Source organism: Mustela lutreola, chromosome 2 (assembly GCF_030435805.1).
Source record: "Mustela lutreola isolate mMusLut2 chromosome 2, mMusLut2.pri, whole genome shotgun sequence".
NCBI classification, from domain to species: domain Eukaryota; kingdom Metazoa; phylum Chordata; class Mammalia; order Carnivora; family Mustelidae; genus Mustela; species Mustela lutreola.
Genome location: NC_081291.1, coordinates 123,563,970 through 123,852,327, shown reverse-complemented (window position 1 = coordinate 123,852,327; position 288,358 = coordinate 123,563,970). Strand labels below are relative to the sequence as shown.

General features: G+C 40.4%; 1 long non-coding RNA gene across 2 annotated transcripts; it reads left to right on the top strand.

Moving 5' to 3' along the window:
• Positions 1-93,096: 93,096 nt before the first annotated feature.
• LOC131824852 (uncharacterized) lies at positions 93,097-243,169 on the top strand. Of its 2 annotated transcripts, XR_009351008.1 has the most exons (4): positions 93,105-93,197; positions 101,149-101,185; positions 108,701-108,782; positions 243,061-243,169. It is a non-coding gene; the product is annotated as an uncharacterized LOC131824852 (long non-coding RNA). The 2 variants fall into 2 exon arrangements; XR_009351007.1 differs by lacking the exon at positions 243,061-243,169 and having other exon boundaries at positions 93,097-93,197; positions 108,701-109,369.
• The last annotated feature ends 45,189 nt before the right edge of the window (positions 243,170-288,358 follow it).

Here is a 288,358-nt window from a genome sequence, read left to right as displayed (position 1 = left end):
GAAGGTGAGTTACATTTCTAACTCTTCAGGTGGCCGTGGCTGATAGGTGGGCATTGCCCCGAGGCCGCTAGAGGACTTCTGTTGGGGAGGAGGCAAGGCTATCAATTCCTCTGTTCCTGGCTCTTCTCTCACCAAAGAAGAGAAAGAAGTGGCCACAAAACAAAGCAGAGTTCATTTTCTTCCATGGGAACTGTGCAATAAATGGTTACATTTTATTGGGCAAATAAGGGCAAGTGGCCAGACGGTACATTGCCAGGTGCTGAACAGGTGTTTGACCTCCATTGTTCATGGCCTTCCAGGACTGCATTCTTTACTCTGATCAGGCTGGGACTGTGCCTCTGGGAGGGGAACCAGGTTCTGGGACCATGGGCTTTCTTAGCTGCATGAATTGGAAGCACCGGCTCCTCCTCTGGAATGTTTAGTAGTTGGGATGCAACGGCAAACTGACCTCACAGGACTTTGCCTCCATCCTTATCCTGGCAAGACAGTGGTTATGACTGGGGAAGCATCAGTTCTTCTTTTGGCAGAATTAAGGGCTGGGGTCCTAGGCGGGAGGCTGTGGTTGTGACATAGTGAGCTTAAGATGTCTTCATGGCTGGGAAAGCTTTTGCCCCTGCCTGGTGCAGTTGGTGAGGCTGGGGTCCAAGCCATGCAAACTGGAGTTCACTGCCTGAAGTGCTCAGCAGTGGCTGGTTTCCATAGCTACATGGGGGTGGCCATCCTCTTTCTGAGGGGTTAAATTGCAGGGAATGACCACATGCAAGGTAACCCTTACCACTCACATGGTACATAAAATGCTGACAGACTATTGGTGTTAGTTTTTTTTTTTTTTTTTTTTTTTTTTTTTTTTTTTAAGATTTATTTGAGAGAGAGTGAAAGAGAGAGAAATCATGACCTGAACTGAAATCATGATTTGGACACTTAATGGACAGAGCCACCCAGGTGCCCCTGACATTACAATTTTATATTAAAAGTGGAATTGTGGGGGCACCTGGGTGGCTTAGTCGGTTAAGGGTCTGCCTTTGGCTCGAGTCATGATCTCAGAGTTCTGGGATTGATCCCAGGTGTGGGGCTCTCTGCTCACCAGGGAGTCTGCTTCTCTCTCTCCCTCCAACCCTCTTGCTTACTTGCTCACTCACATGTGAGCACACACTCTCTCTCTCAAATGAATAAATAAAATCTAAAATCTAAAAAAACAAACAAAAAAACCCCACAAAAAACCCAGAACATCTTGGTTCCATTTTGTTAGCCATTAAGTATAATATTTATTTATTTATTTTGTCATTTTAAACATTGTATTGGGGACTATAGGAGTTTACTTGGCATCCTGATCTTATTCCTTAGGTTTGACCTTGGTAGCTATAATACTAATCCATCTGACACTAATTTATCTCCATCACAGGTGTTATGTAGAGGCAAGTCCTTGGGGACTTCAAGATAGTCACTCTTTTACTCTCTAATTCATAAAATCTACATTTACTCAAGATCTGATTACTTGGGGCAGATAATGGACAAACTCTAGTTGAAGAATTAATAGTTTGCTTAGAGAAAAAGGAAGGTGAGCTCACAACTGTAATCAGTGTAATAAATACTGAAACAGAAGCAATTGCAAAGTCTTTTTGAAGCATAGAGGTTAGAGTAATTGGCCCTGAATGATCGGGGAAGATTTCACTGTGGACATGCTATTCAGGTTAGGTCTTGAAATGTGAGTAACTTTTCTTGGTGGGGAGGAGGCAGAAGACCTTTCTGGGCAGGGGGTATATTTTGTGCAAAGACCTAGAGGTTGGCGAAGACTGGCTTGATTAGGGAATGGAAAAAGGTCATTGGAGCTGGAATCTAAGTTTGAGGCTCAGGGGAGATAATAAGAGCAAAGACAGTTTAATGACAGGGAGAGTGGATGTCTGGCTTTGGGAGGGAAGTCAGAAGACTGTTTTTCAAAGACAATTTCCCAAAGTATGCCCCATAATGCACTAGCTCTTGAAATTTGGAATAAGATTGGCAGATAACTGTAGAAATGCTGCAAAGCATTATAGTGTATGTATGTACAGTACTATAGCATTAAAGGAGCTTTGACAAGTTATAGGGTAGAAACTTATTCAACAAGTTAATTTTTTTTTACTTGGTCATGAAATTGTTTTGAGTTATTAATATCTTGAGTAATTAACATTCTATGTTGCACATTTGGGTAATGCTCTTCCAGGCCATGTAAACTCAAAGTAGGTATGGAAGGGGAGGAAGACTGGTCAGACCCATCTCTGTTAGGAAGTAGCCTTTTGGGTCCTTGGCTATGGAGCTTGGGGCTGGTGACTAATGAAGGTACTCAAGGCAGGTACTCAGGAGAAATAAGACATAAGTCTTTAGTAGCCAGAGGCAAGGTTGGGGACATCACCTAGGGAAGTGGGTTTGTCTCGTCATTGGAGCATAAGACAGAGATGTCAGACTTTGGGATATCAAAGTAAGAGTAACCTGCTAATAGAAGCTGAGTTGGGAACAATTTACATGAGTCTTCTCGTTTTCTCAGAAAGCATTAGAATCAGGCATGGATTCTGAAGTATGTCTGATCCTGTAGCGTAGGAGTAAGATGGGGGATTGATGGTCAAGAAGATTTGAACTCTAGAAGCCGATTAAGCACCATCTAGTCTCATTTTTCCTTCTTGATGGGTTCTTTGCCCATTGCCCTCAGCATGGATTCTTGTCTTTAACATGGCCTACAACTCCCTCTTGTTCTGTCCCCTGTCTTCTCCTTCAGTGACTTGTTCCAGATTCTCACTCACCCTGTGGTCCAAAACACCTTGCCATCTATCAGCATGTCCCACTCTACAGGGCTATTAAAAACGACCACTTACTGAATTCTTATGATGTATTGGGTCCTGTGCTAAACACTTGACATAAATGATTTATTTACAGTAATCAGTAAGATAGAGTCCCTTAGGAATGCATTTAGGGGTAAATAATAGAATACTCCACTAACCATGGCTTAAATAATTTGAAGAGTTTCTTCTACATAAAATCCAGAGGAAGGCAGTTTTGGAATTGGGTCTCCGTGATGCCCCTAAGACTCCAGACTCCGTGTAGCTTCTCACTCCATCTTCCTTAGTATTTGACAGTTGTCTTCATGTTTTGGCCTCATGGTTGCAACGTGGGTGCTGAACCTGTAGACACCATGTTGACATCTCCCTTTAGAGTGTGTGAACTGGCTTATTTAGAACATAGAGCTTGCCCAGAAATTTCTGGGCCATTTCTGTTTTTGTCTCTTTGATAAAAACGGTGGCCCATGACCTTTCCAGGGTGGGAAGCTGAGGATTTAACTTTCTAAACTTTATAGTTGAGGAAGGTAAGGATGAAATGGGTTGAAAATGGGTGATAGGCTAGCCAACCTGGAAGGCCTATCATGGTAGGCATTATTATTCCCGTGTTAGATGACAAAGCAGCTCAGGAGGCTAAGTTAACTTGCTTGGGGTCACATAAATGGTTAAGTGTTAGATGCAGGTTCCAAGCTGACTGAGTCTGACTCAAATGCCTACAGGAGTTCTCCTATCCCACATAGTCTCCTTCTCAAATTTTCAAAGTTTAGTTGAATTCAATCCATCTTTACTGAGTGGATATCTATACTGAAAGCACTATACTGGAATCACAAATGGATATACAATCAAAATTTTCCTGCCCTCTAGGATGGAGAGAGACATACACATGTCACCAATTCAGGGCGGGCTTCAGTGGCTAATGTCAGTGGGGCACACACAATAAATTGTGAGTGTACTAGGGAAGGAAAGTGGAATCCTGCCCAGGGCATTCCAAGGAGGCTTCCTGGAGGAGAGATCTGATCTGGACCATCTGTCTGTAGAGGTTTCTTTTATGAGCACTGTAATTATTGCCTTTATCTTCTGTAAAACTCAGTTAACTCTGACATAGTCTTAGTTCATCTCAGGTGTAGTTTGTCTGAAATTAGTGCAGAGACATAATGCCTGAAAGTAAATCAACTGACCATGTTGTCAGTTTTTATTTTAGTATTCCCCCAAATCCCAGAATCTTGGACTTTATTTTATTTATTTATTTATTTTTAAAGATCTTATTTATTTGACAGAGATCACAAGTAGGCAGAGAGTCAGGTAGAGAGAGAGAGAGGAAGGGAAGCAGGCTCCCCACTGAGCGGAGAGCCCAATGCAGGGCTCAATCCCAGGACCCTAAGATCATGACCTGAGCTGAAGGCAGAGGCTTCAATCCACTGAGCCACCCAGGCGCCCCAGAATCTTGGACTTTAAACCCAAATAGATCTAGTCTATCACATTAAAACTCCTGAAGTAAAACATTTCAAAACAGTGATAACCACAAAGCCATTTAAAATAAGCTTAACCCATTATACATTTTCCTAAACAACTTGAAGTGTCAGGTTGCATTCCATAAAGAAAAGTTTTTACATTCCAATTACACAAAAATAAAATGACAGATAAAGCATTTTTTACCCTGACATACACAAAGGTAATGTACTATTCTTTCAGTGTGGGCAGAAAAAGGTAGTTAGAATGAACCTGAATAGAAGTGAAGTGAGAATACTTTTAATTATAGATATTAGCATCCCCCACCCCCAAAAGAGGGCAAAACATGTGACGGGAGTGTTCACAAAAGAGGCAAAACAATGACTAAGGGCATGTAGAAAATTGAAAGCAACAGAGAAATGCAGAAGAAAATAAGAACCCATCATTTTCTTTTTGCCTGCTAAATTAGCAAAGAATTAGGATAAATCCACTGGCAAGAATTTGGTGGGATGGCAAGTTTCTATCCTGTTTCAGGACTGGAAGTGCTCTCCCTCCAGGAAGTAGTTGAACAGTATATATATCAAGAACCTCAAAACACGTAACACTGTTTAACCCCTTAATTCCACATCTGGAATCACATGCAAAGAAGTAATTTGAAATGTGGACAAAAATAGATGCAAAAATATATATGTTAGAGTTGTTATGAAAATGTAGGGGCGTCTGAGTGCTTCAATTCGGTAAGCGTCTGACTCTTGATTTCGGCTCAGTTCATGATCTCGGGGTCCTGGGATCAAGCCCCACATCAGGCTCTGTGCTCAGCGCAGAGTCTTCATGGGATTCCTGCTCCCTCTCCCTCAGCCCTTCCCCCTACTCACTTGCTCACACTCTCTCTCAAAATAAGTAAATCTAAAAAAAAAAAAAAAAAAAGGAAAATGGAAATACCCAATAATAGGGGAATGGTGAGGCACATGTATTTATATGATACAGTGATTTAGCCAATATGAAAAATATTTGAAAACCTAATGATTTAGGGAAATGTTAATAAGATGTTCCGAGTATAAATAGCACAATGACAACTATTAAAAAAACATGAAAGGAAACTTCAGAATGTTAACAGTTTTTATGTTGTGACATTTGGGAAACTTTTTAAGAAATATTTTCTGTGTCTTCTAAGTCTTCTCCACGGAGTCCATGTGATGTCTCCGATAAAAGAATGCTGATAAGCGCGGGCCCTGAGTCTGCTGGGCGAGAGCAGGTGTTCTTTTGTTTCATCTCTGAGATACGAGCTTTGCTGCTGAACCTCACAGGCAGGTGACGATCTGGGCTTGACGCTGCCTGTTCAGAACTTTCGCTGGGGGAGGCAGTGGCTGCTTCCATTCATCTTCACCATCTGCTAGCCTAGGGTTCTTAAAGAAATCCTCCCAGGATTGCAGGCGTGGATAGCCGAGGCAAGACAGCCCGAGGCAGCCATTCTCCAAACTTCTCGTGTTTCTCACTGCGGTCGAGATGTAGTCTGTCCCTACTCTGGCCTGTTGATGGAGCACAGCAGCGCGTTTGGAACACAAACACGTTGTGAGGCCTCCATGGGGTTCAGGAATACAACTCAGAGTGTCTGCACCCATACTCGGAGGGATTTGCACCTCCGTGGGATGGTTCTGCCCTCCAGAAGTTCTGCCTCCTGCCAGCTGTGAGCAGGTGGTCCTAAGCAGGGAAGTCATGATGGTCTTGGAGCAGCGACTGGAGAACAGGCCCAGTATAGGCATCATTGACCCCCGGGTCTAGAGTCTAATTGCAAAGCTTCTCTAAAGGTCACTGGGGAAGTTCGCTTGGTGGGACTGGTTTCATTCAATCTATTGAATCTATCCAGCAGTTACAATAATGATAGGGGCTCAGCAGGTGTTGAAATACTGTAAATGAAATTTTAATTGAATCTTTGCTACTAGCCTATGAGGTCAGTGTCATTATCCTCCTCTCCTGGATGGGGAAGCTGCCCAAAATCCCACCCCATTACAAGAGTGCAATCCAGGGTCAAGCTCAAGGTCTTGTAACTCCCAAGGTTCATCAGTCTCCTCACCAGCACACCCTCGTTTCCCAAACTTCAGTCATTTTTCTATTAGTGTCTCTTTTACCAAGGCCATGTCCCCTCCGTAACTTATTCAGTATTTGTCAACTTATTTTTTTCCAATTACGTAAACTTAGCCTCATCCTAAGCAGCCACGGGTATGGAAGTCATGGGTTTAAAGTGGTAGTTGCATTATTTTCAAATGGATGCATTTAAGAAAGTATATAGCTTTTTATTTATTTTTTTTTAAAGATTTTATTTATTTACTTGACAGAGATCACACGTAGGCAGAGAGGCAGGCAGAGAGAGAGAGGAGGAAGCAGGCTCCCTGCTGAGCAGAGAGCCTGATTGCGGGGCTCGATCCCGGACCCTGCGATCATGACCGGAGCTGAAGGCAGAGGTTTTAACCCACTGAGCCACCCAGGTGCCCCAGCATATAACTTTTTAAAAAGTTTGATTACTGTACCTTTAAAAATCTTTGGAACACCAGAGCACGTGTACCACATTTTGGTGAAACTACACTGAGCTGCTTTCTTTAGCTGGGACTAAAGTGCTGACAGATTACGGACCTGCAGGTCGCTCTTCTCTAGTGGTCTTCTCTTCCTGCCTTTCGTAGACTCTTGCTGGTCCCAACTGCTTCTTCTGAGGTACTTATCCCCAGGCAAACGGGTGATCAGAGGGAGGCCTCCTTCTCCTCTCATCTTCTACTCAGAGCTGGGAGGTCTGACCTGCTGGGCAAGGGGTGGCCCTGTCTCTGGATCAAGCACATCAGACTTTTAGAGATAAGAACCGTGGCTTTGGCTGTTTTGGGGGCAGCCCTCAGAATTCCATCATAATGGAACTGGTAGTGTTTGTGTCGAGGAGCTGGGGACCCTCCTAGGACCACTTTAGTTAGCTTTACGGTGTGGGGCCTGGCAAGGTTGCAGAATGCTGTCAGCCCTGCACTTCGCCATAAAACATTGATCTGCTAGGAAGTCTCTGAGGAAAAATTAATATCCCTTCACCTCTGTGCTGTAAATGGATGGCACTTTCACTACGGTGGTGCCGTATGCAGCCTAAGAAAAAACAGGAGGCAGAAAACTTGCCTCCTGAATAGAACACTGAGGTAGGAGTGAGAAGGACTTCATTCTCATCCCAGGTGTGCCTGCTCCGTGACCTCCGGGGAGTCCCATCTTTCCGGGGCCTCTTATTACTCATCTATAACAACACCTTCCTCCCAGGGCTACTGGGAAGTACCCTGATTTCAAAAACACACAGTCAATAAAAACCTTCACACCGCAGTAGTTACTCCGATACGTCTATGTATAAAAGAAGAGGGTCCAAGCAATGAACGGTGCAGTCTTTCCAACACTGTGATTCTGTCAAGGAGGAAGAGGGACAGAGGGTTCTGAGCGATCATCCGGGTTTCTTTGGTTAGCGGAGTCCATCAGATGGATGGCAGCAATGTTTGTTTCTACGAAGCTTCAGAAATTTGTCATGTTTGGCAGTTGTACTGAGGCAGAAATAAAAGGGAGGAATGAAGACACATTGAGAATACACCATTCTCCCCCCTGAGCAGAACTGAAGGAATCCAGTGTGGCCAGGAAGGGCAAGCGCACCAGGGATGACCCCAACCAAATATCTTGGTCATGAGACCCCATATCTCCAAAAGTGCTGGAAAATTAGGGTGGTCAGACCCCGTTGTTGAAAGATTCAGTGTTCTGATGAGTTGGAAATGAGGAGTCATTTGACTTTCATATTCCTTCCTCTTGTTGAGAGAGATTAAAATCTGGTGTCCTGTGAACGCTGAATAGCTCCCTAACTTCGGCAATGATGATTTAAATACTTGTTCTAGGACTTTACTAGTAACAACTATGTTTTGTGTGCAATGCATTTTAACAGAAATTCTCTCTAATGCTCACTAGAATGCCGTGGGGTGGACAGTCTCACTTTAGTTTTACTGATGGAAAGTCAAGGGTGTGAGAGAGGACCAGGGGGTGAAGGTTCAGTCATCTTCCCTAGGCCAGCTGCTTCATAAATGGCAGAGGAGGGGGGTTGAGTCTGTTTGACTCAAACTCAAGCTTGTTGTTGGATGTGAGTTTTGTCTTCACTCAGTAATTCTTGGAATGTTAAGGTTTAAACGTCTGGCATTTCCTTTCCCTTTTTTTTTTGTTTTTCCCCCTTAAGTAGGCCCCATGCCCAGTGTGAGGCTTGAACTCATGATCCTGAGATCAAGAGTCACATGCTCTACTCCCTGAGCCAGCCAGGCGCCCCTAAACCTGGCGTTACTTGACTAGAGTGCCAAACCTCAACAGACCATTATGAGAATGAAAAACTATGTCACTAAATAAGAAGTTTGAAGTTTATTACATTAGTTATCATCCAAATAGATTTTGGAAATCACTTATCTAATTAGCCATTATGATTTAGTCAGTTGTTTCTATGGAAACAACTCTATCTTATTACTCAAAATAGACACCCATTTATGTGCTTATTTCTGCATAATCCAGACATCAGCATCTGACAGTTCTGATAATAGAAGGAGGGATCCCTGTTTTTTTTTTTTTTTTTCTAGTGGGACATCTATTGGCTACAGAGTCCTATCTTGTTAATACTCCTAAGAGGCCTCCTCAGGCTCAGTCCTTACCAGTTTCCTATCTAGATGGAGAACAGTGGTCCTCCAATATGGCTATACATTGGGATCACCGAGCAGTGACCATCCACTCACAGACCATCAAAATCCATGGGAGTGAGACTCAGGTGTCAGCATTTAAAAATAAAAAATTCCCCTGGTGACTCCATGGACACGTAACTGGCTCTTAAGACATTGCAAATACTTCTAGGCAAGTACACATAGAATTCCCACTTCACAGGCATGCCAGAACTTGAAACAGTGATTCTCCAAGTGGATTGTACATTTAGAATCACCCAGGGTGGGGGAAGGGACTTCAAACCAGACTGATACCTGGGCCATCCTCACCAGATTTTTTATTAAATGGTCCCTGGAGGGGGTTGGTCAAACATTAGTATTTTTAAAAGCTTCCCCCATCTTACCCCAGGTCCTGCTGACATGCAACCAGGTTTTAAGCCACTGAGTCACACCTTCTAATCCTGGCAGGAGGCCCGAGACCCAAGTCCCAAGTTTATTACCTTTATGCTACATTAATTTCCAATAAGGCCTGATGTTTTTCACCAGAGATCTTCCTGGTTCTGACATTAAGAGGTGACTAGTGAAAAACTGAATTTGAATAAGATTTTCCAGGGGCACAGGGCTGAACATCTTGCCGGTTTGAGTAGCAATTACTGAAGAAATGATATCGGGATATCTGTGAGTGTGGGGAGATCTGGTTTAGTCGCTCTATCTGGCCTCGCTTCTGCAATCCATAGCCTTCTTTCCCTCATGCAAATGGTTTAAAACAACAGCAAACCAATGACCATATCCCATTAAACTGGAGCAGTGAAAATATTCAAGCTGCTTAATAAATTAAAACAACCATGCTTGTATTAACTAAATGGTAAGCAGCTATCTGTAATGTAAATTCTTACCCATTATTTTGACCCAGTGGTAATTCTGCATTTAGTGTGTGTGGCTTGCTTGTGGATTCCCTCTCCTTTCTCAGATTGTAATAGTGCTGAGTCCACATGGCCCCTTCATCGTAATGAAAAAAAAACTTTTCTAACGAATCAGAAATTCCTAAGTTAAACCTAAAATGTTGACTGCGAAGGTGCCAGGCCCACATTCTGTATCACTGTTACCCTACACTAATTTAATTCAGCTAGAAATTATCTTTGGAAATGGCAATCAATTTTTGCTACTCCTTTTTGCATTCTTTATGATCTGGTCAGTGGGCTGTGGAAAAGTGCTTTTTCTTGATTACTGACACTGTTGATAATCATTGTGGTTTTTGGCAAAGCTAAGGCATTATTTCACAGACCTGCATTGCAATGGGGAATGGGTGTAACTTGAAAATACTGCCAAAGTTCCTGCGGCTTTAGCCGCCACCAAGGAATGTCCAAACTCAAACACAAGTCTAGTGACACTTCATTCTTTTATGGTGGTTTGCCTTGGGCCAGTCCACACACTGGGACAAGAGAAATAAACATGGGTTGGTGGAGGTCCTGGGTTCCCCTGCTTCTTGAAGAGTCCCCTGCTGTAGAAGCCTTCAGGAATGACCTGTGCGTCCTACTTAATGACAGGGACAATCCTTCTCCCACTTTGAACTTTGGGTTTGAAAGGAAGAAACACATTTCTTAAAATGAAAAAAAACCTATGGTGCCACTCTGCTACCTTCCAAAAGGAAGGAGACCTGCTACTGCAGGACAAATGTTTTACTTGGAACCGAATATTGATAAAGAAAGGAAAAGAACAGAGACCTGTAATGTGGCAGTTAACTTTTTGGAAGGTGACCACAGAAAAAGGAGCAGGAGGGATAGAAGGAGAAAAAGCCATATAAATGACTGCTTAGCACTCCTTTTTTTCTGACTCTTATCCTTTATTTATTTAAAGATTTTGTTGATTTGCTTGAGAATGAGAGTGAAAGAAGCAGACTCACCACTGAGCAGGGAGCCTGATGTGGGGCTCAATCCCAGGACCCTGAGATCATGACCTGACTAAAGGCAGACACTTGACTGAGTCACACAGGCACCCCTTTACTTATTTATTTTTAAACATTTCAAACAAATCAGGTATGACACAGTTGAATGCTCTTGAGGAAAATAATGACTCTGATTAGCCTCAGAACATCTCTAGCAGGTAACCCAAGGACTAGAGTTGGTTTATTTAAAAAATTCTATTAACAAGGGTGTCAGTTATAAAGAAGAACCTAAACTAAGGCCTCTAATTCTTTTCACAGACATTGAACAGCTCAGATACGTGAACAAGGTTCAGACACTTGAGAATGGTGACTTTGAACCAGTGACCCAGAGGTCCTCTGTCCCTGTTACTCCCCTGAGCCACCGGCCAGAGCAGACCACACAGTCATTACAGAAAACCACATCACCCAGTTTTGATGCTCTTCTAGCATGTGTTCAGAATTACCACATTTTTTCTAGTTCAAGTATCACTGAACTCCTCATGGCTTTTGGTCTTGATTTTCCCAACCTACAGTGGTTCCACCATTCACCAAGTCACTGAAATCCAAAATTGTCATTGTAAGTACTAAGTCCAGCTGATCTATCTCTGCTGGGCCTCATGAGCCCTGTCCATTGCTCTCTTGTCCACTGCTCTCCTGACTTCAGGCTCTGATGATTACATCATCACTCAACCACTGAGGAGACTTTAAGTTCAGCCCCCACACATCCATTCTTTACTGACTTTGATCTTTTTTTTTAAATTTTATTTTTTATAAACATATAATGTATTTTCATCCCCAGGGGCACAGGTCTGTGAATCGCCAGTTTTATACACTTCACAGCACTCACCATAGCACATACCCTCCCCAGTGTCCATAACCCCACCCCCCTCTCTCAAACCCCCTCCCCTCAGCATCCCTGTTTGTTTTGTGAGATTAAGAGTCACTTATGGTTTGTCCCCCTCCCAATCCCATCTTGTTTCATTTATTCTTCTACCCCCTTAACCCCCCATGTTGCATCTCCACTTCCTCATATCAGGGAGATCATATGATAGTTGTCTTTCTCTGATTGACTTATTTCGCTAAGCATGATACCCTTTAGTTCCATCCACGTCATCGCAAATGGCAAGATTTCATTTCTTTTGATGGCTGCATAGTATTCCATTGTGTATATATATCACATGTTCTTTATCCATTCATCTGTTGATGGACATCTAGGTTCTTTCCATAGTTTGGCTATTGTAGACATTGCTGCTATAAACATTGGGGTGCACGTGCCCCTTCGGATCACTACATTTGTATCTTTAGGGTAAATACCCAGTAGTGCAATTGCTGGGTCATAGGGTAGTTCTATTTTCATCATTTTGAGGAACCTCCATGCTGTTTTCCAGAGTGGTTGCACCAGTTTGCATTCCCAGCAACAGTGTAGGAGGGTTCCCCTTTCTCCGCATCCTCGCCAGCATCTGTCATTTCCTGACTTGTTAATTTTAGCCATTCTGACTGGCGTGAGGTGATATCTCATTGTGGTTTTGATTTGTATTTCCCTGATGCCCAGTGATGTGGAGCACTTTTTCATGTGTCTGTTGGCCATCTGCAGACATCAAATAACCTCATTAGGAGATCCAAGCTCTTCTATGGCTCCTCAATTATGTTGAAATTCTTTATTTTATTTCCCATCTGGTGACCTCGTAACTGCTGCTGCTGACTCTGTCTCCTCAACTCCTGGACCTCGACTCCTCTCAGCTCAAGCTCTGTTCGGCTACTTTTTCTTCTAATAGCATATGAAGCATCCTTCTGTGTGTATAGGCAGTTGCTCCCACTGTTTCTTTTGTCCACAACTCCCTTCCTCTCTCTAGCTATTGTTGTTCACTCTTCTTACAGGACCCATAGCAAATGTTGCTGTTCAGTAGTCTTTTCTGCCTCGAAAGATGGAAAATTCCTTCCTATGTCCCTTTAACACTTACTATGTCTATTACCACTCTCTTTTCCAGGTCCCCACATTTCATAAGAAGTACATTCAGGTGGGTTTAACATGAACTCCCCGGTGACCAGACTGCCCCAATATTTAGTACCCCATCTGTTCCTGCTCAGTCAAGGTTATATTGAGAACTATGGAGCTCAGGTATTCATGGTGTTCTGCATGGTGTTCATGGGAGCATTGTAGACGGGGTAGGGCCCAAGTTCCCTATCAGCTCTGCCACTGGGATTTACATGGATCGATCTACATGTCCCTTGAGTTCCTTGAGAGCACGGAAATGAGAGTTGAATAAACTGTGAAGTGGACAACTATTTTCTTCCCGCACTGACCGTTCAGGATGGCTTCATCTGCTCACACACGTTATCGCCTCATCCTTCTGCTGGCCTCACATTTGCTCTTGCATCTGTACCAGTCCAGCTGCTCCAAAGGCCGGCTCGCTTTGCACCTTGTACAACAGGCTTCCCTGTGCCTTCCAATTTGGGTTTTCTTTGCTGTCTCTCAATAGGACTTTAGGGTCTCTTCACGAGTCAGCATTTTATTTTATATAGTATGTACTGTCTGCTGATTATTTGACTTGGTAATTTTTTTTCCTGCTCAATTCAACCAAGAACTGGTCATCTACTTCATTGTAGATGAGTTTTTTCAACAGAGGCATTCCCATGTCTCTTCTAAAGGCCCTTCCACCATACCAGATATATAGTACCTCTGAATAAGTGGTAAAAACTGCCCAGACCTCAGATATAAAGTGGGAGAAAATAATAGTGCCTACCATATAGAATGCAGAAGAAAATATACTTGAAATACTCTGTCCATCTATGATGGTTATTATTAAGAATAGTTTGAATCGAAGCCTGTTGAAATTGATTTATCTTCTACCCAAAGCTTATATAAGTAATGATGGATACTTTGAGGACTTTATCATCCTGCTGGATAATTGTGATAATGACTTTGGCAAAAAGTTTCATATTGCTAGATAACTGTGATGAATAGTTTGGCAAACAGGAATGTCCAGCAATGGTTCTTGGAAGCCTTCTCCACTGTGAGTGCAGAATGGAGGCCCTGGCGTCAAGGTCTGTTCAGGGATGTCTTATGGCCCAAATGAGCAAGAGCTTATGAATTGTCCCAAAGCACACGAATAAAATATGATTCATTAGATACTATCTAATAAAGTCAGTGTAGTTTTGGTGCCATCATACCCAGACTATAAGGTCATTGAAATAAATCTGAGGCATTTCTTCTGAAGGATGGCTGCTTATTCCAATGCCAGAAATAAAATAAAATAAAATAAAATAAAATAAATAAAAACCACAACTCTATCTCAGCACAATAATCTGGGAAATATTTGTTTTAAAACCATTCTGTTCTGCTTTCTTAATTTCCCTATCTCCTCCCAGAAAATCTGAATTAACATGGCAAAAATCCACTGCTGGCATTTAGGAAAAGCAGTGTAATTCTTCTATCTTTCACAGACTTTGCTCGTTGGGCCAGAAGCCCGACTCATTTGGACACAGCTGTACTCTGAACTTACGTCTCTAGTTAACATTTCCACTCCTAGGCATTCATTTGGTTTATTTATTCCAGAAAGCTTTCTGTTCCCTGATGAAACGTTTCACGGTGCTGTACCCACAGATCCATAACCAGTTCAGTGGCTGACTTTTCTAGTCTGTGACTTAAAGAGCCAGTGACTTATTAAAAGCTCCCCCCCCCATCACCATTAGCTATGAGGCTAGCCCTGTACACGATTTCTTTGTAGGTTAAGTTTTAGTCTTGAGCCCTCCATTTCCCCTTGCAGATGCATTTTCCACCCCCCAAAGGGCCAAAACTGTAGGGTTTATCTGGTATCCCATTCTTAACCTGGGTGGCTGTTCCCTAATCCTTATTAAGGCATTGATAGATCATTATGGGTTAGCTATTTACATCTGAAGCTTATGTGGCTGAAATTTGGCAATGTTTTAAGACCCTAAAGAATAAAGAATGGCAGGGACCTGGGTGAATCAGGTTTTATCATAGCAGCAATTTTTATCAGTTATAATATTTGGGGCAACAGGCTTTGAGCCTTTTCCCACCAAATTGCATTGGTCTCATAGGGATCTATACTTAATATAGGCTTCTGTTGGTATGCTTCCCATGAAGAATGACCAAGTGTCAGCTAGTTGTTTGTTGATTTTTGATTGTGCCCTTATTAAAACACAGGCAGCACACAAGGAATAGTAAACCTGCCCACAGGAAAATGGTTCAGTGTTGGTGCTCCTTACTGCAGGGTGGCACGGGACACTAGGAGCCTAAATCGGTGACTATTTTTTGTTGGTGAGATAATTGCCGTATCATCTTTGTGTGGAAATGAATATCTTTGTGTGTTTTTTTATTTTTTAAATATTTGTTTAAATTCAATTAGCCAATGGAAATGAATATTAACTCCATCTCATGGATGTCTGAACTGATGTTCTTTCTCAGGTGAACCTGGGTACCTCCCTTCCCTTCTGGGCCTCAGCTTTCCCTCTGAGATCCTGGGTATAGCACAGAGGACTTCCAAGTTTCCCTTGGCCTTTATGATCCTTACTGAATATCAGGACAACTTTTGTCCGGCTCAGCAGAGATGCTTCAGAGGCGAGGAGAAGCTTGCCTCTGATGGGCAACCAGGATGTGGCTGTGTGGGGTGGTAGAGTGGTGGGGAGCCGAGCTGGGTGGCTGGTTGCTCTGTCCACATCCTTCTGAGGCCACACAAAGCTGCTCGAGGCCAGGGCCTTGAATTAGGAAGGGTGGGTCCTGAGAGCTCATTGCTATAACACTCAGTTTTTCAGATCCCTGGTTCCTTAAGTCTTGTTTCCACTTGCTCCTCTGCCTCCTCTCGGGCACAGCCAGCCAATGACTGGGTCAGCAGTTGGGCTCTGCGAATCTGGCCAGCCTTCCGCAGGGATTAAAGGGCAGCTGGGTCTGTGGCTGCTGTGGTGACTGGTGCAGTCTCCAGGATGGCCGTGCACAGGATATACACCTCTACAGTACAGACTGTGCCAGTGTGACTGTTCCTATGGAATATTGGTAATGAAGAAAACGGAAGGCATGAATTTTAATATATATGTCCTAACCTCTTAAAGGGCTGAGAAAAACCTCTAATTAGCTCACATCTATTTGTTATGTATTACTAGTTATGTATTACTTTTCAGAAGGTGTTGTTAGGGAGCCCGGCCAGACTTCTCCTCTATTGTGAAGTAGAGTGTTTCGTCTCTGTGTATGTGAGCTCCTTGGGGAGGAACTTGGTTATTTCTTCCCAGGAGTCGAGTGGCATTGTTCAGAACTTTTGGTAATAATGGAAAGTTCCATGTCTAGTCACTAGCCTCATGTGCTTATTGAGTGCCTTAGAATAGGGCTAGTGTGACTGGGAATTGATTTTGAATGTATTTAATGTTATTACCTCTATGTGGCCATTGGCTCCCATATTAGTGCAGATCTGGATTCCTACTGCCTAGCTTAGTGGAGGTGGACTCAATTGCTGTCTGTTGACTTGAAGTTTACTATTCTTCAAGGCACTCGCCAAAGTGTACTTTTGCCATGTGTTTTTCAAACGTCTCACATAATTTATTTTCAGTAATCCAAGATTTTCTATTCCTGAGACCACTCAAACAAAAGCTTATTCTACACCTGGGCCTAAACAGCTGCTGTTACCAGAGCGGTGCCTTGGGGGTCTAGGACTGTAGGGACAATGGGGTGGAACTGATCTGCTGTTCTCATCAATATACTTTATAGATCCTCTCTGCTTCCATAGTGCCTTCTAGATCATTTCCCAGTCAAAGTAGGAAACTGGATATTTTATGAATATTTCCACTTTCCCTCTGCTGATGGGGGAGAGAGAGCCACACTTGCCAGTGGGAGATGTCTGGCATTGGATATTGGTCTCTGACTTTGGAAAAATCATTTAAGTCTTCAAGTTTTCTCATTTATTAAGTGAGCATAATAGTTCTTTTAGCCTTAAATGTCTTTCAGTTCAAGTATAAGAATCTCGGAATGAAAGTGTCTGCAAGTCTTCCCCAGATATAAAACACTGTCCAAATATTTATGGCTATTGTTATTTTTATCTCATTAAAGATTAGAGCATTTTGTTAGCTTGTGGCCTATTTTCCCATGCCTGAAATCAATCCTTCATCCACTGCCTATGATATATGGGGACCTATCACTGAAAGTATGTAGGATCTTTATATATTATTTTGTAGGTCTCATAAGCATAAACTAGCATTTAAGTGCCAATCTGCATGGTGTGGAGCTTATCTCTGCATAGTAGATTGGCCACATGAAGCCACCTTTCCTGTGACAACAAATAATTTTAGGAGTTCTTACTCCAACTATGTTGGCCTGATGATTTATATGTTTCCTGAGATAGGGAGAAATCCTGGTTCTGTTTCTACCTATTGGACAGATTCATTGCATGACTTGGAAAATTCATTTAGTTTCTGTATATAGATTCCCCAGAAGGGTTATTAAGATTGTGATAGCAATTTTGGATCTCTGTCAGGTGATTATGTCTGGATTTCTTGATAGGCTTTTAAACTTCTTGAAGATAGGGGTACACCTCATTCTTCATTCTTTCTGAAACGGCTCTCGAGTCAATTGTTCACAAGTGTAGTACACTGAGAGAGAGATCGCTAACTCCCTGCACACTACATGCTGATGCATAAAGAAAATGTACTACTTTTATTCTTCTATAACCGACCTGCTCTTTCACTTGAACTTATAATATTTGGGTAATGGGGAGTGTATTAGTTTATCAGTTGCTGCATAACAAATTACCTTAAAGTTAGCAGCTTTAAACAACTGACACTTAAGGGTACAGGTAGCTGGGTGGCTCAGTCTGTTAAATGTCTGCCTTCTGCTCAGGTGATGATCTTGGCGTCCTGGGATTGAGCCTTGTCGCAGGCTTCGTGCTCAGCAAGAGGTGTGCTTCTCCCTCTCCCTCTGCTCCTCCCCTTGCTCATGCATGTGCATTTTCTCTAAAAAAAAAAAAAAATCATAAAACAAAACTAACATGTAAAAGCTTATTGAGTTCTAGGTCAGGGATCTGGATGAGGCTGTGCTTGGCCCTCTGACTAGGGGTCCCTTAGAAGGCTGCCTTCAAGATGCCATCTAGGGCTTTGTCTAGGGCAACCAGTTGTTTAGGATTGTTCAGGATGGAGTGGTTTCCTGGGATATGGGGTTTTCAGTACTAACACTGGGAAAGTCCTGCGGAAACTGGGATGAGTTGGTTACTTGAGCTGGATTTCAGCAGAAGTCTATCTAGAATGAGGGGCCATGTTTCAAACTCATCTCTATCATGTGGTAGGACCTACTCCTTTTGAATTATTGGGCATAGGGCCTCAATTCTTCTCCGGCTCTTGGCCAGAGCCTTCTTTAGTTCCTTTCCACCTGGACCTCTCCACTTGTCAGCTGACAATATTGTAGCTCATTTCATCAGAGCAAGCAGAGGCGAGAGGAAGAGGTGAGCAAACTGAGAACCAGAATCTCTTTCAAACCTCACATCTGAAGTCACATTCTAGCATTTTTGTTGTATTGTGTTTGTTAGGAGCAAGCCACTAGGTTTGAATCCTACTCAAGGGAAGTGGATTATACAAGGGCATGAACACTGGGAGGCAGGGACCATTGGCAGCCATCTTCGAAACTGTCTACCACAAGGAGAGAAGAAACCCCAAATTTAGCCAAACTTGGCAAATTTGGGTAATAGTCAGTCAGAATTTCAGGTTTCCTTCTCTTCCTTTTATGAGGTAGTTTTTCAATATGCCATAAGAGGAAGGCCTACTGACTCATGGTGGTGGAAGAGGCACATCAGATCCACATCTGTACTGCTCTGGTCCTTCTGTTCTCTGCAGAGGTGTCCCTTCTCTGCCTGGTTTCTCAGCAACTGAAGCAGGGTGCTGCTGAACTTGTGTTCCGTAGTCTCTTGGTTCAGCTGGGCTTGGCTGTCCTCTCTGTTGATTTGGTGTCCCCTTCATTCTTGGGGAATGTTCATTCCACCTGACGCTCTAGCCCAACAGCCTTTCCTGTGATGCCCCACAGTACCCTTTGGTAGGATCTCTATGAGGGACCATCAGATATAGCCTGCCTTCTTTCTTAGATTGTGTGGAAATTTATACATACTTTTGACCTTTGATGATGGCTGAGGGAGCCTCTGGGGGCTCAGTCAGGTCTCCTCTGCCCCCTACCACACTGTATGACCAGTGTCCCTCTGAGGCAGCTCTTCCATGGTAGCTTGATCTGAGTACCAATTGGGAAGAGAGGCAAAGCACCTCTCCATTTGGCTTTTCGCTCATCTGATGTCAGCCTTCTTCAAGGTTTTCATGGGTTGGGGGTGGGGGCAGGCCCTGGCACGGAGAGAAGGCTATGATGCTCATTCACATGTATGGCCTCCTCTGGGTGTTCTGTCCTGAGTTCTCCCCATCTCAGGCACATGGTGAGTCTCCCTGGTCAGCCAGAACTGGTTCTTAACTGTGTTAAATGAGGCTAAGACCCTTTGGAGTGTCCTTTTTCTCTCTACCCAGAGCTTGGCTTTCATGACTGTTATCTTGATGCAGATTTGTAAAAGTCATATTTATGACTCCAACATGATCTATGGCCTCTTATTCGTTGCAGCGGTATGCCTTTTGGCCAAGCTGGGAGCCTGAGGCTGTGAAGGAGCATACTTTCAGGGGAAAATGAAAATATATCTATTAACAATGTCAAAAATACCTTCCTCATTACATGCATTGGTTTTCATAGCTGCAGATGACTTCCTGTGGTGACCAATGGCCCAGGCTTGGGGGTTTAAAGAACTACTCACTCTAGTGGGACTGAGACAGTCCAACAAGAAATGGAAGAATTATTGAAAAGATGCTTTTCTGGTGGCACTATGAATCCAGTATTTTCCTGCCAAAAACCCATGATTTTCCAGGGCTTGGCATTGAGTAACCCCACACACTGAGAACTGGAAAAATGTTGTGTGGCCATGATGGGGGAGGTGGGGAGGCACTTCCCAAGGGCACAAGGAGAGAAAGTGAAATGTGGAGTGCAGGGGGAAAAAAGTACAAAATGTGCATCATGGGAACAAAACGGTTAAATAGTTCTCTTCTCCCCAGCCCTCCAAGCAGCTGCATCCAGGAGGGAAGTTTGCCATGGAAACACAGGAAGTATCAGATCTGGGCAACAAGGGAAGCTTTTCTTGTAGGATCCAAACTGGAAGTAGCTCTCTTCTCACCAAAAGCCTGGGGCTATACAATGTGTCTCATCTCTTCATGGTGGCACAGGGTGTGGACGGAGGTGCTATTTAGGGTCATGTGCAGGCAGAGATAGGAGGTAGCAGAACATATTTGGAGAAAGCAAGCTCTGACAAATGGAACTGATGAGGAATTTGACTTAAAAGTGAGCTCTGAGTAATTACATGTGTATAGAGAGATGGCGTTACATAACTGGCCTGAAGTCTTGACACCGGAGGGTGGCTGCTTCAGCTCAGACAGTGAGTGACTGGGACAGAAGGACTGAGCTCTGGGCAAGAAAAGACCCACATCTGGAAGACAGGGAAGGGACGTGGCAATAGGACCACGGCAGAGATTCTCCCCTGGGCCACATCTGGATAATGGCTTTTTAAAAATAATTTCTTAGTGATTGGAGTTGTTAATTGTCATTTGCCCTGGGCTAGATGTTATTTGCAGTTTAGTATATCTTTAAGTTAGTTCAAGTTTTTGGCATGTAAATCATACATCGTTTCTCTGTCCACACGGAATTTGAGTCCTTGAGGGCTTTTTTTTCCTTATGAAATGTGCAAAGATCCGCCCCCCCATTATATTACATACATTTGCTCTCTTTGAGTGAAGAATTTGGGTGCCCAGAGTGGTCAAAGCAAAACGGCTGCCTTTAGAGAAAGTCACTAACTGCAGCTGGTTTCCACCCAGAGATGTACCATGACTTCTAGAAGCAAAGGATAAGGGGAAAGGCAAGAGATGAGAAAGGCTGCATGGGACATAAAATCCCAGATGGGAGGAACCACAGAAGACTGTGAGCCCATAAAGGGTAGTGTGACTGTTAGGTTAGGAGAATCTGTAAAACTGTGGACAGATCTGAGAAGAAGAGGCTTGTGTAAGTTGCATGTGTTCTTGCTTTTGGCTGAAGAAAGAAGGCAAGATTGAGTGATTAAGAGAGGACGAATTTAGGTAGAGGCAGAAGGATATCTGTTCTGTACTGGCCCCGAAGACTCACGTGCAAGCCCTCTGAAGAGGGAAGTTGCTAGCAAAAACAAAAAAAAATTGTTTTTATGTGACCCAAGTGGGATGATGGAGGAGCATCTTCCCCAGTAATAGACTGAATATTGCACTTCTCAGGCATTCTGCGAAATTGCTGTTAGAGGCTCATTAGGAGACCACCTTTTCCTGGGGGAGCTCCTATAACTGGAGTAATGATAAGGTGCCGATGAGTCCACAGTGGTGATGACTTCCTGGGGCTGTCCTCCAAGGAGGGGTCTGGATTAGAAGAGACGAAGCCTAAATTGGGCATCGTGTGGTGAAGAATTTGTAAGCATTCATGAGCCACCACCACCTGGGAACTTCTATTTACAGTGAACTGAAAGTTCCCGTGGAGCAGCGTAAGAATGTGAGGGCAGGGGCCAGAGGTGTTTTTGCTTATATTTATTAATATGTTCCTTCTGTACCAGGTTCTAGAAGTATATTATTGTTCCCTTTTCAGTAGTTAAGAAACTGAGACATAGGAACCCTAAGTAACTTGTGTACTGCATCAAAAAAAGAAGGGTTAGGGGCGCCTGGGTGGCTCAGTGGGTTAAGCCTCTGCCTTCGGCTCAGGTCATGATCCTGGGGTCCTGGGATCGAGCCCCACATCAGGCTCTCTGCTCAGCAGGGAGCCTGCTTCCCTTCCTCTCTCTCTGCCTGCCTCTCTGCCTACTTGTGATCTCTCTCTGTCAAATAAATAAATAAAAATCTTTATTAAAAAAAAAAAAAAGAAGGGTTAAAGCCAAGATTTCAAGCCACGTGGCTCTGCCTTCAAAGGTTAGTCATGTTATCACTGTACTACGTTCCACTATGCTCCTACTGCCAATGCTACCCCAGGAGCAGTTGAAATACAATGAAACATAGGGGGGAGTCCTGTGCGAAGCTAGGCAGTGATACTTTGGAGATGACGACCAGATCAACTAGACAGGTAACAGAGTCCTGAAAAGTGGTTCCCAGGTAGAAACTGAAGTGATCTCTGGTTATGAGAAGAAAAACTCTTGGTCTAAACAAAGCTCCACTATGGGTAAGCTTCCTGATGGTGGTTCTTATAATGGAGTGGTTAGGCATTACATGTGTTAAGGGTGGGTACTGGGTCACCAATGGTTGTGTTATTTTGGCTAAGTTGCTTAACTTGCCTAAATTCCATTTTCCATCTCCAAGATGAAGAATATGAAAACATCTGTTTTGTAGGATTATTGTGAGAATTTACCACAAATACATACTGTGGCAGATTGTATTTCCAAAGATGGTCACACCAATATACATATCCCAATCCCACATGCATTTCTTAAATTGCGACTGGCATCCTCCCACCAAGAGCTGAGGTCTATCTTCTCGCTGTCTGAACATGGACAGACTTGACTTCTCCGATCAACAATAGATGTGGTGGAAGTGGGAAAGGGGACTTCCAAGGCTAGGTTGTAAAAAGGATACAGGTTCCATCTGTTTCCTCTTTCAGGACACTTGCCCTTCAATCTAGGCTACCCTGCAGTGGGGGAGCACAAACTCCCTCCACGTGGAGTGGTCAAGGTGGAGAGCCATCAAAGCCCTCCACTGACAGCCACCACCAGACACCAGACCTGAGTGAGGAAGCTTTCAGATATTTCCACCTCCTGCCTTTGAGGCTTCCGTCTGAGGCTTCAGACCTCATAGAGCTGAGACCAGCTGTCCCCACAGTGCCTCATCCAAATTTCTGACCCATCGTATTAGTGAGCATGATTCATTGCTGTTTACACCACTGAATTTGGGGGTAAATTGTTAGGCATCCATAGCAACTGGAACAGATTTTGGTACCACGTAAATAATACAAAAGAAAAATAAGATGGCCAGGAAACTTACATAACACATTTCATTTATTTAATATGCATTGCTAGACTAAGCAGACTCCATCAAGAGTCAGTCCTAGAATTTAACAACCTAGTAAGCAGACTGTCAGTGAAACACAACCAAAATGTAGAGACACAGTGATACTTGATATTGACGGACCAAGCCTAATCCCTGGTCCCTTTCAGCCTTTGACACAGGAAGCAAATTTTATTTAGTGGCCTCTAAAAAATATTTTAACAGAGTGCTCCCTGAGTCACTTTGAATAGAAGTTCTCCTGTTCAGAAATGAGGAAATTTTAATAGGTAGCTCAGGGGTAGTCAACCTTAGCTCTTGTGGTAGAGGAATTCAAAATAAGACTTTATAGACAGACTTAACGTGGGCTTTGCTAATGCACTTGTACAGGCTTTGCATAGAGGTATATGGTGGCCATAGAGTACACTGATCTGATGTATTTGCTGCTGCTTGGATCTATTGAGATACAGTAGAATGTGTGCACACCAGAGAAATGTGTGTAACTGTGAGGATGAAACAAACCAGCACCAATTCTGGCATCCATGTGAATGCACTAAGAAACATAGTTCAGGGACAGAACCCTGAGAGGGCCCGGTTTGCCCATGCTCAGGTGCTGTGCAAACAAGTGGTAGCTCTGCCACCCTCGCAGGAGAAATAAGTACTAGGAGAAGCCTGGGGAGACCCAGAGAGGCATTGTATAACTGCTTAGAACTCTGAAGGTCTAGGATTTTTACCCTGCCTGCAAGCTGAGCCTGCCACAGTTTCGTGGGGACTATAGACGGGCAGACTCCTGAACCAGAGGCATACGACTGTATGTTACTCAAAGGAACAGTATTAGCCAGAGAATTGGCATATTTCACACCAGTCCCCAACCCCCAATTCTCACGGGGCATCGCGAAGAGGACAGAAGATACCTGCAAACACAGTGAGTTTGCTACAGAAGAACCCTGAACTTAAGGCACCTGAACTTTATGTACGTGCAAGCCAGCACACTTGATCTTTGCCCTGGAGAGACCCTTTCATCATTATACTGGACAGTAGGCATGTCTGCCCTTTGCTTCACAGGGAAACACTACCTCTATCTTCTGAGACTGTAAGCAAATCTGCTCTTTGCTCAAGAGGGAGATAGAGTATCTGTATTTCAAGGCTGTTTGCTATATGAATATCCTTGAAAAGACAGTTCAGAACAAAGGGCAGTCAGTATCTCTGCTTACAGAATGTGCAGAAATAGTGAGAGATCCATGGAAACCATTTACCCCCAACAGTAAACCCCAAACTTCAGAGGGTCTGAAGAAATTATGAAACAACTCTTATGGTCTGACCAGTGATTGAAGGTCAGTAACCTCTGTATGCATTTGGGAAATTAGAAAAAAAATGTGCACTATAACTTGGATTTACATATGTTTTCCTCCAGACTATAAGTTGGAATGGTCCTCATTGCTGGGGTAGCAAAGACCACTTAAAACAACTTCCCTTCAGTTCATGTCTGTCTGTCTTTTCCATATCACTTTGGGGACTTAATGCCTATTGAGACTCTGAGCAGCATAATTCAGCATAATGACCCTGAAGTAATGGGTATTTATTCTTCGGTATTTATTTAAGCAAGAAGAAATTAAGCCTTGGCTGGTATGAGGGGAAAGCACTCCAAGGGATAGGATGGTAGTGGCAAATGCAGAAATATAGTAAGAAAAGCCGCATTCCTGAGATCTGCTTACAAGAATATCGGGGCTTCCTTGTGCCTCAGCTTCTTTGGTCAGAGAAGGTATTGCTCACTCACTGCATTCAGATCCATTCTCTACTTGTTTACTGCTCTGCTCTGATAGTTGGCGTACCCCTTGTGAAAAAGAAACTAGACAAACTGCTTACTGGCCTGGGGAGATGGTGAGAAAAATGGTCTTTTCCCTCAGCTCTTGCTGGGAAAATGAACAAAAACAATAAACAAAACAAAAAACCTTTTTGACAAATTAATATCCGACTATAATACCCACAGGTGTTGAGTCCAACTTATGCCATCTGTCTAGTCTAGAAATCATGATACTGAGAAATTTCATTTAACTGATCTCTGGTTAGTGAGTTATCAGGGACTTCTGGAAAAGCAAAGACAAAGCCTCCTTGAAGGACTGCATTCCCTGCCGGGTTGCCAAGGATTCTCAAAGATTCTGATGAAGATGAGCTCATGCTATAAAATCCCAAAATGGACAAGGTAAGAGTTCAACTTAATAAACTATAACTTGATTATAGAACATTGTGATAGGCAACAAAATAATTTTGCTTCAAATAATTAGATTAAAAAAAAAAAAGGAAGAAGAACCTAGAAGGAAAGAATAAGACAACATGAAAAATGTATGGGAAGACTTGAAAAACAACCAAGAAGTTGAAATCTGCTATCGGCCAAGATAGCGTAGCCTCTTTCTCTTAATGATTACAACTAATACTCTTGAACAAAACACAAAAGGTATTTCCTTGAGAACCCTGAAAATTTATTAAGAACAGGCAGATGAGAAAAGGGAGTCAAAATTTGAAGTGATCCCAACAGAAGTAAATTGCCAATTATTTCTCCTTTGAAAATATTCTATCTTGTGTTAAGATTGGGTCCTGGTTCCAGATTTGTGGCTGCAGCTTAAACTCAATGATCAACCACATTTTTCTGGCCAGTAGGTTAGAAAAAAGGGGCTCTAGAGAGTGTGTAGGGGAATATCAGAGGAAAAACTGAAGAAAGAGGCTCCTACTTAGTGGTTGAACCAGAGTAAGGTCCAGCCTCATGCTGGACCTATGCAGGTATGGGATGCTCCTAAAGCAGTATGGCAAAATCTCTGAAAACCAAACTCTTAGTGGAGCCATTGTCCCAGGCAGGGGAGATAGACTGCATTCTAGGCCTAACTAGGTTGGTTGCCTGCTAAAACAAAAAATAAAAATTCTCCAGAAACCTTTAGCAGGGCCTAAAATCTTACAGTACTCCAAACATCTATACAATTCAAAGTTATACAACATACCCCAAACAGAAGCCATCGGGAAAAGGCAGCCAATTCTCAAGGAGAAAAGAACCATAACAATCCCCAAATGAGCCAGAGTTCGGACATCAAAGACTTCAGTTTGCTATTACTGTGTTCATATCAAGGCAAAAACACTTAATGGAAAGATGGAATTTCTACATGGAGAAATAGGAAAACATAGCAGAGAACCAAGTAGAGATTTCAGGACTGAAAAATGAATGATCTTTAAAAAAAATTCTCTGGGTCGTTCAGGACAGAATGCAGATGACCAAAGGTTAGTGAACTTAAAGACAGATCAGTAATAAGTAGTCAATCTGAACAACAGAGCAAAAATAAATAAATAAATGGAGTGAAGCCTTAGGGACATTGGAGATAATAGCTAAATGTCTAACATTTTTGTGATTTGAGTTCCAGAAGGAAAGAAAGAAAAAAAAAATGGTATCGGAAAAGAAAACGAAGCAAAACTTGGGAAACAACGACTGAAAACGTCCTAAATTTGGTGAGAGACACGACTTTACAGATTTAAGAAGCTCAACAAAACCCAAACAAGATAAACTCAAAGAAAACTTAATCTAGACATATCATAATTAAATTGCTAAAAACCAAAAATAAGGAGGAAAAAAATCTTGAAATAACACATCACATATGGGGGAACAAGAATGCGAATTACTGCAGATTTCTGGCATTGTCGAGGTCAGAAGACAGTGGGACTATGTATAAAGTGCTGGGGGAAAACTGTAAACCGAGAATTTTATATTCCATAAAAATAGATCTGGAAGGAAGGCAAAACTAAGCAATTGTTACCAGCAGACCTGCTCCAAAATAAATACTAACAGTTAATTAGGCTAAAAAGAAATCATACTAAAGGGAAATTTGAAACTTTAGAAATTAAAGAATAATAAAATAGATAAATATCAAAGACTATATTTTCCCTTTTAAGTTCTTTAAATTGTGACAGTTAAGAGCAAAATTTATAACTTTGGTGGGGTGTCAGTACATACAGATGTAATACATTATGATAGCTACAAGGTAAAAGGGAGAAGGCAAGGGAACCTATATGGTTTAAGGTTTCTTTTTACTGGTGGTGATAAAATGCTAAATCGAATTAGATTGTAAAAATTAGAAGTGCATTTTCTTATCCCCAGGGCCACCATGAGAACAAATTATGCAAGGGATATAGCTAAAACACTAACACAAGTTTAAATGGAATATTATAAAACATTAAAAGACAAAACCCAAATCTTCTAGAACTACAAAATAGTAAGAGAAACTGAAATCCAGTGTGTGATTTAATGAGCTGACTAAAGTCCATTAAAGAAAAAAATAATAAATTGAAAGCCAAAGATAGGAAAATTTTCCCATAGCAACTTACTAGAAGAAGTCCCCTGAGGCAAGGGAAACAAAAGCAAAAATGAACTATTGGGACTGCATCAAAATAAAAAGCTTCTGCACAACAAAGAAAACAAATCAACCAAACTAAAGGCAACCTATGGAATGGGAGAAGATCTTTTCAAGTGATATGTTTGATAAAGGATTAGTACCCTAAATATATAAAGAATTTATAAAACTCACCACTCAAAGCCCACATAATCCAATTAAAAAATGGGCAGAAGACCTCAATAGGTATTTTTCCAAAGAAGACAGATGACTAACAGACACACGAAAAAATGCTCCACATCATTCTCACGGAAATACAACTCAAAACTAAAATGAGCTATCACCTCACACCTGTGAGAAAGGCTAACCTAAAAAACACAAGAAACAACAGGTGTTTGAAAGGATGAAGAGAAAGGGGAAGTCTCTTACACTTTTGGTGGGAATGTAAACTGGAGCAGGCGGTGTGGAAAACAGTATGAAGATTCCTCAGAATGTTAAAAATAGAGCTGCCCTATGGACCCAGAAGTTGCACTACTAGGTATATACTCAAAGAATATAAAAATAGTAACTCAAAGGGGTATATGCACCCCTATGTTTATAACAGCATTATCTACAATAACCAAATTGTGGAAACAATGTGAGTGTCCATTGATGAATAAAGAAACTGCACACACACACACACACACACACACATAATGAAATGCTCAGCCATAAAAAAGAATGAAATCTTGCCATTTGCAATGATGGACACAACACGGATGGAGCTAGAGAGTATTATGCTAAGCAAAGTAAGTCAGAGAAAGACAAATACCATAGGATTTCATTCACGTGGAACTTAAGAAACAAACTAATGAACATAGGGGAAGAAAAAAAGGGAAAACCAAGAATTAGACTCCAATGTTAGAGAATGAACTGATAGTTACCAGAGGGGAGATGGGTGGGGGAGGGGCGAAATAGATGATGGGGATGAAGGAACATACTCGTGATGAGTGCCGGATGCTGTATGGAAATGGTAAATCACTGTGCTGTATGCCTGAAACTACTATTACACTGTATGTTAACTAACTGGAATGAAAATAAAAACTTAAAAAAAGAAAATTTCCCCATACGTACTAGAGAGACTAAAAAAATTCAGTTGTATTGATGAGAGGAAAAAATGTCTCTTGAAAGATTTTAAATCCTATCTAAAGTGAATTTATCGAATAACCTAATCATTCATCAGTCTACTCAGTTTTATACATATCAATTCACTGTTCACATTTAAAAAGATGTAAACTATTTGCTGGTAAATTTGGACCCTTGTGATAAGATTTCTCATGCATGTGTGCATTCCTACGCACTAGAAGGTGATAAAGTGACATTGGTGTTTTGCGATCTATTCTGACATATGAAGAAAATTCTGCTACAGTGCTTTCCAAGGTGACTTATTCTTGTGGGTACAAATACACATTGTCACTAATTTGAAGAAAATGCTTCTGTAATCTCTGCATCTACCTGCTGTGAATTGTGAAATTCCTTGTTAACACCTGGAGTTCATTCAGCAACTCAAAGGATATGAATCACTGGGCTGAATGTGGAATCCAGCCAGATTTGGGTGGGCTCCCAGAAGCCTGCTTCCCTCTTGCTTTCTGCCTGCGATAAAGCAGTAGAGAAACCCGTGGGCAGGACAGTTTCCTGGGATCTAGGGAGGCAGGCTGTGCTGAAAATGCCACCAAGAGAATTGGGCAGTGATGGGGCCTGGGTGACTTCCAAGCGTAAGGATCAGGGGAGCTTCATGGTAGCAGGTTAGCTGGGAGTCCAATACGATGGGCTTTAGAAGAAATAGAGCAACTTTTTCATTTATCTAGCCAAGCCCTGATCAGCTCTTTAATTCTCTGAACAATTCCCAGTGATAGGCAATGTTCACATTTTTATTGAAGAGGAGACTGAGGTTCAGGTAGAGATGAAGTCAAGATGCTGACAGACCTGTCCAGCTCTAAGCCTTTCCATTCCCACTGTACTGTTGCCTAAGCAATACTTAACATTCCTGATGACAGTGGACATCTGAAGAGACAGAGTTATCTGTTCAATGTGTCAATAACACACGCATTACTCACACCTATAGGTGTCTTCAAGTTCTATCTATAACACAACCTGGAGGCCCACCATGCTCTGGGTCATCAATTCACTTTGACAGAGGCTCTTCTTGAGACCCTTTTATCCAGTAGAAGGAAGCTCTGGCTGACTTTAAGGAGTAAATTAGATTATATTCTTTATTACCCTTTCTGGTGGTTGTAGATTTTTGTCAGACTTTGTGTGTAGGCCCATTCTTGGCCTATTTATCCGGGTTCATTTTTTTGTGTGTGTGTGTACATACATATTTGCTATCTGATTTTTATGTGGTTGTATGAATCACTAGGTTAACTCTTCACCCTAGAAACCTAGCAAGAGCATGCCAGTAGATGATCATAAATCCACCAGCCTCCAGAGAATACCAGGCCTTGCTAGGGTTCAGCCACTAGTGGACCAAGTTCTGGGAAGGCCTTAAGTATAAATATAGAACGGGAGATTAGGAAAGGCCATTTTTCCAATACAACACACTCTATTGAACAGATGCGTATCTAATGGGCCCTACGTGTCAGGTAATGGCTAGGCTCTCAGTGTACACAGATGAAAAAGTCTATGTCTATGACTTCTCAGCTTTCTGTATCCAGGCAGAAATAAGGACCAGAAACAAAACAGTGGCACTGTGGCAGTCAGGGTTGTCATCTGGAAAACTCCGGGAGCACGTGGATCAGCATGTCATTAGTGCTGTGGGTGGGCAGTGGGGAGGAGAAAGCCGGGGAAAGCTGGAAGAAGATCCTCGACTTGGATTTAGGGTGGAGTGGGAATTCACCAGGGTTATGAAAGCACATGGCGTTGCAGGTGTGGGCGCAGAGCAGCATGGGTGACCTCTGCCCCCAGCCATGTGAGCAGCGGTGTGTGGCATGAGCGTGGGAGGCTTTGGAGAGGGCTGAGGAGGAAATGTGGAGAGGAGGCAGGAAGGATTCAGAGAGCCATGTCACAAGGAATGTGGTTTTATTCTGTTGGCTGTCGCTAAGGTGACCATAAAACTTACTGTCCAAACTGGGACACTTCTGAGAGTAAAAGAAGATGCTAAAAGTTGCTAGAAGTTAGTTTTTTAGATGCTTGTTGACCATCCTATTGATTCCATTAAACTTTTTGAAGAGAAAATGCTTATTAAAAACATAAAAATATTTTGTACAGCAAAGCAAAATTAAAAGCTATGTGAATGATAAAAATATGAGCAAAACAATTATTCTTGATATAGTCATATTTTAATCTGCTTTTTACTTATAATGATCTCTAACAACAGGCGATGAGTGTTTTTCTGAATATATTTTTCAATGTGATTTTATTTTGAATGTTTTAGTAAAACAGTAATGTTTAAAGCTCTATTTTATGGTACCTAGATTAGAATGTTTGATAACTCCAGTGAACTTTTTTTTTTTTTTTTGAGAAAATAGTCTCCCTAAAGGCACTGAGGAATGTTCAAAACAAATTATGCTAAATGGAAGATGTTCTTAATTCAGTTTTTTTTCCTATTGAAATGTGTAAACATCTTAGGCTATTTTCCCCTCGATTCAGTGTATTTTCAACAAATATCTGTTTAACAAAAATCATCAAATAAGTTCTCTGTTTATGATGTCGAATTTTTGCCAAATATAAATGTTACAAAATTACAGGCACTCTCAATTTTATACCCCTCCAGAAGAGAATGAAAACTTACCCAATTAAAAATAACTCTATCAAATGATTCTCCCTACAAGTAATCTATTCTGGGGGACAATTACAGAATTTCAAAACTGCAATTTACATACCCTCTAAACTCTTGTCATCTTTTTTTGTTTTTAGTTCAATTTTTCTGTTGCTTTTAGAGGGATGAGTTTCAATGGCTTCCTTGTTTTAAGCGTTGTTTTTAGTAATCAAAATTCACTAAAAGCTTTAAATAATTGTAACTATATAAGTATATGTATATATAACATTTGAGATCTACAATTCTCAAATACTATTGTGTTTTTTCCCCCCAATACTATTGTGTTTTGAATAGTAGAATACCATGGATTGTTCTGACAAACTTATGAGTTACATGGGTACCACAACCAATTCTAACTAGAGTTTGCATCCTTCCTGTCTTTTAAAAAGATTCCTTGAGATCTTTTGTTTTACCAGAGTGCCAGGCTCCATCAAAATTTCTAATGGTTTACTACCACCACAGCTACTTGCAATAAGGAAAATTTTAACTGAATGTACAACATCATTTGTAAAAATGTCAGAGGTTTCAATTCTGCCTAATGAACGGTTTTGTTTCATAAGTCAAAGGCACTTGAACCCCTTTTGAATGAACTGACTTTCTATTTGAAGCTAGAAAGTCTGATGTGAAACTTGTACATAAGTTATTGAAGTTTTTTCTTCTGCTAGGGGAGATAGCAGCACACAGGAAACTATCACTTTATTTTCATACTTGCACAAGAAAGCTTGGAATAAAAAGGGAGCCATGTTAACTTAGAAAAGCCATTTGTTGGAAATGAAAAGTCATGCTTTACGGTGGGATATGGAAACTCGCCTTCTCTGGTTGCACATACTGAATTACCATGTTTGGGCAAAACCTCTTAACTTTTGGAGGAGTTGCTGGTGTTTCTTCAGAAGGTCTGGGTCATTGGGTTTTCAGGGGGCTGGTAATACCAGTAGCACACACAGTGGATGGTGATTCTTGGCAAATTCTTGGCATGAGTTACTTAATGGCATGAGTCACCCATTTTCTTGAAAAATGGAAATTCAGTCTTAATTTTTCATTCAGTTTGATTTTTTTTTTTTTACTTCCTTGGCACTGGAAAGGTTTAGACAAAATGAAATACATTAATAATAAAATATAAAGCTCTACACTATACAACAAATGATCAACCTTTGTAGTAAGAACATTCTAACTATTCACTGTGTCCCCTTGAGCAGGGTTTCTCAGTCTCTATTTTCTGCACATGATAATTTTCATGTTTCCACCTGACTAGCCAACTGTCTGCCTGGTAACTTCCTCTACTTTGAAGGCAGTGACATTGGACTAGGAGTTAACGGACTCTACCCCAAATGTATCAAAATGCAGTTCAATTTATGAATGAATTATAAAGAATGAATTATGAATGATATATGCTGTCCTTGGGAGACGTAACTTAGGTTGGATCTTGAAGGGACTGGGAAGAGAGAGTTGGATTATTACTGGTTATCCTTCTGATTTAATCAAAGTCTAAGAAATCTATTCATTGCACATGCTTCTCGCATAGTGCTAGAAGAGACTATGGCAGATGCTGGAAGTCCAAAGCAGAGGTCCAGTAAGCACATCATGGCTAATTTTTGTACAAGTATTAATATTTGTAAGGATAACTTAATATTCCTTTGGTAAAAAAGTAAAAATCCAGAACAAGTGCTACACTTGATGGGATACTAAGGATAAGAGGCAGAACCCAGGAATGTCTTGGACAAATGGGAACCTGTGATCCCCTTAGCCAGAGGGTACTGCTAGAAGTTTTAATCAAGGAATTTATGTAATTAGTTTAATGCTTTGCAAGGGTAAATGTGACTTTTGGCAGTGAATGGTACAGACGGGGTAGGAAGAAGTTGTAAAAGAGCTCTGCTGTTGGAAATGTTGGCAATAGTAAACTGTTATCTGCTTTTAAATGTTCTCTCATAGTTAGTTTATTGTGTGATCCATGTCCTCTAAAAACTAGACATAGAGGTCAAAAGCAATGTAACCTAGAGAGGAAAGGTTTAACAAGGGTTCAAAGTCAGGTGGCCCTCAAACATGGAGCATTCTTACAGAGGTCAGAGAAAAGGTCACAGACTGCTGGTGATGGCCTATAACCACCATCTCCTTCCTTCTTGTGATCGGATGTCTGGTTTTCAATGGGTCACGTGTTTTCTCAACCCCTCTCGCAGCTAGGCACATCCATGCGTCTGAACTCTGGCAGGTAGGTACCACCTGGAGTGTCCTGTGCAACTCCTGAAAGTACCCTTATAGGGCGGCAAATGCCCCCTCTTCCTCTTGCCATCTGAAATGCAGAGACGGTGGTAACCACCTGGGTTGTAACTAGGCAGTCAGGTGCTAAGAATGGTGGAACATTAAGAGGAAAATCATCAAAAGAGAAAGAGTTTGGTCCCTTACGCCAACCCCAGAAAGCTTCCCTCCATGCTTCTTGTGAGAAAGAAATGAAGTTCTTATTTGTGTCGTAGGGCTGAAGTCATTGTGATTTTAGGTTGTCTGTGTCATCAGCTGAATTTAATTCTCACTGGTGGAAGGAGCTTACATAGTATCATGTTCACATATTTTAAAAAGTCCTAGAAGTCTTATTTGATCTTTACAAAGGCAAACCAAGCAGGTGCAAAACCCCTTTACCAAAGAAGAAATTTGAGTTCATATGTGATAAATAAACTTTACACGGCTAGATAGGGATAGGTCAATATGTAATTTGAGGCCACCTCACTCCAAATTCAGTTCTCTGGTTAAATGTGGAATTGGGACAGTACTGATAAGAGAGGGGACTTGTTAGGTGAAGGGAGGGGGCTTGAAAGATTAATTTTACCCAGGACTAGCATAAAAGAGGGATGACATATCAGATATAGAAAAGTTCAAGTGTTAGCCTCAAAGTGATCAGTTTAATGTCCTATCTGCTTAACCTACTACTGAATTAAGAGGTCTTTGTTGATGTTGTCATAGCTTATTTCGATATTTTGAGATCTTAAAGCAGACCATCAAGTCAGTGTAGGTGAATGAGTATCTTATCATTTAAAATTTGAGGGTAACAAATTTTATCATGGAGATTTTTGTTTATTTTTAAAGTGATCATTTATTAATACATATCTGTTAGAGTAGCAGTCTCATTAATTTTTTACCTTGCAAGATTAAGAGTGGGTGAGCAGATATGAATTATCTATCTGTACCAGGATCAAACGCCAGCTATGCTAATGCATGTTAATCTAATAGTGGGCTGCGGGATCTAAAAATCCAATGCGTTATTGTCTGGAGGAAATTTTAACTACCTCTTTTACAAGCTCCAGCAAACTGAGTATATGCACTGGTTTGTATTTGTCTATTATTATGTTTTGTAAAATACAAGTTGGATTGAATTATGAAGGCAATTATTTTTATTATCAGTAAAATCTATTGTGGAGACTTTGTAACTCCAAACTGAGGGGTTTGTTTGGAAGCAGAATTCTCGTGAACTCTAAGATAATTACGTATTTTTAATTTTCTGGAAGCCAAAAGGTGAGAAGGGAAAAGAAGAGATCCAATGTTAAAGTCTTCTCAGTATTTTGTGGAACATTATGGGTTTCTTTAAGGTCCCCTCAATACACAGTTCCAAAAGATGGTAACTGTGTCAATTCAGTCAGTAGTACAGAAAATACTCATTTGATGTGACTAATCAATTCGCTGACTCTTAGGATGTCAGGTCACAAATAGACGGGATTCTGTCAGCGCTTGACCACGTCAGCATATCATGCAAATCCAGATAGTTAGAGGAGAGAGAGAAGTAAAATAAATAAATAAATAAATTTTCTAATCTCGCAAAACATGTTAATAGGTATTAGGATAAAATTTACAACACGTTGAAAAGAATATTAAACTGGGCTAGCCTATTTTTTTTTTTTTTTGAAATGTCATGCTATATATGTCCCTTGTGCTCTACAAAACCATCAGAGATCCATCTGTAAGGTAGTTTTGAAAGAGTTAAAAGGTTCTCTAGAGAAGTCCAGAGGCTCTATATAGTTAATTATTAGCAAGCTCTCTCTTTTTTTTTTAAGGTTAAGCAAAATCACTCCTTATACTTTCCTGTGATCAAAGGCATGAAAGTTTGTCGCCTCCAAATGCTGATGGTGGCCTGTGGGAAATCGGGCGCCGGGACTACCCATTTTATCATGTATTTTTTATGTGTACTCAAAGGTTACATTGTGAGCTTCAGCGTCTGTCAGTATTTGGAACACAGGGGACTGCTAAATCATCAGCATTACCTAATTCTAAGTTCTCTTCCTGTTATAAACAACTCTGAGAACATAATGTTTCACTGCAAGAGAAGCTGGGGAGGTTACTTCTAGCCCTTTGCTGACATTTTCCAGCGATGGCAATGAATGACAATAATCGGAAATAGGTTATTTTTAAATTTTAGAGCAAAAACGTTAAAGGATCCTAAGAGACTAGAACTTGTATATCAAGTGGTTTGAGGAAGCCAATTCCCGGAGGAGAAAAGCCCTAGCCTTAAAATAGCAGTGGGAGGAATTGGTCATTGGCGAACTAAAGCAGGAGGAGCCAATCCGTAGCTTCAGTGGAAATGTCACAGAGACATCCAGGCTTGTTTATATTCTGGGGAGATCTTCAAGTTCTTGAGCGTCTACTGGGCATCTGCTTTTTAGACTAGAGGACGTGTAGGCACAGGGCTCTGGTGGTATTCTTGTCCTTGCATGCTTGATGAGGACTGGCGGGGTTGTACCTAGTTACTTTCACCAAGCTAAAAACGTGGCTGATGTGCCTTGACCCTTAACCCTGCGGAAAAGCTATGGAAACTCTAGGGGCGTAGTCAGGGATCGTCTCCATGCTCATTCTAAAACCACATGGTGGCACCTGGAAACAGCTGGAGGGAAGGTGGTGCTTCGAAAGAGTGCTGGCTTAGGAGGAAAGGAAGTCCCGGTATGAGTCTGTTTCTTTTTATGATGTTAGGGGGAAGCTGCTTTTGTCAGTTCTCTGCTTTATCTTCTCATGTGACCCGATGCACAGGTGTTTATTAAAATAGTTACAAAATGAACAAAGTGTCCTAATAAAGGCACTTTTTTTTTTTTTTTTTGGCCTATCTCCTTCACCACCTTCCCCCACAAGAAGAAAAGCTATTTCTAGGCTGTTGGCAGATTCAAGATGATTTTACAGTAGCCTCCTGTGGTCCCAACAAGGCCAAGGGGAAGGGGGCAGGGAACTGGGTGCTTCCTGAACTGCTTTGAGACCTTCTCCAAAGAGACATGAAGAGATGGAATTACTTGGGAGGCTGATCATCCCTCTTCTGCCTTGGGAATTGGACTTGGGGCTTCTGACCATTCTTTCAGTTACTCTCAGGGCTGAGCTTTGCCACCTGGGAGTCTGATGCGAGGAAAATCTCTAGTTGCCACAAAAAGCCATATTTTTCTCCTTTAGTTTCATAAAGGGGTTGTCTTTAATATGCTGATAGGAACACGTCAGAAAGTCCTGAAGTCAGGGGGTGTGCTTTTGGGTGAGTGCTCTTGTGTGGCTAACTCTGTGAATGCCTGCTTACCAGACCCCTCTCTTCAGCTCTTCCTTCGGAGTTCTATATGCCCTCCTTTGTGCTCCTCATGTACTCGCCCCATCAAACAGGAGCTCTGTTGGTTGGTTTTCTCTCTCTCCTATTGGATTGTGAGCTGCTTGAGATCAGAGATTTCTGTTTCATCTTTGTATAAATTATAAGTATATGGGAGTCCCTAGCAGGGCTTAATACATACACATAGTTATTATAAATAAGTGACTAGGTCATAGTATTGTTTCAGGGTAACTTTTTGATATAGTTTATAACATTATTTACAAAGCAACAGACTTACCAAAGAACTTTTGGAGTATATCGATGAAAAGAATAAAATATAATCACTTGCTATCGTACTACTTAGGGTGACCAGAGCAAACATTTTTTATTTGCTGACAAGCTTTGTGACTATAAATTTCCAGGTTTGTAACTGTAAGTTAAAAAAATAAAAGGCATTATAACACACACTCTTATAAGCTGCTTAAAATGCCATTATATTGTGAATGTGATTCATGCGAATGTGATTTTTTATGTCATATATTCTACTGCAGTACTTTCAATGATTAGAGTCCCTTTGTATGAAGGTACCATGAGTTACATGACCATTTTTCTATTTTTGGATATTTACGTGGTTTCCAATATTTTCCATCGATAAAAACTGTCATAGTGAGCACATGTGTATCTCTGATGACTTGCTTAGGATGTGTTTCTGGTAATAGAACTGTAGACAAAAATACCCAAATTGCAGATAAATACCCAAAGATAAAATTGTTGGATCATACAGTAATTCTATTTTTAATTTTTTGAGGATCTTCCGTAATGTTTTCCACACTAGTGGCACCAATTTTCATTCCTAGCTACTGTGCAAAGGGGTTCCTTTTCTCAACATCCTTGCCAACACATTCCTTTTTTGAAAATAGCCATTCTGACAGCTGTGTGGTGATACGTCATTGTGGTTTTGATTTCCATTTTCCTGATGATTAATGACATTAATGATTCATGTACCTGTTGGCCAAGACACTGTAGGTCTTCTTTTAAAAAAAGGTTTTTCAGGGTTTTTTTTTTTTTTTGCCCATTTTTAATTGGATTGCTTATTTTTTGGTATTAAGCTATAGGAGTTATTTATATTTTGGATATTAGCTCCCTCATCAGATGTACGATTTGCAGATATCTTCTCTTATTTGGTAGGTTGCCTTTTCATTTTATTGGTGTTTTTTGCCGTGCAGAAGCTTTTTAGCATGAAGTAGTCACATTTACTTATATTTGCTTTTGTTTTTGCTTTTGGTGTCAGATTAAAAAATTTTTTCACCAAGACATGTATTAACATAGGCAGTTGTCTTCTAGGAGTTTTATAATTTTGGGTCTTACATTAAAATCTTTAGTCCATTTTGAATCTTTGTGTATGCGGTAAGATAGTGTTCAAGTTTCATTATTTTGCATGTGACTGTCCAGTTTCCCAGCACCTTTTATTTAAGAGACTATTCTTTTGGCATCATATATTCCTGGCTCCTTTGTCAGATTAATTGACCGTGGGTTCATTTTTTTTTTTTTTTAACAGATTTATTTCTTTCAGAGAGAGAGAGAGAGAGACAGAGACAGTGCATGTGAGTGAGTGGGGGGAGGGGCAAAGGGATAGAGAGAGAATCCTGAAGCAGACTCCCTACTGAGCATGGAGCTTGACTCGATAGGTTCAGTCCCAGGACCCTGAGATTATGACCTGAGCTGAAATCAAGAGTTGGCCACTTAACCTACTGAGCCACCCAGAAGCCCCATGCATGGGTTCATTTTTGAACTCTCTTTGTTCCATGATCTAAGTGTCTGTTTTTATGCCTATATCATGCTGTTTTAATTGCTACAGCTTTGTAATATAGTTTGAAATTAGGGAGTATGATGCCTCCGGCTTGGTTCTTGTTTTCAAGATTCCTTTGGCTATTTAATTTGGCTAATTACTTTTGTTTCTTTGAAAAACATTATTTGATAGGTATTTAATTGGATCTGTATATTGTTTTGGGAATTATGGATATTTTAACAATATTGATTCCTCCATCTGTCAGCATGGATTATCTTTATTTTGCCTTTAATTTCTTTCATTAATATCTTGTAGTTTCCAGTATACATGTCTTTTACCTTCTTGGCTTAATTTATTCCTAAGTATTTTATTTTTGATGCAATTATAAATGGGATTGTTTTCTTTCATTTTTTTGTCATTTTTTGGTCATTACTCTATAGAAACACAATAGATTTTTGTGTTGATTTTGTATCCTTCAACTTTACTGAATTCACTTTTTAGTTGTAACAATTTTTTGATGGAGTCTTTAGGTTTTCTAGGTGTAATATGCCATCTACAAAAAGTGACCATTTTACTTAAAAAAAAAAATGTGGGTACATTTTATTTTTCTTGCCTAATTTCTCTGGAGAGGATTTCTGGTACTGTGGGGAGCACATATCTTTATCTTGTTCCTGATCTTAGAGGAAAGGCTTTCAGCTTTTCACCATTAAGTTCATGTTAGCTGTGGGTTTGTCAGACATGGCCTTTATTATGTTGAGGTATGTTCCCTTTATACACACTGTGTTGGGAATTTTTATCATAAATGGGTTTGAGTTTTGTCACATGCTTTTTCTGCATTTACTTAGATGATCACGTGATTTTTATCCTTCATTTTGTGCATCACATTGACTCATTTGCAGATGTTGAACCATCCTTATATTTCTGGAATGAATCTCCCTTCATCAGGGTATATGATCCTTTTAATGTATTGCTGAATTTGCTTTACTTTTATTTTGTTGAAGGTTTTCACATCTGTGTTCATCAGGGATATTGGCCTTTAATTTTCTTGTGGCATCTTTGTCTGGTTTTGGTATGAGAGTAATGCTGAGGGTACATGCATTTTTTTTTAATTTTTTTTTATAAACATATATTTTTATCCCCAGGGGTACAGATCTGTGAATCGCCAGGTTTACACACTTCACAGCACTCACCAAAGCACATACCCTCCCCAATGTCCATAACCCCACCCCGCTTCTCCCAACACCCCTCCCCCCAGCAACCCTCAGTTTGTTTTGTGAGATTAAGAGTCACTTATGGTTTGTCTCCCTCCCAATGAGGGTACATGCATTTTTAAGGTATTGGGTTACATTACAAAGTCGTAACAATTTATAATCTCACCAGTAGCATATGATAATTTCCATTTCTTTGTATGCTTGCTATCAGCAGGCGTAGTTATCTACATGTTTAAAAAACAAAAAAACCTGTCAATTTAAAAGCCTAAAAACCATGAAAAAATAAAGATGATAAAATGCTGTATCACTGAAATCACCCATAATGGCCTACCTCTGATGGAGCCTGTGTGTGTCTGGGACGGAAAGAAATACACTTAAAATCTGCTGATAGTGTAGGTCCTGACAACAAGGAAGAAGGATATCCCAGCCAAAGGCTGATTCCGCTGGGATGTTTAAATAGGGAAGAAGACAGAAGACACGGAAAATTTGGAACCTGAATGGGCCAGGCAGTAGCATGGAGGTGTCCATCTTAGAACCCAAGGAACAGATGCCGAGTTATTCTGGAGAGTGATCTGAGAGAGGTCTGAGGAACCAAAGAGAAGACACGTCATGTTAAATATTGAGAAGTCAGGAGTAGGCCTACGAGTGTGTGGGAGAGAAAGTGAGTCCGGGAGAGAAGGTTTTGGAAGCCCACACTTATGCTGAAAGTAAAAGTCGGATCAAGGTTGACGAGCAGGTGGAATGTTGCTATTGTTCTGGAGATCAAGAAAGGAGAGATGACCTTTCCATCAAAATCAGTCAGGGCTGGCTTAGAGTTTTGGCTTTGCCACCCACTGTGTAACCTTGAGCATGGCACGGAGGCTGTGGTATCTCAAGTTCCTCCTCTATTTTAAAAAAGGAGGACTTAACAGTTGGGTTCAAATTATCTCCAAGATTCCTTCCAGCCCAGAAATTCTCTGCTTCTATCTCAAATGAAAACATTGGCGGGGGTGGGGGTCCGTTGTGCAACCATGGATTTAGCTCACGTTTAGATTTATGCTTTGGGGTTATTACTTCCGGCAACAGATCGTCACCCAGAAGTCCACTAATACGTTGAAATAACTACTCCGCGTTTTGAAATTCTAAGCTGTGATGCCGCTTCAGTTTGCTTGAATGAACAGTGGTGATATAATCTGCTGCAAATATTCCTTTTCTACCCAAGACATCTGTCATGTTCGACTCCTAACGGCAATCCATAAATGTGAAAGGCTGTGCCGTCAAGCATTTTCATTTCTCTGTAGGCCTTGTCACTAATGAGAACTTTGGTTGAGTTGAAAGGGATTGGAAATCCTAGGAAAGTGTGGGACCAAAACCCCAATAAATGTAAAGCGATAGCTACTTAATTTGAAGTGACACTTTTCTCGTGTTTGGCTTTTCTTGCACTGCAAGTTGGGATGTTTGCCACTGGAAAGTCAAAATGCCTGTGAAAACAAATGCCCAGTGTTCAAATATCTGGTCTGTATCATTTATTTTTAATACTAAATGTGACATAGTGTAATGTTCTATCGATTAAATTAAACTGCACGGGTGAGGGAGATAGAATTTCAATCGAATTCTTAGATGAAAAATGAGCTGCTTGTCAGAGTTTTCCTGGCAATTGTCTAACATCCTGATGGATATTGGCTGACTCCACTTAAACAGCTGGAACCTTACAGCCATCAAGCTGTGTCTACACAAGGGACGCCCTCCACTCAAGAGAAAAAAGTCTTGGGCCATTAATGAAGAGGGAAAGGATTTCTTGGCTAGTTGGGAGCTTTAATTATTGTTTCTTTTTTTCATGTGACTGACATCTTCTTGGAGATTTTGCATGCTTTTTTTGTGAAGTCATTATGATATGCTGCACAGCTGCAAAGTATGATTTTAGAAGAGGCTCTTTGCATTCCATTCTTCTACTGCCCTTCCCAACTGCCTATGGAGCAGGAAAGCCAATGTGTCTTGCTATCTGCCATTTAAATAATGTTAATGTGTTTGGAGCTGGTGGAATCCAAATATGATGCTATAGGAAGGTGTTAACAAAATCCAAGATCCTAAGGAGACTTTTCTGGAGGGATATTTTCAAAGAGGAGCTGTTCAAAGAGGAGCTCTATTTTCTGCGTTAGCATAATTTTGTTCTTTGGCCCCATAAGGCTGGGCAAGAGTAATGTTTTTACAACAGACCTTTATTTCAAGGAAGGGTGGGGGTAAGGTGAAAATCTCCTTAATGATTCTTAACTCAGAAATTCTTCTGGGAAACTTGGGATAAAGTGAATTTCCTCTGGAATATGAGGATACCTGGGCAGCAGAGACTTTGAGAGAAATATGATAGGATAAGGCCAGTCTGGACCCAGCAGATGTGTCATTTGAACTAGAATGTTAGAGATGGGAAGGTCACGGACCTTGTAGCTATGTAGTCAGGGTGTGATTCCCCAGAGAGTGCCCAAGGCCTGAAATCTATCCTTCAGGGACTAAGTAAAAATGCAGCCTAGAGAACATAAACCATGGGAAGGGAGCATGGTCAGCAAAGCCAAGTAGATAGACCATGTCTCTGGAAACCACCCAGCACAGGGAGATGCAGAGCATGAAACACAGAAGACTTTTAGAGGAGGCATGACAACAAGGAGGGCCGTCTCCACCATGCACAGCATTGTATGCAGGGCAAAGGCAAAGAGACAAAGATAGCTTCAATATACAGTAGTACAGCCAGTCATACCAGTAACAATAGTCGTGGGGGCAGCAATGGGAGAAATCAGCTCCACGCACTGGAAACTGAGCTTAAATACATTCAGAAAGAATTATTGTAACCTTGGACTCCAAAGGAAAGATGATGCAAAGAAGAGAACCACAGAATAGCTGATGATGTGGCTGGGTCACAGAATACTGGGACGCTGTTTAGAAGAATGTGGAGATCTATTTGTTTTTATATTGAAGTCCAAAGATCTCTCTAGTGAAAATATGTTGCAGACAGTAGACCATGGTCAGTTTGTGAAAATGAGATGTATACACGTATGGGTGTGTGTATATGTGTGAGTGTAGGAATATGTGTATGTTTGTATTCATGTGTGTGTATGGGTTTTCAGTGCATATACCCTTGTACAGGATGTGTGCAATATTTTGAGGTGTTTTTTTGCAGACCTAATAGGGATCTTCTCTGGGAAATAGGTCAGGCAGGGTCAAGCTGGGGCTGGGGAAAGGGTCAGAAAGAATATGAAAATGTTACTTTATTTCCTTATATACCGTTTGCATTTTTATTTTCCTCACAAGCGTGGATTACTTTAGTAATGGTAATAATTATGATGATGAGCAAGGCAACATTAAATTAGAAAGAGAGAGAACTGGCCCTTAAGTTGAAACTTCATTTCTAGTCCAGTCAAGGAATTTTGAAGAATTTATTTATTTATTTATCTATGTATTTTTTAAATTTGAGAGAGAGAGAGGGAGCATATAAAGGTAGAGTGAGAGGGAGAAGCAGACTCCCCACTGAGCAGAGAGCCCAATGTGAGACTCAATCCCAGGACCCAGGGATCATGACCTGAGCTTAAGGCAGATGCTTAAATGACTGAGCTGCCCAGGCACCAGGGAAGCTAGAAGAATTTAACCATACTTAGCGATAAGCCCATTCACCTGGCTGGGTGTTCAAATTTGTTGAAATCTGCCGGACAGGGGACTAAATTAAGTTTTGAGAATACTTGAGTATGATGTTCAATATTCCTATCTCTCAGTAGATCCTTTTATTTCCGAAGTCCTGAGTGGACCCCCCACTCCCCACCCCCCACCCTGATACCATCATCAGAAATACTCTGGCTGAGTTGACCCTGGCCAGCACTGGCACTGTAATGCAGGTGTCCAGACAAGGCCCCATTGATTCTGGCTGGGCTGTTTCTAGTCACAGAGATTCCAACCACACAGCTGGTGTTTGAACAGGGTCTGTCTCTGGTCTGGCTCTTCCCTTCAGTAAGCCTTATATGGGGAGGGGATGCTGCTAGCTCAGCAGATCACGGTAATGGGAAGTGAATATAACGGAACATTTTGGCTGGCCTGTTATCCTCTGATATAGGAACATCTCACTCCATACATCAATGGACTTGAGTCTCCTCTTCAAGTGTGGGAGAACCTGAACTACTTAGATATCTTCTTAGGAAGGAGGGAGGCACTTCTTAAAAGCTATTCCTGAATGTCTTCCTCTTGTGATTATAAGGGAGGAGGCTGGCTGGGGATGGGGGCGGATAACATTCTTCAGCTTCTGGCTGGGTTGCTAGCTCAAAAATCTCCCCCCCACCCCACACCATATGGATACAGGAAAACTATAAAGGATGTGTTCCCTGCCCTTGAGGAATTTATAATCTGGTTGGGGGGCAGCCCAGCCGCTTCTGGGTAGCCTCAGATCCTCTGCAACACTGGCTGGTGTGATGTAGCTTGTGCTGGTCCAGCAGGCCGCAGCTGTTTCCCCTTCTGGGGGCCCCAGCCTGAGCCGGTCCTGTGGCCATAGATCAGTGGGCTGTGGGGAGAGGCCCTATCTCATTTCTTTTGTTTTGTAGCATTAGTGTTTATAGGACTTTCTCAACCTAAAACCTTCTTGTGAATAGTCTCTGGTTCAAGTTAACAAGCCACATCATTAATAAATAATTGTAGAACACCTTTTCTCTTTCCAGAGAAAATAGAGTTATAAACATACAAATAGATACACATGCACATACACTATAAAATTGATCCTTTTGTGGTCATAGAATTGGGGGAAGCCCTGTCATTTTAACTTCAGAGTAGAGAAGCAAAGGCCTGTATTCCATTGACAATAGACATTTATTAAGTAGGCCATATTTTCTGATTCCTAAGCCAGTGTTCTTTCCTGTGGTAGAATTTGGGAAGGCCTGCTAATCTGGACTGAATTCATGTTATTTCAGTATATTTCCAATGAGAAGTGAAGAATTTCTAAGTGATATCTTTATTTTTGAGTTATTATGTGACTACTTAATGTCGAGATGAACAGTTGGAAAAAGAAAATTTAATTCATCTCATTGTTTCTGTCTCTGTCTGGTAGGAGAAAAAAGATGAACCAGAGATGGGGAAAGAAAAGGGCCTGAGGCTGAGGATGAGATGACCCCTATCAGAACAAGTTAGGGGCTGGGATGGGCTTGTAAGCAGGAGAGCAGCAGATAACACCAGTATCTGCCAGTATCTGCCAGTATCTGCCCTCTTGCACATTCAGGGAGGTGCAAGAGGGCAGATACTGGTGTCAGAGAGGTCTGGGGGAGCCAAGACCTGTCATGAAGGCGGCCAGCAAGACTCTTGTTCAAAAGCAACTGTGCCCAGGGTAAGGATTCAGCCACAGGGGAACAAAGCATGTTCCCAGAGACTGACATGGGCTGTTGACATTAGGGCTTAGTTCCAGGGGATAAGGGACCTAGAATCCTCCCCAGATCAACAGTAAGGCTGACTTTATATTGAGTATAGAATCTGTCAGCCCTGGGATTCTTTAATTTCTTCAAGACCATTAATAGATTTGGTGTAAGACTTAAGTCTGCAGGGATTCTGGGAGCCAGGCTGGTCATTGTAGGAGATACAGGTCACAATGGCCAGAGTTTGGAAATGGGTCGATTAAGACAAACTGAGGATTCAATACAGAGGGGCTTGGAGTTATGCAAAAGAGATTATGTCCAAGGTCAGGAGGACTGGAATTGCAACCTACATTAAAATTTCTAGAAGAAAGTTATTGATTAGACTGCTTGTTGACCAACGTATACAAAATAGAAAAGCAGAGTCTAGAGGAAAATGTTGTTAGTGTGCCTGTTGAAGCACCCTCCAGGGTAAAGGGAGCAAGGGTTATCTGCTAGACTTAGTTTGGGTCTCACCGCAGGGCTGGGACTTTGCTGGAGGTGAAGGCACACTTAGCAGGAAGCTATGATATTTGAATTGTAGGACTTCCTTTTTTTTTTTTTTTAAAGATTTTATTTATTTGTCAAAGAGAGCTAGCGAGAGTGAGCACAGGCAGACAGAGTGGAAGGCAGAGTCAGACGGAGAAGCAGGCTCCCTGCGGAGCAAGGAGCCCGATGTGGGACTTTATCCCAGGATGCTGGGATTATGACCTGAGCCGAAGGCAGCTGCTTAACCAACTGAGCCACCCAGGCGTCCCAGGACTTCCTTTTTTTGCCTGCATCTGGTCCCATGTTCTCCAGGCAACCTGAGAGAGTTTTGACTTCTGTAGGCAGGACAGCAATGGGCATCCTCTGGTACAAAAGGCAGTTATTTTTATTATAAATAAATTGACTTTCTGATTCATACACTGGTCTCTGTGAGCTCAGTTAATATGAGTTGTCATTAAAAAATGACTGTGTTCTTGATGTGTTGTCAAAATCTGCTTTCTGATTTTGTAAGCCTGAGAGCCAGACTCTTGGTCTGTATGAAACTCTGTCTTAAGGCTACCTTTAGAAGTAGATGATGACAATAGATTGTACTCCACCAGTGGCGAGTCGGAGTGCTTCGCTGGGTGGGGAGACTGACAAAGACATCTCAAAAAGGGGCACCTTCAATGTAGGGGCACACAGGATTTATTAGGAGTTGGGGAGACTTTTATAAGGAGAGGAGGAAAGGTGAGAATACAGTAATTCAATAAGAGGGTTGAGTGGGAAGTGTAAAGGTGAAGAGAGCCAGGATTAAAAAGTTCTTTCAAAAATTTGGCTCTGGAAAGAAAAAAAAAGTAGTTTGAGGGCACGTATCTTCCCTGAGGCTTTTGTCATAATGGGCACTCACATTGTTCGCCAAAGGATCCTGGTCCTGCTGGGTGGGCCCCTGGGTTTGTAATCCCTCCTTGAAAATGCAGTCTGGTGGTTTACCTGATGCTGGGGGAAAGGGCTATGTTTTCACGGCTATTTTCAAATTCCTGAAAACTCAGAAATTTGGCCTTTGCCTCCTTGTAACAATTATCTTCATCATTTAAGAATATATTAGCCCTTATTAGATCTGATAGGTGACAATCTGGTTGCTAATTGTGCAGAAAACATTTTTCCCTCCTTGAATCAGAAAAATACTCAGATGGGGCACCTGGGTGGCTCAGTCAGTTAAATATATGACTCTTGATTTCAGCTCAGGTCATGATCTCATGATTGTGAGATGGAGCCCTGTGTCCAGTTCCATGCTCAGCAGAGTCTCCTCCAGATTCTCTTTCTCCCTCTCCCTCAGCCCCTCTTGCCTCTGTAAAATAAGCAAATAAATAAATCTTAAAAAAAATAAGAAAAAGAAAGACCATCTGACAGAAACAAAGGATCTCAGAAGGATTTAAAAATAGATGTTTCTCTTTGCCAAGACTCTGTTAGCTGTGTGAGTGGATTGTTGTCAATACTGTGCTTTGCTTAAAGGGGTGGGTCTGTGAAGGAGCCATAGGTAAAGAAAATCAGGTTAGTGCCTAAGAGGAGATCAAGCAGCTCCTTATGCCTTCCTGGGAGGGTCCTGAAACTCTAGATCAGAACATGTAAATGTACTGGGCTAGACACACTTGGAGTTCTCGGCATTCCTATGCAGGTTGTATTACATGGTACAAGTGAGTGATAGTGAGAGACCGTTTTATTCTAGAAAATCACCTGAGGAAGATCACAGCAGGGGGTTTCCTTGTCTTGGAGCCGGGTGGTAATAAGCACTATGCCTTTGCTTCAGAACCACAGTGACAAATATCTTCTTGAGGAAATTAACATTCCAATCTCTACTGACTCATCTAATTGGAACAATTAGTTCACAAACCAATGTGTGGGCTGACCACATGGCCCATCTACCAAAACCGACAATATTTTTTTCCCTTCATATGCTAACAAGTGATGGGAAGAAGGAAGTCATTCTAACTCACCCTGTTTTCAGCATCAATTGCTCTACATTCATCTGGTGTTCTAGGAGTCATGAATGTGCCAAATACTGTAAAGGTAGCAAGGGAGAGAGTAGGGCTGGGAGTGTGGGGGTGGGGTTAGGAAGAGGAAAACAGGGGCAGACATTTCATCATTCAACATATTTTGCCCAAAGATCACAGAATCCATCAAGGCAGAACATTTTCTATCACAGAGGCAATTTTTGGACCTCATACATTCAATGAAAACTAGAAAAACAAAATTAAGATTTTTGAACCCATTTGAACAGGTATAAATATTGAAACAGTGGGTTATTCACCTCTATTATCCGTCCCTTTCCAAGGAGAGCATTTTGGAAATCATTAGAGATTATTTCTCTATATCATAGGCAATTCACGAGGCAGAGACCGTTAAGTACAGACCAACTTGTACGACGAGCTAGGAATGAAAATCATGTGTTTATACATGGGATTTAGTTTATGAAAATATAAATCATTTGCTTTACAGCTCTTATGAACTATTATCGTCGAACAAAACAAATCCATCAGTTGGTTTTAGCTGTAGGTGGCTTGTTTGCCAACTGCCTCTCTCTTCGTCTCCTGACTTGAGAGACAGATGTAATTTAAAATGAGGATTAGAAATAACTGACCTGAAATCCATGTAATTTTGGTTTTGCTTCTGGTAAAGGTTATTGCATAATTAGCTGATTCATAACACACTGTAAGTATCATATCAGAAAATAGAACCCTTTGGAAACAAATGACAGATGATGTACAAATAGATAGCCTAGTAATGTAAACATTAGTAGGGGGAATTCATTAAGTGCCTGCTAAAAGCATTTGATTTAATTTTGCCTATCTTTTATCAGATTTTAAAATGTATAAACCAAAATGACAAATGATAATTATCTTGAAGGCATGTGGCATGATAAATCTGAAAATACATGCTTTTCTTTCTTTCTTTCTTTCTTTCTTTCTTTCTTTCTTTCTTTCTTTCTCTCTTTTTTTCTTTCTAATAGAATCTTAGACTTGTTTTTCTGGCTGCTTTGTTGTGTTAAAAAAAAAAAAAAAAGGAAAAACCAACTCATGGTTTTTCACCCATAGTTCATCTCCTGGGAAGTACCGTAATTAAGGTCTCAAGAATTAAATAGGCTGGCACAATCATCAGATGACAATGGGCCATCCATGGTGTTGGGACATGAACGCAGTAACATAAAAAGTATTGGTTTTGAAAAATCTTCCTCTGTTTCCATATAAGTGCCATTTCTACTTGCATAAAACTGAAGTTAATTTATGATAGGTTTGTTTCTAGCCAATCCTGTTAATGCTCCAGGACTTTTCATATTCTGTATCATTTGATATGTATTGTCATAAAGCTTTTATATTTTTCAAACACCTCAGCAGTTTTATGCATTGAGTTTATTATTAAATGTCATTGTGTCACTTTATGGGATCCTATTTAAAGAAAGTAGCTAGGGAAAGAGATGAGAAACATTTATAATTTGACCCCAACTAAATTCAAGGACAATATGGGACTCTGCAAAAGAGTTTATAAATTTCTCTGGTGCTCCTCATAAAAATAAAGCCCAACCAAACAAACAAACAAATGAAAACAAGCCAAAAAATTTACTTGGTAATCGCTTTGCAACCTGATAACGGATTTTGTGAATACGAAATTCTAGACCAGGGGTCATGTTCTGGAACAATCCTTCCTATATTTCAGTCATTTAAAGACTGGCTCAGATGTCCCCCTCTCTATCTCCCAGGCAGAATTAGGGACTCCCACACCAGTAATACCATGGCATATTCTCCAGACATATGTATTTTCTTACATTGTCATTTGGAGGGTGGTTTTTTTTTTTTTTTTTTAAGATTTTATTTATTTATTTGAAAGAGACAGCATGAGAAGGAACACAAGCAGGGCGGTGGGAGAAGGAGAAGCAGGCCTCCCGCCAAGCAGGGAGCCCGATGTGGGGCTCGATCCCAGGACTCTGGGATCACAAAGGCAGATGCTCAATGACTGAGCCACCCAGGTGCCCTTGGTTAATTTTTTATAGGGCTGATACCCACTCTGACTGGAATTCACATAGAACAAGGACTTTGCTTTATCCATTTTTTCTCCCAGTGTCTAAGGCTGGAAGGATGTCTAAGGATGGAAGGAACTCCATCATCATGTTTGAGACAGCAGTTTAACTTCAGGTCTTGTGTTACTAAGAATTGTGTTATCATTGTCTAAGAAGGGAAGCTCTGACTGGATCATTTCCTCTTGACAACTATCGAAATTTTTTTTTTTTTTTTAAAGATTTTGTTTATTTATTTGACAGACAGAGATCACAGGTAGGCAGAGAGGCAGGCAGAGAGAGAGAGAGGAGGAAGCAGGCCCCCTGCTGAGCAGAGAGCCAGATGTCGGCCTCAGTCCCAGGACCCTGGGATCATGACCTGAGCCGAAGACAGAGGTTTTAACCCATTGAGCCACCCAGGCACCCCTATCGAAATGGTTTTAATGGCAGGATGACAGAACAGAAATGGGGTAGGGATTGGTCATGATCTTAGTGTGTGATAAATAATGTAAATCAGGGAATTTACACAGTTCACCTATGGGAAGCCTTCTCCAGTTGAATCTTCCCAGGATCAAAGAGACTTGTGTAAAACGTATTTATTTACTTGTTTCCCTGATTGTTTTAGTTACTTTTTTTTTTTTTAAGTGGTTCTTCCCTGAGAAGAGGCAAGCTGAACCATCTTTCAGGCTGGGCTTTAAGACACACAGTACAGGCAGTCACTATTATGGTATACCATCTGAGAAATATCAAAATACTCTTTTCCAAAATATTTCTTGGAAGTCATCCCTTTTGAGTATAGAAGTGACAAGATTTTGGATATTTTACTGGTCTTTGGCTATGGTTCCCTCAGCGCTTGCTGGGGTGTTTTTCCTAGGCATGGCCCTTTCCAGCAGGCAAAACTGAATGTCTGTTGGGAAAGCATCTAACTAACCTTGGAACCTCCCTGTTAAGCTGATCCTAACTTTAAGCATCTAAGAAAGATGACAGGTCTTTCTTGGTAGGAAAATCAGATTTGACAGCACTGAACTCTTGTTGGCACTTGGCTGCAATCACCTGTCACCTTTCAATGGGAAGGCGCATTCTACACCCCCTCACCCCAGGTTCCATCTCTCCCTGTGCCTTACCCTCAATTTTCCTTGCTCTTTGTTACCTGCTGGGCCCCTACAGGCATTTGGGTTAGCACTGTGGGCATTAGCTCTCTGACCTATAAACCTGTCCTTTAGCTTGGTCCCATTTTCTGTATGATGGTGGCTGCCATTCATAAAATAATCCTTAGGCCCCAACCGGTCATACTGAAAGTGAGCTACTCAACTGTTGTGCTCGTTGTTGAGCTTAATGGGAGAGCATATTCTTTTATTGTTTTTCTTTTGTTTGAGGAGCTGTTACAAGAAAGATGAGGCTACAGTTGACAACTGCATGGGAAGATTAGGCAGTTTGCACACTGTTAGGTGAAGCCAAAACCGCAGATGGCAATCAGCACAACATGTTGTGAGAAGAGGGAGCTAACACAGGGGTTGGGGAGGGCGTCTAGGGAGCTCATGTCCACCTCAATTCTAAAAGATATGCTTTCTGTCTGTGTGACCTAGAAATCACTTTGATTTGTTTTAGAAATGGTCAATTATGAGAAGAGTATAGGTCAACATTCTACTTTTTATTGAAATTTTAATAATCACTCTTGGTACTTAGAACAGTTAGGGAAAACAGTTTTAAACGAGCTTGTGGGTTGAAAAGTTGTTTTGGTAGGGAAAATGGACAAAATGGTTTAACATCTGAAAAATGCATTCTGACCTCATTCTATTACATGCCATCAGTAAATTAAATTAAGATGCATTCCATTTGTGACAGATTTGCTTACAAAGGACACAAGACCTTGAAAGGGATTCTGTTTTTTGGTTTGTTTTCTTTGTAGTTGAACCAGAGGGGTGAGTACAGAGAGGAAAAAGACTCTTGTGGTGTGGTTGGGTCATGTCCTTCCCAGTGTCTGTTTCTTACATGTGGCATTCATAAGTTATGTGAGGAAGGTAATACTTTGATTGGTCATTGGAAGACAGACCAACATGTTTGGAAAATTTGCTTCTAAGTGACTTTGTAATGGCCAGAGAGAAGGATGCTGAACTTCAGGTATCTCTGTGATAAGGAAGTATCCTCTGTGGTTACCAGCATTGGCATGATTTTAATAGATGAGGGTGATGAATGTTGTCTAGTTTCCAGAAAGTCTGGACCAAAGAGCACAAATGTGTTGGGAGAAAAGAGAATGAAGATAGTCTTTCTGTGCTTCTGGTTATTACTGCTGAGGGAAATCGGGTATCTGTTGGGGGAACTCATGTGTCCTAATTATGGGCAGTGATTGTGGTGAAGACAAATGAGAGGCATCAGGAGTGGGGAGCTCTGGGCTGGGAAATTGTTCCACATAGTTCCAGCTGTGTCCCAGCCTTGTTTCTGGTAAACCATGGCATTGTCACAAAACTGTCATAAGAGCTTGAGTACTCAGCTATTGTCAATATAGTTTTTGTACCTATTATTACACTTTTTGAAAGTAAAAATTTGTTGCAAGAGCAATTTTTTGTTTGATTAAAAATGTGAAAGTATAGATAAAGAGAAAGAAGACTAAAAAATACTCCTAATCCCACTTATGAGAGTTGAGCCCTACTAACACTTTGAGGTAGAAGTATAGTTCCCTTCCCTAATTTTGCTCTGAAACATTCTTCTCTTAATAATACATAGTGGACATAGGTCCCATCAATCAGTGCTCATCTAAGTTAGACCTGGGTGCATTTCCAATGAGAAGCAGCTTTCATTCTCCAGAGCTGAAGGCTTGGGAGGAACTTACCTAGTCTCCCTCTTTACTCCATGGCAAAATGGGCTTACCAAAAGAGTGAGCCTGGGAAAAAGGAACTGGACACGTGTGGTCTGTATCTTCTGGGTTCTCTATTCTCTTCTTTAAGAAGAACAGGGAAGGAGACCAAACAATAGCTGTCATTTTGGCCCTCTCTAGCCCTGTTTCTCTGTCACCTTGCTAGTATTGGCTAATATTTCAAAATGAAGCATTTTTCAGAGATTCTTTCCTCATAATTTGAAATGGAATGCTAACAGCAGTGAAGACCTTCCCAACTGCAACTGTAGGGTGCAGGGCCAAGCTCTATAGTTCCCTGTTTTTTTCCTGCAAAATTCAGAAAATGGGACCATGACTTGGGCTTAGAAAAGCGTATGTAGATCCCTGGTCAGGGCAGAAAGTTGAAATAGGTGGTGCTTGACTGGCAAAGTGTTACTTTGGTGGTAATTTGAAGATGATCTTGGCTTTACCCAACACAAAAACCCTGAGGCAAAAACAACAAAAACACCTCAGTCCAAAATTGGGATATCTGGACTTTAACTGTTGCCCAACAGGTAGATATTTGGAATCTTCCAGGCTGATGTTTGGGAATATCCAGTGGTTGACCTTACAGACAAAATGTTAGGATGATTAATTAACTCTTTGTTTTTCATCTTCTGTTGAGGCACTATTTACACACAGCGCTATTTGCATCAGTGTAAGGGCTTTCTACTGCTCCAGATGAGGTAAGGAAGGAGGAGCTGTAGGGGAAGAGGAAGTTCTTCTGGGGTTAGCCCTTGGCCGTCCATTCCTCTTTTCTGTCTGAATGGCCACCACCTTCGTTCCTTCTTGCCCAGACTGTTGATCAACTTCCTATCTTCGAATTTTTCTATTAGCCAATCTATTCTTTGACTAACTTCCTTACAATTGTGAAGCTCAGATTGTGTATCTCTCAAAAGTTTTATGTTTTACATTGCTCCCAGAAGAATATCCAGTCTCTTACTGTGATATTCAAGGTCTTCCAATGCCTGTTCTCTGCTAGTAGTACCCAAATTCATTCATTCATTCTACATGTTCCTGGGCACCTATTAGAAGTACTAGAAACACAGTGGTGAGCATGACTTGGTTTGTTTCTTACTGTTTCTCCAAGGTCCTCATAGACTCACCCTCTCAGCTTCTGCTTTTCTGGGCCTTGGTGTCTACTGTTCCCTCTGGCTGGGATGCTTTCTCTTCAAACCTCTTGGTTAAAAATCTCCTAGAATTCAGTTAAATACCACCTCCTCCATGAAGCTGGCTGTGATCCCTCTAGTCAGAAACATTCTTTCCCTCTTCTGAGCTCCCTTAGATCCTCTCCAGGATGATGGGCTGCCCTTCACCTTGCACTATAGTTGGTCCGAAGGGTGTCATCTCCCCTATCAACCAGTAAGCGATTTGAGAGCAATAAATACCTCCTATTTCCCTTTCTTGTTTCAGTTCTTGGACAATCATAAAAGCACAATGTGAAGAATTTGGGCCTATACAGTCCGATAAATCTGGACCTATCAGCTGCCTGACCCACTATCAGCTGCAAGTTACTTCCCTCTCTGTTTTCTTATCTATAAAATGGGATATGAGTCCCATTGTTCAGAGATTTGGTTGTGAGAATTAAATAAGATAATGTATATTGGCTAACACAGTTCGTGGGCACAAAAATAAGTGCTTAGCAAAGTTTACACCAGTGGCTCTCAGTATGTATTTGCTAGATTACTGATTTAGGGATTGGTCTCTCAGGGAGTTCAGTCTTCAGTACCTGTTGATGCCGAAATGGATCATTCTGTATTCATCTCTGTAAAGTATTGTTTGGAAAGTTGAATTATCTGAAATCATCTTGTTTCTTCACTTCTACCTTCTTTAAATATACTGTCCAATTATATCCTTTCTCACATGTTCTCCTTGTGTTTGGATATTAATAGTAAAACCAATGCTACGTGGCAACTTTGAAATGAACAGAGTTTTTAAAAAAGATCATCCGATAGCAGTGCTTTTGCCTGCATTTCCCCTGGGAAGAAAATTCAGCGTCAGGAGGGGGCAAGGCACCTTTGAAACCCCAGAGAAGTAACAGCTCTGGCAGACATAGACGCAGGTCTCCTTATGTAACCTAGTCCTATGATGAAGCTGGGCGAAAAACACCTTCTTCCAATTTATTCTCTTTTGAAAAACAAGACAGCCTTATTAAAAATATTCAATAGTTATCACCAGTGGTGGGGGAAAAGATCTGGTTCTATGCCGTGTAAATACAGAAGTAGCATGTGGTGTTGAAAATGATGCCTGATGGGAAGCCTGGGTGGCTCAGTTGGTTAAGTGTCTGTCTTCGGCTCAGGTCATGACCCCAGGGTCCTCAGATGGAGTCCCGCATCAGGCTTCCTGCCCAGCGGGGAGCCTGCTTCTCCCACTTCTCCCTCTTCCTGTTCTGCATGCGCTCTCTGCTCTATCTCTGACAAATAAATAAATAAAATCTTAAAAAAAAAAAAAAAAAAAAAGAAAGAAGAAGAGAAAATATGACTGCAATGAGAGTTTCTGCCCTCGGGTTAGTAGACGCGGCAAGAGAGCCGGAACCTGAATGAGAGACTCAGCATCAGGGTGGGAACAGGTTGGGAGAGGATGCCATCCAATTCCTCAGGTTAAAATGAGGAGAGGTGAAGGGAGTGACATTGCACACTGCCTGAGAAAGGCAGTCAGGTACGATGGTGGAGGGCACGCGATTAGAAGCCAGGCAGCCAGAGCAGATGAGCTCTGCCACCTGTCAGCTGTGGGTACCTGGGTGCTTACTCACTTCTCTGTGTCTTAGTTTCCTCACATGTGAAAAAAAAAGGGGGGGGGAGGGATAATCGTACTTACTTCCCAGGGATGGAATGAGGCTGAAATCACTTAGTGTGTGTAAAGCACTTAGAAGTTGGGCAACCCCTGGTGAGTTTTTAGTAAATATTAGCTGTCACTAGTGGTGGAAGAAGAGGAAAGAACTGGACATTAGTCCTCTCTAAAGGGGGATGGGTGGTCAATGGCGCAAAGAGAATGACTAGGGAGGTGAGGCGCCAAGGTGGAGGGGGGGATGGGAACACAGAGGTGGGGCCCTAAACAGAGGAAGAGCTGGGCACACAGTGTGCTTGTGAAGACTGGGGGCGGGGTGGGGGGAGATGTCCTCCCATTAAAAACTTTCTGCTGTGACAGTCCCTGAATCCCACCTTTGAACAGTCTCTTCTTTGGGCCCATCTCCACAGTTGTCAGTGAAGATGAAGACATTTGGTAATGGGGTCTAGGATGAACTCAAGTTGCTAACAAAGGAACACAAAGCTTGCATTTATTTGTTTGAAGCTCTCAGAGGTTCCGACCTCTGAGCGAAGCCCTGGGTGCTGAAAGAATACAAAAAAGAAAAATGCCAAAGGCAGCTTCTACATCCAACCCAATTTTTTCTTACTGGACTTGCATAGCTGAGAAGAGTGTGGTTAGGGCATGACAGGCCTCCTGGGTCCTGGACTTGGCTTTTCTTAATGCTGAATGCTGACAGAGACTGCTTAGGGAGGCTCGCCCAACTCAAGCGTGGGTCACTACCATGCAACTGAGATCAGAATCGTGGCCCCGGAAGGCTAGATATTCTTGGAGGTAGAAGAAACCTAGTGGTTTGGGGGGAAGCACAATTCTACTTTGACGCCTCGCTTGTCACAGGCATGCTATCTATGAATAAAATCCTATAAGCTGCTTTAAGGTACCCAAGATGGTATTTTAGCCATCACAAAGGATTAGTAACAGAATATTTGTATTTATTCTTATAGTAAAATTTTAAACGCTAAGTCAATGCTTAGTCTAAATTGGGACTAGAAAGAAAAGGCTCTTTGGGTGAAATTCTGTATATCAGGCTTGATCAACAATTGGAATAGTATGGAGAGATTTAGAAACATCTGGTAATGTGTTATTAAAAAGCCAGCAGAAATGAATCAACAATTTCAACTGAGAAACATTAATTTGCATGAAATACTGAATAAGAAAAATGCACAATATACACTTTTCATCATATACAGTAATTGTGCATTCCAGACATTTTGAAACATACCAACCAGGAAATTTATACATTGTTGATGACTAGATTAAATTTATAAATGAAGAGAAAAACCCATTTTTTTAACATTGTTTATTATACCTTGCAAATTACAGTATTAACTGCGGTACACACAGAAGCAGATAAGAGAAATCAGTTCTAAGTCCTTTAGCAATGAAACAATGGTTCCTGTCCACTAACAAAAAGGAAATGAATGCACAGTTAATAAGTAGCTCAGACCCTAGTGAAACTTGGACTCTAAAACACAAGCAAAATAGTTTTATTTTTTAAAATTAGATGTTTTATTAGGAGAAGGCATGACTTTGCATTCTGAGTACTGCTGAGCCACAGGAATGGGGGCTGTGAAAACTCGGTGAAGGTCAGTGGTGTGGCCTGGGAAGGCACAGTTCCCTCCACAGCATTCCAGCAGCGTCCAGAGAGGCGTGGGGTGCTTCCATAGGCTCCTGAGAGCCAACTGTGCCCATCTCTTCCCAATTCTGCATTCAGTGGTGCCACGTGGGTAGCTTGGAACTAACTGGCCATGGCAGGGGGATTTACACCAAGGAAAATGGCACATGCTCCAAATTAGGACTTCTTGTCCAGGGGAGCTGGTTTGGAACTATTGAAAAATGAATTCTGTATGACCATGTGCACATTTTTATTTTGTTAAGACTCTTTGTTCCTTAGTTTCTTTATCCCTAAAATAGAGGAAAATATTTGAACCCCATATAACTGTGATGTGGTTTGAATGAAATAATTTATGTAATTTATGTAATTCCTAAAACAGCACGTAGTGCATAATTCTCAATAAATGTTAAATGTTGTTATATCTGGGGCTACCGATGCTTAATGCCTTCTAGTGGTGAAATCAAGCTGCCTTTTTGGGGGGGGAAATGAGGATGAATCATAACAGTTAAATATTTATTGAATATTTGCATGTGCTTGGCAGAGTTATAAACATATCCTATATATTTATGCCATTAAATCTGTACTCTGATACCATGAGAGAGAAATTCATTTTATCCACATCCAGCAAAGGTTGAAACAGGCTTGACAAGGACATCAATAGTAGTGAGTCTGGGATATGAACCCAGGTAATTTGCCTCTGTTAGGCCTATACTTCTGTGGTTCCAGTAAAGCTCATAAAACATTAGCAAAAGACGGGGGCTTAGATGAACCTGGTCCAGTACCTTGTTTTTCACAGATGATGGAAATGAGACTGAGAGAAGGAGAGAATGACTTGCCTAAGGTCACATACAGAGGTTTCCCTTTCCAGTTCAGCCCTCTTTTTGTTTAAAAAGGAAATAGCGGGGCACCTGGGTGGCTCAGTGGGTTAAAGCCTCTGCCTTCCGCCCAGGTCATGATCCCAGGGTCCTGGGATCGAGCCCCACATCAGGGTCTCTGCTCAGCGGGGAGCCTGCTTCCCTTCCTCTCTCTCTGCCTGCCTCTCTGCCTACTTGTGATCTCTGTCAAATAAATAAATAAAATCTTAAATTAAAAAAAAAAAAAAGAGATAGCAAGACAACACCTATCTTTTGAATAGAAATGGGGAAAAGATACACCCTGGAAGGAAATTTGAAAAACAAGTAAGGCACACCTGAAAAAGAAAATACTTGGTGTTTTTGTATCTGTCTCATGAGTTGGAGAGTTGGAGAGTTGATTTCCCTTCTCTGGACTAGATAGCGAATCTTTGGATAACAATGGGATGGAATTTTCATTGCAGGGAGAATCAGAACCTCACTGTCTTCCTACAAACCTTTAGTGCCCACTCAGTGCAATACTCAAACCTTACTTAGATAGGAAATGTGTTGCTTTTCAGCTCTTGAAAATTTCTAAGTGCCCAGGCCAGCGTGCCCTGCTGCCTTCAGCCCTCCCCAAGCTGGAGCTACTGTGTGTGTGTGTGTGTGTGTGTGTGTGTGTGTGTGCGCGCGCGCATATGCACATGCCTACAGGCTTGCATGTACACATACCATTAATCTCTGAAAGAAGTGTGTGGTCCCCATGTTTCACACCATTGGAAGGGTGCCCTGGTCTCAGAGCCAAGAAAGCAGAGTTTGCGACTTGAGGACAAAAGTTTGCTCACAGTCCAACCTGAAGATGAATGGTATTAATCTTCACTGGGCAATTGTCCTGGCTCAGGTAATCTTATCAGCTGTGGCACCAGAGGCAAGTCTGCTCTTCAATCCCAGGAGGCAATAGAGTGATACGGAGGCTTCCTAGACCTCCACCTGGGCTTTCTTCCTGGTGCACAAACCTGCAGCTACATTGGTAGAACACCGTCTAGTGGATTTTTGGTATAACTTGCTGAGGAACATGATGGTAAATTACGAACGTTTTCTATTTCTATAGGTAGGAAAAGCTTTATATAGAGATTGAAACATACCACATGATGCCTTTTATGGAAGTTTGGAATTGATCAGGCTGAGGAGTTTGTAGGCAGGAAGGAGATGGTGCAGGAGCTTGAATGAATTGAAGATTGTATTTGAGGAAGGAGATTTTAGATGCTGTGGATAGGACTGGGTGAGTTTTAGAGCTTTGGATCTGGAAGAGCAGCTAAGACCAGGGTCTTAGTTCCTAGGTGCAGAGCCCAAGTCCGGGATTCCCCTGAGGGTGATTTGTGGAGGAGGTGCCCTCAGGAGAAGGAGAGTGAGGAAAACAGAAAAAGGGTAAGAAATGGAAGAGGGGGAGTCTCAGCTGGAGCCTTGCTTCAGCTGAGACCTATCCCCGGCTGCACCCTGGAGATGGCTGCCCATTCAGGCAAGGGGTCGGCCCTCTGTGCCTGAGGTGGTAGATCACTGGCTACGGGCATAGCTTCCCAGATGAAGATGGTCACTTGGACTGGGGCCGGGAACGTCAATCTGGCAGAAGGAACATGGGCAAGTGGCAAGGATCTGCTACCCTCATCTAATAACCTGGGCATGTGGTATTGGGAATTTGTGTCCAGTCAGAATTATGTTGGGGAAAAGGTGTTTGCGGGCTCCACTGAAAATTCTAAGTAGACAGGTTTCAGAGCGGACTGTAACCGCTAGAATCAGCTAAGCCCTGATAAGATCTGAGTAACCTGGGTGTGGGCAGTGAGCGGCCTGAAATCCTTATAGGACACCAGATATGAGAGTTGTCCCTTCTCTCCTGGTCTCAAAGTGTTGGCTGCAAGATGCTCTTGGAATTTGCTCAGCTATTAAAGGGATCATTATTGTTTGTGGATTGGGAAATTCTCTAATGTTTGGGGAAGAGCAAATCAGGGATAGAATGGGAGACCCAGAGGTTGAGTTTTTCCACAGGGTTGTGACGGTGACCTCAGGTCTGGTGCTGGTGCTGTGAGGACAGAATGAAAGGGGGAGGAAAGAAGATGGCGTCCCACCTCGGGAGTTCAGGGCTTCCTTGTTGTCTTCTCAAACAGAGACCTCCGGGGTCCCTGCCACTGAGAAACTTCATGGTCTGGGGGCGAGATTCTTAACCTTTTGGTGCCTCTCTTTCTCCACCAATAAAATGAGGCTGATACTGTGAGGACTCTATGAGATAATATATTTAAAGTACTTTGCATGTAGTTAGTACCAGTAAATTATATTATTATGAGATATTATTGTGCGCTGTTAATGGATCTTATTACCAGTGAAAGATTGAATCTCTTACCTTCTTCCTTTCCTAGACTTTGAATGAATTCAGGTTGTAGTTGAATATCTAAACATAAGGGAAATTTTTAAGAGAAATTTGGAGTGTCACAAAACAGCAGACATTTAACATGTTCCTGCATATGTTATTACTGCTCAATGTGGTGATTTTCTTTTACTCTGTGTACTTACATTTGTGAAACTGATTTGGGGGTAGTTAGACCCCAGGAGATGAAACAAAGTGGAAGTAAAACTCCTTAGTTAAGCACGTAAGGGGCTGGCAGCATTTGACTTTGAATTAGCCAGGTTAAAGTAAGCTTGTATTTTAATACAATAACAATAAGACAGTCTAGGCAGCTGAGGAGTGGGAATTGTTTTGAATTACATACTATTTGGGGAAGAAAGAGCTGTGCTCCGAATAACAAGGTTTTACTGTACATTGCTTATTGTATGGATTCTGCTGTCTCTTAGAAATGGCTCTTTGTGTTTTGAGTTTTTTATGGCTGTCGTGCCATTCTGGGAGCTACTCAGATCTTTGTGTTATTCTATTGTCAGCCATAATGAAATAATTGGGATGACAATTATTTGCTTGTTTTGTTTCAAAAGTTTTCTGTGTTCAGTTCCTTCTATTGTCTCCCTCAGGGTACCATGGTGTGATATATCATGCCTGCCTAGATTCCAAGAACAAAAACCGAAAAAAAAAAGGGCATTATTATTATTATTATTTTTCCTGGAGAAGTGCCTCCCTAAACACCAAGTTGAATGGAGCTGTATTAAAAGCCCTATAGTGAGCCTTAAAAATAATTGCAGCCACCCCTCCCTCAAATAGTTGAGACATACCGAGCTGAGAGATGAGGTCAGTCTCCTGTGGAGCTTAGCAGTCTAATTTTCCATGTTCTAAATCAAAACAGACAGACAATGAAGCATAGCATTTGAGATCACACTCGGTGGAAAATTCTGGAAGTATGGCAGCTCAGGTTGTGCTGAGCCTAGGTTGGCGATCAGATGGCGTCGCCATGGTTGTGAAAACAGTAACTCTAGTTCCTGCTTCTAGGCTAACCCTGTCCAGAGATTTTCGGGAATTAACTAAGGTTCAGTAGTAAAGGTTTGGACCAGCACGGGGATGGCTGTTGCTGTCACTCCACTTTATAGTCTTGCCAGGAAGGGGCTTCGCCAGGACTCCCCTCAGGCCTGGAATGGCACGCTTTGAAAGTGCTCCAGTGGCATGTTGAGGACCAGGGCCGGATGCCACCCAGACCCAGACAGTGTGGCTGGCTGCATTGTGTGTTTTTTGAAGTGAGACTTGTCTTCAGTCGCAAACATTACCACTTACTGGAACTTAACTTCTGAGTCCTCTTAGTTGTTTAAAAGAAAAGAAAAAAAAAAAGAAAGGAGGTGTCCGGGACTATAGTTGTTCTTGCCTGATAGTGTTAGTGTGAGACTTAAGTGAGATCACACAAGAAAACATTAAGCCTAGAGCATAATACACGCTTCTCAAAGAGTGACCCAATAGTCACACGGTTGTGGGCTGGTTCTGGGCCCTCCCACAGTGCGCTGGGCGTGCCTCTGCTACCAGCTTTGGGGCGTGCCTAGGGTCAGAGCGCACAGCCCTGGGTTGCAGGCTGTGGCTGCGATGCAACGTCTCTGGGCCTCAGGGAGCCGATCGCCCAGTTTTTGCTTTCACCTGACTCTGAGGGTTAGTGGGGAACAGATGGAAAAGAGCCATGGGGTGGTTAGAAATATCCAGCCAGAGGCGAGAGAAGAGTATGACCTTGCATTCCGCATTTGAATCCGTTCTTTCAGTCTGTCATTGGAGATGCCTCTGCATATGTAAACACGTGCATACACCACGCACACCCACGTGTGACGCTCCAATATTGTCTAGAGGAGGACAAAATATCTTGATGAAAATGAATAATTCAGCTAATCACCCAGATGTTTTAGCTCTATGGTGCCACACAGCTGGGTGATCTAACTGTTTGGTGACTTGCAAATAAAGCATGTAGATAATAGAATCTCCTTTTTTTTTTCTCCTCCAGATTTTTGGCATCAGTTAGACATAATCTAAATGATATGGCAACATATGGTAAGATCTCTCACATTCAAAAGCATGCAAGCAGCTAGCTAACACTTTCTACTAAAAAAAATTGCTCATAGGTATTTTGATGAATCTAAAATTTTCACAAAGCACATCGCTTGAAAGAAATATGGCAGCAAAACAAACTGCTGCATTCAAAGCAGGGGGATTGGAAAGTGTCAGGCAAACATTTTTAACCTCATGTTTGTGTGCGGTCTGGTCAAAATAGATTTTCTTTTAAGGAAGTAGTTTTAAAAAGGGCTAAAAGACAAAGATTTAGTGTTTGCAGGAAGTCCTTCAGGTTTGTCTAAAGCTTCAAGAATTCTGTCTTTGGCGTCCAGCTATGACTCTCATTAAATAAGCATTTTTGCTTTCTGATGTGTGCAGTTTGAACGAACCAGTTTCATGTTATACCTTGAAATTAATTACTGTGGAAAGTCCATGTAATATGACTGTGAGACAGAAATTAAGTTGGACAGGAAGCCAAGTGGATGAGCATGAAGCTGAAATAAACACCAGGGCAACATGGGAGAGGCGGAAGGTTTAAAGAGTTTTTAGATCATCTGTACGTTCGTTTCAATTTTTTAGATCCAAATCTTTAAGTGTTTTTCTGTAATGAATGGGGTGATTGAAATTACAAAGTGGGAAGAGAATTTACTGCACTGAAATTTTCATTTCTACTTGCAGACCTCTCAAGAATATGGAGTCTGGGCCCTGAGCCGGCTGATAGGGAACAGCCCTCTGGTGTCTCACGTGTGAATTAATGGTTCAGTTTCCGGGCACGAGATTTACAGGAGTGAGGCAGAGCAAAGAGTCCAAGCATAGGTAGGGGCACATTTGAAGACTCCAGGCACCACTTGCGAAGGAGGAGTTTCCTGGCACATATAATCAGCTCCAGCCCTATTGCTGCCATGTAGGAAGTGGATCCCATGTGACCTCTTTTGGAAAATCCAGAAGTCTGGAATTCTAGGAAATGGTTTCCAAAATGTTTAAGTTTTGGCTTACTCAGTGATCAGCCTATGGATCTCCTGTTTGTACTTTTGCTGTCATCCAACCACACATGTTAAGGATGTGGAAACCAGGCCCAGAGAAGTTCAGTTCCATGTCGGGAGTCTTGCAGTGAAGGGGCGGCCCTGGGACTTGAACGCATATCACCCGTCTCTTCTCTTGCTTATGCTTCTGTGGAGAGCACAGGTTCTACTCTGTGGAGAGCACAGGTTCTACTCCTAGCAGGTTTCAACAAGAGCTGGTGAGATGAATTCCATGGATTCTTGAAAGTTTTAATAATTAAACTCTAGTACTCCCTAACAATTTCCCTAAGATAAATATTTACTCAACAAATATTTGTCATTGTTCTCTTTTTGAATGTCTACATTTTTCTTTGTTCTACTTCGTCTTCATTCAGCTCCAGTTACTTTTCTCCACTTATAGTCAATATTTCTTCCTTTCTCAAACAATGCTTCCACATTCTCTTCACATCATCTGTTTCTGTTTGACTTTTACTCCTTATAACTCAGTCTCCCAAGGTCTGAAAGTATCTTTAATTGATTATCCCACCACTACATAGTGCTAGTATTCATCAGAAGGAATAAAATATAAGTTTGTAAGTCTGAACATTGTACCATGGGGGCCACTACTTAATCCCCACAGGGTATGAAGAGAATGTCTACCTAGCTTTCAGCCTCAAGATCTTGAATTTAATGCCTGTAAGAGAAGAAGCACTTGTCTAAAGAATCGGGTGTGTACTCTGGGATTGCTTTCTGTGAATCCAAATAATGTTTGAAGAAATTAATTTCTGAAAGCATAAGGTGCAGGGAAAGGAAAAGTCCTCTTGTGAGGACACAGGGGTGAGACACAGGAAGGGGTTCAATCTCTACTGGGCTCCTAACTATACCCACCCTATGTAGCACCAGACTAGGGACTGTGCTACTCACACCTTTGTTTAGGGTTGATGGGAAACTGTGCTGTGATTCTGTTACTGACCATCTCCTATGTTTGGATGGCACTTCAGCTGGCCAAGAACTTCCACATGTCACTCTCCCCATTCAGCAGTAAGTGAAGCTCAGAGAGGGGAAGGGATTTTGCTTAGTCCTTCATATTCAGGTCAGAGAAGAGCTAGACAGAAGTTGGCCAACCCCAGCTCTCTTTCCTCTGAGCACCATCTTAGCTTTAGGGTCACTCCAGCTCACTCCCATGTTGCAATGATGGGCCTATTTGAATGGACAATCTGTGGGAATCATTTTGTACATTTTCCTACCCAAGGTAATTGCGGCTATGAAGACAATGGCTATGCCAGGAAGTAGTTACCAATACTAATAGAAGATCCCTACTTCCTAGACACTATTATTTGTGCACGAGGGCTGTTTGGGTAGAAAAGGAAGAAACCGTTTCCTGGCTGGGATTTTCAGACTAGTAAATTGGCTCTCCTGACTTAAATTCATATTGTAACCAATTGGTGGTAGCATTTGTGTTCTGGGCTGTGCATATGCTAAGCAATGATTTTCCCTACTTGCCTGATTATGGAATAGTGCACACGTTTTACCTTGTGGCAGAAAGAAACAGCTTGTGTTGCCTCAGGAGGAAATCTCTCATCTAATAATTATGCTTTGAGGTATTGGCATTGCTAAATGCTGACCCGTGGGCAGGCCATGGAAAGAATCGCGGAAAAAGCAGCTTTGTTCAGGGCCTTCTCCTCAACTAGATTTAAAAAACAAATGTCTTCAGAGTAAAGCACTGAAGGGTGAGAGGCAGCAAACAGCCATATTATTAAAGCATTCGTCATGAAGTTAGTTACAGGCGGGCCCAGGAAGGGTGCCAGTCCTGCTGGTGAGGCTGCCTTGCCAAAAATTTCTTGTAAATTATCAAGAGTTCCCAAAAGATCTTGAGGCATGAAAAAGGAAAGGGCAGAGTTACTCCCTTGCAATTCTAATTCAATCGCTTCTGAACTGTAGCTTCAGAGACCTGTCAAGGGAGACGGTCTGCTACAAGAGGAAGGCTGAATTTAGGGGAATGGAAGATGTGGTGCTTAGGATGACTGTGGTGATGTTCCCTGGAGGTGTATATTTGCAGACCTGTTTGTTTATGTGAACGAGAACACATTTATCTTGTCTGCTTTTTCTCATCTAGCAGAATGAATATTTTGAATATTGATAGATTCACCTTTGATGATCATTATAAACAGAATTGCAGAATAAGTTATTTCCAATTCAGTTCATAGAGGAATGCACTAAATTTTTGCTTTAACCTCAATACAGAATGTGGCCAAATTGCTTTTTTGGCTTTAGCTTTGACCTTGACCATGGCCTTTAAAGCTGAGTAATCAAACGTCCCACTTCAATATTATGAATGGCACCTCTGAACTTGGGATGCTCAATGATTACACGATTGTATTATCATGCATTATTAGCATGCTAAAACCAGTAGTAGAAACAAAACACATTTATCTGAATAATCACATAAAATATAGGTAAACATCCTATGTGTAATGTGCTTTATATTTCGAAATCTCTGTCCATTTAAAATACAAATGTATGTTTATTATTGCAGGAATAAAGTTTTAATTTTTGATAATGATGAAAGTCTAGTCTTAGAAGCAAAACAGTTTTAAATAGTTTAAAATCTTCAAATAAGTGGGGCTATAGATTGACAGTTAATTTTAATAGATAATGGATTAGGTACATAGCTTTAAGGATGAGTCTATCCTTTTGAACCAGTAAACATTTATAGACAAATAATACAAGAAAACTCCTGTAACAGTACAGATTGCATTACATCATAATTACTAGCTTTGTAGAACTGTTTGCACTAGAGAAATTAAAACTTAAAGAGTGGTATTTGATTTTCAGTTGTTTAATTCCATTTAAATATTTTTTTTTTTTTTAAGTTCTATTTAGGAAATTCTTCACAGAGATATCATTCCTGCTAAATTTAAAAAAATCTGACTAGTAACTTTTTTAAAAGTTAGGCTTATTGAGATATGATTATATACAGTAAAAGCTACCGTTTGTAGGTATACAATTTCATGAGTTTTGGAAAATATGAATAATCCTGTAATCACAATCATAATAAAAATAGAGGCTAGATCTAAATTAGTTTTCTAGGGCTACCTTTATAAAATGCTATAGACTAGGTGGCTTAACAGGAATTTTCTCTTGATTCTAGAGGCTGGAAGTCCAAGATCTAGGTGTTGGCAAGTGTGGTTTCTTCTGAGTCTTCTGCAGACGGTGCTTTTTTACTGTGTCCTCACATGCTTTCCTCTGTGGGTGAACCTCTGGTGTCACAGGGTTCCACTTCCTGTGAGAGCACCAGTCCTGTTGGTTGAGGGTACACCCTCCTGGCCTCATTTTAATTTCATCACAGCTTTAAAGACTCTATCTTCAAATTACAGTCATATTCTGAAGATTTGGGGGTGAGGGCTTCAACATATTTGCAGGGGACAGTTCAGCCCTTAACAGTCTCCATCACCCTGAACAGTTCCCTCTTGCCTCTTTGTGGTCAGTCCTCTCTTCCCTGACCCTAGTTTATGGCAATGTTGATATTTTTCATCCCTATCACTTTTATTTCCCCCCTGGAATGTCATATAAATAAAATTTACAGAGCTGTCCTGAGGGATGCCTGCTTGGAAGTGATGGGCTCATCATTCTCTGATACTGATCCAGGTAAGGAAGGCCCAATGGCTGATTCTTTTCAAAAGTGTGCACATTTCCAGTGCTCCAAGGCCTGGACAAATCTCCTTGGCTGCCCTTTTCTTAGATGTCAGGGCTTTTTTCTTAGAGGTTAGGACGCTATAGGTCTTTCTTCAGATTGTTTACAAGGCAACTGACAAACTTACACGTTTGATAGTGTTAATGGTCACAGTCATCTGCAGACCACTCATAATGTACCAGACATCAAGTTAAATGCTTGAGGTAAGTTCTCATGAATTCCCCCATGACAGCATAATGAATTCCCCTCCTCAGGTATGTGTGTTTCTCCAGTTTTAGAGATTCATACATACCAGTTTAAAGGGCTTAAGGGACTTGTCAAGTTCTTTCATCTTTTTCACGTTCAAACTTATTTTCCAAAAATGCAATAAGATGGGATCGGGAGGGAGACAAACCGTAAGAGACTCTTAATCTCACAAAACAAACTGAGGGTTGCTGGGGGGAGGGGCATAGGGAGAGGGTGGCGGGTTACAGACATTGGGGAGGGTGTGTGCTATGGTGAGTGCTGTGAAGTGTATAAACCTGGTGATTCACAGACCTGTACCCCTGGGGCTAATAATACATTATAGGTTTATAAAAAATTAAAAAAAAAAAAACACCCTTATTTTCTGATTCCAACAACTTATTGTGATTTCCCAGTGTCTTCACTGTTCATTTAATAGGGAAACAGGAAAATCCTCTTTATGGGGTTTCCTTCCATCCTCACCCCCGAACACAGGTTAAGCTGCCCTGGGCCTATGATGAGGAAGAGGATAGAGTAGGAAATGATACTGATGAGAAAACATAAGTCATTTCCTTGCCTTTTTCTAGAACACATTACAACAAAGGGAATTTTTAAAAAGCCGTGGTCTCATTCGGTCCCGTCAGCAGAGCTGTTTATCCTCTGTCCTTCCAAGGAAGCCCCCTCTGTGATGAGTTCATAGAACCTCAGTCCCAAAGAATTGGATAATGCCAAAGAAATTCTTTAAAGTCATAATATTTCAGAGAGAAATATCTTAGCCTAACGGCCATGAAATTAATGAAATTCTCTAGCTCTCTTTTTAAACAAATGAAAAAGCTGAGCCCAGGAAAATCGCAGTAACTCGATCCGCCTCACAGAAATGGATTCCCGGCGGCTCGATGCTCAGTGTACTGTTTGCGCTCTACCTGCACCTCACCTCAGAAGTAGAATCAGGTGAGATTCTCACCACCAGAGTTACATTCTCTTCCCCCTCTGGCCTAAGGCAGGATTGACATATGGGATTCGTTTTCTATTCCAGCTCTAATATACTTGAAGTGGATACTAAAAGCACCGTATTGAGCAGGGCTTTGAGTGTACATCTGGGCTTACTGGGAAGGAGGGTCATAACTGATTGCTGATGTCTGCCGTGGGTATGGGATGGGGACAGTAGCAGCACGCAGATCTGCCAACCCTGGGTGAAGGCGTTGCCACTCTGGGAGTCTTCTTTGAAAAAGAAACATCTTTGGGAAGAACACATCACCATTGGCAACTTGTGATAAATACATCTTAACGGCAGCTAGTGACTACTGGAGCGAGGCGAGATTTGCAGAGAAACAGAAGATAGGTGGGTCTAGCACTTGGGAAAGGACTCATAGAGGGCAGACTCAGAAAGGGAGCTGCAGAAGTGCTGGTGTGGGGTCTGGGCCAGCAAGAGCCGTCGGAAGCAGAATGAGCGCCTGGGGTGTCTGTTGGCTAGCAGAACTCTGGCTGACACCAGTAGGCAGAAATGATTTGGAAATTGGAAGTAGGAAGGCACTAGAATGACCAAATGTCCCAGTCTGTCTGGGATGCAGGACTTCCCAGTTTTAAAACAGAGGTAGTCCTAGGGGAACTAGGGGAATTGGTCACCCTAGAAGGCATGGTCACAAATTTTACATGCATCATACTATGGGTCAGGGTATTAATAAGTTATTGCTGCAATAGTGCTGTCAAACGAACGCCCTAAAAATCGCAATGGCTTATAGCCACCAATATTTTTCTTTTTCGGCTCTGTACATTTGCTGTGGTTTGACTGATTAAGGCTGGCCTCAAGTTTGAGAACCAAATACAAGTCTCTTTCATAAGCTTTCTCTATGAACCAGTGACTTCTAGAGCAATTTTTTCTTATAGAAATGGCAAGCACAAGAGGCCAAGGCAAGTGGTGCACATACAGTTAAAACCTTGTCTCACGAATGACATTCCATTGGCTTGAGTAAGTCATGTGACATCCAGCGTCGCTGGAGTAGATGAACGTGCTCCACTTTCTTGGATGCAAAAGTCCTGCTGGGGCATGTGGCAAAGTGTACAGAAGGCTTTTCCTTCTATAAGGTGCAAATGAAGAGTGGGAACAACACTCCATCTGTAAAGTCAGCGAGTAACTTGAGTGCAACATGCCAACAAAATATATCGCCATTGACTGGCGTGCTAGGTGCCCCCAAACTGCTTGAGAAATGAGTGAACACCTCTAAACGAGGATTGTCTCTAATAAAGTGGCACATGTTCCCACTAAAAAAGTCATTTGGCTCCTCTGTCATTCGATAGCAGGAGCTCCTTAGCACTGCTGAAGATCAGATGCTCCATTGACTGTTTAGGAATCTGTCCTTCCTTTGACCCCCTGCTACCCCTTGCCATCTGTAAGGATTTTTCTTTTTCCTACTTCCATGTCTCTCATCCTCCAGCTAGACAGTCAGCTCCTGTCGACCCAGAGAAGTGTGAGAGCTGTCCTTTGCCCTTCCCACTCTAGGAAGACCAGTGCCTTGAACGCTTCAGGGACGTGTTGTTTGCCCTTGCTCACTCTGGTCCCTCTCTAGCTCTCCCTTTGTACCTCACCCAGGGGTCGGCATATGGCTAGCTGGTGTTCCAAATGTGTTTGACTTGAAAACCCATGTGACTTTAAGATATTTTTTAGGTTTCAGAATTAAATGCAAACCTTATCACCACCTGCCCTTCCCCCACCTTGGTCTCCATGGTCACTGTGTGTGTGTGTACGTGTGTGTAGGAGATTTGCTGAAATCATTTTGAATGTTTTTTTATGATCCTAGCTTTACATTTCTAATTTTGGATTCTTCTCCTCCTCCTCCTCCTTCTTTTTTTTTTTTTTTTCTTTTACTAAGCAATGAAAAGTATGGCTAGATGGGGGAAACAGTAGGAAAAGTCAGCCAAATATTAGATGAGCTTGGATGGAAGTTGAACCTTCTCTGGCACATAAAGGAATTCAGAAGCCTCTATTTATCTTAGCAAGAACTCAGGTGTTCTTTAATTCTTAGGGTCCAAGGCATGCAGGAAAGAGTCAAGTCTCAGAGCTTGTCAGGTCAAGCTTGGCTTTCAGCTCTGAAGACTTCGAAAAAACAAAGTCTGAGCTTGATGCATAGCAGAAGCCACAGTTTCCTTTCAAGCTAAACAGTTGATTCAGAGGCTTAAAATAAAGCCACTAGACCAAACCAGTGGTCTCTCCGGACAGGCACAGTGCACCACCATATAGTCTGTTTCATACAAGGTGGAAGGAACACAACTAAACACAGGTGTCTCTCCCTACTGAAAAGAAATCTGTTCCTGAAAAGCTGACTGCATAATAAATCTCATTATATAGACTTGTACTCTCTCACTGACTCCAATAAAATAGTAGAAAATACTTGCCAATAAAAAAAAAAAAAATGGCCTCTAAATGCCATAATACCACATGACAGAATGAGAGGCTGAGAGGAAATAGATTTATGTCACTTAAAGAGGATTACAAATTACAAATGCTGTAACTGGATGCTGGTTGGTAAACATCCTTTTGTGACCTATTGCTCACAGATGAATGGGCAAGATATGAAAAACCTGAGAACGAAATGGGTGTGAGATCACTTGAGGGATTTGCTTTCCTTGTATGCAGGTTTTAGAATTGTGATTTCTCCCTTCCTGGACCTTCCTCCTCTCCCTCTTTAGTCCCTATTGTTATAGCTAGGTACACTGAAAGAAAATTTGAGTGCTTTTCAGCACTTCTAACCTTTTTCTGTCTTCAACCCTGAGGGATGTAATACAGTTCCATTATCAGTAACTCATTAGGACTGATTTTCACTGGGTGAATGTCTATGGGGGTGGGGAAGGGTTGTGTGTAGTTGGAAAGAAGTTAATTTTCCTTCCTCTGGCGCAGCTGATTAGTATTGGTGACATGCATTATGTCATTTCCTATTTTTCTACTGTCTGTGTTTTGATGAACGGGGTCCATTACTTTCTATGCCTCAATTTCCCCAAGTGTAAAGTGGATGTAAAGATACACGCCGTACTAGAAAGTCTCAAGGAGGGCACTTCTGTCTTCCATGCAGCAACTGGAAATGGGGTGGGGGGTATGTTATTTGGGTTGTTACAATGACTGTGTGGTGGGAGGGGCCAGGGCTGCTCAGTGTCTTGCAATGCACAGGATAGTCCCACATGATAATTTGTCCTGCCCCAAAGGAGAAACACTGCAAACATATATGAGTGTTCCGTGGAGTCTAAAGTGACAAACAGTGTAGGGAATCCATAGCTAATGTCATTGCCATTCTTTTTTTTTTTTTTAATTTCCTTTTTTTTTTTTTTTTTTTTTTTTACTTTTACCTTCTTACTTATTTTTTAAATTTAAATTCCATTAAGTAACATGTAGTGATTATTAGTTTCAGAGGTTAAGGTCAATTGATCATCAGTTGCATATAACACCCAGTGCTCCTTACATCACATGTCTTCCTTAATGTCCATCACTCAGTTAGCCCATCCCCTCATCCCTTTGCCTCCAGCAACTCTGTTTGTTTCCTATGATTAAGAGTCTTCATCTTGCTTTACTTTCCCCTCCCTTCCCTCTGTCTTGTTTCTCAAATTCCTCATATCATTGAGATCACATGATAATTGTCTTTCTCTGATTGACTTATTTCGCTTAGCATAATACCCTCTAGTTCATCCATGTCATTGTAAATGGTAAGATTTCTCTTTTTTTGATGGCTGAGTAATGTTCTATTATATATATATATTTATATACTACTTCCTCTTTATCCTTTCATCTGTTGATGGACATCTGGGTTCTTTCCATAGTTTGGCTATTATGGACATTGCTGCTATAAACGTTGGGGTGCAGGTGCCACTTCAGATCACTACATTTGTATCTTTGGGGTAAATACCCAGTAGTGCAATTGCTGGGTCATAGAGTAGCTCTATTTTTAACTTTTTGAGGAACTTCCATACTGTTTTCCAGAATGACTTTACCACCTTTCATTCTCATGAACAGTGTTAAGAGGGTTCCCCTTCCCCACGTCCTTGCCAACATCTGTCACTTCATAACTTGTTAATTTTAGCCATTCTGACCAGTGTCAGGTGACTTTGTTTTGAGCTTCCCTATTGCTGAGTGTCTTTGATCATCTGAATGTCTTCTTTGGAGAAATGTCTGTTCATGTCCATTTCTTGATTGGTTTATTTGTTCTTTCAGTATTAAGTTTGATATGTACTTTGTAGATTTTGGATATTAGCCCTTTATCTGATATGTCATTTGCAAATATCTTCTCTCATTCTGTCAGTTGTCTTTGGGTTTTCTTGACTGTTTCCTTTACTGTGCAAAAGCTTTTTATCTTGATGAAGTCCCAATAGTTTCTTTTGCTTTTGTTTCCTTTGCCTTTGGAGGTGTGTCTAGCAAGACGTTCCAGCCAAGTTCCCAGAGGTTGCTGCCTGTGTTCTCCTCTAGGATTTTGATGGATTCCTATCTCGCCTGTAGGTCTTTCCTCCCTTTTGAGTTTATCTTTGTGCATGCTATAAGAAAATGGTCCAGTTTCATTCTTCTGCATGTGGCTGTCTAATTTTCCCAGCACTGTTTGTTGAAGAGACTGTCTTTTTTCTTTCCTGCTTTGCTGAAGATTAGTTGACCATAGAGTTAAGGGTCCATTTCTGGACTCTCTATTCTGTTCCATTGATCTATGTGTCTGTTTTTGTGCCAGTACCATACTGTCTTGATGGTTACAGCTTTGTAATAGAATTTAAGTCAGGAGTTGTGATGCCACCAACTTTGGTTTTCTTTTTCAACATTCCTTTGGCTTACTTGTTTTTGTTTGTTTGTTTGTTTTCTGGTTCCATACAAATTTAGGATTATTTGTTCTAGCTCTGTGAAAAAAATTGTTGGTATTTTGATAGGGGTTGCTTTCAATGTGTAGATTGCTTTAGATAGCATAGACATTTTCACAATATTTGTTCTTCCAATCCATGAGCATGGAACATTTTTCCATTTCTTTGTGTCTTCCTCAATTTTTTTCATGAGTGTTCTATAGTTTTCTGAGTATAGATCCTTTGCTTCTTTCAATAGGATTATTCCTAGGTGTCTTATGGTTTGGGGTACAATTGTAAATGGGATCAACTCTCTAATTTCTCTTTCTTCTGTCTTGCTGTTGGTGTATAGAAATGCAGCTGATTTCCATATCTTGATTTTATATCCTGACACCTTACTGGATTCCTATATGAGTTCTAGCAGTTTTGGGGTGGAGTCTTTTGGGTTTTCGACATAGAGTATCACATCATCTGTGAAGAGTAAGAATTTGACTTCTTCTTTGTTGATTCAGATGCATTTTATTTCTTCTTATTGTCTGATTGCTATGGCTAGGACTTCCAGGACTATGTGGAATAGCAGTGGTGATAGCGGACAGGACAGCTCTGCCATATTCCTGACCTTAGGGGAAAAGCTTTCAGTTTTTCCCCACTGAGAATATTTGCTGTGGGCTTTTCATAGATGGCTTTGATGATATTGAGGTATGTTTCCTCTGTCACTACACTGTGAAGAGTTTCGATTAAGAATGGATGCTGGAATTTGTCAAATGCCTTTTCTGCATCTATTGTGAAGATCATATAGTTCTTGTCCTTTCTTTTACTAATGTGGCATATCACATTGATTTGTGGATGTTGAACCACCTTTGCAACACAGGAATAAATCCCACCTGGTTGTGGTGAATAATCCTTTTAATGTATTGTTGTATCCTATTAGCTAGTATCTTGGTGGAAGTTTTGCATCCATGTTCATCAGGGATATTGTTCTGTAATTCTCCTTCTGGGTGGGGGGCCCTTGTCCGGTTTTGGGCATCATTGCCTTAAGAGGGCTGTGCTGATTCTTTGAAGGATTGCTGCCTTGTGATATGACTTGGTTTGGCTATGTTTGTACCCATTTTCCAGAGGAGAGCTCTTACTCGCTCCTTGGTATAAGATAGGTGAGTTCATCATCTGTTCACCTAAGCCCATTTAAGAAAATAACACCACTAATCACCATGATAATATCTACCCTTAAACGAGCATTTATTATTCTATAGGTGCAAAACCAAGGATCTTTCATGCTTTATCCCACTTATTCTTCATGATGACCCTTGCAGCAGGTCCTGGGGCTATCCAGCCTAGAGACAGGGAAACTGGTTATCAGACCTTGCACACTTCATTTGGAATTAAGAACCAGAGCTTGAGAGTGGTGGTGAGGGCAGTGTGTTTCTTGGGTAACAAAGCTTCCTCTCTCCTGTCTTTGCTTCTTCCAGGTCTTCTTCCTCTACTCAATCTTAAACAAAGAAATAAGAAAATTGAAGTGTGAATTCTTTAACAAAGGCATTCAGGGTGAGCACTTGAGTTTCTATACACACAGCGTACTTCCCAGCCAGATGAGGCCCACGCTGTGATTGACGCCTACCAGCGCTGTGCAGGATGGCATGCTGGGGTGTCCTCAGTTCCTACCACTGTTGGAAGCTTACCCTCCTTTGAAGATTGCTTTTAGCTTGGCCCTGGTCTGGCAGAGAGGGTCAAAATGGCCCCTAGAATATCTTCCCTTGTGGATAAGATGCCTCTATATGCTATCTCTTCTTGAGTGTTTTTGCTCTGCCAATCTGTGAGAGATGCCTATAAGATGAGAGTTATTTAACATTATCAGTGTCTCTCTCTCTCTCTCTAAAAAGAGAAATCACTTTTATAAAGATCAACTTTAATTATAAGAATATATGATGTCATTGTCATATGGGTTTGTTGAAAGCCTAATAATTGGATTATCATGGCAGGCTGTCATCAAGGAGAACACCACTCTAGACTCCAGGAACAGCTTCCCTGGGGTCACAGAGCATTTTCTGGGTTTGCTTCCCCAGGGAGGCAGGCCACCCTCTTGTCTGAAGTAATTTTTTCCTCCTGGAGCTATACACAGGATGTGCCGTGTCTGCGTTTGCCATTTTTCTTCCAATGAATAAGAAAAGCTGCCTTTTAATCTCTTTAATTCGTTTTCACAGATCAGTGCATTTGCAAAAGTGGAGAGCAGAGACATGGGGTGAAGTGGGGAGTCCTGACAAACGCAATTGGCAAAGGCACAATTTACAACAAATGAGAATCTTGGAATTCTATTGCCAAATTATGCAAACCTTTCCAGAAAGAGCAAGTCACAGCAGATCAGATAACTGGCTCACAATTAACACTGACAAAGAACAGCATCACTCTCCCTCTTCCTCTTCTATTTGTTTCCCCCGTGGGTGTCCATGGTGGAGAAGCCTCGGGGACCATGTGATGAGGGGTGCGTGCAGCTGGAAAGGAGGGGATGGGAGGGGCCGGGTGCAAGGGAAGGAGGGCCCTGCCTTGTTCAGACCCTGGGAGGACTTCATTCCTGTTGTCTGCTTAAGCTCTGTGGGATGTTACCCAAGCCAGGAGGTGCTCCAGAAATACTTTCGCTGGACCCAAGTAAAGTGAAGTGAGCAGTTCATTCACTGCTAGGGCTTTAGGTGATGAACCAGCACCCACGGGCCAGCCCACACTAGCAAAGACCATTCCTTGGTCAAAGGAAGAACATCTCAGTAGTAAATCTTTGTCATTTTGCTGCTGCGGGTCCAACCAGCAATGAACCCATCGGATCCAGAGAGACTCAGAGATGTTCCCACAAGCACATGAATGTGTACTTTGGGGGGATGGGATATACCCAAGATGTGTAGGTTTATGGTCAGTCGGTGTTCCAGCTTGGGGGGGGGGTCTCCGCCTCTGTGTCCTATCGCGCTCCGCCTGGCTCCAGCCTTCCCCTTACATTTCTGGCACAACCCTGTGGTTTCCTCATCCAGAACTTGGTGTGGTCCTCACACAGCAGAATGCCAGATGGATAGGGAAGGAGGTAACACTGAGCCATTTCATTTGTCTTCATGACATCTATTTGAAGTAGAGAAGGACCACAAATAAAAATGACAGCATAGAGAGACACAGGGGAAAAATCAGGTGTCAAGGTCAGGATATGGTGGTGACTGGGGACAAAAACCTGAGGCTTCTAATAGCCCCTCTTAGACTCTTGGACTAGATGAAGCTGCTGGACTACAACAGGAAAGCAGAAAAACTGTTCATAGTTGTTTTTCTTTTGTTCCTCCCCCCCACTTTTTTTTTTTTTTTTTTTTGAATAATCAGTACTCTACATCCTAGCTAAAATTAAAAGGCAAATAGAACCCTTTTCTCTCTTTGTTGCATTTGTCAAGCCAGACTTTCTTTTTTATGTATCCTGTTTGGTCAAAAGCATCTGGAAAAGCAGCCAAGCCAGTTCCCACTGTTCCCCTTTGGTTCTGACAAAATAGAATTGCAAACTGAGATTGTGCATGCCGCCTCCCTAGAGTGTTGTGGCTCTGCCCCCCGGAGCTGCCTTGCAGCAAGAGCCAGCCCTGTCTCCTCAAAATCAGTGCTCATCTGGCACCAGGCTTTGCCAGGGAAGGGTCTCAATACAAAGATCAAGCAACTTGGCTCAGCAACCCAGGCTCCATCCTCAAGTGCTCAAGCCATGTGTTCTGTAAAGACTACTAGGGAGGGAGCATTTTCTTACAGAAATATTGCTGGCCAAAAAGAGCCAGTGCAAGGTTTTAGGAGCTGTCCATAGTTGTCTATTAAAATGCTCTTGGACCTTTGCCTGCCTATTGTTATTCATTGTCTCTCCCTAGAAGCCTCTTACATGGAACCTCTGGACGGTAGAAATCGCAGTGTAAAGCAGTCAATGCGGTGGGTGCTCAGAGACCAGGGTTCTTTCCAGTGGATCTAGTAACTTCTTTTCATTGATAGGCCATTTGCCCAGCAGTATGAGAGATGCCTCCTGATTTTGTTCTGGAAAATATCAGTCTTGATTAGAGACATTGGTTCTAGCTTCAAGGAATTTCCAATCTAATTTAAGGACAAAACATCTGCATCATTGTTCTTAAGTTACTTAAATGAGTATTTGCAAAATGATTCTTTTGGGTGGTCCGTGGAAGTATTGTTTTTTACCTACCAAGTTAGGCGATTTATTTTCTTTTTAAACCCTACTGAATCATCTTGTTTCTGTGGCGCAGCCATTGCTGATGGTAGGCTTTCTAACTCAGAAAGGTACTTGGAGTTCAGTTCTCTCTTCTTGTAGATAAGGACAATTGGATCCAGATATATCACTGCTTTTGCAGGCATAAAAGGCACATCCTCTCCCAGATTTATCAAACTCACCTGAATCTAATGAGTCATGGTAGCTCAGGGAATGGGAGATACCAAATTAGCTTTGTAGCAGTTGTGTCATCAAAACAGCAAATACATTATTTTATTCTTATGTATATAGTATAGTGTATTCCCAGTAGAAAATTAGAAATTGTGGATGTATGGTAATAATCTCACAAAAATAAATTTTGAAGAAATACCACTGTTGTGTTCACATATGCTGTATAACTTCTCCCTTTCAGTAAATATGGGATGGAAATACATAAAATGCCCCCCTCCCAAAATCCTTCAGCGAGATTACTCATCTTACACATGTATCAAGGACACCAGCAAATCTGTTTATTAACATTTTAAAATCTCACACGACCAAACCGTCCCTTGCAAACACTCCTAGCCCCTTCAGAAAGAGTCACTTGTAAACAATCTCCTGAAACCTATAAAGGGATTTCAAAGTGTTGCTCCTCCATCACCGAAGAAAGTCAGAAGAGAGGAGGAGGAACGGGAGGGGGATAGGAGTGTCAGAGATGAGAGCTGCCAGAATCCCACGCCCAGTGGCTAGTTAGTGACTCATGTGGAGGGCAGTTGAGAGCGAGGCTCAGCTGGTGCTTTAAAAAAAAAAAAAAGAAAAAGAAAAGAAAAAAAAAGTACAGATCTGCTCTCAGCAGTAACAGCCTCCATTATAACCTGGGCCAAATGGGTGGAATATCCCCTCCTCCCTAGTCCCCATAATCCTCCGGCTGCCCTTGACTTTCATTTTATTCTGATTTTATCAGTGCAAAACAAAGCTAGGGGGCTGGGAGGCACAGTGGGGACAGCTGTCAGGCCACACTCCAGGCTGGATCTGAATGGGAAGTATGCTATTAGTCTGTAAAATTGTGCTCTGGGTTTTTCTTGTCATGCAAAGTTTTTCTTTTTTTTCTTCTTCTTCTTTTTTTTGTACTTTTTGAAAAATAACTTGGTTTGGAATTGGCCAGCAGACCTGTCTGTTTGCTCAGCTTGATCTAAATTGGCTTGTGGTTCAAACTTCAGGTGGTGTTTCAGTTTGACTCTGTGCCTCACTCTCCAGGAAGACAAGTTAGCCCCTATTTAGCATTTTTTGCTGACAGTGAACCAGCAGGCTTGCTGTTTGAATCTATAGCTGAATATACTATTTGGCCAAAAAAAAAATTTCTTTTTTAGATCTGTTGAATTTGGTTGCTTTATTTTGGCCCAAATTCTCCTCTGTCATATTGTTTTACATTTGTCTGGAATTTACTCTTCTGTGGCTCTTTCAGCAAATTCTCTCTGCAGTTCCAGGTTTTATGAACAAATGGGAGACAGTTTGAGTTCTGGCTAGAGTGTTCCTCCATCAAAATACAGTGACAGGGAGCCCCGATAGAGTGTCCACAGACAAGACACTGCCTCCAGGGAAGATTACATTTTGCAAACAATGATCCCTTCATCTCTTAACTCAATCAAACCTCTGTGCTTAGTAGTGTGTCAGTGATGAACATATGGATGCTCCTATTAAAGCAGTAATTAATCATTACTGTGCAGGTGCAATAGTATATGTGAAGATTGGCAGTTTAGAACTATCCATGGACTATTAAGGATAAAAGCTAGTAGAGTGTTTTCCCCATAAGTCAATTTCAAGCAACTTTTGCTTCATACTTAATCTTGGAATTCTCTATTTGATTTAATATAGATTGACAAACTTGGGAGAACCGACAAGCTCCTAAAAACTTTCCTTTCCAGAATTGCGAGGGTTGTGGTGACGTACTGATCTAGCCTAGAAGTTGTGTTAAGACAAGGTGGCAGGAGTAGACGGACAAAGAGAGGCAGTAGAAGGGATTATAAAGGGAAGCCAGAGCTTGACAGTAAAATGGTCCAAACAAGTTTTGTTCAGAAACTATTGCAACAGGGGAAAAGAGACTTCCTTCTAGAGCTGGGTTCAATCCCAGATATAGCGTGGACAAGTGGAGATTTATTGCCAAGGAGCAGGGTGGTAGGGTCACTGGATGGAAAATTACTGAGAGAAGCCTGTTGGGGAGGGAGGCTGGGAGGGTTCTTGTGAAGGCAGGCCAGGACGATGAGACACCAGCTGGGGGCTGGTGGGGGCTGAGCCACGTGGTCCGACAGGGAGGGTGATCAGATATTGAGGGTGGGGGTTCGCTCTAAACGGACTTAGCGGTATTCTTGCTAAAACTGGGTGACACCGGCCCAGATGAGGATGGATGCCAAGGTTGAGCACTTAGAGGAGCCTGATTAAAGTCTAGTCAGTCATGGACTGAGTCTTTGTCACTCCAAAGATCTGTGATTTTTGCTTTAGTTGGACTAGGCTAAGTACATTTTGGTTAAAAACAATTTTTTTTTCTTTCTTTCTCACTGACCTTTGTAGGTGGTGGGAGAGATGAGAGTTTGTTAGACAGTCACTCCTGGAACCTGGCTACTATGGGCTTCAGCATCTACAGTTATACTTTCTGGAATAATCTGCCCCCTTTGGTTACCATGGCGGGGAGGAGACCAGAGAGCTGTACAGAGGGTTTTCATAGCCTCAGCCCAGCAGGGTACATGCCACTTCCTCTTACAGCCCCTGGGCCACAGGCGGAGGGGTGTGGTTGGAGAGTGTGTGTATAGGGGGTGCTGAGTGAGAATCCCTGTGTTCTCTACTTATATGTGTTTGCCTTCTGTTTCTTTTAGGAATAAGGGCAAGAGAAAAATGCAGACATAGTATGCAAACAGAAGGAAATTCTTAAATTGTCAAGGATGTTTCTTATAGTTAATAAAACCTATTTATGCTTTTGTGTATGTTTATAATTTAAAACCTATTTCAAGCCTCAAGCAAAAATAGTTACATGGAATTTCCTTACTGCAGGTGCAAAAATGTTGAAATAATGGATATTGAAATCTATTTCCAGGATTTTAGTGTCCTTTGGACTTCAGAAAACATTTTGGAAGGTGATGACCTCATAGAATTTTTTTGGAGTTATCTTCTCCTAAATTTGTTACCCTGTGGAAAATGAGTGAAGAAAACCCTTTGTGGGGCTCTTTTACTAACAGCCATTGGACATATATAAAAGGAACTGGTTGCCTTTTAGTAGTTTCTTAGCAAACAATAGGGAAATTTACTAGTTATTTCAGAGAAATTAGTGAATAAAGTGGCGTGCAGTGCGGACTAAGCTAACTCTGGCAATATTGGACATTTAAAAGGTCAAAAAAACCTCTATTATGGCAAAAGGAAAATTGCAATTATGTAAATAAGGGGTTTCACTATATTACTTGTGTTAATCTCTTATCCCCAAAGGAGTAAATGGTTTTAGTGTATGGTGTACAACACAGAGCCATTAAGTCCATAAAAGCAGTGTTTAGTGGAAGAAATAGAAAAGTCTAATTTAATTTAAAACTGATGCATCATGGGGAGCGTCTGACTTCCCAATATCGGTGCTCCAGGGCCATGACTGTGGAGCAGATAAGGGTCCCCTGCTGCAGACAGAAGCTAGGAGGCAAACCCAGGGTGAGCCCTGCCAGACCCCCAGGGCAGGGGTCCATATTATGGTGTGAATGAAGCCAAGCCGTTTTCTTTTGAACCCAAACACATGAGGATGAACAGAAACTTTGATACCCAAATGTCAAGTCGGTTAGAATTGACTAGTTTGTTGAACAGCTGAATCAAATTTTATAAACTCGGGCTCGTTTGGGGTCCTAGATTCCTTCTCTGCATGCTGATTTTCAAGCTGGTGCCCATTATGCTGCTCATATTAAAATGCTATGAAAGCAAAGCATTTTGTGTTGAGTAGTTGAGCAAACTCTATTATACAGTAATTATACTATCAGTATAGAATCTAATTTTATATGGAGGAGGGGGTTTTAACCAAATGAAAGAGGAAAACTCACGAACGGTGTTTTTTCATTATCACTATGGGATGGTAAAATTGCAGAACTATGCTAACTGGGGAGGCTACTTTTCAGCCTGTTTCTACTAAATAAAATTAACTCCTATTCTGCTGGATTTTAACAAACTGTAGCTGCTCAAACAATGGATGGAGATTCCAAGAGGTTGCCTCTCGTAGGTGCATATTGAGCATGCAAAAATGTCTCTGTCAATGACCAATCCTAGGCACGCTTGCTCCATTATCCATGCTATTTTAAGCATCATTAAGACACAAGGCCTCAGGGTTACAAATGAGTAGGGCCATCTTAGATCTAATTCTCGCTGACAGTGGGGATGCTGGAAGATGAGGGAGGGGGAGAGGAAGACCTAGTTAGCTGTGTAGCCGTGGTATCAACCGAGATAACTCAAGTTACTTATGAAGTAATAAGATTGGTTGTATCATTTATACAATTTAATTAAATACTTATTAAATGCCTACCATGTGTAGGGCATTCTGTTAAGGGACTGTGGATGAGCAAGCACAGGGTCTGTACTTGGGGAATAATATAATCTATCATTCACATTTGTTTATTGATTGCTATATACGTATGGAGAATTACATTAATCACAGAGACAGGAATTATCCAGTGTATGTGTTATCTGGGCTCTTTATTGTTCCTTTTCCTCTGACGACTTTACAGCTCACTTCCACCTCCTCAGGTAGAGAAATGGGAAAAAATAAACAGAATTTGCTAATTTGCTGCTTTGTTAGCAAACCTGGAACGCTGGATGCTTTGGAGCAAGAAAGTATGCCAGTTAGGAATTACAGACTAGCAGATTCTCGTTTGTCTGATGCTCTTGACGGATAAATAATATATGTATCCATTTGCTATATGCACAGTATATGTGCAAAGACATTCATATATACAAATATGTGAATATTACGAATATTTATGTAGTAGACATCCTGCACACACTTAGGAGTGTGTGTGCGCATAATGTCTGTGTTCTGTTACAGCCAACACAAGACCAGGAGCAAATCCGGTAATCAGATTTCAGTCTGCATTTCCATGCAAGAGGATGATTGCTTGTTTGAGGCTCTGCACTGGGATGCAGGGCCAGCCCCATGAATCTGTAATCCTTCCGTGAAACATGTGGCTTGTGTAATAAAACACACTAGGGGAAAGCAGATTTTCATTGTTTTAGTACGTATTAATACATTGATATATATATAGGAAACCTTAACAAAAAGAGAAAAAGCCCCTTGATAAGATAAAATCTGAAACTGGGTGAACTCATTGGCTACATTGCCCTTTTCTGGCAAGAAAGATGCCATTTTTACTGGGTGTTGTTTACTCTGGGTTCTGCCTTTCTTTTTCAAACTTGAGAAGGACAACTCCGCTTCCAGTGGGATTCTGACTTCCCAGTGGGCCAGAGTCTCAGGGCAGCAGGTGCCACCCCTAAAAGACAGACCAGGGAAAGAAGGCATGGCTACTCTCTGCTGCCTTTCACGCTGGATGACTACATCCCCTCTAGAGAAAGAGCTTCTTCCTTCTACCCAGGAAAATTATGGGGAAGATTCTCAATGATTTTGGATCAAATATCCATCTATTCCTCAAACGAACCTTAGGCCCAGCCCTCTGGGATAGGAATAGCCCCATGTAAACCACATAGAATGGATCCTGCACAGGAAAAAGTGGTTGTGTGGCCAGAATAAAGGAGACGGAACAGAAAAGCTTCTCACATTTACAAAAGTACTTTGAAAAATCACGTAATAATATATTAACGTTTGATATTTTGATATATGCATTGTTTTCTTTGTCTTCTATAGATTTGAAATATTGCTTAAAATGTGCAGCAACTCTGTTACTGTAACAATGTGTAAGCAGTGGGCACTACTTTACTAGTTTTCAATGCATACAGAGTCAGAGCTCTTACTTTTCCAATTAGTAGCTCAAATACCCATCTGCCTTTATGAACAGAGATTCCAAGCCCTCTCTCTTGGACTTCTTATTGGCCCTGATTTGTCCAGAATGTTCCAACATTAACTTTGACCAAAGAGAGTCCCTACCTGATGTCTATAGAGATTTTCTCTTGTCATTGCTTTCATTACCATATGGTGTCACTGGTGAAAGCTGTTCCTGCACTGTCCCAGTGATGTCTGTCCCTTCCCTGTGCTGGATCCGTCGTATGACCCTTGCCAAGCCTCCGTGGACGTGTCATGGGCTCCAGGGTTCCAGCTCACACTCACAGACACTCTTCACTAGCACGTGGCACAGGAGAGAATGATTTCCAACTTCAGTCTAACCCCGTGCAGAAGTTGGCCATTTTTAACAGGTCTGGGGGTTGGCAGGATGGATAGCAAGACCAGAAGATCCTGTTCCTGTGAGTTCTTTCCAGGAAGACTGGGAGTCTTGACTCTAGACTTGGCCATGGCGCCCATCCTTACCCAGTGCTGTCTGTACTCTTGAGTCTTAATTAGAACCTGAGTAATTTTCTCTCAGAACTTTTCAGGGTTCCTTAAGCGAATTGGTTTATTTTTTCATATATAAAGGGAGGGACTGCCTTTCCTTCCAAAGCTTTGGGAGGGGAAGTTTTTCCTCAAAGCAAGGGGGTACTTTTCAACTCTAAGTTTTACAAAACAGCCAGGCTACTCTTCCCAGAAAAACATCAACATCTTCCCCCAAGGAGACTTTCTCTTTCCAGATGGTAAAAGCCTGGTGTAATTATTTTAAAACTCTCCCTCCCTGGGCATCCTGTTAGCACAAATGTAAACCTGGATTTCTGCCTCAAGCTTGCCCCTCCCAATACGTTCCCATGTTTATGAATGAATGGCATCTCTTTTACTCAGATGACCAAAGCAGAAACCAGGGAGTCTGGTTTGGCTCCTTTTTACTTCCCTATTATTGCATTCAAGCAATTAGCAAGGCTTGTCCTTTCTATTCCCTAAATAACAATTCTGTCTCATTCCTTCCCTCCCCATTCCCACTACTTGAATTTATCCTCTGGATTTCTATGATGGGTCCTTCTGATGTAGTGTCCACACTGCAGCCTGGACGTGTACTGGAATTCAGATGTGACCCTGTGACTTCCCTATGTTTCACATATGGATGCTTCCTATTGTTAGGCAGAATTCCAGAAAGAGTTCAGCATCTTTCTCAGCCTTGTCTCTCAGTAGTTCTTTCTTTACAGTGTTTGTCCACCCATACCAGAGACCTCAGGCTTAACTGAGCTCTAGGCTCTGATTTTTGGACCCATCACATGGGTATTTTACTCTCTAGGAACTTGCCCTTTCTGTGTGCTGTGTGCGTCCACCTAAAAGTTCAGATTTGTGACATGGCCCAGCCTGGATTAGATGCACCTGCCATGGATCCTAAATGTTCTCCACCATGTCCCCACACACTGCCTGTCGCTCCCAGAGGTGCATGGTGGGCATGGAGTACGCATTTATTTAAATAGTAAATACTTTAATAGATATTTGAAGGCAGCATGGTCGGGGCGGGGGGTAGTTTTCAGCTGGAGTCAGGGGGTGTGAATTTTGCCACAAGTTCTCACTCCCTGGTTGGTTTTCATGTGAGATGCTACCCTATTTTTCTACCTGGATGAGATATCACAGCCTGCTGGGAGAGATTTGGGTCTTCCTCGGGGGGCTTCTAGCAGAGAGCTGGGCGGCTGGCGGGAGCACTCAGCAGCGCTTCTTGAGGAACTCTCCTATTTTCTACCCATGACACTGACTCCTGAAGGGAGGCATGTGTGCCACACAGGCACCCAGAATATGACCAAGTGCACTGAAAGCTCTGAGTGAGATGACTGTTGATGCCAACTCTGAATTTCCTGTACCCTGGAATTGAAATAATAGTCCCAGAGGTAAAATTCTACAACGGGAATAATGCTGCAAGCTGATAACGCCAACTTTCTGACCCAGGGACGGTCTCTTTTCCTTCTGAAAACCATATTTCTACCAATAACATTCAGAATGCTGCTTATCTGGGCTGGAGTTTGTGTGATTAGGTTAGACACGGGGTATGCTGGCGGTGGCTATTTGTACTGATTTTCTCCTCTTAAAAAATGCATTTAGAAAACTCTTTAGTTCCTGTAAAGCAAAATATACATCTATTTTTTTTACAGTGCATTTTTAAAATGGCAAATCATAAACTACTGACCTTAAGAGAAATTCAATAAATCATTAAAATGCTGCTGCTTGCAAGCCCAGGCCTGACTAATTCCTCACACTTGGCATTATCAGATACATTAAGACTTTAGTCACTCTTACCAACCACCTAAATATTGCACACTGTGGCAGCCTTCTGCTAAATGTAAGCCTCTGAATCAAGGCGATAGGATTTTCTTTTGGCACCAAATGTATTATTTATGTGTTTGTTTTCTGGGGTGGAGGGGGTGGAATCCAAATCACTGGTTTCTCAGCAACGTGTGCATTTGCAGAGAGGCCTCCCTGCGGCAGGCTGGCCGGATGGGGCCCCTCACACAGACGGGAAGTGACACCTGTTTGCTTCTGCCTTTCCCCCCCTCAACTTAATTATTCTTACCTGAGAAAATGATAGAAGTTTAACAGAGCCAACATGAGGTCTGGTCACCTCAGACTCCCGTATCATTTGGGATTGGGTATGAAGAGAACATATTTTACTTTTACAAATATTTTAGCTTGTTTTGTTGGTGGCAATTTTTAAACTTTGGTCTCTTGAATTAGCAAACGAATCACTTCTCCCTGGGACAATTCAAAAGATGCGGGTATATCTGAGGGAACAATGAAGTCTTCTCATGTTGCTTCTTCTGCCGCTCATATACCACCATGTATTTTCCCAAGTCTTTCTTTCCTTAAAGATTTTATTTATTTATTTGTCAGAGAGAGAGAAAGAGAGAGAGAGCACAAACACATAGAGAAGCAGGCAGAGGGAGAAGCAGGCTCCCTGTTGAGCAGGGAGTTGAAGTGGGGCTCAATCCCAGGACCCTGGGATCATGATCTGAGCTGAAGGCAGACGCTTACCCCACCGAGCCACCCAGACATCCCTATTTTCTTAATTCTCATTTTTTTGGTGATTACCTAAACATAGGCACATGTATAGATTTGCTTTTTCTATTTAAAAATGTATAGTGTACTAGACATACTGTACTAGACATAACTTGTTCTTGCTCATTTATTTATTTATTTATTTATTTTAACTCCACATGTCTTGTATTTTCTCCAGTGGTCCTTGACTCCTGCTCTGTTCTATGAATTCAGTACCCGTGGACCCTCGTATGTTTCTGGGTTTGCTACTCCCATTTCACGGACTCCTGTTTTCTCAGACTAGATTTGTAGACAAATGTGGCATCATCTTTCAGTGCTTAGTAACTGATAATTTAGAGTGTTGGTTTTTTTTTTTTTTTAAATTAACATATAATGTATTATTTGCTCCAGGGGTACAGATCTGTGAATCATCAGAGTTACACATTTCACAGCACTCACCATAGCACATTTATTTATTTATTTGACAGACAGAAATCACAAGTAGGCAGAGAGACAGAGGGAAGCAGGCTCTGCTGAGCAAAGAGCCTGACATGGGGCTCGATCCCAGAACTCTGGGAGTCATAACCTGAGCCGAAGGCAGTGGCTTTAACCTACTGAGCCACCCAGGTGCCCCTCTCCCAATCCCATCTTTAACGAACTCTGAGGGCTGCATCTCACTTGAATTTAAATAGACCCATAATTGTGGACACAAGCTTTGGAGACACGTGTTTTGTATTCTCTGGCTGCTAACCAGTTACCACACCTTATGTGCAAAGCTCAGTATCTGTGCAACCAAAGTGAAGCAGACCATTGTGCAATGACTCAGATCATTCAGGGAGAGAAGGGACTTCTGCCTAGGTGACTCAGGTGATCCTGGCTAGAGAAACCTTTTGAGGGACGGAGCCGTTCTTTCCTTATTAATGTTTCAGAGCCATGTGGGTGAACCCTTGTGGAGGTGGGATGGACTTTGTTGGTGGGCCAGAAAACTTTGTAGAAGCTTCTCAGGTGATTGCGAAAGTTACCTTCTCTCTTTAAAGATTGTGGGTACTGAAAGAGATGAGGTAACCAGGCACTGTGATGCAGGATGGGAAGGCACCGAGGAGTAAACATACCCAAGATCTCTGCCTCTTATGGCTTACAGTCTGTATTCATTTCCTAGAGTTGTTGCAACCAAGTGCTCCAAACCAGATGGCTCAAAACAGCAGAAATGTATTCCCTCACATTTCTGGAGGTTTTAAAGTCCGAAGTCAAGATGTCTTTAGGGGCCATGCTCTCTCCAACGCCTCTAGGGAAGACACTTCCTTGTCTTTCCCAGCATCTGGTCACTCCAGGTGTTCTTGGTTTGTGGTGGCAAAACTCCAGTCTGTCTCTGGCCATCTTCCCTCCATGTCTGTGTCTTCATAGGTGTCCTCCCTGTGTGTTAGGGGCTGTGAGGAAATTTGTTTCTTCTAATAAGGACAGTATAATTAAGGCCAACTCTAATGACCTCATCTTACCTCATGTAAGTCTACAAAGGCTCTAGTCCTAAATAGGGTCACATTCATAGGTACCAGGGGTTAGGACTTTACCGTATCTTCCTTGAGGGTACATAGAGCAACCCGTAACAGAGCCTAGGTTTTTACTCCAGTAGGTCAGAGTAATGTTTTGTCTAATCATCTGAGAAACAGATACAAGATCACAAGGGGAGAAAGGATACAGGGGAGAGACAGGGTGCTCCATCATCTCTCACATGGGATTAGACCTGGGTAGGATTCTGGCGGAAGTATGCTTCAGCTCAGCAAGTATCAAGTAGGTGCCCTGAGAGAAAGAAGGGTGCAAGTACCAGACTTGTGTGAAGGGAGAAAGGGGCTGTGGTGAGGATTGTGGGTGCTTAAGAGGTTAACCATGACCAGACTGGATGGCGCAAGGAGGCTCATCCTAGGAGAAGCAGGAAGCTGTCGAAGGGTTTAGACAGAGGGTGACCTCATCTGATGTGGATGGCACACCAACACTCCAGCCAAAGTGTTGCACAGTGAGGGGCAAGACAGACAGGATGAGGGTGCATCAGTCACATAGGAAGCTCTAGCAGATGAGAAGGGATATAACTTACACTGCAGAGGTTGAACTGGAGATCTACAGGAAGAGAAGATTTAAAAAAAAAATATTTAGAGAATAGAACAAAATAGAAATTGGGGCTTGATTAAGACATAGTAAGAACCTTACCAAGGACAGCGTGGACGTTCCTGGCCTGGGAAGGCTGGTGGGGACTCCAGAGAGAAGAGGCCGTGGGAGATGGTCTGTTTTAGGGGAGGGAAGATTGTGAGGACAGTTTCCTTTGAAGTGAAATGAAGACCTCCCAGTGGAGATGTCAAGCAGGCAGTTGGATATATGGAGCCCAGTTCAAGGCAGGTCACACTTTGTCCCATCACTGAAATCTCATGCAACCTGAACTGAGAAGTTGGGTAGGGGGCTCTGGTCTCCCCTTCTTATGCTCAGGGGAGGATTCTAGGGCCTGAAGGCTGCCCCAAGCCAGTTTTAAACTACATAGAGAATCCCTTCCTTTTAGCCATATGAACTGTAATTTCGGTAGTTATCACTGGACAGTGTTTGGGGGGACTGCAAATAAAGAAGAAAGCCCAGTGAGCGGAGTCTTTTAGACAGGTTAAGTGAGGGGACAAACATGGCACACAATTCAGCAAATTTTAATTTTTCCATGACATCATCACTAAAATAAGAGTGAGTAATTAGTTATCTGTAATCACTGTTTGGTTTTTGTCATCAGAGATCAAGATTAAAATAAATGCTCCTTAAAAAGGCGAGTGCAGTATCACTTCCTTTGACCTTAGAAATATCCTCTCAACCTGAAACAACTTTGTTTCCCTTTCTGTATTCTTGAAAACATCTATTTTCTCTCACCTGTAACACTTCTCAGCATTTTCCCTCAGCTTCCCTGGGAAGTACTTGTAATTGGGTATTAAAAATGTTGCCCTTTCTGTTGCTGCTTGAATTCATCCAGGCTCTGGGGCCCATGGCTTCCTTACTCAGCTGTTGTGCTCAGATCCCACTAATTAGCTAGCTCTCTCCTGGAAGAGAGCTCATTGCTTTTTCTTGGGGCTGATGTCACCCTGTTGTGGGAAGCTCTTCGCTGACTCTTACTCATAGAGCCTCTTTCTTGCACACCACCTTGCTCTGATCATTCAGACTTTTTCTAAGACCAGAAAGCTGATAATGTATCCCTTTCTCTAAACTCTGGCTCTAATCCTGAGGCAATTTCTTTCCAACCAGGAGAAAATTTACCTTAGCGACTAAGCAACTAATTAACTCAATTAACTTTTCCCCTCCTCCTTTATCAATATTCAATTAACATGAAATCACTTGTTTGTTATGCTCTGTAGTTTTATAACTTTCTGAGCAAATAGTTGAAATGGGTGAAGGGTTACAGAGGAGGTAGGTAAGGAATGTTTCAGGGCTGAAAATATGCCAGTGAAGACACAGAACAAGAAGACCCTTCCTTCATTCCCCTGCCTTCCGTTAGCATGTTTTAAGACCCCTAGGTGTACTTTAGATGCAACTGTTGGGAAGAGAGGGGACAGGGACAGAACTTTGAGGTGACTGGGATGAAGTTTCTAGCATTCAGCAGAATGAGGCTCAGAAACAGAAATACGTAGATGGAAGGAAAATAGTTACTTTTTTTTTGTTTTTGTTTTTGTTTTTTCAGTTTATGGACAGAGGTTCATATTATAGTTGTCAAAGATAATGGCAGATAGTGAAATGATACCTATCAAAATCGTATATTTTTTACTTTGAAGATCAAAAAGTAGAACGTGGTCTTTCCCTAAAAGAACTGGAGGAGAAGTGAGGTGGAAACCAGCCTTTACCCTCTCCCATTCCTGCAAGTCGGTTTGAAAATCCACATATTTTCCTCAGCTTCTCCAAATGTATAAACAAGTTGCTCCACAGGGAATTCTTGAGGCTACATCCAGGACTGTGTTTGCTTTTTTAAACCTCCTTATCACCTGCCCTAGACAATTTTTCTATCCTGCACGTGGTGTGTGTTTCTTATCTATGATCAGCCGTGGGGGTTAGACAAAATGAATTTGTTTTATTCTGTCAAATTAATCATTTAGGCAGAATGAGTGAATTAATATAAAAACCAAAATCATCTCAGTGACCCTTGTTGGGTACTTACTATCTGAGGTTCTCTGAGTATTTCGATAATCTTATTAGGAATGCCTTAGAAAGTAGGTGTTATCATCCCCATTTTACAAATGAGGGAATTGAGATTGTAAAATGTTGATATCTTGGTTAAGGGTCACACACATATCACCAAAGATGTGAGGTTTAGATCGAGATAGTTTAATTCCAAAGACATTTACTCAGTACTAACTAGGCTGTCTACCTGAGCAGGGAAGAGGAATGATTTTCCTACTTAAGCACATTCCTTCAATGCCATGTCCGGAAATGCTCTGACCTTGACCAGTTATCAAATAAAGCTGATGCTTCTAGAGGTGCCAGTCAAGTGTGTATATAAGGGGCTGATCTTACATAAAATCCCAAGTGGTAAGAGCTCTCTCTCTCTCTGTCTTTCTGTTTATTGTATAAAATAACTAGGTACACACTGTTTGTTTATAAGCAGCTAACCTTGGGACTCAGCTGCCAGGTTTAGCAAATACAACGATAAGGTGCCCAGTGAAATATAAATTTCAGATGCATGATGGAAAATGTTTGGAGTAAGTATGTTCTGTGCAGTATTTGGTACATATTTACAGTTAAAAAAAAGTATTTGAAATTCAAATTTTATTGGGTATCTTGCAATTTTATCTGGCAATGTGTAAAGACTGACATTTTCTCTCTCTCCTCTCTCTCTCTTTTACGTACACACACAGCTACCAGCTCACAGAGCAGTGTCCAGGAGAACATTCTTTGTGTGTGTGGTGGGGGAGGCTTGCCTTCAGCAGGTCATTCCTGGCAACCCTGCTTTCCCACTGGGAACTCTCTGGTTGAAAGCTGCCCCTGGTGAGCTGTGCTTAGTTCTCCTCCTTTCTCTCGGTCATATTTCCCTCCTTGACCCCAAACATGCCAACCCCTACCTTCACAGTCAGTACCTGGGCATGTTCCAGGCTCAGAATGTTGGAGCTGGAAGGACTCAAGGAAAAGACAGAGAACACTGAAGATCTCATGGCCAAAAGAATCACGTTCTCAAGGTGACACAGCTAGACTGGGGGCAGAGCTGGCACTGGAACGGACTTCTAGTCAGGATTTTTTCTACCCTGGTCGCTCTGCTTACTACACTGGGAGATCAAATTTCTGCCTCCTGCTTACTTCCACAGTATGTTAAGAAGGGGTGCTTTCCCCCTTCTCTGTTGGGGATGATGATGATGGTGGTGGTGATCATGGCAATATTTGATTTTTTTTTTCCAGTCCTAGGTACTTTACCACAGTATTTCATTGAGTCATTACATTAGCCAACAAGGTAGATCTATCTTACTCATTGTTGGTCCGCTAGCTTTTCCTGCTGCTAACTCTGTTTCACTCTCCCTAAAAATACCCCCAAACCAACAGGATTCATTTTAAAATAAGGTACAGTAATTTGCAAAGACAGAGTTGGGGAAGTACGAATCTGTGCTTCTTAAAGCCGACAACTCTTTCTTGGCTTCTTGTTTCCAAGGGGTGGGAAGATACTGCAATTGGGGAGGCAACCTATCTAATTCTGGTAGAGATCCAGTATACATAGCCCTCAGAGACTTCCTGAGTTTCCTCCTTCCTTTTCTATAAATCCCAGCATGTTTTGCAACCACATTTATTTTACTGCTTTGAGGAGGCGGGAATATCTGGGAGTGTTTCCTTTAAGGAAGGATGAAGTAAGAATATAATGCAAACACTCAGAGGAATTTCCTTTATTTTTACATTTGGAAATAGTTATATTTGATATGATTAATTTGGAAAGAGGTTGTAATTCATTGGCATAATCTAAGAATATAAAAATTACTACCATCTTTTGAGCACTAACTATGGGCTAGTCATGGTGTAAGATATGTTACCTTATCTATAGTTCTCTCCACAAACGTGGAGATAGGAGTTATTATTGGAATTTCTCAAAAGAAGAAACCTGAATTTTTGAGAGGTTAAGGAATTTCCCCAAGGTCACATAGGAAGTGCTAATGTTGCTTATAGGACTCAGGATAATCCAACTTGTAAATCCAGGTGCTTTCCCTATGTTACTGTTAAAAAATTTTTGTTTGGGAAATACTTTACATTATTTCCTCTTAGAGTTTCATATGACTACCAGCATATTAAAGACTCTAAATTCCTGTAACAAAGAAGTCTATTTGACTTTTTAACCCAGCGTTTGCATATAGAATGTACATCTGTTAATACCTTAAGAAGTCTCTTGTTTAGACTTACTTTATCCATCCCAATGGTACATTTAGGATTACAAAGGATTTGACACAATGCCACTTCAGGCGCAGTTAATGACCTTAAGAGGAGCTATTTACAAAGTGAAAGAGAAAACTAAAAGGCAGAAAAAAATACAGCATTTTGAAATATCTGAAATGCTGTCATGTGAAAGAGAGATTAGATTGTTTCATGGGTCCAAGGAATAAAACTAAAACCATTGCATAAAAGACACAGGAAAACAGATTTTGCTTCTCCTTAGGTTCTCACAGTCAGAACTGTCCCAGAATAGACAAGACCACCCATTATTGGAAGTGACAGGCCACAAGCTCCGTGGCTACCTGTGAAAATGGCATTCAAGCATCAACTGTGGGCTTGAATTAGTTGACCTTTAAGGGTTTTGACAATTAGGATTCTGTTTTTATTTAAAATGGTTAATTCTATCCCAAATGTATCAACTTAATGATGAGCAGTTGGTCCAACAATTTATATTTGTATAGAAAATAGCCGATTGCACAATAAACAACAAATTATATGCCTGATTTTTCAAAAACTCTGTAATTGTTTTTGGCAGCACAAACTGCAGGATATTGATGTGATGTCCACATTTTCTTCCAGAGATAGACATTCATCTTTGGTGTGTGTTTCTCTTCACAGGGGATTGGTCACTGACTTAATCAGGGCCCTGGGATTGGTTTCAGGACCAGTGCTGATGGTGCAGAATGGGAATGACTTTCCGTGGTGTTGCTGTGTCAAGGTTGGTGCTTTTCTTCTTAGTGATAAATGTGGGAGGATCGGTCTAGGTTAGCACATGAAGTTTTAAACCTCTTTGTTATATTACTTAAGGAAACCCACATGAAATTTATTTATAGTGTTTATAATTAAACATGCCAACCAAACTCTCAGAGAAGAAATTGTGAATGCATTAAAACTCTGTAGTCCCTAAGAATGTAAATGCCTACCATGACCTGAAATGGTACAGTGCCTTCCGGGTGCAGAATATTTGGGAGTTTTTAATGCAGTTTATGGAATATAATATTATGGTGATGAGCTCGATTCCATTAGACAAGCTACGAACAATTTCAAAGTCAGGAAAGATGACTATTTTATATGCCTGCATTATAAAATCATGATAATAACCCAAGCTACAAAACAAAGTATATTTTTTCTATTTATGTTGTGTTTGTTGCCTTTTGTGTTTTGATGTCTGCTGATCTGTGCACAATCAGTAGCAGGCACTAAAGTTAAAAAAAAATTATGAAAAAGCCTTATGTAATCTCAGTGCCAGGTTTTCAACACTGACTCCCCTTCTGAAGGAAATTTAATTCCTTATTGAATATCTGAGGGTCCCTGGAGAGTGCATTCTTGTCCTGATCATCCCTTGTCACGGTCTCCCTCTCCCTACCCTCCCCACGCCTGTGAACTGCTGTCCACACTCCATTCTAAAGGTTCTTCTTACTCACCCTGCGCCCTGCTCCCACCAGTAGGTGGACATTTTCCAGCCCCACCCCACCCCACCCTTCTGAATTAGAACCTGCATTTCAGTGAACCATCCAGGGATTTTCCCCCACATTAAAGTTCAGGAAGCTTTGCTCTAGGTCACCTCTTAACATCTCATAAAGATGTTCTTTCCTATCCTTCCTTGTCCCAAGTGTGGACCAAGGGCTTTCTTGCCCCTGTTGTATTTAATGTACTGAACTAAAGGTTTTCGGGGACCAAGGAGGATATACAGCACAGAAAAACCAAAAAGTAGATCTAAGACACCTCTGCTCCCCGAGCTCTTGTAGCATTTTATAGGCTCGTGTAGTGCCCATCTCCGTCGGTAAGCCTTAGGCTAACACTGTGTTCTTAGGGGTGCTTGGTAGCTCAGGCCAAAGTCACCTTCTTCATGTATTTTCCCCTTAAAACATCAGGACTCTAAATCAGAGTCAGCCCCCAATTAACATCATAACTATCTTTGTCTCCTGTTCTTTCTACTGGATTTAGCTCTCCTGGTTCAACTTCTGTTCCTGGGTCTCAGCTGTCTTCTCATAAGCATACCCAAAATTCTCATTAAGGTGTTTTCCTAAGAAAAATGGCAGACTTCCTCCAAGCATAAGGCATCTACCACCACTGGGAGATGGAGACAGGTGCAGGAAGACTTAAAATGAATATATACATGTACGTGTGTTTTACAACATTTTAAATTTTTAAAAAGCTGTTAAATAATTTTTTGACAAATTAAGAAAAGAATACTATTATTTGGATACCAAATTTTATGGGGGATTTTGTTTCAAAAACAAAACCATTGTATTCTTTTGATTGTGTTGCCTAGTTTCAGTCAAGTTTAGACCTACTAATTGATACTTCAGGTGATGGCATTAAATTATCTCAGAATTTCTTAGGAGATAGACATTTTGTTATAAAAGAGATTTGCAGGAAATGTTCAGCCTTTATCCCTATTGTCTTTTTGTGTCTTATGGTTTTTTCTTTCTTTTCTTTTCTTTAAAGATTTATTTTGAGAGAGAGAACATGAGCAGGGTTTGGGGGTAGGGAATTGAAGGAGAAGAAGAGAGAGAATCTCAAGCAGACTCCCAACTCCCTGCTGAGCATGAAGCTCAACACTGGGCTCAATTTTAGGACTCTGAGATCATGACCTGAGCTGAAACTAAGAGTTTGACACTCAACTGCACCACCCACGTGTCTCTCCTTTAGAGTTTTTTACTTTATTCAGTTTCTCTTTAACTAGACTATTCCCATACAAGAATGTTTCATATGAGATACTTGAGGCTGGGCACTGGCTTCATTCACTAAGTACTTTTTGGGATTTTTATATGTCTCTTATTATACATTTAATCATATCACATTTGTGATGTGGTATTTTATTTTATTTTATTTTATTTTATTTTATCTTATCTATCTGTCCATCTATCTATCTATCTCTAGATTTTATTTATCAGAGAGAGATGGAGCCAGAGCCAGGCAGGGGGAGCAGCAGGCAGAGGGAGAAACAGGCTCCCCGCTGAGCAGGGAGCCTGATGTGGGACTCCATCCCAGGACCCTGGGAACATGACCTGATCTGAAGGCAGACACTTAACTGACTGAGCCACCCAGGCATCCCTATTTTTTATTTATTCTTTAAAATTACTTCTATTTTAAAGTCAATCAGGCAACAGATAATAATTGAGCACTTACTGTATGCCAGTGAGTAACACAGAACCCAGCCCCGAAGGAGCTCGCAATTCAGTACATATCCAACTGCCTCATTTTGTGACAAAGATACTGAGGCTCCAAGAGTTTAAGTGTCTTGTCCACAGTCATCTGGCTAGAAAGGTCACAGCCAGAATTGAACCTGGTCTGACTCTGAGGATCATGCCCTCCTTATAACGCAGGACTGAACTATACAGCCTATAGCTTCTTAGCCAATGTTTGTGTAGTGAGTAATGAAGAATTTGTTTGGAAGAAATATGTTTATAAGCTGCTTGGGTTGGAAATGGAAGCCTTAGGGCCATGCTCAAAGAATAAGAGATTCTAACTGTTAGATTAGGGAAGGATCCTCCACCCCTTAGAAGGAAAAAAAAAAAAAAAGAGAGAGAAAGAGAGAGAAAGAGGTCATAAATCAATGATGGAAAGGAAGAGAAAGGGGAGCCAGCTAGGAGGCCTGGGGTAGACCCTAGGTCATGTCGGTAGTTTGTTTGGTTGTTTGTTTCCTTCTTTCTCTTTCTATCTTTGTTTCTTTCTTTTTCAAGATTTTATTTATTTATTTGAGATAGAGTGTGAGCACAGAGGGAGAGGGAGAAGCAGACTCCTCGCTGAGCAGAAAGCCTGACCTGGTACTCAATTCCAGGACCCTGAGATCATGACCTGAGCCAAAGGCAGATGCTTAACTGACTGAGCCCCCTGGACACCCCAAGTCAGTGATTTTTGCCTCCTGAAGCTACCAGCCTGTCTGCTAAAGAATCTAGGAGTGCTTGATATCATTGAAGCCAGATCCTCAGAGGCCTGAAGTGACATAGTTTGGAAAACCTTCTTTCTGGGAAAGGGAAGAAGAGCCCAGAGCAAACAGAGGCAGGCTCTTAGAAGGGACTCTGTGCAGCAGAGAGCCTCTGAAGTTGAAAGGGCCATCAGCTCTTCCGCCTTAAGGGAGATGCACCTCTGAGAGGACCTGGCATATTAAAGGGCATGTGTGGAGTAGTGAGGGGACTTCGTGCCACATAGTTGGAGTGGAGTAGAGACTGTGTGCTGCAACTGGACCTAGGAACCTGGGGTGGGGGTGGCATAAGAACACAAATTCTTGTGAATTGGCAGAAATTTGGAGAGTGCTTTGGACTGTCTTACAAAGTTGCCTGGGGTGGGGGTGGGGTATGTGTTCTGGGGTGGGGTCGGGTTAAGTCAGTCTTACTTATCTTCAGCTCTCAAGATACCCCTTGCTATCACCAGAGTTCCTTTCTAAAGTACATTAACAAATGAAATGCTATTTATTTTCATGCCCTCGGTACTTGAGTTAAATTGAAATACTCACTGTTTTAATAATGTGCGCTAATAGAGTTATACACCTGAACAATTCACAGCTGATAACAAGGTGCATTACAGGAAGGTCCCTGGTGGAGGTGAGAAAACTTTTAGGGAATTTAAACTTAGGGAATGGTGACTGACTCCCAAAGTGTAGACTAGCATAACAATCACTGTTAGACACTAAATTTATACAGAAAATCTTTTTAAGCCCTCAGCTCTGTTCTGGACACCAGCAATAAGATTATTAGTAAGACACGACTTCTTTCCTTGAAGACAACACAGACCAGTTCGTGGCTATCAATACTTTCGGGAGAGGCAACAGGATAGGATGGAAAAATCACCGTGGGAAGGAGATTTGAAATTCTTTTAGAAATCCTGCCATTAATTTAAAGCATGAGCTTGACTGGAGTCCCATTTGCATTGGCTTCGTTCACGCCGCCGTGACAGGGATGTGAGAAAGGGAGGGTGGAGCCTCCAAGACTGGGTGTGTCATGATCACTCCTGAAGGAATGCTAATACTGTGCTGAGGAGCTGGGAACTCAGAGAAAGATGAAAGCATAATGGGCTGTAATTATCATAGGAGCTATGGAAACTCATCATCTGGCATATTATGCATGGTACCAACAGGTTGAATAATGTTCTGGCAGAGGCCGTGTATACTTTGGATAATTGGGGCATGACTACTGAAATCCACTGGGCATTATAATGAAGATTAGCTGTTACCCAAGCCCGTTTCCTTTTCTTCCTGGTTACACAGTAAAACTAGGTTTCCCAGCCTCTCCTGCAGTTAGACGTGCTTAGATGAATGAATTCTGAATAATGAAGGATGGTTAGAAGTTATGTATACCCAGCAGGACTTGCTCACAGGAACCTCCCTCATGCTGTCCTCCGTATTCTTTCTGCTCTGATGGTGATCTTGGAAGATTGGTGAGGAAAATGAAGGAGGTATGAGATACAAGGTAGCGAAGTCCCTGAATCATGACTTGGACAGGAAAAGTAGATGCCTGATAATCAAGAATACCTATTTTGGATATGCATGAAAAATAAATAATTCACTCTATTCACTCTATTAATATAGTGAGATTTTAAGCTTGTTTTTACAGAGGCTACATTATCCTAATTCCGAGGTCAACAAACGATGTCCTATGGGTCAAATCCAGCTCATGGCTTATTTTTACACAGCCCATGAGAAGAGTTTTACAATCTTTTACATCTTTAAAGGTTTTTGTTTGTTTGTTTTTAAGAATAACAGAGATCATATATGACCCACAACGTCTAAAATATTTATTCTCTGGCTCTTTTCAGGATGTTTGCCAATCTTTGTTTTAACCAGTATAGAAATTTCATATGACAGAGACCTTGGATTCCAGGCAGATATAAAAGTCTTCTAATTATATTACAAATAACTTTCCATATGTAAATATATACTTAAATAATGAAAAAAATGATAGACTTCCACTTCCAGAAAAAAATGGAATAACAGGATTGGGTTTATTTTCTGATCCGAAGCAATTAAAAAATAAAAACCCTCCAAATATTTAAATGATTTTCAAGATCTTGAATGATCAGGCTACAAGGTTCAGTGATCCCTGAGAGACAGAAGATAAGTGAGGTGAGACCTATCATGGCTCCAGCTTATTGCCTGGGGAGAATTGCCAGTTACAAGGAGGGAGAACCCAGGAGATGTTTGACAGCTTCTCTGGGTTGAGGAGACAGAGCTGGATGTGTGAGGAGGCCAAAGCGGCCGGCTTTTAAGAAATAGTACCAGAGCGGATAGAACTCTGGAGAGCAGCAGAGTTCCCCTGCTGTATGTCCTTGAGTGCTGACTGACTGACTCATGCCGGCCTGTGAGGAAGTGACCTTGGTCTGAGGAAAGATTCCAAAGAATTAGAGGAAACCTTCCCTGGGGCTGAAGCAGGCAGGACTGAGGATAGTTTCTATTTCTTCCCAACAGAATAGAGAAAAGTCAAAGTATACGGAACATCCAGAAGAGTACTCAGAAGGGATTTGCCTCAATAGTGGGACAAAATAGCCCTAGAGAAAGTGCCCCTCTAGGCCCACATCACAGAATTTAAAGCAAGATCCAAAAAGCCTTGAACTTTTTCCATGTAATTTACCTGTGCCCTAAAACAAAACCCAAAAATATTTGTAGGAATACAAAAATAATCAGTCCTTAAAAAGGTAAAAATTATAGTGTCAGGTATCCAATAAAAAATCACCATGCCAATAAAAAGTAAGAACTTTAATACATCCTTCATCAGAGAAGATGCAGCAATGGTAAGTAAGCATGCCAAAGATGTTCTGAGTCACTAGTCATTAGGAAAATGCGAATTAGAACCACAACAAGGAGCCACTGTATACCTATTAGGATGTCTAAATTTAAAAGGATTGGTTATTACTAAAATCTGGCAAAGACATGGAGCAACTGGAACCCTCCCATACTGTTGTATATAAATAGTATAAAATATTGAATGTAAAATAGTACAACCACTTTTGAAAAAAACATTTGCCAGTTTATTATAACACTCACCGGATGACCCAAGCCTAAATATTAGGTATTTATCCAACAGAAATAATAGCTTATGTCTATACAAAGATTTATACATGAATTTATATGGTAACTTCATTTGTAAACACCCCAAGCTAGAAACAACCCAAATGCCCATGAACAGAGTAACAAATTAACAGACTATGATAAACCAAATGTATTAATTTGTTAGGACTGCCATAACAAAATGTTACAGACTGGGTGCCTTAAGCAACAGGAATCTGTTTTCTCATAGCTGAGGAAGCTAGAAATCTAAAATCAAGGTTTTGACAGGTTTAGTTTATCTTCTTGGCTTATATGTGGTCACTTTCTATTTTTGTCCTTTCATGGTCTTTCCCCTGTTTGCGCACAACAAACTGTTGTGTCAGTAAATCCTAATCTTCTCTTTTTGTAAGGGGACATCAGTAATTTGGGATCAGGAACCAATGTAACGACCCTATGTTAACTTCATTATCTCTCTAAAGCCCTGTCTCCATATACAGTCACATTCTGAAGTTTTGGAGGTTTGGGGCTTCAACCTGTGAATTTGGTGGGGAAGGTGGGGGAGGGGCGGGGCACAATTCAGTCTGTAGGCAATGGATTCCTACTAAGCAATAAAAAAGAATTAAGTATTGGTACATAGTACAATATCGATGCCTCTAAAAATAATTATGTTGAGTGAAATCATACACGAAAATACATATTGTATGACTCCATTTGTAGAAAAACTCCAAAAACTGCAAACTACAGTGACAGAGAAAGAGATCATTGGTGGAATTGAGATGTGAGGGGAATTTGGAGGTAGGTAAGACAGGGACTGGAAAGGTGCTGGAGGAAACTTTTGGAGCTAATGAGTGGGTTCTTTTTCTTGATTGTGACAGTTTCAAGGTTGTATATATATGTCAAAATGTTTCACAGTCTACATTTTAAATATGTGTAGTTTATTGTACTCTGATGATATCTTAATACTTTTTTTAAAAAACCTATAAACATATTAGTTCCACTTATAACCCACGGCGGACTTAAACTCACATCGCCGTTTTATTATTCTAGTAATAACAAAGATACCTATTGGTAAAAATGACCTGTTTGTGGGAATCATCACTGTTTCAATTGTCAGTTTTTATCTGCTGTGAGCACCTGCTACTTTGTGCTGCACCACTCCTCTTCTCCTCTCTAGCAAAACCATGCTTTTGGTTACTGTCCTTTTCATTGCTCTAATTGTCGGGATGCAGGAGGAACAGCTGCTCCTCCAGACACTGCTGATTGGTTGATGGGCAGACACTTGAATCCAGTTGGGCCAATCAGATAACTTTCTTGGGTTGTTTCTTACTAAAACTGGGAGGAGTTAACCTTTTCTGGGGTTAGGAGCTATAGGAGGACAAGTTTTTGATTGGCAATATCCGTGTTTCTTTCCACGTGGAGGAAGTCTGTGTGAGGCCAGAGAGATGAAGTCCGCACCAAGAGAAGCAGAAATGGAGAGTTAAGAGAGAATTGGCATTATTGGAGGTTCTGCTTCTAGTTCCCGAGAACTAGTGATATCTCTGACCTTTCCATGTTTTCTTTTTTCTACTTTTCCTTATACATTGTGTATTAGTAATTTCCTCATTTATTAAGTTAATTTAACTTAGGCTCCTGTCATTTTAAATACTGTCATGGTTTACTATGCATTTCTAATTTCTTTTAGGGTCTGAGATCTCGGCATAGCCCAGTAAATAATTGAGGTAGGTGTCACTGAAATCAACAATTTCATTTAATTTAACACCTTTATCAAATACCTACTAAGCCCAAGACATTGTATTACATGCTGAAAGACATTCTTACCCAGAGTGCATTTAAACAGCCACTCAAGTTTTGAACAGCGAAGTAATTTTGAGGCTCCCCACTGTAAATAATTTTGTGGCAGAACTCCCAGGTGTACAATGCTGAAAAAAAGTAGATAGAGCCCCAAATTGAACTCATTAGAAATATGTGACCACAGGGAAATGAAAAGCATTCAATGATAACTTTTATTTTCTTAGAATCCTCTGGATTCTAAATCAACTGTGGACTAGAAACTGGCTCTTAGGCTTTATCTTTTTTGGTAATGTACACCATAATCAAGAGAATAATTTTTTGGTTCCAAGGAATTTTAATTTAATAAAATACTCTGAATTCAGTCATCCGTTTCTCTTTATTGGCACAAACCAGTAGGAAGTAAGGAAACAGAGCAAATGTTACAGCTCTTCATTACAGCGTTTCTGTTTTATTTATTTTTGTTTTCTGATTGTAATTTGGCTTTTGTGTTGCACATCGAAGCTGGTGGATTATTTTGCTCAGTGGCTTAAGAAGTAAAAACGCGTCTTCCCTGTCATTGGTGGGGGGACTCCTTTTCTAGAATGCAATGATGCTACTTAAAAGTGGAGCACCAAGTACCCTCTTATACATCATATTGGTTGAGTAGGTTCTGAGACAAATATTTAGGAATGATTAGATCAGGGCATAGAAGAATGTTAAGCAAATAACACGTACTTAATAAAAATCTCTTAATAGATTATATAGTGAGATGTGTTCAGAAAATCTATACTATTCCCACACAAAGCCACTTCTATCTTTACGTCTATTAAGATATTATTTAAAAATGAATGAAATAATAAAGTATATGCTTTTGGAAGTTTTAAGCCCCCCCTCCCCTTTTTGGCCTAGGCACAGATCTACTTCTGTACCGTTATCTGGGTAATCTCACCTAAGCAGAGCTCTCCCTGGCTTCTCAGTCCAAGAGAGAAGACCGATATTTTCTTTCTAAAGTACAACATTTGTAACATTTCTCATGTTATCAAACTGTGATCCTTATACCCCCTACCCTAGGACTCTGTATTGTTAAAAATACCATACCTTTTGGTCTACTTCTCCCTTCAGTGAGACCCTAGCTGCAATGAACATTTTTTTTTTTCTTACCTCATTGTAGTTGCACATACAATACATTTTTTTTCTCTGTATAACTGTGAAGGAATGAAGTCAGCCGCAACAACCTGACTCCTCATCTCCCTGCCTTCAGATGTGTGTTATTAACCTTTTGGTTGGTTACCAACATTGTCATTTCTCTTCTTAGCCAACTCCTCCTACTTTCCTCTTTCCTCTTTTTCTGTCTCTTCTCTCTCTCTCTTCTCTCACCCACACACACTTTTATATGGAACATGTGCCTTCATGCTTCAAATGCTGTGGGGTTATATCTCTTCATTCCCTGTCATGAAGAGTTTCAATCTGCATGAAAATTCACTAGTAATGACAGCACAGAGCTGTGTCTTACAGTCACACTTCTGCATAGCTTCAGAAAAGCTTAAAATATTGGTGAGATGAGGTATAGTTTCCTCCTTCCTTAGACTCAACTAGATCTTTGGGTCTCACTCTCTCCATTTCAACCTATAAAGCAAGACATTCCAATGTTACCCAGCACATTACACATGGGTGGTGTGTGGGATTTAATTGCTACTGTAGAAAATAACTTAAGGTACGAAAATTGAAGGATTGGCCCAAGAGAAAGTGTGGGATAGGGGAGACCGACTTTGAGACTCAGCTCACTCATCTGTAATATGGGATTGATATCAGTTTCATAGGACTGTCATGATGGTAAAATTAGATAATGAGTAAGCATCAAACAGCAAGACTGACCTCTAAATAGAAGCCAGTGAATATTAGTATCCTCCCCGGGCACCCCACCTTCCCACTCCCAGTCTTTGTTGTCTCTCCTCTTGCTTGGGCAGCTCTTACCCCCAATCTCTGGTCCCTGGGAACCTGTTATTTATCTTTCCTATCAACTGTGCAGGTCTCAGACCCTTTCTTCAATAGTATAGATGTCAATAACTATTACAAGCTTAAAGAACATTTTAACAGGCAGTGGGCGACTTTGTAGCAGGAATTTTAGAGTTTGCCATGAGGGGATGAGATAAAACCCAGTGGGTGGGTATTCATTCGCCTTGCTTACTATGTGTGAGTCTACCACGATGGCAGATAATAACAGGGTTGATGTCAGGGTACTTAAAAACTAGTTCTTCCTCATAAGAATGGGTGCAGACAGCAAACTGGTTTGGCCAGATAGGGTGTTCTAGATATATGTTGACATTGGTGTATCATTTTACAGTCTCTTGTGTTCTTTGCTCTGTTACCTGGGCTACACACTTTTTGTGGGAACAGCTATGGGATGGCAGAGGGAATCTGGGGCATGGAAACATAAGGCTTCCATTCAAATCGTGGCTCTGTCATTTCCTAGCCGTCTAATTTTGGCCTGTTTTCTCATCCCTGAGAGAGAATTATAATACCGACTACACAGGGTTTTTGTTTGTTTGTGGTGAGGCTCAAAAGAATTTTTTTTTTTTTTTAAACATGGAAACATTTTAGAAGGAGGGAAATTAGTCGTTATGATTCAGGAATTCTGGTTCCTGTGTATGTGACAAAGATACCGCCAGCAATGCTCCAAAACTCTGAACCGGGAAAGAGTCCAGATTTAGCATAACTGATAATAAATCTATCAAATCTTAGTGACACGTCTATTTCTGGGTGTCCAAGGCTCTTTCTCCCCTACGAAATACGGGTGTGTCCTCAGTCATTGCTCAGTGCCCTTCTAAACCCTGAAACCCGTGCTTTCAAGCCAGGGCTTTCCTCTGAGCGTTTGATTCTTCTTTGCTAGGGTTGTGGGTGTTGGTCACACAGGGTTGGTCCGATTCATTTTAACTGAGCGCAGGCTCACAGAGCTCTGCCTGAATCCATGCGTGGCCTGGTGAAGGGGAGAGATAGGCAAGAAACTTCAGGTTTCTGAGTGGAAGCTGCCCGTGGCCCTCACCAGCCATTGTGTGCTGCTCTTCCTGCTGACTCAACTCTGACCTGTCATGCTGTGCTTGATATTTATATTTCTGGAAATGGTTAGCCACATTACTAGGTAATAAGGTTGCAAATTCCAAGTCTCCCTTGTAATCCAGGTCAGATGTTGCCCTGGGAGTGGGTGGGAATTTGGAGAGGCCAAGATTGAGGTTGTTGTGCCTCAAGGGAGATGACGTGATCGGGCCTGACTGGCTATCTCATTCTGCGGTAGTTATTTGTACTTTGGGGAAGGACCTACAGAGCTCTCTGTTGAAATTTTCCTGTCTGTTCTTTAAATTTACAATGCACTTGAATTTCTTCAGTTGTTATCAGCGCCTCATAGTTAATGGAATGCTCTTTTAAAAAACTAGAATATTAGCTAAAATAAACAAGTCAGGAAATGACAGATGCTGGCGTGGATGCGGAGAAAGGGGAACCCTCCTACACTGTTGGTGGGAATGCAAGCTGGTGCAGCCACTCTGGAAAACAGCATGGAGGTTCCTCAAAATGTTGAAAATAGAACTGCCCTATGACCCAGCAATTGCACTATTGGGTATTTACCCTAAAGATACAAACGTAGTGATCCAAAGGGGCACATGCACCCGAATGTTTATAGCAGCAATGTCCACAATAGCCAAACTATGGAAAGAACCTAGATGTCCATCAACAGATGAATGGATCCAGAAGATGTGGTATATATACACAATGGAATACTATGCAGCCATCAAAAGAAATGAAATCTTGCCATTTGCGACAACATGGATGGAACTAGAGCGTATCATGCTTAGCGAAATAAGTCAAGCGGAGAAAGACAACTATCATATGATCTCCCTGATATGAGGAAGTGGTGATGCAACATGGGGGCTTAAGTGGGTAGGAGAAGAATCAATGAAACTAGATGGGATTGGGAGGGAGACAAACCATAAGTGACTCTTAATCTCACAAAACAAACTGAGGGTTGCTGGGGGGAGGGGGTTGGGGAGAAGGGGGTGGGATTATGGACATTGGGGAGGGTATGTGCTTTGGTGAGTGCTGTGAAGTGTGTAAACCTGGTGATTCACAGACCTGTACCCCTGGGGATAAAAATATATGTTTATAAAAAATAAAAAATTAAAAAAAAAAAACGAGAATATTAGAATGGGCAGAGAACCAAGAGGTTAGATAATCCAGCCCACTCTTGAGAGGTGAGGGAATACACATGGAGGAAACGTTCTTGACTTGCTCAGGGCCAAAAAGCTGCCAAGTAAAAGAGTGAGGCGCAAAGGGCTCCGTTTCCTAATTCCAAGTCAATTTTTTTGTTTTGTTTTGTTTTATTTTTCAAAATCACTTTTCCCTGCTACTTCCTGTTGGTATAGCTCGTCCTTGGACACCTCTGATTTCTCACCTGGCCTCATCCATCTGCTTCTTCCTTGTGAGCACTATTGTCCCCACCATTCATGTCCTCCGACATTAGACACACCTGGGGATATCCCAGTGCTCAGGTTATGGCCAGACAAGTACCCAGAAAACCCCAAACCAACCCCAGGAGGGTGAGGAAGAACAGGGCCATAAAAGGGACCAGAGGGTAGGTAGCTGGAAGTGGTAGAATTCACATCCACACGCATGCAGATTCAGTGGCTAAGTCAAGTCAAAGATTGTATTTTAATATCTTGAGTCCTTCCTTGGGCTGGTGCTGGCGGTTGGGTGACTGCTCTCTCCCCCTTTGCTCCTTCTGTCCTGGAACCCAGAGCATGGTACCCAGAGGTGCCCAGTACCTCCCCCTCCCCCACTCCCCTCCATTCCCCCCCGCGCCCCCCACCAGCTCCTCTCTGGCCTGTCAGACTCTGGCAGGGACTGACTTGTTGTCTCTGGAGATGGCCAGTCAGCTGCAAGTTCCCTCCAGGGGTTGACGGGGTGGAGGCTAACTAGGGAACAGATGAGCCCTATGGCTGAGAAGGGGAACAGGGCAGGAAGGTGTAGGCACAAATACTTAGACGACACATGTCCAGACATATCCTGCCTTCTTCACTCACACAGTCGGACGTGGTAAGAGCCCATGAAACTGTGCTACTCCCAACTGAAGTCTCCTCCCCTGGCGCTCCGTGGAGCGGCCTACACTGCCTCGGGGGGCCAGGAGCCTGCTGCGGAAGAGCTTGGAGTCTAAAGGAGCAAGCCCTCTGGGGCCCGGCAGTGGTTCTCAGGTTCCCTCATGTGGGGATGACCTGTGGCCCTTAGCGTTCTGCTTCCATGGTTTCCCAGGTCTCAGGACAGACTGCTGGGGTGTGGGCTCCTCCTTGAGCCAGCTATGAAAGTGATTTCTGAGGACAAGGGATGTCTGGGGAAACACTGATGAGGGGTAGAGGGGAGAAGGCTGGCATTTGGAATCTAATGGAACTGGATTTTGAACTCAGCTCCATCATGTATTAGCTTCTTAATCTTAAGCAAGTGCTCTCTATTGTAAACTGAGAGGTGGTAGAGCAAAGAGGTGAAGGTCATAGCTTCTGGAGTCAGAAGTTTGAAAGTTCTGACTCTTTTGCTCGTCAGTCCTGTGACATTAGGCAAACTCTTTAACTTCCTTTTACCTCAATTTCTAGATTATGGAATAGGGATGATGATTATTGTATTTATTTTTTATGATGACCGAATGGCTACATGAATTTATTTGGGAAGGCTCCTGGCTCATTACAAAGACTGTATGAGCACTTACTGTTAATACTGAGTGTGGATCATATGTTCTCACTTTTGTTAGACTTATGAATGATGATATAGATAAATTACCTGTTAAAAAGTTGATACTCGATAAACAGTATCTTTATTATGAGAAAGTGCATAAAGATGTTTATAAACGCTCTCTACGTGAGACAACATTATCATATTATATGCAGATACACAAGTATGTACGAGACCCCAGGGAAAGAAATGGTAAGGTCACAATGTTTTTTTGTTTTTTTTTTTTCCCAAGTCTGATTTCTCAGTCAGTGCCCCAGTGGAGATGAGCATTAAGGGAGATCAAGCATTAAGGGAGATGAGAACATCCATTGTCTGACTGATAGTGTGAATGAGCAATGCTGAGGACAATTTCAGAGGCCTGGACAGCTGCTGTTCGTTCAAATCAACTCAAATCCTGGTGAAAAAGCAGTGGGTTTTTAAAACCTAGCTCACTTGAAAACTGCTAAAATGCACGAGAACAGCTCCGGAAATCCCATCTGTTTCATATTTACAGAACGCTTCGTTCCTTCGGTCTGGGCACAACTGACTCATTTTCATTGTGTTCCTATGGCAGAGTGTCTTGTCATTACCAAAGAAACCAGACAGCAGGTTTTGTGTGCGTGAGAAATGTGCATGCCCACTCTTTGTCATTGGTAAGGCTGTCTAAGGATTTGATTACTTTGTGATTCATGTGGCGAAGAGTTTATGTAATTTAGCAAATTTACAAATGTAATCTTTTAATGTAAAGCAGTAATGTCTGGGCCATGAACTGCTTCTTTTCTTTTACACACATATATTCTGTGGGACTGTAGTATAGCAGCGATTCTGAGAGCACTGGGTGAGCACCCTCTAGTCAGACCACCTGACTATATTAGTTCTACCATTTTGTAGCCATCGGACCTTGGGCAAGGTAATCAATCCCTCTGTATCCTGGTTTTCCCATCTATAAAAAAGGTTGAGTGCAAGAACCTTATCAGTAGGAGGCTGTTGTAACAGCCTTCCAGATCTTAGAACAGTACATATTTGTCTCTTACTCACCTCACAGTCTGAGGGACATCATGAGGTTCTCCTGGATGACTCTCTTCTAGGCACTGGGTTGATAGAAACCTCTTCCTTTATGGGCCTTCATTGTCCACCAAGGTTGTGCCATCCAATATGGCACCCTACTAGCCGCACTTTGTTATTTAAATTAATTAAAATATTAAAATTTAGTTATTGTAGCTACCTCTCAAGTGCTTGGGAGTCAAATGTATTTAGTGATTACCATATCAGACAATACACACATAAAATGTGTCATCGTCGCAGAAAGCTATGTTGGACAGCACTGCCTTAAGACCTTCTTATTCTCTGCTCTGTCATCTCCATTTAGCCAGCAAGGGAGAGGACTTCCTTTAGCCCTTCTAAAATCTTGTAGAACAGAAGGAAAAGTTTTTGGGAATTTTCCTCCACTTTGTCATATGAGGCTCAGAGCCTCATTGCCAGTAGATCAAAGGATTATGTTTTCTGCATATGGAAGATACTATATAATCTGAGCTCCATAGGCTTGCTTTTTGATTTTCTACAAAATTATAGAATATGCTCTTTCTTGACGTATCCTGCTCTCAAATGTATTGTCTTGATGAAAAATCCTATTTTGGATACCAGTTGATGAATATTATCTTGTTTTTTTCTCTTTCCTTTCGTTTGTAATGATCTTCCTGCCATTGCCATGGAAGACAGCATCACTCCACCTAGAGAGAGGATCATCTACGTGAAATGCAGAAGGGAGAAGCACATTGATGTCCATACTGTAAACCTGTGAGCACATCTTGCTGCCTTCGGCCCCTGTTCTTTACAGGAGTCCACTGCCTCTAGCTATTCTCTTCAGAGGGTTAATGCTGGGGAAACAGGGTCTAAATATCTGACTGGGGCGCAATGTGCCTAACACTAAAACTGTGACCTGGAATGCAAATCAAATGGTCTTACTTAATGAAGAAATGACAAGGAATCAGTCGATTTGGTTTTTTGGCACATAGTTCTAATTATATGACTGTTATTTTATTTGGATTATCTCATTTTTCAGGAAGTTGCATCCTGACCTCAGGAAGCCAATCTTTGTCTTTCCAACATCATTTTATACATTTCCAAAGTCTTGACTAGAGAATATATCAGGAATTTTCCATTTTAATCATAATTTTGCCTCAACAATAACATAAAAATGTTTTATTCATTTTTCTTACACACTATTTGACTCTTCTGCCCTCTTTATTTTGTTCTAATTTGATTGTGTGTTTGGCTCCGGCTGTGGGGGAACAGTGCATTAGGAAGAGAGCCATCACATTTTGAGGGTCGCCAGCTGGCGAAAGTTTACATTTGGTGGATCCTACTTGCAGAAGAGTTGGTGAACTTGTCATTGGGTCTTTTATTCTGAAGTATTGTGTAGTTTTGTGTTACCACATGCTTAATTAAATTAACTGAGTGCTTGCTGTATGCTGAGTGTCACACGGCGGAGAGCTAAAAAAAAAATTTCCTGTCACATCATCGGTCAGTTTCCTTCACAGCACTTATCGCATTATCTAATTATCTTGTTTATTTACTTTTTAACTTACACATTGTCCATCTTGCCTACTGCAAGGGTAGAGACTGTCTTTTTTTACTGCTATAAATCCAGCTCCTGGCACATTGCCTGGAACATAGAAAGTTCAAAATATAGTTTGATATCTGAAAAAAAAATGCTTATATTCTCTGGTAAGAGAATATAATCTGGTTCTCCCACTTTGCTATCTTTCAAACCTTCTCTGTCCCATTAAACTTGAGTTTGGTACCTATTCTGACCAGAAGCAGGTCTTCTCTCCTGTGATGTCCTTGTGTTTATTGTTGGTCCAATTCATTCAGGGTATTATTACATAGCAATCGGTGATTTCTTTTATTCTCAATTTATGCTCCTATTACTTATTTCCTTATTCATACATGCAATAGCATTTTGTAAAATGCAAAACACCTCTATGAGTATTATGATCATAAGCTCCTTGAGGTTAGTGGAACAAGAGTGTAGTTCTCCTACAGAAACTTAAGACTGTCCCCTGTATCATGTCAAATGAGTTGCTAGATGAGTGATACTTCTGTCCCTATCTTTAAAGATGAAGACCAGTCATGACCCTGGTTCCAACTTGCGAGTTTTTTTCTCCGCGATACATATGTCCTTATGTAGACCTCTGCTATCAGCACCATCCTAGATTTTTCTTCCTTCTGTCCCTCCACTTGGCATTCAAACCTGCATTCAGTGTCTACTAGATGTAGGGCAGATTTGCTGTCTAGGGTCAATAATGTCCTTGAGATGGAAGCTAGAACAGTTCACTTGCCAAGGAAGACTGAGGTGAAATCCTTCTGACATTCCAGGGCCAATCACTCACATCGGCCATAGGCTTTGACTCGGGCTTTGGTGTTATCAGGTGGCTTGGTCCAGTGTATGATCTGCTGGGGCCTTCCAGGAAAATACTCTCCTTATCTTAAAACTATGCTGTGATTTTCCTGACACGTTCCTGCTTGCCTAAGCCTGGTTCTTGGTGAGAGTCAGACAGAATTCGAGTGCATACTCAATAGCATGTGTGTGTGTGGCTATACACACATTTCACTAGGCAAGGTCTCATGCCAGGAAAAGATGCTGGTCCCCAGTGCCATGGAATCCCGGTGGATTTCCATGGCAAAGGCATTATGGAAGACCCCTTTGCGAGGGGGTGGGCTTTTTGGGAAAGTCTTCCTGCAGAGTGATAGGCATATTCTCCCTGAGCATTTGGCACCAAGAATTTGTACCAACTTATAAAGCACAGTGCCAAGTTCTACTGCCTAGAAGCTCCTTAAAGGTTTGCTCTGATGTTGGCAGAAGCAACAAAAGGCATGTTTTCTGTTTATTCTTCTGCTTTTTTTTTTTTTTCATTTTGCAAATGAGAACCAGCAGTGTAAATGTTCCATACCAGAGGAGCAAGATTGTACCAAAAGGCACACCTCCTCCTGCCTACACACACACACACACACACACACACGCACACACCTGCCCCTCCCATGCATATCCATTAGTTTTAATCACGTGGGCTTTCCAAGCTGCTAAGTCTGTCAGTGTGGATCGGCTCTGCATGTCTGTATTGCTTCAGAGCACCTTGCAGATGAGAACTGGATGGACTCACCTGGCTGGGTAATTTAGACACCCGTGGGGGGCAGTGTTCCAGCATGTTCCTAGGTATCTCAGGGCCTGGTTTCTTCTCAAGAAGTGGGAGAAGACTTTATCCATTTGTGTTCTGACAAGAGACATTAGGGCCTTAATTTAAGCACTTTTCCCGACATTGGGCAGTGGAGTTGCAATCCAGCAGGATTCAATACTGCTAAGCACATTTGATTCGGTCCTCGGGCTCACCCAGCCCATTCTGAACCTGGCAGCCTGGGGAAAATGAACTTGTCTGAAAAATCTACATAGGGGCCTGGGCAGTAGCTTTGCCTTTTTTACTGATGGCTTCTAGAAATGCACCAGACATTGCTGAGTGCTGATGGTGACATTGCCCTTTAGGCTGATTTTGACAGGCTAGTCTTTTGACTCACTGCATTGATTTCTGTTGAGAAACTGCAGGCCTGGACTGATGACCCCAGAATGTGGTTTTGTTTTCCCCATAATTATCTATCTGGATTTGCAGGAAATAGATGTTTTGTTTCTGTGAAGACAAAAAAGCTACTTTCCTGCCTTATGGCTGGAGCCTGACCATTTTACACCTTTGAGTCCATTAAAAACACCTGTGGGCAGGAGCGGGCTAGATCTATGCATCGAAAGGTCTTTCAAACCCACGCAGCCCAGGGTGCACCTTTGGTGTATGAGATTGGCCTTGTGAAGAGAGGCCTTCTCTGAGGTAACTCTCAGATCCAGTATTGACAAGAAAGTCTGGGACCCAGAAATTCTCTGAGTGTCTCTTGTAATGAATGGACCTCCTTTACCAACGGTCACATTCTGACCTTCTAAAACCACAGTCCATTTCCTGTTGACTTCTAGCACATCCTTGGTTTCCTTGCAGGTTTTCTCTTTAATCACCACTCGTTAATGTGATGCCCTTTGAGGCTTCTCCGGCATTTCACAATTCCTTCCTGGGCCTTTGAATGTTCATTTTCTCCTGCATTGTGTTTTCCCGAGGTTTTCCGAGGTGTCTTGTACCCCGACTAGAGTGGGGAGGGAAGTACATTCGGCTTCTGCTTTTCAGAATGGGTTTCTCATGTTTACCACTTGGTTTTCCTACTGACTTGGAAAAACTGTGCTGGAACCTTCTCTCTGATGCAACTGAATTGCATTTTGGTTGGAAATGTTTTATGCATTAGGATGATAAATGATGACTTTATTTGCCAGACCAGGCAAAAGATCTCTGAAACGGAAAAAAGGGAAAACAAAAAAACATCTTTCAGAAGCTACTGTATGAGAAAGACTTCTGTATATGTTGGAGCCTTTAGAACACAGCAGGGTGGGGCCATCTTGGGATCACTGAACCCCAAGGGAACTCTCTTTTTTGGCTACTCTGTCTCCACCCCTAAAAGGCATTAATCTTCTCCCCAGGACCTCTCTTGACCCTGAACATTTAGATTTAGGGTGTGTAGCTGTTGCCTCTATCTTAGGAGGCAGAGGGGGTTTCAAATGTTTCCAGAAGGGAATTGAGATCATGGAATCATTCCAATTTTACACATATTTTTAAATAGGTTCCTACCTACCTACTCAGACTGCTCGAGAACACCATTATTTTGCCTTGTGGTAGGTTTTGGTGAACTGAGGATGAGGCTAGACTTCTTCAGTAATGAGGTACAAACTCTGGCTCCTCAAATGTTATCCTGTGGCAATATTTCCATGCAGAAGTTGGGGGCGTCTTTTACATTATGCCTTGCTTCACTTCGCAGTCTGTGTTGCCAAGGACAGATTTGTGGTGACTTGTCGCTGCTCTACGATTTTGAGAGCAGGCTTCTCCAGAAATCCTGTCCTTAAAGACAGAGTGGTTTCTTTCCCCCTTGGCTCAGGCCTACTGCCAAGTCTCACCAGGTTTCACACCCAACTGTGGAGTGTGCCAGCTCCATCTCCCACTGCTCTCTCTCGGTCAAAGCTGTGGTCTGTTTATACAGCAGATGGGCACATGCCACACAGGAGTTTCTGAAACTGCTAGCCTGTTTGGAACCCAGGTTTTAATGATGGTATAGCCTTATGGAGCCTAAAGACATCACTGACTTTCATTTCAATTCAATTTAGATGTGATTGTCACCTTTCAGGTGTCAGCTGCCAGACTTGTGTTAGGTATTAGGGATGAGGGAGGAGAGCATGGCCACTACCTTCACAGAGCTTAGAGCCTAGCTGAACTTTCTCATTTATAAACTTGACCCTCACAAAGACACCATCATGCAGTGCTAAAAGCGACATTTCCTTTCATCCAGCATCATTCAATTATATTACCTGAGTGTTCCAGGACAGACTCATGCTTATCTGTGCTACAGTCAGAATAAGTGAAATAACTTGTATTATGGGAAATAGGATTCAACTAATGAATCACAGGAACAGTTGCCAGTAATCAAATGTGAGAGACTCTTCAACTGTTGGAGGCAAAGAAGAGGGAAGAAATGAGGATATGAATGTAGAAGCAGAGAGTATATTGGAAATCCCATTTCAGTAGTTATTACAAAGTAGGCTGGAAACAAAACAAAAGGCTCTATTCTTTTTAGTCTCAGAAGCCATTGTTGGCAAGGCCCATTAAGTAAGCATCCAAGTCGTTTCCTGGTCTGACTTTCAGAATGCAGTTATGTTGGAAACTATTCTGCTGATTAAGGTTGTTTTCTCTTTTCTAAAAAATTTTAAACCACTCCCTATTCTGAGAGAAGAGACCTATTTCATGCATACAAGTCAGCTCTTGTGCACTTCACGTTTTAGCACTATAGGCTCTTACAAATCTTTATTTTTTAATATTTATTTTTTAAAGATTTATTTGTTTAATTGAGGGTGGGACAGAAAAAGAGGGAGAGAGAATTTTTTAAAATATTATTTTTATTAACATATAATGTGTTATTTGCCCCAGGGGTACAGGTCTGTGAATCGCCAGGTTTACACACCTCACAGCACTCACCATAGCACATACCCTCCCCAATGTCCATAACCCAACCACCCTCTCCCTACCACTCACCTCCCAGCACCCTTAGGTTGTTTTGTGAAATTAAGAGTCTCTTATGGTTTGTCTCCCTCCCGATCTCATCATGTTTCATTTTTTTCTTCCCTACCCCCAAATCCCCCACCCTGCCTCTCAAATTCCTCATACCAGAGAGATCATATGATAATTGTCGTTCTCTGACATATTTATCTTGCTCAGTGTGATCCCCTCTAGTTCTATCCACATTGTTGCAAATGGCAAGGTTTCATCTCTTTTGATGGCTGCGTAGTATTCCATTGTGTACGTGTATGTGTGTGTGTACACACACATATATACTATATATAGTATTCTATTGTGTATGTGTGTATATATACATATACACACACCACATCTTCTTTATCCATTCATCTCTTGATGGACATCTAGGTTCTTTCCATAGATTGAATATTGTGGACATTGCTGCTGTAAACATTCAGGTGCACATGCCCTTTTGGATCACTACATTTGTATTGTAACCCAGTAGTGCAACTGCTGGGTTATAGGGTATCTCTATTTTCAACTTTTTGAGGAACTTCCATGCTGTTTTCCAGAGTGGCTGCACCAACTTGCATTCCCACCAAAAGTGTAGGAGGGTTTCCCTTTCTCGGCATCCTTGTCAACATCTGTTGTTTCCTGACGTGTTAATTTAGCCATTTCTGACTGGTGTGAGGTGGTATCTCATTGTGGTTTTGATTTGTATTTCTTTGATGTCGAATGATGTGGAGCATTTTTTCATGTGTCTGTTGGCCATCTGGATGTCTTCTTTGCAGAAATGTCTGTTCATGTCCTCTGCCCATTTCTTGATTGGATTATATTATTTGTTCTTTGGCTGTTGAGTTTGAGAAGTTCCTTATAGATTTTGGATACTAGCCCGTTACCTGATATGTCATTTGCAAATATGTTCTCCCATTCTGTCAGTTGTCTTTTGGTTTTGTTGACTGTTTCCTTTGCTGTGCAAAAGCTTTTGATCTTAATGAAGTCCTAATAGTTCATTTTTGCCCTTGCTTCCCTTGCCTTTGGCAATGTTCCTAGGAAGAAGTTGCTGTGGCTGAGATTGAAGAGTTTACTACCTGTGTTCTCCTCAAGGATTTTGATGGATTCCTATCTTATATTGAGGTCTTTTATCCATTTTGACTCTATTTTTTTTTGTGTGTGTGTGTGTGTGTGGTATAAGGAAATTGTCCAGTTTCATTCTTTGCATGTGGCTTTCCAATTTTCCCAACACTATTCATTGAAGAGACCGTGTTTTTTTCCATTGGACATTCTTTCCTGCTTGAAGATTAGCTGACCATAGAATTAAGGGTCTATTTCTGGGCTCTCTATTCTGTTCCATTAATCTATGTGTCTTATTTGTGCCAGTACTATACTGTCTTGATGATTACAGTTTTATAATAGAACTTGAAATCTGGAATTGTAATGCCACCAACTTTGGCTTTCTTTTTCAACATTCCTCTGGCTATTCAGGGTCTTTTTTGGTTCCATATACGTTTCAAGATTATTTGGTCCATTTGTTTGAAAAACATTGATGGTATTTTTATAGGGATTGCATTAAAAGTGTAGTAGAGATTTTCACAATATTTGTTCTTCCAATCCATGACCATGGAACGTTTTCCATTTCTTTGTGTCTTCCTCAATTACTTCCATGAGTACTTTATACTTTTCTGAGTACAGATTCTTTGCCTCTTTGGTTTAGTTTATTCCTAGATATCTTATGGTTTGGGGTGCAATTGTGAATGAGATCAACTCCATAATTTCTGTTTCTTCTGTCTTGGTGTTGGTGTATAGAAATACAACTGATTTTCTTGCACTGATTTTATATCCTGATACTTTAGTGAATTCCTGTATGAGTTCTAGCAGTTTTGGGATGGAGTCTTTTGGGTTTTGCACATTAAATGTCATATTACCTGCAAAGAGTGAGAGTTTGACTTCTTTAACAATTCGGATGCCTTTTATTTCTTTTTGTTGTCTTATAGCTGAGGATAGGACTTCTAGTACTATGTTGAATAGCAGTGGTGAGAGTGGACATCCCTGTCATATTCCTGACCTTAGGGGAAAAGCTCTCAGGTTTTCCCCACTGGGAATGATATTTGCTGTGGGTTTTTCGTAGATGGCTTTGATGGTATTGAGGTATGTACCCTCTATCCCTATACTTTGAAGAGTGTTGAACAAGAAAGGACGATGTACATTGTCAAATGCTTTTTTGGCATTATTGAGAGTATCATATGGCTTTTTTTTTTTTTTAAAGATTTTATTTATTTATTTGACAGAGAGAGATCACAAGTAGGCAGAGAGGCAGGCAGAGAGAGAGGAAGGGAAGCAGGCTCCCTGATGAGCAGAGAGCCCGATGTGGGACTCCATCCCAGGACCCTGAGATCATGACCTGAGCCGAAGGCAGCAGCTTAACCCGCTGAGCCACCCAGGTGCCCTCATATGGCTCTTGTTTTTTTATTAATGTATTGTATCACATTGATTGATTTGTGGATGTTGAACCAACCTTGAAGCCCAGGAATAAATCCCACTCAGTTGTGGTGAATAATCCTTTTAATGTACTGTTGGATCCTATTGGCTAGTATTTTAGTGAGAATTTCCACATCTGTGTTCATCAAGGATATTGATCTGCAGTTCTTTTTGATAGGGTCTTGTTTGGTTTTGGGATCAAGGTATTGCTGGCCTCATAAAATAAGTTTGGAAGTTTTCCTTCCATTCCTATTTTTTGGAACAGTTTCAGAATAGGTATTAATTCTTCTTTAAATATTTGGAGAATTCCCCCAGGAAGCCATCTGGCCCTGGGCTCTTGCTTCTTGGGAGATTATTGATGACTGCTTCAATCTCCTGACTGATTATGGGTTTGTTCAGGTTTTGTATTTCTTCCTGGTTCAGTTTTGGTAGTTTATAGGTCTATAGGAATGCATCCATTTTTTCCAGATTGTCAAATTTGCTGGCGTGTATTTCCTCATAATATGTCCTTATAATTGTTTGTATTTCTTTGGTATGGTTGTGATCTCTCCTCTTTCATTCATGATTTTATTAATTTGCATCCTTTCTCTTTTCTTTTTGATAAGTCTGGCTAGGGGTTTATCAGTCTTATTAATTCTTTGAAAGAACAAGCTCCTAGTTTCTTGATTTGTTCCACTGTTGTTTTGGTTTCTACTTCATTGATTTCTGCTCTGATCTTTATTATTTCTCTTCTCCTGCTGGGTTTAGGCTTCCTTTGCTGTTCTTTCTCCAGCTCCTTTAGGTGTGGGGTTAGGTGTGTACTTGAGACCTTTCTTGTTTCTTGAGAAATCTGTATTGCTATATACTTTCCTCTCAGGACTGCCTTTGCTGTGTCCCACAGATGTTGAACAGTTGTGTTTTCATTTTTGTTTGTTTCCATGAATTGTTTTAATTCTTCTTTAATTTCCTGGTTGACCCATTCATTCTTTAGCCTCCATGTGTTTGAGTTCTTTCCAACTTTCCTCTTGTGATTGAGGTCTAGGTTCAAATCCTTTTGGTCTGAAAATATGCAGGGAATAATTCCTATCGTTTGGTACCAGTTGAGACCTGATTTGTGACCCAGGATGAGATCTGTTCTGGAGAATGTTTCTTGTGCACTAGAGAAGAATGTGTATTCTGTTGCTTTGGGATGGAGTGTTCTGAATATATCTGTATTGTCCATCTGGTCCAGTGTGCCATTTAAAGCCTTTATTTTCTTGTTTATCTTTTGCTTAGATGACCGGTCCATTTCAGTGAGGGGGTGTTAATGTCCCTGACTATTATTGTATTGTTGTTGATGTGTTTCTTTGATTTTGTTATTAATTGGTTTATATAATTGGCTGCTCCTATGTTAGGGGCATAGATATTTAAAATTGTTAGATCTTCTTGTTGGATAGAACTTTGAAATATGATATAGTGTCCTTCCTCATCTCTTATTATAGTCTTTGGCTTAAAACCTAATTTATCTGATATAAGGATTGCTACCCCAGCTTTCTTTTGATGTCCTTTAGCATGGTAAATTGTTTTCCACCCCCTTACTTTCAATCTGGAGGTGACTTTGGGTCTAAAATGTGTTTCTTGTAGACAGCATATCTATGGTTTTTTTTTTTTTTTTTTAAATCCGTTTTGATACCCTGTGTCTTTTGATTGGGGCATTTAGACCATTTATGTTCAGGGTAACTACTGGAAGATAGGAATTGAGTGCCAATGTATTGCCTGTAAGGTGACTGTTACTGTATATTGTCTCTGTTCCTTTCTGGTCTACTACTTTTAGGTTCTCTCTTTGCTTAAAGGACCCATTTTAATATTTCCTATTCGGGTGGTTTGGTGTTTGCAAATCTTTTAGTTTTTGTTTGTCCTGGAAGCTTTTTATCTCTTTTTCTATTTTCAATGATAGCCTAGCTGCATATAGTATTCTTGGCTGCATATTTTTCTCATTTAGTGCTTTGAATATGTCATGGCAGTTCTTTCTGGCCTGCCAGGTCTTTGTGGATAAGTCACCTGTCAATCTAATATTTCTACCTTTGTATGTTAAAGACTTCTTGTCCTGAGCTGCTTTCAGGATTTTCTCTTTTGTCACTAAGTCTTGTAGGTTTTACTATTAGTTGATGGGGTGTGGGCCTATTTTTATTGATTTTGAGGGAGATTCTCTGTGCCTCCTAATTTCTGATGCTTGTTCCCTTTGCCATATTAAGCTAATTATCTTCTATAATTCATTCCAAACTACCTTCTCTCTCTCTTCTTCTGGGATCCCAATTATTCTAATATTGTTGCATCTCTTTTTTTTTTTTTAAATTTATTTGACAGACAGAGATCACAAGTAGGAGAGAGGCAGGCAGGAGAGAGAGAGGAAGAAGAAAGCTCCCCGCTGAGCAGAGAGCCCAACATGGGGCTTGATCCCAGGACCCGGGGATCATGATCTGAGCCGAAGGCAGAGGCTTTAACCCACTGAACCACCCAGGAGTCCCTAATATTGTTGCATCTTATGGTATTATTTATCTCTCGAATTCTCCCCTTGTGGTCCAGTAATTGTTTATCTCTCTTTTGCTCAACTTCTTTATTCTCCATCATTTGGTCTTCTATATCACTAATTCTCTCTTCTGCCTCATTTATCCTAGCAGTAAGAGCCTCCATTTTTTATTGCACCTCATTAATAGCTTTTTTGACTTCAACTTGGTTAAATTTTAGTTCTTTTATTTCTCCAGAAAGGGATTTTATTTCTCCAGAGAAGTTTTCTCTAATATCTTCCATGCCTTTTTGGAGGCCAGCTTGCACCTTGATAATCATCATTGTGAACACTAGTTCTGACATATTACCAATGTCCATATTGATTAGGTCCCTAGCCTCCAGTACTGCCTCTTATTCTTTTTTTTGTGGTGAGTTTTTCTGCCATGTCATTTTATCTAGATAAGATCAGATACTGAAAGGATATATAAAAATAAATACTAAAAGAATAAAATACTAAAAGGGTGGAAACAACTCCAGAAAAATATATGCTAACCAAATCAGAAGAGACTTGAAACCAGGGGGAGAAGTAAGAAGGGAAAAATAAAAAAAATTAAAAAAAATATATATATATGACCTTGGTGAATAGAACAGAGACACCCACATTTTTAGGTGTATTCTGGTCTTTTAGAAGAAACTACCCCCCAAAACTTTAAGGAAAGAAAAACATATATATACTAAAATAAGGATAAGCATGATGAAGGGATGGAATGTGAGTGTAAAGATGAAAATTTAGAAAAAACTCTAGGAAGAATTGATAAGTTAAGTTGGTTCAAAAAATAAAAAGAGAACATGATCAAGCTGACGACTAGAACAAAGCAATGTGCTAGATTTAGGGTATATTTTGATCTATCAGAAGATCAGCAAGAATATCCAACGAAGACCAAATTTACCAATCAATGAGAACAGCAGAACTCCAGAGCTAGGGGAAAAACAATGCACAGAATTCATGGCTCTTTCACCATGGTCATTTAGTCTTACAAGGTTAAATTTTTTAAATTTTATTATTTTTTTCTTATGCTATTTTTAAAAACTTTTCCTCTTCCTTATTTTAATGTTTTTTAAGTAGTTAATCTTAACAATACATTTTTTTAAAAAATTCTTTTTAAATTTTCATTGTTATAGTCATATTTTACCCCTTCATTGTATTTAACCTTATTTTCTGTATATATATGGTTTTTTTTTTTTTTTCATTATAATTTGGGGATACAGTTTCTTCACTCTGGAAGGTGGGATTGTAGGATTCTTTAGTTGGACTTCTCTGAATTTGTCAAATATTCTACAATAAGCTAACATTTCTTGTGTAATTATGAAGAGAACTATATATTTTTATTATCAGAATGACTCTGTGTTAGATGATGGATGAAATATAAAATTACCATTAAGATCAGGAAGCCTTCACATAAATTAGTAATAAAAGAAACCAGCCTGAGACACCTTTAACATTAATTCTTCTTTAAATGTTTGGTAGACTTCACCTGTGAAGCAATCTGGTCTTGGGTTTTTCTTTGTTGGGAAGTTTTTGATTACAGAATCAATCTCCTTACCCATTGGTCTATTCAGATTTTCTCCTTCATAAGTCAGTATTGGCAAGTTGTATGTTTCTAGGAATTTGTCCATTTTTTCTAGGTTGTTTAATTTGTTAGGATATAATTGTACATAGTAATCTTTTATAATCCTATGTATTTCTGTGGTATCTGTTGTAATGTCTTCCCTTTCATTTATAATTTTATGTGAGTCCTCACTTTTTTTCTTGGTTGGTCTAGCTAAAGGTTAGTCTATTTTTGTTTTTATCCCCCTAAGAAACAAAAAACAAAAAACAAAAAAACCTAGCTCTTAGCTTTGTTCATCTTTTCTATTGTTCCTCTATTCTGTAGTTATTTCTGCTCTGATCTTTGTTATTCTGTTCTTTCTGCTAATTTGGGGCTTATTCTTATTGTAGTTCTTTGAGGTGTAAAGTTAGGTTGGTTTTTTGAGATTTTTTTTTCAGTGTAGTCATTTATTGCTCCAAACTTCCATCTTAGAACTGCTTTTGCTGTAGTTCATAAATTTGGATATATTTCTATTTCTATGTATTTCAGTATATTGATTTTCCTTTGATGTCTTCTTTTTTCCACTGGTTGTTCAAGAATGTGTTGTTTAATTTCCACATATTTGTGAATTTTCCAGTTTTCTTCCTGTTATTGATTTCTAATTTTAAATACTTGTGATCAGAAAAGATACTTAGTGTGATTTCAGCTTTCCTCCATTTACTAAAGCTTGTTCCGTGATCTATTATATGATTAATCCTGGAAAATTATTCCATGTGTGCTTGAGAAACTGCTGTTTTTTAATGGAATCATCTGTATATGTCTGTTAGGTCTAAGGTATAGTTCAAGTCTAGCATTTCCTTATTGCTATTCTCTCTGGGTGATCTATCCTTGATGACAGTGGGGAATATTGAAGTTCCCTACTGTTTCTTCTTTCAGATCCATTAGCATTTGTTTAATGTGTTGAGGTGTTCTGATGTTGAATGCATATATATATATATATATATATATATATATATATATATGAATTGACCCCTTTATCATTATATAATGACCTTCTTTAAGTCTCCTTAAAACTTTTGTCGTAGTGTATTTTATTTGATACAAATATAGCTATACCTGCTCTCTTTTATTTTCCTTTTACATGAAATATCATTTTTTATCCCTTCACTTTGAGCCCACATGTGTCCCTATAGCTGAAATGACTCTCTTGTAGACAGCATAGAATTGGGACTTTTAAAAAAATGGATTTAGCCACTCTACAGCTTGTGATTGGTGAACTTAATTATTCTCTTCCTTGTTATCTCATCCGATGGCTGGTATTTGTAACCCCTGTTTTTCTTTCTTATTCCAAGCTCTATTTATACATTTCAGCTTTGCTGGTCTTGAGGTGGAGTGAAACTGAACAAAGTGCCTTGTACAGCACACTGAAAGTCTAGGGAAACTGGTCACTCATTCCACTTTCCCTTTTCCAATAAGAAGGAGCTCTTTCCATTGAGAGAGTTTCCTCTTGGTGCTGAGTAGTGACAACATGGAGGATACACTGAGGCAAACAAATGAATCTGCTCTACCTTCCCTTTTTGTGTAGTTATTCTCAGAGTCTTTTTGTTCCACTTCATGGCTGAAGTTTCTTGAGTGGAATCCTGAGCTTACCTAGAACTATTTTGTTCATGGATATCTGTCTAATTGCTGATCGTTGTAGAGGATGGATGCTGGGGATCCTACTCCACCATTTTAGTGATATCTTACTGTTTAATCTTAATATCACAAATCAATATGCGAGCACTATATGCCCATTACTTTGCTTTTAATTTTTTTCTTAACTCAGTTTTTTTTTTTTTCCTAAATTGATACGTTTTCATCTTCATATGTAACAATAAGGTAAAAGGAGTGATAGTGAACTTGGAGTCAGAAAATCTGTGATTTGGGGTGCCTGGGTGGCTCAGTGGGTTAAACCTATGCCTTTGGCTCAGGTCATGATCTCAGGGTCCTGGGACTGAGCCCTGCGTCAGGCTTTCTGCTCAGTGGAGAGCCTGCTTCCCCCCACCCCGCCTGCCTCTCTCTACTTGTGATCTCTCTCTCTCTCTCTCTCTCTTTGTCAAATAAATCAATAAAATCTTAAAAAAAAAAAAAAGAAGAAGAAAATCTGTGATTAAATTCTGGTTAGGTTTCAAAAGAGCTTTATGATATGGGTCCAAACAAGCAAATCTATCTGGGCTCAGACTTTTCAACTGCAAACTGGTGCTAATAATGCTCACCTCATGGGTTGCTGGGATGGGATGGTGGGGGGAAATGGAAGTAAGTGAGAGGACATATTTGGGTCTCATGTAAACTGAGAAGTGTTGTACCAATGAAAGATATTCTTCCTGTTGTATTTACCTATGAAAATGTGGGCAGATTTTCACTAGAGATGGTTTAGATGAGTTGCTCAAAAACATTTGATCAATTTTGAAGTGATAATGTTGCAACTCTCTCTAGGAAATAGTAGCCAATTTGTTCCAGGAGAGTTTCTCAAACTTATGTACCAATTAGAATAACTCTCTGAGGTCCAACAGGCAGAACTGGCTCAAGGTTCTAAAACCACTGCCAAGACAAGTAGTTGGGCAAGTTTGTGGTACCAAGGGAGTCATGATTTCTTGTTGCTGGGTTCTTTTCTTAATTAACAATCATTGTTCTTCTATCATAGCCAGCACACACCCCTGTCAGCAGGCTACTTTTCAGGATGAACCTGTCCTGATTACAGGAATGTAAGAGGAAATACTTCCAAACAGCTCCATAGCCTAACCACTCCCATATAATGAGGAGATCCATCACGGTCTCTGAGAATGTATTCTGTCAGTTCCAATCTCCCGTCAGTATCCCTTTGGGAGTATTTCTTTGAAGTCTCTGAGTCAAAAAAGCAAAGACTCCCTCACATCCTCTCCCTACCTCCCACAGTAACTGAACCTTTCCACACATTTCCCCCCCCCCCCTGGGCTTTTTTCTGACAGTATCAACCATAGCAGAAATAACCTGGAGCATTAGTACACTCTAGATAATCTTGCATTAGACACTCCTTAGACTGTCCACAGGCCATGGTTTAGATTTGTTATGGGTAGTTTTATAGATATTGAAACTGGGACAAAAGAGAGATTGAATAACTTGCCACAAGATGTACCAAGTGATAAGTGACTCTAATTGGAGAATTCTTGATTCCCTTTCTTTTATTGGGTCCCGTGTCTATGATCTAGAAATTATGAAACTACATCTCAATGTCCACCCCTTTTAAGATGCTACATTTCTCTTACTTGGTATCTCATCCTTACTTTTCTCTTGTTCTTTCTTTCTTTCTTTTTTTTTTTAAGAGTTTATTTATTTGTTTGACAGAGATCACATGTAGGGAGAAAGGCAGGCATGTAGAGAGAGAGAGAAGGGGAAGCAGGCACTAAGCAGAGAGCCTGAGGCAGAGCTTGATCCCAGGACCCTAGAATCATGACCTGAGCTGAAGGCAGAGGCTTTCAGCCTCCCAGATGCCCCTCTTGTTCTTTAATATTTGCCATTCTATATTTGGCTCTCTCTTCTACTCTGGCTTCCTTCATTGCCACATTGTCTTGTTACTCATTTATGCTTCTTTTCTTCTTCTTATTTGCCTTGTGAAATTTTATGACCTTTCACCTTCGTTGGGCTGGACATTTCAAACTTCAGTCTCTGGTGCTGGTGTTACTTGCATGGTGGCTCCAGTGAGGTTAAGAACAGGTTTACTTTGTGTGTGTGTGTGTGTGTGTGTGTGCACATGTGCAACAGAAAATATTTTTTATATTTATCTGTCAATGTGCACTTAGCAGAATATTGGAAAATAAAATGGACCAGGGAATGTTAGAAAAGCAAAGAATTAATTGTTCACTAATAAAAGGTTGAGTCATAGGCAAAAGGGAAGATATTACTCTAGAGAATCAGGGAAATAATTAGGTCCAGGGAGGCAGAAAGTCTGATCCAGATGGTGGGAGCTCCAGGGGAGGGTAAATCATGCATCAGGGAGAGATAAGAGAGGGAGGAAGGAGGATATGAAATGGGCTGGTGTCCAACAGTTCTATGCCAGGATGGTAGGAATGTAAAAGGAAATACTTTCACAGAGCTCCAAACTGAGCTCCGCTCCCAGATATATTTTAATAAAAATAGTCATGGTATTGCAGGGTCTGGAGAACTGATTCATTTAGAGTATTTTCTGAACTACATGTCTACATATTCCTGTATCTTTGCTAGATTTATTTAATGTGACTTGGTCTTGTTCCAGCCAAAGATTCTGTAAGTTTTTTGAGGTCAGGGATCATGTTTTATTTTCTTCCAAAGCTCCTAGCTCCAGTGCTGAGATCATGATATAGTTCATTAAATACTTGATAACAGATTTAGCAATTAATACTTGTTAATGGAAAAGGGAAAATAGCAAATCTGCCCTTTAAAATTAGCACAAATTCTTGCTTAGAGGTTTCTAAGAGCCTTTTTGTCAGTAGAAACAATAAGAAAACCAGAGAAGTTAAGTCCATAGGTTCTTAGCTACCTTGAGGGAACCCATGTCATGTATGGAGAGTGATTGATCTCTCCCCATAACCCCTTCCCCCAAACACATGTATGGGGACAGACAAAATGAGATGAACTGAAGCGGTTTGTTGTGTTGAGAGAACCCTCTGTCTACATATTCTAATCCAAATATCAGTTAACAGAATGTTTGCCAACTACAGATACTTGATACGTTGGTTAGGAGGGAATCAATTTTGCATGTCAGAACTTTAAAGGGATCTTAAAATTGCCAATTCAAATAGGCCATTTAGTGGTTTCTTGTCTCCTCTCCCCACCCCCTTTATAAATGTTGAGCCAGATGTTTGAGAACATACAGCTGTCCTTGTTCAGAATAGCCCAAAATAGCTCGATTCCCCTGCACTTCTTTGGGCGCTAAATGTATTTACATTCAAAATGCATGTGGGAAGTGCCTGATTTCCCGTAGTTTCTTCCCCTGACTGTCAGCAACTTTTCTATAACCTTTACTTAGTTCAACTAACTAACCTCAGCTTTGAGTGTAGTTTCATCCATCACTACATCGTCTCAGGTGTTCCGTCTTCCTGTCATTTTCTTTTCCAAAATTAAAAAGTTTCCCATGATGGAAATGACAAACTCTTTTAGAAGCTGCATATAGTGCTGGATGAGGTTATTTTGGTATGCAGATATTCTCAACAACCTTTGAAGTGAACAGAGACATGCTATTCCATGCATGGGCCAGAGATCCTCTTCAGTTTTCACTCGCCTAAAATAAACATGGGAAAGCATGACAAAGCATTGTGAAGAATGAAGGCTCCTCTCTTTTCTGATACTTCATTGGTTCAATGAACCAAGATACTTCAAATGAATACTTGTCTTTCTCCCAAATGGTTTCCTAGTGAAGTCAGGCTCCAAGGACTAAGCTAATTAAGTGGGAAATAAATGATTGGCTCAGGCTCATTGAAAAAGAAGGAGTGCTGTGAAATCTCAACTCTGGGAGATTACCTGAGATGATGTCATGCCATGGGAATTCTGAGGGGATGCTCTGGATATGGGAGCTTTTTTTGTCTTGTTATCTTGTGGAAAAGGATAGGTCTCATGATTCGACTTATTTCTTCACAATAATTGACTCGAAATGGTCACATGGTCACATACTGATCCATTTAGCTTAAATTGCTTGAGGATGGGGATGTAATAGACATGAAGAATATATAAAATGATCTTTTGATAGAAGTCAAAGAAATATCTTCCAGTATCTAGTCTGCCTATTTTATTGGTGCCTATGTTGTTTCCCATCTGAACACACTGGGGGTCTCTTCTCAACACTAGACTCTTGTCTTTGCTGATCCAAGTGCTGACCTTTGGTGTGAGCTCAAACCTCTCTTTCTCTAAAGCCTTTTCCCACCTTGTTCCCAGCTGTTCATTATTATTCTCCCCTAAATACTTATAGCCCTATTATCCTGAGTGTTGCCCTGACACTTGTCTTTTATGATATCCTATCACCTATCACTAATTGATTACCAAGGTACATACTGGTGTACCCAAACCTTGTGTAGGTGTCCATCACCTGGATCAAGATATGGAATGTTTCCATCCCCTATAAAGGTATCAGCCCTATTCTTCCCTTATTTGTTCTCTAATAAGAACTGTGAAAATTCTAGGGGCAGAGATCAGGGTTAGGTGAAGACAGATGGTGTACTCAAAAGGTTTGACTGAAATAATTTAATGGAGGGATTGTCTACAGAAGTTTGGGAGTCAGAAGAAATCATGAGTCACTTAGAGACTAACAAGAGTTGGAATTGATTCCTAGCCCGAGGTCTGAAGGAGAAGGGGGATTTTTGCTTGTTGTGGGGGCCTGGTGAGAGCTCAAGCCTCGCAGAAGAGAAATGAACCCCAGACAGCAGCTGTAGTCTATAGAATCACAACCACTGTCTGAAGCCAGGCCAGGTGGGGAGGGAGCTGGGAGTTAAAGACCCTCCCTCTGTACAGGCAGCCCTTGGATCTCTTGCTGGCCTTCTGCTAGCCAAACCCAACTATAAACCAGAAGGGAAGGGGATCCAAGGATACAGTCTATAGAGGTCAACCTCCCCAGGAACAAAGCATGGAAGAGAAAGGTGGTGAATGGATTTGGGGGTATAAGGAACAAACATAATGATCAGCGAAGACCATGTTATGCCTCTATGTCCATTATGGCACTTGGTATATTGTTTGGTTTAGAGGGAATGATCGATTTGTTGCTTGAACTGTTAATCAATCATAGACAGATAATTGCTTTCATTGAAAATTGTAGGTCAGCAAGGGTAACTTCTTAATTTCTTAAGAGAAATAGGGGGCTGCGTCTGGGTGGTTCAGTCAGTTAAATGTCTGACTCTTGATCTCAGTTCTCAGATATTCATCTCAGGGTTGTGAATTTAAGGCCCAGAATGGAGCCTACTTAAAAAAAAAAAAAAAAAAAAAAAAAAGAAAGAAAAGAAAAATGGGGGAAAAGAAGAGAAAGAAATGGGCATTACCAGCTATAATTTAAGGCCCAGAAGGGAGCCTATTTGAAAAAAAAAAAAAAAAGAAAGAAAGAAAGAAATGAGAGTTGCTAGCTGAGAGTTCAAAATTCTGTTTGGAATCCTTAGATTTGCAAACTAAAAAGGTGAAAGGGTGGCTCTTCTCCAAAATGGTGCTACTCATTGAAACAACTTATAGTTTCAGTGTAGCTTTTGTGTCACCAGTGTTAAAATCACTCAAGTTATTAAAAGCTTGTTAATACAATTGTTGTAGTAGCCCTCTTTCCTGTAATTAAATGATAATATCTTACATGATATTTTGGGAGAAATTTCATGACTTAGATATCTTAGTGTTGAGCTAGTGGCATCCTAGTGTTGTAACAGGGCAAGTATGGCCTCTGGCTTACTGTGAGGTTTTGGTGGGAAAAGCATTTAAATCTGTGTCTCCACAAAATAAGGAACATAGCATCATTTAATGGGAAGTATTTCTTGTAGAATTTTTCTTCATCTTCAGGAAAAGTATTTCACTGGTGTCATATAAATGCAGATCTCCTGTGCATATACTTAATCAGTATTTACTAAAGAGCATTAAGTGATACATTTTGTCCAAAATATAAATTAAACTCTTGGCAGACTTTAACATGTTTTGGAAATAGAACGATCTGTTGGAAGCTTCCATTTCATTTCAAAGGAAAGCAGAACAAATCAGAATCCTGGAAGATTAAACCACCCAGGAGTCCTGCCAAGCCTAGGTGAAGCTTTTGTGAATCTGGACTCCTTTACATCTTATTTCCTATTCATTTGTTCCAAGGAAATCTAACTTGTCAGGAGGCTTGAAGTTAATGACTATCCCTGGGAGTGGCTTGTGCCGAGTTTCATGATGCCTTAACTGAAACAACTGGTTAAGAAAGGAGCCAGATGGCATCTTTACAGTTAACCCATGGAGGGAAAGCTGTGATTGGTTCCATGAACACCTGGTTCACATTGGGGTGTTTTACTTGACCTGTCGCTGCCCTCATTGCAGTGTTGCCCATTTGCTGTTGTGAACTGCAGTTTAACGTTTTCTACCCATTATCAGTCTCCTAAAAAGATCACCTCCTCAGCTGACAAGTCATCTGCCTCCAGACATCTTCCTGTCATCTCTTTGCCTGCTTTGACCTTAGTCCATGCTCTAACTTCTGTTTGCTTTCATCCCACCATGTTCTCCTTAGCACTACTGTTCTGATAACCTGTTTGGTGCCTCCTTCTCTGGTTCAGTTCTGGTCTTCACCTTCTTGGACACAGACCTTGTGTTGGCCATTCCATTCCATGCACTTAGAAAAGCTTGCATGTCTTCATATGATGTCTCACTAGGGAAAGAATATAAGACAAGACTTGTATTTTTTTTTTTAAAACCACTATGCAAGCTATTTCATTAGATTAATTTAGGAAAAACATTTGAAATTTTGCAACAGAGATTGAGAATTCTGCTATGGTAGCTGATCTACTGAAGAATTATTTCTTTATTCTTAGCTTTACATGGAATTTATTGAGAGAGGGGGAGACAGAAGGCCAGAAGAGGGAAGGGAAGTAGGGAAAAAAGCGGGGGGGGGGGGGGATAGAGAAAAAGAATGCTACCTGTTGGTGAAGCACTGAGTAAAGGGTATTATATTCTTCCCAGCTCAGTGTGTCCCTGGGCTCCATTGTCTGGCTCAGGAAAGGCAAACACGGTGAAATAATAATCTAAGAAAAACCCAAGGAGGCAAATAAATATTTTTGGAAAGTTTCATACATTTAGGCAACTGCTTCTGATGCTCTCTGCCATGGTTGCCCTGTGTTACTGCGAACAAATGATAGAATTGACTCTATAGTTGATGAATAGTAGCTGATAATTCCCCCTTATGAGGGGCTCACAGGACTTGGAGACCAAGTCAGGTTAAATTCTCTGGCATGTAACAGAAATGATCAGTTTATAGCCACCTGCGGAAGTGCTTTGTGTAATCATTACTCATAAAATGAAGACTTTTTCAAATCTTCAAAAGGTACAAGGATCCTAATAAGACACCTTGAAGAAGAAATGATTAGAGTAACTGAGATCTGGATTTGTCTCAGTTGTATTTAAGTTGTTTGGCCAAAGTAATACTCTATGGGTGACAGACTGGAATTTTCTGAGCTATCTGCAGTTTCTATATTGAAATTTTAGTGAATAGTGACTAGGGTAGAGGGGACTCTAAGGATGGTGGACACAACTGTCCTGAGAATGGGAAAGGGGAATTGATCAGGCTGCTGTAGCATGATAACATCTGCTTTTTTCGTTCCATTTCTAAAAGCACCAGGAAGACTTTTGATCTGTAATCTGATTTTCCTGTATAGTTCTACCTACCGGAAGGGAATGTACAGTTTGACTAAGCCCTGTGTGTCTTAGATCTAAACAAGGTGACATTTTGGTTTACTAAATCAGACTCTGGGTTTTCTGTGTATGTATCTGACACCAGAGATGCAGTGTCTTCTGGCAAGTTTGAAAACTGGGTAGTGAGATCCCAAAAGGACTTTTGTGGGATGACATGGACATATGTATATTTATACAGAAAGAAAGCTCATGGCTTTTTTTTTTCTTTTCTTTTCTTTCTTTCTTTCTTTCTTTTTTTTTTTTTTTTTCCAATTCTCACTGGGGAACTGACACAGGAAGTTGAAGATCTACAGATATTATCATTGAAGCTGAGAGCACACCTGGGCCTGGAGTGACCCTTTCCAGACACAGACACAGCAGAGTCTGTGCCTAAAGCCATCAGTGACTCTCTCATCACATCTTTAAGCTGAAGTAGATTGTACCCTTCTGGGAATCCAAAGGACTTGATTCAGTCTTCTAAAGGTTGTCAATTATTCCATTGCCCTGGAGCAAAATTTTATAGAACTGTCCCCCACAAACTCAGTGATTTCTACTAGCGTCTTTTGTAGAAGTGACTACTAGTGACTTGTCACTGCTTACGTTAAGTGCTTATGTTAAATGCCTGGCTGGCTCAGTAGGAAGAGCATACACCTCTTGATCTCAGGTTCATGAGTTTGAGCCCCACAATGGGTGTAGAGATTGCTTAAAAATAAATAAATAACTTAAAAAAATGCAAACTATTTCGTTAAAGTTAGAAACATTTTAGAACACGAAAGAAGAGATACAGAGACTGAAGAAAATGGGAAAGGGAAACACGTGGGCAGGGAAAGGCTCTCCATTTCATTTAGTATCTACTGTGTGTGACATTTTGCTCTGTAGCTTTAAGAAATTAACAAAGACAGAAGCATTTCAGTTTATGATTTTATTTTTTTTAAACGTGGAATTTAGAAGAGAAGGAAAAAAAGAAACTTAAAATTCTTGTTTTATATTTGTGAAAAGCAGCCTTGTTAGAAGGTAATCCTATTAAATGCCTCAAACTCTAGACCCATGAGGAAAAATAATAATTAATAATAATTTTTTAAGAACTTGAGATTGAGACACAAATTAGAAAATGGATTGGGTAAGAAACACTGGTAATAAGTTCAGACAGTTCTAGTGTGCTGAGCACATGCTGACTGACAGGAGGTAAGCTCAGCTAAGAGAGAAGAGAATGGAGCATGCATTCTAGAATGGCAGAGAAGAGAAAGAGAGCCATGTTTCAAGCTTAACGGCCCAGAGAAGCCACATTTGTGCATGTGCAGGGTGATTTGTTTTTCAAACACAGACCCAATAACTTTCTAGGCTAAAAGACCAAGACATTTTACTGGAAAAATATAAAATCAACAACAACAACAGAATGTAAGCCAGCAATCCAGAACATTTATCCTTCTTGGGAAGTAATTCAGATTCTGAGCTTGGCTTTCTGAATGGATACATTTATAAGAGAAACGAGTGGAAAAAGAAGTTCACCTAAACTAAATAAATCTGAGACTTAGTGATTTTTATAATTGGAAGATCATCTTTTACTGTGGAAGTTTAAAATGTGAATGTCTGTAAACTTTTAACCCTTTCCAGTGGTATTCAAGTTTCTTGGAATAAAAAGTAGCACAAAGAATGGGGAAAGCTGTGAAATTATGGTCATTTGGCCTTTTTTTTTTTGGTTTGTTCCTTAAAAAAAGATGTTCCCTGAGGGGCCAGAGTCATTTCCTGCATGCGGTCTTCCCAGGCAGGTTTAGCTTGCTGCTTCCCCTCTGAGGCCGTGTGGAAAGTGAACTGTGGAATCATGACACTTTTCAAGTCAAATGCAAACAATTCCACCTTAAAATAGCAAAATTCACCTTAAGCCAGCTTTTGGCAGCCCGCCGGAGAAGGGCATGAAAGTTCTATTTTAATCAAAAGGATGTATATTCTTTAGGCAGGCTGTGGAAAGAAAGGCCGGGAAAAGACTTTTTATTGATTCTTTTTATTTCTCCTCTTCTACCCTCCCCGCCTCCAGTTCTAACAAACACATTTAAAATTTACTGGCAGACAGGTGTTTGTTTTTGTTTGTTTGTTTGTTTTTCTTTCCTTTTCTTAAACCTGTTGGAATAAAAACTATTCCCTTTTCAAGGGCGCCATCATTTGGGAGCATCCTAAGGGGGCTGCCGGCGGCCTGCTGACATCACTTTTACCTTGGCAAAATGGGACGCAAGCCACCTTAGCTGAGCAAAGATCCCTGGAGACCAGGGAAGAGTGAAGTGCCCTGGGCAGAATGCGAGGCTGTTTTCCTGGAGGCTGGTTGGGGGCTGTCCAGGTTCAGCTTGGGAATTACAGGTGCTCTGGTTTTAAGAGATAACGATGCTAAAAAATCAAACAACCCTATCCCTTAGCAATGGCGGTAGTGACAGGAGCTATAAAGTGTGTCTGTAATTGCACATAATTTTTACTGCTAAAGCAAGTGAGAAGGAACTAGAGGGATGCATGAGGTTTGAGTACATCAGCACATGTCGGCCGTTATCAGTAATGCCAGCAATTATCGTTGAAGACAGAGGACCACTGGACAGTAGAGACATCATGTTATGAGTATTAAAAATAATCTTTATAATCTTCGGGAACTGAAATGTACTCGAGGAGCAGTTGATCACTTTAACAGACGTAACACACGTCTTTTTTATATGCTAAAATAGAGGTGCACCTGGCAGCTCTGGGCAACAGATCCATTCAACCTTCAGACCTGATTCTTTGGCTTTAATGGACTCTTTTAACCAGTTTTGAATGAATGCTAACATTTAAAATTTAGGAGTTGCCGTGTAAATCTGGCATTTCATTTTCTCTTGAATGATTGGTTATCTGATACACGGGGTGTATATTTCCAAATGAAAATGGTTGGCTCTCTCTGGATTGTAGGTGCCCCATGAGAGGAGATGAGGCAAGCCTTGCCTTCCTGCTTAGGGGAACTTTCTGGCTTAAGTAGGCTTCTGAGTGTACAGTCACTGGAGCATATGCACGGCAGCACAATTAGCAAGTAGCTCCTGAGAGTCCTCTACCCACGTGCAGACTCTATGATGGTACTTTCCAGTCAGAAATTTTCCGTAGCTCTCCGCTGCTGACACAATAAGGTCCAAATGCTTCAGCCTGAAATAAAATCTCCCCACCTTTTGCTACCACTGACTAATTCTAGGTTCCCACACTCCTCCCACAGACAGAAGTCCCCTGTCTTCCCTCTTCACTGGTTCATTCTTCCCTTCACCCTCTTTACCCTTCTTCCCTTTACCCTCCCTTCCGAGTTGATGCTGTTGATGGCCCCTCCTTCAATGTATTTGGCTGTGGAAAGCCTCCCCCTCGGCCAGGCCCATCTTCCAAGATGGTGCTTCTCAAATTTTCTGTGAGGAAAGGTGTGTTTCTTTCTTTATCTCCTTCCCTTCTTTCTTTTTTAAATTTCCATCCTGTTCTCAGGCCTACAAAGTCCAGGTTGTAATTTTTTTTTTTTTTTTTTATGAGACTTAGCAGACGTAATTTTTACTCTGTGAATGGCTATACAAGTTTTTAAATGCTTACTCTGAATTTATTTCTGAATTTATTTCATATGTAATCAGCACTTGAGCCACACTTGGAGTAGCTTTTCTTAGATGTCAGCAGGTGAATTAATCTCCTTGTTACCTGCATTTGCAGAAAAACTGTGTCTATACCTTTACCACAGCAAGACAGTGTTATAGCTTTCTACCTATTCCATTTTAAACTTCAGGAGGACATGTTTGTGAATGGAAGGAACACAGTCAATGCTGAATTTTCAGGGCTGTTGCCGGGAGGCATTGGAGGTGGTGTGGAAGGACTCAGAACCATTTAGCCCTCAAGGAACTTATGATAGAGGACTAACCTGTATAAAGCAACAGTAAATAATACACAATAAATAAGTACTGAAGTTTGTGGTACATCTTATGAAAATATTACAGGTAAAAAGCAAATGAGCAATAGTACTCAATGAACTAGTCAGAAGACTGCATGCTAGAACTTGAGAGAGACCTTCTTTAAAGATGGCAGCTCCTAAGTGGCCCCCTCATCTGGGCAAGGCACTCTGTGCTTGTTTGTGCCTCTTTAAAGCCTGGGTCAGATTAAAGGAATTACCCAATCTCTTTTGCTGTACAGTTCTAAAACAGAAGTGCCAACACTGTGTGTCTACTATGTATAGAGCTGGTAGAAAATAGAATGCATATATCCTTTCTCTGTTCTTAGTCTGCCATTAGGTGAAAATCCAACGTTGACCTATTTCTTTGTAACACAATCTCTAACACAAATGACAATCCAGATGCCAATTTATCACCCACTCATGTTAATTAATGTTCACTCTAATCAACTATATTGAAAATGTTAAAGATTGAGATTGAATTAAACCAACTCTCATGGTAACAGGATTTGACTGGTTATGTCTTTGGCCATCTCTCTATTTCTCTTGGTTTTATTGCCAGAGAGAGGTTGTTGAAACATAGGCCTGAGGAAGCCCACCTCCAGGATCTGTACAGAATCCATCAACCCAGAGAGTCTTTAGTTTTTGTCCCTTATTTGACCCTCTTCAGATACAGTGAATCTAGTTGTCTGAAATGGCTGAGCCAGGAGAAGTAAGCGCAGCTGTGTTTGGATACCTCCTTTTTCTCCCTTGGCTATGACCCAGGAAAATGGACCCACTCTTACACAGTTGCACAAAACACTTCATTATCATATATTTGAGGATGCTGGCCAGGGCAATGGCAGGCCAGTCAGCAGGCTGGAAAGTCAGAAGTGTGTGTGTTTATTTTCCTCTCCTTCCCCCACTGAGCTGTTGGAACTGGTATAGAAGGAGATTAGAAAGACACAGCTGTCCCTTTGGGACACTGAGAGCCTGGAAAGGGTGGGTTCCTAAGAATGTTTGCATAGGCATTTGATAATCATAATAAAAAGACCATTAGAGGCTCATTGGTTAAAAAGCCATCACAGAGGTTAATTACAGGCATGCCTTGGAGATATTGGGGATTTGATTAAAGACTGCCATAATAAAGCAAATATCACAATAAAGAAAGTCAAGTGAGTTTTTTGGTTTCCCCTCATATACAAAAGTTACATTTACACTGTAAATAAGTGCTCAATAGCATTATGCCTAAAATAATGTACAGACCTTAATTTAAAAATATTCGATTGCTAAAAAAAAAAAAAAAAAAAAAAGTTCCCATCATATGATCTTCCAGCGAGTCATAATCTTTTTGCTGGTGGAGGGTCTGGCCTGGATGTTGCTGGCTGCTGACTGATCAGGGTGGTGGTTGCTGAAGGCTGGGCTGGCTGTGGTAAGTTCTTAAAATAAGACAACAGTGAAGTTTTCCACATCAGACTCTTCCTTTCACAAAGGATTTCTCTGTAGCAGTGCCATGATATCTGGGAGCATTTTACAGACAGTAGACCTTCTCAAAATTGGAGTTGGTCCTCTCAAACCTGCTGTTGCTTTTTCAACTAAGTTTATGTAACATTCTAAATCCTTTGTTGTCCTTTCAACAGTCTTCATAGCGTCTTTCTCAGGAGTAGATTTCATCTCAAGAAGCCATTTTCTTTGCTCATCCATAAGATTTTTTCAAGTTTTGTCATGAGATCGCAGCAATTCAGTCTCATCTTCAGGTTCCACTTCTAATTCAAGTTCTCTTACTACTTATACCTCATCTGCAGTGACTTCCTCCACTGAAGTTTTGATCCCCTCAAGCTCAACCAGGAGAATTAGAATCTATTTCCTCCAAACTCTTCTTAATTTTGATATTTTCATCTCTTCCCATGAATCACCAATGTTCTTAATGGCATCTAGAATGGTGAGTCCTTTCAGAAGGTTTTCACCTTACTTTGTCCAGATCCATTGGAGAAATCACTGTTTATGGCAGCTACAGCCTTATGTGAAATGTATTTCTTAAGTAATAAGACCTAAGGTCAAAACTGCTCCTTGATCCGTGGGCTGCAGAGTGGATATTGTGTTAGCAGGCATGAAAGCAACATCAGTCTCATTGCCCATCTGCATCAGAGCTCCTGGGTGAGCAGGTACATTGTCAATAAACAGTAATTTGAAAGGAATCTTTTTTTCTGAGCAATAGGTCTCAACAGTGGCTTTAAAATATTCAGTAAACCTTGTTGTAAACAGATGTGTCGTCATCCGGGCTTTGTTCCATTTATAGAACACAGGTGGGCTAGATTTAGCATCATTCTTAAGGGGTCTAGGATTTTCAAAATGGTGAATGAGCACTGACTTCAACTTCCAATTATCAGCTGCAAGAGACCTTAATGACAGTCAGCCTCTTCTTTGAAACTTTGGAGCCAGGCATTGATTCCTCCTTTCTAACGATCAAAGTCCTAGATGGCATCTTCTTCCAATATAAGACTGTCTTGTTTACATTGAAAATCTGTTGTTTAGTGTTGCTACCTCCATTAGTTATCTTAGCTAGATCTTTTAGAGAACTTGCAGCAGCTTCCACATCAGCACTTGCTGCTTTACCTTGCAGTTTTATGTTCTGGAGATGGTTTTTTCCCTCCAACTTCATGAACCAACCTCTGCAAGCGTCACACTTGTCCTCTGCAACTTCTTAACCTTTCTCAGCCTTTATAGAATTGAAGAGTTAGGGTGTTGCTCTGGATCAGGCTCTGGCTAAGGGAATATTAGAGCTGGTTTGATTTTCAATCCAGGCCACTCAGACTTTTTCTGTATCAGCAATAAGGCTGTGTTTTGCTTTCTCATCTTGTCTGTGTTTGCTGAAGTAGCACTTTTAATTTCCTTTAAAAACTATTCCTTTTTTTAAAGTTTTTTTTTCAGTGTTCCAAAACTCATTGTTTATGCACCATATCCAATGCTCCATGAAATACATGCCCTTCATAATACCCACCACCAGGCTCAACCAATCCCCACCCTCCTTCCCTCCAAAACCCTCAGTTTGTTTCTCAGAGTCCACAGTCTCTCATGATTTGTCTCCCCCTCCGATTTCCCCCAACTCACTTCTCCTATCCATCTCCCAGTGTCCTCCGTGTTACTCCTTATGCTCCACAAGTAAGTGAAACCATATGATAACTGACCTCTCTGCTTGACTTATTTCACTCAGCATAATCTCTTCCAGTCCCATCCATGTTGATATAAAAGTTGGGTATTCATCCTTTCTGATGAAGGCATAATACTCTATTGTATATATGGACCACATCTTCTTTATCCATTCATCTGTTGAAGGACTTTTGGTTCTTTCCACAGTTTGGTGACTGTGGCCATTGCTGCTATAAACATTGGGGTACAGATGGTCCTTCTTTCTACTACATTTGTATCTTTTCCTTTGTCTTCACAATTTGGATAACCATTTGGTACAGGAGGCCTAGCTTTTTGGCTCATTTCAGCTTTTGACCTGCCTTCCTCAATCAGCTCACTCATTTCTAGGTATTAGTTTAAGGTGAGAGATGTGTGACTCTTCCTTTCACTTGAGCATTTAAAGGCCACTGTAGGGTTATTCACTGGCCTGATTTCAATATTGTTGTGTTTCAGGAAGCAGGGAGGCCCAGGGAGAGGAGAGAGAGAGATGAGGGAATGGCTGGAGTAGTCAGAACACACACACCATTTATTAAGTTTGCCATTTTATATAAGTGTGGCTCATGACCCCACATAGCAATTACAATAGTAACAGCAGTGATCACTGATCACAGGTCACCATAATAAATGTAATCACTATGACATGTTTGAAGTATTGTGAGAATTACCAAAATGCGACACAGAGACACGAAGTGAGCAAATGCTATTGGGAAAATGGTGCTGATGGATTTGCTCAACACAGGGTTGCCACAAGCTTTCAATTTGTAAAAAATGAAAAAAATTAAAAACAAAGTATTTTCAAAGTACAATAAAGTGAAGCACAATCTAATAAGGTATGGTTGAACAACTTAGATACTTATTTTTGAAAGGGGGCCAAAATAGGCAAATACATGAATTGCTTGTCATTTATCTTTGGCATTGGAGCTGAATTACAGTGTGAAAATCAAATTAATTCCTTCACTATAAATGTGCTTTGTAAAACCATAAAGTGCCATGTATGTGTGTGCAGTGTTTTCAATGCATAAAGCTATGTCTTAGTCTCAATGTTTATTTAATTTTTTTAATTTAATTTCTTTTCACTGTAATAATTCATTGTTTATGTACCACACCCAGTGCTCCATGCAATATGTGCCCTCCATAATACCCACCACCAGGATTTAATGTTTATTTTTAACTTTAGGAAGAAGGATGGTTCAAGTCATTTTTTTAAAAAAAGATTTTATTTATTTATTTGACAAAGAGCACAAGCAGGGAGATTAGCAGGCAGAGGGAGAGAGAGAGAAGCAGGTCCCTACTGAGTACCCAATGTGGGGCTCAATCCCAGGACCCTGGGATCATGACCTGGACAGAAGGCAGATGCTTAACCGATTAAGACACCCAGATATCCCTATTTAAGTCATTTTAGGAAAAGCTAACACACCATGGGATGTATAAATTCTGGTATGTCTCTTAAATAAAACACATATGTTTTATTCAGTGGTCCTATCTCCGTGATCTTCTACTTGACAATTATTGGGGACAATAAGGTTAGTATAATCAATAATACACTTTTAGGATCCATGGTTCACATGCTGTTATTACACGGTACTAATTCATTTTACCTCTACGAATGCTATCTATTATGGTCCCTATTTTATAGATGAGGAAACTAAGTATCAGGTTAGTGGTATCTTAGACTTGGTGGTAGTAACAGAATCATAGGTTTCAATGAAATTGTGTGAGAATACGGAAGGAAACTGAGGAGAATGTTACTGAAGAAGCAATATCAGAATTGGTTAGTGAAAATTGAGTAGGAGTTTTCTAGATGAAAGAGGTAGGAAAGTACGTTAAAATGATGGCATTTTCATTAAAAACATTTCTGGAGACTGTTCCTATTTACATATTTTAAAATTGCCTTCAAAGTATATGACACATTTTTCAACATCCTCAATTGTGGCAAATCTTTGAATTTGACGGTATATCCAAATGTTGGAGAATATGAAAAATCTTTCAGATTCAAGTTTGATAAATAAATCCAGTCTTTTATCATTATCAGCAGATTGTTTAAATAATACTATGTTTTGTGGGCAATTTATATATAAATAAGCTCTAAGGCTAATTCCAAAAAAGTTTTTTGAGCCTACCTTGCAGTCAGATGGCTAAATAATAGGAATATGAATCTATGTGTGCGAATGAGAAACTAACTTCATTTCTTTCTTTTTTCTTTTTTCTTTTTTTTAAGATTTTATGTGTTTGAGAGAGTGAGAAATTGCAAGTAGGCAGAGAGGCAGGCAGAGAGAGAGGGGGAAGCAGGCTCCCCGCTGATCAGAGAGCCCAAAGCCGGGCTTGATCCCAGGACCCTGAGATCATGACCTGAGCTGAAGGTAGAGGCTTAACCCACTGAGCCACCCAGGCGCCCCCTAACTTCATTTCTTAAATAGAATGTAAGTATCCAACATATTTGTCCCTTGTGCCTCCAGGAATCTGTGTCTGCAGAGATTCCATCTATAATTTTACTCTGCATTAGAGATGGCTCTGAGGCTTACAGACTGTGAGATCTCTGTAGGTCATCTGTATCCTCAGAAAGTGGCTTTGTGTCTTCAGAGGAGTAACTTCTTGGTAAATGCTTATTTAAGCGAGTTGGATTAAATAAGTGGATTTTGATCATCCCATAAATTGAGACAAAGAAATGATTCCTCTTTATAAGCACACTTCATAGGCAAAGTGGGAATGTGCTTATGAGGCTACAGAATTCAGACTCCTGTATCCACGTTGATTTTGAATAGCGGGTGGCTTCGCTACACCACTAGATTTCATGGGTTTAATCTGTTCTTGGTAAAGTTAATTTAGGAAAAAGTTGCCTTGAAACAATTCAGATGGAAAAAAAAATAAACTGCAGCATGTGAAGTAAATTGTGATTATATAAAATTGTGAGATTATATCCAACTTGATTTTAACATTCATGAGAGGAACGTGTGTTCACATAATTAGTTTTGGTTTAAGTGTCTAAGTGGACTTAAATATGACCCAGGGTGGAAATGAGCAGATAGAGTGTTTTAGACAATAAAGCACTGTGCAAAACACCATGATACTCAACGACCTCCTCCATTTTGTCCAAGTCCCACATACACTTGAAAATATAGCTTTCATTCTACCTCTTCAAGTCTGTCCTGAGTTCTTCACTGTCATAACATATTTCTTCTCTGAACACCCAGAGCATCTCATCTTACCTTTCCGGTGGTATGTAACTCTGTCCATCTTGTTACCACTTATTTGTAGTATCTTCTTCCCCTACCACCGTACATTATGTCCCATTAGTTCAAGGTTTATGGGTCTTCATCTTTGTTTCTTTATGTGATGTCTGACACAGGGCCATTGTCATAATGTGTTTTCAATACATAATTGTTGAGAGATGAATGAATGATACAGCCATGATCAAGCAAAGGGGGGAAACAAACAGCTCATTCCTAGGATACAAGAGACAGATTTTTTTTTTTTTTGCCTCACAAACATGCAGTCATGCAGGTCTAGAGCTAGAAATGAAATGTAGGTTTATTTTTGTTGTGTTTGTTTTTTCTTAGTCAAGGCATTTAATCTACTATGCTGATTCCTTATGCACAGATGGAACCTTATCATGCATACAAGTCTCTGAAGGAAATAATTTTTGTTTAAACTTTGCCTTAGAAACTTCAAGGGAATTCAGAACAGGATTTCTTTAATGATGTAGCCATATTATATTACCAATTGCCAAGCCGAAAAATATTTGGCAGAGCTTTTGGCTTCTGAGGTTTGGGATACCTTCCAGGTAATCTGCCTCAGGATTTTGAAATACAAACAAATGAGTTCCAGTTCAAACTTTTTTTGAATTTGAGCTGCCAGATCTTTCCCTCCCATCCGAACATTTTGGTACAGAAATGCCAACCAAGCAGAAAGAAGATAATCAGCCAACATTTTCTGAGGTTATTAATGGCTTGGTTTAGAAGCACAACATGAGCATGAATGGTTTAAAACTTCGTGTTTCTTAACAGTAACTGACTTCTAGTTCTTGCAATTTATTTACCAGGAGGTTTTCCCCGATTTTTATTTGGGAGAAGAGGATGAGGGTGTTCCTTCTGGCAGAATAAAAGCACTAAAGAAGATTCTGAATGTTCCTTTGTTAAGTGTTACACACTTAGCTTTGTTTTACTATTGTCTGGGAGCCAAGTGTTTTTCAAGTCACTCAACATTCTACTGAGGCGTGCTAGTCACTGAATGTGATTATAAAGCAAAGTTTAACATGCATTGAATACAGGCATGCCTGGGAGTTTCTGGTGCTAGGAGCACCACACCTAATGAAGAAACAGGATAATTTGGATGAATGATATGACTTCAGTCATTTCTTTTTCTTCTTCTTCTTCTTTTTTTTTTTTAATTTGACAAGACAGAGATCACAAGTAGGCAGAGAGGCAGGCAGAGAGAGAGAGAGGAGGAAGCAGGCTTTCCACAGAGGAGAGAGCCCAATGTGGTGCTAGATCCTAGGACCCTGGGATCATGACCTGAGCTGAAGGCAGAGGCTTTAACCCACTGAGCCACCCAGGTGCTCCACTTCAGTCATTTCTATAAACCTCAGCACCAGTTCCTGGTGAGTTCTGAGGAAGACAAAATTTTTTGGAAGAAAAGGAAAAAAAAAAAAAAAAAAGGAGCACCCTCTCCCCTTGACACCACACTCCCTCACAGTTCCTCACACTCTACATGCCTGAACATGTTCAGTAATGAGCATGGTCTCTGTATGATTTTTTGGCTATAACACCACTGTTCATGTCAGGGGGTGGGGGATGGGTGTGGGGAGGTGACCTAGCAAATACTCTGGAGGATGGGAAGGTGAAACAAGTCTTAATTTTAAGAAATTTCTCTTACCAAGTCTTTTATTAACTTTTATTATTTTTTAATTTATTTTCAGCAGAACAGTATTCATTGTTTTTGTACCACACTCAGTGCTCCATGCAATCCATGCCCTCTATAATACCCACCACCTGGTACCCCAACCTCCCACCCCCCCGCCACTTCAGACCTCTCAGATTGTTTTATAGAGTCCATAGTCTCTCATGGTTCACCTCCCCTTCCAATTTCCCCCAACTCCCTTCTCCTCTCTAAATCCCCATGTCCTTCATGCTATTGTTATGCTCCACAAATAAGTAAACCATATGATAATTGACTCTCTCTGCTTGACTTATTTCACTCAGCATAATCTCTTCCAGTCCTGTCCATGTTGCTACAAAAGTTGGGTATTCATCCTTTCTGATGGAGGCCTAATACTCCATAGTGTATATGGACCACATCTTCCTTATCCATTCGTCTGTTGAAGGGCATTTTGGTTCTTTCCACAGTTTGGCGTCCGTGGCCATTGCTGCTATAAACATTGGGGTACAGATGGCCCTTCTTTTCATGACATCTGTGTCTTTGGGGTAAATACCCAGGAGTGCAATTGCAGGGTCATAGGGAAGTTCTATTTTTAATTTCTTGAGGAATCTCCACACTGTTCTCCAAAGAGGCTGCACCAACTTGCATTCCCACCAACAGTGTAAGAGGGTTCCCCTTTCTCCACATCTCCTCCAACACATGTTGTTTCCTGTCTTGCTAATCTTGGCCATTCTAACTGGTGTAAGGTGATATCTCACTGTGGTGTGGACCCTCAACTCTACGGTCAAATAATCTTAGACAAAACAGGAAAAAATATACAGTGGAAAAAAGACAGTCTCTTCAATAAATGGTGCTGGGAAAACTGGGCAGCTATATGTAGAAGAATGAAACTCGAGCATTCTCTTACACCGTACACAAAGATAAACTCAAAATGGGTAAAAGGCCTCAACGTGAGACAGGAATCCATCAGAATTCTAGAGGAGAACATAGGCAGTAATCTCTTCAATAACAGCCACAGCAACTTCTTTCAAGATATGTCTCCAAAGGCAAAGGAAACAAAAGCGAAAATAAACTTTTGGGACTTCACCAAAATCAAAACCTCTGCACAGCAAAAGGAACGGTCAAAAAACAAAGAGGCAACCCACGGAATGGGAGAAGATATTTGCAAATGACAGTACAGACAAAAGGTTGATATCCAGGATCTATAATGAACTCCTCAAACTCAACACACACAAAACAGACAATCATATCAAAAAAATGGGCAGAAGATATGAACAGACACTTCTCCAATGAAGACATACAAATGGCTATCAGACACATGAAAAAGTGTTCATCATCACTAGTCATAAGGGAGATTCAAATTAAAACTTTTATTTTCTTTGATGACTATGGATTTACAATAGAAATATCACTCTAGAATAAAATGGACATTATGGCACTGAAGAAAAATAATACACAATTCAAAAATTTCCTTTAGAGGTTCAGATAAAGTGAAGTTTTCTTCTCCTTAACTTTGGCTTGGGGAAAGACCCAGGCTTCTCAGTACAGTTCAAAGAGTCTAGATAAAAATAATCCTTTTCAGTTTAATAACATTTTAAATTCTATTTTTTTTAATATTTTTTCTTTATTTATCTGACAGAGATCACAAGTAGGCAGAGAGGCAGGCAGAGAGAGTGGAGGAAGCAGGCTCCCTGCAGAGCAGAGAGCCCGATGTGGGGCTCGATCCCAGGACCCTGGGATCATGACCTGAGCCGAAGGCAGAGGCTTAACCCACTGAGCCACCCAGGTGCCCCTTAAATTCTATTTTTTACTTTAAATCTTTTTGGGCCATGTGGGAAGTTTTGATAGGAAAATGTATATTTTTCGGGGTTTACATAAGCTTAGTCATTTTCAGGTAGCCTCAAAAGCTGGCAAGAATCCTGCAGTTCAGGCCATCAGCCCCACATGTGACCTGAGTGTGACCGGGGGTAGGGGTAGGCAAGCAACCTGCCACCAGGAACAGGCCCTAGCAGGTTCTGCTCTGGCTTCACTGGCATTCCTTGTGACATCTTAGAATCCATAGATCCTTGGAAAACAGAAATAAACAACAACAACATTTTTTTCAAGGAATTCTCATTTTTCTTCTGGCTGCTTTCTGTCCATGGGAATGCCTTATTACATTAACTGTTCCTTAACTTTCCAAAATCCTCCATCCTGCCGCTTTGACGGTGAGAACTGTCTCTTTCAGACACTTGTGACCCTTGCTCTTCCCTCCGCCGTCCAATGCCCAGACTCAGGTGCATTTCTTAATGCAAACTGGGTATGAGATGGTGGTGTTATTTATATGAAAACAGGAATAGCCAACAGGTATCACATTGTTTCTGTGTGTCACACCCTTGGCTAAGCCTGGTTGCTGACCTGTCTCAGGTAGTTACTACTTTATAAGCTATATATGGTTATTTATTCCAATTTTATTCTTGAAGAGATGGAGCCACAGATTGCAAGTTCCATAGATACTATGTGGGACATTGGATTTGAATTTAGGCCCTAGTATATATAGGTTTAATAGCATTAGAGTTGAGAATATATAGTTACCAAGTTTGAGACAATTTGAGCATAAAATAGTGACCATATGGAACTCCATGAGTCTATAATTACCCTTAAAAAAAATCTCCCAAAACAAAATTTGTTTTCCCCCATTGGAGATGATTATTTTTACTGACTTCTTATCTAATAATTGGTAAGTTTAAATAATTAAATATTTTGCATGTTTTTCCAGAAGAAACTCTATTTCAGCAAAACTGGATAGCCCCAAGAAATGAAGGAAAACTTTTCCTTATAGAGGAATATCAGCTCCTAATGTAGGTGGAGTAGTATGGTTGGAAAGTCACCATTTGCAGCCCTTGATGAACTGATAATGCAAGCAAGAATTCTCAGTGGATGCTGAGTCAAGGGTTGATGGGGACCATCGCCACTTACTTCCCCAGACTGCTTGCTGATTGAAAGGAAAGGAACATTGCTCTGCAGTAGAAGTATCATGTCATCGCCTTGACTCCCTGGGTGTACTTGACCCCACTTTCGATAGAATGATCAGATACTGTGAAGATCCAGATGTGGCACTATGATGTAGCAATATCACCTATGAAGTATTTTTGCCAGCAGTGAATCTATTCAATCTTCACATACAACTTCCACTTCATAGAGAATACAGAAGCTAGAGGACAAACCTAGCTAGCACCATAAGGAAGTAATTAAAAAAAAAAAAATCCAGAAGGCAGATCGTTCTATAGATAACCCGTCTGGACTTTCCAGTAATTAATGCCACAGTACAAAGAGTGGGGAGGAGGTGTTTTAGAGTCATATAATGAGCAGTGCTATCTGTGATCTTTCAAAGGATACTGATTGGAACAAACCAGCTATAAAAAAGATACTTTTGGAACAGTTCAGAAATTTTGAACATGATATTAGGGAATTTCTAATAAGTTGTGTCAGGTGTGATAATGGTACTGTGATTCCATAAGAAAATATCCTAATTTAGAGATGCACATTGAAATATTAGGGAATGGATTATTACATTATCTGTAGCTTATATTAAAATACTTCTACAATAAAAACTGAAGCAAATATGGCACAATGCTAATAATTCATAAATTTGATTGATGGCATAGATGGATCTGCTCTCCTACTTTTAGTATTTTTGAAATTTTTGTAATTAGAAACTGTAAACCCTTGGAAGAAGGGTGGCCTGGTCTGGGAGCAGAGAGCCCTGCATTCCAGTCCTGACCCTCCAGCTTACTCTTTGAGGGGCTGGGACAGGTCCCTTCCCTCCGTGTTTCAGTGCGTCATTGGCAAACCAGCAATTATAATATCGGCGCTATACAATTGTTGTGGGGATAACATGAGTTAACACAAGCGACTTGCCTACAACAATGACTGGCATGTAGTAAGCTCTCAACAAATGTTAGCTGTAATTGCTTTGTGTAGGCGGAGTCGGACAAAAATTAGGCTCGAATCCTGGCTCTTTTATTAGCCATGCTGCCCTGGGCTGTTTGCTTAACCTCACTAAAACTTCGTTTTCATTTTTAAAATGGAGGTAATAATACTGCTAAGGTTGTGGTAGGATTAATCATATAATACATATAAAGTTGCTAGCACAAAGGAACTGCTTAATAGGTGATAGTAATAATGGCGACTATGCAGGCTGTCAAAGAGTCACCATAGTTTCTCAGACCTCATTGCCTGACCCCAATGCATGGCTACTATTAGAACATTCTAGCATGGTAGCTATACGGGGGAAAGCTGACGGTTTAACAAGGGGAGCATGGGATGTCCCTTTGGTCTCCACTCAATGTCCTGTCACGGGGGATGCCGTGCACTCTGGGCATATGCTTCAGGTAAAGATTTCTGCTTACACAGGGAAGGATGGAGTCTATTGGGTGGACACCATGGGCGATCAGGGCTTTTTCATAAACCTACACTGTGGATAAGATCCAGAAGAAAGAAAGGAATGTGGTGAGTTGGGGAGTCTGGCTCCTCTTTGTTTCTACTTCAGTCTCTCTTAGGACTTTGAAAGAGTCCATGAGAGTGAATGCCTTTTCATGGTGGTCATCTCTTAGTGTAAGCCTTTGCAGCCTTTAGGTGGACTGACCTCACTAGATGCACTGTGAGGCTCGGCCCCATGCTGCTATTTCTCAGTGTTGAACTTAAAAAGCTCAGAGGGTTTATGTACTCCTATGCCTTACACAGTAACATCGCCAAGGAAGACAGTGCTTGTAGTACTTGATGCTTGTGGTTAAGCAGACTTTTGATGATCTCATTAGAGTAGTATGAAACTGATCATTTTCTTTTGCACTCTGAGTCTATTTTCCCCTCTTCCTTCCAAGCATCTCTCTCCATTTCCTACTTTAGACACTAAGGGTCTCATGGATGACCTCTTTCCCCAGGATTAAATTCTGCAGACAGGGACACATGTGTTGCTAGAAATCTGTGTCAGATGCAAAGGTCTGAAAGCACATCAAAGCATGTATACACACAATGGGGAATAAACAGTTAAGGGTGGACAAACATGAAGAAATGAATACGTTTTTATGGCTCCTGAGACAGGAATGTATGCCCCAGTTCATCAACATCTTCGTTTTTGTCTTCCTGGGCAGATGGAAACACTACATTTTCTAGGGAAGGCCATGTAGTAGAGTTCTGGCCAACTGAATGGGAAGTGGTATGATCTGTGCCATTTTAGGAATGGCCCATAAAAGTTACCATGTGTGCTTATCACTCTTTTCTCTCTCATCAGCTCACTTGAGAGTGAGAACTTTAAGGGCCAACATGAGGTTAGAACCCCAAGAGTGAAGGTGTCTGGGTTCATGAATGACTGTGTGGAGCAGAGTACCTCCTCATCATCCCTCACTGGGCTGTTATGTGAGCAAGAAGTAACATTTTATTATGTCAAGTTGTGGTAATTTGGGGGCTGTTTGTTATAGTATTTAGGCTACCTTGAAAAATATATCCTTTTGACCTTGTTTTCAGCTGCTAAGTATGGCAGTGAAATTACTGACTTCCTGAATTACATATTCAGGAATATTTAATTTTTATTTTACAGTATGTAACTAATGTATGTATGTAATGTATTTATTCAGTATGTATACTAAATATACAGTCATTTGTTATTCACATTATCTGACGTTATGGTAGTCAAATTCCTTTTTATTTCAATGATTTTATACCCTAAAGGTATATATATCAGTCAGTATTTTCCAGAGAAATAGAACCAATAGGAGACTGTCTTGTCTATCTATTAAGAGATACTTATTTTAAGGAATTGGCTCACATGATTTGTGAGGCTGTCAAGTCCGAAATAAGCAGGGCAGACTGACAGGGTGGAACCCAGGAAAGAGCTGATCTTGTAACTGAGCATCCCAGCAGTACAGAGATAGAATTTCTTCTTCCTTGGGGGCACCTTTGTTTTTCTCTTTTAAGACTGAACAGATTGGATGAGGCCCACTCACTTTACGGACGGTAATTTGCTTTATTCAGAGTCTACTGATTTAAATATGAATCTTATTTAACAAACAAAAGATCTTCACAGCAACACCCAGGCTGATGTTTCACCAAATAAGGGGTACTGTGGTCTAGGTCATGTGCTACAAAAGGAACCGTCAACAAAATATTCAAATCTAGGTAGACCCTATGGAACACCTTCTGGTTATGGGATGGGTGGTACTCTTCCTGAATGGGATGACCCCATTCCTGTTTGTCCAGTGGAAAGAAAAGGAATGGCTGGACCATTGAGACCCACAAACAGGTGCTTCAGCATTGGAGCAGAACCCTCAACATTGAAATCAAGGAAGCAAGTGAGCAACAAATACGTTGGACCACAGAGCATTGCCTCTTTCCCCTGCATAGGGTGTTGTTCTTTCCCAGTGGCTGTTCTGCCTCCCGCCCTGCTCCCCAAACACTCCTCAACATCTGTTGAACTCACTGCTACCACTTGTTTCATGCTTCATTTTTTAAAAGTTTATTCCTAATTAAAAAAAAAAAAATTCTTTTCAGTGTACCAGAATTCATTGTTTATGCATGCTTCATTTTTTGACCTGGGTTTTAGGTTCTCCTCTTGTAACTCATTCGGAATGTATTTCTCTCTTCTTTACTAATTCAAACATGTCCCATCACGTCATGTCACATTCCACTATCTTTCATCTAGGAGTCTTTTCTGCCATTTTTCGCTCCTCTAGCAAAAATATCCCTTGAGGTACTTGCATCCATGTACAACCAACAGATAATTACTTTCATGGGAAATTGTCAGGTGGCATAGTTTTCCTTTTGCATGTCTCTTGGAATATATATTAAAAAAATCATACCACAAGCACATTTTAACAAAGTTATAATAAAAAACATAATTAACAGAAAATAACATAAACCTATAATGAATTGGCTGTATCACATATTGATAGCAAGAACAAAAACAAAAAAGGAGCTCTGATCTCCTGTCATCTCGAGGCTGCCTTTCAGTGTCCAGGGGTCACAGTTCCCCAGCTGTCACAGGACTTGCCTGAATGTGTTGCTCTAGGAACCCTTTGCATGTCCGCATCAGAGTGTCTGCTGCACCCTCTTCTCCATCTGTTAAAGGCATCAGATGTTGGAAGGTAGGCAGCAGGCCCTCTCTCAGGAGCTCTGGTATTTTCTGTTTGTTTTTGTTTCGTTTTGTTTTGTTTGAAGATGTCTTCAGCCAACTACTTAAGACTTCTGTTGAGCTGCTCTGTTATGGTCATCTGCTGATAATTTTTACGGTATAATGTCATTGTTGGATGCTCATCTGGACTTTTTCCAAATGGAAAACAGTATTGTTTTGCTAATTCTAGACGATAGAGAAGGAACTTTATTTTGTGGGTGGTCAAACCATCTTTTTCTCTTTTGTGTTTTATTCTGTAGACCCTGAATTATTCCTGCTTCCATCTCTAAAATGATGAACTTGTATTACCTTTTCATCCTAAAATCTAATGACTATTATCACCACAAGGGAGTTGTAAAATTTTTGCAATCAGGAACTATATTTTATATTTGTTCAGCATCTTCATATAACGTTAGGTACTCTATAATTTGGTGAGTGTTAGAGGTTCAATTCCTGTTTGCTCCAAATGGTTTTCTGTCAAATTAATAATTGGGTAACAACTATGTAAAGTCTGTCTAAAAATATCTTCTTTCAGAATGCTAGATACTTTGAAATTTGACTGAGAGACTGAGTGTATGTAAAGGAGAAAATATCCTTGAGAGAAAAAAAAATCTAATCTTTTTTTTTTTTTGAAACTTGAGAAGTATTGGAGTCATCTCAAGTCAATGAATTCCATGTACCTGCAATTACTATTTGAGTAATTACTATTACTATATCGTTACTATTAGACATACTTTAAATCAGTCGTTGAGTGAAAAGTATATTTCTGAAAACACAGGGTTAGCCAGATGGTAGCTAGAATGATTGATTAAAAACTCACTGGCTGTTGGCTTCCCAAGGCAGCGTTAGGAGGTCAGAGGCAGTGCAAAAAAGAGGGCAGGGAAAATCCTTTCTAATTATAACTATGAAGGTCTCAAGAGATGAATTTGAGACAGAAGATATGTTATTATTCAGAAAAAAGCAACTAATACCTCAAGACTTTTAAATACTTACCCACAATTTCATAGCCGATACTTGAGAAGGGTGGCTATCCCAAACAATTCTTTTTCCCAGAGCAGTGTATGTTCTCTTATTCTGGGCTCAGTGAGGAACAAGGCCATTGCCTCAGTTCTGCTGAGCACATTACCTGTGGATCAGTGTTGGTCTGAGTCTTCAGCAATAACCAAAGTATGTCTGAAGAGGGTCTGGGGCAGCAGGAATAATGAACATCACCTCAGAGAAGGAAAAGGAGGGGCACCTGGGTGGCTCAGTGGGTTAAAATCTCTGCCTTCAGCTCAGGTCATGATCTCAGGGTCTTGGGATTGAGTCCCGCATCGGGCTCTCTGCTCGGCAGTGAGCCTGCCTCCCTTCCTCTCTCTCTACTTGTGATCTCTGTCTGTCAAATAAATAAATAAATAAAATCTTAAAAAAAAAAAAAAGAGTAGGAAAAGGAAAACAAATGAAGAGCAGGAGAGGTGAAGAGGGAAGAGAAAAAAGGTATACAGATGAAATACCTATTGATTTAGAATGGTTGGAAATGGCTATTTTGGTTAGCAGAAAGCTACCCCTCATTCTTGGTATAAAAAGAAGAAAGATCCTTACAAATATCATATAACACTAAAACTGAGCATAATTGAATTTACTTTATATGACGGTCAAAGTCTCATGGTTTTAAATTATTTTCTGAATCTTTAAGAAAAATCTAGTCCTGTTGAGTCTGAATAGATAGATTTTACTATATCTGTAGTGTACCAAGGACAATTATTTCCAATGCCATTTGTGGTCATGAATTACCATGCTCTGCTCTACCGATTCCAATTTATTATTTTAACAGAAAAGAGAAGACATTTCAGTGAAAGAGGAAGCAGGTAAATTCCAGTGGATCAGCCACATAGTACTAACCTGTCTTTGGGATGGAGAAAACGCTGTTGTTGACACATCTTTTCCTTTTTCTTGACACAAATTAGGTAACTCCCTGACTTACTATCTCTTCACGAAATTGGTGGGGGTGTGATAAATGTCTGCAATATAGAAAGGTATTCATAACAAAGAGTGGTGATAGGAAAAATGCCCCTTTCTTACAATAGATGGAATAACTCACGTTGTATATAATGTGTACATATGTATTTCGTTGTTGTAAATCCTGGTGTCCTCAATAAGCTGAAGTCCAGTTCTTCATCAGATTCATGAGCCCAACCCTCTGATGAATCAAAAGTATCAGATCAGAGCAAAGCTCCTGCCCTTTACATGTGGGAATTACACAGGAGGAGCTCAATGGGTCTGTATTAAAATCACCACTTTAATTTTTTTTAAACAATTGTATTTATTTATTTGAAGGAGAGAGGAGGGGGAACAAGTTGGGGAGCAGCAGAGGGAGGGGAGAAGCAACCCCCTTGCTGAGCAGGGAGCCTGATGTGGGGCTCGATCCTGGCACCCTGGGATCTTGACCTGAGCCACCCAGCCCTAAGCCACCACTTTAAAGAAACTGTTTCTTCCTCTCAAAAATAATTTTGGAATTCTGATGTATATTAATGTAAGACTCAAAGGGACTTTTTATTTCTGCATTTCCTGAAAGATATCCCAGATGGATGGTAAACTTACTTTTGATTATTTAAAAAATATACATTCAACCTTCATTCAGAAATATTTATTGATATCCAGTTTTTTTTTTAAAAGATTTTTTATTTATTTATCAGAGAGAGAGAGAGGGAGAGAGAGCAAGCACAGGCAGACAGAATGGCAGGCAGAGGCAGAGGGAGAAGCAGGCTCCCTGCTGAGCAAAGGAGCCCGATGTGGGACTCGATCCCAGAATGCTGGGATCATGACCTGAGCCGAAGGCAGTTGCTTAACCAACTGAGCCACCCAGGCGCCCATTGATATCCAGTTTTGATAATTATGATGATATGCTATAACATTAGGGGAAGGTAGGTAGAGGGAATGAAAAATTAAAAGAAAATCCTGTATTGATCTCCTACTATTTGCCAGGAACTGACAGGCACTTGGTACACAGTGGCAATGAAGGAGGCAGAATTCATTATTTCTTCCTCTTCTCAGTTACAAAAATTATCATTTAATCATAAAGAAGTCTTCTTCACTGCCATTAAAGCCCAAAGCCCATGTGTGTCTCAACTTTTCTAGAAAACCTTGATTTTTATTATTTACTGAACACTTGCACTGAGTTAAGCACTTTCTAGGTGTTTTCCATATTTTATCACTTTCTTCTTCACACCTGTAAAATAAATGTTGGTACCCACAATTCACAGATGAAGAAACTGAGGTGAGAATAAATGAAATGAGCTGCCCCATAACATAGAGTAGCTGAACTGGGGCTTTCATTTGGGTTTGTGTATATGCACTGGTGTCTTCATCCTACCTCCCAACCCTCCACTGATAAGCATCACTGTCATGCTTTTCAGACTTAAATTTTCTCTCAGGATAAGGCCCAACAGATCCCTTTCCTCATAGCTCAATTCTATTCTTCCTTTTTCCTCCCCCCTAAATAATTAGCAGACAGTGTTATAGAGTTTCAGGTATGCAGCATAATGATTTAACAATTCTATATATTAGTGCTCACCACAGTAAGTGTGGTCAGCTTCTGTCACTGAATATCACCACAGTCTTATTGACAATATTCCATATGCTGTTCTTTTCACCTCTGTGATTTGTGTTGTAATCAGAAGTTAATACCCTTTAGTCCCCTTGATCTATTTCACCCACTAGCCCCCCACCTCCCCTCTGAGACCAACTGGTGTGTCCTCTGTATTTAAGGGTCTGTTGGTTTGTTTGTCCCTTTTTTTTGTTCTTTTGTTTTGTTTCTCAAATTCTGTGAGTGAAATCATCTGGTATTTGTCTTTCTCTGACTGACTTATTTCTCTTAGTGTAATACTCTCTAGCTCTATCCATGTTACAAATGGTAAGATCGCATTCATTCTTATGGCTGAGTAATATTCCAATGTGTCTGTATACAACAGTTCTTTATCCATTCATCTATGGATGGATGCTTGGGTTATTTCTGTATCTTGGCTATTGTATATAGTGCTGCAATACACATAAGAATATCTTTTTGAATTATATCAGTCTTGGTTTTATTTATTTATTTTGGTTTTGTCATCGTTGTTTTATGTGAATTCATAATACATTATGTTTTATATGAATACCCAGTAGTAGAATTACTGGATCATATGGTAGTTCTATTTTTAATTTTTGGTGGAAACTCCGTACAGTTTCCCATAGTGGCTGTACCAGTTTGCATTTCCACCAATAGTACATGAGGGTTCATTTTTCTTCACATCCTACTGCACTCCAAATTATTATACTGTAACAATTCAATGAAAGGTTTTATAGTCTGGGCAGAACGAGGGGCCACTGTGGTAAAATCTGACTTCAGTGATCCCTATAAAAATTTTGCAGGTTAATTTTACATCTGAGGAACAGAACGTGTAGTTACTATATTGGACATTTTTTTTTTTATAGTTTTTGATATCCAGTGTCCGTTTCCAAAGAACTTAATTATAACTGCCATGTACATTGAATGAAGTGTTCAGAATCATTGCTTCTTTGACAAAACCAGAACTTATTACTTTACTTTTTTCTGTATTAACCGTACATGTCAGTCATTTCTAAGGTTGGTTTCACAAATTAGGGACTTTGAATTTGAATTTCTGGGAGACTACATAGATTCTGGACATGAGAAAATGATTTTGCTGGAGTAGAGGAATCAGGTCACTCTTTTGGAATCAGTCTTTAGCTGTACAATTTAAATGTGGAGACCCTGATTAAGCAATAAAAGAAAAATGCACACTAAGAGGAAAGGCTAATCCTTTCCAGTTAGGAGAGAAGAAGGTTGAGGTATAAGGTATAGCAATGGTATATAATGTATAGTGAGGTATATGTATAACATATAGCAATGTATATGTAAGGCATTTGATACTGGTCTATTGGATGAGCTTAGTGAGCATAATAATTAACTAATTTATGTTATTAAAGATCAAACCTAAAATATATTTTAGGTAAAAATAGGTAAGACCAACTGAATTTTGTTTTGCATGGAACATGTTAACTTCATTGTGCCTGGCATTTTGTTTTCAATGGAGAAGTTATGGTACAATAAACATTTCAAATCCTTATACATTTTAAAGGGAAAGTCTTTTTTAAATTTTTTTTTTTTAAAGATTTTATTTATTTACTTGACAGAAAAGGAGATCACAAGTAGGCAGAGAGGCAGGCAGGGGAGGGGGAAGCAGGCTCCCTGCTGAGCAGAGAGTCCAGTGTGGGGCTGGATCCCAGGACCCTGAGATCATGACCTGAGCTGAAGGCAGAGGCTTAACCCACTGAGCCACCCAGGCATCCCTTAAAGGGAAAATTAATCCCTATGTTCTAAATTTGATTTGTACTTAAATCATTGCAAGGTTGTATGGTAAAGACTACTTGATGTTTAAAGAAGCTTCTGGGCTTTTTTAAAAAACAATCATTTCTGTCAGTTTTTACTAAGAGTAAAATGACTTAGGAACCAGAAGGCTTTACAAGGTAGAGCCAAGCTGTTCGAGCAGGTTCTACATTTGGTGTCATACATCATTTCATTATTATCAGGATGCATCTCTGAAAATAAAAATGAAAACTAATGATATTAAAAACATGGACAGTACAAAGGTAGTGCATGAGTCAGTTTCTAAAGCCAATATTTTCATCATAGCATCACTTAGTAATAAAAACAGTGCATCTCCTCATTCTGTCTCTTACTTTCCCAGAGAAAGAGTCTACTTGTGAAATGTCTGGTTGAACTCAGTTTAATACAAACAGGAAAGTATGGCCCTGCTGCTGAAGGAGACTTCTACCTGGCAGGGGAGACAGATGAGGGCCAACCCATAATGAGTAAGTGCAGCATCCTGAAGTGTTGTATTAGAGCTTCAGAATGTGCTGGGATATGGACAGGGAAAGGATGAATGTGGTAGAGAACAGATTGGGGAAAGTTTGATGGAGGAGGAAAAAACAAGATCTTACCAATTTCAACACCTTAGCTAAAACAACGGCATGCATGGTTTTACTGTTTACCAAGGGAACCAGGAATACGAAATAGTATGGACTGTAAGTTTGGGTTTCTCCTGCCTGTTCTCTTCTCAGCAACCCTCCTCCTCTGCCCCCACAACTTGGTCTCTCTGCTGGTGCATGGGTTAGGAAGGTTCTTGGTCATTTTTAATTCCAACGTTCCTTTGGAATGTTGAGCTCATTAATCCAGAGTAGGTTAACTTCTGGATAAGCCATTAAAACCATCTTCTACAGTATTTTAGTTCAACTTTTATTCCGTCATAGCACTCATCACTTTGCTTAAAGTGAGGTCCAGGATACCTGCCCCTTATATGTAAATTTAATATGCAATCTGACCAATAAACCAAAGATAGAGAGGGGAGGTGCTGGAAAGAGAACAAAGAGAGATAACTAGGCTAAACAACAACAACAACAACAAAACAACTGAGAAAGTGGGAAACAAAAAAAAAAAAAAAAGGAGATGAGTTGACTGAAAAAGCATGTATTTATTGAAAAAGGAGTGGGTTTAAGTTGGGAGACCTAAATCTCACACTATATTAGCTGAGCTCCGTTTCCCAGGTTCCCATGGATGGGCAGCTCTCCATGCTCAAGAACCCAATATTTAAATATTTTACTTTTATACATGATCTGATCCTGAATGCAAGACAAGTCACTACTTCACCAGAGACCCAGTCAAAGGATAATCACTTTTGACACTGCAGGAAAATCCAGCCCTTTCTTAAAGGATTTTCAAGTGAAATCTTTCATAAGATTTATTCCAATTTTTGTCTTGAGAGCTGACTCTAGAATCCAGTCCTCAGTGAAATGCAGTTCTACTCCATTGATGTGCCTGTCTAGACTGTGAGCCCTTCAAAGGCAGGGACGGAGCCTGGTGACTGGTCGTTTTTGTGTTCTGTGCTCCTAGCGTGGAGAAGTGCCTGAGAAACACTGGCTAAGGATGATAACAAAATCATTTTTTCTCCAGCTTCAGAAGAGCTCTTCCCCCACCCACTCTCCTCTTCGGCTTATGATACATGTTGACCCAAATTACCTTCTGCTGGTTCATTGTACCCTGAGCTCTCTAAGTGGGCAGTCTGCTCTCTTTAGACTCATGCATAGGAAATGGGTCACCCCTGTCATTCAGTGTCTTCGGTGTGTGCTGCTGGATATGCTGCTTGCTTTGACCACACCTCCTGCTCCCCTCTTGTTTGATTTCAATGAAGGCTGAGCGGCTCTAGAAAGAAGTATGGTTCACAGCCTTTCCTTCCAAACTGCTTGAGGGGCAAGATGAACAACAAGGCAGGAGGGTACATTTGGAAGGACTCTGGGGTCTCTACGTTGAGCCCTTCCTTGATCTCCCTTGAAACAGTTCTGTGGTCTGGGGCATGGAAAAGGTTAACTGCCTTCCTCCCCCCCCCCCCCCCCCCTTCCTGTGAGGCGCTGTTGCTGTGGGCGAAGGCTCAGCCTGGGAGAGCTTATGTGCTCTTGCTTAATTGTTTGGAAGCTAAAAACAGACCTGGAACAGTGAGAAGCAAATTGTTTCCTGGGTGCACCGTTCAGTGGAGCACTGCTTAAATCACTCCAAGCCTTCCCCCAATTGTTTCTGAAATAAGGTGGGACTGAAGTAACTAAGGAAATAAAGGAACTCACAGAAATCAAGAGGAGAGAAAACTGCTTCTCACAATTCAAATTACGGTCAGGCAGCTCATTTACTAAATATGCCAATCAGCCATTCCCTTTGCAGCCCTCTTCCTTCCTTACCAGCACGGCCCCTGGGCTGTGGGGTGTGGGGCACACGGTACCAGGATTTCAAAGGGGTGATTCCGGCTCAGGCGGGTCGGTAGAGCCTCACCCCTCTGGAGCCTCCCATTCCCCTGCTCACAGGCCACCAAGATCACCCCAAGCCTGGGGTGGCCACAGGGACTCAGCGAGGGAGGAAAACAAACATCCACCCTCCAGTCTGGAGTCCCTGTTGTAGGACGCTCTTTGGCCTACCAGCATCTCTCAGAGATTATTTTAAAAGGCCAGCATGATCCGGAAGATTCCAGCTGCAGTATTCATGGCAGTCTAGGTAGATCCCATGTTTGAGAACTGTGCTTCGTATATAATGTACCTTGATGGCAGTGGCTCAAGCTGTCAGATCCCGTAAAAGCCAGAAAAAGAACAGCAGAATACATATTGCCTGAGCAGTTTTGAAATCGGAAATGCTTCTGGCATAAAAGGAGCTAAAATTTATGCTAATCATCAAAATCATCCCAAATCTGAGTTATTAAAACCAATATTATATTTTTAAAAAGCCACAAGAACCCAGATAACAGATTTTAAGAAGACTAGGTGATTCTAATTGACGTTAGTAAGAGCAGTTTAGCTACGAGTTAGCAGTTAGCATGGTGGTAAGGGGCCAGAGTCACTCACTTCCTCTGTCCTTTTTATATGATGTTTGGGCATAAAACCATTTTTTACATGGAGAAAAACAGCAGGTTCAGTGTGTGGAAAACTGAGATGATGGTCATAAATATATAAGAAAATATACCAGTGTTTCTTTTCATTGGAAAGCATAATTTCCATAGGAGATAAAACAGAAGCTTTGGGTTCTATCTGGTATTAGCTTTTGATGAAATTTTTCATTAATTTGGTCTTTTATTTTTTTTGTATTGGTTTTCATGTGTCTATAAGAAACCACCACCAGATGAATAATCTTATACTAGTACCTAGCACCTGGTCTCATGCATGTTTATCATGTAGGGTAACAAACCCAGACATATAGGAACTCTACAGAACAAAATAAAAGGGGCAACTCCAGACCCTGGTATACCAACAAAGCAGTAAGGGGCATTCTGGTTTGGTTTTAAATGTAATTTCTATTTAGTAGTGCCCGACTGGCTCTTTTGGAAGAGCTTGCAACTCTTCATCTCAGGGTCATAAGTTCAAGCTCCACACTGGGTGTAGTGATTAAACAAACAAACAAACAAACAAACAATAAATAAATAACTTAAAAAAACCCCACCCCATATATTCTGTTTAAACAGGTAAGAATCCCTGGGACTCCTGGGTGGCTCAGTAGGTTAAGCTGCTGTCTTCGGCTTCGGTCATGATCCCAGTGTCCTGGGATCGAGTCCTGCATCGGGCTCTCTGCTCAGCGGGAAGCCTGCTTCTCCCACCCCTGTCTGTCTGCCTCTCTGCCTGCTTGTGATCTCTGTGTCTGTCAAATAAATAAATAAAATCTTAAAAAAAAATTAACAGATAAGAATCCCCTCACAACTTAGAAGACCTTTCTAGGAAGTGTTTTTGTTTTTTGTGGGGAGAATTTCAGCAGTTAAAATGGAGAAGGGATGTGGCCAAAAGGAAAAGGTACGTATATCCTTTTCTTCTGCCGCCTGTATAATACTCCTCCTATGTGTTGTTTTCTTAGACGCCGGGAATAGGGATGTACAAGTGTGCGCAGTGCTAATCTGCTGATCCACTTGCTAGAGTCAACATGAGATGAAGAAGGCATAACAAAAAACCATTATGAAGAAAAAAAATCACCTGACCCCCCCAAAATCAGACCTTGAAATCCAGCAGAAAGACAGGGTACTGTGAAAAATTATACAGAATTCTTTTTTTTTTTTTTAGATTTTATTTATTTATTTATTTGAGAGAGAGAGAGAGATAGAGACAGAGTGTGTGAGCAGGGGGAGGAGTAGAGGGACGGGGAGAGGGAGGGGGAAAGACTCTCAAGCAGACTCTGCTGTGAGCTTGGAGGGGAACGTGGGGCTTGATCCCTCAACCCTGAGATCATGACCTGAACTGAAACCAGGAGGCTGATGCTTAACCAGCTGAGCCACCCAGGTGCCCCTCCACTGAGTCATTGAATGCTAACAACGTCAAAGAATAATTTTCAAAAAGTTAAAACATGAATTTCATACAAATACAGAATGAACACATGTCAGACATTATCTGACTCATCTATTAATGAGGAAGTCTGTAAATCATAAAGCTGGTTCAAAGAACATTTGGGGAGCAGGGTGTTTGTAGGTAATTTAATAAAAGAAAGATTATTACAGTAGAAACAAACTGATCAGTTTCCAACAGTAAAATATACTATAACATTTGTGGTTCTTTTTTTCATCTGGACAGAGGATACTATGTATTAGACACAGGTCTATAAGATAACATGTAAGTTCACAGAACCTGAGCCTTTAATTTATATTTTAAAGAGAAAAGTCAAGCGATTGGATTGTTTTAGAAAATTAAGTAATCCTTGAGCAGGCCTGTTCAACACTATTTCAGTGTGACATTGAAACAATGTACACTCATCCTTTTGTTCTTGTTTACAAGTTATAGCTAACTTTTCTCAACAAGTGACATAACGAATCCTGAATTTACCACCTAATCATCTGCTACATTTTTTTGACAGCATGATGCTTGGTAAAAATGAAATTTTAATCAAGTTTCTGTCAACCTTTTGTCACTTCCTTGATTCTCTCAATATTGGTAGTTGGGACTTGTGTTTTAGCCGCTTATGAATTAGTCTCACTGATTGTTTCATTTCTCAGCCACCCAGCTTGTTGAGTGGGAAGAATGTCAGTGACAGGAGAATCTGTTCTATCCATGACATGTAAGGGTATTATGATGTTAGCTACACCAACTCCCCTCAATTTCCATCACACTCACACACACACACACACACACACACACACACACACCAGAATACATCCAATGGGAGTGATGAGTGTAGACAGCTTAATGAGGAACAGGAAAATGCAATACTCCAGAGGAAGCTAATATTCCTTTGGGTTTCTTAATTAGCTAAGCAATAGAACTACAGACTCTTTACATTGGTCTGGACCTTAGAGGTTAACTATTCCCATTTCTCTCTCAAAGCGGAAGTCTACAGAACAGCCTGTGATCTTTGCAAAATGCGAATTTAATCGTGTCACTCTTATGTTAACATCAGTCAATGGCTCTCCATTGCCCTCAAGATAAAGTCCAGATTCCCTAACACACCTTACAAGGTCTGGCCATTCTTATCTCTCTCCAACCTCAAACCTCCTCACTCTTCTTTTTCTTTCTGCTCTGTGGGTTTGGTTTAGTGTTTCTAATGTGCCCTGTTCCCATTTCCTTCCACCATAGGCTGTGTCTTCTCTTCATAGTCCTCAGGGCTGGTTGAAAGCAGATCTTGTGAACTCCACCCAAAGGTCCTCCCCCCCCCCCTTGGTGTGGTATTCAATATCTTTTGTCCCTGAGCTGGAACTCTGTGACAACCTAGAAGGAGGCTGGCAGGTCAGGCAATTATGGGAATGACAGAAATGTAACACCCTGAAATTCTGGTCCGTATCTGACAAAGTCACTCATGATATCTTTGAGAAAAATGTAGAGAGAAGCAGGTTGCATAGTGCTGAGTAAGATTTGTAACTGGTTGAACACAAAACCCCAAAGGGGCATGAATGAGAGGTCAGGAGCATGCTTGAGGGAAGCCTTCTCACTGCCTTCTGTAGGCAATTATTTCCACAAATGTTTGGGAGGTAGACTTCAATGACAGGCTGATGAAACTTTCAAGTGGATTCAAGTTAGAGAAAGTTAGTATTTTCAATGTAGATGAGTTGACAAAATGCTCTTGACATATTAAAATAATGGATTATATCTAACGGGACAGATTTTAAGTGGATGATCATCATGAAACAACACATTTTTGGTAAGTCACATGAGTCCCCATAGTGACATGACTTCCAGAAAAAGGTTGTCCCTTGGCAGAATTGGTGAAAGCATTAGTATTTGTATCAATGAATGGTTTAGCATCTTTTTTTGTTTTTGTTTTTTCCTGAATCTGTTTAGATTCAAGTATTATATTTCTGGTTGCTGGCAAACCAGGATGTGTCTAAAAGAATATACATAAGATAGACAGGTGACTGAAGCTTTGTGTTTGGAGGGTGGGTGGAAGACGTCTGCATTATTTAGCTTAGAAACAAGAATGTGAATATAATAACTGTTTTCAAATACTTGGAGGCTAGTACATGGATGAAAGATTTATTTTATTTGGTGTGGCTCCACAGACAGAACTAGGAGCTTTGAGGGAAAGTAGTAGTTAGGAAAAGCAGCTTAAAATAGCTCCCTTCCGATGGAGAAAGTGTCACAAAACCAAGCTCCTTCAGGAAGCTGTGAGTTTCTTGTCACTGACAAGATTCAAAAGAGGTGAGACCTCCAGGGACTTGGTGGAAATGTAGAAGGCACTAGTATTAGGGAGAGGGTATTGGACTATCACTCCTTTATGTTCTTTTACCTTAAACATAATTGTCTCTTTATTAAGACCCATATTTTACATGGCACATGCACTTAAATATGTCTAAGGAGCAACTTTCTCAGTAGCTTCTTATGTAACTGGTGTGGTGTAATGGGAAAAGCCCAGGTTCTGAGAACAAATTGGCATGGCACCATCTGGCTGTCTCATCTCAGGCAAATCATTTAATTTCTCTGAATCCCTGTTTTGCAAACTGAAATAGGACTAGTATTCATTTATAGTTGAGATAAAACAACAGGAAAACATAAATCTACATTAAAACTATAAGTAATATTGTGGAGTAAGCTAAGTGAACATGACTGGACAATGAGGGTCATGAGAAGTCCGATGAAGGCTGGACCACTGTGAATTGGAAAATAACAGTTAACAATTCACAGTTGTTGCTATGTGCCAAGTACTGTTCAAAGAACTTGCATTCATGAGCTCATTTTATCCTTGCCAGAACCCCATGAGAAAAGCTACCTACAGAGGAGTAAGTGACTTCCAAGAGGCAATGGCAGTTGCCAAGCCAGGAAATGAACCCAGGTGGTCTGGGTTCTTCACTGCCTATGAAGAAGGCATCACGCGTAGGCCGTGTTGGACCCATGGTGGGGTTTCAGTCAAGGCCAAAACCAATCCTACAGGGAGTTCCGGAGCTAGCATGGCCCTTCAGAGTTGTCCCAAATTTGGGCAAGGGGGTTAGACTTTTGTATCTCCACATGAACCCAAGGTTACCCCCAGGGGCCACCAATAGCTGAGGACTAACAGGTACTGGAGGGCGCAAATCCTGGTGATGTAAGCAGCTAGGAGGGTACAAAGCCAGTCTCTCCCAGCGCTGGGGGCGCAGGTGCACGAGTGAAGAGGTCTACTACCCCAGGCACAGACCAGGCAGGGCGACGACGACTCTTACTTACAGAGGCCGTCAGGTGTGGCAGGCTGTTCTAAGTGCCTTAATCACATGGACTGATTTAATCCATGTAATACTCCTGTGAGGAAGAGGTTTTTTACTTACCTTTTAAGGTGAAGAATGGAAACACAAAGAGATTTAATAACAGGGGCAAGATCACTCAGTCATTAACTAGCAAATGGAGCTTTTTTTTTTTTTTCCTTAAACACTTTTTAAGAAATTTGCATCCGACAAACTCTGCTCTTTGTGGTGTACATTTATGTGAAATTTTTAAAAAGGCAGGTAGATACAGAGCAGTTCCTGTACCTGCCAGGGCCCTTTTCTGGTCAACCCCTGCTGCTGCTCCCAGACCCACTGACCACTGATCTCTTTTTGGTCCTATGATTTCCCTCTTCCAGAAGGTCATATAAATGAAAGCATACAGCATGCAGTTTTTGAGCTTGCCTTCTTTCACTTAAAATAATTAGTGCATCTGAGCTTCACACATGCTGTTGTGTGAATCAGTGCAGAGCTGGAATTGGAACATGGGCTCCATGATGCCAGCGACCATGCGCTAGGACCACTGTGGTTACAGACTCCCTTGGTCAAGACTGGGCGGGGTAGACATGGGCTATTGCCTTTTTGGGTTCATGGCTGTGATTGAGTTTCTAACATCCCTTAGTAACTCTATTAGAAATTGCTATGGCTTATTCAATTGTCACCAATGAAGGATTTATGTAATATGTATCCTCTGCCCCAGAATGATCTACCTGCTTCTTAGCTTCTTCTGTGACCTCTTTGGGAGGAGGGGCAGAGTGTACCTTCTTTATAACTCTTAGCTGTTTTCCATGTACCAGCCTGTGGAAGCCATGACTTTGGGGACTGCTGTGGGGCTCTGCTACCTCTATTCTTCTTCAGCCCTTTTAACATACATCTTGGCATCCTGTGAGGCACAGGGCTTTCCCGTGAGCTATGGAAGCACATTGTGGGAGGTCAGGAAATCTCAGAGCCTCTTCTGCTCTGAGATCCCCCTCTCTCACTTGTTACTTCTGGTATGGACACAACTGTGGTCCTCTGGCTTCCATCCAGAGAAGGGACAGTGTGCCAGGCCACTCTTTAGGTCCTCACAGCACCAAGACCTTCAGACATATCTCTCATCCAAGTGGTGGGAAAAGTGCTCCAGTTCTCACTTAGAGGTTTCTTGCTCTGGGAGTACTTTGTTCTGACTCTTCTAGGATTTGGCCTTTGATAAAGCCAAATCTCTAGAATCTCCAAAAACACTCCACTCCCCCCACCAAGGGTCAGTGTTTGCTAATGTTATGAATCAGTTTTGGAAATAACCAAAAAATGTACTCTATTTCCCTTAGCCCCAATTCTACTTACTCCCTATAGAGCTAGGGGAAATAGGACTGCGGAAAAAGGGAAAGATGTGTTGCTATTATTTTGGGCAGCAGAGGACGTGGTAAGATTAGCACTGGAATTGGGGTGGAGGTGGGTGGAGTGGAGGCTGTTGTGGCTTGTGGAACTTGACAAAGCTCCCCCTGTGTCAGGATACAGCCTTGACTCTCCCTGAGGACCTCACTTTCTATCAGTGTGTACCAGTGTCTTTCATTGCGTGATATATATTTTTTAAAGATTTTTTTTTTTTTTAATTTGAGAGAGAGAGAGCACAAAGAGGGAGAGAGAGCAGAGGCAGAAGTAGACTCCTTCCTGAGCAGGAAGCCCAACATGGGGCTCCATCTCAGGACCCTGGGATCATGACCTGAATGTCGTGGCAGCAGATGCTTAACGGGCTGAGCCACCCAGGTGCCCCACATGATATGTTCTTAAATATGCCATCTGGCATCAAGAAAGAAGTTGACTAAGAGTGGTCATTGCCTGCACTTTAGGTTGTTCATTCTTTGCTTTTACCCTTAGTGAATATCAGGACCAAGTCTTCCTCGTTCAGTGTTTTGTCTTCCAAACCTAGCATAGTGAGTTACATGGTAGGTGCTCCAGAAATATTTATTGTGTGAATATTTGTGCATGGTAAGAATGACATGAAAGATTGACTTTGGGTTAAAAAAAAGAAAAAAAGAATTACATCCAACACAGTTGAGGTAGTGATGCTCTTGTAATTTGGAAGAAAGGGCAATGCTGGTTTGGGAAAAGGGAAAGAGTTTTTCCTGAGATAGGCTCGTATTTTTATATCCAGGAGGGCCCAGAGAGTATTAAATGGTTTTTCCTTTGGGGCTAGAGTTTTTAGTGTGATGGCTAGAGCTGTGGTGCAGCCTTCTCTCCTCAGCCCTTTTGCCACAGGATCAGCCCTGTTCATCTGCTGTCAGGATGCTCCATGGAGCTTTGTAGAACAGCATTTTTCAGGCCAACAGCCAGCTTCCACAGGGGAGTCTCCCTCATGGAGGTCTAGACACCCCAGCAGGTGTCCCCTAAAGTCACTCATGGAGAGAGGCACAGAAGAGAAAACAATTCCAGATAAGGACTTTGTTTCCCCCAAATAGGGAGTTTGTTTCTCTCATTGATTTCCCCATTTATTTGCTGTTCTTTTAAAAGCAGTAATAACCATGGAGCTGAAATGTCTGCCTGGTCCATTTCAAATTGGTTACATGACATTTAGACCCCTTTCTACATCAGAGGAATAAGGAAAAATTCAGAGCAAATTACTTTAAATACTTTAGTTCTCTGTCTTATGTTGTCTGTCTCCTTCATTTTTGGAATGACTTATTGGCTATAATATCTTAACAATTCCATGTCAGATTTTATAGTTTTCTTACAAAAAGACATCTTTTGTAATGAATTTTCCACTCAGGAAATAATAGGGCATAAGTCACTGGTCAGTGCCAGATGGAGCACAAAATCAGCCTATTTTTTACATGTTTTACCTACTTGAGATATTTAAATGTACTTTTTAAAATTTTTGATTACATAAGCAAAGCTATTTTGCAATCTTATTTATATTTATATATTTCAACAACAAAGTTGTTGAAACTAATCCTTTTATTTCTGTTTATGATTGTGTGGGAAAAATGTGTTACTCCTTAAGATTTTTGGAATTTAAAATGTTAGCTTCAAACTGCATATTGATGAGTTGTAATATTTTGGCCAAAACCTTTCTAAGTATTAAGCAACCAAAAATTAAAGAAAGTACAGCTAAAAATATTTCCTCATTGTAATAAAATGTGGATGTGAGGTTAATGATATCCTAATTTTGAGCTTAATTTGATAGAAAGTACAAATTTAAACCTTCTCAAAAATATTTATTGTACACTTACCATGAGCAAGGCTAAGCTTTGTAGAGAATAAATCGATGAATCAGATCAATTTCTTGTCCTCAATGTACAATTTAAAGGGAAATAAGGCAAAAAGCAACTCTAATCGAAAGCTAGTTTGTAAGTGACAGGTACAGGCTAAGGAATTTGGAAAAAGCATGTATTACTTCCCCCAAAAGATGAAAGAACAATCTGAGAGGTATTGGTGGCTTTTGTGTTATTTCTGGAAGGATGATCTACAAAGGGAAAAAAGGGAAATCCTTCTAGGTAGAACAGTATATATACATAATTTGTAAACATAGGAATGTAGGTATCCCTTTGAATTTGTATTTTTATTTTTGGGGGGTAAATACCCAGTAGTGTGATTACTGGATTGTAGGGTAGTTCTATTTTTAATTTTTTGAGGAACCTCCATACTGTTTCCCACAATGGCTGCACCAGTTTACATTCCCACCAACAGTGTACAAGGGGTCCTTTTTCTCCACATTCTCACTAACACTGTATCGTTGATTTTAGCCATTCTGACGGGGGTGAAGTGAGATCTCATTACAGTTTTGATTTGCATTTCCCTGATGATAAGTGATGATGAGCATCTTTTCATGTGTCCGTTGGCCATCTGGATGTCTTCTTTGGAAAAATGACTGTTCATATCATCTGTTCATTTTTAAATTGGATTATTTGGTTTTTGGGTGTTGAGTTAAATAAGTTCTTAATATATTTGGATACTAACCCTTGGATAAAGAAGATGTGGCCTAGACACACAATGAAATATTATTCAGCCGTAAAAAGAATGAAATCTTGCCATTTGCAATGACATGGATGGAAATAAAAAGAGTATGATAAAAAGAGTATGATGCTAAGCAAAACAAGTCAGTCAGGAAAAGACCAGTACCATATGTTTTCACTCTTATGTGGAATTTAAGAAATTTAAAAAAAAAAAAAAAAAAAAAAAAAGCAAGGAGAAAAAAGAGAAACCAAGAAACTGATTCTTAGGTATAGAGAACAAACAGGTGGTTACCAGAGGGGAGGTGGGTGGGGTGCGGGGTGAAGTAGGTAGAGATTAAGGAGTACCCTTATCAGTTGAACACTAGTAATGTATGGAATTGTTGAATCACTCTATTGTACACTTGAAACTAATATAACATTGTATCTTTAAAAAAATTTTTTTTAATATATATATAATGTATTACTATCCACAGGGGTACAGGTCTGTGAATCGCCAGGTTTATACACCTCACATCACTCACCATAGCACATACCCTCCCCAATGTCCATAACCCCACCACCCTCTCCATAACCCCTCCCCTTGGCCCCCCTCAGTTTGTTTTGTGACATTAAGAGTCTCTTATGGTTAGTCTCCTTCCCAATCCCATCTTGTTTTATTTATTCTTTTCCTACTCCCCAAACCCCCCCACATTGCATCTCCACTTCCTCATATCAGGGAGATCATATGATAGTTGTCTGATTGACTTATTTCACTAAGCATGATACCCTCTAGTTCCATCCATGTCATCGCAAATGGCAAGATTTCATTTCTTTTGATGGCTGCTTGGTATTCCATTGTATATATAAACCACCTCTTCTTTATCCATTCATCTGTTGATGGACATCTAGGTTCTTTCCATATAACACTGTATCTTAACTCTACTGGAATTTAAAATAAAAACCCCTAACTATATGTAATTTAGAAATGATTTATATTTCATTTATTTATGGGGTAAAAAAACATTTTTAGGCTTGGCCTAGGGACTCAGCCAAAGTAAAGTCCATTCTCATCACAAAATCCCCTTGGATATTTTGTCCTGTTGTGGCCTGAGAGTATTTATATTTCCTGTTCCTTGGGCCTAGAATACTGTCTTCAGGTATCTGCATAGCTTGCACCTCACAGCCTTTAGGCATCAGCAAGAACTATGACTATACCATTGAAGGTTTTAGATGCCACTCCTGTCCTTCTTCCCCACTTTGTGTCCACCGTACTAATTGTCATATACTATATATAATTATTTATTTTGTCTGTTGCCCTTTATTAGAACACATGCTCAGAAGAGATTTTTTTTAAATGTTTTGTATCCCCAAATCCTGGAACAGTGCCCAATGCACAGGGTGCATTCACTAGGTATTTATAACATTGTTGAGCAAAGGGACAAATATGGAGAAATAAAGTAGTTTCAAACAGTTTACTTTCAAACATAGTTGACCCATGGGGTGTCTAGGTGGCTTAGTTGGTTAAGCATTTGACTCTTGATCCCAGCTCAGGTCTTGATCTCAGGGTCTTATGTTCAAGTCCCATACTGGGCTCTGCATTGGGCATGGAGCCTACTTTGGAAAAATAAAAAATAAAATACAGTTGACCCTTGAACAACATGGGGGGTTAGGGGCATCTGTGCCTTGTGCAGTTGAAAATCCACATATAACTTTTTTTTTTTTTTTAAAGATTTTATTTATTTACTTGACAGACAGAGATCACAAGTAGGCAGAGAGGCAGGCAGGCAGAGAGAGAGAGGAGGAAGCAGGCTCCCTGCTGAGCAGAGAGCCCGATGTGGGACTTGATCCCAGGACCCTGGGATCATGACCTGAGTAGAAGGCAGAGGCTTAAACCACTGAGCCACCCAGGCGCCCCCACATATAACTTTTGATTCCTCCAAAACTTAGCTAACAGCCTACTGTTGACCAGGAGCATTACTGATAACATAAAGAGTTAACACATTTTGCATGTTATATGTAATATACTGTGTTCTTATAATAAAGTAAGCTAGAGAAAATAAAATATTACAGAAATGACAAGGAAGAGAAAATACACCTACAGTACAGTACCGTTACTGAAAACAACCCTTGTATAAGTGGACCCATGAGTTCAAACCTTGTTGTTCAAGGGTCAACTGTAATTATTTTAGATCCTAACACAGTTCTAAGCTGCATGTTTTTTCCTGGCAGTGGTCATCTTTTGTGTGATGTAAATCAGCATATAATGGTAATTTTGATCACTTGTGTAACCATGGGCAAGTCACCTGACTGCTCTGTGCCTCAGTTTCCTCATCTATAAAATAGAACAATAAAGTAGGACAATGAAGTCCCTACCACGTAGGATTATTAGAAGCATTAACTGAGTTAATATATTTAGATGCATCTGGCATGCAACAATTGCTATATAAATGTTAACTATAATTATTTACTTTCCTTTTATAGACTTAAGTTTGGGTTCACCATCCAATGTCTTCAGAGACTTTGAGGGCAGACCAGACCCTTTGGGTTTTTCTTCAGAGTTGGATAATTCTGGTTTCACTACCTCATTCTGCCTCCACTGACTGTCCTTCTGCCTCCTCTGTCAGACCCTTCCTCCGTGCTCGTCTTCCAGCCTCCATACTTTGAGCATCTTATTCTGATCACCTTTTATAGATGAGCTTTTCTCACCTTAACTTCCTTCTTCTAGCTTTTATGCCGATGGTTCTGGGCTTGGAGTATGTGCTCAGCCAGCATATCTGCTCCTCGTTATCTTAATTGGCTTTGGTATTTCCCCTGGCATTCCTATTCCAAGGCATAATTCATTCCTTCTGTTTTTCACTGCACCACACAGAAGTGTATTATCTGAATTTCATCATTCTGCAATATCCAGTCATTGCCATATCCTTTTCTGTCCAAGTGAAATCCAGTCTATATCTATCATGCAAGTAACAATAAAAGGAGCAACAGAAGTTTTGCTTAAATGTTTTTCATTGACATCTTATCCACTTACATTGATGATGAGAAAATGCCACTCTCTCCTTATTGGATCAATTGCCTTTACCTCCCTACGTGCATTTGCTCCATTTAGACCTAAGAAGCTAATGGAATGTTGACAGTTTCTTTTAGATGTTGGGGTTTTGTTTCTTGAGTATCAGTGTGCCCAGTGGCTCTGAAGCAGCAGTTCATACTTTGTCTCTTTCCTACCCCAGATCTTTGAGGTCGAGCAGAACAGGTACACAGAAGCTTAGCTTCTGGGTCAGGTCCATCTGGTATAGGGAACTAGATGCCTCTTTAGGTTTTTCTATCCCCGGAGCCATTGGGGAGCTCAAGGTTGGCACATATAGTTTCTGTCATTAGATTGGTACAGAGAAGCTGCCTCCAGGTGAGAAGTGGTCCCTGGTTAGGTAGCAGAGACTCATTTTGGGCAATTAACATAATGGAGAAAAAAATGTTAACCGGACCAATATGATTTTTTTCCATGAAAGACTTTCCTTTGTGCTCTAATGCATTCTTGGATTCAGCAACCAAATGCAGAAAAGTGAAACATGGACTATCTTTTCCCTCATAGACTCTATGTTCACTCCATTGCTGACAGTAAGTTAAAAATACTTGGCTGGTAAGAAAGGTGAGAAATGGATGATTCAGTCCCTCCAAATAAAGAAGCTGCCGCTGAAGCGGAAGGCTGGTCAGATCCAGCATTGCGAGGAGTTGTTTTTAGGCCCTTTCCTAATAGGCAAAATTCAAGGTGTGAGCAACAGGGGCTGCCTATATCTAGCCATAAAAACCTTTATGCAAGTGACAAGAATGTCAACATGATAATTTTGCGGGGGGTTGGGGGGGTGGGGAAGAAAGTCAGCTCTTCCTCCTAATTAGAAACACCAGGGAGAACACATAACATAAGGGTTCTTGTGACAAATGTGGACTCTGTTTACATGACTCTTTCCTTCTGGGTCACCTTCTCTCCTTTTAGACGCCATTGCAGGACCTGTTTACGACCCTGGGCTGCTTGCTCGCCCACAGCTGCCTTATTTTTGGCTCCTAGTCAGTCAAGATGCTAATTGTGTTTATGAATAACTCCCAGCTATTCTTAACACATTGTTCCAAACAGCTCTCCTTGGCATTTAGAGATGAATTTTGACTTTTTTTTTCCCTCCAAGGCTGACAGTCCTCAGGCTCCAATGGATTGAGAGCTCCTACTTTTGACTATTAACTTCTATTTCCTTTTGATAACAATCTCTCACTTTTTTTTTTTTTTGCTATATCCAACTTCCTTTTATTTTTTAGAATAAAATTTTATTTTAGAAAGACAGAACAAAGTGAAAAGGATAGTATAGGAAACAGCCCATACATTCATTGCCCATTTTCCTCCATTATTAGAATCAGACATTACTATGCTATATTTGAACCAGTGTGGGTACACTATTTCAATCCAAGTCCATCCTTTATTCCAATTCCCTTCACTTTTCTTCAGGTCCTTTTTACCTTCCTGAGTCCCAGTCTGGGAGACCACATTAAATTCAGTAATCATGTCTCCTTAGGTTCTTCTTCGCTGTGACCGTTTCTTCAACTTGGCTGGTTTTTGAAGATCTTGACAGTTTGGGGGAGTACTGGTCAGATATTTTGTAGACTATCTCTCAACTGGAATGTTCTAGACAGCTATTTATAAAGGTTTCTTCCAGATCTTCCCCCCCGCTTTTTTCCCCCTTCTTCCATAATCTCAAAACATTTACAAAAATAATTTATACTCTGGATGTTGCTGATAGAAATGTTTCCAGTTTTAGAAAACTGCCCAGTACACCGGTTAGTAGGAAAAATGCCCTACTCTCCACTCCACTTTGCTAGTTTAGTGAATTTTCATCCCGTCTTCTTCTGTGTAGCCTCTTGAGTGCTGGCGTTCCATAAAAGGAGACGGTGATCAACACAAGGCGCTAGGTATTCTCGGTTGAGAAAATACTGACAGAAACACAAAGGTATCAGGGTAAATAAAATTATTTTTTTCTTTATAGGTGGTTAGACTAATTTGAACTTTCTGGATCTAGAGGATGGAATATTGTGTCCAAAATACAATGAAAATCTATTTCCAGCAGGCTTTCTGAGGGTAAATGGGCATTTTGAGCTCTTAGATAATGTTGTTCATTATACATTTTTCTGTATTCTATTTTTCAAGTTCGTCTTGAGCCAGAAATGCCAGTGTGACCCCATGTGATTAAGATTCTGAATTTTGACTTTGCTACGCATTCAACCACTTGGCTCCCTTTGCCTGAGGAAGGAATGGCTTGTTACAATGTGACTAAAATGTTCCATCTATATAATGTCCTTCACATATTCTTCTCCATTGAGTTACCAGCCACATGTGCCATTCTGGTTTTTAGAAATGGAGCTTAGAAAATCTATAATTACCCCCTAGACAAAATACCCTTTTAAATGCTGTTCCACTGGTTGACTTGAATCGAGTGTTCCTTAGAAGCGATTTCCACTTTGCTTAGTAGCAGCCACTGAATACATTCTCTAAGAGAAGAATTAAGTCCTGAGTAAGCACTTCTTCTAGATCACTGTTGTTTCATCTTGGCTGCCTGATGCTGAGTCTCTGTAATAAGTCTGATGTATAATGTTTGAAAAGCCAGGCCATACTTCTCTGGGGCCTTCCCAGTTTGACAGCTGCACTGTCCTGGCCCTCCCAGTGTGTAGGGATGGGGCATGACACATTTGCTTGCTCTGTGGTCTTGTAAGGATCATTTACTTATTTCTCCATGGCTTGTTTCACAAAGGATTTGAAAGTGATGGGCTTTCAGTGGGCACTTTCTCTGGAGCTTATATATGTAAATGTTATGGTACTGATATCTGATTACCCATTTATGAGTCTAGCACTGTGTGGTTGAATATAAGACTAGATAGTTAATTGGGTGGTGTTTTTTGTTTTTTGTTTTGTTTTGTTTTGTTTTTTTAAAATTGAAACTAGAGCTACCATATGATCAAGCAATCCCCCCCCCTTTTTTTTTTTTAAGATTTTTATTTATTTGATAGAGAGAGATCACAAGTAGGCAGAGAGGCAAGCAGAGAGAGGGGTTGCGGGGGAGGAGGAAGCAGGCTCCCTGTCCAGCAGAGAGCCCAATGTGGGACTCAATCCCAGGACCCTGAGATTATGACCTGAGCTGAAGGCAGAGGCTTAACCCAGAGGTAGCACTAGGAAAAGTAGGGTTGCTTACAGAGAGACCACAGGTACGGTATAAGACTTTTAAGCACTTGGAGGCTGGCAAAGCCTAACACTTAAGGGAACAACCCTTGTGTTAGAGGTGCATGGATCTAATCTCTTAGTCACAGAACCATCGGAGAAAGGCTTTGTGCTTGGGTACTGGTGTTCTGAGTTCTAGTTCTGGCTTTGCCTCCTATTAATGGTGTAACTCACCATAAGTCCTTGAAACCCTCTGGACCCCTGTTGCCTCATTTGCAACTAAGTGGGTTGGACTAAGACCCCCTTAGCTCTAAGGTTCTATGATCCTCTAGCAGATTGTGAAAAAATGTTCACAGAATTGCCTCATTTTCCAAGATAACATAGAATTAAATTTTGTGGGTACAAAAAATTAAGACAGGTTTTAAGCATCTCCTTTTTACTGAAAACACAAGCAAGATGAAAGAATAATATGGGTCTAAATGCACTGCTTTTGCATAGATTTATTGAATGAAAGGTACTGAGAATATGGTAGGGATTAAGACACAATTCTCACCTCAAATGTGCTTAAATTTAGATATGGAACAAGCCAGCCGCTCCCTCTCCTCTCTATTTTCCTCTCCTACTTTGAAGGAAGGCTGGCATCACACCCTTGGTTGGCTTTTTTCAAAAGACCCAGTATCCCAGGATTTCAGAAAGGTGGTACAGAGGCCCTTTAAGGGGCCAAAGCGAATTTAAGACTTCCCGAAAGTAACACTCTCGTTTTAGCACCGTCAAGTTTTTGGACTGTAAATCATTATCCAGCCTATTTATTATCATCTTCCAAGCTGTTAGCATATATGGTGCCTCTATGCAGATATAAGGAAATGTATCCCCTCTAGACAAATAGCATCAATATGGCCTCTCTTCTTGCAGGCAGATGTTCAGCCCCTCACCGAAGCATCCATGTCCAGCCCTTCAGTAGGCACCTTGCAGAGTCAAACACCACTGTCTATCCACAACCTTGCCAGCAAATTCATGAGTCTTCCTCAGAACATGTGCTTTTCTCGAAACGTTCATCAGCAAAGAAGAGGTCTCTGGGAATTGCTGTTATAAGAGGACCAGGTTTTTGAGACAGAATCTATTTCTTCATGTTTAAAATACTGCACCATATGTGTGAGCTGCCTGAGAGTTTGGGTGACAAGGCATCCTATTTTTGTCAGATTGCTCTGGTTTTTACTACTATTTCCACACTGCTCCCCCCACCCCCCTCTGCCCTGAGAACTCCTTCTGAGTGGCCGTATGTCCCCTTTAAAGAAACTAAACCACCCAGGCAAGGTCACAGCACTTTGAAATGAGACTGTGTAGTGGAATGTTTAGAAGACCCCAGTCGTGGATGGCTCTTTCAGGGCTAAGCAGGCCAGATTCTCTGCTGCATACATTCTAATTTAATTGGCCTAATGAGTTCGGGCTGATGTGATCAAATGATCAATCAGGCTTGAGTTATGAGATATTGCAACATGGGATTGGAGAAGAAAAAAGGCATTTGGCAAATTGACTACCGGACAGGGGAGCCTAGGAAGTCTTGATTTAAAAATTGGATCCTTGCTTTTTATTTTTTTCCCCCACATCCCTTGAAGGCTAAGTCATAACAAAACCTACTTCGATGTGCTTGCTTGCTCATGTCTCATTGCAATTCATTTTGCAGTCCCCCCTCTGTTTTGATTCAAAATGCTTTTCTTTCTCTCAGACACCATAAGCCAAAGACTCTGCCATATCTGAAACACTCAAGAACCAATGAATCCCTGATATCTAGAAAAGTGAAATGCCCTGTGGAATTCTTGTTACCTTTAGCCATTGTTAATAGATTCTGTGAAAAGAGATACAAAAGAAAGCATGAGTTTTAACGTTGACATGTAACATTAGTTCCACTTAAATATGAGCCGCTTCCATCCTTTTTTTTTTTTTTTTTTTTTTAATCTCTTTTTGAATGGTTATTCATGGGAGGAAGTCCTTGGGTCATCTCAGGCCAATTACTGAAAGTGCTTGAGACAGACATTCTTCTCACCCTGGAAAGGTTAGAAATTGGGTGAATTTGTCAAGCTTGGATGGTTTTCCACTTGACTTGCTGTACCGGAGGTAAATACGGGTACCCAGTAGCACAGGGTATCCTGCTGTTCATTTACAAAATCTGGGGCTTGGGGTGTTTTTTTTTTTTTAAGGTTGATTTTTGTTTTTGAAGTTTGCTCAAACTTATAAAATGGGTATGAATCTGCTCCTTAATGTGGGGAGCAGGAAGTGTTCTATTTCTTCATGTTCATGTTCAGGTAAATCTGGCTTGTTTCCCTTCTCTCCCCTGCAAGGTACCTGCAACTTCCTCTGGTCATTCAAGGAAACTGAGGATCTTATACCTTCTAGAAAATCTGAGGAAAGGCCTCTGGTCTTGTGCTGAAGTGGTTCACTGAAAAGCATGTGGATTTGGTGCCACAATCTATATGTCCATTTGGGCCGTGGGATCTTTCATCCCTTCTGGGCCAGAGGGCCCAGGATTTTGACCCAGACTTCATGTTGGCAGTCCTGCATGGCACAGGGCACCAAGGTCCACTGGGACAGAGTCGTGTTTTTAGAAATGTTTGAGCTTCTTCCCCCTTAAACAATCCAGCTGCTTACTTTGGGAACATAAACTTCTGAAGACTCCCTTCCTTGGGTGACATCCAGGTCACAAATCCTTTCTCTTCCCTTGCAATGGAGGTGATGAAAGTCTCTCTCATTCTTTCGTAGTAAACCTAGAGACATAGTTAAATTCTCAATCTGTGTTCCATGACACATTTGATTTCTTCTTAATTTTATTTCTTACTTTTGAACTGTTGCGTAAGCTACTGGTATAAATAAGTTAAGGGTTATGTTGCCAGGAAAGAGTCTTTGATGTCTGTGGCAATTTTTTGTTGCTTGTTTGTACTTTCTTTCTTTTTTTTTTTCATAGGGGAAAGTATTAAGTTATCTTTCTCACTGCCATCCTCTTTCAGTCCAAGTGCAAAGTTTTCTGTAGGGCAGGCATTACGGTTCGCATGGAATGTGATAGCTCAAATGACCCCATTTCCAAGAAGTCTTCTTTAACCTTAAGACTAAATAAAGTAAGTGCATTCCTCTGTTCTCTACTATATCCCCAGGAATACTTGGAGCATACTTTTAAAATACAATTCTAGGGAGAGCTCTGATTTCTCTTCTCATTCACCCCAAGCAGAAGGAGGGTCAAAGCCAAGCGTTGGACCAAGGTTCTTTTTTATGGGTGTGATGAGATAAATTTCAATATGACGAGAGAAGATAGAAGACTGTCTTCACTTTGTATGGCCTCTGGTCTGTGTGTTGTGCCTTTTCTATAGGGCCATTTCTTTAGGTCCTTTTCCTGAATTATTCATTTGTCTATTCATTCAAGAAACTTTTCTTAGGGGCTTACTAGATCAGACATTGTGTAGGCCCTGGGAATAATACAAAGGTACAATGCTCTGTTCTCCTAAACTTATATTTCCATGGGCTGTCTCTCTTGGAATTTGTATGGTACAGTGAGATTGCCTTGGGCTTGCCTGCCTCCTGGGTGGGGTTCCCTTGTCATGAGAAGGCTAGCTGAGAAGCAAGATTGTTTCTTAGGAAAAGTAGGTGTCCTTCATATTTATGCTTCCATAGCATAGTCAAAGAGCTTATAGCTCAAAGGTTGTCTGTCACAACTCACCTCTCCCCTTTGTTCAGCAAATAGGGAGAACCAACCATGTGCTGTCAGGTGTGGATCAGTATTGAACTTGGTAGAATCCCTGAGTCTTGAAGACTATATGCATGTTTAGCTACATCTCCATGATTGTATCTCCCCTGAGAATCTGGAAGTCCCTGGATCTGCAGGAAGAAGTTGACAGATAATTCCTGATCCAGAATTCCACCATCACTCTCTTTCTAAATTACCTTATTTTGTTTTATTTTTAAGATTTTATTTATTCATTTGACAGAGAGACAGAGTAGGAACACAAGCACGGGGAGTGGGAGAGGGAGAAGCAGGCTTCCTGCTGAGCAGGGAGCCTGATGAGGGGATAGATCCCAGGACCCTGGAATCATGACCTAAGCTGAAGGCAGCCGCTTAAGGACTGAGAGGCACCCCTTTTGGTAAATTATTTTAGAGGCAAAACTACCCATCATTACACTATTTCAACAATTCGTTCACTTTTTGGTCTCCCCACCTGGACATTGGTAGGCAGATGGCATGTTGTCTTCAGTGTAGTACCCTGGGGAAGCCCAGCAATATACCTCATGCCTGTCATTGTGGAATGAATGAAGGCAGAGGCACATTCAGGGAAAAACAGAATGATCTGAAAATATTCTCTTCTGTACTTCAAATGGCTATCTTGTTGTTCTTAACTAAATAGCAATTTTGAACTTAGAAAAATGTATGAATGTAGTGTAGATGAATGCATGTTGAAGTATTTCCTTTATTCAAGGTGCTAGGCTAAGCTCTGTGGGTTACGAAGCAGTGAGTTGACCTGGTCTTGGTGCTTAAGGTACATGGCAGTGGGGATAAGTACCATAGAAACAATAAAATTCCATTAAGGTTATTTGTATATTTATTTCTGTTTTTTTTTTCTTTTTTAAAATAGCATCATATTAGCGTATTAGTGACAACTTAATTTACTTGTGGGCATTAGTGATGGTCAGATTAGAGGATTTGGATTTTTTGGCAAAGAGGAAGTTGTCTTCTTCCTAAAATGACCATCAGATGAGGGCAGTGTCCAGTATTGGGTGAGAGTCAAAGGGTAGAGGCAAAGCCAGGGCCTCATTTTACTCCCCGCTCAGAACCTGATGTGCTCAGATGAGAAGCTGCTCCAGTTCAGAGGAACTGGAAGGTAGCATAAGCTCTTCTATTGTTTCTGCCATCTTTTCCCTCCCTCAACTCCCCCTTAACCCCAAAAGAATCTATTTCTCCAGCTGTAGCATACCTTACTCTCTGTTGTTTCATAGACATGTTCACTCTGATTTGGGTTGCCTAATGCTGGTGTGTTCTGTACAGTGCCCTCCATAATTTACGCACTTGCCTCGGTGATAGAAATTCTCTGATTTGCATCATTTTTCATTTATTAAGATAACACATGTTTGATTCTTGCCTTGAGTTTCATCCTCTAGAAACTGTCCCGGGCTAAAGTTATATAAAAGGTCAGAAAAATCTGGTGACATGACATTTTGCTAAAATATAAATACCTGGGAAGGGGGTATCATTGTCTACTTGTGAAATTCTAGGGTTCAGAAATTTTGAGAGGGCTGCAGCTGCTTTGGGGGGAGGGATAAAGGATATTTTGAACACCCTCTGCCAGGTTGGCAATCAATACCGAGACTGGGGATAGTCACAGAGCTTAGCTGTTGTCTTGTCACTGCCTTTGAGTTTGGTTAAGATATGGCAGGTAGATTCTCTACATATTTACAGTTTTTTAACTAAAAAGCTATAGGGAAAGAGAGCTCACAGCTGCCCCCAGAAACCATGTTAAACATTCAGAAACAGCTGATCTGTCTCTGGGGCTCATCTGAAAGGGACCAAAGAACTGCAGGAAGGGCTGTGACCCAAGTTCATTGAAAGATATGACTCTGCACATTTTTCCTGCACAGCTTTGTGCATCAACTTCTCATTTCTTTCAGGGTCAGTGTGCAAAGTGACATGTGGGAGATATGCCTCACTTCTGCCCTCCTCTTAACAGATGTGGAATCTCTTGCCTTTGATATGGGTTCAAATTCATGGGTTAATGACAATCACAGGCCCATAGCATGTGCTGGCAACATTTTTGCAAACACGGGCCAAATTTTAGTTTCATTATAAAATGTAAAGCCAGAGCTGGCTCTGAATTTTGCACTAACATTTCATACAAAACTAATTTGCAGTTCTTCCAGATGGGTTCAGTGTCTATGCCATACTGCCTGCTCTTCTAAAATGTACTCTGTAGAGAGGATGGGGGTGGGGAAGGGAATAAAGTTGGCTCTTTTGTGGGCAAATAGGAAGACTTTGGGATTTATAGCAAGAAAGAGTTGCATTAAAAAACATTACTACTGTAACAGCAGCATTACCTAATCTCAGTATTGGTAGGAGAAAATGGAAAGGAGCCAACGTTTTACTGAGTGATTCATGCTAGCCATTGTGCTCTGTGCTTGACATATAGTATTTCATTCAATCATTACAATCCTCCATGAGTTGGGTATCCATTTGCCTTTTCACTGGGGAAATCACTCATTTACCTCTGAACTCTAGAAATCATCTCTTGGTCTCTGTTATGTATCCAATGTGTGTGTGTGTGCGCGCGCGCATGTCTGTGTGTCTTTATATTAACCAAAGGATCCTTTGATGCCAAGGACTCAAAAATACCTTCCAGTTAGAGGCAGACCTAATTTGATAATGTTTTCAGTTCATGGGCTACTGCATACGGTTGCGCAGGTGGCTTCCTGCATGAGGGTTTCTGGTCAGGGAACAAGTAGGAATGTCCACCCATCAAGCTGGATGCTTTGGTCTAGGTTGTGTCTGCTGCGGGGGAAGGGGCCCCTTGTTCTGGTTGATTCATGTGTGGTTGCAGTGCCTTTTGCTGATTCAGATTCCTTACAATAAACCTTTCCGCCTGCGAAAGGAACTTTGAAACTCTGTCTCTCTTCTATCTCAGCTGTCTGTCTCTTCATCACACCCCCTCCCCCTTTATTGTGCATCTTGGGACAATCCCTTGGAACTCCATTTGTCCTGACCACTGATCTCACTCTGGGACTAGCCTGGGAGGGTGGCTGGATGGGAAAGTATCTGCCTTCTTCTCTTCTCTTCCCGCTGGGTCTGAGGAGCTGGCCCTGACTGCAGCACCAATCGACTCTTCCTAGGCATCACTCTTCCGAAACTGCTTAGATGACACTCATGTTACTGTTTCTTATATCCCATCCTCCAAAACTACATGGATGGCTAGGAACGTATATATTTTTTAAAACCTCGGAGTTCAAACATTGGAAGATAGTTTAAAGAAAAAATTGAAGTGCTGTCAGTTCTTTAGGAAACGTTTAGCTGCAAAGATGACTTTTAAAATATCCAAAGAGGAAAGGATTGTTGTAAATTATTTTTTTTTGTGTGTGTGTGTGTGTGTGTGTGTGTGTGTGTGTGTGTTGAGCATCTGCTTGATTCTCAGCAGCATGTTACATTCAGGAGGAGGAGACAAAAAATTAAAATGGACTTATAACTTTGCTTAAAATGATGTGAAACCCTCAGTGTAATATGTCTCATGTCTAATACAAGGGTTGGGAGACAGGATACTGACCCCAGGACACTGGATATATTCTCCCAGCTCTGACTCTTCTATTCCAGCCATCCTGCAGAGCTGGCTGATCTCTGGCCTTCATTTTCCTTATCTGTAAGCGAGACTCCCTCTCTGTTATCTTTTCCCAGGCTATTGTGTGCCTGGAATGAGATAGTGGGCATCCAGTCCTTTAAAGCATGTAAGTATCTTTAGATATTTAAGGTTTAATTGTCTTTACAGAGAAAGATGAAAAGAATCTTGATCATTTTTTTTTCTTTTTATATAACATATACTTTGTGTAGAAAATGTTGGGAGACTAAGATATAAATGGAAGGAAAACCCCACAAAAATCAACTATTGGCCCCCCCGATATAATTGTGGTTAATATTTTAATGTGTGATTTTTTTTAGTCTTTTACAAATTTACATTAATTTATCAAAGCTGAGCTCCTACTCTGTATACATTTTAAAACCTACCCTATTATTCAACTTTATATCAATTTAAAGATTCATAGGAAACAGACTGCTAACTTTCTGGGCTATCAGCAAATATCCGCTTTAGATGTAGTTCAGGCTTTTTGCCCAGTAGCACTTTCTAAATGATTTCCACTGGATTTACACACAAAATCAACACCTCTCTATAGAGTCATTTATATACAAGCTCCAAGTATAGTAATTTTTCCCTTATTATTTTTAAGGTTGTTAACCTAAACATATATGTTCAGGTTTTTAAATTGTATCCTCTATTGGGAGTTGAGAAAATCTCAAATTAAGACATTCAAAAATGAAAATATTCTAAGTGGAATGATAATATATGGAAATATTAAGTTCCCTGGCTGCTTTTCAATACTGTTGCCCCCTACTTAGTGGTAGATTTTACTCCTGATGTGATGTAAATAAAACTTTAAATATAAGCTTTCAAGTGTCCAGGCAGTGCAGGTGTTGTAGAAAAAATGATTATGTGGGAACTTAAGTCTTTTGCAAATTGGGACTTTAAAACAAACAAACAAATGTGAGTGCTTCTCTTAATTCAAGGCACACTGGGAGTTCCAAATCATATATGCTTTTAAAAATCCTTAATTTCCCAGGGATCCTGGTAAATACACTTTGTCTCCTTTGGGCTATTTAATTTTGTATCATTTGCTTCATCTTGCTTGGTTAGTCACACCAGCACATTCGCGGTTAGATAAATTAACTTAGGTGACGCGCGATACTTTCTTCCTTCATCATGATTAAATGTAAAACAGTAGAACATTCCTTTTGGGCAAATCACTCTTCTCTTTCCACCCAGTTCTATCTTGAAATAAAACAAATGGAATGGAGGCAGTTGCAATTACAAGTATGATAAGGTTTTATCTTATCACACCTGCAAAGATTTACGCCCCTTCTTCCATATCCTGTCCTCCTCACTCTGGTTTCTCTGATGTCAGGTTTTAACAAGCAAAACCACCTCTCAAGGATATTTAGAGGGTGAGTACATGTTAGGGCGAATCGGAATCTCTTTATTAATAGTGAGTTGCATAACAAATGACATGGGGTTGGTAGATTTTCCTGTGTCTGTTAAATATTAACAGTACTTGTACTTTCTGGGGTATTGTTGAAGTGCCTGGATACCATTCAGCCAATCACAAAGAAACAGGTTTCCATGGAAGCAATATCACGGATTCATTTCATTCTCAATGAAATCCACACAGCAAGACACATCTGTAAAAATAACCTATGTAAAATTGAAGCAAAATATTTCTGGGTGTTCTATGCCTTTTGGGGTGTGTGTGTGTGCGTGTGTGTGTGTGTGTGTGTGTGTGTGGTGTGTGTATGTTTTCCATTTAAAAAATAATCTAAAAATATCTGGGCACTCAGGAAAGCTTCCCAAAAAGCTGGCACTCTTACCCCTGCCTGGTTGTTTTGTTGTTCTTTTGGGCATATATACCTGTATGTTTGAAGGGCTCAACCCTTCCTTGTTTATATTCTAGAACACAATATTTTAGATCAAATTTTAAAATGAAAAACAATATTCTGAATGTCTGTTGAGTATAGGCTATTTTCAAGGACATTTTTATACCCATAATAAAGAAATGTAATTAATGATTTTTGCTTCTCTTAGTGAAGAGCTTTAATAACTCTCCAAGTTAGGCACTCTAATTATTTTATAGGTGAAAACAGGAGCTCAGAGAGGTCAAGTAACCTTTTTGAGGATATACAGCGAATACATGGCAGGATCTGGTTTCCAGTCCAGATTTACCTGATGGTAGATGCTATAATTGCAAACCATGTGTTTTGTTTTTATTTTCATGAAGGAAAGCATCAATATTACTTCATTGTCACGGGAGTCAAAACACACGGTATTATTAATGCTTGTCTCTCTCAACTTATTCATACATACGTGCACACACAAACACACATACACACTGAGCCCTGCTCACTCCTCCTGCCATCATTTGCCTAACAAACACTGTATTTAAAGCTAATATAGCATATCTTCTACCACACTGACTGCAGCTTTACCTGTTTCCTCAGGGCTAGGTTCTGATGTTTCTTGAGACTAAGACTCTGCTTGGCACAACTGCTACTTTGTACAAGCACAGTTGATTTAGAATCTACAAGAGTGTGAATGACAAGCAAAAGATTTTTGCCATAGAACCTCAGCAAAAGCAAGATTTCACTGGGGAAGGGGAACAGTGTTTGGGTAAATTAAGACCTCTCACTATAGTCACCCCTGAACAAGAAGTGTGCCTGATACACTTGAATAAATGACTGAAATAAATATCTTGAAGCATGTTAGAAGCATTATTCTTCTTTAAATTTGTTAATCTGAGAACATGATTATCTGTTTATTAAAATAAAATAAAATAAATTCTACTTTAGAGTAATAAAAGCAGGTTAGAAATAATAGGTTAGCCTTTTGACTGTTTCTCCCTTTATTATTCTCAATTCTTGAACTTGCTTGGCTGACCCACTAACACATCATGAGGGTTAACATTGAGGAATAAAATGCTTTCAGTGCTTTGATTTTTTTAAGATACATTTTATGTATCAAAGCTTTCTGAAGACCAGTTTTAATGGATAATTATCTAGGATGCATTATCATCTCCCTGTCTTAATAAACAGAGTCTATCAGATGTGACCTAACCTTTCCTTCATGACTTGGTACCATCACTCTATTATTTGTAAACTGTGGGGTTGGAGAGTGATATCCTCAGGTGTCAGAGCTCATAAGAGACTGGACCCATCTGCTTGATTTCTCTTTCTGTTTACACTCTGTCCTCTCCTGTCTTTTGTATTGGTTTCCCTGGGTTGGCTTCATAAATACAGTCCGTTGGATGTCTAATTCCATCTCCATTGCTAAGGCAGACCTATGGGTTTCGTGGGGTACCAGATAAGGAAGCAAGTTTTGTCAGGTTAGAGCTGATCACTTAAGGTGAACCACTGACGCTGTTGATTAGCTCTGGCCTGTAGGTTTTGGGGTGACCTCATCGATCTTGCTCTATAAAGTGCATGAGCTTGCTTTAAGTACATTCCTTATCAGTATTAGCGTCTTCTGGTGGTGTTATCATTGTTATCCAATTCAAGAGGGAAAATGTGTATGGTTGCCTTTCTATAGAGCTGCCTGCTGATAGGTGAGACTGTTATAATTTGTAACAAAGACTACAAGCTACTTTGTTGTTTTGAAGAGAAGATATCAAAAAGCAGCTTCCTTTGGAAATGTTTCTAGGAATAGTGACTTTACAGATGTGTGACTACATCTATATATCTCTATCTATATGAGGATTTATATGTATTTCTATGAATTCACTCATATCTTATATTGTTTTTGGAAAGATTTAAAGAGCAGTAGTGGCAAGAGGAATGGGTAAACTCTCTGAGCCTGCCTAATAGTTGCTAACACTTACCTTTTATTAACTTGGCAGCCTGGTAATCTGTAGTGTTTTTTTTAGACAAAACTGCCTTCAGACTGTTCATGGGATTACAGCATGATGTCCCTCCTTCAGCCATGACTGACCAGGGAGACGGACATGGTTTGGTCACAGTTACAATCTTAAGGAAATTCAATTTTATTCTTTACACTAAATGAATTTTTTTTCCCCTCCCAAAGGAGTGTGTAAGGGATATCACAGACCACCTTTGTGTGTTTTCAACTATTAATTTATAAGAAGCGTTTGAGAGAACCAGAAATAAAGGAGTTAGGGGTCTAAAGGGAAATGACTCAGGTACTCTTGAAAAGATATCCATGAACATAACCCATATCTCTCTGACTGGTCTGGGGCTGAGGTTTTAGCAGGAGAGGTGTTTCAGTGTTAATTCAACCAGGACAGTTGCTGTTCTAAAACAGTTTGATAACCAGCTCTCCAGATCTGACAGAAAGAATGGCTGCTTCTCCTGCTGTGATTTAAAGGGCAGGGAAAGTTCAGCCTGCCCCGTGATCTCCTCCCCAGTGGCCTTGCTTCACTAGAAAATGTTCATGATTAGAGATACTCCATCGGGTAAAGGTTTTGTCTTCAGAAGACCCCAGTAAACAAGACTATATCTTACCTGCATTTATGACTAATACCCTCTCTGAACACATGAGAAGGCTAACAAATGAGGCATCTCTCAGCAGCCAAGAGCAAGTGTGAGTGACTGTGGTGTTAAAAAGGTCCATTTAGGATGGGGAAATCTGAAGCAAGAGGTGCCACCCTAGGAAGACCTAGGAAGTAAGGAGTGGGTGGGAAAAACATAGAGCTGTTGGACACAGAGAGGTACGTTAACTCAGTATAAGGGGTGACGGGAGAGGACATGAATGGGTGAGAGTCTGCTTTATGGTTTTGCTCAAGTCTGTGCTTGTCAGAGTAACACACATGGGCTATGAAGGAAGAAAACAGATCTTTTACTACGATTGGCCTTCTCCAACTAGGTTGTACAATAATTTAAAAGTAGTCATTTCCTTGGCTTCCTGACTCAATATGCCACCTAATTAGCTAAATCTTTTTGACCTCTGCTTGGTGACTCATCTCTGCTCCTGACTCTGAGACCACATGGGTTTCTGACTAAAAGCATTTAAAGAAACTTGGCATCGAATGCCTCTTGTTTGTCTTGCTCCAATCTTGTGCCCCAGTTGCAGATTTTTTTCCCCTTTGGTACTGAGGCCCCATGTTCATTTTGCATGTAAGACAGAATAACTAAATCCCAGCTCCTTCCATTAATTCATTCACAAATATTTATTGAATATTTGCTAGTTATTATTGGGCACTGTGCTAGACACAGAAATCCCGTACATTAACCATGGTGCTATTCCTCACAAGTTCCCCTCAATGCCAGAGAACTTGCCTTGACACTTGGGGAGATGGAGTTGGGGAAGCCTTCCCAGAGCTCTCCACAGCTGGAGTCCAGCCTTGTTTTAGGAAGCTCCTGTCTCTTGCACTCTCTCCCCTCCCCCTGAGCATGGACGGTTGCTTCAGAACCTTACTTCTGAACCAGAACCCAACTTCTATGCCATAAGGGTTTTTGTTTACAACCTTTTGAGATTAAACAAAACAAAACCAAACAACAACAAAAAAATACCTTTAAAATTTTTGGAAACTGTGTGGAAAGGCTTTGGAATACTTCCTGTTTGTTCCAAGGGTTGTTGTACCTTTTCCCTCATTGTCCTCACAGAGAAAGAAGGTGGGATTCAGTTCAATGGAAGAAACAGCCATTTTTCAGAAGACATCTGTATCCTTGGAATTCCAGCCATTAAGGAGAGTTCTTTGGTAGATTGCCCAATGCTTTTATGTGAAGAGAATTTTGACCATGAAAGCTGAGCTTTGACTTACCCACTTTAGATGCCAAGGTTAATCATTTGGGAGAATTTTTTAAAATGTGTGTTAGAGGTAGCGCCATTTCACTAAGGTAGTCAGAAGCAATCTTTTCCCATCTGTAACCCACAGTGAATTTTTTTCTTCTCTTTGCTATCTCTTTCTCCCTTCCTTCCTTTCTCTTTCTTTCTTGTAGTAAGGTAAATTTAGCCACCATTAATTGAATGACTTTGTGGAAGAGATGGCTAATTTTCCACCAGCTATCTCTGCCTCTTTCCCATGGGGTCGAGCTGCTGCCAGGACCTGGCTGTCCATCTAGGGATCACATTACTAAGCCTTCGTATTTATGTGCCTCCTCCTCCCTGTGGAGTGAGGGCAGAGATATAGTCACTTCTGAATCCAGGTGCTTAATAAGTAGAAGGTCTCTCCCTACTTTGTGCTCCTGCCTGTGGAGGATCCAGCCCAGGAAACAATGGCCGTGAACAATGGAGTTAGAAGTTATGGAAGAGGAGCTGGTCCCAGAAACACCATCTAGTGACTAGCCACCTCTCCTTTAAGAGCACCCATTTATGGGAGTGAGAAATGAACTTGTAAGCTGTCAGGCAACTAAGACTGGAGAGTTTATCCGTTACTGCAACTGGTATTATTTACCTAATTCTCTCTATTTTTGACAAATCACAGATATAGGCACTCTAGGAGACACAAAGGTGAGTATGAAACATCCAGAAGTTTGAAGAAAGGAATGCAAGCAATTACAATACAAGGCAGACTTTAATCATTTGGAAGTTTAATAAGACTCTTTGAGTTGCAAGTGACAGGCACCTAATTTGAATCAGCTTTATCAAAGGCGGGGTTTATGAGCAAATGCTCCCATTACTGATAAAAAATGGAAAAACAAGCCAGGACGTAGCTGATTCCTGGAAGAAACTGGGACCAGGGACTTCCATGCTGCTGAAACTCACTTCTTACCAATTGGTGATGGCCAAGGGAACAGGGTCGTAGAAGAAATAGTGGCTCCTGTGGCTATCACAGGACTAACTGGGGCTGGAGGAAAGATACTCAGAAGTAAAGGAAGACTCTTTTATTCTCAGAAGAAAGGAAATGATTTTTAGCAGACAAAATAATTGGTTTCCTTTACAGATGGAGTAGTTATTTGCCAATTCCCTTCCTTTTATTCTTTATTTTTTGGGTTTTTCTTAGTATCTTTTTGCATTGTTAACATTTCCTGTTTTTATGTCTAGCTCCTGAGCTCAAATTAGATCTTTCCTTTTTGTTCCTCTGCCTTCCCTCACCCCTAATAGTGCCCTGCATGTAGCAGAAGCTTCCGTATTGGATGAGAGGATATACTTAGAGCAATATGGTGGGCTCAGGTCTCTTTGAATTATCTTAAGCCCAGATTCTTTCTTTTCATCACCATATCTTGCTCCTCTTTATGACACTTGAACGTCAGCCAACCACAGCTTCTGAAGATGCTTTGCAAGTAGCTGTGTCTGGTGGGTGTTCTCCCTACTCTTGCTTCATTTAGGACACTGGCCTTCTCGACCCTGCCAGTCTGAAGCCTACCGTCCACGCCTGCACTGGCCCAGGACAAATCCCCTTCTGTTAGGAAGCCTTCACAGCCCATGCCACAGCACAGAGGCTTTGTTTCCGCTCAACCGTTATCATGATGTACCATCTATTGAGTAGTAAACATGTTTGCTACATCATCCTGGTGCACTTTTACACCCATGTGTTATTAACAACTGAAAAATATTATTTCAGTTTTAATTTTCTTCAACTAGATTGTGAACTTTTCAAAGAATGGGAATCTCTTGTGTCCTCTCTTATGGCTGATGGAATAGCTTGAATGGTAGGTTCCTGAGAAGTCTTTGCTGATAGACTGAATGCTTGTTTTCAGTTTCAAGACAGTTATCCCATATATGGGATAGCTGAGCATCTCCAAATATTCATGTTAATACAGCTCTTTCTTAGTAATTTTTTTTCTTTCATTTTTAAATTAAAGGCATCTGCCAAATGGTTGAATGGAATATATCAGACCCTTTTTTTTTTTTTTTTAAAGTTAGGGGGCACCTGGGTGGCTCAGTTGGTGAAGCGCCTGCCTTCGGTTCAGGTCATAATCCCAGGATCCTGGAATCCAGCCCCATGTTGGGCTCCCTGCTCAGTGGGCAATCTGCTTCTCCTTCTCCCTCTGACTGCTGCTCCCCATGCTTGTGCTCTCTCTCTCAAATGAATAAATAACATCTTTAATAAAAAGAAAAAGTTCCAATGTAGGGATCATGAAACCTATGAACACAGAGAGAACCAGAGTCAGGCTGCTTACTGACTGTGCAGAGAAGCAGCTTCTATGGAATTGTCAATGGTCACCATGAATTAGAAAGCTTTTCTTACACCGCTCTGGGGAGTGGTGGCCGGTGCCCGCGATGGCCAGAATGTGATAGGTATGAGAAGCACAGGATGTGTGAAAGGAGGTAAGAGGATGCTGGACTGGGGAAGACGAAAAGCTGTGGCTGTGGCTGACAGGATGCAGTGTGTGAAGAGTAGAAAATACCTCCTCTCTGAAGGAGGGAGGGGGTGCTTTAAATACTTAAAAACATTTTCACCTCTCTGCTTCCTTACCTTACACTGCACTACACACAATCTGCTTCCAGGATTCTGCCCCCTGTCCTGTGCCTTCTGGAATCTCCCTGCTGCCTCAGTGGTTTCTTTTTCATCATGATCGTCCTCTCTTTGCAGATGACACAGAGGGTACAGACTTTTATTTTGTGGCTAGCAAAATTTTGAAGAGGCCCTGTTTGCAGTTGGCATAAGCAACTTTTGGTAGAGACCTATTTCCTCTCAACTTCCCCTTCTCAGAAACTGCTTTGGTTAATTGCTAAAAATGTGACATGGAGTTTGATTTGAGGGCTTCATAGAATAAAGAAAGACTAAAGAAGAAATGGCTTTAGGGTATATCTTGTTTAAGCCCCTATTTATAAATTTTAAAAACCACAAAGCCCGCATTGCAAAAGAGTGAGAAAAAAAAAAAAAAAAAGGAAAAGAAAAGGAAAACCAACCTAGAAAGCAGAGTGCAATACTAATGACCATAATTTTTTTTTTAAAGATTTTTATTTATTTATTTGATAGACAGAGAGAGATCATAAGTAGGCAGAGAGGCAGGCAGAGAGAGAGGGGGAAGCAGGCTCCCCACTGAGCAGAGAGCCCGATGTGGGGCTTGATCCCAGGACCCTGAGATCATGACCTGGCTGAAGGCAGAGGCTTAACCCACTGAGCCACCCAGGCACCCCACTAATGACCATAATTTTACAGATGAATTGTACATTGAAAATTTTGGAATTCAATTTAAAATTAGTATTACAAACCCACCAGGTAGAACAGTGCCCCAATTATTGTTCTATGTTTTATGGTATTTTTCTATGTTTTAATGTACTTTGTTCTATAATTAACAAGCTAACAATCAAAATCATCACATTTTACAGACTGAGAGTTCATTCAACTCTGTTGTTAGTCAAATATTCTGTCCCCAAAGGCCAATGTTTTGGCATTCATTCTGTAACCTTTAAGATAGCCTAAGGGCAGTCCCAGAAACCATGCAAAAGTCCTCTCATGATATACTAGGCTTTGATTTTTGGATTCAGGAAATGGTGCTTAGGTTAGGGAAATGGCCTTCGCATGTTCTTCTTTAGACGGAGGTCTTTAGTCTTAATCATAGAAGCACATATTTTATTGCAATCTCAGATTCAGAAGCCTCTGGTCAGTTCCTCCGTGATCACGGTGTATGGCAGACAGCTTGCTGGTAAATGGTGTCTTTCCCTAGGGAGTGGATGCTTTATTTATAGGCAGTAGGAACTCAAGGTAAAATAAAGAACAAAGTCTCAGTGGCTCCATTTCCTCCTTCATGTTGTTAATAGTAAATAAGGCTCAGTATTCCATTCAAAACAGCTTTGCAGAAGCTAGAGTCCCATACTCAGTGAGAGGCCAGGTTCTGCCTCGGTGCAGTGCCTTCTTTTATAGACTTTATTAATTGGGTTACTTCAGGGTGACAGGGATGCCTGTGTCTTTCAGTGGAGTCCGCCTACAGCTCTGCTTCTCTTCAGCGGGGAGAAAGACATGGGCAGGTGAGGGTGTGATCCGAAGGCGGTACCTGCCCACGACCACCAGGGCCCGAGAGGGTGGGCCTGCGTTCCGGTGGCCCAGTTCTCCTTTGTTCTCCCCTTGAAGGTTTCAGAGCAGGTCGCGGGAACTCAGGTGGGATACATGTCTGATAACCATCCCTGACATGTACACGGTGTTTACTGCGTTCTAGTCACTTTTCCTTTACCCTTGAAAATGTAATTCTCATTTAATCCTCATAGTCGATGAGGTAGGGACTGTTACTATCCCAGTTTGCAGGAGAGGAAAATGAAGCAGAGAGCAGTTCAGGGATTTGCCCCAGCTGGGAAGTGCCAGAGCTGAGATTTGAACCTGGCTGGTCTGAGAGAGAGAGGGTATAAAGCTGTGACCTTTGTTCCCTGGGTCTTGGGGAATTACACTGTGCTCTACCAATTGGGCTGTGGCCCCACTGTGCCATATCAAAGAGTCATATGACCCCGATGAGGAAGACAAAAAGACTGACTGACCGTATCCTTTTTAGATCACTCTGTGGCACGAGTTTTAGTTTCCTTCCCTCAGACATTCCAACAGCGTAGGAGGTCCCATCATCCTGCCTGCCTGGGGCCAGGCCACAGCTTCCAGCAGAGATCTGGAACCAGGCTGTCCCTGAAAATTGAGGACGTGGGTAGAAAGGCGGCTGGTTTCTTTCTGTGCCAAGCAGGCAGAGTGCCAGCCCCTCCTGGAAGAACTCTGCCCGTCTTCATTTCCCCTTGACTCAGCAGGAGAGGGAAGCTGGGTCTTGAGGCTATTCTTCATTGCTTTTGAACATGGAGTCCCACTTAGAGAGATGAGAGCCTAAGCATTTATGCTGGGGTGTGCTTCTAATGAACTCTGAATGTTCAGCCTGCCCCCTTGCATTTCTTAAACTTATGCAGGGACCCACCGGGTGTGTGGGTGCGTGCATGCGTGTGTGTGTGTGTGTGTGTGTGTGTGTGTGTATAGCAGCTGAAAGAAGAAAAAACCAGGCACCTTGCTGAGAATTTTAAAATATTATTTGAAATTGGGTTTATGGGTCATCTCAGGGAAAGAGTGCTTGACATAGGATGCTCAAAAACAAAGTTATCCTGTTCTAAATTCAAGGTCCTTTTTTCCTGAAGTTTATGGGCAGCCTTGTTTGCCATGGGGATGGGACAAAGGAAGGCCCAGTGGGCACACTTCTCTGAGAGTCCTCTGAGCTCAGTGTCTCTGCCTGGGGCGGAGTGTGGGGGGGTTCCCCTTCTGCCATGTTTGCTCCTTCTACTAGGAGAGCAGCAGGCCTAGTTGCGTGATACTTGTATCAAAGGTGCATCTTATTCTGGGGAGAAGATTGCAGCTTTGCCCCCTCAGTTCTACAAAACTCAGTGTAAATCTACCCTGCTTGACTCCATCAGAGCAGAGCCACACACATGCCCCAGGTTCAGGGTCATGGTGAAGCTCATCTCAGAGAGTCCCTCTGCTGTGGCAGTCATGAAGGGGTCGGGCAAGGAGAGGGGAGAGGTCCTGTTGATAGACCTATAGTCATTTATTTGTGTATATGAATGTGTGTGTATGCACACACACACACACACACACACATACACCATCTACGTGGAAGATCTGGGTTCTATGTTCATCCACATAGTACCAAGATGGGTGACAAATGACAGATATTTTCCTTTATTAAATGGGTTGTGAGAAGAAAAACTACTTAGTGAAAATAAAAGAACTGAGAATAGTGTTTTTAGCTTCTTGGTTGTAAAGTCATTTTCTGCACATTAAATTGTCTGTCACTACTTTCCTAGCGGGTCTCTTTCGGATTAGAATTCTTGGAGTACTCTTGATTTTGTTTTCATGTTTTGGATGCTTTATTAATGTATGTGGCTGACACTTACTTTTATTGCTAGAGTTTGGTAAAAACAAAAACCTGAAAACAAAAACAGATTAAATCCATCCCCCTTCCCCGTCCCCCTGTGTGGACCTCATCCTACGCAACTCCTCTCTGCTTTCCCTACCTGGGCCCCAGACACCAGAACACTCACTGCTTTGTTTTATGGTTGTCCTGAAAATAGGCATTGGCTCCTGCCTCGTGTAGTATACAGAATTTTAATGAGCGCAAAGCCTGCAGCTCAGTCCTTCACTCTGATATGAGCAGGGTGACGTCAACCTATCCAGGAAATACTGAATTGATTTTAAAATTGCTTTGAGGGTGAATAAATCGGCAGGACTGTGCATTACCCTGAGACTGCCCGATACCCCCTCTCATCTTCCCTACTATCTCAACACCAGAAGTGTTTGAAGCCTCCAGAATAGACGATCTTCAAAATAGAGGTTGAGGAATGGGGTCATGGGATGGGGGGTGGGGATGTTGTTGTTGTTGTTTTTCCTTAAGCCTCAACTTTTAAGTTGCCATTATCCTAGATTTAAAATGATCTCACATTTTTAGCTTCCAATTTGAGTATTTTCTTTCTAGTTCTAGGATTTGGTTCATTTACTAAAACTGGGACTTGCTCTTTCGCATCACCCGCTCTGCCACTCTCGCTCCGTCTCTCTCCCACATGTTTCTTGAGGCATATTTTGGTGTTTCAGCATAAAGGACACTACATAATGTTTTGTTTGCCTCCCATTCTATTCGATGCAATGAAAACCCTAACACCGAGGGTGTAAAGAGTTGGCCTTGTGAGCTATTTTTAAGAACAGGCACTATTGAGCAAGACACCGTCTGTGCTCAGAGCTAGATCAAATCTCCATTCCCAAAACCAAACAAACACACAGTGAAAACCCCAGCCCCCCGTTCATCACCAGAGGAACAAGCACCCCTCCCTCTACTATCTAGATTATGGTTTGGTTTCTAGAGAGCTGCGGATACTAGCATTGGCTTTTCTTTTTGCAGCCTCTTTTCCTGCCTGCTAGTTTAGCTAGTGATTAATGAGTTAATTAATTAGCAAAGAATTCTCAAGTTCTTTGAAGAACAAACCTACTGTTTACTACAAGGCTGCATTATGTAACATTAGATCAGTTTTCCAAGCTTCTTAGAAAAAAAAAATCCTTTTAAATTCAACTGCAATAACTTCAGAAAATTCAATTTCTTAGCAACTATAATAACTCAAGGTTTTGATTTTTTGCTTTTTAGTTGATTCCATGGACACTTTCTGCTGGAGAAAATTTCCAATAAATATTATCTAACAATGGTCATTACTGTCAGTGTTGTTAAAACTACCATTCATACAAATGGAAGGATGAACTTCCATTCATACAAATCTGACCTTTTAATAATTTGTTAAGCTCTCAGAGATACACAGGCAATTGTGTACATTATTCTCTGTATTCAAAGACCTTACAGTATATGATTTCAAAACAGTAATTCATATGGAAGGCAGAATTTGATATGCAAAACACATGGTGTAGAAAACACATGTCCTGGGAGTTTGGAGGAGGAGTGTTCAGTGTGGGTTCCCAAGGGAGCCCAATAGAGGAGGTTTAACTTTAATTGGTCTTTGAAGGATTTCTAGTCTTTGTAGAACTGGAGTATATTCTAGGTGGAGGGAAAGCAGCCCAAATCAAAGGTGGGTACTCCTGATACCTGCTTAAGAGTCAACACACACACACACACACACACACACACGCCTGATGTGAGTGAATGCTGGTTCATTCAAATTTAGAATGAGTTTTGAAAGAACACCTCAAAACACTGGGTTGAATGAAATTGTGGTAACTTCTAAGGGACAGAAAATTAAATATTATCTGGAGTATGCAACCAAAGAAATGATGAAATTTTTTATTTCATCTCCTCACACATGGTGGAAGAGGAATCTTGTTTGTAAAATGATTAATCAACCCAGAGAGCAGGATTTATGCCACAATGGAACAAAGGGAAATTAGGACTCAGACTGTGCCTGGTGTGGGAGCAGTATTTGCTTGTTCTTTCTTTTCCAATAATTACAAGGTGGGGGTGGGGAGGTCCAAATCTGTCAAAATTCCTACCACGTAGCTATGTTCGATCTGTGCTGGATGGATATATGAATAAATAACCATTTGGTTGATGAACCCAATAAAATGAACAAGAGCCATCATGTAAAGCCTGGAAGGAAATTGCCTTTATATAACTCACTTTCTGCTTCATTAAAGATTAACTCATTTTTATCTACATAGGACATGAGGCTGGACAAGGAAACTGATCCTTTTTAGTCTATATTTGAAACACAAATGAAGAGTACAGAGAGCAAACAAACAAAAGCAAAGAGAAAACAAAGCCAAAGACAAAAGCCTGACACATCCTACATGTTAACAAACTAAAATAGTGCATTGTTGATTGGCTGCCCCTAAGGGAAAAAGTAGCTAAACAACCCCTGGAAGAAGGGCATTTAAATGTTTTCCAGGTGGCTTTTACTCTGTCAGAATCCATTATGCTGAATGGGGATACATATTTACAGGCCGCTAATACCCAGCTGATAAGAAACCATACCTGAATTATTTCTAAGTGTCCTGAGAGCCCAGAGGTAGCTAAAAGCATCTTTGCTTAGATGTCACTCTCAATCAATTACAGCTGTTACCTGACCTGTTATTTATCCATAATCAGGGACTAGGACTTGAACCTGAATCAAGTTTCAACTTCCCTGCACTTGAAATTCAGTGAAACAGTCCAGAAGTAAATAAAATATAGTCAATATTAGTAATGTGATGGTTTGCCTTTTAAAGACAGGAAGTGACATAGTAATAAGTTTTGGACCAATTACTCAAGAGCCATAATCGATTTTTTAAAAAAGATTTTATTTATTTATTTGACAGAAAGAGAGAGAGAGATCACAAGTAGGCAGAGAGGCAGGCAGAGAGAGAGGAGGAAGCAGGCTCCCCGCTGTGGAAAGAGCCTGATGTAGGGCTCGATTCCAGGACCCTGGGATAACAACCTGCGCCAAAGGCAGATGCTTAACCCACTGAGCTACCCAGGCCCTCCCGGAATCGATTTCTAATCTTGATTAACTTTTCTTTCTTTCTTTTTTTTTTTGGAGGGGCTCCATTATTATAAATGTGGGCCTTCCTTCAATGAGGATTTCATTTTTGGAATGATTACTAAGAATAAAGTTTATTCGGTTGCCATCTATAAGCTGTTCAGTAAACTTTGGGTACATAATCTTAGTCCTGGTTTAGTTTCTTTTTTTTTTTTTTTAATTTTATTTATTTATTTGACAGAGAGAGATCACAAGTAGGCTGAGAGGCAGGCAGAGAGAGAGGAAGGGAAGCAGGCTCCTCGCTGAGCAGAGAGACCGATGCAGGGCTCGATCCCAGAACCCCGAGATCATGACCTGAGCCACCCAGGTGCCCCCCTGGTTTAGTTTCTTAATATTAAATATCGCTCATTTAGTTTTTTAATATTAAATATCGCTCAATTTAAATATCGCTCCTCTTGAAGAACAAAACTCTTGGGTTGCTATTAGGAACTGAATGTAGGTAAGCCATATAATCTCTCTGATTTTCAGTTTCTCCATCTGGTCTATAAGATAAAAGGTTGAACTAAATGATTTCTGAGGCCTATTTTATTATTATTTATGGTTCTGTGATTTCAATCTTGTTTTCATCCAAACTGGTAATGACCTTTAAAAGTTCAAACCTGAAGGACAATTGTGTGTTTGTCTTAGTTCATCAGCTGTAGAACTGAGAGGCCTTCAACAGGACAAAGCCTATTTATGGGCACGCTTTATGACTCTTTTCCAGTCCTTTGTTTCCTTTGGTTAGAGTGGTGGTTCTCAAAAGGTAGTCCCTGGACCAGCACTATTAGCATCACCTGGGGACCTGTTAGAAATACAGATTCTCAGGTCCAGCTGCAGACTTACTGAATCAGAAACTCTGGAGGTGAAACCAAGCTTTCTGAGTTTTAACATGCCTGGTAAAATGTTGCTGAAGCATGTTAAATTTTGTGGACATTGTTTATGAGGTTGAAGTTGCGGGTGCAAACCCTGAAGTGGACCCTGATTTAATTCTGTACCCTGACCCTAAGCCGCCATGTTAAAAATGTCCTCCATTGTTCATTGAAGAAATTGGGATACACAGCTTGGCTGTCTCAGCTCTACTGCAGGTTGTGGATCTTGAAATATTTGTTGGATTGAAAGTGTTTCTCAATAAGCCTTAAAGGGTATCTCTTGCTCTGATCCCCAACGCCATACAAATGAAATCTTTCAAAACTCTTCAGTGATTCCCTGTCTTCTATTAGATCTGTTCCCTTGCTCATATCATTCTCTTTACTGCCTGTAATAAGTCTTGGGTTTTCTCTCTACAGTGCAGATCCATCAAAATTTGCAGATAATTACCATCTCCAAGAAGCTTTTCTTTAATCTCATCCCATAGGCAATCTTACAATTAAAAAAAAAATTCTGTCTCTTGAATGCCCTTCAACTCTATCACCTTGAACAGCATTTCTCAAATGGAATTATACTATGTAATCCCACTAATGGGGTTTTTTAAGAATATAGATTCTTATAAGCCACTACCACCAACTCACTGAATCAGAATCTGGCCTTGAACCAGATTCTCAGCAGATCCACCTGCAGCTAGACAAAGTGTTTAGAAACCACTGAGCTAGAACAGAATTGGAAGACTCACTCTGTAAAGGACTTCATGGTAAATACTTTGAGCTGGTGAGTCATATGGACTCTCTCAAGCCTCCATTTCCCCTCTGTGGTTATAGTTTAAAAGCAGCCCTAGACAGTATCTGAACAAATGGGTGCAGCTATGTTCCAATAAAACTTTATTTACAAAAATAGAGACTAGGGTTTTCTGATCCTTGAGCTAGATGACTTAATTTAATAAAAATGAACTATAATGTCTAAAAGGTTACTTTGCACTCAGTAGGTGCTCCTGGAACAGATAAATAAAGGAACCCAAAGTGATGCATTTGGTGGAACATTTCAAATTTAAAATAGACAATTATCACAAAGTAATGTTACTAGATGATCTTCACTAAAATCATGCTGACATATGGAAGCTCTTGGTGGTCTGGGTAGAGGGATAATGGGAAGCATGGAGTATACATTTAAATTCTAATTAAGCCTGCTCATTTCTTGGTTTTCCATCTACAAATTATATTCTATCTAATTGACTTCCTGAAAAGAGTTGGTTGAAGAGTAATTTGTTTAATGTTTTAAAAAATGCTACATAGATGCTAAGTGTTATTGCAGAAGGAGGTTTCTAAGGAAGAATCAAGAATAGGGAGCACTAAAACTGTTGTTTTTTTTGTTCCTGAGCAAAAGCGTTAGTTGCATGTCTCCTGGAAAGTGGCACTTTGCCCCCAACTCAAATGTCACTCCGCTCTCCCCAGTTTACTCAGGAAAACCTCAAATACATTGTGTGGGTGATATTGAAAGACGTCAGGATCAAAGTGTATTTAAAGTCGCTAAGAGGAAGCAGATGTTCTCCGGAGCTAGGCAAAAGAGTCTCAGAGTTTCCAGTGAAACATAAACTTCTCGAAGGCCCCATGGGATCATGCCTTAAAATGTCATGCTTTTGTTTATGCTTCCCATATGCAAAACAGTGGTGAAATGTGTTGTTCTAGGAGAGACAGAGGAAAGTTAATGAGCTAGAAACAATAAGGGACACTATACTGGGAAAAAAATTGGAACGGATATTATCCTTAAAACAAAACAAAACAGAAAAAAAAAACTAGGACAAGATTAGAATAGTCATTTCCCTCAATTCTGTTTTATATATATATCTTTAAACATCTCTCTCTCTGGTTGGCTGGATTACCAATTTGTTTTCTTTAAGATTTTTCTCTTCTCCTTTTTTTCCAAGCAGAACTATGTTAAAAAGTTTTTTCTTATCCCTTATGGATTGTACCCTTTTTCACTACAGCTAGTAACCAAAAAGCAGTTGCAAAAGAAAGAATGGTTGGTGGTTTTTAAACCTGAGCTGAAATCAAAGTGTGAAACTAATGCTTTGAAGAGTGATCTTGAATGCAGATAATTACGGTTTTCAGCCAGAAGGAATGTCCAGAGACTTGTATTTCTCCCTGATCACAGTAACTTTAAGTAGTTGTCCCTGTAGAAAAATGCCAAAAAATGTAATATTTTATCTATTTTATTTTCTTAAATAAAAACTGGGTAAGAAGGTAAGTTCAAAGAGATGAGGGATCCTGCAAGGTTCAAGACCAGCCCACAGTTGAAAGGGGAGGCATGGCAGCAACTGGAATATTCTCTGTTTCCGAATTACTGTAGAATTATTTATAAATTGAGAGTGGTGAACTTTTTTTTTTTCTGTTTACTCTCTCTGGATAAATCAATGAGGGATTAGTTGGTCAAAGTTGACCAATTACAATGATAATGACTATAGCTACTTAAGCATACAATCAATGAATTTGGCTTTCCATTCATTTGTTGAAGTTTATTAATTTAGGAGTGGATCCCAGTGCCATCATTGGGAAGTAAGGCAGATATAAATAAGTCTAGAGAAAGAAAGGATAGAACTCTGGGAAGCAATAGAGCATTTATCTGAGGGATTATAAGGAAGACTGGCTTCACTTCATTTTGTAAGGCAGAGGGATGAAAGCTTATTTAGGAGGTACAAAGCATCCAATCTATCTAAGTAATACAAAGACATCTTAGACTATAGGTATCTCATCCTAGAAATCATGTCTTGATCACATTCTGATATCTGGCCCTGGCTTGGACAGAACATGTACAGTGAAGTTTCCTTGCATGGACTAATGCCTGCTGCCACATTAAGAGGGCACAGAGCAGAATCAAAGGCTTATCTTTGAAGTAGGTAGTGTTGGTTACTGGGGTGTCTTTCCGTCTCATCTCAAGGAATTGAATGAATTATTCTGCCTTGGCAAGAAAATTGTCAGAGTCCGAGAACATTAGAACTGGAAAGCAACATCACTATTCCATTTCTGTAGATGGAAAAGAATTGAAATTCAAAAATGAGAATGTCTTCCCCTGAAGTCCTTTTGTTGTTTGTTTTTAACTATCATCAATATATAGTTTTTCAGTTTACAAAGTGATTCTACTTTCACTATTTTTATTTCATTCCTATAATAATCTGGCATTGTAAATATCATTGTGATAATAAATCCATTTCATAGAGGAGAAAATCAGGGTCTGGGGAGAGCATATAAAACATTATTCTGGCCTTTTTTCTCTCCTCATCTCTTCCAGCCACCAAATCACTTAGTCCAGTGGAGACTAACTCTTAACTGTTTTTCAAATCTTTTCATGTTTGGATAATCCCACCACTCCTGTGACAGACCAAACTACTTGACACTTTTCTCCTGATCATAACAGCAACTCATTGTTGACCCACTTGCTGCCGGGTTTGATCCAGACCCCAATCCTAATTTGAAATAGTCTAAAAAAAAGAAAAAGAAAAAAGAAAAAAAGAAAAATTACATTACTGCTCTGTTTAAAACCTTCAATAAATCCCAGAGCATGTGTTATCAATGTACGACTTCAAAAGTTCCTTTAGATTGTCTGCCCATGAATTTAACCTCAGAACATCCACATTCTGTTCTCACTCTTCTCCCTTACCACAGCCTTCTCCTGGTTTCTATGTTATAACTCTCAGTGGGTCAGCTGATAATGGGAAAATGACATGTAGCAAGTATGGGGACATCCCTTCCCACTTGTAGATGAATTTATGGAATTCACTGGAATTTCTTAGCTAGCATAGTGCCAAATATTTGGTAGATGCTCAACAAAAACTTGCCAGATGAAAGGATGATTGGAAGATGGGTTCCTTTAGTTCTGTTCAAAGCCAAAGTTGCAGTTTCTCTACTAATGGGAAGGGGCATGATTTACTCTCCCCAGAATTCTTGATGTAAAATGTGATAAAATGAAGGTTTTGTGTAGGGATTTTTTTTTTTTCCTCCAAACCTATTCTAATACTCTTCAATCAGTTTAAATTTTGGAGGTGTTGATTGGTCAGCTCTTATAGATAATATGTATATCCTTTCAATAACTTTTTTGGATACTTAATAAATATATTATTAGTTGATTGAATCCAGTATAAGTTATGAAGCTTGAATGAATAAACAGTAGAAAGCCCTTTCCTGAGTTTGACAGGTGTTACTATTCAAGTATGAAACATTTTAATGTGTGTCTGTTACACTGCAGATGAAGATTCCATTTCATCCGTGATTTGAGGTGTGAAAAGGAGGACAACTTTTTCATTAGCCTTCCATCTGGTCATGGACATTTACCTTTTGCAATAATTACTGAGTTCTATTTTCTGCTGAACATATTAATGGTATGTTAATGTTTTACTCTAATCTTATCAGGAGAGAGGTTTATCAATTTCTTAATTGACCTCCAATGTGCTTGAAAATTAGGAGTAATAAAAAAAAGAAAAGAAAATCAGGAGTCATAAATACATGCAAATCAAGACCTATTTATATTGAGTAGAAAAATCTTTTGGGTTGAACAGATTTTTGGCTCACATACTGCCAATGTATTGCTCCATTTTATTGTTATTTGCAAATATTATTTGCTCCATTTTATTGTTGTATTACTTTCTTTTTTGGTTGTTTTTTGGTTAAAAGTGTGAAAAATTTACATCTGCAAAATATGAAAAGTATTTTTTTTCCCTTGGTGATATTACACCTTTTATTTTATTTACTATTTGGTTGGCATTAAAATACTTATTTTTTTAAATTAGCAAATAATATATTATTTGCTTTAGGGGTACAGGTGTGAATTGTTGGTCTTACACAATTCACAGTGCTCACCATAGCACATACCCTCCCCAATTTCATAACCCAGCCTCCCTAATACCCCCCCACCCACAGCAATCCTCAGTTCGTTTCCTGAGATTAAGAGTCTCTTATCGTTTGTCTCTCTCCCCAATCCCTTCTTGTTTCATTTCTCCCCCCCAATCATATGACCCCTAACCCTGCATCTGAAATTCCTCATATCAGAGAGATCATATGATAATTGTCTTTCTCTGACTTATTTCAATAGCATAATACCCTCTAGTTCCATCTACATCATTGCAAATGGCAAGATTTTGGGTTTTATGATGGCTGCATAGTATTTCATTGTACATATATACCACATCTTCTTTATCCATTCATCTGTTGATGGACATCTAGGTTCTTTCCATAGTTTGACTATTGTGGACATTGCTGCTATAAACATTCGGGCACATGTGCCCCTTCAGATCAATACGTTTGTATCTTTAGGGTAAATACCCAGTAGTGCAATTGCTGGGTCATAGGGTAGTTCTGTTTTCAAATTTTGGAGGAACCTCCATGCTGTTCTCCAGAGTGGCTGCACCAGCTTGCATTCCCACCAACAATGTAGAAGGGTTCCCCTTTCTCCGCATCCTCGCCAGCACCTCTCATTTCCTGACTTGTTAATTTTAGCCATTCTGACTAGAGTGAGGTGGTATCTCACTGTGGTTCTAATTTGTATTTCCCTGATGCCGAGTGATGTGGAGCACTTTTTCATGTGTCTGTCGGCCATCTGGATGTCTTTGCAGAAATGTCTGTCCATGTCTTCTGCCCATTTCTTGATTGGATTATTTTTTCTTTGGGTGTTGAGTTTGAGAAGTTCTTTATAGATTTTTGGATACTAGTCCTTTATCTGATATGTCATTTGTGAATATCTTCTCCCATTCTGTCGGTTGTCTTTTGGTTTTGTTGACTTTTTCCTTTGCTGTGCAAAAGCTTTTGATCTTAATGAAGTCCCAATAATTCATTTTTGCCCTTGCTTCCTTTGCCTTTGGCAATGTTTCTAGTAAGAAATTGCTGTGGCTGAGGTTGAAGAGGTTGCTGCCTGTGTTCCCCTCAAGGATTTTGATAGATTCATCTCACATTGAGGTCTTTCATGCATTTTGAGTTCTTTTTGTGTGTGTGGTGTAAGGAAATGGCCCAGTTCCATTCTTCTGCATGTGGTTGTCAAATATTCCCAACACCATTTATTGAAGAGACTGTCTTTTTTCCACTGGACATTCATTCTTTCCTGCTTTGTTGCAGATAGTTGACCATAGAGTTGAGGGTCCATTTCTGGGCTCTCTATTCTGTTTCATTGATCTATGTGTCTGTTTTTGTGCCAGTATCATACTGTCTTGATGATTACAGCTTTGTAATAGAGCTTGAAGTCTGGAATTGTGATGTTGCCAAGTTTGGTTTTCCTTTTCAACATTCCTCTGGCTATTCAGGGGACTTTTCTGGTTGCACATAAATTTTAGGATTATTTGTTCCATTTCTTTGAAAAAAAAAAAAAGATGGTATTTTGATAGGGATTGAATTAAATGTGTAGATTGCTTTAGGTAGCAGAGATATTTTCACAATATTTGTTCTTCCAATCCATGAGCATGGAACATTTTTTCATTTCCTTGTGTCTTCCTCCATTTCTTTCCTGAGTACTTTATAGTTTTCTGAGTATAGATTTTTGCCTCTTTGATTAGGTTTATTCCTAGGTATCTTATGGATTGGGTGCAATTGTAAATAGGATCATCTCCTCAATTTCTTTTTCTTTTGTCTTGCTGTCAGCGTATAGAAATGCAACTGATTTCTGTTCCTTGATTTTATCACTTGACACTTGCTGAATTCTTGTATGAGTTCTAGCAGTTTTGGAGTGGAGTCTTTTGGGTTTTGCACATAAAGTATCATATCATCTGCAAAGAGTGAGAGTTCGACTTCTTTGCTGTTTCGGATGCCTTTTATTTCTTATTGTTTTCTGATTGCTGAGACTAAGACTTTTAGTACCATGTTGAATAGCAGTGGTGATGGTGGACAGCCCTGTCATGTTCCTGACCTTAAGGGAAAAGCTCTCCGGTTTTCCCCATTGAGAATGATATTCACTGTGGGTTTTTCATAGATGGCTTTGATGGTATTGAGGTATGTACCATCTATCTCTACTCTTTGAAGACTGTTGATCAAGAAAGGATGTTGTACTTTGTCAAATGCTTTTTTGGCATCTATTGAGAGTATCATATAGTTCTTCTTTCTTTTGTTAATGTATTGTAACACATTGATTGATTTGCAGATGTTGAACCAACCTTGCAGCCCAGCAATAAATCCCACCTGGTTGTGTGAATAATCCTTTTAATACATTGTTGAATCCTATTGGCTAGTATTTTGATGAGAGTTTTTGCATCTGTCTTCATCAAGGATATTGGGCTATAATTCTCCTTTTTGATGTGGTCTTTGTCTGGTTTTGGGATCAAAGTAATGCTGTCCTCATAAAATGAGTTTGGAAGTTTTCCTTCCATTTCTATTTTTTGGAACAGTTTCAGGAGAATAGGTATTAATTCTTCTTTAAATAATTGGTAGAATTCCCCCAGGAAGCTGTCTGGCCCTGGGCTCTTGTTGGGAGATTTTTGAAGACTGCTTCAATCTCCTTACTGACTATGGGTCTGTTCAGGTTTCTTATATCTTCCTAGTTCAGTTTTGGTAGTCTATATGTCTCTAGGAATGTATCCATTTCTTCCAGATTGTCAAATTTGCTGGAGTGTGGTTGGTCATATTATGTTCTTAGAATTGTTTGTATTTTTTTGGTGTTGGTTGTGATCTCTCCTCTTTCATTCATGATTTTATTAATTTGCATCCTTTCTCTTCATTTTGATAAGTCTGGCCAGGGGTTTATCAATCTTATTAATTCTTTTAAAGAACAAGCTCCTGGTTTTTTATTTGTTCCACTGTTGTTTTGGTTTCTACTTCATTGATTTCTGCTCTGATCTTTATTATTTCTCTTCTTCTGCTGGGTTTAGTCTTCCTTTGCTGTTCTTTCTTCAGCTCCTTTAGGTGTAGGGTTAGGTGTGTACTTGAGACCTTTCTTGTTTCTTGAGAAAGGCTGTATTGCTATATACTTTCCTCTCAGGACTGCCTTTGCTGTGTCCCACAGATGTTGAACAGTTGTGTTTTCATTTTTATTTGTTTCCATGAGTTGTTTTAATTCTTCTTTAATTTCCTGGTTGACCCATTCATTCTTTAGAAGGATGCTCTTTTGTCTCCATGTGTTTGAGTTCTTTCCAACTTTCCTCTTGTGATTGAGGTCTAGGTTCAAATCCTTGTGGTCTGAAAATATGCAGGGAATGATCCCTATCGTTTGGTACCAGTTGAGACCTGATTTGTGACCCAGTATGTGATCTATTCTGGAGAATGTTCCATGTGTACTAGAGAAGAATGTGTATTCTGTTGCTTTGGGATGGAATGTTCTGAATATATCTGTATTGTCCATCTGGTCCAGTGTGCCATTTAAAGCCTTTATTTTCTTGTTTATCTTTTGCTTAGATGACCTGTCCATTTCAGTGAGGAGGGTGTTAACGTCCCTGACTATTATTGTATTGTTGTTGATGTGTTTCTTTGATTTTTTTATTAATTGGTTTATATAATTGGCTGCTCCCATGTTAGGGGCATAGATACTTGAAATTTTTAGACCTTCTTGTTTGGACAGACCCTTTGAGTATGATATAATGTCCTTCCTCATCTTTTATTATAGTCTTTGGCTTACAACCTAATTTAGCTGATATAAGGATTGCCACCCCCACTTTCTTTTGATGTCCATTAGCATGGTAAATTGTTTTCCAACTTTCTCTTTAAATCTGGAAGTGTCTTTGGGCCTAAAATGAGTTTCTTGCAGACAGTGTATTGATGGGTCTTGTTTTTTTACCCATTCCGATACCCTGTGTCTTTTGATTGGGACATTTAGCCCATTTACATTCAAGTAACTATTGAGAGATATGAATTGATTGTCATTCTATTGCCTGTAATGTGACTGTTACTGTATGTTGTCTCTGTTCCTTTCTGATCTACTATTTTTAGGGTCTCTCTTTGCTTAGAGGATCCCTTTCAATATTTCCTGTAGGGCTGGTTTGGTGTTTGCAAATTCTTTTAATTTTTGTTTGTCCTAGAAGCTTTTTGTCTCTCCTATTTTCAGTCATAGCCTAGCTTCACATTGTGTTCTTGGCTACATATTTTTCTCATTTAGTGCTTTGAATATATCATGCCTGTTCTTTCTGGCCTGCCAGGTCTCTGTGGATAAGTCTGCTGCCAATCTAATATTTCTACCATTGTATGTTACAGACTTCTTGGCAGAGTCCAAGTATCAAGAGGTATGGTTCTGTCCTCCTGATGAGTAAATAGCCCAAATAGCATGAGGGCACTGCTAGTCTTACTTGGGCCGTGTCCACTCCTATGCTAATTCGGAAAGCACAAAGGAATATTTTGGTGATATTCACCCTCTCTGCCACGACCTCCAGTCCATACTGTGGGTCAAGAATTGAGCTATTTCCTCAGTTGAGGCTCACTGACATGGCTGTGACTGAGCTCTCATATCAATCATTTTTGGCACCTGCTGCACAGCTGTAATCTGCTCACCACCAGCACTAAGCTTTGAAGGCCCTTGGCATTGGAGTCACCACACTTTGTGTAATACCCTCTCCCGTGGCATTTCCGATTAGCTGGATGTTGTGGTATATCTGCCCCAACTGGAGTTTCTGAACCCTAATTTTACCTCCTTAATTCAAACCATGCCTGAACTTTACTGTATTCTAAAATGCTATTCGACTCTGATATTTATTGGGTTCTCATGTACATGCATTCCCTAGGATGACTGCTGCCACCTGGTTCTTGCACTGTTATGCCTTTCAAACAACCTGATATTCAAATACTGGATCTTTTTCCCTTTGAATCTTCTTCTTCTTCTTCTTTTTTTTTTAAACAGTGGGGAAGAGAATTTTTTTTTTAAAGATTTTATTTATTTATTTGACAAAGAGAGATCACAAGTAGGCATAAAGGCAGGCAGAGAGAGAGAGAGAGGAGGAGGAAGCAGGCTCCTTGCTGAGCAGAGAGCCCGATGCGGGACTTGATCCCAGGACCCTGAGATCATGACCTGAGCCGAAGGCAGTGGCTTAACCCACTGAGCCACCCAGGTGCCCTCCCTTTGAATCTTCTTATCTACCCCTCCCTCCCACCCCCCAAGCCCCCCAAGTTTGTAGCTGCAGTTACCCTAGTTCCAGCTCCAAGGAATTAGGTACCTCTGCCTATTTTCCTCTCTCTCCTCTCCTATCCCTAAATACCCATCATGACTCCTGCCCAAGGTAGCCTAAATTCTAAAGGTTCTAAAACCCTATTAGTGTGCTTGGTTTGTCCATTGATTTGTAGGTGACAAATACATGTCAGATGGATTTGTCCCCAGAGAGCAAAAATAATTTCTTCTAGAAGCAAGGAAATGTTTGGGAGCCTTGGGCAGGAATGGAAGTTTCAGTAGCCCCTGAACCTTCTAATCTTACTTTCAATGTATAAGCTTTTCTTACCTGTCACAGGCTTGCTGCCATCAAGGACCTTGTTATATGTCAGAACTTTAACAACTCAAGGTTAGTAGCTGGAGTAGAGTCATAGTCTATACAGAAAAATGAAACAGGGGACCCTTGGATATAAGAAAGTCATAGGGCATGAAGTGTCCCAAAGCCCCCACCCGAATGGGTGTAGACATGGTCTGAAAAGCAATGACTTGTGCCTGTGCATGCTGGGCCCTGCAAATGACACTAAGGCAGGGGGGTGACCAGGCAAGTGGGTTGATGGCATTGTTTTGAGTGTAATGATTCCTGAGGTAGGTTTGAGGGGGCTGGTAATTTTGATTCCTGGGAAAGATACAAGCAGATTGCCGTAGGTTCTAAGTGATCTGGAAGTTTCAGGAGAAAATTAAAGACCATGGACTATGCCCTTGTTTATTGGAAGGTGCTATATGTTGCATTTTGTTTACTTTGTGCTTAACGTGGATATTAATTTCTTGTTCTGTGCCCACAGACATAGTTGAGAAACTTAAGTCATTTTTTCTAGTTCAGATTTTCTGAAAGTAAGTTCCAAGAATTACCTATGTCAGTATTCCTTGGGTTGCTTATAAAAATGCCAGCTTCTGTCACCTACCTGAGACCTACAGAATGAGAATATTGTGGCACCTGTGACTTTCCTGGGTCTTACATACTCCAAAAACTGAGAATAAATTTTGAAGGCCATTTAGTTTTATTCACCAGGGGGAGCTTCCGAGAACTCTCTCTCTCTCTCTCTATATATATATATTTGTATATGATATAGAATGGGCCCTGTTTAGAATAAGAAATCAATGAAAAAAATTTAAAAATTAAAAAAAAATTTAAAATAGTTTTGGGAAATGTTTTTACTCTATGAATATATACTTCTGGCCTTCAGGGATTAGAAGGGTAGTCCTGAAGTCTACTGAGGGGAGGGCATGACCAAGCTCGTAGACAGGGTAGATGATAGAAGGTCCACTGGGAACAACTTGGGGAACCAAGGGAGCTCAGATGGTCTTTAGGAATTGGAGAGACAGCCACACTGGTTTCATTCTTTGGATTTCTATTGTTAGGGCTTGCCGGTGATGAACCCTGAAGCAACTTGCCTAGGACTAAATTTTTAACTAGCCTCCTCAGGATTATTTGAAGGTTGAATGGAGCTATTTCCACCAGAAATTATTCTCTATTAACTCCCTCGTTGAGGAAGTCAAATTTTTAGACTTTGAGACTCACAAAGAGAACAGAGCCACATAGCTGGGATTCTGGGCCCTGAAAGCAGGCTTACGTGTCTACTAAATGACAAAAAGGAGTCTCACATGGATGAGGAGTGATTATCTATGTATGCACAACACAAATATGGTAGTCACTAGTTATCGGGGGCAATTTCAACTTATTATATTAAATAACATTAAAAATTCTATTTAAGTCCTACTAGCACAGTTCAAGTGCTCAGCAGCCATGCATAGTTGTCATACCAGGTAATGCAGATGTTGCAGAACATTCTGTTGGTCAACACTAATCTAGAAGAACTAGATTTGGTAAGGATGAAAGCAGAAATGTCTTTATCTACTGAAAGATACTGGCCAGTACAGGGTGGGGAATGTGGACCAGAAGAACAAAGGTAGCCTTAGTGTTGAAAGGATAAGATCTTCTGGGTGTACCAGCTTTGGTTATTTCTGGTCAGTAAAGCTGAACCAACCCTGCAGTGTATTTCCAATTATGTCTGGGCCAATTCCCAGGGTGAATTCCTGATACTGCCCTGATTCTGAGTTCATTTTCCTTGTTTGGAGGGGTAGTAAGGGGTTAAATTGGCATAGTAATCCACCATGGAATGTATCTGCTAATATAACAGGTGGCTTGCCTTATTAAGTTGCTAGTCAGGAAGTCGACTTTCATATTTTGGTTAGAAGAGCTATGTCCCCTTGGACATCCATGTATATGGTAATCTATTCAAAGAATGCAGAATAGACTAGAAGAAAGCCAGGATCTTACTTCCTTCAAGCAACCCAAGCAGAGAATTCAGGTACCGAGACTCTGAAGTTAGGTTTAGCAAGCCAAACCCTCTGATCTAAGGGAACAGAGAATTCCAGGGCAGTTGGACCAGCCAGAATTCTCAGTGATCATGAGTGTGTGGAAGATGAGTGAAGGAAATGCAAGAGGGTGAGCCAGATGTTTTTAGCAAAAATAACTCTCTTTGTTTTTGCTCAGAGTCTCCTTTCTCCCCCAGCCTCTGATATGAATCCATCGGAAAGGGGCAGGGTAAGGGGAGGGATGTGGCACCAGAGAGTCAAAGCCAGCCTTTCCTCAGCTAACTAAGGCTTTTTCTTCTCGGGCCAAGCTTGTCTGACAGTCTCGTTCTGTATGAGTTCTTTCCCACGAGGCTCTTCAGTTCCTGAAGCAAACAAGCTCCTGGCAGACCCACCCTACCAGGCAGCCAGACACAGCTGAATGTCAGTAGCAAGTGATGCAGCTGGGACTCCCGCTCTGATGAGATTCATTGGCAGCTTATTATGTGCCAGGAACTTTGGGGGATATTATTTAGTTGATTCCTCATCATAAACACAGGAGAGAGGAACTGTCCTCTCCATTCCACCAAGAGCTGAACTGAGATTCTGAGGAGTCAAATAAATTCTTAAGATCCTCAAACCGTATTGCTGAATAGAGGATTTGAACCTGGTTATATTTGATATCAAACCGTATTGCTGAATAGAGGATTTGAACCTGGTTATATCTGATATCAAAGCCCACTTGTGTTTCCACTACTAGACTACATTGTCCATGGGAACCTAATGGCCCTTGAAATTTGAGGCCTAGCTCTTTCATTCTAGGACTTCGTACTTGTAGGAAGGAGAGATTGTGCATGGCAAGATCAGATGGTTAATTTTATATGTCAGTTTCACTAGGCCATGGGGTGACCAGATATTTGGTCAAGCACTATGCTGAGTGTTTCTGCCAGGGTATTTTGGGTGAGGTTAACATTTTAATCCGTAGGGTAAAACATTATTCTCCATAATGGGGTGGGCCTTGTGCAATCAGTTGAAGGCCTGAACAGAACAAAAAGACTGGCTTCCCTGAGTTAAGACTGTCTTCAGACTTCCTCTGCAACATTGACTGTCCTAGATCTTGAGCCCAATGACCCACACTGCAGATTTGGACTTGCCATCTTCCATGACCACATGAGCCGATTCCTTTTACTCTCTGTGTATATAGATCTGTACATCCTATTGGTTCTGTTTTTCTGGAGAATCCTGACCAATAAACACAGGCTAGAAGGAGAGTGAGGCTCCTCTGCACTGAACAAGATTTAGGAGGCTGAGACTTGACAGGCACCCTTACCTATTAGTTATTATAAATACTTTTCAAAGTACTTAAAATTAAAATTTTGGAATTTAGAAACTAAAAGGAAGGAGAAGAAATGATTTCAAATGGGAAGCAGGCATGAATCTCTTTTGCCTAGGCATCTCTTTTCCCATATAGGATATTCAGCATGTCATGAAGCCAACCCAGATTTCTATCGATAAAATTTGCAATGATCATTCTAGTCAAAGAACCATCTTACTTTGTGTGTATAAAAGTTCAGTAAAAATTGAGTAAACAGGGGACAAAACTTCCTTAAAAATTCAGCAGATGAGAGAGCAACTGGAGCAGATTTGGAGAAAATCATACAATTTACAGATGGGTCTACACAATCTCATTTGTGAGCCAGGTCTCTGGCGGGAGCTGAGAGCAAAGCTCTCTTGGGGACTTCTTTCTCACTGGCTTGCCTCTGTTTGTGGTGTTGGCTTCACCGGAGTGGGTCACTGACATCTCTCTGTCTCCTTGTGGATTGTCTGTAAGGTATATCACAGTTATCTGCTCTTGGCCATTCTCCATGCTCCAGTGCTCAAGAGAGTTGCTTGGAAGATACTGGGAGAAAACCTAGAGTTGATACTCCCATCATATCTAGATGCTTGACCTAGGCTGGTGAAAACTACAGCACAGGAGAAAGCTTGAGCCAAAAACTCAGTAGAAATTGACAGACTTACATAAGCTTTGTCCTGTGGCTTGTAAGTTTTGGAAACTCAAATTCTAAGCATTCCTCAATAATGGAAGCCAATTAACTTGATAATTCAAAGCATTCTGAACAATTTTTTAATGTCATTTTTTGTTCCTTCCTAGATCTCAACATTTCAAATTCCTGTAAGTAGTTTAGCTGGTCTTACAGTATGGGTATGTGCATATTGGAGTCTGTCCTTGCTCTTTTGTTTCCTTTATTTCATGAAAATGTTCACGCTAGGCCTCTCATATTACTGCAGCGACTGTCTAGCCATTTGGATTCATAGCTTAGACTGGGGCAGGTTGCTCCAAGCAGCAGCCTACTTAAATGACTTCCTTGAATCATTTCTAGGTTAACCAGTGAGGATTTAAATCAGCTTTAGAAAACAACAACACAGGTGGAAGCTGTTAAAGATTTTGAAGAGGAATAAAATAAAGGAAAGAAAGTCTCACTTTAAATATATTATAAAGGGAAGAGAAAATTGCAGATTTCCATGTTTGGCTCAATATATATTTTTTTTCTTATAGATGTTTAGTTATAAATGGTATTGAGGCTCTGTGTTTGAGAAGCTTAAATGAATTCTTATTAAAGCAGAGTGCATTTTCACATGCAATGGACCGGTGCATATGGTTAGAACACAGCACTTGTATTAAATCAGAAGAGTTTATGTAAAGATCTGGATAGGTATCTTTGATGTGAACGTCTTCATCAAGACTTGCATCCAGTCCCTGAGCCAGCCATGTTGCTTCTGTCTCTCATCTGTCTCTCATTCCACTACAACCACTGAGTCCAGTTACAGTCATCTTTCCAGTTACGTAGTCCACTCCTGACATGCGGCTTGGCCTCTGCTCTCCCGTGTCAGTCAATTCTCTGCAGGGTTCAGAAACACTTCTGGGGTTAAACTCCAACCTCCTTTCCACAGCTCCAGCCTGTGTGGCCCCTTCTCTGCCCTGCTGCCTCCTTCCTCACTACCCTGCAGCCTTCTGCACTCCCCAGGCCTTTAGACATGGTTCCCTCTACCACAGCACACCCCAGCACACACACTCTTTCTCTTTCTGATTAACAGGTGAGCACCTCCTTCGCTTTTAGAGATTAGCTTAGATGTCGCTTTGTTGAAGTCTTCCCTCATCATTCAATTTATTTTCTTGGTAGCACTGAGCACACTTTATACTTATTAAATGAAATTATTTTATTGTTTGTGCATGTGTACTCCACGTTCCTCAACTATAGGACTGCACTGCTTTGTTCCGTGCCATCGATTTGGTGCCTGGAACATGGAGGGTGCCCAATAATTATTTGTGGAAATAAAAATTTAAAACATGACAAATGAGAAAGTAGTTAATTGTTTTTAGCAAAGGACTCACCAGATGATCATACTTTGGTTTACCAGATGACTGTACTTTAAATGGTGACCAGACTTAGGGTCATTTAACACACTTCATTCACATACGTATAATTCATAGACAAAATTTTAAGAGTCTATCTGTGGTAAAAGGTCAGATGCACCTGAAATTTTGTGCTGAATTTAATTTGGACTTTTCTTTGTTTAAAATATATATACATTTCCTGATTCAGAAAGGAAAAAAAAATTATATCCATATTGTCTCCTATCTAGCAAACTATATCTCCCAAGCTCCCTATAACTTATTTATACACACAAATGCCTTCTTTAATGTTATACAGGTACTTGTGAAATTTTCTTGAACATTGAAATTTTCTAAATCAAATTACATTTCCTATAATTTATATTTTATAAATAATTTATCTTAATTTCTGATTGATTTTCTGTTAGGTGTGCTTCTAATTACTATCTGCTATCCTTTTTTTTTTTTTTTTTGATTTTATTTATTTATTTGACAGAGAGAAATCACAAGTAGGCAGAGAGGCAGGCAGAGAGAGAGAGAGGAGGAAGCAGGCTCCCTGCTGAGCAGAGAGCCCGATGTGGGACTCGATCCCAGGACCCTGAGATCATGACCTGAGCCAAAGGCAGCAGCTTAACCACTGAGCCACCCAGGCGCCCACTATCTTCTATCCTAATTTCATTTATAGTATATATTTATACTTAAATGCACTAGAGGCAACCCTACTTAAAACGACTCAGAATTATTTTGCCAATAAAGTTATTAGGCAGTGAGAACAACTTTCACCTTCTACATTTGTGGATGGTGTATTTAGATATTCTTGGGTTTCCTAGAGGCAGATCATACTTAGCTCCTCTTTCTTTGTAGGATTTTACAACATAGAAGAAAAACCTAGGTTGAGATGGAATAATGAAAAAAATGATTTGGAGAGTTGTGTTCTCTATTACTGAGACTTAAAAAAAAAAAACAAAAAAACCCATAACCTCCCCTCCCTTTATTCACCATCCCCCCTGTAAAAAAAAAAACCAACCAAAAAACCAACCCAACCCCCCCCTCCCCCCATAATAAAAACCCACCCCGGCTCCTGTGTAGGTTTAAATCCTCAACTTAGAGATTTGTTTGAAGTCTAATTCCCAATCCAGTCTTAGGAGGCTCTGGCTTCTGTTGTGGGTGTTGAACTGGCACAGTTTCTGTATGCATTACTTATGCCTTCCTTGGGGTCTGAACTAAAAGCCTCATGGATTTAGAGATGGATTAATGCTGGCATTTGGGGTATTACAGATGGAACCCTGTGGAACCGTATTTCAAATAAGTATAATGTGTGTATTTCATTTGTCTTCTGTGGTTCGTGAAGGTGAAAGGGAAAAAATATTTTGCTACTTCTGTTAAAACCAAATTAGAGAAGTTATGTGACCATGATTTTAAGTGTTTGGGTTCACACATTTGTATTAATAGATTTCTCATAATCAACTAAATTAATTCTTTTACCTAAAATGTTTTAATATGCTTTTTGCCCATATCTCTTACTTATGAGAGGCAGACAGGGTTATCAGCTAATTGTGTTTCTTCACAGGCTTGGCTGAGCTATTCAAACGAGCTATAGACCTACTTATTTTATTAGCCTAAGTATTCAAATCTGATTAATATTTGGACAGTGTTTAGTTAGCAGTAAGAAAAAGAGTTTTGAAAATTAGCCCTGTCATATTTTAGGAAGCAGTTTAAAAATTTTTTAGTATGATAGCCTCTAAACTGTCTTCACAAAGCGACTCAAGAATTAGCTGAATTTAAAATCTGCCCCCCAGTTCGTTAGGAAAGGCAGCTGAAATACATGTGCACGTGATGTGGTTTTGTGGGAAAGATCTAGTCATGGAGATCCAGAGGTATGGATTCAGATCCTGGCTCCACGATAAGTGCTAGGCCGAGTGACATAACTGCTCTGAGTTTTTGTTCCCTCGATTGTAAGATGAGAATGATCCTACCAACCTCTGAGACTCATTCCAGTTGAAGGAGAGGCCTGTGTGAAAGCTCCTCACGAAGAGACGTGCAGGAGGCAAAGGGAAGGATGAAGTGAGAAGTCAGAGGTGGAGAAGAGAAGGGAGAGAGAACGCTTGCTTTATCCAGGGGCAGAGCTCTGCTGGGCATTCCAAATCCTTCTGTCTTCTTCCCCACTTCAAGCTCCCCTAAAACTCTTTTTCAGCTCTAGGCTTCTCCAGTTCTTTTTCCCTTTCCTGCCCTGTTTTCTTTCAGTGGTTCATGTTTTTTTCTCCTGTCAGTGAGTGGTTGTCTCTTCTCACACAAAGCCGGTGGGTTTGGCCTCTTCCCTAGCTCTCAGGCTTGGCCTCTTTCAGACCTGCCTGGTACGGGCCCTGAGCAGAGAGGACAAAGCACTCCTCAGAGTTTTCCCTGGGGAGGGGACATGGAGCATCCTGGGTCCCCTCCTCCTGGTATTTATGTTTTAAAATTCAAAGTGGGACAATGTGACCTACTCAACTCTTCACAAGCTGCTGGCTGTTTAGTAGGTGGGTGACGGAGAGTGTCTGGGGGAGAGCTGCCCAACAAAAAGATAATGGAGCCACAAATGGGAACCACATGTGTAATTTAAAATTTCCTGCTGGCCACATGAAAATAAAAAGTAAGAAGTGGAATTAATTTTAACAATGTAATGTACTCAACTCAGTATACCCAAAATGTTTATCATTTCACTGCATAGTCAATATTATAAATTATGAATGACATATTTTGGGTCTTTTGGGGGCACATTTTGACTTAAACTAGCCATATTTCAAGGGCTCAGTAGCCTCATCTATCTAGTGGCTACTGTATTGTACAGGGCAGGCTTAGACAGTTTCTCTTTCTCTCTTTTAAAGCTGCACAAGAATTTTAGGAATAAGATAAATCATCTCTTCCAAATTCTCCATATCAGGAAAGTGGTATAGAGGAAGACAAAGTAAGTTGTCTAACATTATTGTCTAACTGGATGGTGCCATGGTCAGAACTTGAGCTACATTCCCTTGACTCTATTCATTGTTTTTTCCAATTAAACATCTAACTTACAGATACCATTTTAGGGACAAAGATATAGAGAGGGAGATAAACCATGAGAGAATCTCAACTCTAGGAAACAAACTGAGGGTTGCTGGAGGGGAAAGCGGGAGTGGGGGGATGGGGTGATTGGGTGGTGGGCATTAAGGAGGACACGTGATGTAATGAGCACTGGGTGTTATAAGCAACAGATGAATCACTGAACCCTGTATCTGAAACTAATGATACACTATATGTTAAATTAATTGAATTTGAATAAAATAAGATATAAAAAAGCTATAGAAGCTCAGATGGATGAAGTCACGGTACATCTCACTGGGAAGAATTGAAAAATTCCTCAAAGAGTAAAATGACAAATTCCTGACAGGATTCTGTGACAGGGTGGGTAAGGCACGGGCTTTGTTAATACCACAAGGAACAATCCTTCCACATTTTGTTGAAAAAGAAAGCTGGTTTGCCGGAGGGGGGGGGAACCCCCCCCAAAAAAAAGTCTTTTAACAATCTCTTTGTATTTCATTTTCTCAATTTAAGCACATAATAAAAAGAATAGAATAAATATTCAAAACTATTTGGTTAGTCTATGAAGTGAAAGTGCCCAATAACTCAACAAATTTTAATACTTTCCCCTCCTCTTCCGATGAGAGAAGCGACTTGCCTAAGGTCACACAGCTGCTAATCTATAGAATCCAGGTCTCTGTAGACTGCCTAGTGATTTTTTTTTAAAAAAACATGATTGCAGCTCCTCTGATAGAAATGAACCTAGAGCTAAGCCATGTCTTGTGAGTGGTGGAAGCTTGGGACCTTAAGGTATGACATCTAAGCTGGAAATTTGGGAAAGCATTTACAGAAATAGAGACCTAGCTGTTTCTTGAGAGTGCTATTAAAAAGGTAGGGAATGCAATTATTTTGGCTTTGTTCTAGTGCTCTGGTATTTTTAGAATTTCCCCATAAACCCTTCCCTTAGGGAGCAAGCTGCACTTGGCATGCCCAGGTACCTCAGGATGCCTTCCACAAATTCGGCTGACAACATGACAGGACATCTGGGTTTGTGTGTATCTGTGAAAGCCCAGGTGCTTAATCAAGAAAAAATCTCTTGCTTTTTGACTCTGGAGTTTGGCTAATTCTTGCCATCTTTCTTGAGCCCGGGCAGTTCTGAGCCCTGAATCTGGGCAGCTGTCAGGATGAAGTCATTTCTGCCCAAACACTCCACTAGACCCCAGGCTATCATTATTCAGCACTGAACCCTGGGTTCCAGATATTCTACAGTATGTTTGTAGAGGTGAGGGCTGTGGCAGCAAGGACTGTGGAGCAGCACCCACACAGAGAAATGTGATGAAATCACTGGTGTAGCCCAGTGATGTTGCTCTGAGAAGTGAGGTGGAAGAAAATATCCCCAGGATGATAAAGAACAGGATGAAAAATCCTGGCTAAAAAACCAGATATGGATTTTTCCTTCCCACACAGATTGTTAAATAGGCTTTACGTGTTCAGTGGGGTCTGGTAATGAAAGCTGACAGGATATTAAGGTTAGTTCAGGTTCTGCTGTCTCCCAGGGTCACAAAAGCCTTCTGTTATGCATGCTAATCCCCCTCCGCATTCCTGCTAGGAGCTGCCCAACTAGGGCAATCGGTTTAGTAGGTACCCTTCCCTTTACAGTTTAGTTGAGAAGCAAAAGCTACCAATTAGCAGAGGAGGTATTGAAAATCAAGGGATGTCTTTCTATTCTCAAGATAGAGCACCAAAATTTGTGATTGATAAATAATGAATTCAACTTCTATTTCCTCAGAAATGCAAAGCAAGAGGAAGAGGGCCATACCCCCTCCTCTCCCCCTTTCTTTTTTGGTGTGTGCAGGTGCATGTGTGCCTCTGTGACTGTGTATGAAACTGTACGGGGCATTGAGCGTCACAGGCTGGAAATACTGGTGGGCCCCTGCCAAGCACAGCTCAGATGCTGTGGTCCCCCTCTTCAGGCATATTCTATTTTTGTTTGCAGACGTCCCCCAATTATCCCATTAGTTGTCGAAGGGGAACAGCATCACAAAGAAAACACTGGAGGTGTAATTAAATCTTGTTGAAGGGGAGATTACAGAAGTGTGATTCTAGAACGAGTCCATTAGCAACTGTGGTGTGACCCCACCAACAGACTTGATTCTGGATGATTCCTTGAAAGAGATTATAAACTTCTGGTAGTTGTAGAATAACCAGAACAACCTATTTGGGGGTGGTGGTGTTATTTTAACCTTAAGCTTATGTATTCTGCACAAAAAATGACAATAGTGGAAAAAGAACGAACTTTGGAATTTATTTGATTCAGTTAGGATCCCAGCTTCACCACCTACTAAATGTGGTCCTAGGCAATTGACTAAACTCTCTGAACCCCAATATCCCCATGTGTAAAATGGGAATAATTGTATGTATATCTTAGGATTCTTAAAAAGATAAATGAGATATGTACAATGAGTAGCTCTATAATTTGTGATCTATTAATAGCTACTATGGTAATAATGAAGACAAAAAAATCCAACATAGTTGTAGTAAATTGGTAGCAACTTTCGTCTGCTTTGTTGAGCCTTGGTGACATTATACCAGAGTAAGGATGCTATATGCCCAAACCTAAGTGGTCAGCACAGAAGACAAAAATACCTCTTTCTACCCACATATATCTTTGAGCAAAGCCATAAAAGCGAATTCCATTCTCTTTTCTTTTGATAAAAGCAAAATGTATTCACTCTAAGTGGCTATTAGACAGCCAATCTCTGTACAGCCCATTCTATATAATAGGTACTCAAAACTCATTCACTCTGTAATAGCTTAATATTTTCTGTACAGTGACTAGTGGTGGTGTAGGCTCCTAATAAAACATTACATCAACTCCTGAACCTCTGAATCTTTGAAGCAGATGTTTTCCTAACATTCTGTAAATACTCCAATCATCTCAAACTGCTGGGATTTCACCTTTGTCCCATTTTTTGAAATGTGCCCATTGAGTAATGGGCCTGTCTAATCTGTTTGACGTTTATTGGTGCTCCAAGTGTAGCAAGGTTGGGAAATGTAGCAGAGCACATTCTAAATAAATCAACGGAAGAAAGCAAACTAAATCACAGGGGGAAATTACAGTGTCCAAATCATTTATACACTGGTGATTACCATTTCACCTGGGTCCAACTGATGTCACGCAAGAGCCTCCAAAGCCCTAGGAGTCATTCATCAATCCGACTAAACCTGCTCATCCATGGTTCCACACTGAAATCGACCAGTGTGGTGGAGACTTGCAATAGTCCAGGGCAGGAAGATTAATTAGTGATGAGAAGAAACATGTGGAGAAGAAAATGGACTGGGTTTGAGGGTTTCTAGCACCACTTCTGCCATTAGTTAGCTTTGTGAATTTAGGGAGAATCACTTTACATCTCCAGGCCTCACTTTCCCTAACAAGAAAATGTGTGTAGATCTATGTGTGTATGTGTCTTGGAAATATCTGTGTGTGGGAAATTGACTGTGATTTTCACAGTTTGAAAAGGACCAGAACCTCTATTTCAAATGATATGTGACTCAAAATTCAACATCAAAAACTGATAAAAGCAGTATTAAATGTTTGGAGCAGACTGGACTTCTACTCATATCCTATGGCAGCTCTAAATAGATTTTGATGGATACCCAGACTTCTCTGGAACGTGTGATCAAATGATCTGTAAGGTCTTACCAGCTCAGATTTTATTTAGGTCTGTGGGAAACCCACCCCCACAGATAAAATGTTGGACTTACGGAAATAACTTACTAATTTTAAGTGTATTAATTTGCAAGTTATGCAATTTTTCAAATAATTATTAAAATCATTTAGCTTCAAGTCTCAAGAGTCAGTGGTTTAAGTTCCTGTATTTTTAACTAATTTACAGTCTGGATTAATATAAATACCTCCTGTATTTTACTTCTGCCAATTTATTATCATTGTAACAAGTGGCCAAATTGCATTGTTCATTCTAAACTGTAAGCTCCTTAGAGAGTCTGCTCCCTGTTAGAATGGGGCAAGTCCCAAGAAACTATTGCTCTCATTCTAACAATGAAAAAACTCAGATCACCTACAAAATCATAGATTTGTTTCTAACCTATTAGAGACTTATGGGATTCAAAGAAGCCTAAATGAACCAAAGTCTGGCAAATTCAGGTACTTCCTGGGAGAATAGAGAGAAACCCAGAGGTGCCTTTATTCTGGTGGAACAGCAGGAGGTGAAAGGAATCTGACATGAATTGGAGTAAGGGAAATCTAGGCAAACTTTTAATGAAATTTTAACAGTTGAATTTGGGGTGGCACAATGGATTGGGATCCTGGGGACTCTGGGCATGGAGTAAATTTGTATCTCCCTATCAACTCTCTCCCATAAGGTCTCACCTGGTGTATAGAGTAGATGATGAAGCCATGAGGCAGAGCAGGAGAGCTGAAAAGGAATAACTCTGAGCGCAGGAGTTCCTTACCAAGTGTCAAGTAGAAGACCGCTGAAGCCTGGGGGGCAGACAGCAGGACCGAGGGAGATCTCCCAGGCACAGAAAGCTGGGGGTGGAGCTGAAGAGAAATTAAGTTCCCTAGCAATTTAAAACTAGACAATTGGGCTATAAAACATAAAGAGATCTCCAGAGTCTCACAGGTTCCCATATTTCAAGCCCCCTGAAAGGAAAGTCCCCATTCTGCCCAGGAAACTCATGAAATCAATGGTGAGGCCACTCAGCTAAAGGTTACATTGAACTAAGCACACAGTACTACTAGCCTATCAGAAGAAGAGAGAGATCCTTTCTGGGGAGACGAGGTGGTACAGATATTATATCTTTAAAAACATTTAAGTGTGGCTGACACACAATATGACATTAGTTTCAGGCATACCAAATAGTTGATTTGACAAGTCTGTAGGTTATGCTGGGCTCTCCACAACCGTAGCTACCATCTGTCACCATACAATGCTGTATATAATATAATGAACTATATTTTCCATGCTGGAGCTTTTATCCCTGTGACTTATTCATTCCATAAATTGGGAGCCTGTACCTCCCATTCTTTTTCACCTGTTTTGTCTGTCCCCCCCCCCCCCCATCCCACTCCCTCTGGCAACCATTTGTTCTCTGTATTTATGGGTCTGTTTCTGGTTTTGTTCATTTATTGTTTAGATTCCAAATTTAAGTGAAGTCATAGGACGTTTGTCTTTCTTTGCCTGGCTTATTTCACTTAGTGTAATACCTTCTAGGTTCATCCATGTTGTCACAAGTGGCAATATCTCATTCTTTTTTATGGGTATTATTCCATTGAATGTATGTATGAATATACACTGTATCTTCTTTATCCATTTATCTATAAGTGGACACTTGGGTTGCTTCCATATCTTGGCTATTGTAAATAATACTGCAGTAAACATAGCAGTATATATATATCTTTTTAAATTAATGTTTTTGTTTTCTTTGGGTAAATACCCAGTAGTAGAATTACTGAATCATACGCTATTTCTGTTTTTAACTTTTCAAGAAATCTCCATAGTTTCTTCCACAGTGGCTGTGCCAGTTTGCCTTCCAACCAACAGTGGAAGAGGGTTCCCCTTCCTCCATATACTCACCAACACCTCTTATTTCTTGTCTTTTATTTTTATTATTATTTTAGCCATCTGACAGGTGTAAGGTTATAGCTCATGTAGTTTTTATTTGCATTTCCCTGAGGATTAGTGATGTTGAGCATCTTTTTAGGTGTCAACTTGCCATCTGTATGTTTGCTTTGGAAAAATGTCTATTTGGGTCCTCCGTCTTTAATTGAATTATTTGTGGGGGTTTAGGGGTTGAGTTGTACAAGTTCTTTATATATCTTGTATTTAATTCCTTATTGGATATATTACTTGCAGATATCTTTGGTCATTCATTAGATTGTCTTGTCTTCTAGTTGATGGTTTCCTTCATTGTGCAAACATTTTTTATTTTGATGTAGCCCTGATAGTTTAATTTTGCTTTTGTTTCCCTCACCTGAGGAGACATATCTAGAAAGAAGTTGCTAAGGCTAATGTCAAAGAAATTACTGCCTTTGATTTTGCTAGGAATTTTATGCTTTTAGGTCTCACATTTAGGTCCTTAATCCATTCTTAGTTTACTCTTCTGTATTGCATAAAAATGTGGTCCAGTTTCATTCTTTTGCATGTAGCCATTCAGTTTTCCCAGCACAATTTATTGAAGAGACTGTCATTTTCCTATTGTATATTCTTGTCTCCTTTGCCGTAAATTAATTGAATACAAGTATGGGTCTATTTCTGGGCTCTCTATTCTTTTCCATTGATCTATATGGCTGTTTTTGTGCCAGTAGCACACTGTTTTTGTTTTTTTTTTTAAGATTTTATTTATTTATTTGACAAAGAGAAATCACAAGTAGATGGAGAGGCAGGCAGAGAGAGAGAGAGGGAAGCAGGCCCCCCGCTGAGCAGAGGGCCCGATGCGGGACCAGATCCCAGCACCCTGAGATCATGACCCGAGCCGAAGGCAGCGGTTTAACCCACTGAGCCACCCAGGCGCCCCAGCACAATGTTCTGATTACTATAGCTTTTTAGTATATCTTGAAGTTGGAGATTGTGATACCCCTAGCATTTTTTTTTTTCTTTGTCCAGATTGCTCTGGCTCTTTGGGGTCTTTACTGGTTCCATACTAATTTTAGCATTATTTATTCTAGTTTTGTAAAAAATGCTATTGGTATTGTGATAGGGATTGCACTGAATATGTAGATTGATTTGATAATGTGGACATTTTAACAATATCCTTCCAATCCATGAGCATGGAATATTTTTCCATTTGTTTGTATCATCTTCAATTTTTTTCATCAGTAGTTTACAGTTTTCAGAGTATAAATCTTTCACTTCCTTGCTTAAATTTATTCCTAGGTATTTGATTCTTTGAGGGGTAATTGCAAATAGACTTGTTTTCTTAATTTTTTTGCTTTTTCTTAGTGTGTAGAAATGCAACATATATCTGTATGTTAATTTTGTGTCCTACAACTGTACTGAATTCATATATTACTTCTAATAGTTTTTGGTGGAGTCTTTAGGATTTTCTACATGTAGCATCATGTCATCTACAAATGTTACTTATTTTAATCTCCACTATACTTATATATATATAATGTCCAACAGTCAATAAAAAAATTACAAGACATGCGAAGAAACTGGAAAATGTTAACCATTACTAACAGAAAAAGATAGTACAAGCAGATCAATACATGTCCCAGCTATTAACATTCTGAAGAAAAGGAACTTAAAATAGCCATGTAGGAGCCAAAATAGTTTTTACAACAAATGGTCCTGGAATGACTAGACATCCAGGTGCAAAAAAAAAAAAAAAAAAAAAAAAAAAAAAAAAAAAAACCACACACACACACAAACTAGTCATAGATCTTACATCCTTCACAAAAATTAACTCAAAATGAATCATAGCCCTAGCTATAAAACACAAAGCTATAATACTTTCCAAAATAAGATAGGAGAAAACCTAGATTACCATGGGTATAGTGAAACTCTTTTAGATGTAATGCCAAATGTATGATCCATGAAAGAAAAAACTGATAAGTAGGATTTTGTTAAGATTAAAAACTTCTGCTCTGCAAATGACAAGGTCAAGATAATAAGACAAGTCATAGACTGGGGGAAGATATTTGCAAAAGACACATCTGATAAAAGACTGTTATTTAAAATACACAAATTCTAGAACTTAACAAAAAAGAAAACAACCCAATTAAAAAATGGGTCAAAGACCTTATTAGATACCTTACCAAAGAAAATATACAGGTGGCAAATAAACATAGAAAGAGATGCTCCACAGCATGTCATCAGAGAAATGCAAATTAAAACATTGAAATACCACTTCCTACCATTTAAAATGGCCTAAATCCTGAACTCTGACAACACCAAATGCTAGTAAATGTGTGGAACAGTAGGAATATTCATTCATTGCTGGCAAGAATGCAAAATGGTCCAGGCACTTTGAAAGACACTTTAATGGCACCTTATAAAGCTAACTTACACTTACCATACAATCCGGCAATCATATTTTTTTGGTATCAACTCACAGGAATTGAAAACCTATGTCTGCACAAAAGCCTTTACATGAGTTTTATAGCAGCTTTATTCATAATTGCCAAAATTTGGAAGCAACCAAGATGTCCTTTAGTAGGTGAATGGGTAAACTCTGGTATATCCAGATAATGAAATATTATTTAGAACTGAAAGGAAATGAGTTATTAAGACATACAAAGACATGGGTGAATCCCAAATGCATATTACTAAGTGAAAGAAGTCAATATGTAAAGTCTACTGTGTGATTTCAAATACAGGACATTCTATAAAAGGCAAAACTATGGAAATTGTAAAAAGATTGGTGATTACCAGGGGTTGGTGGGAAGAGGGATAAGTAGGAAGAGTATGGGGGATTTCTAAAGCAGTGAAAATACATTGTATGATGCTTAATGATGGTTACATGCTATTATACATTACTCCAAACCCTTAAAATGTACACCAAGAGTGAACTGTAAGCTATGGACTTTGGGTGATTAGCATGTGTCAGTATAGTTTCATGAATTGTAACAAGTGGTGGGGGTGTTGATAATGGGGAAGGCTATGCATGGGTGGGGACAGAGTGGTATATCAGAAATCTCTATATCTTTTTTTTTTTTAAATTTTGCTGTGTATCTAAAACTGCTCTAAAAAATAGTCTTTAAAAAATAACCATGTAAATATATTAAAGTCTTAATGGAAAAGGTTGACAAGAAGCATCACTACATATAGGGAATGTTAGCATAGAAATGGAAACAAAGAGAAACAAATGAAAGTGTTAGAGATGAAGACAATTTTGAGTAAAGAATTTATTTGATGGGCTTAATACCATAATGCTTTGAATTGCTTTTTTAAAAGTAGTTTCTCTTGAGATTACAACATGTTTATGTATTCTCACAATCTACCTTTGGTCATATTAAACTACTTCACCAGCAATGTAGAAACCTTATGGCAGCAAAATTCCATTTATGCCCTCCTTACTCTTCATGTTTATGTTATCGTATATTTCAGTGGTCAACAATTAGATTTGGATCTTTATATATATATATGTATTTCATGGCCAGCATGTTCACTCTTTCCTCAAGCACTAACATATGGCATACAGGCATAATAACGTAATGTCCTTGTCTATTAATTTTATCATGTATCATTTCTGGATCAGTTGTAATTGATTGATTTTTTCAATCAAATTTCAATTGATAGTTAATGGATTGTATTTTCCTTTTTCTTTGCATGCTGAGTAACTTTATTGAGAGAGAGGGCACACGCATGTGGCCTCGAACAGAGGTGGGGGAGGGGCAGAGAGAGAGGCAGAGAATCTTTTTTTTCTTTTTTTAAGATTATATTTTTTTATCTGTCAGAGCACAAGCAGGGGGAGCAGCAGGCAGAGGGAAAAGCAGGCTCCCCGCTGAGCAAGGAGCCCAATGAGGGACTCTGTCCCGGAACCCTGAGATCATGACCTGAGCCGGAAAGCAGATGCTTAACAGACTGAGCCATCCAGGTGCCCTTGCTTGCCAAATAAGATTTGACTGGATGCCATACATTGTGAATTTTACCTTGCTGTGTTTCTGAAGATATTCTTGAGCTTTCTTCTGAAACACAGTAACTAATTAAGAAACAATTTCTTCCCTTCAGATCTTGCTTTTAAAAGCAAACTTTATTAGGTAGGACCAGAGCAGCATTTAGTTTTTAGTTTAAATTTTTCCCAACTGTTGAGACAAGGCTCTTCTTAGTATTTTAACATAAGTGTTTGTCAGCAAACTTTTCTGTAAAGGGCTGGATAGTAAATATTTTAGGCTTTGTGTGCTATCCAATTTCACTCCCAGCTACTGAAGACCATCATTGTAGCATGAAAGCAACCATAGCAAATACATAAAGAAATGGGTGTGGCTGTATTTCAAGAAAATGTTATTTACAAAAGTCAGTGTGGGGCTGGATTTGGTCTGGCCCCGTGGTTTGCCTACCCCTGCTGTAGTCCATCAACCATGATTTATAAAGTTTTCTGGCTGTGGGAAATAGGCACTGATCTGGGCACTGTTCCCTGGAATCCTTTTGGGTAATTTCTGCACTTTCATTTACTCATCAGGACTTAGTGGAATATTCGAAGGGGGTCTTCTGCAAATCTTGGAATTTTCTTCTCAGTGCAACTGTCTTTACTCCCCATCCTCTACTCTGAGCTATCGATGCTCTGGCTACCCTGCTCTCGCTCCTCCATTTCCTCTGCCTTGCTCTCCCCGGGTTCTTCTTCCTGTATCATGGTCTGGAATCTTTCTTTAGGGAGTAAGCTGGGACATTTGCAGTTCTCCCTTTCTTTGCTTCCCGAGGGAATACTAGCCTTCTTTGCTTCATGTCTAATGTTTTGGGACCTGGTACAACATTTCAGGTGGAAGGATAAATTTGGCATTTATCTTTGCCAGAATATATAGTAATAATAGATCATGTCCATGATACATGAAGGTACATCTCCATGTTCTTTTCCCCGAGAACTTGCAAATAGAACTTGCAAGCAAAAAGAATCAACATCAGGGACACAATAGATGACTTTAGCCATCTATGAAAATAACTCCATCTTAAAGAATGGTTGGGAACTAAGTTGTTGAAGAAGGCTTAGGAAATACCCAGATCAAGTCAACATCACTGTGATTTATCGTCCGAAATTAAGGGTAACTGAAGAAGCCAAAAAAAAAAAAAAATCAACTTATCCTCTCTGAGGCATTTATTCATCATATTTATTTACCTATTACCTGTGATGTTTGTGTGAGGCCCTAAATTTACAATCCTTTTGACAGCAAAGATATTTTTCCTCTTCATTTTAATCTAGCATCTAGTGTGGGGCATAAGAATGTTTAAAAGCTCCTCAGGTTTTTATTCTTAAAAAAAAAAAAAAAGATTTAGTTATTTCTTTTAGAGAAAGAGAATATGCACCAGAAGGGAGAGGAACACAGAGAGAATGAGAGAATCTTCAAGTAGACTGCCCGCTGAGTGAAAAACTGTCCCCCCACCCCCCATGCTCAATCTCAGGACACTGAGATCATGACCTGAGCCAAGAATAGGTGCTTAACCGACTGAGCCAGCCGGGCGCCCCTTAGGAAATTCTAATATGCAGTCAGGTGATTTTTAATATGCCTGCATGTGGGATAATACACAGCATGGGACAGGGCAGTGGGATAAGGCAGCATCTCATATCGAGACGCCCCCACCACCTTCGAACTGCAGTAATCCAAACAAGACTTCTTTTCAATAAGTATTTAATGGAGGTTCTGTGTACTTAGCACTGAACAGGTGCCCAGTATGTACACAGCAAATAGATGTTGTCCTCAAAATGCTTACCATCTAACCAGGGAAACAAAACAAACACATGTGAAACAGTTGAGCAAAAACACAAGCTGTGGTAATTAGGTCCAGAGCGCAGTGGACTAACTATACATTTCCTAAAAGATCCATAAAGCAGAAAATCGGTGCGGGCTGGAATAGTCAAGGCAGGCTGTCTCAGAAGAATTGGTATTTCAGTTCAAATAAAATATTCTGAAAGTACAAAGAAAATTCGTATATGCTAGAGCTGATTCTTTTATTCCTCATTTTAAGATGGATCAATGAAAAACTTGAGAACTACTTTACACAGCATACTCAAAGTTAATGATTTCCTCAAAAGTGTTTTAATAGCCAATTTATTAGTCTCTTCAATGTCTTGAAATTCTGTTCTTGCCAATTAAATTTTTTTTCCTGCTAAAAAAGCATATGTGATACCGTTATTATTAGTTCATTAGGGATGAAAAGGGAGAGATATCTACATCTGAAAATTTTTCATCTTTTATTTTTTGGAAAGCCAAGAAAGTTATGCTATAAACACGTTTCCTTATTTTCATTTTTTATCATTATTTTAAAAAATATTTTATTTATTTTTTGACAGACCGAGATCACAAGTATGCAGAGAGGCAGGCAGAGAGAGAGGAAGGGAAGCAGGCTCCCCGCGGAGCAGAGAGCCCGATGTGGGGCTCCATCCCAGGACCCTGGGCTCATGACCTGAGCCGAAGGCAGAGGCTTTAACCCACTGAGCCACCCAGGTGTCCCTACATTTCCTTATATTTAATATGTGCCTCTGTTTTGGGGGAAATATTTAGTTATTTTACCTAAACAGTGATTTGTGAACACAATTTAATCTTTGACACATGTTTAGCTTTTCAATAAGCTCTTAGCACTGTTTATCAGTCTGTCTTTCTGTCTATCTATTTACTGGAAAACCAAGAGATCGTTTTGCTAGGGACAGGAGAAGTGAGAGACCCAACGGCTCCAGATCAGAAATGTGTGCAGAGCTTTCCTCCTCCCCCATTTCCACGTCCCTCCCTAAATGCCCATTGTAAGGCTTGCACACTTACTGGGGGGCCTTTGCTGTCTCTGACAATGGTAGATGGAGGTATTTCTAAAATAGAAGCAGTGGCGTAGCACACCCTGTTCAAGGGACAGCAGCGTCTGTACTTAGAGCCTCATGCCCTGAGCAGCTGTCTTAGTTGCTTGCCCCCAAATTGCCTTTGGAGAGAAGTAAACAAATGTGGACACCCAATGGAGTATATTTGAAACTGACCTCTGAGGCCATCTATTTTAAGTAGAATGTAATTTTGCAGAAGACATGGCTCCATTCCAAATGTTTATTTAGTATTGAATGGTCTCCAACTGGCGGGTTGGTCCTTTTTTTTTCTTCTTCTTCTTTTTTTTTTCCCGATGGTGCTGAAAACATTAAGAAAGATACCAGTAATAGATGTTGGATGTGCGCACATCTCGGTGTCCAGTGATTCATCTCACTGGGCGCCAGAACCAAAATTCCTTTCAGGGAGAGACAGGCAAGTAAGCCTGCGTGGCAGCTGGTTTTGCGGCTGCTAGTATTCTTTCTACCCCTCTCAACCCAACATTAACCTTGCTTGGTGAGAGCCTTCTGAGTGTCTGCCAACACAACCCTTTATCACAGAATACACAGTACCTGCAAAGCACCGGGCTTAGCTTTCTGGACATTCTCCTTCTGTCTTCACGGCGACCATAATAATCAAGTATTACCACTCCTACTTCAGAGATGAGGAAACTGTAGTTCTAACTGTGAGTTTGAAGTGTAGATTTGACCCATGGTCATTCTGATTCCAGAAGTTTCTCTCGTTTTCATTTTATTTAATGAAAGATTACGTATTAACCAGATTTCCCCTCCCCCCATTTTGTACCCATGCCGTAGCCATTCCTTTCCCTCCTACCTATCCCTGAAATGGATTTTGGCTCTAGGGTGGGACAAAATGAATGCCTAGGGATGAATCTTCTATTCTTTTCATAAGTAGTAGCAATTTATCGTCCATGTGCAAAAGAAAGAGCCCTTCAGGGGCTCGTACATGTGACCATATTTCCCTGCACATATGTAGAAAGAAAATGAAAAATATAATGCTTGCATATCATTCAGCCTCGCCTCACTTGCCTTTGTGCTCCAAATGTCGATTTGCTCCTAGAAGAGACCTCTCCGAATAGAACCTTGGGTTAAAAAGAGCTGTGGGTTAGTTTCAGGATGCAGTTGACTCTGAAATTGGCCCTGGTGTGGATAGGGGAAATTTACTCAGCCTTGTTCTCATGCATTTGGGGGCTCTTTCACTGACAGAGAGGAACAGTCTGTTCTGAGACAGCTGTGTGGATTCCATCCACAACACCTAGAGTCACCCCCTGCGGTAAAACCTTATAAATGAAAACACTGATTGTTCCTGTGCTTGTAAGTCCCACCCTCTGTCTGTTACCATCTCGGAAACATCTGCACAGCCAAGTTGTGCCTCAGTGCAAATCTGTTTCTCTAGGGAGCACTTTCAGAAACTTGAAGAGTAGCTGAAGGTAGGGAGATATTTTTAGGAGGTCTAGATTCTAATGAACTTTCCTTCTAATTAGCTCTGTCACCATTCTCTTTGTGAATGCACCCAAGACTGTCAAACATAAAGGGAGCTGCTGAGAGCGGCCACAGCCCATGTCCAAGGAGCTCATGTTAGTTCTTTCCCTTCCCAACATCAGCAAGCAAAAATCACCCGAGGAATGTGGTGCGTGAGAGGAAGGGGGTGAAGTAAGGAGTTTTTAAAACATAAACTGGATGTTACAATTCTCTACAAAAACAAGCAACTTTTCTTCTTTTTAAAAATAGGCTTATTTATTTTTAAAATTCCAGTATGGTTCACATGGTATTGTATTAGTTTCAGGGGTACAGTCCAGTGATACTACAGTTTCATACGTAACTTAGTGCTTAGCACGACAAGTTCATTCCTTAATTCCCATCACCTATTTCCCCCATGCCTCCACCTCCCTCCCCTCTGGCAACCATCACTTTGTTCTCTATAGTTAGGAGTCTGTTTATTCATTTATCTCATTTTTTTCCTTTGTTTGTTTTGTGTCTTAAATTTCACATATACGTGAAAATCATATGGTATTTGTCTTCTTTTGACTGACTTGTTTCATTTAGCCGTATATTCTCTAGATCCATCCATGTTGTTACAAATGGCAAGATTTCCTTTATTTTTTTATAGTTGAGAAATATTCCATTGTATGTATACACCAAATCTTTGTCTATTCATCTATCAATGGACACTTGAACTGCTTCCATATCTTGGCTATTGTTAATAATACTGCAATAAACATAGGGATGTATATAACTTTTTATACACCAAGGGACTTTTTCATATATTAGTGAATATATTTTCTCAATATCCCCATGACATCTACACCTTCCTTTCCATGACATTGAATGGTTCACTAGCTTATATGATGATTACGTTTTCCAGTGCTGCAAATCACCCCTTCCTTTCTTCTCTCCTCTCCTTCATTCTCTTGTCTAATAGACTTGTCTTCTATCTTTGGAATCTACTTTCCTGGTTCTAGTCTGCTGCTCATGATGTCTGCATCACCTAGGAATGCTCAGTCTTTTCTCTTTACGTACTGAAAGTCTTCCTATTCCTTGAAGTATATTTCAAATATCACCTTCTCCAGTAAGGTGCTTCACACAAAATACTCCTCCAATAAATAGTCATTGATGCATTTTTTGGGTTATTCTTCCTAGAGTTAATGGTTGTTACTTTTCCAAAATAGATGGACTTTCCATTTAATTTCCATTTCTTCTGACCCATTCCAACTGCATTTCCCAGTTATGGGTTAGCACATTGATGTGATCTTTCTAGTCCAACGGTCTCTGTGTTCTCCATAATCTTTCCCTTTGCCTGCTTGACTCTGTTCTCTCCACTCCCGGGAGTCTCTGTGTTTTGAGATCTCACAGCCATGGCTTTGAACTCCTCTTCATAGCACATTCTCGCATTTTCCTCTTTCTTTCTATTTCCATGGTTTCAATCCTAGCACCTAGTGTCGCTGTTTTTACTTATGGGCTTATCTTTTCAGCATTTCTCCCCTCCCATTCTCTCTCCAAAATACACTTTCAAGTGTTGTTTCTCTTCCCCAAAGTCACTTTTCTCTGCAACCATTAATCTCGTGGCTGGGTTATCTTAGTTGAGTGTGCTTCAGAAACATGGCTTTTCTCCTTCTCCCACCTGCAGTCCTTCCCTTCAAACAGTAAGGCAGCTCCTGTTCCTACCCCCAGATCTGCCTTCTAAAAGCTTCTGCTGCCTCCTGCACATACATAGGCCAAATGCTCCCAGTGGTCTGTCCCTGCCTGCAGAGCTTGTACTAATGGAGCTAGGATTGAGGCCCACCCGCAGAGGAACCACACAAGAGCTCAGAGCCTGGAGCAAAATAGGAGTTCAGCTGTGTCTCAGGTCCATTACCATACAGCTGCTCCTCTCCATCTGCTGTGAGGCCCCGGGTACAACCTGCCAAGACCACTGGCACCCAGGTTCTTAACCACTTACGGAGATCATTTTCGATTCTGAATTGTCCCTTTGTTTCCTGACGCCTTTCTGAGCTGCTCATTGGTGTCTCATTTACCCTTCTTTCCTCCTGACCCCGAGGACTTGAGCTCTTGCTGACTCCTCTCATCTGGACTGTTACCTCATTCTCAGACTGCTTGTGTGGGCGGCAGAGTCCGTCAGCCTGGTCGGTCTTCCCCTTCCTAAGAGTATGATTTGTTCTCGCCTTTGCTACCCAGAATTTCAGGCCCCACCTGCCTTCCGGGACCTCTGAATTCCTGATTCTCTTCCCAGATCAATTTAATGATTCCATACTGAGCACTTGTTGTCTACAAAGCATTATGTAACTTGTGTTTGGAGGCAAATAATGAGTGCTCCAAGTACTTTCTCTTAAAGAGTTTACAATTTAATGGAGAGATTATTATTTGTGAAAGTCAGTCTGTGATTAAATTCCTAAGTGATATCCAGGAAAATGAAAGATGAAATCCCATGTGTGTGTGAGTGTGTATCTATGTGTGTGTGTGTGTGTGTGTGTGTGCATGTGCATGTGCACGTACATGTGTGTGTATGTGCGTGTTGGTGCAGGGCAGTGGTGGTCAGGACTCTTTGGGAGAGATGGCCTGTGGGACTGATTTGAACTTGGATAGGATCATAACCAGAAGATACATGTTTGTAGGAAGAGCAAAGTGAAGTTTGACTAAACTTGTGGTAATGTTTCTCAGCAGAGTTCTGTGACTATCTGGTGCCTGGGATGCTAAATGCCCTCCTACTCATTAAATGACACTGTGACCTCCAGTCACTGAGGCAAACACAACTGACAAAATTTCCAAATACCCTGGGAGTGGTTTCATCCAAACCATCAAAAAATGGATGTCATGTCAGAAAATCTTAAAGAGATAGGCTCAAATGAGAAGCTTATGCCTCTACAGGATTCAGTGGGAAGTCACTGGAAGTCTTTGAGCATGGGGATGACAGACTCTAAGATACTCGGGAAGGAACTGGGTTATTGCTCTGCCAGTGAAACTGACGGCAGCACACAGGAGAGACTGGGGTCAAGGGAGAACGGAGTCCATAGTGATCCCCAAGTTTGGACCTGATGATTAGGAACCCAGAGGTGACATAGTTAGAAAGGGGGAGGTCGGAAAGAGGATGTGGCTTAAGGGAAAGAGGAGTTCAATTGGGAGGACTTGTCTGTGCAGCCCAGGGGGACATAAATGACTGGAGTGGTGCCATCAAAATCCAGCAGCTACTTAATGAATATGAATGATGCTGCTTGAAAGGCTATTTTTTTAAAGGTCTTTAAAACAAATTGTTTCTTAAATAAGCCCATCACACACAGCTATACCCTGGTCACCTTGCCTCAGCCACCCTCCTTCTCTTTTTCTTCTTTCTTTCTCTCTCTCTCTCTTCCTGTCTTTTTCAACACTGATCATAAATAAACTCCATCCCGGGTCGGGTCAGAATGTTCCTGAAATTGAAATTAGTATTTCGAATTAGTGAAAGACCGAGCTTTTAAATAAAATATTAGGTAATGGATGTACCAGGAATGAACTAAAAAGATGCAAGCTTTTCTTACTGATTTTAGTTTTATTCCCTGGTGTTTCTCACTGGAGGAAGGTCATGAGCAACAAGGCAGGGCACACTGGATCCAGAATTGCTAAAGTAAGTTTTCTCCTCTGGGGGAGTCCCTGAGGAAGCTTAATCTGGCTGAGCTGCTCAGGGTTTCATATTCTTCCCCTAAGTAAATTAAATCACCAGCACATCTCATCACAGAGGCCTGCACAAAAGCTTGCTATACCTTTTTGGCAAGCAGTGCTTGAAATGAAGCTTTTAGAAATGCTAAAAGCCTGCCCTCTCCAGCCATCTGTTTGGGCCAGTGGGCCACATCCTGGCTGGACCTGGGGTGAGGCCCAGAGGGCGACAGGGCCAGGTGGCAAATTTCATCCACGTGTGAGCCAAGGCAAGTCCAAATGGGCCCCCATTCACATTTTATCTCCATTGCTCAAATAACTTCACCGAATTCTTCCATGCAGCAGGCCGTCATCTTATTGGATATTTGCGTGGAGAGTGGCTATCTGCCCCTCCCCCAACTTTGAAAGTGTTTTAAATGTGAGGGTAAATGAATACAAATAGGAACGTGTTGGGAAGATACAGTAGGGAAGCCTTCTGTGGCTCTGCAAGAGGATACAAACGCTGGCTTAATTAGAAAATCAATCTTGCTGTCCAGCTGATGGATTGCAATCCTCCGCTGGAGGTGGGCAAAAGTCGAGTCATGACGAGATAATTTTTTCCTATTACTAAATGGAGGGCTAATGTACATCTCTAAGCAATTCAGCGTGAAGAACTTGTTAAAAACACGCCACCTTTTCCCTCTTGTTAATTGAATCTTTGTGGGGAAGGGAGGAGGAAGAACATAGTTTGCATTTGTGAAAACTCTTTTACTATCTTTTTCCCCCTAAGGGTACCTGAGTTCCAGAGGTGGTTTAATGATTTTCTTCAAAGAAAGAGGATGGATGCCTACTCACTGTATCTATGGAACACTGACTTAAGAGGGTTTATATTGCTGGGGAAGCAATTCATGTTGTTGATCATCTGTTGACACTTTCTGCTGTGCAGTGTATTTACCAACACACAGAGCAAGGATAGAGGTCAGGTATTATCTCCTTTGTTCAGATGAGGAAGTGGGACGTTAGCATGACAAGGCCACATGGTTAGCAATTGGGAGAGCCTCAGGGGAATGGCAATCAGTCCTCAGAACCTTTGAGTTTTGCACCACACCATTTGGCTTCTTCACATAGATAAGGATGGTAGCCAATCTGTTTCTGTTTTCTCTGTCTTGCATCAGGTCACTTCTGTGGTCTTATCTGCTTTTCCTGTTGGCTCTGTACACAGCCTTAATCCAGAACAGCAGGTCTTGGCTGAAGAGTGTTCTCACACTTATGATCAGCTCTGGTCATCCTTCAGTATTGAAAATGCAAAGCGCTTTTGCCTCAGTTATAGAGTGCCATGGACTGTGTCTCGTTGCTTTAACTCTTCGTTGTCTCTTCACAAATCTCTATAAGGATGCAACTGTAGCTCTCTTCCAGGAAGGATGGTATCTACTAATTTTTTCCAGAAAAAAAAAAAAAAAAAAAAAAAAAAAAAAAAAAAACCTCTTATAGAAAATGCCTGTTGCAACTAAGTTTGGAAGACTTTTAAGAATTTCCTAGTTTAGAATACCAAGAAAAAAAATAATCCGAGTCTAAGGGGTCCTGGGAGAATCTTCCCTATTGCTTAGAAACTCTTTCCCTGGGTTCTTTTTTGTTCTCTAGTATCTCCGTTGTTCCCTGTGTTTCCAACATCCCACCTCCCCTCAGCCCACTTTGACCCTAAATCTTACACTAAACTATTTTTTCTTTCTCGTTCAGTCAAGTTTTGCAATTCAACCACTTCATGCACTCTTAAACCTGTCTCAGGTTTGTTTGTAAGGTTTGTAATATTTAATCATTTCCAAAAAGCTGACAGCCGACACCAAGCTTATTAGTGAAATGGAATCTGCATTCTTTGAGCAGTGTTCATCACAAACTTAATTTTATGAAAAATTTATGAAAAAACGAGGCTTGCTTACTAAAATCAAGAGAAATTATTTGTTGTAATGGTCAGAGATGGTAAGCATGATGGAACAGAGAGTTTAAGGTCTCATTTTCTTATTTTGGATATTCACTTCAGCATAATGGATTTATTTATGATGCAGTGCTGCAGGTATCAAAATAAATCCCTGAAGGTGGACCCGGAAAAGGCATCAGCCTTCATTCCATCAAGCCCACAGAAGTAAAAGAAAACAGAGAGGGTGTTTCTTCTTTAGGATCATACATATGGAAATCTCTGACTTACACAGGAAACATTTTGTAAGGAGCCTTTATTTGAGGGACCTGTGTTGTTTGTACTCTGTGATCCTCTAGGTATGGTACTAAAAGACATCAAATTGGCTTAAGTAGTGGAAGTAGAAGGAAGAAGAATGATTAACCCCAGTGACTTTGAGAATTTGTGTGTCTGTGTCTTAAGGAAAAAAAATTCAAGAACAGTAAAATTTCTGTGTAAATATTCTTTACACCGTAAGCTCTTTGTTACCACTGCTGTGTGGAACACAGTTCGTGTATTTCGAAGTAGAGTACAATTTTTATGATTTTCTTTTCTAAGACAGAGGTCATGCTGTTGAACCCAATTTAGAAACATGGAGACGGAAGCTCAGAGATGGTAGATCATGTCCCTAAGATCACACAAATAGTTGATGGCAAATCCAGAAGATCGTTCTCATCCAGCTCCTAAGCTTGTGCTCTCCACCTGCTAAGGATAGTATACCCTGTGTATTTATGAGTATAGAAATAATTCTTTTGTGGGGAAAAAAGAAACCTGATACCTGAACTTGACATTGTCTTAGAGAATATGTTGCCTGTGGTTTTATGTATGAAAGTCCATTGTTAAGCTACAGATAAGGAATAAGCGGAAAACTGCTGGAGGTTTGGGTTTCATTTGCTCTGAGGCTTGGTAACACTCATAAAGTATAATTAATTCTTAGAAAAATTTCTCCTTTAAGTATTGAGATATAAAAATGTTACAAATGTCTTAAAATCCTGAAATAAATTAGCCATGGGTTTATGGCACAATAATATTTTTAAATGCTCTAAAAGTTTATGGAGGGCTTCGCACTTCGGTGATATTTCTTTAAATATAAAAAATTCCACAGGAAGTCTTGAGATAAGGACTCTTACCTTAAGCTTTTCACTCACCCTTTCTGCTGTGGTTTTGAGAGACATTTGGAATCCACTCACTTTGTGATGACAGAGGGACCTCGTGAACATACGTAACGTAAAATGGATGGCAGAACTGACCTAGAGTGTTGGAGTTTTAGGAGGTAGGGTCTGGCAAAATATATTGGAGAGCAAAACTGGATTGCTTTAGGAAGTAATCCTTTGCATGGTCTGCCGGCTGAAAGAGAGTCTGAGGCCAATCTTGCTTAGGAAATACTTGTTAACATTTTTGGAACTGGCAGAGGACCTTTTTGCTAGACTGGCATTTTCTCCATCTGTGGTTTTCTGTTTATTTCGAAGTAATTCCAGATAACAAAGGTAAACAAACAAATGAACAAACAGCAACAGGCCAGGACCCATAGAGTATCCTGGTGTTATGCAAACGTAGATGGTATCATGTTAAAAGAATGTAGATCACTCCTGAAAAATAAAATGAAGGCTAAACATTCTCAGGACATATTTAATCTCACATGCACCTCTATTTCCATCCTTCTCCCAAACCCATTTGCAGCCCTTTGTTGTGTGACTTGGAAAATCACCAGTCAGGCCTGTGGAAGTGTCATGTACTGAGCTGTTCTGGCTGGCCAGAGACATCTGTTTTCTTTTCTTGGAGGCTTTTTCCCACCACTGGTGATTGAGGCAGAAGAGACTTCACTTCTCCCATTTTGCAGAGATGTTAATAACATGCCAATATTATATAGCAAGCATCCTCAGGATTTGACCCTCAGATTGATTCCAGAGTCCAGCCTCTTTTTCATTTTCTACCCTAATGCTATGTTTCATGAACATTTTTAGTGACTATTCTACACTTGCCTCCTTTCAGAAGCATGAGTATAAGACTTGGTAAGAGTTTGGATGAGAGAGAGTAACCTTGAGAACGCAAGGTAAGATTGAGCCATTTATAGGTTCAACTAGAGACTTCATAAATAGCCACAATTGACAGATTTCACTGTGGACAGATGGCAGTTTGGCTAGCGACAGCTCCATTCCTCGAAGGTAATTCTGTGCTACCAAGTGTTGGTCTCTCTTAACACTCACTGGAGTGCAGTGGTGAGGATTCCTCTGGCTTAATGTTATCTTAACATTTCATACTGTCAGAATGGAAACGAAAGGATAAGGAATATACTTTGTGCATTCTTCCCTCTCTTTAAAAATACTGCCATGACAGGCCCTGGAATGTAGGTTAAAGAGACATATCTCTGGAATTTCTATCTTCTCTCAGGGATTACTGGTACTTGTGGCCATTAGAAACCCAACTTATTTTGAGATCAGATATACAGCTGGTAGATGAAGTATACTTTAGGCTTGAATTAAACTCATTCTCCCTTCCAAACTCTCCCAAATATAATTGCCCAGGCATCTTTTCACTGTATACTCTAGTTTATTTAGAGGAAATATAGTCCTTATGTGTCACATAAATATAACTCATCAAAATACTGTTGCAAGGTGCATTCAATGTCCCCTATAAGATTCTTGAGATGCTTTTCATAAGACTTAGTTCTTATAATCAGGAAATTGTATCATTTCTAGAGAGAAAGTTTCCAAAGGGCTTAGGTTAATACAAAATTCATTCAGAATAGGTTATGGAAGTCTGAGTTTGGAAGAGTGATTTTGAATAATTCACTATTCCCTAAAATTGCCTGTGAAGATTGCTGAATGAGGGGTCACTGGACTCCTCCAAGAGCTTGCTTTAGTATCTCTTGTCCAACCATGAATGAAGAAATTGATAGATAAATTATTCTCTTTACCAAAACATGTAATGACAGGTTTTAAACATTATGAGCTTTGAATACATAGTGGAATGTTAAAAATTTGACTACATAAAAACTAAAAACAAACGATTAGCGGGTAAATAATATTGGCAGCAAATATGCCAAGAGCTATTTATTTAACAAATGAAAAAATGTATTTGAAAATAAAAATGTAAATATCCCACTAGAGAAATGGATACAAGACAGAAGGAAACACACATGTACAAACACACACACAAATGAAGAATTAGCATATGTAAAATATTTGGTTTTACTAATAGTCAAATGCATACAATTTAAAACAATGAGATATTTTTAAACTAGCAAACTGGCAATACAAAGTTAAAATATTAAATACTACTAAGAGTTATTTTGATCATCTGCTGGTTGAAGTATAAGCTAGTACAGTTTTCCTAGAAATGCATTTAACAATTGAATCAACATTCTTAAAAGAGTTCATGTTCTTTCATGCAATAGTTTTACTCCTAGGAATCCATCCAAAGTTGTGGACAAAGATTTATTGCAAAGGTATTTATTGCATTGCTATTTTTAATAGTGAAAATAAAAAAAGCCAACCTTTCTAATAATAGAGTTAAACAAATTATGGTTAAATAAATTAGGGTACATTGCAAAGACTATTATTCATCTGCTAATGTCACATTATGGAGTTTAATGTCATGGGAAAATGCTAGTATAGATGAAAAAAGAACAGAACATGAAGGTCTGCTGTAAGGCCCTAATTTTGCAAAAACAAAACCAAATGTGCAAATGCATGAAAAGACATTCAAGAGAAACCAGTTGTTAACCACTTGATGATGAGTGTATGTGTATGTGATTTTAATTTTCTTCTGTATAACTTCATGCGTTTTAAAAATAATGAGCCTGTGTTAATTTTATAATTGTAAAACATAATAGATATTGCTTTTAGTGATAGAATTCTTTGAATTTCTAATGAAGTGGTAGAAATAACATATTCATCAAAAATTGAAATGGTAACTTTTGGGATTTGTAATGACCATTAAATAACTGACTCTTTTTTCCCACTCTATATTCTCATGGCTGTAGCATAGTCATCTGTGAAAAAGTCTATGAATGGAATTTACTATCCTGTCTTCACATAAAAATGATAATCCAGAAGAAAAAGCATTCATTCTACTTCATCAGTTAAAAAAACACAACTCATTATTAGTATCAGAAGGGTTTTCTAAGTTTTGAATATAAACTCATTGGGATTTCTTTAGATACCTTACTCTATCTTGAAGGGGAAAATAATTTTTTTAATAAGTCAGTTATCTTAAAGAAAGCATCTTTTCAGAAGGCATTCTCGCCACAAGTTTAGATTTGATTGGCTTGGTTTAGCTACCATATTAGGTAGAAGAGAGTTTCGCTGCACAGCGTAAGACAAGGTGGTTAAGGAATAGCAAACATTGCAAACATTATCTAGTCTGGAAAGGCAAGCTGATGTGTGGAGTGATAAAGACCTGGGATTGCCTTTTAGCTTTGCTACCTCAAAGAGGTGTGAGCTTGTGCAATCATGTTATAACTCTTGCTTATCTTGAAGGGTTCTTGTGAGGAATGCATGTAATATATATGAGTTATTGTTATCAAATAATTCATGGATTATGGTACTAGAAACTAGGCTCTTATCTTATGTTAGTATTGATGAGTTGTCCTTGAAGGTTTTGGTAGAAGTTATTCAGTCGTCACTGGAATTTCTAATCCAGGCCTTCACAAATGTCTCTAATTGTTTTGTTTTGTTTTTAGTAAACTTTGCACCCAATGTGGGGCTTGAACTCATGACCCTGACATCAAGAGTCACATCCTCTACTAGCTGAGCCAGCTAGTTGCCCCTGTCCCTAGAAGTTTTAATTTAAGCCTAAGAAATATGGATGCTGTACTTTGCTTACTGGTAGTCATGTTCTTTAACCTCCCTGGAAGATATTCTTTAAAATATGTGTGTGTGTGTGTGTGTGTGTGTGTGTATAGTAAACCATATATATATATATATATATATATATATAGTAAACCATAAAAGTAATGAAACCATAAGCTGCAGTTCTGTTTATTTTTAGAATCACATCACATCTGTGTGTACCTTAATTTAAAAATAAATCAACCATCTGAAATGTAATATTTGTGAAGAAAGCTGTATATGCCCTTTTTATAATATGTTTATAGTTTTTAAAAGTTAGAAAGGAAAACTACCCTGGATCAAGATATGTAGTAGAGAAACCATGTTCTCAGATTGAGGAGCTCTTAGTGGATGGACTGGAAGAGGGCGATCCTCATGAGAAAGTAGAGTCTTCACTTGGAGAAAGCAGTCAGCAATTAGGTGTCATGACAGTAAGATTTTAAGCTTCAGGTAGTAGACTTTAGTCTACATGAAGTGACAAAGACATTTTTTAGAGAAAAATTTAAATACTTTTCTCCTTAGTGGCAGGCTGGGAAGAAATGAAGGTCAGGAACTCTCATGGACACTGGGGTAGGCCAGGTGTAGAGGGAAAATGATGATGTTTTTGTTGGCACTTTGATCTTCCTATCAGCTAAATTTAGGGTCTTTAATGAGAACTTAAATTTTAATTTTTCTTCTTAGCAAGGCATTATCATTTTATAAGAAACTATATACTGTGTTTTCTTAATAAAGACTAATGTTTAGGTAGAAAAACCTCAAGTGGGCAAGTGTTTATTTTATTCAATTAAGAATATGTGAATTGTGCTTCTCCTCAACAAAGAGCATTGTGCTAGTTCAGAAATTAATTATAAAATTAGTGACGTTTTTGAATAATTCAGTCTAGAAGACATTAGGTAGAGATAAGCAAGACTGGCTACTGTATAGTAGTAAGGTGGGAGAATTGAAGTGGGGACAGGCTGGTGTGGGAAATCAGAGCCCAAGTAGGATGAGAAGCATATCCAAGTGACTGGAGTGGGGGGAATATGTCAGCATTGGGAGATTGTATATATATATATATATATATATATATATGGGCGTTGGCCCAATAAGTAAATAAATTGAAGATAATGGTTTCATACTATTTAAGATGAGAGTTGTAAATTTGGAAAAAAGAGAAAAATGGAACGAATTAAGTGATATTATACTGCAATTGAAGATATTGGTGTAAACTCATTGTTTTACACACATATGTTTCCTTGCTTCCTAGCTCTAGCCACTGAGAGAGCTGTAGAGCAGTGACACTCTAGTCCTAACAAGCACTCTTACACACCAGATCTTGATTTCTAAATACTACCTCTATTAAAAGGAGCCATGATTCCTTAGAGAAATGACTAATTCTAGGACTGAGTCAGGAAAGTATAGAAAAAGCCAGGTGGATCTTATTGTCCTAGGACATAAGGAATGATGAGAACATGACAAAGAACACAGAAGCCTCTTTGAAGGGACTCACTCACCCTACACACTCACACTCACCTTGGATAATTTGACCTTCAAAATAGATAATATTAATAAATGATTATAACTTACCAAATAAGATCTGTGAGTCCATACTAGTATAAATAAATGAGTGACTAAGAGGAGTGAGTGATTACTAATAAATCCGGACGGAATATTTACATGAGAAAATCACCACTTGCTACCATTTCAGTAGTAACTAAGCCAAGAAACATTCATGAATATAAAAACTAACTCGGTGAATGTTGAATGAGGGGAAGATATTAATATAGCCTCAAAGAGGTGCCTCTCACAAAATATTTATGTAGTTAAGAAGAAAAAAAGAGCATCTGGAAGAAATCTGGCAGGTATCCTCTTAATCCAATTTTCAAAGTTGACCTAACCTCAGAAGGGTCAAAAAGAAACTGTGACCACTTGATAGAAAGACATAAAAGAACACTATCAGACATATCACTTCTGAGATATTATTACCAAAGATATGTAATCTGAGTCTAATCATGAGAGAATAGCAGGCAGACTCAAATTAAGACAGATTCTACAAATAACTGATTTGCAATTTTCAAAAATGTCAAGGACATGGAGGTTGAGGAAAGATTGAGGAGCTATTCCAGACTGAAAGGAACTAAAGACACAGAGAACTAAATGTTTAAATCTCTGGTGGATCCTTTTGCTATAAAGAGCATTAGTGGGACAATTGGTTAAAAAAAATCAAATGGGGTCTGAGATGAGATGATAATGATGTACCAATGTTAATTTCCTTATTTTGATGGTTTTATTGTAGTTATGTAGAGGAATGTTGTTGGGGGAAATTTACACTAAATTATTAAGGGGTTAGAGGTGCTTGGTTGGTGCAGTTGGTTTAACTTCAGACTCCTGGTTTTGGTTCAGGTCGTGATCTCAGGGTCCTGGAACTGAACTTGCCTTGAGCTCCACACTCAGCATGGAGTCTGCTTGAGATTCTTTCTCTCTCTACCCCTCCTGCTCATGTTCCCTCCCTCTATCTCTCTCTCTCAAACAAATAAATAAATCTTAAAAATAAATAAATAAATAAAAAAGAGGATGCCTGTGTGGCTCAGTTGGTTAAGTGACTGCCTTTGGCTCAGGTCATAATCCCAGAGTCGCAGGATCAAGTCCTACATGAGGCTCCCTGCTCAGCAGGGAGTCTGCTTCTCCCTCTGACCCTCCACCTACATTCTCTCTCTCTCTCATTCTCTCTCTCTTTCTCTCTCTCTCAAATGAACAAATAAAATCTTTAAAAAATAAATAAAATTTCCAGTAATTAAAAAAAAGGAAGAAAAGAGTGTTAAGGGGTTATAGGGTAACATGTTAGTAATGGACTTTGAAATGGTTCAGGAAAAAGAAATTGTACTGTATTTGCAACCTTTTTGTAATTTAAAATAATTTTTAAATTAAAAAAAATTATCTTTAGTATGAGAAGAATGAATAAGGAGTAGCTCCTGCCTTTAGGGAGGCTACTGTGTGATTGAAAGACCAAGGCAATAAAGCTGAAGTCAGTAAAGAGGGAGGCAATGTGGTGACATGGTTACCTGCATAGACTCTGTACCAGAATGGCCCATGCTTCAGTACTAACTTTGGCATTGACAGCTAGAAGATCTCAGGAGGGTAACATGAAGTTTGGGGACCTGTTAGCATTTTCACCACCATAAGAAGGACAGGATAACACTATCACTTCACAGGGTGATGCAAGGTTTAAAGAACACATGGCAAGTGCATCATAAATGGTAGCTCTTATTATTGGTGATTAAGCTTATGGTTGTTTGTAGCCTGAGAACTGCATCTACATTCTGGCTGGGCCACTTTCTATATGACCTTGAGCAAGTCACTCATTTTTTTTTTGCTAAGACTCTGGTTCCTCATTAAATATAGAAATAATGATCATATTATTAATAATAATAATATGAGGGTGGGTATGAGTATTGAATGAGAATGCAAAATGCTTAGCCTAGTGTAAACACTTTATATGTGTTATTGCCACATAAATGCAAGAATGAAATATTAATAAATTCTATGAGAAATAAAAGCATATGACAGTTCTAATGAGAAGGAAAAACCATCTGGGTGGAAAGAGGGGGAAAGCACTAGGCTGTAGAATTCTCTGAAACAAGTGAGAGGCCTTAACTGTAGTTAAGAGATGCTGAGGCTAGAAGCAGGGCAGTGGTAGTAGGAAAGGAGAGAGAAGAGGATGTGGTGGTCAAGGGTGAGACAGGAGTCAACAGTGATCTCTCAGCATTAATAAACAAGGTGGAACCCAGAAGGAGGAGCTAAGGGGGCAAAGACACTGGATTAAAGTGCTGGGGAGGTGGCAGGCAAACAATGAAACTGGCTCTAGAGAGGAAGTTCCTCTTTAGAGAGGAGCTTGGACACGCTGTGGTGAAAATGGAAGTCTATGAGTGAGCTTTCCAAGGAGGAGGGCTCTGCAGAGAGAAGGGAGGAGGAGTCCAGGGTAGAACTGGGGAAGGCATCGTCAGTCAGGGAGAACGGAGGGGAGGTGGGAGGGTGGGCAGGAGAGATGGGAGCTGCATGAGTCACGAAGGTCCTCAGAGAGAGGCGAGGGAGTAGCTTGGTTCCGAGAAAGAAGACAGAATGTTGTGAAGAATAAAGACTGAGGAAAAGATACTGCCCTGGTTGGTGGGCCGTGCCTTGCTGAGTTATGAGAAGGGAGGGTAGAAGCCAAGCTTCCTCACGGGATTAAGTGACAAGGAGGACATATCTTGGGGATTCTTGAGGATACTTTAACAGCCAAAGCAGATGTACTAGGAAGCAAATGAGGCTTGAGTTTCAGGCTCCTCATTTGCCCAGACCTTTCCCAGGACCTAAGATGGGCCCTTGCAATGCCTTCCCAGGGTTAGTGATCTGTAGAACTTACAAACCTAAGATATTTGACTTCTTTTTTTCAGGCTGCTTTAACCAAATTCCACAGACTGGATGGGTTAAACAAGAAAGATTTCTCACAGTTCTGAAGGCTGGGAAGTACGACATCAGGGCGGCAACATGGTACCGGTCTGGTGAGAGCCTTTTTCCTGGTTGCAGACAGCGTTTCCTCTATGTCTTCTCGAGGTTGGGGGAGAGACACAAGGAAGCTCCTTCATAGGAACATTAATTCCATTAGGAGGGCCCTACCCTCGTGGCCTAACCTAGCCCTAATTATTCTGCAAGGGATCCATTTCCAAATACCATCACATTGGGCTTTCAACACAGGAAAATTTTGGAGGAACACAAACATTCACTCTATAGTAATATTTAACTGCAGGCGGTGAAGACTACTGTCTCTTCCCATTCAGGCTCTCCTTTACTCATGGTTTCCCTACTTTTGAGTGGCATTCGAACATCAAGCAAACGGAACTACTTAGGATTAAGGGGAATTGTGTGGCTCTCACGTCTTAACATAAAGTTAAGTGACTGCTCCTGGTTCCAGAGATTCTCTCCCTACCTGCTGGGCCAGCTCACCCAGCACGTACACACAGTCAGTGGTGCCTAGTGTGAAACCTGGCATAAGGAAAAATGTGGATAGTGGAAGAGAAAAGGTGTGAAGCATACAGAGCCAGGAGCTAGCATGTGGAGCATCCTTCCAGTGAGGGGATCTATAATATTGCAAGAAGAGGAGCCAGTTCTTGTCAGAGCCCAGTCAAAATGCAAATTATCTCCGATCAGATAAGATAGCCAAAAATTTATAACATACTACTGTGATGAGACATCAATGACACACTGGTGAATGGGCGTTGTCAGTTCAAAGAAGATTTAAGATCAGTCATAGTGCAAAATAACTTGAGATGTTCAGAAAACTTTCAGTTCACATATAACAGAAACTTGATAAGAAATTTTTACGAGTTTGAGAAAAAAATCTTACAGACTTGCATATTACCGAAAATGAACTAGAAAGCTAAACATTTTCTGAACTGTAAATGATAAACACATGTTTTGATTAATTATACAGGAGGATAGGTTGAATCCTTGGCAAATAAAGAAGCACTTTCAAAGAATCCAGGTTAAAAAATATATAGAGAGGGAAATGTTAGAGAGGCTGGCAGTTAATTTAAAAATGACATTATTTTCTAGGTATCTATAATATTTGTCCATTTTAAAAAAAAGATTTTATTTATTTATTTGACAGACAGAGATCACAAGTAGGAAGAGAGGCAGGCAGAGAGAGAGGAAGGGAAGCAGGCTCCCTGCTGAGCAGAGAGACTGATGCGGGACTTGATCCCAAGACCCTGAGATCATGACCTGAGCTGAAGGCAGAAGCTTTAATCCACTGAGCCACCCAGGTGCCCCTATAAGTCCATTTAAAAATATATATATAATTCCTAACAATTTTTCCTTGTTTTAGTTATTCACTTTTGTACCTAATTTTTTATTTTATAGTTTTGAATTCTTTATCTTAATGACCCCATCTGCCCCCAAATTGTACATTCTTCAGGCCTCACAAAATGTGAATCTACTCTCCTGTAAGAGCAGTGTTTGTTTTTTTCCAGAGGTTTGCACAGAAAACCTCATGCTTCACAGAAAAAGCTAGGATGTCAGTTTGGGGCTAAGATAGGATATTAAATATTTCACTGTTAGTAATTTTTAGGCTAGCATTTTGTGTGCAGAAGGGAAGGTGCTAGCTGTCCGGGCAAGATAGAAGGACTCATGTAACAGAGATGTTTGTTGCAGGAGGACCACAGAGTGGAAAGCAATGGGTTCAGTTAGAGTAGAGAGACCAGCTTTTTAAAGCAGGTGCATAAGAGAGCAGTGGAAGAGAACAGAGAGAGAGAGTGGACTGTGAGTGTGGAAGGAAAGGAGGGTGTTCAGGTGTAGCCTCAGTCTCCTAGTTCATGTAGGAGGCTAGGTTATCATCTCGTGCCAGGGGTGGGTCATTGGGGGGTTTCTAAAGACTTGGCACATTGCTAATAACTGGCCAAATGAAACTGAAAGAGCAGTGATAGGCCTGCACTCCTGTTCCCAAACTCTGCCTGTTGTCCTAGTACACTGTTCCCAAAGACCCCTGATGGACTTGTCAGTAACTGTCCAAGGTGCAGATCGAGTTTGGGGACAGTCCTAGGCTGTTCCCTAGTCTAGTGTCAGAATGATCAGAGGTTATGTCTCAGGTAATAATGCAAAGTTGGTGGGGAGACTGTCGGGAGGGAACTTGAGTTGTTGCCTAGAGGAAAGACACAAGGATTTATTTATACGGAGCTTTATTCCACACAGGATTTAAGGCAGCTTACAAGAATACATGCAATAAAATAGCAAGATCTGGTCTATAAATAAAAAATCAAGGCTGGAGAACGCATAAAATATAGAAGAGAAGTCTTCAGATGTGGCTTGTCAGTGGTCTTCACTGATGGCTTGTCATGTGGATGCACATTTAGGGTTATTTGGTATGTGAGCTCAAGAACATGGGGGAGGGGTGACCATGAGGCGGATCTCAGCACAACATAAGGCAAAATTTTCTAACAAGTGCAGCTGCTCCTCAGTGGAATAGAGGTGATGAGGCCCTCCCCATCACAGGAGGAATTTAAGTAGAGCTAGGTAGCTTCCTTTCTGGCCTACTATGAGAGCCAGGTGATGTCATGGCTAAGGACTGGCCCCCGATATGCCCCCAGGGTCAGCATTTAATGGTTGTATGACAGGAGCTGTTCTAAACAATGCCCTGAAAGTAATGAACTATTCTAAAATATTCCATGCAATAATAAAAGCTTGTCAATAGTCATACTGAGTATTGCTGTGACCTACAGTGTTGTTGCCTTTGAAATGTCATTATAAATTGTAAATCCATAATTTCTGAAGCAGAAATGAAAAAGCTCCAAATGAGAGGAGGAGTGGAGTGACAGGTGCATGGGGCACAGCTCATCATTGCCCTGCTCTCTGAGTCATCGTTGGCAATTTGAAGAGCTGGTGGTGTCCATCCACTCAACATTCAATAACAAAAGGCTATTGTTGCCCATCATATGCCAGGGCCCAACATTAGGCCCTGAGGAGACAAGAGTAAGCAAAGAATCTATAGTCTCTGCTTTCATGGTGATTGTTGCTTAGTGGGAAAATGGCATTAATAAAAATCACACATTCATATACTTATAAAGTCTGGTAGGTGTTATGAAGGAAAAGAAGAGTATTATGGGAGAGTGGGTAGCTCTAAGACCTGTAGCATGAAGGAAGAACGTTTTTATCGTTATCAGTTAGGTAAGGAAAGTGGGAGGCAGGGAAAGTGTTCAGATGGAGGGTATTTCAGATTGACAGGAAAATATGTGCAAAGGCTCAGAAATATGAGGGGGTGTGGAGCATTTGAGGAACTGCATGGCTGAAATTGCTGAGGAGACCTGTAGAACCTGGTGGCCAGAGTAGTTTGAGCAGCTGGGAGAGAGGTTCCAGGCTATGCTCGTAAGCTGTACTGACGTTTCTTTTTCTTTTCTTTTTTTTTTTTCTTTTTTTTTTATTTATTTGACAGACATAGATCACAAATAGGCAGAGAGACAGACAGAGAGAGAGGGGGAAGCAGGCTCCCCACCGAGCAGAGAACCCGATGCGGGGCTCGATCCCAGGAACCTAGGACCATGACCTGAGCCGAAGGCAGAGGCTTTAACCCACTGAGCCACTCAGGTGCCACATATTTTCTTTTTTTAAAAGATTTATTTATTTGAGAAAGGGAGAGCTTGCATGACTGGGGAGGGGGAAGAGGGAGAAGAAGAGGGAAAGAATCCCAAGCAGACGACGCACTGAACGTAACAAGGGGCTCTATCTTACAACCCCGAGATCATGACCTGAGCCAAAATCAAGAGGCAGATGCTCAACCAACTGAGCCACCCAGGCACCCCTGTGCTGAGGATTCTTATCTGCATCCTAACAGAACAGCAAAGAACTTGTGGGTTCTACCAGAGGAGAAACATCCTCATGTTGATATTTTATGGCCGTGTGTGTGTGTGTGTGTGTGTGTGTGTGTCTGCTTTACCTCTGGAGTGGGAGCTAGGCTGGGAAGTGGGACAAGAACAGACACAGGGACACAATTCAGTAAGCTGCATGAATCATCAGGGTGGGCAGGGGCTGCGGTGGCCAAGGTGGAGAGAGGTGAACACTTTCCTAAGGTGAGCATGAGATCAAAATGAGCAGGATTTGGCAATGGGTTGGATGGGAGGTGAAGAGGATGAACGTATCCAGTGGTATCTAAAATGAGTCCCAGCAGCTCAACAGATGTGTTCTTCATTCACAGATGGGCCACACCAAGATAGGGCTGGTCTGAGACACTAGCTAAAAGGAAATAGTGGTTTGTTTCCTCACCTTAACTGGTTTGAGGTTAGAAAAGGCAACAAGGTCAACTGATTCAGATTCAGCTCAACTCAGTGTAGTTCCATCCTATCCTGTCCAGCTGGATTCACCTCAAGGAATAGATACTAAATGAGGCTCTGAGTGATCTGGACAAGTATGAGAGGTCCCCAAGTTGGTTACACAGTCATCTCTTGTACTTGATGATTGTCTAAGTAACCAAAGCTCCACCCCTGCAGATATGGAGATGAAATGCCAGCAGATTACAGTAGTTAGGAGTCCCCACATTGGGCTTCACTGACTTGCAGAAGGACTGGACTAACTTTATCTAGAAATGAAGATTAGACTCTACAGGGTGACCTTCAAGTTATTGGGCAAGGGCTAGTCTGAATGAGGAAGAACTTCAAGATTTTCCTTTGCTGGTCCACACTGACCAAGCCCTGGGGACTGGAGTACTTACTCTTGTACTTAGCCCTGGCTCCCTCTCAGCCTGTGAAGTCTTTCCTAAAGCATCTTGTGCTTGTGTTCTCATCCCCATAAGAACTACTCTCAAGCGATCCTATCTGTATTTTATGAGGGCTAATTGGAAAGTGTCTGATTGTCGGGCATTTTCTGATACAGGTAGTATATGAATCCAATCCAGGTATCTTGGGATGATGGTTCTAGCCACCTGCTTGCCCAGGGTTCCAAGCGGAAAGCAGGAGCCCCCGCCTCCTCTCCACCCCCAGCTATGTCAGGCATCCCTATGCCCGTTCCTCAAGACTGCCGTGGACTCCATCCCCCAGGGTTCCACTACTGCCCCACTCCTGACCTCACTCAGAATCTCTGTGTAAATACCATTGTCTGAATGCACATACTTCTGGGAGAAATAATGTGCTTTATCTGGTTCTGCATCTTAATCATAGCAACTAACCCTTATATGCCCCATTCCACTTTCAAAATGGGCTTCTCTATGTGTTTCATTTAATACCCATACAGTCTAGTGGGGCAGCAGTCGTCATCATCATCCCCAGGGAGACTAAGCTACTTACCCAAGGTCAGCCTGCTAGGGAGCAGCCCGGCTGGGACTCTGGATTTCATGCTCTCTCTACTCTACCAATTGTTCCCTCCTGCTTAAAGCCAACAGATCTGTGTGGGGAGGGGGAGCTTGAAGATGTGTGCAGAGAGGATTTTCCCATTATCCCTTGAAGTCACACAACATAAGCAGCTGTCGATTTCTTTCCACTTAATGGTAGTCCAGCTGTCAGCATAATGGCTAAGAATACAGGATAAAAAGGGAGAGAGGCCTATATTTGAATACTGATCCTTAACCTTGGCATGTGTGACTTTAAGCAAGTTATTACAAAATTGGGACAGTGTTAGCACCTACCTCATAAGGCCAATGTGAGGAATAAATGAGTCTACTATTATTATTACAGAGATACGTAGATATAACATAGTCTATGTAACATAGTAAATAATTTAAAAATGTTGTTTTGGAGGCAATGTTGTTACAGTTCTATTCTAGGGCTCAACTTTCTCACTGACCTCAGTCTGAACAGGGGAGGCAAATAACTTTGAACTGCTTCTTGCTATAGGTTGATTGGAAATGGCTGACCAGGATATGTGTTGAGAAGAAATCTGAGGTTTACTCTGGGATCAGTTGAAATCAATTAGTGTTCCTATCCATGTACTGTGTAATTGTGCCCTTTTGAGAACCATTTGCAGGTCCTGTCACAGTCTGTGGTTTGGCCTCTTGGATCCATTATCTGTCCTAGGCATTTGCTCAGATCCTTTTTGTCATGACCAGTCCTGCTATGTTCAGACCAAGTGCAGTTTCCAGCTCACAGGGGCACTGCCTGCTTGGGTGAGAGCAAAGAATTTAATGAATAGGAGCTATGTATGGATGGGTTCTTAGGAGAGAGGTTAGCAGGCTGGGATTCAAAAATAACTATGCCACAGCAACTCTGGGTGAGCCAACATATGCTGTATATTTTCATCCAAATAAAAGACATTCATTCTGAAGACCCTGGAACAGCTGTAACTTGAGATTCCCACAAATGCTTGGAAAACTGTCAGTTCTCTCTGAGTGGCAGTAGATACGGAAGCAAGAATGCCAGTAAGAATGTGAAACTGATTCTGAGCAACAGGGCCTGGGATTACCCTTCCAAGAAGCCAGCATTCTTTAGCACTAATCTAGCATTCAAGTGTTTGGGGGACAGTAATTTCATGAAGCCCACTGATTAAACATTTGCTGATTTCTGTCCTGGAAGAATTACAGAAATACAATAATCATTATGAATGGTCTCCTAGAGTAGGGCTTATCAAATATTCCACTCAGTGATCTGCAGAGAATTCTAACATTGTGCTATGTTTTTCTTTTGCATCTACCAAATTTATCAATGTCTCAGGTCATTATTTGCCTGATCACAACAACATGCGTTCATGAATATGTATCAGCTAAAATCCTGCAATTTTATGTGTTAATTTGCTCATGTCTTTAGGTGTTTATAGCAATTAAATAAGACCTTGATAAATTTAGAGGAAATAAAAAAGCTTTGATATTATGAGTACTTATGTGGTTGAATTGCAGGCTCTGAGGTAAATTATGTTTTGTGTACCTATTTATTCATTTATTAGTTTATTAGATATTTTCCCATTTAGTTATATTTCTTCCTAGGAAATAAGTAGTCTCTTCTTGACTGCATTGTTTGGCCTTCTGATGCTCATTTTAACTTGTGAATGCAACCAATCCTTTCCTTGGCTAACGCAAATACAGCTTTGCTGTCCTATTGGAGATGCATGGGGAGCATGGCGGCTGAAAATTTACTTGTAGTGAGTCAGAGAAGCCTGAGGGCAGGCTGTAAAAGGTCAGGGTTGTCATAGGCCCATTGGGTAGGAGGGGAACCAGGAGGAGAAAGGATCCTGTGGCAGCAGGGGTCACCGGTGGAGAGGAGACCAGCAAGCAAGAGCTCCAGAGGTCCGAGAAAGAAAAACTAGGTGTGGGGCAGCCCCGCGGAGCACAGTGATGGGTAATTGTTGCGGTGGTCTTGAGAAGGTAGGGTTTAGTAGAGCAGGGACTTTGAGTGGGCTCCAGAGAAGAAGCACCATCTCTGGAACCAGAACGTGCCAGGTTAAAATGGAACTGAGCCCAAAGACATGCGAATGGCATAACTTGGTCACAGGACACAACTGTAGGAACAAATGGGGTGGGGTTTCCAGATTTAACAAATAAACATACAAGATGTTCAATTAAGTTAGAATTTGAGGTAAACAAAGAATTTTAATATACGTAGGTCCCATGCAACATCTGGGCATTCTTACACTGAGTATTTACTTATTGTCTATTTGAAATTGAGATTATAAATCTTATATTTTATTTGGCCACTCTAGGTGTGTGGGGAGGGTTGGGGGGTGAGGGACACTGGTCAGCACTTGAGAAGCCTTCCTGATCTGGGAATGGTAGAGGAGCTGGCTGCGGGGAGGCATGGAGTGGATACAGAGGGAAATGAAGCAGGGTTAATGTGTGTGTATGTCAGAGAGAGAGAAAGAGAGAGAAGTTCTAAGAGACTACCTCTGAAAAATTTTATATTGGCTCTAAGACCTACTTTTTCATAATGTTTCATTACATTTTTATTTCCTTTTTTTTTTTTTTTTTTGGTTTCATTTTGCTTTGCAAGCACGAGTTACACTTGGCCCGTGTCAGAGACAGAATATTTGTTGGTTTGTAACATGAAACTGACAAAGCTGTGTGTACCCAAAGCAACACCATCTCATTGAGAATGAAAATTTCAGCACTTCAAAATGGTTGTCTAGATAACAGTGGATGCATGAATATTTGGAAACATCTGGGTGATTGCTATCTTCTGCCTAAAAAGTCCCATGAATGACTATATTTTTCCATTTTTATCCAGATATTTTAGAATCCTATAGATAGCCAAAGAGGCTCATCTCCAGAGAGACCACATATTCATCATGAAGTGGGAAATTTTCAAAACTACTTGATTTTTTTTAGTCCATTTGATTTGCCTTCAATCCTTCTAATAATTTTATTGATCTTTGATTCCCACCCTCCCCGCTCCCAGTACCTAGCACAGTCTGGCATATAGGAGATGTTGAATAAACCTTACAAATGAATAACTGAGTGAATGAAGACATTATTCTTAAATATTTTAACCTCCAGTACAGGGATTATGCTAAACAATGAAAAACTATTTAGAAGGGAAGAGAACAAATATTTATGAAATGTGCACTATGAGATAGAAAAAGCCAGGCAATATGTATTTTATATATATACCTATATCTATATAGATAGATATAGCACAGATATCTATATCTCTAGATATAGATATATCTAGAGATATAGATACACAGATATATAGATATATACATACATATATAGATATAGATGCAGATATATCTGTATATCTACATCTATATCTATAGATATAGATATATATATAGCACAGATATAGATATAGATATATGGATATATACAGATATATATATCTATATAGATAGATATAGATATATCTATAGCACAGATATATATCTGTGCTATTAAAGTCCACCTGTAAATAATCACTAGTAGTTCCATTATACAATTGAGTAAACTCAAAGAGGTTGAATAAATTGTGAAGGTCCTCATCTAAGAAGTGAGGCTGGTATATGACCCCTGAGCTGTCTGAGCTGTCTGAGCTGTTACAGTATTTCTATTGATTCCTCATCTTCCCAGACTAATCTGCAGTTAACAGTTCATATTTTGGGTGGTCTCCTATCACTTTAAGAGTTAGATGAAAGCCAGAGACATGAACACAGAAAGAAATGTTTCCAGTTTTACGAGCACTGTGGGTTCACCAAGGATCTCTGGTTAAGAATATCGTGATCATAGATTCAGATTGCTCCCCATGGAGTCAGGGCTAGAGAACAGAATCAGCCTATAACTGGCATGGCTAGAGCCCACTTCTCTGACGGCCCTTGTCAAGAAAAAGTGTCGGTGTCTTCTTTTCATCCAAGATCTGCTCAACCCTCAAAGAGCCAGTAACTTCTTCTATTCATAGTAAGTCTGCATGGTTTTACTAGGATTTAAAGAATATAGATTTTCTAATTTTTCCTCATTCAGTAACTGGAAAACTAATAAACAATAGTCGCCCAAATACAGTTGGGTCAGGTATCAGGATCAAAGCCCTGATATAATCCTTGCCCAGAACAGAATCCCCATTCAACTAAAACAGCTTAAGCTTCAGACCCCATCATGGGAATGGCCCTTTGCAGTCCCTCAGAGAGGATTTGGAAAAGTATTCACATGATCAAGCATTTTTTTTAAATTTTTAAATCTGCAAACCAAGATCTTTTTGTATGGTTATTCTCCAAGACCCAGTTCCTTTCCCCACTAGAGCTCAGAGGCCACAAACCCTGCCTCTGCCCCTGTCGCTGCCCCCATGGAGTTTAGTGAGAAAAGATGAACACTGAATGAGTGATGGCAAGAGTGCTGGACTTTGAGGCTGGGGAGTGCCTGTGTAGCTTCCTACCCCAAGGGGACTTAGTCTTTCATGGGAGCGTCAATAAAGGTTTCTCTGAAGACCTGACACCTGAGCTGAGCTCCAAAGGATGAGTGTTTTATTTTTGTTCTTTCTTGTTACATCAAGGAAGGTGTAGCATGAACGGGAACAAGGACTGTGGGTGACAGGCCCCGAGTTGGAAGAAGGCAGGCTTGGCCTGGGCACCCCACCGCTGCTGAGCTCAGAAAGGAGGGGAGCTTGGGTGACGAGGCTGAAGAGAAGTCCAGCAGTTTCCTTGAGACCTGGTGTGGGGCCTGTTGAGCACTTTGAACTTGACTGTAAGGACAGTAAAAAGGGTCTGATGGGGAGTTACATGATCAGACTAACATGTTAAAAACAACATTCTTTGTGATGAGCACCAAGTGTTCCGTAGAAGTGTTGAGTCACTATAACACTATATTGTACACCTTGGGCTATCATTATATGTTGTGTTAACTAATTAGAATTTAAATAAAAACTTCAAACAAACAAACAAAAAAACCCCAAAAAGCCACTCTGGCTGTAGGGTGGAGAATAGATTTGTTTTGTTTGTTTTTAACCTCCAGAAACATTACCTTGAACACAGCTGTGACTGGATAAACAAATGCCAATATTTGTTTGTGAGAGGGAAGTAATTCTCTCAAAGGCTAGGTGCCTTTGGATATGAGAGGATGGAAATGCCCAGCCAGCCCCTGGGATGAGGAATCAGAAGGGCAGGCCAACTCAGGGCCACAGTGAACAAGATGGGATGTGGATGGTGGGGGGAGGGGGGGCGCATGTGAGTGTGTGGGGAGTGTGAGAGCTTCTCTGGTTCTCTTCCCTTTTTCTCCAGCATAAACGACATGAGGCTTCTATCAGGTTGGAAGCAGTGAGAATTGAGGGAGACTCTGGAGGTCTCAACATTGCAAATCAACAGCCTGCATCAAAGACAAAGATAATGTCAATGTCAGGGTCAAAAACCTTGCTGCCCTTTTTAAGAAGCCTCCAGAGCAAAAGTGACCTTCTATGTTATTTTCCAAACTTCAAGTATATTCTTCTCAGCTTTTTCCAAGATCTTCCTCGATTCCTTGCTGAGTTAGGCTATTTTGTCCCAGATTTTGCTCTTCTCCTATTCCCCAGGAATGGAACATGATTTACAATCAGGGAGAAACCTGGCAGTGATTCTATGATATTGTATTGCTTAGGACATGATAGAAAGGTGTGTCACTGATTAGACCTGTGCAAAGTTCTGAAGACATTATGTGGGGGTCTGTGGTGCAGCCTTCCTCAATTATATGAAATAAGTTCAGCAAAACTCAGCTGCTGAGGTCCAGCTCATTGAGCCTGACTAACCAAGAAGCATGGCAATAATTCTTATGAGAATGTATTTATCAAATGAATTATAGAATTATAATGAATTATGGAATACATTTTAGATGAAAAAGAAGTGTTCATGCTTAAAGGGTAAAGATCAATTATCCATAAAATTAACTCATCTACATTTCATTTGTGATGATGATGGATAAATAAGTAGTTAAGGCATTTTCAGAATTACACTAACACATCTTACCTGTCTACTTAAATGAAGCTCAAGAAAGCAATGCAGACTCCATATTGCCTACAGTCTAATACAAAATCTTGGCATCTAGAGTTAAAAGAAATTTAAGCTCAAGAAAGTCTTAATGTTCCCACTATCTATCAGCCTGAAAAGTTTCCTTAGTTTTTCTATTTGGAGAGGCATTTAAGATTTGTGTTCCTGTCGCCTGGAGTGAGGGACTGAAGACGTGAAAGGCAGGGGGAGGAGATGGTGTTGTTGTCCAAGGGGACCAGAGCAGAGGTTGGGGAGGGTGGGGGTGTGGGGAAGGCAGAATTAACCAGCTGCTGCTGTCAGCCCTGACCTATTTCTTTGAGCCCTGGGACCTGTCTCTGCCCCTGCTCTCAGCAACAATGACACTGCCTTGGGGCGGCTCTGCAGCCAACCCACACTGAATGATAGCTGTCCCTGGCATTTTCTTAAATGTCACCAGAGAAAGACATTCTCTCTTCCCTGGAGGACACACACGCTACTTGTGGCTAAGTGGACACTTGGTACCATTTTCACACCTTCCAAAAATTGGTCACAGATGAGTCACAAATTTGTCAACTTTTCCAGTATGAGAAGCCATAGATGGAGGTGGATAGAAATGGTTTTTTAAATGTGATGTCCTTCTGTGTGGCAGTCAAATGGTTGTCCTGCTATCGGAGAAACATGTGCTTTGAATTATTTTTACAGACACAGAGGCAGATCTGTACCCGATAGCTCTGCGTTCAGAGATTCTGTTCAGAGTCCTGATCACTCTTGGAAATGTTGGGGAACGGGCAAAGGAGAAGAGAGCAAATATATGTTGATTGCCTGTGAATGTTTGACATAATTAGTTGATGTAACTTATAATTTATAAACTCCATTGTCCAAGCAATATAACCTTCCCTACATTCTGAAATAGCTTCCTTCCTATTTTGAGCCCCTCCTGATGCTAGGGACTCAATCTCCATTAATTCAGGGTTTCTGCCCCCATTTTCCTTGGAGTGATATCTCAGCTCATGAGGGCTGATTGCTGTTAGATTGCCAGCATGGGGCTGTTACACGGTGAGGAAGGGTATGTGATGTGGTCGCCAGCACCACAGAAGTCCTATCAGAAAAAAAACAATAATAATAAAGTTGAAATGGGAGGTTGTTGACCTTCCCACCCAGTCCCTGACTCCCAGGCCCAAGGTCACTTCTTGCCTCACCTACTCATTTTGCTCCTCCCGAGGCTACTCTTTGGTGTGAGGACTGGTTTGAGGCTGTTGGAGCCCAGAACTACTTACTTTATTTCATCTTGCCCTTAACCCTGGGTACTTGCAATATTATTTTCCATTTGCAAAGGAAGAAAAATGAGATTTGGAGAAGCTAAGACCTTGCCCAGTGTCTCATATTGAATTAATTGGTAGAGCCCAATCTACTTTCCAAATCCACATGGCCCCCTTTGCCATAGTGACTACCTACCCAGCTTTATACCCCCTCTTCTAAGAAGCCTCTTCTGATTACCCAAGAATAATGTCTACCTCCCTAAAAATCTCACAACTTCACTGTCCAAACCTTTAGTGTGATATTTAACCACCACACACTGGATTATATGCCAGTTATCTGCATACACATCCAGATAGTCCAAATTAGGGCCCTGGCTGCCAGGGGGCAAAGACCCCCTCCCATGTTTTTCTCCATCTCTGATGCTAGTACCACACTACGTATATGGTAAATGTTCAATATAGGATTGATGACACTAAAAATGATGTGGTGATAAATAAATCAATAAATGGAGGACTGTTTACTCCCTATAACTATTTGTTCTATCTTTGTGGTTAAGCTGCAATTATAGCCTACTTAGCCACAGAGAGCCTGTAAATGATATGTGTTCTTGCCCTGGCTTCTCAACTCCATGTCCTTAATCCATGTAGTACCTTGGAGAGCATAGAGATCCAGCAATGAAGTAGCTTTTTCTCACTCCGCCTCTCTTGCTACACTGGCAGAATCTGCTTGCTCCCCTCACCTTCCTGACTTGGCTTTATCATTTCCTGACTCCATGCCCAGCCCCTAGTTATAGGCCTCTGCTTCCTTTTTGGTTAGGACAAGTCATTTGGACCTTTAGTTTGCTCATGGGTCATGGGATCAATGTTTCCTATTATAAGATTGACTCTCAATTCTGTATGCGCCCTTCATTGTCTTGGGAGATTCTGGGAACAGACAGTGCCTGGGTTCATACCAACCCATGGTATTCTCACCAGCTAACCATTCTACAAGTACCCTTATTTTCCCATCAGGACAGAAGGATTATTGTATGGGGGAAACCTAAAATTTATCCTAATAATGGGTTTGAGTACAGAAATGTCCAACTTAATTTTCATTATTTTATTTTTTATGAATAGAGTAAAATCTATAGTGAAAAGGGGAAATACAATATGTTTTCTTATATATTCTACCTCAAAGTTTAATCACCAAGTATAATCCCCATAAAGTCGTAAGGTCTGTTAATTGTAGGGATACAAATCCCACTCAAATTAACTTCAGGAAAAGAAAAGAACTAATTATCTCATGTAACTGAAAAGTCTAGGGCTTTGGGCACAGTAGGATCCAGGAAATCTCTCTCTCTCTCTCTCTCTTTTTTTTTTTTTTTTTTGATCTATTAACTCTGTTTTTCTTTGTTTTGGTTCCAAAAACTTCTGGTTTAGGTGGGGCTTTCAGCTTCTAATCTCAGAAGAGAGGTCCTCTCTCTTTCAGCATCCAATTAATTCCTCAAAAGAAACAAAAAAAACCAAAAAATAAAAAATCCTGGCCCTGTTTAGAATGGACCATTGTTAGACTCTGAGCAACTTGGATCACATGTCTTCCCCTGTGGTTGGTGATGCAGGAGTATATAATTGTGAGCCCTTCTAAACTTGCATAAACTGGGGAAAGGCAGATTCCAAAATGAAAGAATGGAGAACAGGTTAAAACCACCACCACCACCACCAAATATCTCCCATGTTTGGTAGGTGAGTTTGTGAGTTAGGTCCTGCATAATGCTTTCTTTGCCCTGGTGAAGTGAATCCATGTCCTAGAAAGGGCTAAAGGGAACATCTGTTGATCTTATATTAGGTTCAGACACTGTGCTGGGTACATGATGTATATTATATCCTTTAACTTTTAAAACTGTCACTCCCCATTCAGTTCTCTTAAAAGTTGGGCATTGCCCAACAGAGTGAGCTAGGTCTCATGTAAAAGGAGAACGTTTTGCACTTTCAGCATTCACAGCTCCCCTTTTACCCACTAGTATCTGGAACTATTCTTGATATCTTTCTTTTGACCTGATCTCAGGTCAAAATTTGACCTCTAGTTCACCGCTGATCAATGTAGTTTTGTTGTACCAATTGGCAATTTCCAAAGACTTCCAGTCTACTCTCCCATTCTGCGTGACATTTCCAAACAGAGACTCCCCCACCCCTGTTGATTTACTCTGTGGACCAATTACACTGAATATTCAAGATGGTCCTACCATGGTAATGTTGGTTAACTCTACATAACTGGAATTCTCTAAGGGACACAGAGTTATCCTATTTTTTCTTCTGAAGATACAAAGTTTCCAAGAAGTAAAGGAACTTTTCCGAAGACATATAGACATAATTAACTCAATATGGAGTTAAACTGAAAGCCTGATTATGAATTTACCAGGCACTAACTATCTTAAATGAACATGCATGAAGCCCCTGCAAGTCCTTGCAAATTTGGCAAGTCATGATAGAATTTTGGTCTAGTCAATAAAGATATTGCAGCTTGGTGATGTTCCTAGATGATGTTCTTGCCTGAATTATGAATTGAGAAAAGAAAAACAAGATTTAAGAATGAAGAGAAGTGGGGGGTGCCTGTATGGCTTAGTCGATTAGGCATCTAACTCATGATTTTGGCTCAGGTCAAAATCTCAGGGGCCTGAGATTGAGCCCTGTATTGGGCTCCACACTCGGTGCAGAGTTTGCTTAAAAGACTCTCTCTCCTTCTGTTCCTTACCCCTGCACTCTCTCTCTCAGATAAATAAATCTTTTAAAAAAATTAATACACAAAAACAGACTTACTATGATATGAGGATTGTACTGTTTTTGAAACAGGTGCTTACCAGAATTGTGCAGTACGCAACTTGAACAAATTGCATATTGACCATGCAAAGAAAGGAATAATTAGGAAGTTCATTTAAAATAAATCATCATTTAAATTATGTTGTTTGGTTAAAGAAAGTTAAGTTTAAGGCTTACTTGCCTTATATTACTTATATAGGTATGCCTATTGAAATTTAAATTAACAATATATCTATGTTTTACTTGAGCCCTGTATTTTCACATATCTCATGCATATGTCTATGGAGTATCAGATTGTTGATTCTCTGCAAAAGCACAGCTTTTTGATTCTAAGGATAAAAATTATGTAAGCATCAGAATCCAAAAGCTTCTTTTATTTCAAACAGCTCTTAACATTTTGACAAGTTAAACACAAATGAATCATATATATACAGATTAAATTTCTCTTAGAATACAAATGGGTTTCAATTGGAGGAGGAAAATGTGGTTGGTCAAATGCATTCCTGTTTTGCTGAGTCATAAACTTTCAAAAAATAGCCTAGTGTTTAAAAAAAATCTAAATATGTTAATAAAACCACAAATGTGAATATCTCCATGTTCTAGTGTTGTGTTTCCATTTTAGAGTCCAAATGGTTTAACAAACATGTTTAGAAAGAAATTCCCTCCCTTCCTCTAATTAATAGTTTTTCTTATCTGGCATCCTATACAGTTTTACTTGGGTTTCTTGCTTTATCTTTCTAGTTATGTAGAAACATAAGCTGACTTATGCCTGATCAAGACCATGTCTGCTTCTGTGTGAGCTTTGTGGTTTACCTGAGGAAGAAACTTCTCTATTTGTTTCATCCATTACATAACGGGAACACTTATTATTTGGGTCACTGAGTGAAAATCATCAACAAGACACACTTCCAAAGGGTGAGAAAAATAAATTGCTGTTTACCAGCTACATATCCCAGATTCTTTAATAATGTGATCTGACTTTGACGGGATGTATAGAGAAAGCAATTAAAAGGATAAGAGAAAAGTAGGGTAAGTAATCCTAAGAACAGTAAGTTACCCACCTACGTAAAAGAAAGTAACCCCTTCAGAGACAGCACAGAATTGCAGAAGTAGAAACTGCTGTGTTTCATGTGGCCTCTCACTGGGTGGCAAAGGCAGACATTCACCTTTGCAGGTAGGAGCTGAAACAGAACCAAAGGTAACATGTGGGCAAAGGGAGGAGGAGCCCCCCCAAAATGAGGAAATAATCGATGAGGGTTTGGGACAATCACAGAGTCAGTGCTTAGCCTAGGAAGAGCCAAGGGCTTCTCTACCACAGGGCAGAGAAGGGGAGGTACCCATGACTCAAAGGGTAAGTAAACAAGAGGCCTCTTTCTTGGTAGCTACAATCCCTTTTCATCGATAGAACACAATCACTTGTGAGTATTTCAGAGCCCTTGCTGTTAAGAGCATTGGTCCTTGATGCCATGCGGCATGACTCTATCTTAGTAAAGCAGTAAGCTTAAAGAAATATTGAGATTAAAATGCCTGTCTGACTTGGAACAAAATCCATACCCCATGACATCAACCTTAATGCTAACTTTTGATTTTCACTTATTACCTTGGAGACCAGCTATGTATTTTCAACATCTGGGTTGAATTCTTTTTATATTTCTCAAGCAGCCTTCTGCACCTAACCTTGTCATCTTGGTTGTGTCAATTTGAGGGAGAAGTTGGTCAAAACCAAATGAGGTAGAATGTAATTCAAACAACGTTGGGAGTAATCACCAATCTGGCAGAGTACCATAAGGGTATACAAAGATTTATTATTTGTTTCTGGATTCTGGGTCCAGAGAGGGGGAATTCCATTCATTTTGCCTTTTTTTAAGAAAGCAGGTTGAGGTGTAGGGAGAGGGGAATGTCACCCTTTTTGTCCTTCGTGTAAATTGGAGCTGAGGAATGGCTAGGATGTGGTAATGGTGCTGATTTCAGAGTTATCTTGAACCTCAAGGGAAAACCTATTTCTGTGTTTTGGGTGGGTTGAAAGCTCTCTAGCCATCAATGCCTAATTACCAGGAAACTCTATGTAAACTCAGCCCATGCCCTTGGTTGACCTTGTTCCTTGAATTCCTAGAATTTGCAAATAGAGTCTTCAATAACAAGCATCATTAGACAGCTTCTAAAGGGGTAAACTTTGCTATCTGATATAAAGGAAACATTGTACAAAGCACATTCTATTGTAATGATCACACAGCCAAACAAGAAAATGCAAATCCCTTTCCCTGAGATTTGAACAAACTGCTCTGAGGGCTCGCTGGTGGGAAAACGTCTGCCATGCCCATGTAGCCAAATGGAGTCTCATGAAGTGCTTTGCTATTTAGATATTTGAATACAACTTAAGGGGAATAATGTGGTGTAATAAACACAATGTCCACCATATATAGGGTCTGACAGACATGGGTTTAAATTGCAGCTTTGTCATTCACTAATTGAGATACAAGTGAGTTACCTTTAAACTCTTTGGGTCTTAGTTTCTTCATCTGTGAAATGGAAACAATAACTATCTTCGAAGGCCAATATCAAAAGAGCTGATGTGAGTAAGTCACCTGGCATCTAGTGGGCGTTCAGAAAGGTTGGTTTCCTTTTCTTCTTCCTCTCCTCCAAGTGTCCTCACTTGTGTAAAATAATTTCTTGACCAGTTCTTGTCAGAAGACTCAAAAACTTCATGAACTTAAAAACACTCCACCAAACAACCCTTTAACAAACTGCCCCATAAAAGCATCTAGAACAGATGTTTCATTGCTTTTAAAGAGCATAGGGTTTAGCAGCAGAGAAGTTACAGAGTACGATGTTTTTTGAGCAGCAGTTTTAAAGTGGCTGGAAGGTCAAGTCACAAATGATCTAAGGTCCCTTCCAGTTCTAAAATGCTATGGTCCCATGAAATTGTAGCAGCTGCAAAGCAAGACTGTCCTTTATGACTCAGAAAAGATGGCACGCACTGCGCTGGCTATCGGGCATACTGAAGATTTGATTAAACCCCTGCTCTCCTCAAATGTTAGCTTTGGGATTAACATATCAAATAAATGCATGTTACCTCTTTGTCAGATGTAGCCAAGGTATTTCTGTAGACTAGTATATTTTAATGGAAAGCATACCTAGTAGTTGAACAGACTAGCAGGTAAATAGTCCAGGAGGATGAGTATGGCTGGGGGGTGGGGCAGGAGAGAGGGGAGGGAAATGATCAGCTCAGTCTACTAATCTCTTCATCACTCATCATCATTATCCGTGTGAGGGAAACTAGCTATATCTAAATTTATAGATCTTGGGCAAAAATCTATGGAGGTGTTTAGTTCTAAAACTAAGAACTCTCATAAAAATCCAAACAAGGATGCTGAGGTAAAAATGATTTTAATTTGTTTTTAAAATCGGATTAATATCAATTTCGATGACTTTTCAAAAATGAGTTATAGAAAACTTGGTTTTGGAATGTTAAGCATTATTTGAAATAATTTATTTTCAGTGGCTATTTCAGCATGAGAAATAAAATGCAAACACACAACCTATGACAGTGCCTTCCACGGGGGAGAGAGAGAGTGTGTGTGTGTGCCGTGTGTGTCTGTGTGTGTATGTGTGTGTGTTGGGAGGATATCTTTTTTGAGAAGATAAATTTTTTTTCCTTCTGCTTTGGGAGTTTATTGTTGGAAAGTACTGCAAGTTTTAAATATCTTTTCATCCAATGGACACATGGATTCAAAACTCACTTTTCTTTTTCCCCCTGAGAGTCAGGGAGAGTCTAAGTAATTAAGAAACAAGAACACACATCTTGCCTCGGGAAGTAATAGTCTGTAGCAACAGAGAGCTGCAGAGACAAACATGTTTGAAACACCTAATGCTAGGTTCTGCTTTGACACTTATGACGGGGCTGAAATCCTAGAGCTGTATAAATGCCCCCAGATTGTATTCTAATTTACAGAAAAAAAAGGGGGGGATTGAAATGGAGTCTTCTATTCCGATCTGAGCAGATAAGAGATTTAATTTATGTTAACCAATACTACATACTATTAAAAATCAGTAAGGAAGGGATTTTACTTTATTGTTTCTGGGTTTTCATATTTTGAAATATTTACATTGGTAAATTTCTGTGGAGTGTTTTCATGAGAAGAACTGAGGGGGTATAAGATGATTAAAAATATTTCTGCCTTTAATTATAGCCTAGAAGGTCAGAATATATATTCTTGCTTTAACTGAATGCTACTTATAATTAATAATGATATAGTTTTTATAGCTGAATTTTCATAGATATGTATGAAAGAAAAATATTTGATTTCAACCTTGCAAAAATAAAGGAAACCATCCAAATTTTAAAAAGTCAATCAATGGATAAAAGCAATAAAGAACAGGGGCTCCTGGTTGTCTCAGTTAGTTAGGTGTTTGCTTTCTGCTTGGGTCATGGTCCCAGGGTCCTGGGATCGAGCCCCACATTGGGCTCCCTGCTTGGTGGGGAGCCCGCTTCTCCCTCTCCCTCTGCCATTCCCTCTGCCATTCCCTCTGCTTGTGCTGTCCGGCTCTTTCTGTCTCTCTGTCAAATAAATAAAATCTTTAAAAAATAAAACTAGTGGGAGAGGGGTATACCAAAATGTACCAATGATATTTTTGTGGTGCTGGAAACCAAGTGATTTTCGTTTTCATTCTCATTTTTTATTGAAGTCTAAATTTCTTGTGTAATTTAAATATTTAAAACATGAAAATTCTTCAGAAGGAAGAACTGGAGTTAGGAAGAGTGTCAGAAGGAGGAAGGTGGAAAGGAAGTCATACTTGAGAAGCCTATTGCTCCCTCTGCCTCTCACACATCTAAGAATCATGGCTCTAGACTAGAAACCCATAGCTGCTCATGTTGGCTTATGAAGTTTGTCAAGATTTTCCCGTTTGTGGCAGAGGTCATGTAGCCGTGTCTTCATCTGAAGATAGATGAAGGTCTGCAGGGAACGGACAGATACCTGATCTGAGATACTATAGGAAAAATGAGCATAATGGAATGGTTAAAGCAAATGGGAGGCAAAGTTCACAACTGTTGGCCCAAATAAATTAGGAGCAAGTCCAAATGATAAAGGGTTGGAGCCACAGAGTGACAAGTAGATGAGGATGGGGCGAGTATGGAGTGTAGAGTAGGAACACAGTTCAGAGAGAGGCTGGCTGGGATGCCATGGGATTATTGAAGGGAAGGAGAGGGGGAGGGGTCACCAAGCTCAAGTAAAGTTTGGGATTTGAGTCATTTGCTGGGATGACACCTAGTGTTCTTGTGGTGCCATCAAAGACTCCTTGCAAAGTTAGAACTTCTAAGGGAAGCCTCAAGAGATTTTCATTAGATGAACCAACTTGGAGCAGTCTGCCTATTGGTAAAGCCATGGGTCCAGTGAAATGGGTTCTGTTTCTCCTGGGTGGAGGTATTTATTTATGGCCTATTTGTGTCATTTCTGCTGGCAGTACATGGTCCTTCAGATGCATAGAGCTAGAAGTTGGCTACCTTTCCAGTATGACTACATGAGTTGTTGCTTAGTTTTTTTCCCAAAACCTAGGGTCTGGTAGAACATCTTGGGACTGAAGCTCTGTTAGTTTCCATGTTGTATGCAGGACGCATCATATGGTCTAAAAACTGATGGACTGGAAATATGTTTTAAAAATCAGAATATTCCACAGTAAAATACAGCTTTCTGATACCTTTGACAAAGATCTGTTAACATTAGACCCCAATGTTCCTGCAAAGGAGCAATGGATAGAGCTCAACAATAGCGTTCATTTTTTTTTTTTTTTTTTTTTACTTCCTGTGTGACTGGAATATTCTCTAAAGGGATTATTTTGTTTACTGGTAAAATGAGACCCTTAGAAACAAACACTTCTTATTCCTCCTCTGGACATCAGGTCTGTGTATGACTCCTGAAACTCCAACATCCTCTAGATCCATGAAGGCAGTGAAATGAGTACAAGAAACTACACTGAGAATGGTGGAGTAGAAAAGTGGAAAGAACAGGGGTCCCTGATGACATCACTGAGCCCCTGAATTAACCTGCCCTCCAGCCATCATAGATTCAGATTTCCTGTGAAGGTGGGGTAATCCATTGTGTTGATTCTAGGTTTCACTTTATTTTCATAGTTTACCATCTCTGAAATCAGAATATATTTTGCCGTGATATTATCTTACAATCACTGCTGGCCAGGGGCAGTCCTGACATAGTTGTCACTGCCTGTGTATGAGTCAATTTGATTGTGATTGCCAGTGATATGACTGACAGCTGCAACCCCTCAATAGCTCAGTCAACAAACCATTAAAGGACATTAGAGTTAGGGATCTTGTGTTCTGTCTGAACACTTTCCACTGACAACTTGTGGAAACATAAAGGAAGCATCATCATCAACATTTCCGTGATGACAGTGCTCGGAGAAAAATTCAAGAGACAATAGAAAGCAAGGAATGCTGCATCACCAACACTTTTCACGTCACAGAGGACAACACTGGTTAGGAAAAATATGGATATTGATGGTTCTGAGTTTAAATAGTAATGAAGACAACAAATCAATGTATTTGATTTGTGGTTGTATATATACATATATTTCTGACATATTATATTTAGTATATATGTGATATATGACAAAATACGTTTCACTTTTATAATTTTTTTTCCAATAGATATAAAAAATTTTTTAAATCATTGGAGGACACCATGTCAATGCTAACTGAAGGTATTTTTTTTTCTTTCTTAGTGAGTCATAAAATAATGGTTTTGTTATAATTGGTATCTTACATTTGACAAAATCAATAATAAATTCTTTATTGCTTAAGTTGTGACTTTCTGTTTCTTACAATCAAAAATTTCCACAATGGGGGCGCCTGATTTCAGTGGGTTAAAGCCTCTGCCTTCAGGTCAGGTCATGATCCCAGGGTTCTGGGATTGAGCCCCTGAGTTGGGCTCTCTACTCAGCGGGGAGCCTGTTTCCCCCTCTCTCTCTGCCTACCTCTCTGCCTACTTGTGATCTCTGTCTGTCAAATAAATAAATAAAATCTTTAAAAAAAAATTTTCCACAATGATGTAGCATGCAATTTATGAACATCCTAGTCAGTAGATTTCTTTTTAGCTCCCTAAAGAAAAAAGGATAGAATGTGTTAATATTCATGGGAATCTGAGTTCTTGATCTGGCCTCTTCCTAGGTAGCAGTTGAGGCAAGTAGTGACAGGGTTCCTTTCTTGCTAGTATGGTGGGTAGGGCAAGCAAGGGGAAACTTGTCTATGAGCTAAGAAGACATCTCTCCACCCTCCCTTCTGCAAAAGCATGTCACTATTCAACAACCATTAGTTATGCTCCTGTGCTAACGAGCAGTATCTTCTGGAAATGAAAATGTGCCAGCCTCATCACTAAGAGATTTCTTAATTAACCTGCGATACTCTTAGCAACCGAGTTAGCTGTTGTCTTAGAAATGAATTATTTGGGTCTTTTGTCCTATAGTACTCCCTTTATTCTCTCTGACTATTATAGGATCAGGGTGCTCTTTGATTAGCCCATCATAATTTCCTAAAGTAAGCAAGAATTTGAGAAACTGCCCATGGCACATTATTTCATTGCTTGAACTTGCTGCTGACTCTTTTATCCTTTGATAACTAAGTCCTTCCTGAACAATAGCGTTAATTATAACAGTCATTTATTCTACAACTATGCCTTTTCTCTTGCCGGATTTCATGCACATGGACAAGATTAGGGGCCTCTCCCAGAGAGGATTCACCATGGGCATTACCTGTTGGGAGAAGAAACATTTCCTGCTCTTCAACCTGTGCCTGCCCCAATCATTCATTCCTGAGAAATACTTGCCACAATGTGGGCCTTGCTTCTTCAAGACTAACTAATACAGGGACTGAGAGTTTCATCCCTGTGAGAAACTGCACATTTCTCATTAAATGCAAATTTGTCATTTGAAAAGGTTGAATAGAATTCTATTTTAAAAAAGAATTCCAGTTGGTTAAATTTAGTGTCATAAAAAAAAAAAAATCAAACCAAGAATAGTTTCTGGCTTTGAGCCCACAGTGTTTCTTTTGTTGTGAATTGGGTGTATTTTCATTCACTGTAAGCATTTTCTGCAGTGTTTGTCCTTTTGAGAACACATATTGATGATTCTGTTGGCTTTAATAGTACCTGTCTTTCCTTCAGAAGTAACTTATCTAAATTTTATTATTGTCAAACAGATAGGACCTTCATTTTTATTTTAATTTTTAGCTCTTTTGCCTCTTCCGTCATAAATCAGGACTGCTGTCTTCCTTTCCACCACCCCCATCTTTTAACAGATGCCACATTTGCTCCTCCCCCAGTACTGCAAATGAGATAGCTTAAAAGACAGATCTTTGCATGTTCTGCTAACAGTTCATTTGATTCTGAAGACTGAATAGTCTACCAGTGTCTTGCCAGGCTCCCTGACCTGCCTGTGATCTCCTTTTACTTTTTATTCAACTCTTCCTTGGGCACCTGGTGATTACAAGAAGGCAACTTCTGTTAATTGAATGCATATTTGGTGCTTCTGGGCCTGGCCCTGGGTGCCCAACAGACATAATCCCATTTAACCTTTCTCACTGCTTTAAAGGTAGATATTATTATTCTAATAAAGGCAAGGAAACCAAACCAAAGTGATGAGGCGACCACAAGCCTGGTTTAACCAGCTAAGTGGCAAAGCTAAATTTTACCACCTCATTTTCCTGACTCTGAAAAAAATCCACCTGGCTATAGAAGTAACAGTCAGAGTCTCCTAAAAATGTGTTAATTTCTCTTTTTTGGGGGTTGATGTAGATTTTTAGGCTACCTTACTTTTTATTATCTTCATGGCATAGAAACACAAGAATGATCATATCCATGAACTCAAGTCTCCATGTACTGATCTTGATATTTTGGTATGTTTTATTTCAAACTATACCACATCTGAGACATCATCACCAGTTTTTTGCATTAATTTCTGAGGTAAATTTTCTCCTAAATTTGTGTTCAGTGTGTTTCTTGTCAGAAGTCTGCCAAGGGTCAGGATTTCATGATAGACTCTGTTTCATAATCCCATTTGAACCTTTTTGCTCTATAGCAGATTCTCTGGCATAAGGTGAGACAAGACCATAGTCATCTCAGAGTGCTATGTGGGGAATATGCAGTCTTTCAGGCTACTGGTGACTGAAACCATATACCATAAATAAACCTAACTTTGCAGTATATAATATGGGAATGCTAAATCAGTGTTTGTACAGGAATCAATGGTTCTGATCAGTTGATGGATTTGCTGAGAAATGCTTTAAAAATAACAAGGGCAATGTAAAGAGCCCAAATCCAGCTGCACCGTCTTCATCCCATAGGAAAGGCACCTGCTGGCTCCTCCTGTGATTCCTCAGACTCAGTTGAATAGTCTGAGGTCCTTGGGATTCTATTCCAAGAAAGCAAAATTATGGGATGATTTAATTCTAGATCAGTCAGCTTCAGGATAGAAAGATCTGTTCCTGAATATTTGAAACTCCTTCTCTAAAGACAAAGCTACACTAAAGAAGAACTCTGTAATTCAGTCACCCTAGGGAACAAATCAACTAACAAATTTGGAAGCAAAAGGAAGACAATTTTATGTAGCTTTTAACAAATTTGCTCATTATCTGTTTAATATTTTCTGGGCTGTGAACAGTGATTAGTATATCAAATTAATTCTTGGATGGTTTGCTTGGCTGACTAAGTTAGGATTCCCAGGAACAGTAAACAAAAGATCATCTAATCCAATTGGATCAGCTTCTTTCCCCCACCCGCTACATAGTCCCTGTCTGTTTCCCCCAGTTCTGGTAATTAAACAGTTAAACAATCTAGTAATTAAACAATCAAACAATCTTGTTTCTCAGCACTGTTGTGGACCATGAGGCACTTTACCCTGTGGCCTACTCATGGGATTTTAGGGAAATCTGAAATTGTATGGAACTTTTAATTTTCATGAACCAAGTGTCTTTCTAGAGAGAGATCACAGCTTTCATCAGATTCTCAAAGATCCTCAGAGACGAATGGTAACAAACCTTGGTGAAAAAAGTCATAATTGAATGAACTTTTTCATTTCTTCTTTTTGTGCGGAGGTCTGTCCACTGATAATACTAATGAACTCAGTCTCTATTCTAGATGCTTCGGATACATGATTGAACAAGACTAGATTTCCAGCTTTCCCCACTCCCCCACCCATCAGAGACTTAAGTTCAAATAGGGGAAAGATAATAAGAAACCATTCAAGTAGGTGAGCCAAGAACTTGCTAATACTGGTAAGAGTAAACATGGCCACTTTAGATTGGTGGTTATTGTCACCCTCAGTGGGTTTTTGTTTTGTTTTGTTTTGTTTTTTTGTATTTCTTTTTGTAAACACTTCTTGTAGGCAGTTATGTCCCTTGAAGCCACCTGGGGAATCCCATGGCACCTCTTTGGTATTCCCATAGATGAGTGTGTGCAGATGCTCGAGCGGTCCCCGCTTTGCAGGCCAGTCTGTTGAGCGCCCGAGTGCCCAGCTGCCTGCCGCACATAACGAGAGCTTGCGCCATCCATCCGCACTGACAAAGGGAAAATGAGAGGCACGGACCTTGACAAGCTCTGCCTCATCCAAAAATAAAATTGATTCAGGCCACTAAAAAACTCCAAGCTCTTTCATTAATAGGCCTTGGAAAACCACAATAAATCAGCCTATTAGAGTGCAACAGGGGTGCAAATTGGTGTCTCAGTTAATGTAGATAAAGATTTCAGTGCACACTGCATATATCAAAAATTTAACACATGCTGCTTGCAGAGTTTTAATGAATACAAAAAGCTCAATTGCTTAAAACCAACACAACCCAGGCATTACTTCATTTAGCTGTCAATAAAATTGTCTCTTATTTTATTTTCTAATGGTTTATCAATACTGGTAATTTGCGGCTGGTTATAAAAAGGAGGATGAGGGGGGAGGGAAAGGAATTTAAATAAGTCCTGCTAACTAGAAAAGAGGTTGGTGGGCCATTTTGTTCTGCTACATAAGTTAATGACCAGATGATGTGAGGTAGTGAAATCTCCATTGCTTCTGAGACTACAAATATCAACCTCATTTGGAAGAATATATTAAGTCAGGGCTGCACTGTGCTCTGCAAATCTGTTGTTGTCCTTTGATAAAGGATGTTAGGCATTGCAATCTAGCCTCTCAAATAAGTTCTCCAAGGGAAACATGATTTTGCTCTGTTTTTTTCCCCCCACATAATATAACAGCGATGTTAAGTTTGCTGGTAGAAGCCCAATGCAAGATTTCACCTGCCTTAACCCCTTTCTATAAAATGCAGAATCAATAGGAAACCTATTTTTTGAAGCAGGTGAGGAAACTCCATCACTGTAGCTGAAACAAACAAGTCTTCTCTTGTTTCCCCAGTGCAAGAAGGGAAGGGCCCTAACCATGGTCCTTACCTACATAACTTCGTAGGTGTGAGGGAAGTGACACTGTTTGTTTTTCCCTGAATGATATTTATGTAATTTTAAAAAACCAGATTCATGTTAATGAACTAACCATGAGAAGTCATTCATTGATTGATAAACAATTGTGACAGGCTAATGTATTAATAAATTAATGTAGAGATTAACCTGTGCCCTATTTTATTATTATTATTATTATTATTATTATTATTATTATTTTCTTGCTTGAGCAGACTCATTAGAAAATGAGCATAGAAGTAATTGTGTCCTTCACCCATAGAAGAAGGGTAATAAGGCTGCTGTGTTCTCTAGTTTCTAGGCTTCTTTGCCCAGGAAAATATTTTCCACTCCCCTCCCCTCCTCTCTCTCTTCTTTTTTTCTTTCTTTTCTTGATTTCCTTTTTCCTCTAAGGCTGGTGGGGAAGCACCAGTTTGATGACTTCTTTACTCAGTCCTTTTGGGGTTCTTTCTAGGCCTTGAAGAAAATGAGTCTGAAATATTCTGCTATTGGTATTGACCTGTCGCCTGCTCCCATATACCCCTTCCTGAGGTGATAACACCTTAGAAAGAGAATGGTCTTCTGGGTGATTTAAGTGGTTACCCCTAAAGGCTGCCACCTTGGAAGTGGGGAAAGGGGTCTAAGAGCCAGCCAAAAGTGGTTGACCACACTCCATCACCTCCTAGAGGAGCAGAAAGAGAAACAGTGTCCAGGTGACCAAGGCTGACTAATGGCAAGTCTCTCATTTTCATGGACTGCCTGAGCCCAAGAGGGGAAGAAGACATCCCAGTAAATGATTCTGCTATTTTTTTTTTTTTTTTTTTTTTTTTTTTTTTTTTTAGCATTTGACAATTAAGAAATTAGATCGGAGTAAGGTATGTTTTAGAAAGGTAAAGAATTGTGGCACTTCTTGCGGTCTGTGTTGTGGGACAATTCTTTGTTATGACACACTTATTGAGCATCATTTCTGAGCTAGACCTTAAGCTAGGCAGATGGAAAGAGCCACTGCCTTCTCTCAGGGGAATCAAATTCTAGTAGGGAAGGCAGACAAAGGGACAGAGAACTATAAGATGGGAAGGATTCTTTTCTAGTATTGTAAGCAAAAGGCAGGGACAGTGCAGAGGAGGCGTAGCTGAATCTGTGTCTTAAAGAAGAGTAATAAGAGGGGGGAAGGGGTGGAATAATTCAAAATGAGGGATCAGCATTTGCAAAACCACAGAGTTGTAGAAGGTTGCCCTGTATGGAGGACCTGTGAGAAGTTCTGTGTGCGTGAAGGTGGGGCTGTAGTGTACCTGGTAGGAAGTGATATGAGCAGAGGTCCCTCAAGGACTTGGGGAATGAGTGACATCACCTGAAAGAATATTTCAGCTTAGTCTCTGCTCAAGGAGACATAAATGTTTGAAATTCTACAGTTTGCATATAAAAGACACCTGATACAGGATTTTCCCAAATTTGACAAAAATATTAAAAATGTACGTGACATTTGCCAGTAATGAGTTGTGAGGCGGAAAGAAATTTTCTAAATTATCAATTGTGTTATAGGAAAAGCTGAGTTATCTTTCTAGTCTCTCTATAGAAAAGTTATTGCAGAATTTGGTCATAGGAAGAGACAATCAAAAATTATGCAGCCAAAACATGTAGAATAAATGCATTTATAGAGGTTTGTCAAGCAGATAATTAACAAGTCTTAAGTTACTTTTTTCCCCTGCATTTTGGAATATTTTTGGTATTTGTTGGGTTTTAAAAGTTAATGATTTTATGCTTTCTTTTCTCATTTTAAGTAAATATTCACTGTTGACCTCCTTCTATTTTTATACTTCTGTATTATTATTCTTAAAGAAGTCTTCCCAGGTTGTTTAAACTTCAGGTTCCCTCAACGTTGGGTTAGCCTCTAGGTAGGCAGAGATCCTGAGGAGGTGGGTTGGGTCCAGTTTGAAATCTGAGCCTCAAGAAATGTTGGAGGACCTTCATGTTCACTTGAGGCTTCACATCAAGTGGAGCTTCACTTTCCTTGTGAGGAACCTGGACCAAGAGAAGTCATGTGACTTCCAAAGTTCTCTGACCTTTTTAGTAATAGATCCAAGAGTAGGACCCCATGTCTTACTTTGCTGGCATGTCATGTTCTTCAGATTAAAGTCTACGAAGTACAAGCATCAGATCAGGGCAGAGGTCACAAATTCATTGGATTTGGCCAGTATGATGTTTAAAAAACCACCTGATGTCAAGACCTTTAGTTGGGACATGCTCTCTGCTGTTCTCATAGTCCTTTCCACTTCCACTGTCCTATACTTGGGTGATGGATGTAACTGAACTGTTAGCTTGCAAAGACATTTGGCTTAGGGCAACTGTGCTTGGAGAACAGAGAGGTTTTGAAACTGTAGGTCTGAGACAGTCCCTTCCTATAGTATTGCTGGGTGTGTGTTCCCTTATGAATCTGCCATAGCAATATCCATCAGCAGCTCTGGCCTTTGAGTTATTGGGTAGGAAAAGAACAGAAGTGAGATTTTACCTGCCAGTTATCCTCAGGGAGACAGGCATGCTGGTGTTTTGTGGACATGCAACCATGGGCAGGGGAGACTGGAGGAAGACATACTCTTTGAAGGAGAGCACTGACTATGAGAGCAGTCCACTGAGAGTATACCTCAGCAAGGAACTATTTGTATTTCATTTCAGCCCTCAACCACACCATATCTGGCCATTTAAGTTCCAAAGAAAATGCAGTACTGCAGGTGTTCTCAGGATAACAATGGCCCAAGACTTGGTATGTTTTCAGTTATGAAAGCAGCTAAAAATTTGCTAGCAGGGGACATGATTTCAAACCATTATGTTGTTTTAAAATTCTGACTGATTAACACAAGAAAGTCTTCTTAGCTATTAGTTAATCCACACTGGGAGATAATTTAAAAAGAATGGCTATCAATTTGGTACAGCTAAGTACTCTCTTGATATCAGGCTCTAGGCCCAACTATAAGGTACCTTGGACAATTTTTCTTAAGGATATATGTAAGGTTTTAGCATATATAAGGTATTATGAACCTCTGCATTGTTCTTAAGAAAGTCTGCATTTATCTAAGACCTACGTGCTATAGTTTTATATTTATTATCTCAAATTCACTTGATAATCTTATAGTATTTTCACGTTATAAATAAAGAATTTGAGGCTTAGAGAGGTTATTATAATCCAAGACCACACACTTATTAATATAACTGACCTAAAAGTAGAACAAAGTTCTTTTTGGTTGCATAGGTATTATATACTGTATTATATACTGCTGCCTCAACACAACTACCATGAAGAAAAGCTAAAACCAATGAGTAGTGGTAAGCAGGACTCTTATGAAAGGCCTGTATTCTACCTGAGTATAAGTCATGGTACTAGGCCATCACTCTTGAAACTGGTTCATTGCATTTAGTTCTAGGTTCTGTTGTGGGTTTGTATTGATGGGCTGGGGGATTGCCATATTGTTCAATGGCTGCCTATTTTTGAATATACTTACTTTTTAAATTTTAAAAAATTTTTTAATGGGGGGGAGGGGCAGAGGAGGAGAGAGAGAATCTCCAGCAGACTTCTTGCTGAACACAGAGCCAGATGTGGGGCTCAATTCCAGGACCCTAAGATCATGACTTGACCTAAGACCGAGAGTCAGATGCTTAATCAACTGAACCACCTAGATGCCCCTGGATATAGTTATTTTTTTCCTCCTGGGGAGATCTGGGAACAGAGTCACTGGGCTACCTCGTATCCATCTCTAGGGACTGCCTATGTGCCTTTCTACTTTAACATCTAAAGATTTAAGGAACCTGGTCCTCCTTTGCCACCACATTCTTTCATCGGCACCCAGAAGAATCTTTGCCTACATGGCTTCACTTTTCTTTCAGAACTGGAATTTTCTATGGTGGACAGACTGGCTGATATCTTAAGATTTGATGGATTTTTTGGTGAATGACTTCAAAGTATATAAACTCGTGGTAGTTAGATTCTGAATTCCAGGAGAGACTGAAGACTTTGCCCCTCACAAGTCCCTACTGCAGTTTTTGCTTCTTTTTTCAGCCATGTGGAAGTGAAGGACAAAAACTGTACAGTGATTAAAAAAAGTGTGCTCCATTGGGCACCTGGAAGGCTCAGTGGGTTAAACCCTCTGCCTTTGGCTCAGGTCATGATCCCAGGGTCCTGGCATCGGGCTCTCTGCTCAGCAGGGAGCCTGCTTCCTCCTCTCTCTCTCTCTCTCTCTGCCTACTTGTGATCTCTGTCTGTCAAATAAATAAATAAAATCTTAAAAAAAAGTGTTCTCCAAATTGGAGGCATCACTGTGAACTCATTATTTTCAACGTATTTATATGTGTGTATGCATGCACATGTGCTCATACATGCATATATGTGTTTGTATATATGTAAGTATATGTGTGTATTTGTGTATACATGTGCATATATTTCCCTACTCTGTCTGCTGAAAGAGCTAGAACCGAAAAGACACCTATAACAATGAGCACGCCCAATGTTCAGATTTTGGTCCCTAATACATCATGTACTAAAAGAACAGAGATGTCTCAGTGAAATGTAGGACATGTAGGACATGTAGGACAGGCATAGAAAGTTCTGGAGGATCCTGGAACATCTTATTATGCCAGAAAATAAGGGAATATTTTAAAAAATGATGAGGATATGTCATAAAGATAAGAGAAAGCCTGAAGTGACTTCTAGTACTCAGAGATGGAACAATTTGAATATCAAAATAAACAAGGAGAGTGTGCATATAAAACCAGGAAAGAAAAGAGAAATCCATAAAACTATACTGGTAGTAAAGAGATAAGTAAATAAACAGAAGAAAAGGAAGAGCTCTTATTTGGTACAGAATGCCAAGAAGCTGACTGGTAAATGTGCAGCCATTGTTTTATAAACATCTTAGTCGAGAATGGTTCAGGAAAAATCATCAATGAATGCTAAATCCAGGGAGGGGGGATTTTGATGAAGAACAGCCTATTTTCATATTCTTAAAATGACTCCCCACAGACTGCTTATTAGTGTCAAGGGGAATAATTATAAAATATATGGGTAGAAATCAGATAACACCTTGATTAGATAAAGAAACTGAAATCACCAATGAAGAGCAAATAAACATTGTATACTTCCAGGATGTGCTACCATGAGAACATAATACAACTTCTGAATATTCTGACCAGAAATGTATGACTGAAATGTAATTATAAGGACACATAAGACAAACCTCAAATCACGTATTTTCTGCTAGAAAGAGCGGAGGAAGGAACTCTATTCTTCAAAATGTCAATGTCCTAAAAGACAGAAGCTGTGGAAATGTTTTAGATTAAGAGATTAAAGTAACATGATGACTACCTGCAAACCTGATCCTAGACTGAATCCTGTATTAGATGGAAAAAACAAAACAAAACAAAAAACAATAAAAGACATTTTTAGGTCAATTGGAAAAATTGGATTATACAGATTAGGTTTAAAATTTATATTAATGTTAATTTACTGAATGAGAGACCTGTGCTGTGGTTCTGTAAGAGAATATTCCTGTTTTTAGGAAACAGGCACTGAATCATTTAAGAGAAAAAGGACACGATGTATTCAACTTTCTTCCAAGTGTTTCAGGAGAAAAATATCATATATAGTGTCTGTTGTATATAATACTTAAAACATTATTTATATGTAGGGTGAAGAGAAAGTGAGCAAGCAGGAATGCAAACAAGGCAAACAAATGTAACTATTAACAATCAGAGGATCTGGGTAAAGAACACATCTGTGTTTTTGTACTATTCCGATTCTTGCTAATTTTTTGTATGTTTGAAATTATTTATAAACAAAAACTTAAGAGAGAGAGAATTCCAGCCTTGGCTGTTGTGTTTCCAAATCTGGTTATTTACTAGGTATGTGATTTTTTTCCCTTTTTTTTTTTCATTTTTAAAAATTTATTATTTATTTATTTGATTTATTTTCAGCATAACAGTATTCATTATTTTTGCACCACACCCAGTGCTCCATGCAATCCGTGCCCTCCATAATACCCACCACCTGGTACGCCAACCTCCCACCCCCCGCCACTTCAAACCCCTCAGATTGTTTTTCAGAGTCCATAGTCTCTCATGATTCACCTCCCCTTCCAATTTACCCCAGCTCCCTTCTCCTAACTCCCCATGTCCTCCCTGCTATTTGTTATGCTCCACAAATAAGTAAACCATATGATAATTGACTCTCTCTGCTTGACTTATTTCACTCAGCATAATCTCTTCCAGTCCCGACCATGTTGCTACAAAAGTTGGGTACTCATCCTTTCTCATGGAGGCATAATACTCCATAGTGTATATGGACCACATCTTCCTTATCCATTCGTCTCTTGAAGGGCATCTTGGTTCTTTCCACAGTTTGGCGACCGTGGCCATTGCTGCTATAAACATTGGGGTACAGATGGCCCTTCTTTTCACGACATCTGTATCTTTGGGGTAAATACCCAGGAGTGCAATTGCAGGGTCATAGGGAAGTTCTATTTTTAATTTCTTGAGGAATCCCCACACTGTTCTCCAAAGAGGCTGCACCAACTTGCATTCCCACCAACAGTGTAAGAGGGTTTCCCTTTCTCCACATCCCCTCCAACACATGTTGTTTCCTGTCTTGCTAATTTTGGCCATTGATATCTCAATGTGGTTTTAATTTGAATCTCCCTGATGGCTAGTGATGATGAATATTTTTTCATGTGTCTCATAGCCATTTGTATGTCTTCATTGGACACTTTCTATAAAGCCAACATTACCCTGATCCCCAAACCAGGCAAAGACCCTACCAAAAAGGAGAATTTCAGACCAATATCACTGATGAATATGGATGCTAAGATTCTCAACAAGATCCTAGCAAACAGGATCCAACAGCACATTAAAAAGATTATCCATCATTGGGGCACCTGGGTGGCTCAGTGGGTTAAGCCTCTGCCTTCAGCTCAGGTCATGATCTCAGGGTTCTGAGATTGAGTCCCGTATCGGGCTCTCTGCTTGGCAGGGAGCCTGCTTCCTCCTATCTCTCTCTCTGCTTGCCTCTCTGCCTACTTGTGATTTCTGTCAAATAAATAAAATCTTTAAAAAAAAAAAAGATTATCCATCATGACCAGATGGGATTCATCCCTGGGCTTCAAGGATGGTTCAACATTCGCAAATCAAGCAGCGTGATAGAACAAATTAATAAGAGAAGGGAGAAGAACCACATGGTCCTCTCAATTGATGCATAGAAAGCATTTGACAAAATCCAGCATCCGTTCCTGATTAAAATGCTTAGGGATAAAACGTATAGAGATAGAGAGAACATTCCTGAACTTCATAAAATCTATCTATGAAAGACCCACAGCTAATATCATCCTCAATGGGAAAAAGCTTGCAGCCTTCCCGTTGAGATCAGGAACAAGACAAGGATGCCCACTTTCACCACTTTTGTTCAATATAGTATTAGAAGTCCTAGCAACAGCAATCAGAAAACAAAGAGAAATAAAAGGTATCCAAATTGGCAATGAAGAAGTCAAACTCTCTCTCTTCGCAGATGACATGATTCTTTATATGGAAAATCCAAAAGACTCCACCCCCAAAATACTAGAACTCATAAAGCAATTCAGCAACATGGCAGGATACAAAGTCAATGTACAGAAATCAGTGGCTTTCTTATACACTAACAATGAAAATACAGAAAGGGAAATTAGAGAATTGATTCCATTTACTATAGCACCAAGAACCGTAAGATACCTGGGAATAAACCTAACAAAAGAGGTAAAGGATCTGTACTTGAGGAACTATAGAACACTCATGAAAGAAATTGAAGAAGACACAAAAAGATGGAAGACCATTCCATGCTCTTGGATTGGAAGAATAAACATTGTTAAAATGTCTATACTGCCTAGAGCAATCTATACTTTTAATGCCATTTTGATAAAAATTCCACCGGTATTCTTCAAAGAGCTGGAGCAAATAATCCAAAAATTTGTATGGAATCAGAAGAGACCCCGAATCGCTAAGGAAATGTTGAAAAACAAAAATAAAGCTGGGGGCATCACGTTACCTGATTTCAAGCTTTATTACAAAGCTGTGATCACCAAGACAGCATGGTACTGGCATAAAAACAGACACATAGACCAGTGGAACAGAGTAGAGAGCCCAGATATGGACCCTCAACTCTAAGGTCAATTAATCTTCGACAAAACAGGAAAAAACATACAGTGGAAAGAAGACAGTCTCTTCAATAAATGGTGCTGGGAAAACTGGACAGCTATATGTAGAAGAATGAAACTCGACCATTCTCTTACACTGTACACAAAGATAAACTCAAAATGGATAAAAGGCCTCAATGTGAGACTGGAATCCCTCAGAATCCTAGAGGAGAACATAGGCAGTAATCTCTTCGATATCAGCCACAGCAACTTCTTTCAAAATATGTCTCCAAAGGTAAAGGAAACAAAAGCGAAAATAAACTTTTGGGACTTCACCAAAATCAAAACCTCTGCACAGCAAAAGGAACGGTCAAAAAAACAAAGAGGCAACCCACGGAATGGGAGAAGATATTTGCAAATGACAGTACAGACAAAAGGTTGATACCCAGGATCTATAATAAGCTCCTCAAACTCAACACACACAAAACAGACAATCATATCAAAAAAATGGGCAGAATATATGAACAGACACTTCTCCAATGAAGACATACAAATGGCTATCAGACACATGAAAAAATGTTCATCATCATCACTAGCCATCAGGGAGATTCAAATTAAAACCACATTGAGATATCACCTTACACCAATTAGAATGGCCAAAATTAACAAGACAGGTATGTGATTTTAAACAAGTTTTTTAGTCACTCTGTGGCTCAGTTTTCTCAACTAGAAAGTTAAAATAATAGTACCTTCCACATAGGGTTTTTGTGAGAAATAACAGAGATAGTGAAAGCGTTTATTACTGTTGACTTGGATGTCTTTTCATTAAGGAGATGCCCTAGCCTTGAGAGGTAAATTAGGAACTTGGATGAGGCTTGGGGTTTGCAGCATGAAGGAAGATACTGAGGTAGGTCCCCAGCCTAGGACCCCTGCTAAAGGTGCATGAGATATGTCTGGGAAAGGAATCCTCTTTGTCCCAAGTTCAGAGATTTGGGGGAACAGCTGGAGGTACTGGTAAAGAGTGAGCGTACTTAAGTATCTGCTTTAATTCCAGCAGAGGTGGTAGTGACTCTGATATAGTCAGCCAGTGAGATCATGAGATTCAGGGGCCTGGCGATCTTTCTAGAAAATAAAGACCAGAGGACCAGAGTCTTTTGGCGAGGGAAGGTGAATGTTTCCCAATAACAAAAGCAGCAGTGGAAATAACAAGTTTGATGCGTGGAAATAGGACAATTATAAATAAACCCAGTACAAGTTCTCTCCAAACAGAGGGTGCCTTGTGAAAAATTCTGTCAGCTAACAGGATGCTTAAAGGGCAGTATCAGGCAAGAGGAGAAAAATGTTGGTGGTGCGCTGGAGAGGTTGAAGGCCAAATCTGTTGTGCCCACGTTGGATTCCTAATTTGGATAGTTTCTCTCACAAACTCCTTATTTGAACTCAGCTGTGGCAGTGTTATGATTAGAAACATAATGCATTCCACATGTGCCTGGAAGCCTGAGAGGCCACATCGCAGGGTTTTTGGTGGTGCCTGCCAAGGTGGCCCCCTGGAAAGCCACCTTGTGGTGACCCTGGCTCGAGTCACTCTCCCTAGTCATGAATAATAATTGTTAGAGGGGAGCAAGGCAGGGGCTTGACCATCTTCTTTACTCCTCATCTCCCTCAGGACTGGGTGAGGGGAGGAGCATGGAAAAGGGCAGTGGTGTGTGACTGAGAGTGTAGGGAATCAGGGAGTAGGGAGAGCCCTTATGGATCCTTTCTCTTCCCTTTTGTCACCTCGCTGCGCCCTGAAGCTTTCAGTTGGTGTGTTATACTGCTCAATGGAATAACCCTACCTCATCTGGCCAGAGGGGTGTGATGAGGAGGAGCCCAATCTTATACTGAAATTCCCTAGTCAACTGCTTCCTGTCTTAGGACTTGGGAAGAATTAGCCTTTCTGGTCTTCAGTTTTCTCAGCAGCAGAACGAGGTAATTTCTCCAGGCTCATGAGGAAGGGAGGAGGTGACTAGCATTAAAGCTCTAGGACAAGCCTGGCTTCAGAAGGTGTCCAGTAGACAGTTGAGTTGTCAGCATCATTCTGTGAGCACTTGAGTAGAGGCTTGGCCTTCTCTTTCTACCTCAGTGTCTGGCCTCCAGATCCCCGGAGTGAGCACAGATCTGTCATGATCCTGAAATGTCTATCAGCTGGACGGCTTGTATTAACTCCTTTTCCTTATGGCTCCAATGGTGCTAATGTTAAAAGTTGCCTTCCCTTTTACCCTCTCAAATAGCAAACCGTGCTGAATCTCCTCATTCCTAGCATAATTAATATTTAGCATTTTGGTAGTATGTCTCAGCTTAAACAGTTATATAGCAAAATCATGCTTACACCTGATTTACATCTCTTTCTAGCCTTCTAAATGGTCTGCCTTCTTTTTCTAGGACTCAGACTGACCATTCTTGAGCAGAGAAGAGACTTAGAGATGTTTTCAGGGTCAATTAAGTCTGATGTTAGTGTGTGTGTGTGTCTGTGTTTGTGCGCGTGCGCACATATCATTAGGTTTATTTTGAATGAAACTAGACCTTGTTGTGAAGTTGTTTTCATGTTTCCAGTTGAGCCTAAAGCCTTTATGGTCTGAGTGAATTATTTTCTCATCCTATGCAACAATATAAAGCCCTATGAGTTCCTGTCTAGTTTGATATGTGGATAAAATTCCCTTTTATCAATTGCTAGTCAGAAGTATAACAACAAAAGAATTAATTTAGAGTCAGAAGATCTTGACTTGAGTCTTGGCTTCACCCCTTGCCAGTTCCCTAAACTCAGACAAGTAAATTCACCTCTCTGAGCCTCAATTTCATCTAGAAAATGGAGATAAAAAATATCCCTGCCCAGGCCAGTGCTGACGATTAGAAATGGTAATTTATAGGGAACATTGCTAAAGTGTAAAGAGCATGCCAATGTTCATTTATTGTATTTATTGATTTTTTTTTCCCACTGTGCAACTGAGGATTTTCAGAAGAAGGAGAAAACACAACTTCTGTTTTCAATATATGGTGATTATTAAGTTAGACCTTATGCATTTTTGTATTTAATCCTACCTTTTCTGCTGATGGCTGTGTCTTAAACCTTTATGCTTCTCTACTAACTTAATAATATAACAGTATCTGCCTCTTTTGAAAGGACAAATGAGCCAATAGATAGAAGAACATTCTGCACTCCAGGGAGGAAATGTGTTCAGGACATCTAAGGTAGCACTCTTATTGTTAGCATTATTCACCTGGATCATTTTTGTGCTGTTACAGTAACATTATCACCACCCAAAGTGGAAAAAAAATAAATTATTGATGGCTTTGCATACTCACGCTGGGTTCCAGAAAAGGTTTGTGAATAGCAAGGACTTGAGCTGAAGTCTCCAAAGGAACAATGAAGCACAGTGGAAAGGAGACCTGTGGGGATCAGTTTCCAGCTACATTGTGGCAAAATGAATAATTCAAGAATACAGTTTTGGGTTAGGTATCCTTTTCAGCATCTTTCTAAACCTCTCTTTCTACCATGGCGAGATCGCATAACTATTAAATATCATGTCAAGGAGTCTTTCTTGACTGTTGTGTTGTATGGTAGCAGAGTGAAGTATGTGATGTTTCAAATAGATTACATTATGTTCGTAATGTAAAAGTAGTTATTGCAATTGTGATCCCTAAATACTTGAGAGATAAGCGGTAGGAGAAGAGTAGGAAAATGAGATCTGTATGTGACACAGCCACACAGATCATGTGTGAACATTTTGGTTAGATACACCCTTTCTGTAATTTCGGGCAAGTTCATTTTCTGCAGCCAATGATTCCCTTTATACCATTTCTTAGATAGCTTCACTAAATTTATTTATAATTTGCCTTTTCCGAAAAGAATTTTCGGAGATTTAAAAAGGAAAACATACATACTTGTTAATAACACATATATGTATAAGAAGTTGGAGAAAATGTTAACCACTAGGCTTTTTCTTGGGGGAGAACTGTTTTTTGAGTACGTTGATGATCTGCCCACAGGAGAAAGAGAAATCCCAAAGGCATACCTAAATAACCAAAGATGATTCTTGAGCTGCTATGCACAGGCCAAGAACAGAAATATGTGTTATTCCTAAAGAGATGCAAGAGATTGAGATGAGCACAGGAATGGGTTGGTGATACAGGTGGGTGAAATTTCTAAGCGATGTGCGTTGTCTCACCTGGGTTTTCCCTCTGGCTCCATCACTTATAGACATCTGTGGTAAGACATTTCCGAAAATGCTTACTTTTGTGTTTCTGGTGGCAACCAGTGAGGAAAACAAGCCTTGGCAACAGAAGGTGAAAGGGAGGATTCTGAGCCAGAGGCTTGGAGGCATCAGCTGATGTCTGGGTTGCAGAGATACAGACACAAAACAAAGTCCAAGAAAACAGGCAGGAAGTAAATTCCTCAGTAATTTATAATTGTTAATGGAGGATCGTGGTTCCAGCTCTTGCTTGGAGTTTCCTGGCAGCCATTGTAGAAGGGAAGCAATGGTCAGCTCCGTATTTCTTGTTCTCAGGAAGGAAGATGCATACTATCCTCAGAAATTATTTTTCAACTTTAATTTTAAAAGTTATTTCTTATGCAAGGCTTTCCACAAAATACCTCAAATGATATGAAGAAAAATGCCTTCAAAAGCAGTTTTATAGTTAATGTAGAAGCAGATTTACGTGGCTGATGCTTGAACCATCTTCAGTTGGAGTCTAGGGCATGGGACCTAGAGCACACACAGTGAAAAGAATTCTTGGAAGGACTAAAGCAATCTAGTATAAGTATCTGGCTCTCTCTACTATGTGCTTTTGGGTGATATGCCAAATCGTCCCATCCTGGTTGATCAACCCAAGCCAGTCCAAGTAATTCCTTTCCCCTTGCTATTGACTCACTCAGGAATCAGACTATGCCCTGATCCTGGCCACTGGGAAGTGAGGGGTGAAAATCTAGGGAACTTCTGGGAAAGATTTTCCCCATCTCAAGTAGGAAATACAGGAAGAGTGTCTCTCTTCTTTCATGGACCATTGTTGTCCCTGAAGTGACACCAGTGGGAATGGCACTCAGGATGGCAGAGTGGGTAAATAGGAAAGACTCTTCTTGAGCTACTGAGTCAGTCATCCTTGGAAATTGAGTCCTATGCAAACTAATATGTTTCCTTCCTAGTTAAGTTAGTTGAAGATTGTCTTACTTGCATTTAGAAACATCTTGACTGATATATCTTTCAATAATCTATAATCACCTAATGATTAAAAACAGTGGAAATCAAAGAAAACAAGCAGATGAAGTCATGACCCATCCTTTGGCTTGCCTGTCCAACAGCCTCATTCTTTATCACTGTCCACCTCCAGATATACCCCTGTGCTCCAAGAACAATAAACTTGCTTGCTCTCACCATTATTTTTCTTGCAACGGACTATCCTTTTCCCAGGAGAGCTCCCTTACCCCGCCTTGAGTGAGTGTACATATATATGCACACATTCCAGCACCCATGCAACGTCTCTGGCCTGGCCTCTTCTGTTCAGCCTTCACTCTTTCAAGTTCATTCAGATGCCATTTTCCCAGGATTGGGGAACAAGGATCTCCTTTGACATGTACCCTCAGTCCCTGCCCATTTAGAGTATCTGTGGTAAGGAGTCTTTAAGTTGTCCCCAGTGATCTCTACTTGCTGGTATTCATGTCCCTATGCAGTCTTTTCCCTTTGATATAGCTGGAACTGTGAGTGACTTGTAATGAATAGAATGTAGCAGAAGGGTGTGCATTTTCTCCCCAAGATGTCACTTCCAAGATTAGGTTACAAAAAGACTGACTTTTGTCTCTAGTACTCCTCTCTCAGTCTCTGATTCCCTCTCTTGGACCATCAGTTGCCAGAGACCCTCAAACATCTGTAGAGAAGCCCACATGGTTAAGGAACTGAAGCCTGCAACCAACCAATGCAATGAGCTTGAAAACAAATCTTTTGAGACCTATAAAGAGACACATAAGTGAGTTTGACAACACATGACACCACATCCCCAATTAAGCCTTCAAATTAGACTTGAGTCCTAGCTGACAGCATTCTCTTATGGGAGATAGTGAGTCAGAGGAAAGTAGTTAAGTCATGCCTGGTTGCTGATCCAAATAATTTATTAGATAATAAATGTTTAATCTTTTGAGCCACTAAGTTTTAGAATAATTTGTATTACAACATAGGTAATAAATACACGTCCCTTTCCTGAGTTCCCACAAAAATCTGTAGTTCTCCCATTATAGCACTTATATTCTGTGTTATAATTATCTGTTTATTTGTATGACCACTCCACTAGATTGTAAGTTCTTTAAAGATAGGGGCATTGTCTGTCCAGTGTGGTACTGTATCTTCAGCAAATAGCACTGTTCTTAATAGATACAATATGCTACCACTCACTGAATAGTGATAGTAGGTTGGGATTCTATAAAATATGTGGGGCTAATATTGCTATGGAATAGGAAGTTAGGTCAAGGAGATAAACACCTGAAAGAAAGGCAATGAAATTAATGCCAAATTTTAAAATTGTTATTAATTTAACAAATGTGTAAACAGACTGAGCACCAATTAAGATAGTATGTAAGATAAAATAAGGTTTTAAATACCATACTCTTGGTAATATGCACTGTGATGTCTATTGTGGTAGAACCATCAGTGAGAATGATGGCATAAACAGATATAAAAACACTGACTGTCAGCATTGAACCTGGGCTGACTGCCTGATTTCTCTGGGCCTCGGTTACCCATAGGTAAGGTAAAGGAGACTTTGTATCTTCTTTTATTTATTTATTTTTTTAAAGATTATTTATTTATTTATTTGACAGAGATCACAAGTAAGCAGAGAGGCAGGCAGAGAGAGAGAGGAGGAATCAGGCTCCCTACTGAGCAGAGAGCTCGATGCAGGGCTCTATCCCAGGACCCTGGGATCATGACCTGAGACGAGGGTAGAGGCTTTAACACACTGAGCCATCCAGGCACCCCGCATATCTTCTTAAAGATCCCTTTTAGCTCTAATATTCTAGTTTATGTATGAACCCATTCTGTAAACACCTACCTCAGATTATTTCAGATCTGTGGTCCTCAGTCTCTTGGTTTTTCTATCCCACCACAGCTGAGGGATAAAACACACATCCCACTGAAACAGTGATTTTTTTTTTCCCCCCAGCCTGTAGGGAGGAAAAGGATGCATCACATTGTGGGCCTTTTGGAATTTCTATGTAATATGTATAGTGTGAAAAAGTTTCCTAGATCATTCTGACCTGCTTAATGCCTAGTTTTGAAAATCTTTGAGGTAATACGTAATGACTGACCAACAAATTGTGGCCAACAGTCCAGGTACTCTGCTGTTGGACAAATTGAATATAGTAGACCTTAGTATATAATCACTAGAAGCTTAAAAGAAATAGCTGGAAAATAATCTAAGCAACAAGTGACCCATTCTAGAAGAGTTATGTCAGAATATGGATCTTAGAACACCATCACAAAGTTTCTTATTTTCCCAGAGGCTGAGGTACTTTACCCAATGAGCTTCTAAAACTGGCAATCTATCATGTTTCGACAATAATTTAGAAGGTAGCACCTCAAGGCATTTGCCACATGACCAGGAGGCTTTTATATCTACAGGAGATTATTGTCAATATCCTGACTGGAAAACTCCATATTGCTCTAATTAGTTTATAGCAGATTCTTTTGAGATATAGTAATAACAGTAATATCTAGCTTTTGTTTAATTCTTTCATTTTTCAAAAAGCTTTCCATCTGTCATTGTGTTACCCTCACAGTGTACCAGTTAAGTAAGCAGTGCTGGTGTCCTAAAAGTAACTTTTTCCCTGTAAGTTTATTCATTTCCTCATTCACCATAGGCATTAGTCCAGTATCCACTGTGTGTCAGAGACTTAATGGGGATACAATGCTGAATAAGACATGGCTGATACTCTTGGGGGTTCAAGATTTAGGGAAGGCAAACATGTAAACAGGTAATTATAGTGCTCTCAGGTATTTGCTTTCTCATTATAGCAACCTGGGCATCTGTGTTCACCTGGCCCATATTTAGAACTACAGAGGAATGGTGGGCTTGAGGGGATTGTTCCAACATGGAGTTATTCAGTCCTCAACATGTTGGCAAGTGTTCCTTCATTCGCATACCATTCCATGAGGGAATATCATTGATTCTCTGTACTTCTGGGTTCTGGTTCTTCCCTAAAGAAGCCATAAGTTCCCCCAAATTCAAGAGACACATGGCTCACTGTTTAGCAATACCATATCACACAGATACTGATGTTGCTTTCACCCATTAGAGAGTCCATCTCTTAGAAGAAGCTCTAAAGTTCAAAAGCTCACTAAGGGAGATGTGTAAAGTTTGAATCTTTAGATGAAGCCTATGTTGTGCTGGAACCCATGTATACTAGCTCCTGAAAGCCAAATACACACATCTCTTTTTCACTTAGGGTTCCATTATAATAGATTGATAGCTTGAAATTGTCCAAGGTGTGGGAATATTTTCACCACAGAAATTGGCAAACTCTACATATCATGATGAGTTTTCTCCCCAAGAGCTAGTTCTCAAAACATCTGTCAGCACACCTCTGACTGGAGCTGACTGTCCTTCACCTAGAGCTTGATTAAATTGATAGATTTACTAAACGGCTTTGCATATAATATGCAAAACAGTCTCTTAATTTGGGTTTGAATATAATTATACAAACTGTATTAATTTCTTTTCCCTTCCTCCTACATATGTGGGTTAAGACTCCCCTAATTTGGCATGTAAATTTATGCAAAATTGCAAACAATTTGGGTTTTATGGTGAGAACCCTGAAACACTAATATCACTGCAATCTTGATTACATAGACACCAAACCGATGTTCGTTCAAAACCACTCTTCTATGTTGCCACCTACGGAAAATCAACCCAGCTGAAATGAACTTTACTTCTATAATTGAGAAGTGCCTGTCTTCCTTCTTGTTGGAAGAAATAAACCAAAAATAAAAATAAAACAGAAAAATGCAGTTGTGCTCACCTCAAAAGATGTTGTAAATCATCAATTTAAACAACCAATTCTTTTCTCTGATACATGTCTACAACAAAATTGCTTCTCTGGAAGGATTTCCCAGTTCCTGCCAATGGTCTTTGTTTTCCTAGTAAACATACTGGAAACTTCAGTGTCATCCAAGTGCTCACCACTGTGCTAGCTAGGCCCACAGAAGAGGGTCAATTAATATATGTTAAATAGATCAATTTCATTATTCCTCTTCTTTATAACCCTATGTAACAAATAAGTAAGTCTGCCAATACTAACTTAGACCCTCACAACTTTTCCAATTACCTGTCTCCTGCTTATCTCTCTCCACTTTCAAGCATTCATGAAACAGGATTTAGCTGATGGCATGTTTTGTGGCAAATACTAGGCTTGGGATGAAAATGAACCAGACATTCCACCTTCAAAGGTGGGAGAGACATAAATAGATAAAAAACACTCTGTGCATTATAAGAAGGGCCATAACAATGGAAGACATAAAGTATTATAAAAGAAGTGGAGAGATGGATTGGGTTTATTTCAAGTGGGAGAGAATCTTGAACTGGGTTTTACAGTGTGCCTAGAATTTTGCTGTGGGAGCAAAGTAGGGTAAAAATAATGGAGGAGGAGAGGAAAACATTGGTGTAGTTGGTTTGGGGTTAAAGCTGAGTCAGGAGTGCCACTGAGATTCCCTAAGTTGAACGATGCTTTGCCATTCTGAATGACCTTACACAACTTACCTCAACTCATTGTGCCTTAGTTGCTTCCTGTACAAAAAGGGATCATCTATCTTATAAAATTGTGAATATTAATGGCTAATGAATATAATTTATTAGGGTGGAGTCTACAATACTTTGAATGCTCAATAGATCCTACCTACTTTTCCCACTATTTCAGGCAAAGAGACTAGCCTTTGAAAAATTAAGGAGATGAGAAATTGATATGGTCAGGAAGGACAGGTTTGCATTATAGCTAGGTATAACACTGGGTATTGGTTGAGGAGAGGTAAAAGATGAGTCTGGAATGGGAGGCAGGAGTCCGGACCTAAAGGACCTTGTGTACCACGCTCAATTCTTTGAGCTTTAACCTGGAGTGATAAGGATCCACTGAAAGATTTTAAGAGGCAAAGTGACCATTCTACTTCTTGCTGCCAAGCTTAACGCTGCTTTTATTGTCTTTCTCTTGCCCAATACTGTCAAAGAGAAAAGAAC